The sequence below is a fragment of the Ammospiza nelsoni genome, chromosome 4, assembly GCF_027579445.1.
Source record: "Ammospiza nelsoni isolate bAmmNel1 chromosome 4, bAmmNel1.pri, whole genome shotgun sequence".
NCBI classification, from domain to species: Eukaryota; Metazoa; Chordata; class Aves; order Passeriformes; family Passerellidae; genus Ammospiza; species Ammospiza nelsoni.
In genome coordinates, this window is record NC_080636.1 from 58037448 (window position 1) to 58325805 (window position 288358).

Genomic DNA, 288358 nt, shown 5'->3' on the forward strand with positions numbered 1-288358 from the left:
GAATTACTAGTTTATAAATATTGTCTGATTATTAAACACTTAATAATTACTTAATAAGCACAGAAAATATTGTGTAAATATAACATATCAAGTGGCAAAAGCTGTTTGGCTGCTTCCTGCAAAAGTGCCTTCTCTTCCAGGGGTGCAGGAACTAGTTCAGTCTTGGGTTCATCTGTGGTGAGTGAGGACAATTGGGCCAGTAACACTGCCCCCACAAACCTCCAAGCAGGCACCACACATCTGCTGGCACACATCATTCCTACCCTTGAAAAGAGGTGGGAGAGACTGGCCCAGGGTTTCCTGAATCTCTGAGGAAGAAGGCAGGCTGCTTGTGCAGAGGACAATGCTGCTGCTTGCTCTGCTCCTGGCTGGGGACAGCCCTGCCCATCCTTAAGGTAATTAAAGCTTCTGCTCGTTATAGGAGTGTGGCTTTTGACAAGCTCATAAATCAGTCACTGTCCTAGGAATATGAACTGCCATCATGTGCACTGTCTAAATATGAACTAATGACTAAATGACAATTCCAGCTGTTGTACACACAATGAATTAAGAGCTGGACATATAAAACCAGTGTGAAAACTGTCTTTTCCCACAGAGACTCTTCCAGGCTTTGAGTTCTTGCCTGATGCGTGCTGGCCTCTCAAACTTTGGGGACCAACATGACTGAGCCCCACCTGAGGCAGGAGCCTCTGTCCCTGCCCACCTCCTGCCTGCCTGGAACCCAACACCTCCCACTCCTGCCCCCCTGCTCAGAAGCAGATGAGTCAATCTCAGTTGCTGAGCCCAAACACACAGGACTTGGTCTCTGCTCCAAACCCCATCCCAACACCAGGAACCCTTTTCCCAGCCCCAAACACACAAGCCCTTTTTTTTTCTGTTTTAGAGCCCACAAAACAGCCTCATCAGCCTGCTCTCAAGTCTGGAAAACCCAAAAGTTAGTCTCCATTTCCAAATACAGGAAATAGAACTAATTCTCTGGGTTTGATGACTCTTTGTCTTGAGGTCCAAGAACACATCTTCTTTTCAGAAGGAAGAAGCCCAAAGCCCATGATTTTCCCTCCTTTCCTGGAGTGAGATGAGCTGGGGTTTTGCAGCCCTGAAACAGCTCCCCCTGTCTGAGCCCATGTCTGGAAATTGGATTTAGAACAGGTGGCAGTGCCCTGGGCTGGACCAGCTAGTCTGGTTCCAGCCAGGATGTCACCTCCCCCATTCCAAGAGCTGCTCACCTCAGTGGGTGCCACTCAATGCCTTCATATCTGGGAACTGATATTTCTGAGAGTAAAAATCAGAGTAAACCCAACCATAATAATCTGTTCCCACATCTAGGGCAGGCCAGAAGGTTCCCTCAGGGGCAAATGTACTGTCAGAAGCCTTGAATCAGGCACTGAAAGTGTCAGAGCTGCAGTGAGAGCACACAGACACGTTGGGAACTGCAATTTCACTGGAAAGAACACACCTATGTGCATAAGGCACTCAAAAGTGAAAAATATTGAGCAAGGAGGAAGAGCAAAACAAAGAGAAGCCCAGGGAACTGTCTAACATCATGTTAGCGTCTCTTTTTCTACAGTCAGGTTTTTGTACAGGGGGTGGACATATGGAGGACACACACATTGTTATCTGCTTCTGTCAGTGTGCTGAAGGACAGGCACAAAGCCTCCTGCACTGCTTAGCTGGAACAAGTGCCAGGAGAAAAGGGGAGTCCTATGCATAGAAACCAAGCCTCTAGCCCCTGCCAATGGTAAAGGAAAAATACAGAGGTGAGCAAAGACCAGAATATCACCCAGCCTGGCACTACAGCTGATAAAACCTAGGCTGGACAAAGCCTTCCTTTCCCTGGAGCTGTCTGGGTTCAGTTTTCATCTGTCCTTCCTGATTTGGGGCAGTGACTAATTCTCTTTGCTTTGGAATACCTCTTCACTGACTGTGGTGTTTTGGGAAGCAAAGATATCTTGGGAGATGGCTGTCTCCCCCAGAACTATTCAAGGAGTATATGGGAAGATAGATACTCCAAAAAGTCAGGAACTTTTGTCCAAATATGCTCTAATTTCACTTTATTTTTCTCCCAGGGGACCACCTGCTCTCAGGCAGCAAAGGGCAGCAGCCCTGCAGGCCTCTTGCAAGCCCTTAGAGCCCCTAATTGTCCTCAGCTGGGCCTGCCTACTGCTATTTAAGCTCCAGCTGAGGAGCATTACCTGTTATTGCTTCTTCTGCTTGGCTGCTGGGGGAGCTGGGCTTCATCTTTGAGGCTGGCTTCATGGCCCCTGTCCTGTATCACTCTGTGTGCTGGACCAACAAGGGTATGAGGATGGAATGATCGTCTTCCTGGTAGAATGCAGAAGTGAAATACTGCAGGAGGTAAGAGGCACTTTTTTGGGTTTTTTGCTCTGGATTTTTTCTTTCTTGGTGATGAAAAGCTTTTACTGATGTGTGATAACCTGGCTGCTGCTGTCACAGGGCTTTGCCTTGTCAACTTGCGGGCAATTTGCTTTAATGAAACTGTTCCTCTGGCCTTGAGTGTGTTAAACTGACAAGATAATGTAAATTAGCCTTAGTTTGTCCTTTCTGGTGGCCCAGGAAGCAAATTTTCCTTTTGGCAATTCCTGCAGTTTCTAGTATGGAATGTCTTCTTATGAGAGCAGCTGGGATTTTTGGTAGCCTTGACCAAGTTGGGAAAGAGTTGCATGGTACAACCAGCAACTGGAATTTTAGTGTGTGGAACTCCAGTTCATCAGCTGGGGAAAAGGGCTTTTATGATCATGCAGTGCTCACTTCTGTGTCGTATTTTTCTCTCTCCTATGGAACTTTATGTGAGGAGTAGGTAAAAGTACATTTCTCAAAAAAGTCCTGTGTGATCTATGTTTCCCTGGGCCTTTACGGAGGCTGAGGAATATCAGAGCTATTGAAGCTTTGGGGTAGTCAAAATTTGAAAGGTGCAACCTGTCTGCAGACTAAAAACTGTGAAATTTATTTCAGAATTAAAACAGAACTTGTGTTTTAGGTGATAGAAACAGAGGGCTTTTGAGAGCAGCAAAGCTTAGGTTTGGTTCTGAAGAGAAAATCCCTTCATTTTACAAATGGCAGTTATAACTTTCACTGGAGGATTTAATATCAAGGCTCTTGCAAAGCCTTTAAGGTGGTGTGTAATGAGCACCAAGATTGCAGTTCTGTTTTTGTAAATAATAATAACCTCATTGGTTAAGAGATCTATTTCTAGCTTGACTTCCCACCTGCTACTTTGTTCTTAAAACCTGAATAAAAGTCTCCCCTCCAAGAAGGAAGACCAAAAGATGCATTTAATTATGTGTTTATGAAGGTGGTGCTTAGTGTAAGCTGTGTTTTCAGAGTTTTGAAACAGGGGTGAGAAGTACATTGTCTTATTTGCTGAGCATTAGTCTTGCAGTCTTGAAATCCAAAACAAGTTAGGATTTTGAAGCTGTTTCATAACTGAAAGGGAACATGGTTGGAAGAATCAACTGCTGTACATGAAAGTCTGGCAGAAGGGCTCTTGCTTTAAGTCAGATGAATTTCCTGCATTGCTTAGAGATGCTGTGTGAAATTTCATGGGTTCCTTGTGCTTGATCCCAGGATGTGCTGTTGCAAAAGTCTGTAGAGACACTGGCTGCACTGTCCATCCTGTGAGTGAGAAACAGTGTTGTGTCAAAGATCTGGACAGACATGGACAGTGAGATGGTAAAGGAACAGCTGTAGAGACTAAGGAAGAAATGTTGTTTCTGATGCTGTTTAGCATTAATTGCATCCCAATCCAGTTATGTCTCCTATATACAGCGAGGTGCCAGATGCCCGCATTATCCTGGAGTGAGAGAGGCATCCAAAGCTGCAGGTTTGGAAGAGGTGAACAGGCATGGGTTTTACATTATGCTGCTCACTGCTTCCTGGCTGTCTGGCCTGCCTGCAGAATACTTTCTGCAAAAAAAGTGCAATATTAAACTTTGAGTGGACAACTGGGTGTAATTTATAGTGTTTTCACATCCCTTCATTTTTGGTTCACATAAAATGTCTTGTTTATTTTCCTGATTATTCATTTCAACTGTACATATGATTAAAAATAATGAATGTTATTAATTTTTATCATTAGTACCATCATTACGCCTACTCATATCCTTTGATATTATTGCAAAAATTATCTTTAATAGTTTTAAGAGGAGCTATTCCCCAGGCTAATGAGGATATAAATCAAAGTATTAAACAGGGTAGAAAGTAAAGTTTTGGACTCTCTTCTGAAATTGAACCCCCTCTGTGCAGTGGCTGCCTTCAGGTTTTGCTCAGAAGAATATTTATATATGTCTCTTCAGTGTACTTGCATGAGATGGGGTTTAAATTTGACTGACATCAATTAGACTGTCCGTGGCAGGAGGGAGACAAATTCAAAGGTAGGAGAAGGAGCAGCAAGGATGTTGCTGCACTCTGTTCTTGCAGAGGTCAGGAGGTCTCTTGCCCCTGGCTGTAACAAGGTGAGGTAGACTGAGTACTCCAGGGAATCCCACCTGAAGGACTTGAGCAAGAAGCAAGTAGATACCACTCATTAAATTCCACAGGAGCATGCAGAAGAATTCTGTCTAATTACTAGGATTCCATCTGTTAAAGCTGAGACATGGCAAAAACGAATAAATAATCTCTCTGGTATTCTTCCAAAGGATGTCTTCCAAACATCGGGAGCCACCTCTGACCTCTTATTGTCCTCTGTTTCTTTGCTCTTTGTAGCAGTGTGCAGTCTAGAAAGGATGGGGTGTTGGCAAGGGATCAGAAAGTCAGGCTGGTTTCCTGTGCTTTTGTGTTTTATTGGGTGTTTCACCCATTAATTTTTGCAAGGCCTTTTTTTTTCCTTTGCTGTAAATATTGAACTAAAGATCATTTCGTACAGTACAACACTCTTGCCAATATGAGCAAAAGCAATATAGCAGATAATGCTTTGGCATGTTCTCTGTGTTTCTAAAATTTCCTGTTCAGACTCGAATTCCCTGCTTTAACAGGATTGCAGTCTATTTGCTACAGAGCCTGCCAATAAAAGCTTTTCAGATACCTATTTTAAATTAATTGTTGCTAGTCTTGTCACACTTTTTGGGGCCAAGGACATTGCTGCACTTCGTGGGGAAATCTGTTATTGCATTGAATGAAGCTGCTAGAAAGCAAAAGCCAAGTGCAAAGAAAACAGTTGTGCCACCCAGCCTATTGCTGGCTGAACACTGAGCAGTTTGGGGCTTTAGGGGCTTCAATAGCATCCTTCTGGCTGCATCTCTGAGGTGCTGGTGTTCTCCTCCATTCTGTGGTGAATCCCTTCCCCAGGAGGACTGGAGTGATGACAGTAGTGAAAGCCTGTCAAAGGGTAAAAATGTGTATAACCCTTGCTCAAAATAAGTGCTAGAAAGCAGCAGCCAACTGGACTTCAATCTGATCCAGAACACATCCTCATTGTTTCTTGCTCCTAGACTTTGAGAACAATTTGTTCATCAGCAATTTAGGTACCAGCCTTTAGATAGGCCACTGAGAAAATCGCCTGAGCCTGGAGAACTGGAGCTGGATCCCATCTAGAACTGCTACCAGCAGTGCTAGGAGGCAAGAGGCTATTTCAGGGGGCGAATTCAATTTAAACCTGGGTCTGTGGTGTCCTGGGGCAGCACAGGAAGTGCTCCCTGGTCCTTTCAGTCTGCCACTCCCTGTATTGCTCCATGAGAAGTGCTCCCCTTGCACTGGGATAAACCATGTGGGTGATAAATGCTTTCTGCTTGGTTTCGGTAATGGACTGTAATTGAGGCAGGCTTGAAAATCTTATTTTTAATGTTGCACATTTCTGCATTGTTGCAACAACATTTCTGTGTTGTTGGTGGTGCTTTTTTGCAAGAGGAGATGAAAACTATAGAAGGAAATGGGGGGGAATTACAGATGCATTTTTGCTTTGCCCTTAGTAAATGAGGTCTTCAGTGTCAGTCATCTTTCAAACTGCTTGATTGTGTATAATCATGAGTGTCTGCCTGGGAGCATCTCCCATTTGAATAGCAACAGCTCCCTCTGTCTGCCTCGGTCTGTGGGCTGTTGTACTTTAGCAGATGATGCCATTTTCTTGCTCCCTGCCCACAGAAAATCCTGCTCTCCAGGTGTGTTTGCAGCTTAAATGGATTGACTTGGAGAAGGTTTTAGACTTCCTCTGTATATTTTTAGGAGTGGCTGTAAACTTTTTGCTGTTACTTCCACTACCAGTTTATGAATGGGACAACTATTAAAAAACTGAAAAGTGGGGTAGGGGATGCAGAGGCTGCATTAGTGGGAGTGACTCTTTTCTGTTGAAAGTGAGCTTTGAACAACCTGTGAGTTACTGTCACATTGAACACATCTCTGGAGATTTGAAGCACCTCTTCCAAAGTGCTGCTATTGTCTGTGTAACAAACGTGAACTGAGCTGATCTGTTAAAAGAAACTCGCGCACACTTAAGGACATGGTGGAAGCTCAGCGCTAACAATGCTGCTACATTCATTTCAGCAAACTGGTACTGTAGTAAAGCTGTAGCTCCAGCAAACCATTTGCCTTGTGATGAGGAGCCAGCATGCCATTAAAGGCATGCTATTAACATTTCCTAGCTCTCTTCTCGCTCTGACATTTGTCCTGTGTGAGGTTTTTTGATCACAATCTCAGCGGCAGACTTTGCTGTATGTAGCATTTCAAGGTTTCATAAAGCTGCCTATAAGGGATACATCAGATCTCATCTGGTGTTTGCTGCAATAGATAGAGGAGAAACAACCTGCCTAAACTTTGTTTTGGATTAAAATATTGTGTCCAAGAGCTTTCTTTCATTTTTAGGGTTTTTTCAATATGTGAAAATAGGGCTCCAACTTTAAAGTACAGCACAGATGATAACTGGATGCAGTTCTGCTACTAGGAGGACATTTGCAGTGCTTTAGGGGGCAGAGATTATTCAGATGACAAGCCAAAAAAATCTTCTTTTCCACCACAGGAAATGTCCTCCACAGAGATTGTGGGAGATGTAGTCCAGCCAGAATGCTCTGGATTTAGGTGACACATAGAGGCCCTTTAGGCTGGCTATGGTTCTTGTGATGTTTTGCTGTTCTGCTGGAATATTTCTGAATAAATGAAGTTCTAGTTTGAGTCTTTGACAGATTGTCCTCTTGACATTGAATTCTCAACTGGATGGAGGAACACATTTTTCTTTTAGGTGCTGTTGCCTCCTTAGTGAATTGGAATGAGGTACTTTTTGACAAGTGTTCCCCAAGAGCCCAGATTAAAAAAAAAATCAAAAAATCAACCAAACCAATACAGCCATTAAAAAAAAAAAAAAGACAAAAAAAAAACAAGCCATCACCAGTTTGCTGCTGCTCCTAAATTCTGCTTTTCCAGTGGATTACCAAACTTGCCTTGGCATGTGTGTGCATGGTCAGAGGTGTAAGAAAAGTGGCAATGAATATGGAGTTGTGTTTCATGGCATGGCTCAAATGAGTGCCTATATTTCAGAAAAATCTCCTAAAATTTGCCCAAAGAAAGCAGCACATGGTGACTGCAAGATGAAATGTTTATATGTAAGAGGTCATGGTGCTGCCAGTGGTGTTGATAACAGACCTGCTGGTTAAAGCAAGGGGAGGTGGATGAGCAGCCCCTTGTTAATGGCGTAATGAGGGCTGTGGGGCTCGGTGGGCTGTCCTGTGCTTAGTTGTGTGCTTTCAAAGCCAACAGCTCAGTGACAGCTGCTATTTTGCATGCAGAGTGACTCAGTCTGTGGGGAATCCTGTTTCTTTCCTGGTCACAGATGACCTCTAGTCACAGCGTTGGTTGTGTGAAGCTTGGTATGTTTTTGAGAGCAAAGAGTATATGTTATAGGGGCAAAGATGCTTTGCTGATGTGTACCAGTTGGGTGAATCTACCCAGATAGATTGGAAAGATGAATTTAGGATACAGCTATGTTCTCTGTGCTGTACTGCAAAGGCAGCTGTCTGGCATCCTCTTCCTCTTGTGTTGGCATTGCTTGCACGAGTGCCCACTTGTTGCCAAGGCCAGCTGGCTGGCCTTTGGGATCAGTGCTCCCAGAGCACAGCCTTGCTGCCTGGAAAACCTGGAAAGGCAGCCAAAGGCACTGAAGTCTGTGTGCTTGGGCCTTGGGTGCCCAAGTCTTCAAAGCCCGGGGGAACATTTCCAAATTTAATTGGTATTTTGGATCTCTCATGAAGTATTTGAGTAATTGGAGGTCTACTGTTTGGGTGGAAAAAGATTGGGTTTGTTTTTTCAGGTCAGTGAAAGCCATGTGAACAATTCCAAGGGCAAATGAATGTAATTCCTAGCTGGTTTGGCTCTCAGAGTTTTGAGGGCCATTTCTGTTGGGCACAGTGAGAAAGGGTTTTAAGATCCCTCTCGTGTGCCTTGAACTTTGTTGTGGCACTGAAATTCTCCATGCATGCAGCCAAAGCAGGAATAGAGCTGGTTGTGACCATTCATCTCCTGTCTGAGGGATGGAGGGGAGAAATGTTTCCCTTATGCCCATTTCATGGTGAGTGTAAGGGAGCTAGGATGAACCCATCTGTCCCTTAGAAAATATTTTTGCGGTGAAGGAGGACCAAGGGCACTTGAAGGGAAAAGAGCCGTGCCCAAGGACAATGTCTGAGCTGGCCTTTGAGGGCGTCTCCTGGCTGGTGGCACCAGCACCCAGCCCTGTGGCACAAAGGCGCCAGGCAGCAATCCAAGCTTGTCAGCTGCTGCAGCTAGCAGGGAGGAATTGGGTCAGCATGCAGTCTGTCTTCCATCTCTGGGGAACACCTAGTGTTTGAATTCCAGCCCCATATACCAGGAGCATAAACATCAAATGAGGTTTAAACTGAAGGATTAGCCAGAGGCCTTAACCAGGCTCTGGTTATTCCATGAGTGCTGCTGCTGCTCCTGGCTTGCTGTTTACTCATCTGCACCTGCAGTGTTGAAAGCTGTACAGAAATCCTGTTCAGCCTGAGCCAAAAAGTATAGCTAGGCTTTGTGTGTACTGAGGGCTTTATAAAGGTCATGAATTGAGCTCTTGTGCCAACCTTTTTGTGATTTACTTCTCATTGTTTCTCTTTCTCCAGGAATTCCTCCTCTGAATTGCCATCTGCCAGCTCTTTTAACAGGGAGTTCTGTGTTGTAGATTTTCTATTAGCACGAGTCTTACTGCCTTTGTGCAGGAAAGCTGGATCACTGTGGAGGCATCCATGTGTTGCTGAATCTACTGAAGTCATGATGAAGGGTGATTTGGATTTTGGAGGGGAACGAACAGCTAGCTTCAAATATTCTGCAGCACTGGGTGTAACAAAATTGATGGGATAGGAAGGAAACCTAGGGTGTGAGTGAGATTGTTGGTCCAAGCAAAAAATAATTTGGTTTTACTATCAGTTTTGTGGTTTAGGTCTGTGAGGGGTTCATTCACACTCATTCACAAGCTCTCTATTACCAGTTCTGAGTATATTTTTAACTGCTTTCACTCTAATGCTGTGGAAAAGGATTAGGCACAAAAGACCAGTTGCAAAGGTGCTTCCTGTGGTCCCTGTAACTGGGGTTTGTTGCTGTGCTCAGACCTGCAGGATGCTGGTGCAACAGGCTAACGTGCTTCTGTCTCTCACTTTGGTGACAAACACTATAAATTCTCTCTTTAGGATGCTTTGATTAGTAGTCATGGAGTTATGGCATGTGCAGCCTTCGTGTGTGTGTCTTTCAAAATAGTCACAGTGACTATTTTGAAACTACAATGCTGATACTATCAGCATTCAAAATTCTTCATAATTCTGCTTTTGAAAGCAACCAGCATCTCCTTTTGTAAAGCAGAGTGAGGAAGCTTCCCCTCTTGAAATTCAGTCAGGTTTTGGTTTAGGAGCTGTGATGCACTGATTGCAACTAGAAGACAGCAATTTCTACTGCTTGTGGTTCCTAGCATGGCAGAAAAAGAAAGACCAGGCTGTGCAAAGCAGGAATCTGGAGAAGGATTAGTTTGCCCATCTGTGGGACAAGCGTCTAAGTAATGGTTTAAGCTCCCTCTGGTATGAGTGAGTTACCTATGAGAAGGGCTTGATTTCTTTAAAATAACCAACTTAACCTAGATGCCTGACTTTTAGCCATTTAGCACTGGGTAATTTGATTATCATCTGTATTAAGATACAAGCTGTTGCTTTTTCCTCCCCAGTTTTCCATTCTTAAAACATGACAAGATTTCAAAGTATATTCTAGCCAAAGCAGAATGAGGAGTGTGAGGTGTCCACTGGCTTATCCCTTCCTAATGCCAGAGCCCACTTTGCACATGGAAGCCTGAGAATATTGGTGAATTCTGGGTTGTGCTGCACCTCAAGAAAATCCTGACTGTTCATATATTTGAATACTGAAATGCAAGTCACATATTATTAAATAATGACAGGTGTCTGCACAAGGTAATCCTCAGGGAAAATGTGTTTCATTCCTTGAATGTCAATAAACCTCACTTTATGCATGGAGGTTTGATGAATAAATGAAACCTTGATTTTGTTCTGACAGGTGGCATCTCATTTAGTGCTTCTCCACAAAGAGCCAGATTCCTTTGCCCTTTTTATCTCCTGAGGTCTCTGAATTCCAGTTTGTCCCGTGTTTCCTTTCACGCAGCTGTTTTGAGGCGTGAGTTAATATGATGCTATCTAAAGGTGAGTCCCTCAGATTCACTGCACAAAAAGCAGTCTCAGGAGGCTATGTTTAGCTCAAAGGAAGCATTTTGGGGGTGGTATTTATTAGGCAATCTAGTATCATAGAAAATTGGAGGGGCAACCAAAAAAAACCCAAAAAACTGTAAATAACAGGGGACCTATGAAGGCTTCTGCTGACATTGCTAAGCTTGACCTTGTGTCCTTAAAATGAGCATGAGGAGCCAGGCACAGCTTTGAGATCTCCAGTTTTAAAATTAGTTTTACTAGGACATAACAGGCAGATTAGAAGAATAGAATGCTATACATTTTAAAAGATTAATTGTAAAGGTTGAGACAAATTAACTGAAGCTTCTTAGACGAGTAAGGCCATAGTAAAGATGTGTTTTGTTTCTTGGGTTTGGTGTGGAGTGTTTGGCTGTTTTTATTTCTCCCAGTTAACACTGCTTTATTCTTCTGGGGTAAAACTGAAGCTGAATCACAACCTTGATGGGTTCTCAATATCAGCCTAGAACTGCAAGTTATAGCTGGCAGGTTTTTCCATACCAATTTTGACATTATTTCCCCTTTACCATCATAGCTAAAACTCTTCACTTTCCAAGGAAGAAGAACCTTTGTGGGGCTCAGGTTTTAATGCATAATTCAACCTTCAAAGTCCAAAACAAGCATGCAGAAATCAAAGGCTTGACATGAAGTAAGATATTTGATTCTGCAAATAGCAGTGCAGTGGTTTTTCCATTGAAGAGGCTGTATTGCCTTTAGGATTTACTGTAATCGAGACAGTCATTTGCTGGATATTGATAATTCAGCTACTGCCTCTCTGAAAAAAGTAATTCACTAACTGCTGTATAACAATTTTGTCAGGAGTTTCCCCCCAGCAGCCTACATGCTTTTCTCAGAGTGTTTTTCTTTCAGTTTTACATATGTTAATATATATTTATTTTTCTTTTGCATAAGATTCCCAGCAGTAAGTGGCATTCTCCTGCTGGGAAGCAGTATTTCTACTTCAGATAGTCACAAACCCACAAATCCTGCAAAGGCAGGAGCAAGGCACTATACACCCAGCTAGAGCACTGAGCAGGCTTCTTCCTGTGCTTGCTAAGACTGGATGGGAATGGAGAGACAACATGAGGCTGACAGCTGGGCAGAGCCACCTGCCTCAAAAATAAAGTCCTGGGTTTAGCAATTATGATACCATCTACCTAAGTCCCTATAACTAAGGCCTGGGTTATACACATTTAGTCTGTGGATTTGCAGCCTCCTCAGAATTCTTATCTAAATGTCTTTCTAGCATTTCTATTCCAGGTGTATCACTGTACATGCCAGATTGTGTCTTGATTCCAGTTTTGCCAGCTATAATGCTGTCCCACAGGTTCAGGTGAAAGGGCTGACCTTGCAGCATGCAAATTTGCAGCTCCAACATGAACTCCCTGTCCTAACTTTGCCTCTTAGTCTGCAAGCCCAGCTAATCCTGGCCCTAAGGTGCCATGCTTATCTTAAACCATTTCTTGAACATATTCTAGAGTCCACAATCATAAGTGTTGTTGTAGGGGCCCTGTGGGGCTCAAGTGAAGCCATGGCATAGGTGATAGACAGTATCAGCTTTTTCCAAGCCCCATCTTTAGATTTTGTGTGATCTCTGGGAAGAATAGAACTTGGAAGAAAGGATAGAATAGAAAAAGAATGGAATTTGGACCCAGTAGTCAACAGACAAGATCCAGGCACTGCAGCAGTGGAGAGCCCTGGAGTAGGTCATGCAGAGAGCACACAAGCAAAGCAGGGCATGGCTCCACAACTGCCCAGCAGACTCGCTGTGGCACTGTGTTTAAAGGGGGGTCATGCATGAAAGGGCTCCATGTTCCTGCCTGAGACTGACATGCACCTTTGGTTTCCTGCCTGGTCTGTGGAGAGACAGCAGGGACGTGTTCCTGCCACCTCTCCTGCCTGAGGCAGGCGGATCCATAGCGGGATTCGCAGACGTGCCGAGGCGGAGTCCTCAGTCAGTTATAAATCATTGATGCTTTCTCAGTCCTCTGCTTCTCAGACTTCAATAATTTCATTGTTCCAGCTGAACAGGAGTTTTACCTTGTTAAATTCAGGGAGTGCCGCTAATGGCAGCAGTCTTTTATCCTGTCCTTCTCATTTTCTGACAGACCCATAATGAATGATTAATCTCTGTGTGCTGCAAAGGGTTCAACTACCCGTCTCTTTTATCTGTAATAAAATATATGCTGTTTGACTGATTGTACAGTATTTGTATTTGGATTTTTGTTCCATTTAATCTCTTTTATACCGTGAACCTACTTAAAAAGCTGTACTGTAACTCTGGAAAAAGTAATTTTTTTCCCCTATTGTCCTTTTTATTTTTAAAGAACTGATTTCACTATTTTTAAAGCACATCATTGTGGAGGCCTTTACCACCCATCCGTGCTAACATTCAAGTTTGTTGATTATAAATACATATATTTCACCAGCCTTTGTGATTATTATCAAAAATGAAAGCAGACAGAAACACCTCTAATTTACAAGCCCAGGATGCCATGGAGGTATCACATTAAAAATCAAATTTCCCCTCTCTATTCATGGTCTACAGCAGATCCTCCAGGTGTGTAAATTACTACAGCTCTGTGTGGCTGTGGTCTTCCAGAGCAGTGCACTTTATGATGTGGATGAATATTGGAATCATGTCAGTAATTAAATAATTCAGGAGCATGGAAACACTGGGTCCATTGATTTCTTCTTTTTCTTGGAATTATTTTTAAAAAAATTTCACTGTTCTTTTTGGGTTGAAATACTGAAAGCAGAGGAAGATGCAAAATGAGTTCTACAGAAACATCTTCATAGGAGGCCTGAGTGCTGTTAGGCCAAGAGCAGGTATCTTAATTTACTAACATAGCATTCATGTCAAAATAACCTTGTGATTGTATGTTGGAAATTCAATACTTGCTATTTAATATTGCATAAACTGTATTGCTAGTTCTCAGTACCAGACTTACTGTAATAGCTGTATTCCACCATACACTTGCCTGGATATTTTGAAAGTCCAGTGGATTTCTTGCAGCAATTTAACAAAGTCGTTGCTGGCAGACTTGCTACTGTGTGGTTTGCCACAGGTTAACTCTTTGGGGAGCTAGAGCCTTACAGGTGGCCCTGAAATTCCAGTGACTTTTGTAAACATAATTCTGCAACTTGCTTGAAACTTCATGTCCTCAGGAAAGGAGACAAAGTGGTCACAGGTCTTTAACTCGTTGGGTTACCTCCCTGTCACAAGGCCTAGCTGTGTGTTATTTTGCTTTTCTGCCTTGTTGAACTGCTGTCTTGTAAGCTGGTGGGATTTAAGGCCAGGAAATGTGTGGTGATCATTTTAGTAATGGTGGTGTGAACTTTGGTTTGTAGCAACTCCCCTGCTGTCCATGTAACTACCCTTGGCATTAGTGATGATTTTCAGAAACCTGCAGCTGATGAAATGCTGAGCTAATGTACATTTTTCCATCACTTATGTTCAGATAGTACAGATGACCTCAGAGGTATCTACTCATTTTATGGGCACCCTACCTCTGAAGTCATTAGTGCTTAATTTTCACTGCTGCTTGCACTCAACAACATTAGTAGCGGCTTCATGAATTACTAATGTGGTGCTTAAAGGTGAAAAGTAAAGACCTCATCAAATTCTGGATATTTGCATATACATTGCAGATAATTAAGTATCTGAGAGGCAATGCTTTTTTCTTCTCTCCCCTTCTGCTGTTAGTGTTCAATAAGAGAAGCCATTTAGTATCTCTTTCTGCGGAGGATTAACCTTTGTTTAATGCTGTCCAGTCCTATCTGATGTATCACATGCTGCATTAACCCTCATTTGCAAAGCAGCTTCCTGGGTTCTGTGGTGTTTACACTGGCAAGATCCAAGAGGTAATTACAGGGCTCCTTTGAAAGAAATTAAGTGCTGCAGATGAAGTCTTTCCCAGTAAATCAGAAATCACATATCCAGTTTGGTTTAAGAACTCAGGGAGACCCTCTATTTCTTTTCCCTCTGAAACTCTTCTCCATCAAATCAAAAGCAGTTCTTCAAAGCACTGAAGTGTATTCTTAGCATTACACTCTTGAATTCAATAAGACACTTCTGCCTTTACTAAGCAGATATGTTTTTAAACAAAGCACTTAAACACATGCTTAATTAGTTATTGAGACAAGAGGCATGGTGTATGTATTCTGCTCCCATTTTACAAAGGAAATTTTTTTCTGCAGTATGACCTCTTTAAGAAAGAAGTGTAATTCTAACTTGAGTGATGTTTTATTTTCTTTTTCAATTGCATTTCAATTCAGTTTAGACAAAAATAATCTTTTAAGAGTAAGTCAAAAGTTTAAATGCCTGTTTTGCCCAATCCCTTTTGAAAACTTGTTCAGACGTGCAGCCTCTTCAAAGTAAATAATTGTGCCAGAAGCTATGTTCATCAGGAAACAGCTTTTAGTATCACCTGCAGAAAGCAAATCACAGATGTTTCAATCAAGGATGTCTTTTTTTATTTGAGAAAGGCTTTTAATTGCTTGCTCTGCAGCATCACATGCTTGCTTGTAATTCAGTGCCTTATCCAGTGGAAAGTCACAGGGATTAGTTTTCTTCTGGAATAGAGAAATGATTAGAGAATTTAAAATCTGTATAAAATTCCATGCTATTTTCAGAATACCAAAACCAATTTAAATTCTATTTAAACTATTTTCATTCTTATAATCATGTTCTTAACATTTTTTTTAAGTCTGCCTTACAGTAGGGGGTGGGGAGTGTGAAAATTACACTTTGGGTTCTGTGTTATTTGGGTTTTTTGAAGTTTTTCTCTTTGTTAAGGACTGACACTCTGGTGTACATGGGCACTGCACAAATCATTACTTGAAAGAGGAACTGTGAGAGGTTTTATCTCTTATGCATCTGAGTTGACGGCTTTAGGGACAGAACTGTGAGGTTCTCCATCTATCCAGTGACAGGTAACAGAATGCACACTGTGTAGGCTCTGTGGACATGGTGGTCACCCCTCATGGGTTCCAGTGTCATGGTGAAAATCACTTTTTAGTAACAAGAGCAGTGCATTCTGAGTAAAACTGATTGTTCAGACCTTCAGTGGAAGCTGGTGCTGACCTGTGCTTATTTGTAAGAGATGCTAGAGAGAAAATTCTCAGATGCAGGTACACGTTCACCTAGCTGAACTTGTTGATACAGAGACTGAATCATATGTTCTGACTCTGTAACAATGAAGTACAAACTTGATCACAGAGTAATTTAGGGCCATTGATTCCCAGTGTTGAATGGACATGGTGCAACATGTGGAACAGCTTCCATCTCTGATTCATCTAGCTGCGTCTGAACTGCCAGCAAGAGCCATAGGGGGTTTGAATGTCTTTTAGCTAGTTAAAACGTGAGCCTGGCAATAAAGCCTGCTACAGACCTGGAGTGTGAACTCCATCAAATCAAATCCAGAGGTGTTTGTGTTCCTTCCCATCTGCACTTAAAGACAACAGAAACAGAGGCCCATTGCTCCTCCAAAGATATATGGGTATCTTCATTGTTTTTTGTGGGATCTCAGCACCTCAGGATGGAGGTGCAGAGAGGCCGAGACCACCCTTGGGGGGCTCGGGAGTCCTGGAATGTTGCCAGAAGTGTCTGGTGGCTGGACTTTGATCCGACACAGGAGACGACGTTTGTATGAGGACTGGGAGGAATTCACTGGGTGAATGGTGAAGGGATAAGTTAGTTAAAGTGTAAAACACAGGGTTTAGGATTTTGGTACAGGGGGGTCTAAAGAAGTAAGATGGAGGAATTGGGGCGTGTCCTGTCCTTCTTCTTCTTCTTCTTGGCCTCCATCTTCTGTGGTGGTGGTGGCACTTTGGGATTGGTTATTACTAAAAGTGCACCGGTTAATAAGGGTAGAAGGTATTGGGGAGAAATGATAAATATTGTACACGTAACTTAGGGTATAAAGATAAGTGACCGCCCCGGGGGCTCGCAGTGTGCCCATGGCTGACTTGCTGTGCAGACCTCTGTCGGGCTGAAAGAAAATCTTTTAGATAAACAATTAATAAACACCAAGACCGAGACAAGATCAGAAGTCTCTCCTCGTCCTTTGAAGCGCTGGGCTCTTCAAGGCCATCTCTGGGCCTTTCCAGGCCACCTAAACAGCACAGAAAACCTTACAGTTTTTGTTGTAAGTCATGCAAATACCAGTTTGCATTATAGACAAATGATATTCCTGAAAGGCATGATTGGCTGGAAGTACTTCACACTTGTGTAGAAGTTGTCAAAACAACTTCATAGTTAAGAGAATGCTTAACTTGATTTTTCTCCTTCCAATCTGTGTAGACATTTCTAAACTACCCTCCTGTTTGAAGCAGAAATAATTAATTTTACTCTCATTAATATGAGGATGTAGGTTTGCATTTGGCAAGACTTCCTTTTGTGATGGAAAATATCAAGGTGATTCAATCCTATGAAAAAATTAGGATTGGAAAATAGCAGTTTGCTATGCCTTGCTTTCACATTCTCATATTCCCCAGGATAGCTCTCCAGTGCAGGTGCAGAGGTGACCTAACACCTCTTTGTAGGCTGCTGCAAGACCTTTAGTCACCCCTTTATCTTGCCTCTTGCACCATCTTTGGGAAGCAAAGCAGGACCATTATCCCAAATTGTTTGTCCAAGATCCAGAGGAGGTGAATGGTGGACCAGGCCTTGAGCCCATGCCAGCACTGTCATCTCTCTGCCCTGTCACTGCCTATGCTTAAATGACTTTAGAGGCTAACAGCAAACCCTTTGGAATGCTGCTGTGCTGTAGAGGATTTGTCCATTGTCCAGTGCACAATCTACCGACTTGTGCAAAATGCCCCAAAGTCTAAATTGTTCTTGCTTGTGATCAATGTGGATGTGGGAAGTGCTGAAATCAATAGACTGTCAGCACCTGTTTAATGGTAAGCAGGTGCTTAAATGTAGTGTTGCACAGGAGGGAATGGTGATAAAACTGCTGGATTCTGGTGTTGTGTTTGGCAGCAAGAAATTTAAAAAGCAGGAGGAACATATATTTTATCAGTTAGTAGACGTGGCTGTGCTGCAGTATCAGGGAATATGTTAAGTCATGGCCAACAAGCTGTCCAGCTCCTACCCGTACTCTGTGCTTGGATAATGAACTGCAAATTCAGTCTTGTGAGTCTAAAGGCTGTACCTTTAACATAAAATTCACTTGAACTGTTGTGGAGAGTGTTGGATGCAGACAGAAGAGAAAGGAACATCTCAGCTCCAATCCTCTTTTTCAGAGCCACATCAGCACATCGCAAGTTTTTCCATCATATTCAAGTAGATGATCATTATCCAACTTGCAGTAAACATCTGAATTGATCTAGACAATTGTGCAGCGACCTGATACTTAATCAGTGTGAACCTGACCTTTACAAAAGCAATTTTAAAAGTCAGATGCCATCCTCTTTCTAGTTTCTATTCCTCTGCAACAAGGCCACCCTTCACTTGTTTGTTTACCTTGAAACAGTTTGCCAGAAATCAGAACTGCTTTGCTTAGCCCCACATAAGGCTCTGGCTTTAAACTCTGAAGCATGTTAGAAAACTCTTACTAACTTACCTTTATCACAAAAAAACCATCCAAGAGACATTAGAATATCTGTGTTCCAGCTCCCATATTAGGGATACCATTTGCCAACATGACAAAACGTGAAAGTGAGTATTCCTGGACTCAGGTTTGGTTTGGAGGCAAAGGGGCCTTCTGTCTGAAGCCTTTTGAGAGATACGTACTTATCAGCAAAGCTCTGCAGGGGAAGGGAAGGATGGAGTAACCGTCCCATCAAACACCTTACCTTTTTTTTTTTCAGCCTTATCTAAAACAACTTCAGGCTACTCAAAATTTTATAACCTTTCAAAACCTTACAGCCAGCTGTAAAGCAGGAGCTCCTCTTGTTAAACAGCCAGCAAATCAAGGTGGGAAGCTAAGGACATGCAGTAGCAAAGGACGTAAGAAATGTGCCTCTTCTGCTGCATTTATCTTTAATATGAGGATGCCTAAAAGCTGTAGCTTTCTTTTATCTTTCACAAAGATTTACTAGAACATGGGGTACTAAGTCTTTAATGTTGTTGCTTTATGTAACCAAATGTTAAATTTTATTTCCATTTTCATTCATCTAGATTTGAAAAACCTAACTCTGTATTAAATAAGAGTCTATTATTTTGGAAGTTTTTTTGGAGTTTGGGTTGGGTTTTTTTTTTTTTAGTTTTTTTTTAAATGCTAAGCAGTATTGATTATATCGCTGGATAGAATTTCACCATCATATTTGCCTTATATAGCCATGTAGCTTGGTGTTTTTTTCTCCTTTCATCTTTTTCTGGAGATAATCAGTACTGCTTTGTAACCAGCATCAGAACTTCATTGCAACAAATCTCCTGTGCTTGTTCAATGAAATGCAAATGGAACTTAAAGCCTTGGTCTGGCCCCAGGGTCTGCTTGTGCCCAAGTGAATTTGACACTTTGGCCTGTGTTTGCATGGTGGATGATGTTCTGCAGGGTCTGGATCTTGAAGGTGAGGCACAGCTGCTGTGAGCAATTTGCCTGACCCCTTGGTGCTGGCACAGGGCTATGGGAGAGCAAGGACAGCTCACCAGAGGATGGGACTGGCCCACCCTGGGTTTGTGATGCTTCTTTGGCATATACTGGGACCAGTCACTGCAGACTCAGAGGGAAATACTTCTATATCCCCACTCCTTCTCATCTCAACTTTTATAATCATCTGCCATGGTCTTAGTTGATGTCTATGACCAAGATCTATTGATTTTACTCAGGTGATGATAACTTACGTTACCCACGTCCTAGCATGATAAAATTTCACTCTTAAGGCCAGTCCTTCCTATTTGTCTGTTACACAACTTGTGAGATCTCCTAAAACCCAGCAGTTTCCATTCCTGTGCTATTTCTGGCACAAGCACGTTGAAATGTTGTTTATTCTATGACGGCAAGCCTGTGCTCTTGAGTGTGAAACACAGTTTGCTTATGAGGAATAACCCAACTGGTTGTAGTCAGGCCACAGAAATACTCCTAACTATGTACATTAGACACGTAGAAAGGTCCAGATTTTAATTTGTTTTTCTTCACTGGTGAGGGGAAAAAAAAAAGAAAGCACAACACAAAAAAACAAATTAATTGTCCCTGCACTGCACAGAAAGAATGATTAATCTCCTGCATTCAGGAGCATCTGTCTACTACTTCTGCTTGAATTCCTCAAAAGGCTAAGAGTGTTTCTAATGGTCATTTAAATAATAAATGCCACCACACTCATTAAAGGTATATCAGTCGTTCTTTTTCTGCTCTGGTGCTTGTTGTATTCTATTAATATTTATTGAATTCCAGGAAATTCATCCTGAGCTAGTGGTCTACATTTCTTTTCAAGGTCACCAAATATAAATATTTTATTTATCTAATTTAGAAAAACGACATTAGATGTGATGCAGCAAGCATGACAAGAGTATGAATTAGTGGAAAGCTTCCCTCAGGAAATGTATCCAGGTACCAGTAGTAATGGATAATTATAAGTCCAATAGCTTCTCTCCTAGCAGGTAATAAAGATATTGGCAATATAATGACATAATGGCAATACAAGCCCTCACCTGAAGGTGTGCATATGGCAGTAACAGTTAGTAGCACAATAGACTATTTCCTGCGAGGCCATTGGAAACATCCAAATATGTTTCTGGTATTTGGGCCCTAAATATGCTTATTAGAATGTCACCTTCAAATTTTGACATGGATATGCATGTGGGCTATGTGACAGATTTTGCAGCCCTTTGGGAATGAATATTCCTAAATCTGTCAGATGGTTGATGTAGTGTTGTGTGCTGGCTAAAAAGCCATGCCATCGTATGAAAGGCTAGAGTAGCTCACTTTGAGTATTGAGTGGGTTTTCCTGCCCCTGACAGTCTACTGTTCTCCCATCAGATAGGGCTATATTGCCTGCTTGCTGTACATGTGTAGTCCAGGAAAGTCCTGTTTCTTTATCACCAGTTATGAGATGAAGAGAAGATTCTGATGATATTTTGGGTACTGAATGTTCCATACCCTTTTCTGCTGCACGTTTGACTTCAGCATTCTTGGACTCTGTCATCTTTGCATTCCCTGGAGATTGAAATCATCACAGGAGGAATTTTTCTTTTTAAGTAAGCATCATGCAGCCTTCTCCAAAAAGAAGGCAATGTGATGTAGGGGGTATATTTTAGAAATTGATAATTGCATTCTTGCAAATGCTGGCTATAAGAAAATAATGTTTCAAAAAGGAAAAAGCCAGTAGATTGTTTACCTGCTTAAAATGTTTATGAAAGACCAGTTCTCCCAAACTGAGTGTTGAGCTGTCAAGACTCAAAGAAAACAAATGAAGTGGCATTTAATTAAATTGAATATTGTGCTTGTGGGTTTTTGTTTCTGTATTCAATTTTTAGCGCATTGTAGCCTTTTGCTACAACTAAGGTTAAAATTAAAGGTTTGCTTCTATTGTCTAGAAATATCATAGACAAAGCACAGGCTTCTGAAGAAATGGGTGGTGAAAAACTTGTGGGGTTTAGCAGTGCTGGTTTTTAAATAATGCACACACAGCATCTAAGGGAGGATGCTACAGGAGAACTTGTTACAGAGAGGAAAGGCAATAACTCTGGAGCTTTAAGTGTTGTGTGACCTGTGCTGCTTCCTGACCTTCCAGGTCAGCATTCCTGGGGCCTGTTGTACTGGGTTTGCCTGGCAGGGTTTTGTTAGTGAGTGGACAGATCCAATGCCAGCCAACTCCAGGATGGACCTGCCAGCTGGCCAAGGCCAAGCCCACCAGCACAGTGGTCACACCTCTGGGTAATGCATTTAGCAAGGGAGAATAAAAACAACCCCTGCACAGCAGCACCTGCAGCCAGGGGAAACTGAGAAGATCTGATACCAACAGAGAAGATCTGATACCAACAGCTCTGCACACACCAGGTCAGGTGGAGGGGGAAGGGAGCAGGAGGTGCTCCAGGTGCCAGAGCAGAAGTGCACCTGTGGAAAGGAACCCACAGGGGAGCAGTTGATGAGGTGCAGCCTGTGAGGAGGACTTGTGTCAGAGGTCCTGTGGGATAACCCCTGTGCTGGAGCAGGGAGAACAGTGTGAGGAGTCCTACCCCAAAGGAGGAAGGAGCAGCAGAGGTGACATGTGACAAACTGGCCACAATCAGCGTTTCCTCAAGCCCCTGCACTGCTGAGCAGGGAAGAGGTAGAGAAAATTTAGAGTATAGTTGAGAGTTTGAAGAAAGGAGGTGTAGAGGGAAGCTGTTTTTAGAATTGTTCTTATTTCTCATTATCCTATTCTGATTTGAATTGGTAATCAATTTTTTTTTTCCCCCAAGCTGAGTTTGTTGTATCCATGCTGTTAATTGGTGAAGGATCTCTCCCTGTCCTTATCTTAACCCAGGAGCTTTCATTATATTTTTCTCTTCCCTTTCTAGCTGAGAAGGGGGAGTGGTAAGAGCAGCTGGAGGGCACTTGAAATGCAGCCAAGGTCAACCCTACACACCTTTTCTGATCTAGCTAACTGGAGATTTACAGCTCTGTCTGCTTGTTGACATTACTGATAGTGAGCTATGAAAATGCAGTACTAATTGGCAGCTCATTCATAGTCTCAGTGGCAAGGCCTTGACAAGAACAGATATGGGGAATAAATCACTCCATCTCCCTTCTTGCAAAGTTTGCTTCACACTGTAGGGAGTAGGCCTAATCTCCTGCATCCTGGCTGAAACCATTTCAGATGGGTCTGTGGTACAAAAAAGAGGAGAACCAAGGTAATTTCATAGTCATAGGAAAAATCAGAGCTTTGATAAATATTGAGCTGATTTGCTAAAATAAGTGTCAAAAGCATTGAAAGTCCTTATGACTCTAACCCTGAGCAGCAGTAGTTATGGCCAAGAGCAAGCAGGGACACAAAATGCTGCAAGAAGAAAGACTGAAAAAACTGAGGTAGCAGGAGAAATTGAATGAAACAGAGCAGGCATCTCTGGAGCTGCATGTATAATGAAAACTTTAGATCAGTGTCTGGAGAGCCTTTGTCATGAATAAAATAGATCCCTTTGTAGAGGGACACAGGGTGGAATGTATAGAGTCACCTGAAAAATTAGCATGGGGTGACCAAACACCTCAGTAAGCCCCTTAAACAGGTAGGGAAGTGTGAAAAGGAGCTGAACAAACTGTGTGACAGTGCAGGAGCAGGGTACATATGGCAGGGACACAGGGAGGGAAAGTGCTCTGGGGTCTTCCAGCAAAGCAAGCCAGGAGGGCAGAGCAGCAGCAGGGCTGTTGAGTGGGTCTGAGCTGAAACCAGTTCTAGAGACAGGCCTGTTAATGCAGGCACTTCAGAGCATTAGACTGGACAGGGAGGAGAGGTTTAATGGGTTTGGCAAACTATGATAAGGCTTGGAGTTTGTCATGTGCTTGAGCAGAGCAAAAATATTTGTGGCGCCCCTATTCTTGCTCTTCTCTAAAATCCCATCAGAAATTATGCATGCTGCATTCATGTATATATCTCTGTGTAATGCACCACATCCTCCCCTTATTTCAAACCAACATATCTTTGGCAGCAAGCTAAACAAGCTCTATCATGATAAACTCCTGAGTAAATGCTGTGCTAACAGTTGCTAATTAAAGTGAAGTGTATAGTCCTTGATTTTTCAATTACAACACCCAACATATAGTAGTGCCTTAATTATTTTTGAGCCTAAATATACTTGAAAGAAATCTGTAAGTGTGGCAGTGAACTTTAAAAGGCAGGTGATTCTCTGTTTTTTCAGTGATAGGGTAATGGTGGATTTAACTGAAATTGAAGGGAGGTTCTGATGGAAATGTATCATGGTCTGAAAATCTTTGGCCTTAAATAATCCTGGATCTTCTGGTTTTCCATTTATTTATTAATAAATTTGCCATTTATTTTCACGTTTGTCTCAGATGAGCCATTGCCAATCAATCGCTTGCCCCTTAATCAGCCATATGAGCAACTTGGCCGCAAGATAGCGTGTTGCCCTTCTGTAGGTAGTTCTGTCCACAGAGGAATCGGCATTCTCTGCTGTGAGCTCTGGCATTTTGTTCAGACCAGGCAGCTGCCCTTCCTCTGGAAATGTTGTGGAAGAAGCTGAATAGCCCCATCATGAGATCAGCATTTGCCAGGTGAGGTGAATTGGAGCCTGGGCGTGCTGCTCTCTCTCGGGACAAACAAGAAATGCCTTAAGCAGGTCACCTAACAAGAGGTACAGGGCAGGAGGGCAGGGAGATGCCCATGGCTTTGCTGCTCTCTGGACTCCCGAGTGCCTAATGACAGCCTGCTGCTTGCCTGTTCCCATGGCAGCACTCCTAATGGCCATTCCCTGGAAACCTGCTTGGAAAAAGATACATCCATCCAAATGAGGGGTAACGGTTTAAATCGCTCAGTGGTGGAATTTTTCAGGAGTGCTTAGCATTAGGGCTTGTCTGGATTTCTGAAATATTTTTAATCAGAAAATGCTGGCTTATGGAAACAAAGTTTGGACATGTTTGCAGGAAGTCAGCTGCAAAATGTAAAAAAACCCAAAAGGGACAGATTCAAGGCATTTTCAGGCCAGCGTGCTGACTGGAAAGTTTGTCTTCTACACTGAAATTAATTTTAAAAGCATGCATTACTTTGGTGATTTTTATTTTGATTACTGATCATATTTAGAACAAATTCAAGTATGATTGACTTGAGCTAACACCATGCATTTAGTTTTGGAGTGTGTTTTAGTGTTTTTTCAGTTTTAGTATTAATACCAATTTGACATGGTGAACATTTTTTTGTATTTTATCTTTTCTCATAGGCATTTCTCTTAAAATAATCTCCTATCTCTATTGATTTTTCATCTAAATATGCTCCATTTTAGAAAAGTGTATTAGTTTGGGGAGGGGGTGTTGTTGGTTGGTTGTTTGTTGTTTTTTTTTGTTTTTTTCCTTATTCTCAGTGGGAGAAAATGATAGGTTTTTCAAAGACATTCTGAGTTTTCCTTTCTTACATTTTGCAATGGGAACCCTATTACATTTTGGGTTTTCATGTCCAAAAGTATATTTCCCTTTAGCATGAGGGCTAGGAAATTGTCTTCACTTTGGATTCACTTTGGAGAGGTTGGGGAAATGGGGACACAGGTCCACTGAAGTTGGTTTCTACTGGTAAGAAATGTATTTTGTGGCTAAGCCACAAAATTCAAGCCACAGACCAAAGTAATTGGGGTGAGAATTGCTCTAGCATTTGGCTGCTAATTCTGAAAAATAATCTACCACCTGTTGTTTAGTCTGTAGGATTAAAGAAGTTTCAATGTTTGAGGCAAGAGAAATTTATTGCTGCAGATGGAGCTCAATTTAAAAAAACCTATGGGTGAAGATCAATTCAGTTCCAGTAGTCTACCTCATTTAAAAAGGTAACTTGGTACAAGCCACAGCATTCTTAATAGCAACCTGTGGACAGAGATGTTTTCCACCTTCAGAAATTGTTTTCTCTATTTGGAAATCATCACAGATGAGTTTATCACTATTCTTTAATAGCTATGCTGTGTAACTGTCACCTTTTTTCTGCTGTGTGTGTCATCAGATTTTAATAAGAGGCAATAATATTATTGTCCCACTAAGGATGTAATCAAAGATGTGTTTGATGCACAGGATAAACAGGTGCTGGAGAGGAAAATATGAAAATTCAAGGGGTTGATTTTTTTGGTTCTATTTACTGACCATCTGGAAGAAGGAAATACTGGCAATAAGAAACTTTCAGAAATCAGTGGTATGAAATCGATGAGAAGACAGGATAAGGTAAATCTATTAGTTGGGGAGACTGGAGCATATTGCTTGGAATATTTCTGCTCAGCAAAAAGCAGAAAATACTTTTCTGATAGACAAATAATTTTTGTGACAGAAGTGCTTGCAGGGAATATTTCCCAGTTTGGAGAGAAGGTAATGGGGGCATGGGAGAATACTTTCTGTTAGGGCTAAAAAAGAGGACTTTACTGTCAAACAGTCATTTGTCCAGGGCCTGGGGATCTTTCAGGGATATAGAAATGTGGGTCCCATTCCTGGCCTGGGATATAAATTTGAGGTATTTGTTGGGAATTGGGGGAATTTGTCTAACATCACACAGAGGTGGATGTTGTCACAGCAAGGACATTGGTGTACAGTCAAGTTGCACACATGATGCTCTGGAGTTGATAACCAGGATATTTGGCAGGAACCCCACATATATACAATACCCCATCCTTGGGGCATATTTGGGATATATTAAGTAGAAATCGTATCCATGCTGGATAGGATTTATTGAGAATCTTGTCTTTCTTCTAGTTAAGCTTTGTACTGGGCCTTTTCTCCAGTCCTGTTTCCCTCACAGACTTCAATCTGGTCACAGTTTCCCATCTGGTCACTCTCAATCCCTGTTTTCTCCAGTAAGATTCATCCAGCTGGGTGTGTTAAGGCTGGAAATCCATAGTGACACAGATCACTGTAATCACAGCAATCCTGTTCTTTCTGATGCTGTTCCCTGGCACCTCCAATGTGCCCAGCCTGTTCAGCTTGCAGAGTCAGCAGAAAACTGAGGACTTACTTGGCTTGACTTTATGGGGATTTTGCTCCTTGTTTTTCAAAAAACTGAGCAGGCTGGACACAGGGGACCTGTGGGACTTCCCAGCATGGGATGGCATTAGGACCCCTAAAAATTCAGTCTGTTGTAAACTCAGGGCCTCAGGTCTTTTTGTCAAAGAAGTGATCCCAGCCTGTTGGATGGGTCCTATGGTAGCCAGAACAAGGCAAAAAACTTTTTGCCTTTTGTTCAGCTACAGCTTCTGTAAGACAGCATAAAGCAATGCAGACTAAGAGCAAATCAAACGGTGCTGCCATCTGTAATAGGTGTGTGGAGTGGCAACTGATGGCTTTTGGAAAGCTTTGTAGAAAGCAGCTTGACCAGTACTACCTCAGAGTACAAATTTCCTACTGGTTTAAAGCGCTGAATTTAGAGCTCATTTTTCACCACCAGCATTTTGCATTTCAGTGGCAGTAAATATTCAAAGGCCTGAAGACATGAAGAATCCCCAGGGATGCTCTAGTTCTCCCTTGTTTTTCTTCAGCAGAGACATGAACATGTTTATAGCTGGTTGAGAAGAAATAGTTTTGTCTAAGGGAAATCATTAAACCAAAGTTTACTGTTTACTAAAGTGTATTGGTTTTTTTGCAATTTTCCAACAGAGAGGATTTTTTATGTTGAGTGTTTGTCATCTTCTAATGCTGTGAGGAGTGTTGATGTTTTGAAGTGAGTTATGTCACCCAACAGAAGGTTTAGCAGATCAGCAAGGATACTTGAGAAATTCAGTGGAAGGAAGTGTCTTTTAAGCCATCTTTCTGCCTGGAGCACCTTCTGGCAGGCTGTAGATGTTTACCATCCTCTATGTCTGACCCAGCTCATGGTTTTGGAGTGCTGGAGTGTGGTGGGCTGTCAGTGGGGGCAGTACAGCTACTGTGCTTTTGTTCTGCATGACCTCTGCAGTTTCAGAGCTGGGTCCCACCCTGGTCTGCAGCCTCTCTGACAGCTGCTTTTGACAGCTGCACACTCTCCATTAGCCGGGGGTGGACACATTTCTGTAGCAGCCCCCCAGGCTGGTGCAGGGTATTGTCCCCCTTGGTAATTCCCAAGCCACCTTTAGGGAACTCTGCATCAAGGAGCACTTGCAAGATTTTGAGGAATTTAGAACTTTGAAAGGCAGGTCTTAGGCAGTGACTAATGTACCAAGAGAATGTATAATGTTGTGTTATGCAGAATATTCACAAATGCTTCCTTGCAGTCTCACTGATACCACTATAAGAAAAGCCCCATGAATTAAAGCTGCAGTCCAGGGCCATAATATTTCTTCTGCCCCAAAGGGAAAACATAGCCCATATTAGAAGTATTTGGTGGACTTCTCCTTATCAAAACTTTGCCAAAGACCTAGCATTTGAAGGTCTTCAACCACATACCTTAACATGTTCCACTATGAGTCCTAAGCTCTAGCTCTCAATGTCTGAGAATCAAATGTCTTAGCACAAAATCTGCTGAGAGAAGGAATCTATAGCTACAGTGCTGTGTGTGGAAACTAATGCATGTACTCACATGTGAATTAAACTCAGAAGTTGTAAGTAGATTAAAAAATCCCCAAATTATCCAGGATCTCTCCCCAGATAGAATATTTCCTTAATTCTTCATTTATTGTAGAGACAGTGCAATTCTTTGTGGATATGAATGTTATTTTTTTAATCACTGAACTGAGAAACATTTAGCAGCATTTCAGGTGGAAGAAAACAAATCCATTGGCTTTGTCTTAGTTGGTAAATGTTGACCTAGGCAAAGTGACAAATGTCAAGAATTTTCCTCGTGAAGGAGCTGGATGGAAGGTAGAAAGCATGAAACAAAAACCTGAGCCAGTAGTACACATGAATGCTGTGCTGCTGCATTTTTTCCCTCAAAGGCTATTCCATTGCATGTAGTACAATATTAGTGTGTTCCATGTTTTCATCTTTACATTTAATTCACAGTGAATTTCCCAGGGGAGAACAAAAACTCTGCTGAGTTCTTGAAATGAATAGTGTGTGATATAAACAGTGCTCAGGGAAAATGCCAGCCACCTCCTGGAAGTTTTGCTTCCATGGTGGAGGATATATATAATGTAGGTTGTGTGCGGACATTGGTGCAATTCAATCTCGGAGAAATCTCTGCAATTCCAGAAATCTCTAGTATCTTGGAGAAAGCACTGGTTTGGGTTTCATAAGATGTAGTATTTGAAGTGTCTGGTAAATAATGCCTTTGGGAACTTGAAAATTCCTTTTTTTCAAAATTAGTAGCAGTTCAGGGCCTGCATAGCCTAAATCTGACCCCAAAATATTTGTGTCTGCATTCCTGACACAGCACTGATGCAAGGGGTCAAACTTTTCCTTCTGAATCTTATTAAGACTTCTTTGGGGGTGAAGTCTTTGGGAGGTCTTCCACCCCTACAGTCAGAAGGTCTGCACCAATGTGAATTAGGCTTGTCAGTGCCTATGATCTTTATATTTGGCATCTGTTAGCACCTGTGACTCCTTAGATATGTTTAAAATCTGGCTTCTCATCCATAGAACTCCTCATTCTGATATCCCAAAGTAGTAAATTTCCACCACTTCCCTGGGATTACTTAGAATTATTTTGCAGGCTGATTGAAGTCAGAAGGGATTGATACCAATCCTGCAACTTGTCTTGACATGTGTGAGTACCTTGCCAAACCTACTATGGTTCAGTTAATGGCCTCATCCAAGTGAGGGAAGGTAGATCCAGAGGTTCTTTGTCCTTCTCAGTTAAAATGGACATGGCTGTAATCTCATTTGTTCCACCCTTAAGGCGAGATGTATGTATGTAGATGGAGCTGGCTAAACTTCAGCTTCCACAGTAACAGATCATTTTTGGCATCAGAAAAAGATGCAAGTTGTTTTTATGTGGCAGGTGTTTCAGCCAAATATCCTGGGATCAAACCAACATTTATCAAGTAACTTGAATCCCAGCTTTATGCACTCAGTGGGCATTGCCCACAAGGAGGTAATGCATCAGTAGGCTGAGAAGCTTATAACACAAAGAAGGGGAATAAAAAATCACAAATCAACAATCTCAACTCTATTAAATATGCTGTCCAGGGATGCTTTCCTCTGGCAAAAAAAAAACTATTCAGATGCAAAGCTACCATAATGATTTTATAAAATAAACCAACTGTAGGTAGATCATAGTTCTGTAACAAGCAGTCAGGACCTTGAGCTCCATTTCAGATATCTCCTTGTCATATCATTGGTCCTGGAAGGGATCATCATTGCTGTTCAATTAAACTGAATTTGGTATGACAGAATCTTACCAAATACTGGCCTCTGAGGGGGTTGTTCTTGCTAAAATTTGAATAACATGCTGTTATGAATGATGGTGTTTCAAATTAGTGAGGATACTAAAAGAAGTAAAAATAGACAGGACATTGTGAGATTTCCCAGCAGCTGACATGTTTGGCCTATTATTATATAGTTGAGTTAATTTGAAAAGGCACATGAGTTTCCAGGAGTTTTAAATGCAAATATGCCAAGTAAATTAAATACGTGGGTGTGAGCTTTGCAGTGTGTTTTGGTTTGTCAAAATCAGAAAACTTTTGCGTGTTCTTTTTTTAACTTGTTAGTGTCCAGGAGGGTGCTGAATTTAGACTCCCCATGACTACATTCTTCACTTGGCTTTCCAATTCCTTATTATGGCTTTGTTCTAGGATCAAAATTAACACAGCCAATTAAATACAAGGTTGTATGGGGGGTTTGGTTTTTTTGCCAGTCCTAGATGGGGTAACCAACCTGCCAAAGGAGCCCTGGTGGTTGCTGTGACTAGAAGGTCCACAGTGGTTTGCAGAGAACTGCTGCAGGAGTTACAATATCCTGGGGGCTCCTGCAGTCTGGGAACTCAAAAGTTCCCTGCTCTGGACCCCTAAATGCCTGATTCCTGGCATCTCACTCTAAATTTCTGGCATAGGATATAATGAGTGACTAAAATAACTCTGGCATTCATGTGATGCAGTATCAGGAGCTGGTAACAGACATGGAGACCACACTGAAACCAACCTGTGTGTTTCATGTGTTCTGTTTCTGCAGGAAAAACAGTGTTCGGTTCTTAGTGGCACTGATCAGATAGGATGGATTTGAAGCTGTTCAGACATATGACGTTAGAGATGGTCTATGTTTTTCCAGCCTGTTTTCTGATATCTTCATCTCAGCTTCACCCTTATTTCTGAGGGTGAAGCTCTGGGACAGTTCTCACCCTGGAGGATTGGAGGCAAGGTGCTGTTGCAAATGCTTTGTACCCCAATTAAAGCTCTGCATGGTGAATTAAAGTTAATAGCAAAGCTGTTTGCCTCTGTCCTGGCTCTGCTATTCCCCATTTTTTCACAATTCCTTCCCTACCAATTAGATACCATAGTCTTGGTCAGTGACAGCTCATAACAATGCCTATATTGGAACGTCTCTTAATTGAGCATCCTTTAGTTCTTTACTTTCTTTTTCATTTCTTAGCTACTTTAATGCTGTCTTAATAATAGTTTTCTCTAAAGACTTCTTTTCAGAGCTTCTTTTCAAATAAATTGCTGTTGAAATGATCATAACATAGCTTTTTTTTTTTTTTTTAAACACACAGAATTATCTCAATTGGCATTAAGTTCAGGGAGTCAAAAGGCCACATGTACCTTCATAAATCTGAGATGACTTCACTGAAGTCATTGAATTTACAGTCTCTTAAGAGAGAGCTCAGGTTGACCCCAGAGCCCACAAAATTAGCTCTAATTGGAAATCTAGATTTTTCTGGTGCGCTGAATACAATGACACATTATTAGGATTATCTGAGAATGGAAAACAAATATTTGCTGTACCATAGCATTCCATTCTTCTCTGTATTCATGTCTGCTCTGTTCAAATGGTGAATGACAGTGACTGAAATTGAGGGTGATTGCGTTAATAACAACTAATTGAATTCAAAACAGCACTTTTGCTAGGAGGACTTTTCTTTCCTCTTTCAAGTTGGAAAGATGTGGGCCAGGTTTTGGGTTAATTTTGTTATATGTTCTTTCAGTATTAGTCTTCTTAAGGGCTTCTCTGTGGCTGCAGCATTGGCCAGTGGCTTCTCACCATCACAGCCACTTCCCTCAATGCTACCCCAGGGGTTACTTAGGAGCAGCAGTAATTAACAGAAAGGACCCAGGTTATTAACACAGCATGCAACAAGAGAGGAGTAGTGTTGTGTGGAGTCCTTGAACAGTGCACAATGATACTCAGCATGGCAGTGCCTCATCTCAAGCTCAGCTTTTTTCATCAGGTTTTTGTATTCAGTCTGCAATTTATTTGTTGCAAATGACTGACTTCATGTGTCTTGGTCATGCAGCTTTCCAGGTAAAAGCACTTTCTTTTTGCTTGATAGCTTCCTCAGAAATGGAATTCAGTACTTGCAGTGCCACATCTCCTATTTGTTTGTTTACAATATCAATTACCTCCTTGTTCTACCTTGTCTCAGTGCTGTGTGTTTGTTTGCCCTCTTCTATCAATGATAATCAAGGGTCTGATCAAATCTACATCTCTTTGTCTTGACTCTGAAGCGCTTGCTGATTAAAGTGGGAGAGATAATATAATGCAGTAGAAAGGATATACATTTAGTGAGTTCTGTACACAACATGATGTGTTAAACTTCACCCCAACAATGCTTTTCTTCCATTTCCTGCTATCCCCTGTTTATCCATTCATGCCTGTTTTCTGAGCCCCCTTCAGAGAAATGTTGACCTTCTCAGCCACAGAGACAGGAGACCTGCCTCTGCCAAGGTCCTGCTGAATCCCTTCTCCCTTCCATGTTGGCTGAAGTGCTGGGATGCTCATCCCTCCTGCCAGATTTATGTCATATTGTTGTACATGACAAGAGCACCCAGCCAGTGCAGCTAATCTGGGTGCCTGTGTCAGCAACCTGCTCCTCTTTGGGGCAGGCTGAGGACTGCCCCACCATGCAGGACTGCCACTGGGTCTGTGCTGATCTGGCATTCCAGATGTCAGAGGGTCCAGGCAAGCTGGGAATTTCATGAGCAGGCCTGCCAGGAATAGCTGGTGAGTAGGACATGTTGGCACCTGGCATGTACTGGAGAAGTATCCAAGCTACTCTAAATCATTGCAGAGCAAATATGGGGAGTGAAGGCAGGCTAAGGTCAAGCCTTGGGTTTTTTCAGTGTCCTGAAGAGAATTTGGCCACAGCCAAATGAGATCTTAAACTCTGCTACTACAAAGCAACCTCGCACACACCTTGACCTGCTTGGTAGGGCAAATGCTTCCTGTGTTATCTAAATGTCAAACCACACCCATAGCAGCAGCATCCATGTCACCAGTTCAGTGATAACCATGTTGGAGTAATCTGCAAATATTAAAATTATGCACGATTGGCTCGTCAGTTTTGTCACATATGTTTATATGCAAACAGATCTTATGACTAGCGCTTCCAAAAGTAACTAGGAATGTGTCAGTGCCGAACGCTCAGCAGGTTCTGTTGGTTGGGCCTGACCTGAATGTTAATCATGTTTTTCCTCAGATGAGCATTAAATCTCTTCTGCTTCTGGAGACCAACATCAAAATTCAAATATTTAATTTGCTCATTGACATTTATTAAAATAGCTTTGTGCTTGAATATCAAGTTAAGGCAGTGGTAGCTAATTTCGTTAGTCTAGATGACGTTGGAAGTAAATTTAAATCTGATTGAGAAGCATTTAATACTCACTAAGAAAAGGAGGGAATGAAAGGTCAATGGTATAAAATGTTGATATCTACAAGCAGCAGAACTTTTAAGTTTGGCTTTTGAAGTAACTGAATGAAGCCTCAAAACCAATTGGAATAGGAATATTTCATAATGCTAGGAGAGGTTCTTCTACTGCTTCCCAAGGTAGGCCTTAGTCTCCTAATGAGACAGAGATGACCTCAGACCATTTATGTGTGAATCTTAGGCTGAAAATTCTTTCATTGGGAGGTTAAATGTGGATTCAGCAGAGATGAGTGTCCTGTGAGTATTTTGCTTTATAGAACCATAGAATCGTTACATTTAGAAAAGACCTCTGAGATGGTTGAGTCCAACCTTTGACCAAGCCATGAAAACTGCTGTCCTGGTTGCTCACGCTCCCTGGAGCCACTTAAATCATTCCCAGTTGTTTTGGCACTGCCATGACCATATCAGCTGCTCTGTTCTGCTGGATCTCTCTGCTCCCACTTGAGTTCCCCTGAGTCCAGGACCTCCCTCCAGCTCTTTCAGGAGTTTTGTTCCAGAACTTAACATAGTCACCCTTGCAAACACTGCTGTCACCACCATGTACCTGACTGAGGAGAAAGTTTCTAATTTAAATGTTGCCATTTAAATGGGGAAAAATTTACTTATATATACACACATGTTGTGAAAAGGCCTTGCTTAGAATGATATTAAGTACATGTGGCCCTTTAACTTCTATATAATGTGAGGAAAGGCTATTTATAGGTGTAGATGTAAGGAGAGACTACATTTTTCATCGGAGTTGAAAATACAGGAAGGAGGGACAAGAATATTTGACCTCTTGAATAACCTTGTCAAGTAGCTGGCTGGTATTGTATTAATACTTTATACCCAACTGGCTTGTTGAGTATAACTCCAGTTTTACACCCCTTGCTTACATGATTGCTTGTATGTTGGCCTGGAATACTGAATTGTGAATTTATTGTTAAATTCTTTTTCATTGTGAAACCATGCAACTGTAACTGAGAGAAATATGCTTAATCCTCTGGGGTGGGGATCAGCTAGAGGCATGTAAGTACAAAGGATTATTTTTCCTTTTTTTAAGAAAAGTTTCTGTATATTTATGGATCAGTAGATTGGAACATATTTATTCAGTAAACAAAGAAGAGCTAGTCCTTTTAACAAACAGATTGAGATTTGCTTTGGGGGTTTCCATTTTGGTCCTGTTTCATTGTATTTCTCTAGAAACACTTTTTAGGGCATCTCTGAGTGGGTTTTGTTGTTTCTTTAATCTTGACTGTCATGCTGAGCTAGCAATGACCTCCTGAAGAGAAGGTTAATGTTAAGAGAAACTTCCCTAACTTAAAATACAGCTGTCAGCCCCTGTGCACAGTGGTCCAGTGACTAACACCTGTTTGAAAAAGCTGGTTGTTTACCTAGGATAAACTGTTCTGGATTCTCAGTGGAGTGTCCTACAGAGAGTCTGAAAATTCATAACACATCTCAGACTGAGAGCCAGTTTGAATTAACACCAAGTGGGATTTCACACGTGAAAGTTTTTCCTGGGTGTTCTATTTTGGGAATGTGTGAGAGGTACCATATGGTCATATCAAAGAATGTAGATGAAGACATTGCTGGTGGCAATTATTTTGTAAAATGCCTACCACAGGAAAAGGTGGCCATCCTATTTTGCAGGCACTAAAAGCAGACATCAGTCCCAGAGCATTGTATGAATGGCATCTGTTGCTTGGGTTTTGGCAGACAGGGTTTTTCTCTGGCATTTGGAATTCCGTGTGCAAAGCTTGGGGTCAGAAGGAACTTCTGTTGATAATGTTGTTTTGATAAAAATGCCTTGAAGCCCTTTAAGTAACTTCATAGATAAATAGGGCTTTCCAGAGTATTTTTTTCATTTGTTTGTTTTGCAGTATATGGCAAGGTATGTTTTGTTGTCTGTCTCTTACTCTCAGTTTAGCTGAAGGAATACAGAAAAATTGCTTAGGCATTTTTAAAAAACATAATATTGAAAGGAAATGACAGGGTAGTAGTGATTGTGTACCAACAGTCTCATTCAAGAAGAGGAATTTGGATGAAAACCCAGTTGCTCTCCAAGTACAGTTTTCCTCTGCTCTAGTGTTCAGCTTCTCTGAGAAGTGGTGCTTGCAGCTCATTTAGGGAATGCCTTCAGCAGCAGCTTTTGACCCACTGTTTGAGGAACGTGCCTTTCTACAATCTGGAAAGACCATTTGTAGGAGAAAGCTGAGTCTTGGAACTCTCGTGGTCTTTGAACTGAGTCCAAGAAATGTCAGTTTTCCTGGGCCCTTTGTGCTGAGAAGGCCTCTCTTCACAGCCACTAGAAAACAACTGGAAGAAACTGCTTCATCATAGCAATGCACTCTCTGAGAGGAGATCTAGAGCTGTTGAGAATCCCCACCCAAAACCTCAGAGCATTCAGTTTTATAACTGTAGAAGTCAGTTAATGAAGTTTCTGCAGCATTTGAATTCCTTATGCCAGGCAGAACCGAGGAATGGCTCTGGTTTACTCCTAGTAGCCTGCTGCATACTCAAACTTCTTGAATCTGTGGTCCTGTGGTAAGGATGTAAGATTGATCAGCTTGTGCTGAAGGAGGTAAAAATCGTCCCTGAAATCAGGATTTCCAGTTTCCCATGATCAGTGCTAGTTGGTAAAGTATGTGCACGTACATGTGTTTGCAGTTGGATAGACTGTGGCTTTTCTTTGCACAAATGTCAGTTTAGAACTAGGAAAAAAACTGATATTTAAGTTTTGTTTACAGGTCCACCAGGGTGTCAGAAAATTCAGCAATCCTAGCTTGAAGCTAGATGAAATCTGTCTGTACTGTCCTCATGATACCATCACACTCTGTGACCTTTCAAAAGAATCTCTATGTGAATACTCTTTTCTACTTTCTTCTCTCTTAGCTAAATTTTAAGGTCTTGAATTTGGGACTAGCCTATGGTTTTAGCTCTTAATTTTGAAGGAACTCTGAAATTAACTATTCATTTTACTTGAGCATTGACGCTCATGAACTTTCTAGCCAACATCAGGAGGTATTTTCACAGGTATTAACAAATTGTCAAGAAAGCTCTTTGTTTACAGCAGGTTGCTGTCCTGACAGTGGGCACATGAAGAATCAGTGTTAATTCTTTAAGTAGCACAACTGCTCTGATTGAGCAGGGCAAAGTGATCCCCCAAAGGAAGACCTGTCCCTAGGACTGGTACCTTCCCTTGGTTTCTCTATTGAGTCAGAAGTCACTACAAGCAAATCAAAAGAAGCAAAATTCAGCCTGTATTGTTAAATATTGAAGGTGTTTTGGCCCAAATGGATTCTTAAAAGTTACATATCCTGTTTTCAAATGCAAAGGCAAAAATAGATATTTGGTTATTATGAAATGTCTAACATTGAACTGGTTTGGGAGACAATTACTATAGGAAGGTGTTGATTCCAGGGGCTGTGATGGAAGAAGCATCACAGTAGTATTTGTTTTTCAACTAATGTTAAATAAGTGGGAAGATTTTCTTGCCCATCTCTATTTGAGGGTGGATGTGCTACCTTGGTGCTCTGTAGTTAGGAGGAGGACTCATCAATAAAGAGCTCAGAAAGTAGCCTCTAGTGATCTTAAGATCAGACACATGTGAAACAAGATTTATCTCTTGGTAGCTTGTGGTACATGGTGAAAGTAAGCCTTTTAAAGTTATTTCTCCCCCTTTTCTCCTGCTTCCTTGTAATTTCTCCAGCCATGTCCAGGCTTAGATTTACCCAATCTTTCTTCAACCAAACACTTGCATTTTTTCTGAGGACTGGCACAGCTAGGAGCTAATGCTGTTTGTATTTGATGTAATAGAGATACAGAGCTGAAAGACCTGACATTTCTGCCAGCTGGGTCTAAACCATGTTGCTATCTTTGCAGCTGTATGTAAATGCCAGACTAGCTGGGGAAGGAGAGTCACTCATTTTTATGGTCCATTGTTATGGGTTTATCAGCTCTAGCAAGAGAAGGAAAATGCACTAGAACTGAGTGCTTTTATGAATGCTATACAAAATCTTGGCATCACATCTCTACTGTTAATTAAACTCTCATGATTGTGACCAACTCCTTTGCCTTTGGGACAAATTTGAGGAATTTAGGCTTAAACATGAGCTAAACCCTTCTTATAAACTACAAGAGAGTCCTAGGGCCATGGATACGGAGTCCTATGTCTATTGAAAAATATTTTTAGTAGTGTAGTTGCTGCTCTTGTGTAGCTTGTCTGCCATTCAGAATATCTCCCATGTTATCTTAATGCTCTGATGGGAACTGCTGCCTGTGAACTCAAGTGGATCGTCCCAGCTGGCTGATTCTATTGTACTGCACACACCTCTGTGGCTGCAGAGAGGCCTTTGGGTTTGGGGAAGAAGGTGATTTCCATATGCTTCATTTGTGTTCTCTCAATAGCTGTGCTCTGCCAATTATGCTATAAATAAACTGGTTTGTAGGAAGGTGCTCTACAGTGTGTTCCTGGCTGTCTTCTGCAGTGAGAGCCATGTAGGTACGGTGTTGGAGCATTTCAGGGATTAGTTCTTGTTTCACAAGCTGATCAGGTAAAATAATTGACATACCTGCATGTCCATAGAGCTCTGAGTATGCAGCAGTAGAGGGAATTTCATGGCTTTAAATCGACATGATGTGTTTTGGAAACTCACTGCTGTCTCTTTGATCTTTGCCAATGGTCACAATCAAGGATCTGATGGATTTTTTTTTTCCCAGGAACCAGCTGTCATATATTGGCATGTCAAGCTCTGCTCCCTTCATCTTCTTTAAACCTTTGCATTTAACCAGCACAAAAAAAAAAAAAAAAAAAAGGTTGCAGTACAGATAAATTGTATTTGACCCCAATTTTAAGATCCACCTCAGCCAGTAAGGAGTATGGAGGAAAATATCTGTAAATAAAGGATGCCAAAAATGTCTGAAGGGATAAATGAAAGCACAGAAGTGGGTAGGATGCTTTGGAAAACCCTATTATATCCCCAATCATCTTTCCATGTAAGCCCATGGCCCATGTTTTGATCACTACCTGAAATTAAAAAGCAATTTTTAAAGACATCCTTCAGTGTAATAGGAATCTTCAGTAGAATTTAGATTTGTCAGAATATTGATTCTTCGGTAGAATTTAGATTCGCCAGGATCTACTTGCTTGCAGATCCTTAAGCAAGTAAATGCTTTGGAAAATTGTGTCATGTGGATCATATTGGTACAGTCAGGCAACAAAATTCTGGTTCCTTCTTCATGACTTCAACCTATGCACTGTTGAGAACTTGAAAGATCAATCCCCTTTCCTGAGAAGTGGCAACACATTTCGATTTTGGGCAAGTGAATGTGACCTGGAATGTGAAGGGCCAAATAAAGGAATTGGTTTTCTTTCTAAAAGTACACGAGACTAGGCTTTGAGATGGTGAAGATAACCTACAATACAGATCATCCATTCACTCCTAACAAGGGGAGAGACCCCTCTGGAGGCTCTTTGCACCCTGTGGTGAGGTGGGAGGCAGTGTGGTGACACATCACTTATCAGTTATTTCCTACAGAAAATCAGGAGCTTAGAACCATCTCCTCTAGTGTCCTTCAGCTGTTCCCTAATCAGCTTCAGAGCTGTTCTCCAAGTCTGGACCCTTAATAGAGGCTGGCTGTCCCTTCTAATTTTTCTCCCACTTAATCATTCCATGTCTTACGTGCTCTGGTAATGCACCTATCTTTCTTTTCTCCTCTTTCTGTTTTTATGTCTTCGGTTGTTATTTGCTCCCTCAGCCTCTCAGGATTCTTTCTCCCAACCCCAAGCCCAATCACAAAAATGAAAAAAGTAATTCTGAAATCAATGAACCATTTTGTTTAACTGGCTTTGTTCAGATACTTTCTCCTCTTCTAGAAGAGAAAACTGACACTGTTATAATTTTCTAAGTGCATGAATTATTTTTTGTGTTCCTCACCTCAATAATATTTTTCTGTTATGGAAAGGCGAGTAGTTCTTCACTTTACAAGCAACTTCTAAGTCAAAAACAAATGGAAGGTTTCATTTTATATCAGCAATGAAAAGGTATCAAAAATTCCACTAGATGCAAATATGTATGTGCATGTGCACATACGTGTATATTAATTGATGAAGGGAATGCCGTGTTCAGGGTATATATGGGAGAATATAGGTCCAATTGTGTCAGGAACCCACGTCTTAAAAAAGGAACCCACTTGCCACGGCAGAATGTCCAAATATGGATAACACTGGACAAACCAGACCAGTGAAAAGCTTTTTTTTATTTTTTGCACATCAGTCTCAAGACATTGTTAGACAATGGAGACAGGATGTTAACAGCTCGCTGATCCACAGGGAATTCCAGAGAAAGTGGGGTAATACAGAATGACATAAAACCATCTCAATCTAGATTTCAGCCAATCATACATAGAACAACACATATTGACAAGCATTCTATCCAATCTTATAAAACATACGTAATGGCAGTTAAAACAAAGACTGGTTCATACGAGACAAAGAACAGAGCTCTATTTATGCTAACCTTCTAAAGATATACATTAAATAACCTTGTTGCCATCCTTAAGCCAATTCTACAGAGGCCTATTGTTATTTGTCACGTATGCTCTACTGCTTGGGAAACTTTTCTGCTGTATTTGCAATGCTAACAAAACTTCAGTCTGAGGCCTATACATTTTTAACCATTTCCTAAAAACCCTCTAACTTTATGGATTCCAACAGGGAAGATGAGTTAATTTGTAGAAGATGATGATTGCCAGGCTCTCAAGTAGCTGGCATCTAGTTCTTTAGTCCTGATTATTTTTTAATCTGTTTCCTAGGTTAGAAACTCAGGCAATCATATGGTTAGACAATTCTTTCAATAATTTTAAAATCTCCTGGAAAAATGGATATTTGGGGCTATTGTGTCCTTTTGGTATTCCTGAAAACTAGTGGATGAAAGAGGTGAGCTATACAGATTAATGCCCTTGCTGAGGGCATTAAATTAACTAAATTTAACCCTTAAATCTTGTTAGACAGTAGCCATCTCTGTTGCTGTCTTCCTTGTACTGAGTAGCGTTATCTGCATGAATTTTGCTCTAGATTAGCCACAGTATACAACAGCTTCTGCCAGACTTCTTTGTCCAAGAGAAAAAGAAGACATAAGGATGTGCAAGAGGTCAAGTCCTGGAACACCCATCTTATGGGGCAGGAGACCCACATTCACTGGTTTCATTGCTCACTGAACAACTCATTTGGCTGGTGTTTTGTTTTCCATGCACCTTCAGCAAACACCAAATTATTACAACAGTATTTAACAGTGGTGAAAGGTATTAATGGGACCTACCCACAGGAGACTTGGCTTGTGGTTTTAAACTTTCTTACCTGTTCAAATGTGGATTCTAGTATTATAGCATAAAATGTAGTGTGTACTGAGTGCACTAAACCCAACAAAACTAAAGCCTTTTAGTTTTCCAAGTAATTGAATATCCTAGGTTAAATTTGAAAATACTTAATATGGAGGTAGAACATGGCACTTTTAGGTGACGTAGAGATCCTTGCATGGAAGAGCGAAAGAACATTTGGTGACATGGTTAGGTGGATGTAAAATACAGGGTGAATGACTGGGTTGGTTGTTGTTAGAAAGATCATCAGGTAAAAGATGTGCTTTCCCTGGACTCTAAGAGGAATCAGTCCAGTTACTCTAAGAATTCAATAAGGAGTTATCAAGATGCACCACTTCTTTTCATTGTCAGAACACCAAGCCTGATGCCCACCACCAAGAAATTTTTCCTTGCACTGGGGAGAAATTGCTCTGTGCAGAAGTGAAATTTTGTGGGTGTGGGAGTTAGCCAGTGTAACCCAACTGAACACCTTGGGGAGGAGATAGGATGTCCTAGTGAGAATCTCTCATTCATGCCTCTGGGTGTACTGTATATTTTGTTTATCTGTAACTCTGGCACCTTCTACAAAATGTCTGGCTTCCTTCTTGGGCTGTGCTTTGGATATTTCCATATTCTAAGTAGCTTATCTTGCTGCTTCTCTTATTCAGTGGAGTATTTGGATTCCTTGATGTGTTTTTTCACTGCTGTTAAAAGCAAGTTGTGCCACCACCTTGAAATCTTACTCCCTTTCTTTCATGAAGCACTAGCTCTATTCCTAGAAGCATTAATAATGTATGCACTTTGCAATTTCACTATTCAATTACTGAAGATTCCTGGTACGTGAGAACCTATTTAAGTTGATAAGGCAAAGCTACATGAATAGGATTATCCATTTCCTCACTGTACAGAATACAATGGTATATAAACCTTGTACCTGCAATGCTCTTTACGAAAATACCTCAGAACACGCATTAGTTCCCACTTGAATCTACTAGAATCAGCATTAAAGAGAATAGAATTCTTAAGTTTAGAAGGGTATGAAAGGTTAGATAAGTCAGATATCCTGTTGGATATCTGGGTTACCAACACTCTTTTGTCAGACCTGAACATAGGGTATGAAAAACATCATAAAAAATGCAAAAGATTGGAAAGTTTCTCATTCTGTGTTGGATTTTTATCTGGAAAACCAGAATCCAAATCCTCCTTCCAGTTTGGGAAGTGTTGTAAGACTGTTATACTGACCACTGGCGCTGCAGAGAACCCCAGCTTGAAGAACTCCATTTCTCACACACTTCACCTGACGTAAGAGAAATGTGCTAATGAATCATTAGCAAAACTTCTTTAGCCCCAGGGCATTCATCAGAGACTCCACAGCCATGTCCTCATCTGCTTTTGCTGAGGCACAGCAGGAGAATGCTGACAGGATCAGAGCTTGGGGAGTAGTGCTGCAGAGTCTGAGCTTGTGTTTATGTTGCTCCAGGCTTCCTTTTTTTTTTTTTTTTTCCTTTTTTCTCTTTTAATAACAGCAGATTTTTCTGAATTTTCTGTTTTGAAGTGAGCACGCTACAGAACTGAAGTTTGGGTTGTTGTGGGGACTTGCCAGAGGTTCTGTACAGCCTAACTGGAAAGGTACCTTGTCAATGACGGAAACAAAGTAAGAGGACTGAATCAGAGTTGGGTTGGCTGATGCATAAAAACTTGCCCAGGCTTTTTATATTGCATGGCACAGAAGAATCACCCAAGCCAACTTTTCTCTGGAAGGCACTTTACAGTGTTCCAAAAAAAGGGCCATGCCCTCCCAGGGCATGTGACCCTACATGCTGGCACACATGTGCTTTCCAGCTTGGCTTCCTCTGAGAGTGGCATGCCTCCCTCATGTGATGATACCATACAGGCTGAACTTCTTCATCTGAGTCTGGCTGTACCTTCCACTCCACCTGATCAAATGGGACTTTCCCTGCATCCTTCTCTATCACATGGTTCATTTAAGTTTCAGCAAGATGCATAAGAACATGCCTTACCAGCTTAAAGTAATCCTTTTAGTCTCAGTAGGCTTACTCATACACTCCAAGCTGGAAGGCACTTTGCTAAATGAAGACCTTTGTCATGAACTCAGCATGAGGAAAATGCAACTTCTGTTCCTTTGGATTCCTTAGAAGACTCAGTCTCACTCTGAGAAAAGGTTTAATCAGGCAAAATTTCCAGGCACATTAGGAAAAATTTTAATTAACAAACATGCCTGTCAGTAGGGGTCATTGCTTGGAAAAAGTAGCTGATGTTAGCAGTCCTTGAAAAGACAGTTTTAGGTATTGAGGTCCAAATTAAAATGGTATTGGTGCTTGCAGTAGCTAGACAAGAAAGAATAAAGAAACTGTAAGATACTTAAAGGCTGGATACCTATTGGTGTCAGTAGGAAAACTCTTGTCTGCTTCACAGCAGTCTGGTTTTGCCTTCTTTTCCATTCCTAGCAAAGGAAGCAAGGGTGATGTTCTGAAGGCTGCTCTTTGGGGAGTGCAATGTGCAAAGTCTTTTAAAGTCAGTACCTGTGTTTTGTTGTGAAAAACACAGCAAGGACTGATGATCCTTGAATTGCGCACAACACAGGTTTAACTTCCTAAGCTCTTACCTATCTCAAACCAGAGTGTGTTGTTCGGGGCAATGTCACCAAACTGGAATTACAACAATGTAATTCTGCTCAGGTCTTCTGGGTTTTACCTATGATTGTTAGAACCAGGTTGTTAGGGAACGAAAAGAAGACAAGGGATAAAGGAGACATGCTCAGAATTCAGTGGGGATTATGGCAAAAGCTGTGGAATGAAGTAACAAACAGATCCTGCCCCTTCTGTATACCACTCATTACAAAAGCAGCCACCACCTCCCACAGCCAGAAAATGGGTGAACTGCCTGCTTTCCTGAGGGCAGCTGGTCCCTTCAGGAGCTGAAATAAGCTCAAGCTTTACTTCAGAAAGTAATAAGAGGAAATGCCTATTTGGATGAAGGAAAAAAAACACCTGATATATTTCCTGGGGGATAGGAAAACTTTAAAAATCATATGGCAGCAGGAATGAAATATGCCCTGAGTCACAGGAGAATTATAACTGTGGCCCTACCACAGCTCTGTTGCTTCCACAAATTGTCCCTGCCTTCTGGCTGTGCTGGGAGGGCTGCTGGGACCATGAGATAGCTCATTGAGACAAGGATTAAGGGTTATTGTGCCTGTCAACCCACCACAAACACATCTGCCATTCTGAGACTTGCATGTGAGGGTTCTGACAAGGGGAGCTTGCCATGTCCTTGTTGCTGGCTGACTGCATGCCCAACAGGGTGCCAAAGGCTCCTGTTTCAGCCATATTCACCATTGGTTTTGCAATGGAGAGGGACAGAGAGGCTGCTGCATCTTGGGTGGTTTGGAGCTTGTCTGTAGGTGCCCAGCTTGGACTGCAGCTCCTGCAGAAACCCCATCCTCTGTGTGTGTGGTTAGCATGTCAAATCTGGCTCTCAGCTCCATGGTGTGATGATCCAAGGCAGATGCTTTACAGGATTGCCAGTAAACTGATGCTCACAAAAGTACTACATGGAGCACTTTTCCCACTACCTGTGACTGAAAAGGTGCTGATTTATTACATCCCAAAGTAGAGTTAGTCATCATATCTTAAAATCTTAGTCTGATCCAATAAACAACTCTTTATCTAGGGCAAAAGCATTCAGTGTTAATTAGAAGAATAATTTAGTAAATAAAGGTCAGAGCTTTTTGAATGCTTTATATAGGGCAAAAGAAAACTTAATCTCAGGGTTATAAACAGTGTTTTTGTTAAGCAGACAGGAAGCACTTCCAGCCAGAGTCTCTGAAATGTAAATGAGCCTATTTTATCCCTTGATTTTCACAAATCTCTCACCATGTTGCCACTACAGAAGAGGAGATAAAGAATTCTAGTATTGCTTCCAAAGAGGTCATGTGTTTACTGAAACCAGGCTGGAGCTAGATATGGGCATACTGTTTTGTGGAATTTGTAGCATTATTTTTAGTATTTATTCAACACAAATCATGAACTGATAGACTGGTTTGGGTTGGAAGAGACTCCGAGACCATTTAGTTCCAACTCCCCAGCCATGGGCAGGGATGTCTTCCACTAGACCAGGTTGATCAAAAACCTCACCCACGCTGGTCTTGAACTCTTGCAGGGATGGGGCAACCACAGCTTCTGTGGACACCCTGTTCACAGGGTGACTCACCACACTCAGAGTAAATAATGCCTTGAAATGGTAGCTTGCAGCAAAATCTGGTTTTGCACTGACAGATGGAATCCTGAGTCTGAGCTCTCCTTGTGTATGGAGAGCTCACGATGGTGTGCACACAACTGATAAATGTGCACCTAATAAAGGCCTCCAGTGCCATTTTCATACATGGAGATGGCAACAAAGCAGAACAGAGCTCACAACTTACAACCTTGTGAATGAGGGGAGCAAAGCAGGGAAAGAGGAGAGCGGTCTGACTGATGTTATGAATTTTTGCAGTTCCTCTGTAGGGATATACTTGGATCTCATACTGGTTCTCATGTCATCCTTTGATTTAGAGCTTGCTCCTGTGCAGATCCCTTGGTTATGATGCAGGGTCAGAGTATGATCCTTTGTGGATGGATCTGTGAAAAGGGATAATCTGTGAGATGGAGTGTGCTATGTGGAGCTCAGGAGAGCAAAACTAGAGGGTTGAACAATCCTGCTGGTTTTACAAGTCAAGTGAAGAGTCTACCCAAGGTCTGGAGTTACTTGTATTTCAAAGGTGAAAGAAGGTGCAAGGACACACTGAGGGGCTTGGAGAGGTGATGTGTCAAAGAATGGTAGAAAGTTAGGAGATTTTTAAGAGAAGAACACACTGGTGGTTTTGCTCTTTTCCCCACTAGCGGTTGGAATCTTCTGTGGTTTGCAGTAGTCTGGGACTGTTATCTCACAGACCTTCTAGATATCTCCACTTTTGGAAGATAAATAAGCTTCCACCAGTTTCACCTGTGGAATTTGAGGCTGGGAGTTTGAATGGCAACTGAGTTGCAACTGCGCTAAGGAGGACTGTAGCTGCTCTGTGATAATCAAATTTGGTTTGCTTGACACATAATGAGATTATTGATTAGACACACACAGCTTGCCATTTCAAATCACATCTCCTCTTCATTTCCAAGGGATGATTGACATAGCCTAGCATGCTCAGCATCATTAAATGGAAAGAGTTATTTACGGTGTTGCATCAGAATTTATCACTAATTCCCAGATCTGACAGAAAAGAATCACTTTGTGTGCTAGGCATTTTTATCTTGCCATTAAAAAGTGTATCGAAAGCTTTAGATAAGAACTGAAGCTGAAATTCCTTCCTAGTCTATATCCAGATAATCTGACCTGCAAAATTGAAGGAGGGAGTGGTGGGATGTGTCAAATGCAGTTCCTGATCCTTCAGTGACTTCTGACATGCTCTGGCTGCTCCAGATGTGGATCTCAACTCAAAGGGTTCTTGTACTGAACGTCTTCTTTGTAAGGCTCTCTCAAGTCTCACTTTCTCCAAATACCATCAGTTATCAGCAGCACCAGCTGTGGGCAGACTTCAGTGGCCAGATAATGTGTGCTGTGAGAGCCTTCATTTAGAAATTCATAAGACATCACTTCCATTCAAAGGAGGTGATATTTACCAAGAGCAGGTTTAATGTGCTTTTATTACCTTCTCCTTTTCTTCAGGAGAAAGGAGCATGGCACCCAAAACTCTGCAGGAGAGGCTGTGAAGGGGCACTGTGCTCTTGATACTGATCCAAAACTGTTAGGTTCTTTTTTTTCATCCTGAATGTCAAGCATTTCTCCTTCAAAATCTCCCTCTGATAATTTGAAAGAGCTGAACTGGAATCCTTCCTGACAGGACAATTTTGCTTTAAAATAACTGCACATAAAATCATACTGTTCACCCAGTTATCTTGCAGATAGTCATGCTATATTCTGCCAGTGGAGCTAAAGAGGTCTTCTGGCTAAAAGTATATCTGATTTTTATTTTGTGAACAATCTCCTAGACTTTGTGACAGTACCTCTATGTATGTGAGACACCACTGGTTCCACACTTGGGCCCATCTGGAGCACCTCTGTAGAGTCCCATTCCAGCCTTCAGGCTTCTAAAAGTGTTGTGAGGGTGGAGGGTGTTTGAAGAAAACACACACGGTTAAATGAGCTGTAAAAATATGCATTATACAGAGAGACTCAAGGAGCTCTCTCTCATTTGTCTCATCAAAGCAAAGATAAATGAGCAACTTCCTCGTAGGCTATAATTACCTCTAAGGGGAACAAAAACATTGATAATTGACAGCTTTGAGCTTGACCCTAGGAAATAACAAAATCCAGTAGTTGGAAATTGAAATTTAGAGTGTAGAGAGTGAAATTTAGAAACTCAGAGACATGAGTTTAACCCTGTAGTTAACTAACTACTGGAGTAGCCAAGTTGAAATTGTGTGATCATTGATTTTCAATCTAAATTGTGGGGTTTGGGTTCTCTTTAAAACATGCACTCTTCTTCTAATATAAATTTTAAGTCCTTGGCCTGTATTGCCTCATAGAAAGGGCCAAGGGGTTTTAAGAGCTTAGCTCTTGTTTTGGCAAAAAGATGGTATACAGATAGTAATCCTGTCTAAAAGGCATTGTTCATCTTTCATCTTTTAAAAGGGGGGAGGGCTATAGATGTGAAATTCTGGTCCCAGCTATGGGATTTGGGAATCTGAAGTATTGAGGCCATGAAGCTGAAGAACAAATCCATCTATCAGCATGGTAGAGGGTCTAGAGCAAACCAGACTCTACAGTTTGAATTCCTCTGTCATTTCCTCCCCTGTGTTTTGTCATGCCTGAGATTTCCATGGTTTTATTTGCATAATACCTGAGATTAAGGCTGTCTAAAAATCCCAGCTACCCAAGCAAAATGCAGTGTGAAGGCTGAACCTGGTCACAGTGCACCTCTGCAAACCCCCTGAGCAATGGATGTTTCTTTGTGTATTCCATGGGTTCAGTTGCAATTGCTTCCTACAGGATATTTTACTTCTGTATCTCTCCCAGTGTACAGCAGATGAAAAAGACTGACAGGCATTCTTGGCCTTGTTTCAGTTTCCTCTGTCCTCTGTGTCCCTCCCATGCATTTGGGGTTTTTAAATAACTCTTTGGACTTAAGGGCTTCCCTCTGCCTTTCTTCTGGGTTTATCAACATCTTTATGCCTGTGCAAGGCTTGGCTCATTTGATACTTTGCATTTGTTCCCAAACTGTACCTGATGCTGTGCTCACCTTTCAGAAAACAATTTTTCTTTCTTTAAAGGCTTTCTACTTTCTATGTAGCATAAACCCAAAATGAGAGCATGAATATGCAATTGAATCAAAGCCTTCTCTTGTCTAACCAGCACAAATTATTTCTTTAGATTGTCCTTTTCTTCAGATTTTGTCACAGGATCCAACTCAAAAGAGAAATCAGAACTGATGCAGCTGTATCAGAACTGATTTACAAATCCAAAACCAAGATGTGATAGTTACAATATTTATGTTAACTATCAAATTTCTAGGTATTATTAACCTGACTGTGCCTTATCCTGCCATGTAGTTGGAGCCTTTTTTTCATGCTTCACAGCTGCAGCAAAATGGAGTCTGCTGGAAAATCAATGTTGGGGTGTTAATTTAGGGTTGTCCTTTTCCCACCATGTCACTGGCAGTCTGCAATCCTATTTTTTCTGCCATTGGCCAGTCACAGAGTCTTAGATGCTCTTTCTCTGCAGTTCCCAAGGAGGTCCTCACCTCTTATACTGTTCTGAATAAGGTGGTGTTCTCATCATTGAGGGTGAGAGGATCTGTTTCTATGTGAGAGAGAACTTGGCCCAATGTCATTATAATGAGACCAACATTATACCCTAAAAAGCAGAGTCTATTCAGGTTGAACTGGCCATTAGGGCCCAGGCTGGGATCAGGGAATTTGATAACAAGCCATCCTCTAGGAAAGCTGGGCCTCAGGCTGAACCTTACATGACTTCCCAGCCAAACAGGACACTGCTGCTCTCCAGTGATCTGTGGGAGGTATTCAGAAAATGTCTTGTGATGGAACACCATCCCTTGGCTTCCCAGCCCAGCCTCAGCTCATCCCTTCCTGCTTACCCTCAGGAGCAAGGTTGCCTCATGTTTTACAAAGTGAAAGATGGATTTTGAATGACTTCTGAATGATTTATCTTAACCCTAAATGCCACTGCAGCCAGGCTGCTCTTGCAGTATGACTTTGTTCGTTGCTCCCAGCAGGCAATCAGAAAATGTGAGGACAGGGCATGCTTCTCATTTCCAACATATTTGCAGAGAGCTCTTCCTTCCAGTTTTCCTTATAAGCTTTTTTTTTTTTACTGTAAATAACATACAAGCCAAGGGTGAGTCATGTCTTAGACTCTCAAACCTATTTTTTGAGGCTACCAAATAGGTTTATGATGCTGCCAGTTGCAAATAAAGCTTTGTTTTTGTCTGTGGAGAGGTTTGGTGAGGGGTTTTGTGCCTTTCATTTAGCTTTCTGAAAATGTAGGCTTCTGACCTTGACCTACTTGGGCTCCCTTCATTTCAAAGAGCTACAGAACAGTTGTGACATGCAAAAAAAATACCTGCAAGAAACCTGACTGCCTTCCCAGCCAACCTTGGCAATGGGAGCCTTTGAGTGAGACTAACCTTGCCTTCACTGGAAAAGGTTTTGTTCAGTAGTGCCTGTATGCAGCCTGTCAGGGCCACAGACACTTTGTCATTTGGCTCCATCTTCTGGGATAAGGCAGAAGAAACAGAAGCCACTTGAGCTGACACTTTGCAAGTCCTGTCACACAACATTTATTGGTCTTTTCTTACTCTTCATTAATGCTTCCATGCAAGTTCACACTGGATGCAAACACAGTAGGAAACCTTTTGCTATTCTGGAGACATTTTAATGGGAGCAAGAATTCAGTACACAAAAAAAGTGCTGAAAATCAATAGCTTTTTTTGTTTCCTGAGACTAAGAAAGGACAGTTAGTGAATGTTTGACTTGCGATTCAACAGTGATAGAAAAAAAGAGGAGCTCAGGTAAATGGCTTTTTGATTCCTGCACAGTTTTGCAGAATTAGCTCTGACTCTGGCAGCACACTATTTGTTCTGTGCTGCTGAAGCTTTGAAGGAGAAAAGGGGATAAGGCATTATTGCTATAGCAACCTTTAAGTGGGTGCTGTAGGTGATCAAAACACATTATTTGTTGATGGAATTTTTGACCATCGCAGTCTTTCCCTGCAGCACCCAGGACTGTGGGCCAGCTGGCTGAGCTGTAGCCACATTTGCTTCCATTTTCCATTCAGTCTGTGAGTTTTTCCACTGTTCAACAACTAACAAGCCTGAAAAGACTTTTAGACTTTCATCTCAGAGGAGTCTGTGGTCCTGCTGTTGCTGAGACAGCCTGGCATTAGTTCCTTCCTGGAGGCAGCAGCAAGGTCCTGCACCACTTCTTGGCACTCTGCTCCGGCTTAGGCAAAAAGCAGCAGCCCTACCATGGCCATCGCTGCATCCATTGGGCACCTCTGCTTGCTCCTGGTGCTCAAGATGTCGCTGAAGCTGCAGTAATATTTGGCTTTTGAGGTTGTGTGGATGATGGCTTGTTGCTGGCAATGAGCTCCCAGAGGAGGTGTCTGCTGGTTCCTGACCAGCTCTGACCTGCAGGTACAATACCTGCTTTCATCTTGGAGGAGTGATGGCAGTGAGGGACCTGGGAATGAGGTCTCTGTATCCCCAGGACAAAGCTGTGCTGGTTACTGGCATGTTAAGTGGAGTTCACTGCAAAGCAGACTTCCAGAAAATAAATTAAGTGTTAAATCAAACCTCTATGTTGATCATAATACAGCAATAGTTTGTACTTTGTTTCTCTTATATGTAATTCATGAGAGGTGACTAAATGGTTAACACAATTTTAGATAAACTGGTTTGAAATAGGTTGCCTGAAATCATGCTGTATGTTCATGTATATATGCTTCCACAGGAGCAGTAACCCTGACTGTAAGAGGGAGACATGCCTGAAATCAGTTTTTGCTGTTCCTTTTTCTGTTTTCTTTTCATTCTTATGCAAATCCTAAACTGGTTTGAAATAGATTGCCTGAAATCATGCTGTATGTTCATGTATATATCTACTACTCAAGCAACATGCTTATAATGTTTCCTGAGCACTTAGTGAGCCCTTCTGAATGCATGGTAACAGAAGTCCTAACATGAAAAAGAATGCACCTCTTCTTTTTTTCACTTCCATGAAAGCCAAATTTATTTAAAATTTGTGGGTTTGACTTGAAAATTACTTGATAATGTCTAAGATGAAGCTTGGTAATGAAATAGTGTGCACACTAGTCAAAAATCTGTAATTTTGTAACTCAGGGATGTACTGTGTAACCTTCAATTTAGAATAAGTTGTAATTTGGATGAAAAGGAACTACCCATACAAATACCTCAGACATCACAGGCATTCCTTAGGTCAGTCTTGTATATTGGACTTCTGGGAGCTGTCCTGCTGGTTTGATTCTTTCTCTCACTGCCTGGAAGAAAGACCCATTTCCTGCAGCCTTTGGGATGGTGGGAATCTGCTGCTCTCTGAAAGAGGGTTTTGGCCTCTGGTCATGTAGTAAGCCTGGTCTGGCTGGGAGAAGGCTTTGCAGGTCAGGTCTCTTGAGAATTAGAACTGGACAATGGGTTGCTTGAAACAGGAATTTAGCTGTTAGGGAAGCTGGAATTAAAGCTTTAGGTACAACTGCAATTTTGGAAGGACAAAGTATTTACAGACTCAATGTGAGTTCTGCTTTATCCAGCAGTTGAGACAGGACTGTGCACTCTGGGCTTGGTTTGTGCAGTTTGGGGCTTCCAGAGGACATGTAACCAGGCAGGTCCCTTAGCAAGGCTTGCTGTCACGCTTTGCCCTGAATGGTTTGGCATTTTGCACACTGTAAACTCTGGTCATTTCCATCAGGTGCTTAGAAAAAAACCAAAAAGCCAGAAGACCAAAATCACAAAACTGACTTTTTTTTTTTCTCCTGAGTTTATAACTTGAGCATGGAATTACAAAATCTCTGAGGATAAAGAGTCAAAGACCTCTGATCCCCACACCTTTTTCCTTCATTATTGTTTATGCCATAAGAAAGCCCAAGAGATTTGTGCTTATAAATAACAGTATTATTCAGAAAGACATGGGCAACTGGAAATACAGCTGCTATGTTCCACTTGGGGTTTCCCCACTTTTCTCAAAATTATCCTAACCTAGGTGGTTCTTCAGTCAGATCTTGGAAGATTTCTCTCTGCAATTTCTCCTGTCCTGCTGGATTTAACACTAATACGTGGTGCATGTTGTTGAATAATTTGGCTTTTCCGGTGATCCATGAGTGTGGAGCCATTGTCCTGCAGGTGGGCAGAGTTACAGGTGGTGACAGAGGCTTTGGGGGGGTGAGGAGGGCATGTTTGCGTCCTGTCTGGGGGTACCTGAGGGAGCTGGCACCAGGGACAGAGTCCCTTTTCCTGGGCAGGCAGCTGTATTGGAGGGGTGTGGCAAGAGAGATGAGGAGCCTGGCTCTGTCCCACAGGAACAACAACCCAAATGGTAAGAGGGAGACATGCCTGAAATCGGTTTTTGCTGTTCCTTTTTCTGTTTTCTTTTCGTTCCCGTGCAAAACCTAAATAACACTTGGCATTTGAGTGTGTAGGAGCAGCAAATCACTGTTAGCTGTGAGCTCCCAGAGGACAGCTCTGCTTATACCCAGCTGGCTCCAAACCGTGGGTGGAGCAGGTTTCACAAAGCTCTGGCTGCAGGTGCAGCAACTGTTCTCTTCCCCAGTGCATCCTTTGACTAAGCTTAAACAAATTTCAGCCAATATTCTGAAGACAAAGATGAAGTGGGAAAGATCTCCTGTGAGGGTTTTCCATCCAAAAGAAGCCCAGGCATTCAGGAACATGGGACACTGATGGTGTACCCTGCAGACAAGGGTACCCAAGGCCACATCTGTCCTGGATGCAGGCACAGCCATCTGATGTGTGACATATACTTCTCTCTCCTATCTGCTGTAAAATTTTGGAGCTGTTGTTGTATTCTCTCTTAATGCTGAAAGACAGATCAGGAGAGAGTTGGAATAAATGGGTTTTGCCTTTTATTCTTGTGTAGCCCAAGCCCCTTGACAACAGGAAAGAAAAGAGGGAGTAAATTGGCAGTGGCAGTCGAATACCTGGCCCTGGTGTGAGCTGAAGTGGATGAGACAGTAGCTGAGGTCTCTGCAATTGTTTCCATTGCACTGTGTGGACATGTCAAATCAGACAAAGCTCACCAGCAGTGAATGCTTGGCGTACTTGGTTTGCTTCAGGCAACCTTACAGTAATAGATATTATGTGCCCTTATGTGCAGCATTTCTAGCTCCCAGTTCAAGACCCTTGTCCACATTGAAGTCTCTGGGGAGATAATAAAATATTTTGCTTTTCTGAAGATGGTTAAAAGTGAAGGTAAAGTGTTGGAAAAATTATAAATTTTTTCATGTCAGATGTAGTGAGAATTTACTTGCTCTTCCAGATGGCATTTGCAAAGGCACAGAATGTCACAGGTTATTATCTTAAATTGAATAATAAAATATGCACAAGTTATTTTATAGCTGCTTTAATACCTGATTTGTAAAATGATTGCCAGTTAATAACAAATAATAGCTGTTATAATTAGGACTAAGTCATTTATAATTATGGAACTCTAGAAGACAGACTATGGAAAGAAATGAGGTGAAATAACTTGTCAACTCAATAGCAATGTTTACTGAATGATGAATATTAATGGATTATCAATTAACTACTTGTTACCTGATATAAGTTATTTGTAACTGGAGCTGAAATAGGAGTTTGTCACTAAGAATGTCTTTGTAGCTCATCCAGAAATCTCTGAAAAACAGCTGCTCTTCATCCTGTTGGCTTCAGGGACACAAAAAACTGAGGCTTTTCTCAAGTGACAGTCCTCTGCACTCTGTGCTTTATGTTAATGCAAGCTGCAGGACTTTGCTGGCTTCATTGACTAATGCAGATTGCCTGAGAGCATAAAAATGACCCAGCCAAACTCAACAACAGGTCTGGCAGGAACACATGCCAGGGGTAGCAGTTAGTGGAGGGTAAGTGGTGGTGCTTCCCTGGGATGTGCTTTCTGTCAGCCTGGAACTAAGAGACTGCTTGGAGCCAAGGTGAAATTCTCATCTAATGACTTTTAATTCATTGGCCTTCTATAAAAATGTTCTACTGCTCTTTGAACCTAAGTAAAATGTTGATATTCCCATAATCCTGTAGTGATAACCTTTACCTCTTGACTGTGCCTTGCATAGGGAACTGTAGGTTTTTCTTTGTTTTGAACCTATAAGTATGATGTGCCTTGATGCTTTTTAGGCTCTCTCTTATAACAAAAAAATCCATCTGTATTTCAAATTCATTTTTAATAGTGTTTTTTATTTTAAACATGTATGCTATCATCCCTCTTGTATTTTAGACTGAAAAGCTGTAGGCAATCCTGTTGTTCCTTGTTTTGAAGGTATATCATAGCTTTGGTTTTCCTTTTCCTTTCTAGTTCTACAGTGTATTTGTTAAGTTTTGGGAAGAGGCCAAACCTTCAAGCAGTTTTCAAAGTCAGGATCACTTTGGATTTATACAGATATTTTCTGTTTTGTTATCTCTGTTTTGTCTGACATTTTAACTGCCGCTCATTGAGTGTTTTAATAGAACTCTCTTTTAATTCTGAATTCACTTTTCTGAGAGGTTTGTTCAGACCCTGTTGCTGTGAATATGAAGTTAGGATTGCTTTTTGTGGTGTGCATCACTTTACATTTCTTCAAGCTTAACCTTATCCACTGTTTACCATTTACTCAGTATAATAAAATCTTTCTGCAACTCTTTGCAGTTAGCTTTTGTTTGATTTTGGTTTTTGTTTTTTGGGGTTTTTTCTATCCTGAACAGCTCAGACTCTTTGCTTTTTGTGCATACATCTGTTTCTTGGACTCTTTAGGAAATGTCCAACACTTATTGGCATGTTCTACCCCTTCTCCCATTCTAGGACAGTACAGCACTCACTGAGGTGAAACAGCACACACATTTTGGGCTGTGGCCACACTCTGAGGCCCTAGTGCCATCCAGGAGGGTTGTCTCCTGGCACATGTTCTGGTTGGTTCTGCTGCAGGTCAGGGCTAGTTAGGTTTTTGGAAAGTATGGGAAAGTATGAACAGATCCATCCTCACAGCTGGGCTGGGCAAGGCAGCAGACATGGAGCAGTACCAGATCAACCATGTCAGCAAGGGCTCTGGTGTGGGTGGTCACATCAAACTGCGCACCTTGGAATTTTTCCAGATATTTATCTAGAAGCAGGTGGTAGAATCTATAATGATCTATATATATATATAATCTATAGATCATTAGAAGAATGAATGTATGGAATTCTAGTGGTAGAATCTATAATTCTATGTGATCTCCTCAGCTGGCTGTCACGAGCCAGCCTGTAGCTCTGGCTCTGTCTCAGGATCTCTTTTGCCTCAGCTCCAGCACTAAAATGGAACAGAAGCTGTGAGAACCCACCCTTACAGGCTTTCCCATCTGTCTGTTAAATAAATGCTACCTAGAGAGTTCACCTCTCTGGGAACTCGTTGTTGTGGTCAATAAATGGTGTGAGTGAGTACAGTGTAAGTTAGGGGTGGGAGGGGAGTTGGAAAGGCACAAAGGTTTATGGAGTTGGCACTGAGATGGGGATTTCTCCAGGGAATAGTTGGGATTACAGCCATTTAACTGAGAATGGATATTGATTGTTTGCTTCCACCTTGCTCTGCCCCCCTGAATGGTGTCAGGATTGCTTCCTAAGCAAGTGCCATGTGTCTGCTGCCCAGAGAAGAATGTTTTATACATTTCTCAAGTGAGCCCTTGAGCACTGCTGCTGTGCAAACTGTCCTTTCAGAATGAGGGCTCCAAACACGTCTGCCAGAGGCCAAACCCAAGCACAGACCTATAAACTCACCTGGAATGCATCAGCCAGCCTTCCGGTAGCTTTGTACCTGTGTAGCTCCTGCACTGCTCATGTGTTTTAAATCCAAGCCATTGCATTAAGGAAGGGTGGGCAGGAAATGGGAGAGGGCATAGAAAGTCCTCAAGGTAGGTTGTTTACTACATTGCAATTAAATTAGTATTTTAGTTCCAGTTTGAAAACATAGAGAATAATTTGGCAAGACTTCTTTTCTCCATACAGTTGTCCTCTCCACCCAAATATTTCAGCCATGTTTTCTGTAAATAACAAAAAAAGTGTGTAAAAAGTGTAGCCAGGAAAAATTGTATTTGTACTGTGTTTCTCTGGGGATCTAGATCTCAAGAATATAGGTAATTCTAACACTTAAGGGACTAAGCAGTGAAAGTGATTGTTCCTTTAAAGGCAGGATTAGTCTTTAAAAGAAAGTAATGTTGTTTTCCTTTCCAAAACCACTACAGCATTTTTCAAATAGCTTTATTCAAAATAAGGCTTTCTGTTCTTACAAATTACTGTAAATTGTTAGTAGCATAATGTTGATAAATGGGTATTTGGGTGTTGAGAGAGGGGAATAACTTGAACTTACACATATAATGATAGATTCTGGACTGGCTGCTACTCCACAGGAAGTATGTTTGGGATTGTAATATTAATTTCTATTAGTACCAGAAAAGGGTCTCAGATGTTAGTAATTAATTATCTGATGAGAGAATGGGGAATAAAGTGGATCTGTTGGAGCTGGTCCAGAGGAGGGTCACAAAGAGAGGGAGCTGGAGCACATTTCCTCTGCAGACAGGCTCAAAGAGCTGGAATTTTTCATCCTGGAAAAGAGGAGACACTTGGGAGAACTTAGAGTCCCTTCCAGTACCTAAAGGAGCCTACAAGAAAGCCAGAGAGGTACTTTTTCGCAAGGGCATGTAGTGATGGGACAAGTGGCAATGGTTTTAAGCTGCATGAGGGTAGGTTTAGATGAGACATTAGGAAGAAATGCTGTAAGGGTGGTGAGACTGCAACAGGCTGCCAAAGGCAGCTGTGAATGCCCTATCCCTGTCAGTGTTAAAGGCCAGGTTGGAGCTAAGTGATCTCTAAGGCTGTTTCCAGCCCAAACTATTCTGTCATCCTGTGTTTATCATGTGCTCTTTAAATCCATGGTGCACATAGATTTTGACTGTGCAGTCTGGCCCCCTAATCTCAAAAGGGAAATGGAAGGAAAGCATGAACAGACTTCCATGTTGGTGCATAATGGTCAGGAGAGCAGGCAGTAAGGGGAGGGTGTGGCAAGGGGGTCTGTGAAACCTTGAGTGGGATACAGGAGATGAATAAGCATCCTTTGCTTATTTTGATGTTGGAAGAGAAAGTACAGCTTGGAGGCAACGACTGAAGCTTCAAAGTGTCAGATTGAAAACAGGGCAGCTGCTTTGCACATTTTTGTAGATAATAAACCTTTACATGACTTCCAGGGGCAATTTAATGAAAGAGATACCTCTTAAAGGACTATAAAATAAATAATAATAATAAGGTTAAAAGTAGCAAGAGCATCTCTGAATGAGGATGCAATTCAGCAGCTTGGTTGTCTGTGAAACCCAGGAAAAAAATTGTCTAGTCTAGAAAGAGAAGGGATCTTTCCCCTTATTTGATGTAGCCACTCTTACCAAAACATGTGGGAAGGCTCCCAGTGCTGTCTGATCCATTCTATGTGGGTATCTTAACTCATAAGGATGCTGAAACAAGAGCCTTACACTTTTGTGCATCCATATGTGAAGACCAACTATAGATGAACTAAAAGGTGAGTGGTAGTCCTAAGATTTCAATGAGAGTGAAAAGCAGGAAGGACCAGAACCCTTAGCAGAGAGCTATCCTCTCAATATATTGTCTCACCTGAAAAGCAGGCTTTTCACCCCTGTCACCCTTGTATTTTTAAGGAAGCTTAAGTTTTAGCAAGCATCACTCTGCATCTCTAATCTGAAAAAAAAGGCAAATAGGCTGTTTTTAAAAAGAACACAACTACACACCAAGGCAAGGGACCTGCTGTGATAGTGCAGTCTGCCTTTTTTTCTTTCCCTGAGGGTTTGTTGGTTTAAAATCTTTTGCATATGCACGTTTACATTTAATAGTTTCCACTCTAAAAACAACCCAGAAGATTTGATGTCAAACTGTTGAAGTTATATAAAGGGAAAAGAAAAAGCATTAAAATATCACCTATAATTGACCCAAGTGAAACCATGCCTTAGGTGAAGTGCTGCCCTGCTACCCTCTGCATGTGCAGAGCTCCTGGCCTGTGTGGGTCTCCTGTTTACAGGGCTGAGAGCTCAGATGGGAGGGAGCAAAGATTGGGAGTGGCATGAGAACCTAAACAGCTCTGAGGACTTTGTTTGGTTACTTTATACTGGCATGAAACCTCAGTGGACCTCACTCCACTTCTGAATTACTCCTTTCCACACTATTTCTTACACCCTGGTGCAATGGAAGGGCAGTCTCAGAGTTTTTAAAGTTCATTTGAAACTTTATGAGAAGGAAATCAAGGCAAGGAGGAAGGAAATGGGATGGTGACATTTTGAACTGATGATTAACTCAGCAGAATTACAGTGGACCAGCTGACATTTTCTTACCGTGCTATCTGGGAGACCTGCCAGTGTGGAATTATATTAGTCAATGTGTGAGCTGACAAGATGTGTGGTCTTGTGTTTGCAAGAGAGAACAAGATTTAGATTGCAGATAGAAGCCTTTGTCACCTTATTCCAATGTGAATCAAAAGATAAATGGGAGTCCTTTTATAAAGACCAATTAGTTTTCCACCAATTAACACAGGAATTGTTGTCATAAGCTTTGCAGAAGAGTTGATACCATTATGAACATCTTCAGTTTTCTAGGAATCAAGCAATTAACAACAGTGGGTTTTTATAACCTGATTCTGGAAGGGCCACAAATGCTGAAGCAAAAGAAATATTAGCTGTGAGTGGAGAGCAAAGAAACTGGTCCTCACTTTCACAGAAATATTATTTCTGTCTCAATACCATCTAAGGCTATAAAAATCCCAGAAGCATAAAGTAAAAATGATAGGATCTGAAAATAATAGAACCAGGAGGGCCATCTAACTTCTCAGTAATTTTGCATTGCATATAGTAAGAGTAAGGCAGTCAAAATACTGACCCAGTGCAATTGCTGAATGAGAGAAATTGCTAGGGAAAAGCTGCTTCTCTGTGGGATCACACCCTTTCTAAGAAAATAAGAATCATTCTGCAGCTTCAAAAGGAACTGAAATTGCAGTGAGAGTTAAGGGAGGTGCAGATTAGCAGGGAGTGACCAAATATAACTAAAATCTCTATTCTTCTCTTCTTAGTATTCCAAAGCTTGGGAAAAGAAGTATGATGTTTCAAGTATTTTTTTAATTTACTTGAAAGAGACTCATAATTTTCTTTTCACAAGCATGGCATATTGCTTTTTTAATATATATATTTTGAATCTCTCAGCAGGAAGATAGGCACAATTGGGAAAAGCTGCTGTTATTGAGGCTTACACTGCAAACTGCTCTGAAGGTACTGTGGAGAACAAGAAAGGTGTGGGTGAGGTCTAACAGCCTGCTGGCATTCAATATTCCATAGGCAACAGGGCCCCTTGGGTCTGAGTGCTATGGCTTTCAGTAAAGAGGATTTTCTGGAGGGATTCTTGCATTTGAAATGAGAAGTAAAATGTAAGTTGGGGAAATGGTGGGTAAGAATGAATTGAATGGCAAATAGCTATAGCTCTGCAGACATACAAATAGTCTGCAAAGTCAGTTTTGTTGCCAGGGATGGTAGAAAATCTTTTTTGTTTTCTCTCTTTTGCAGCTTTTCATGGAATAGTCAATCTTTTCCCTTTTTGTGTTCTAAGAATAGACACATTTCAGGTTTTGACTGTGAGAAATTAGTTTTGAATACTTCTTTCTGTGGATAAAATGTTGTTTCTCTTGCTGTGGGAGTGTCTTTGATTTCATAAAGAATAGTTATCTGTATCCTGTTGTTGATTTATTTCCTGGGGAAAAAATAATGAAAAAATATTGAAGCAGGTAGTTTGTGATTGCTCATGAGTCTCAACTGCAAAATACCTAAGGCTGGAAAGGGACTTCTGAGTTTTGCCTAGTTGGGTTTTGGATATCCTCTGGGCTGGAGACTCCAAAACGTCTTTGGGCAGGCTGTTCCAGTATTTTATCACCCTGACAATAAAATAGTATTTTCCTATGCTTGAAAGGGATTTTCTCTATTTCTATTTGTGTCCATTGCATCTTGTGCTGTCACTGGGTTCCATTGGGAAGAGTCTGCCTCTGTCTCATTTGCCACCCTTCACCCTGCTTCAGTCAGGTACATGCACACATAATATCTCCTCTAAACTTTCTCATCTCCATCCTCAGCAATCCCAAAGTTCTCAGCATATTTCAATCATCCCCATTAGCCCTTTACTGGACACACTCCAGTGTGTCTATATCGCTCTTGAAAGGCAACCTAAAAGAGGGTCTTTAACCTCTGAAAGGAATGAGAAAAGGCCAGACTTCTAGAAACAGTCTTTGCAGGTACTAAACCCAGGGCGGTCAAATAGCTGGCCATCAAAACTGGAATTTGAAATTTGGAATACATCAATAAATCATTATTAATCAGTAAATCACTTGACCTTATCTAAATCTCACCACACAGATGGAAATTTGTTATGCCTTTTCAGTAATAATATTCCTACGTGATACCTGATAATTCCTCAAGGAAGGGAAAAGGGGTGGAAAAAGAAGAAAACTCCAAATCTGACCCCAAACAATATGTCTATCAGTGTACTGCCTTTTAATTATGTTTTTCCAATACTGAGTGAGTGATACAGAATGCTTGTTTTGATATTTTCAGGCTCTTAAAAGATAGAGAGATAAGACTGCAAGAGCTAAATAGCTGATGGTATGTTCACTGCAGAAAAGTGATGTTACTCCATGGGCACATGAGCTATAGTAATATTGAAACATTCCGTGGAACTGAAGATTGGATTCTGAAAAGTGTGCAGCTTCCAATGATTGCTATAAACAGCACCATTTTAAAAAGGCAGCTTTTCAGAGGCATGGAAATTAGAGCTAAGCTTTATAGAAAATCTATTCTAGATGACTTCATTATTTGAACAGAAAAGAAGAGCTAGTAGTGATTTCACATTAACTAAACTATATAAGCAAAAATATAAATATTTGGATTGCACTTGAACACAAAATTCTTTTGCGTTTTTCCTAGAGCTGAAGTCAGGAAGTGCTGTTAGAACAGGGGAGTGAATGGATGCCAGCAACCACAGCAGTGGCAAGGCTGGCTCTCCAGCAGAAGGGCAGAGTGGGAAGTGCAGCTGAATGGAGGACATCACTGATACTGCCCTGAGAGGAGTCACCTGGCATTGACTTGCTGAGAGGCAAAGCCAGGAAAAAAAGTGAGGTTGTTATTTATGGCCCAAGAGAGTTTAATCCTTCAGGTGTGTGGTATGACAAGTTACCTGCACATTTGAAAAGTACAAAAATGGCTGCAGCTCCCAGGGTTAGAGAAATCCCAGTCCCATACCTCAGGGTGGGACTACTGCTGTCCTTGGTGCTAAGTTCTGCCACTGTAACCGCATGGGGAGGTGTTTTGCCCTTCAAGTTCCCCACTGTCCATGAAACCAGTCTTGAAAATCCCTTTGTAAAATGAACTTGAGATGTGATGTCAAGTTCCTCAAGATGTGAAGCTTCCTCTTTCCCAAAGCACCTTTCCTTTCCCTCCCTCCCCAAAGGGTTTGGTGGTTTGAACCTTTCTTCCTTTGAACATCTGCCCACACAATACATGGAACCAGTTGTTCAAACCTCTGATCCACCAAGTGACCTGGGACAGTGCATGGGGCCTTTCCTCCCACCCTGAAAAGTGTATCTAAAAAAGTGTTTGTGGGAGAAGAAGCCAGTGGGGGAGATAGAGCTTGTGTTGAGCTAGTGAGATGGAGAGGAGCCAGCTGAAGTCCAGGAGGAGCAGGCCATGCTGTAATGGTTGCAGAGAGATTGAAGCCAGCATAAAAAAAGAGGTTTCTAAATGTGAGGGAAAGTACCAATATTTCAAGGACGGACATGGGATTAATCTATACTGATACAATAGCTCTTCTACAATAGAATTGGTTCTAATCTATTTAAAAATACTACTAATAAAAAAGAGCTACCCCCCAGCTAGAGCTCTCCATGCTTAAGGTAAATTTTAGAGATGTTTCAGGTTATTTTCAGTTATTTTCTTGACTAAATTTCAATGGCTTGCAGGCTGTTATAGAAAGGAGGGAAGAGAACTAAAGGTGAAAGCCATTACAGATTGATTCAGTCCTGTTTCTTGCCAGAAAATGAAAAGCCTGTGCCTGAATGCCTGAATATAGGCAGAATCAAAAGCAGGACAAAGAATCAACTGGTGGGAATGTCAAAGGTCCAAGCTTCTCTATTCTTTTCCACACAGTCAATCTAAAATAAAAAAAAATAAAAACAAATCACACTAGCACTTACTTGAGGCTTTCTTGTTTGGTTGATTTTATTTTGAGTGTTTCTGTGTTTCTTTAGATTTATTCCTGCTCTCCTTTATCATGTGGGTATGCCCACACGAATTGATCGCTTTCTGGAAGATTTTGATCCAGCTCATAAAAGCATTTCCCCTCAGAGTTTTGGGCTTTCTGTAATAGAGATTGAGCAGTAATCTCACACTCAAGCTTCATGTTCTTCTGTTTTAGCTAGTCACAGGAAATCGTTGCCACTATCGGGAAAGTACAGGAAATTGGGTAGCACATAATATATTGAAAACATTTTGGACCTGTACTTTTCCCCCATGAGTTCTTGTCACTTTCTTGAAAGAAGCGTGTTTGCATGTTTCAGGAAGGTTTTTTTTGGCAAGGTTTTATGGTGCATTGGTCATTCATTGGGGTTTTTCTGCTGCTGGGATTTCTCTGATCCTACTGCCTGATTAGCCAAAGGCAGCAATGCACATGGAAGGGACTGGCAGCCAGTTTTAGGGACAGCTAATGAGATCTTGGGCCAGGCCCACCAAAGGCAGTGGGTCAGTTAGCACAGCTTGGGATCAGGTCGTGATCATCAGAATTTGTTTTGTTGCAATTGTTAAATGCCCCCACAAGTCCTGCAGGAAGATCATCACTTTCTTATTGTCAGTGGACTTTCCTTTTATTCCCAATCACTGGTATATGCAGATGGTTTTGAAGGAATAAGAGGATGTAAAATTCAGGGGGGTGTTTTTACTTCCCTCTGGTGAATGAATTATATTGGAAATTTGGCTTTAATGATGTGTTTCTTTGACATTCTTCCAACCATAGTAACTTTGTGCCTTGTGAAGTCATGTGTGAACTAAATAAATGCTTTCCTGGGAGCCTCATTTGCCATCTATGCTGGTAGCAAGGTATTAGGTAGTCATTTTGCAGCTAATGAAAGATAAATCAAAGTCACTGCAGGTGATTCATAGAGGGAATATTTCCTTTCTGTTTAGACACAGGGAAATGATGTCTGATTAGCTGTCAGGTCTACATTTTTGTATTTTAGGCAATTCAGGTCCAAAGTAGGGTAGTTGATTATTGTTATAGCTGAAATTAAAATGAAAGCACATTGAACTTAATATTCTCGCTTGGAGCACAGAACACAATAATCAGGGGTCATAAGCAAGCTTCCCTAAAGGACAGTGTCAGAGCAAAACAAAACTCAGCTTTTTCATGTCTCCTGGATGACTTGCTGCATACCATTTTGTTATCCAGCCACCCAGAAGAGAGTTATGCAGAGGAGTATAGGTATGGAAAGCATGTGCTCCCCAGAACAGTGGAGAATTTCCTGAAAATGTGTGAATTAATTAATTGTAAATTTACCTAGTGTTTTTCTTCTGCGAAATTGTTGACAGATGGATTACCAACAGCCAAATACTAAAGTTTACAAAGGAAAGTGAGGGCAGTGGTGACGGTCACACCTTCCCTTTGTTGCTTAGAGATGCTGTGTACATTCTGTGCTTAATGGATTTTAAGCACATAGGGTGGATTTTAAGGTGGCACATGATGGGGCTTTGAGAAGTGTTCTGCCTCTTCCTCACCTCTGGCAGTGTTTATGCAGTGCTTGTATTGTGGCCCTGCTTTGAAGGAGACACCTCTTGCTGCTTTTGCACCCCATGGCCCAGCAGCTCTGCCTGGGAGAAAGGAAAGCACCCAATGGAGCAGCACAGCTGGCATGGAGGGGTGGGGTGTTCTACTGCAGAGCAGAGGTAGTGTCCAAATATCACTTGCTGGGAACTAAACAGAGGTCAGTGGAATGATTTGGTGCAGCTGAAATGGGAATGAAGCTCCTGACTTATCTTCCCCAAGCAGAGTGGCTTCAGCTCTAAGGAGCGACACCTCTTGCTGACTTCTACCCCATCCAGCCGTGGCAAGTGAAAGTAAAACCCTCTGTTATTTTCTGTAGTGCTGCTCCACGGAGTGTTAAACAATCCTCCTCCTTAAAATCTGAAAAGACTTTTGCTCTCAGTATGTTAAGTAATAATTTGGCTCTTGTTGATGGTGTTTACAGGAGTCTTAGGATGAGGGAAGAGATGAGAATGTGACTTCATGTTTCAGAAGGCTTGATTTATTATTTTATCATATATATTATATTAAAACTATACTAAAAGAATAGAAGGAAGGATTTCATCAGAAGGCTAGCTAAGAATAGAAAAAGAAGGAATAAGAAAAGCTTGTGTCTTGGACAGAGTCTGAGCCAGCTGGACTGTGATTGGCCATTAATTAAAACAACCACATGAGACCAATCACAGATCCACCTGTTGCATTCCACAGCAGCAGATAACCATTGTTTACATTTTGTTCCTGAGGCATCTCAGCTTCTCATGAGAAAAAATCCTAAGAAAAGGATTTTTCAGAAAATGTGTCTGTGATAGGCTCTCAGTGAGAAGACACCTTTAAGTAAAATTTAAATAAACTAGCTTTCAGCTGGGACATGGTGGCCAAATCTAAGTGCTGGACTTAAGTGTATTTCACTCAATATTTGAGACTTCTTGTTGCCTCAGACAGGCAAACCATGAATAATGTGTTGCCACAGCAACAGGAGTCTGACAATGTTTTGGATACTATTTTCAGCTAAGTGCATGTAAAATAACTGCAATTTTTTTAAAAAGCTGTAATAACCACTTTAAGTGCGTTTCTGCCTGAAGAGAATTTTTGTACTTACATATTCCTGTCCAAGGAGTTAAGAAAATTGTTGTAAAATGCACATTACCAGAATATCTATACTATTTAAATGGTTAAAATGTATCAAAATAATCTTTCAGCAGTCCTCAGTTTTATTTATTCTTTGTCTAATACCAAGTAGTTAAAGTAATCTTCATTCATTTTTAGCTACTGATAAAAAGTACAAAAAAATGAGAACTGTTAAACATCTTCCATAAAAATTGATTTCTAAACCTCACTTCAGTCACATGTAAGAGAATAAATTGTGTGCCATTTACACAGTGTAATTTGGCATCCATAGCCACTAAGGAAGCAAAATTAGGTGAAGAATATAACATCCTCATTTCTAATCAAACTATTTATTTGAATGTATTAGTTCACTGCAGAGCTGATGATCTCCCTCATGGTTTTGACACCTACAGCTTCTTTCAAATGGTGTGGCTGCCTTTTTTAAGCTGCAATAAAATTGTCTCTTGCCAGGGAGAGTAAAAAACCTGACTTTTAATATTCTAATATTAAATAAGCCTGCGTTTCTTTGGTGTACTCAAAGTCTTGCTTTATTTTCCATTTCCATTTGGCTGAAGAAGTAGTGAAGTTCAACAATGTACAGTGTTGGCTTTAGGTCTGAGCACCTGCATCTCAGCAAGAGCACGTGCAGGTACCCAGCAGAAGGTGGTGATGGTGAGAGATCATTTTCCTGCTGGATTTGGAGAGTGTTGTTGGACTGTTGAACAGCCTTCTGGACTGGTTCATCCAGGTGCTTTACAGTCCAGGTGGGATTGGGGCAGAGAGGGGCTGGCTCTCCATATGGTGCTTGATCATCAGTGTTATGAGCATGTGTTTAGAGGGTCTAGCATTTTACTTCAATGCATCTTTACAAACCCATCTTTAATGAGGAGATTACTAGAAGGTAAGACCCCAAATTCCCACATATAGGTGGGTGAGAACAGAAATGTGTTGGAATCAGGGTAAATATCTCTCTGTGAGTATCTGGCCATTTCCATACTCCCATAATCAGAGTTATGGTGTTCTGGAGATGTGTGTGTTCAAGTTTGATTTCTTTTGCTACTTCCATGAATCCACCTGTGAGCAAAACAATGAGTATTAAGATGTTTCAGGCAGAAAAATACCTAATTTGTCTACCAGTGGTGCTGATACTGAAGCCTTAAAGAGTCCAACAGAGATTAGTCTTGTTATTTGGCTAATTTTGTAGCTTTGTGGAGTTGAATATTAAGTGCAGCTTACTGCAGGCTATTATAATGTTGAGCTGGACATACTTGAATCATGTCATTGTTGCACAAAGACTACAACTACAGAAATTGCACAAGTCACTTCTTTAGGATATGGTTTGAAAAAAGCAATTAGTGAAGAGAATAAAAGACCATGTCTTCTTGTGAGGAAATTCTATCTTCTGAAGGAAGCATTCCTTAAGAAAAACTGGCAGACAATGATGTCTGTAGAAAGAGAATTAGAGCAAATTGATTTTATTTCTGGGCTTAGGATGACTGCATAGGAGTGCTTTGGGTAAAGTATTCTCTGGGTTGCACAGTGCCTTATGATGGATGTCACTGCAAGGCACTAATGCACTTCTTCAAGGAGACGGGTCTTTAAGCTGTGGGAGCTGCTCAGGCTCTGAACAATCACATCTCATTCCTGGAACCTGACAAAACTAAGGAGCAGCATAACACATTATGAGCACTAGTACATACAAAGGGCAGTATTTCTATGCAAGCAGGGACATGGCAAAATTTAATGTTTTTTTTCCTTTAGTGTGTCTTTCTGAAATTACTCACTGCTCCTTGGTCGCTTAACTTGCACCAAGTTAAGAGGTAGAGCCTTCCTTGGAATGATTGTTGCTCTACATTTCTGTGAATAATCTAACTTGAGGTCTGCCTTGTGTTATTCCAGGTTGATATTGAAGCAATTGCATTGGTTTTTGGGAAATGGGATGAGTCACAAGGTCCGTGTAGGTTCATAAATCCATGTTTACTCCAAAGGTAACCCTTTTTAATGGTTACTATTTCCTTTTCTGGTCCTTGTGCTGTCCTCTGAATTATCAAGAATAAAACCAAAATAAATAGTATATCTTTAAGATAGCCATCCTTCAAAAGGACAGAAGCTTTTTCTTTTTGAGGAAGAAAATGCCCAGTTGAAACTTCAAAAGGATAACTGCACAGAACTGATTGAGCTCCTAATGCTTGAAAATGCATCAAAGAAACCTGGACTTATAATCTTCATATTTTATTCATGAGCTCCTTAGAAGGAAATGTTTTGGCATCAGTGAATTTGCAAACAAGACACAAAGAGGGAGCATTTAGACAAGAACCCTCTTTTAATGAGGAGTGGGGAAACCTACCATAAGAAAACATCACAATCAATACTGATGTAGGAACAGGAGCAGAGTGCCTGACCAGATTAGGAAGTAGTTTAGCCTTTAACCACTGAATCCTCATTTGCAATCCATGCCTGATGACCAGCAAGTCCTTGTCCATGTGATGAGTCAGCTGGAAAGGCTTCAATGCCCTTTTTTCTACTGCAGAGACAGCCATATCATAAAATGCCCGGTTTTTATGTGTCTTGGCTCCAGTGCTGATTGAGGTTGGAGGCTGAATTTTTGTTTCAACCTGCAGATATTTGTCGACATATCCTCGACCCAGTTCATGATTTCTGACCCCAAATGTATTTGGGGGTTGCAAATGCAGGTTGACAGCATTATCAAAAGGTCACCTAGACCAGTCTGCTTTCCAAGGCAGGATGAGCTATTCCTTCTTCCCACCAAGCATGTCAAACCTGTTTAAGATGCTCTGTGAAAAAAAAGGCTGGTCTTCCTAATGCTTCTTAGCTCACATAGATGCGAGGAAAAAATCTTTCTACCTTAAAATGGACTAGATCTGCTACAAGGAAACACTTCATATCCCGCCCATTGTTCACTCAGAGATCATATTTGGCAATTCTAAAATCTGTTAGTGCAGGTAAATGTAATAAAGGGAAGTAATTGAATTTGTTTTAATCCTTTTTGCCCTGAGTCTAGAAGCGCCTGGGCAATTTTCTAGAGCCATGATCCTCAGTTCTATCCCTTCTCTTCCAGGGTATGCACAGACTTTGTCAGCTGAGGTGGTCAGCCAAGTTTGGCTGGCGTGAGTAATTCCCTGGAAGAAGCTGTCAGAGATCCCTGCTGTCCCTTGCTCAGGGACTTTTATCAATGAGGGTGCTGCTGTTCTCTGAAATGTCTTTTATTGCACTGTCCTTCTAGCCAAGAACCTTTAGATCTTTTTTTCCCCTATTTCTTTGTTTAACTTCAATATTCTCCTTTCTTCCTACGCCCAGGTCTTTTCTCCCGCAGCAATGTTCTAAAAATATTGAACCAAGAAATTAATGTCTGCTTATTTCCATGTCCCCAAAGAAGAGTGAAAATCAAGATGTAGAAGCAAGCCTTCATGCTTTGTTCTTCCCCATTTCTTCTGCAGCACTGAGAAATTGAGATGTTAATAGGCAGTGCAGCAGGCCAGATATCAGCGCAGTGCAGAAGGTGCTTGCTGGAAGTATATATGATTTTATGCCTGCATTTTTCTTTTGTAGCTTAATGTGTAAGGAAAGACATTACATTTTTCTGGCAGAGTGGCTGATTGATTGAGAAACTTGACTGGAAATAAAGAGGTCTGGCTTAGAGTGTTCCAGAGATGCTAACCTCCTTTTTTTTATTCTTGCTCTGCTTTCATCCTGCGAGCTTAGCCGTGGTCTTTATGCTTTATCTTTAACACTTGGAGAATGCAGCCTTTCAAAGATTAGAGTCTTTCAAAATTGACTGGAATTTCTAAGGCTGGCTATTGTAGTTGTTTGGGAACTCTAGTACTAATCTTTAATTGTTCCTTTGTAAAATGAAATAAAGGTCTTGTGGATTTAAGAAAGACGAAGAAAAGGTTAAAATAGGTCACCTGATAGCTGCTGAGAGGGCAGCACCTGCCTTCTATGCAAAGAGCTCTGGTTAGGAAAATGTTCAGTGAAATCTCTGCCATCTGCCTGGTTAGGGAGAGCTGTTGCTTTTAGCATCACCAAGTGAAATATTGGCCTATACACTCTTATCAAAACAAATATGGTTATTTTACATTCATACAATACTTTGATATAGATAAATTATTTACTATCAAAACAATACTCATTGATAGGGAATGTTTTTGTATTACCTTAGTTTCACAGGTGCTTGCTAAGCTTTGTTGTACCTGTTGATTTGAAGTCACAATTCACTGGTGATTGAATTTGCAGAGGCATAACTTTTACAGATGTCTTAACATCTAAAGGTTTTAGTAGAAACCTCAGACCTTGCTGGAGTGTTCTAGAGTATCCTCTGTCTGATATTGCCAGTGAAAGCTCTACCTGTAGCTTTCTCACTCTTTTGTAGCACTTCAGCCTAATTCCATTGAGCATGTGTTCACTCTGTTGGGAAATCAAACTTGAAGGGTTTAGCCATTTGAGTTTTGCTGAGAAGTGCTTAGCCATTCATCTTCTTTATTGTCACTTCTTAGCCCCACCAGCTGAGTTTGGTAACTGAGCATATGGGATAGAAACTGTGATAGACTGTCCTGTCTCTCCCAGCCTGCCTCATGTCTATCTCATCTACTCCTACTTTTTTGTCTTCTCATCTGCTTTCAGGAGTCAATTGCTTGATGTTACTAAGTACAACAAACTGCAAAATAGTAATGTTGACATACAAAGAGCTATATCTTCATGATGACCTCCTCTCTGAGGAGGCATGACAGCTTTGTTGTCTGAAGTGTTCAAGGATTGTTCTGAAATAGTTTAAAACCAAATTTTAAGTTGTCCTTGTACCACCTTTCTTGCAAGCAAAGCAATCCTCTGAGATGAACTCTGTGGTGTTCATCCCTCCTGTGAGGGTCTTCCTCAAAACACTGCACATTGGGAATTGTGCCTAGGAAGATGCATGATACACTTTTTTTTTAATATGTAGACTCTATGTGTGATGTGAACAGGGCAAAAGCAAGAAGAAAAATTAATTATACCTGTGTTGCATCCCATGTGTCTATTATGAAGCTACAAGGATGTGATTTCCATTGACTCCTGCAGATAGGGTTGGAATTATGATAGCACTCACTGTGTTACTCAAAGTGATCTGTCTGGAAAGCAGGTCTTTCCACACCTTGGAAATGACTTCAGGGCTATTCACATGGCATTTTCCATTCCCTTGAAATATACCTTTTTATCCACAATAGAAGCTTTTTCACAATAGAAATGTGTATTTTCTAGCCTCATGTTTTTAATGATTGCCTGTCTGGATGCATAGGGAAACACACTTGACAAGGCTCCTAAACTTATTTTGCTTCAGGAGCTTCTTCCACCCCTTCTGACAATTTGTAGGGTTTGATGAATGATTTCAGTGATAGCTGTGGAGGAAAACTTCATTTCTGTAGCACAGTGGATTTCAATAAGAGATCTGATCCAGAATAGATGCAGCTCCTACCCTGGGGGTTAAGTGTAAAAATGAAACCATGCAACCAACCATTTCCTTGACAACTGCAAACTTTTGATGTGATCTTTTCAGAGGTATTACACAGGGCCAGGATAAGACTATTAAATGGGTCCTAGCATAACACTGTCTCTAATCAGAGAAATTGCTATTGCATGGAGGAACTTCTAGAATATCTTAGAAAATATTTCACCAAATCACTTGGCAGTCTCACTTTGCATGAAATCAATGGCACATTTCACTTTTGACTTCCTAGTAATGGGATTTTCTTTCTGTCACAAGACATTACTTCAATTTTGCCTTGGCTCAGAACAGATCCAGCTGGTGCTGGGTAGTAGAGCAAGTGCAATGTTATTCACTGAAATTTTGTGCTAGGTCAGTTTCTACATAGCCATTTCATGGGAATGGAGTCTCCAAAATACGTGTTGGCTTGGTTCTTCACTTTTTCCCTACCCTTGCTTTCAATTAGAAATACCAATTATCCATCAGCTGTGAACTCCCTTATGAAATTTAAAGTTGCAATTGTCTGCAAATAGTGAACCTATCCTAGTCCAGCTTTTAAAAGTACTATTTAAGTAGCTAACTAAGTGGATTTAGTATCTATGTCACACTGAAAGGCTCTAGCTGCTGTATTTTAGTCCTTAAAAATTACTATTTTCCTGTAAAGTCTGTCCATAATACTAGGAGCCTCAAAAACTTCAGACTACAAATGGTTTAGTTTATTAGATACTAATGTTACTCCTATAGATGCACTGTTACTTTTTTTTGAATGAATCCAGTATTTGTACCTGTCCAGATATCTAGAGTTGAAAAATTGACCATAAAATTCAATCCACATTGATATCTAGCCTTCAAAATATTATTTATACAAATTACTTTGACAGCCATAATACATTTGGCTACAGTCATTCTCTTTATTCCACACTGGATGCCTGCTTCTAAAAGGAAAACACTGCAGAAGTTCTGCAGGGGAATAGAAAAATAGGAATTAATCCATTGGATAAGGCAAGTTGGAAGGAAGGAACATGAGGATTTCTTGGTACTCTGTAATTAAGTATTTGCAGTCATTATGGAGAATAACTATTGTAGGCATATTTTGGTTTGAAACTGAATTTCCTCTGTGGGCTTTAGGAAGTACTGGCAGCTTAACACATTTGGGACTTGGTACCAAGAAAGTAACAGAGATTGAGGAAGTAATGAAGTGTTGTAACAATTGGAAGCACAATTATGTTTTTAATTACTTTGCACAATGATTTTAAACTACTGGAGCAATCCATGCTTTAACAGCTCTCCCATTTCTATGGGATTAGGTGTTAGGCATGTCTAAAGTAATTTTGCAGTCAAATGTTGCAGGTGTTAATTAATGTGAGAATGATCAAGTTTTGCTTGTGTACTCAGCAGAGGCCTAAGCTCATACCAAGACAAATTAGAGAAAGCTAAGTCAAGCTTAGCACAGCCAACTTTACAGCTGCTCATCTGCAGCTCAGGCCCAAGGCATCCAAATTGTACTATACAACCCAAAGAGCAGTAAAAGGGAGCCACCAGCACAAACATTGGATTGGATGCATTCATTTTGCTGTCACATGTACTTACATTGCAATGCTTGTGCACTTGGCTTGTGCAGCTTTCTGTCATCGTTTTGTTTCTCATTACAGGGCTGCTGAAGAAGCAGGCACTGGTATATTTCAGTTTTTCCCTGATGGTCCCAGCCAGTAACTTAAATACTTGCTTTCAGATTCACATTTTTCTGGTTAGACTCCCATATAGAAACATTCCTCTTTACTCCATAAACTATGTCAGTGAGAGATAAAGCTCCTCTCAAGGGAAGACTCTTGAGAACTCCTAACACAGATCTTATCTAAGCAGCTTCTGAAGTATTTGCCCATAAGAGAGCTTTTGCATGTTGTTACCTCCTCTTTTAAGCAAAAATCAACAAGAAGAGGAAATTGATAGTTGGGTCAGTTGCTCTTCCTATGTGAACTAAGTGCTTGTGTGGAAGAGAGAAAGAAGGATGTGTTCAATGTATGAAGGGAGAGTAGAATATCTTCAGTAAAAATGCCAGCAGTTTATGAAATCTGGCCTTCTTTCTGATGTGTTTCAGAGGGGTTAAAAGATGAAGGAGAATACTTCCCTGTAGTATTAAAGAGGGGAACTTTTAATTCTGAGGAATTTGGAGAGGATTATGGATGCTGTGAGTGATTGGCTGATGGCCTTTCATGGAATTAAATGTTCATCAAATCTAGGTTGCTGGGTTGCTTCAAGAGGGATTTCAAGAAAGAAGTTTCTAGCCCAGCAATTTGTCCAGTGATTCATCCATGTAAAATCTGACTAACCAGATTTCAAAAAGGGAGTTTTGTTATCCTCTTATTCTGAGAAATCAGGAGAAAATACAATTTTATCTCAAGTTAAAGGAGAATCATAGTGTTAGAAGAGCCCTGAGAGTTAGCCTGGGAAGCTTTTCCCAGGGTCTGAGGGATGGCTGTGGAGCCACCTATGCTGATCAAAGGACAGGCTGTCTGGTGGGAAGAGCAGAGCTGAGCACACAATGCCTTCTCCCTAGCTGATGTGGTGACTCACTATCTGCAGCTTAGCAAACTGAAATGGCTCACTGCAGGCTTGGAGGAGGACCAGTGCTGGCACAGGGAAAGTGCAGGGCCACAGTTTGTGATGGACAAAACCAAAAAATCAGGAATGTGACAGCAAGTGATTAGATCAGCCCAGGCTAACTTGGAATCAGAGGTTTGATTTTCCTAATTTTTTTCAGTGTTTTGACTGATTCCATGCCTTGTACATTCCCCAGAGATTTCCCTCCCTGTCCTGGTGGGCCCCCTGTTTTTCAGGCAGCACCACATGGCTCTGGCTGAGCTGCATTGCTGGTGCTTTCCACCTCCTCAAAGTATGTATGCCCTGCCAAACTGCACTGGAGTTACAAGCTGTTTGGCTAAGCCTACTTCCAAAACTGAAACAAAGCATCCTCAAAGCCATGGTTTTTTCTAAGTAGACAGCTTTGGGTCTCAGATGTGGCACATATAGAGAAGCAGTATGGAATTAACAGGAGTCTGTTGCTGGGTCTTCAGTCAGGTTCACAGGAGCTGCCTTGAAGTGGTGCAGCACCAATGGAGATTTTCCTGCATAAGGTTTTGGACACATAGTTGGAGTTGCCATCCTTGTTATTTCTGCATGTTCTCTGCCAAGCTTCAGTAATCCAAATCCCTGTTCAACTGGGGGTCTTGAGGGCTTACACTGTCCTTACTTACATGACCAAGAATGACATCTATGGTGGTTTACAGTTCCCAGCAATTCAGATAGCAGTCCAATGGAATAAATATCCCATGGAATAAATAAATGATGGGCTTGGGGAAAAAATAGGTGCATGGATGCATTTCAGATGTTACTTGTGTTGCAGTTAGAGAACCAGTTGTTCACTGTCAGTAGAATCATGGAATTGTAGAATCATAGAATTGTGGAATTGTAGCATCACAGACTCTTAGAGTGGTTTGTGTGGAAGGAACATTAGAGATCACCTAGTTTCAACCTCCTGCCACGGACTGGGATGCCTCCTGCCAGCCCAGATTTGCTGTTTGCCGTGTGGGACTGCAGGCCTTTGCTGAGCCTTGGGTAATGACAGTCTGACCTGAGAGATGGTGGGCAGCCCTTGAAACTCCCTTTGTCCAAAGGTGGGATTTGAAATGGATGATCATTCCAAACTACCTGCTGTGGTTGTGGAGGTGACCCCAAGGTTGTGGGTAGAATGGTTGCCTGATCAGGGTGCTCAACTCCTCTGATAGTGCAAAGGGAAGTGTGTGAGTCAATGACTATCACCAAAATGATGCAGATTCTTTCAGGGTTTGGCAAGATTTGGCTTAGTTTGTGGATTTCACAGCAGCTTTGCCCAGGTCCCTGCATGCAGCATGTGGTAGTGGCCTGTGCCAGTGAACGTGTCAGTCTGTGGTTTGGTTCTGCAACCTTTTCCAATGAACATTTGACTGTTAGCTTTCAATTTACATGATTTAAATGTGATATATACACAAATGCTTTGCACTGTGCTCTTTCCTAAAGGATGCTCAAGATGGTCTGTAAGGATTCTTGACTGTAACACACATGTGAAATATGTACATATGGGACAAAATTAAACAATAGACCCTCTCTTCTTGGCAAAAAAAAAGTACATGTATCTAACGTGTACCTAATTAACTCTGAAAAATCTGTATTACTGTAATGCAAACTCCATAATAAAATTCTTGGTCTTCAGCCTCACTGAAGAAACATATACAGAAAATTAGCTCTACCTTTTATTTTATGATACTATTTCTTTGTTAAATTCCATTGTTATGAGGCTTATTTTTCTACCAGTAAAGTAATAATGATATAAAGGTTCTTGTGAAACACTGTCTCAGGTAAATATCATTTATTCCCTCAAAAGAGATGCTGTGGTTTATTTTAATGGAGCAACATCTGCTCATTCAGAATTGAGTTCCCTGAACAACAATTAATAAAAATATTGCCACTAAATATGCCTGGCATATTTTTTATAATAATAACATAAACTTGTACAACTGGGGAAAACAGGAACAAAATAAGTGCTCTTGTCTGCTTCCCCCTTTCCCCCACCCTGAGAGTCTCTTAACAAAGAACTTCACTAGATAGGTTTGTTTTTTTTTTGTCTGAATGCCTAAACACTGATAATTCATTTTGCTGGGCAGACTTGATATGTTCTAAATAGCAATGACTGTGGGAAGATCTCTCATTGTGTGATGATATGGAGTCAATAATCCAAAAGCATTGTACTAAGATGCTGCAGAGCCTGAGTACACAGAAGAAAGTCCTAATGCATGCTTTCTTATCTTGTTCCTCACCAGCAAAATTCCCTAGCCAAGAGAGCAGGTCACTGACCCTACACCGGTCAGCACACAGCAGATCCTCATTCTTTAGAGGGGATTTGGAGATTTGGGAATACAAATTAAATCCCTCAAAGTGTCATAGGAAGAAGAACGGTGAGTGTTGTCCCTTGTGGCATTTTTTTTTTTTTTGTTATTTTGGGGGGTTTTTTTAGTATTATAAAAATATTAAGTTGCATTGCACTCATTTTGGACATCAGTTGGTAGGGTATTCTTAGGTTTGGTTACCATTTATCCTGTAACTTTACTCCTGGACATTGATGGCAAAGAGGTTTGCTATCTCATATAACAGCTAAACAAGACATGCTAACAAGCTGATGGTAGAATATTGTAGGAAGTATGTTTTTGGAAACAATTGAATATATTCATCTTATCCAATGATCTTAGAACATATTTTGTCTGTTGACAATTAAGGAGAATTACAAATTGTACTGTTCTCTTTTTTTTTCTTATTTCTCTATGGGCTTCTGCGGTTAAAGAGAAAGGGAAGACTGGGTGGATGCTTTAATGTCCCTCTATTTTTAATTTATCTGGCTGTGATTACTACTTTTAGTGACACCTTTTCCCATTATATTTACATGTCACTTGATCTAGGACTGACAGCATCTCTACAAAGGTCACTCTCTAAAAGACCATGCTGAAATTTAACTTCCCTAGAAGCATGCATCTTTACTGAAAGGGAGCGAAGTGGTGATATTTTGGGGGGGTAGCAGGTGGGAAGCTTTTTTTATTCCATTATGAAGGAAAAAGGATTTCAAACAGTTGAAGCTGCACAACTGTTAACAATGCAGACTATAAAAGAGATAGAAATCAGCCTACACACCAGACACACAGATTGAATTCTTGCTGCTTGTCATGTAACCAGAGATAAGAGTATTTTCCAGTGACTCTGATAAAATAAATGCTGCCATAATGATTCTGAGCGAGACTCATCCAGATGTTGCAGACTTCTCGCTGTGGTATTTATTCATAAATCTTGTTAAAATATAATCAGAGAAAGCATGTCTCAATTAAAGCCATCAAAACTCTGCGACAATGTTGGTGCAAATGCAATAATAATTCTAATATGTTGACACAAAATTTGTGCAGTAGGTTACTGGCATATTTGAGCCTACTAATTAGAGCTTACTAATTAATACAAAACTAGTTTCTTACAAGTGAAAGAGGACATGTAAGTTCCTCTGTACATGAAGGATTATGATTATGCCCTATTTGCCTGTGTGCATATGACTGCTGGGACTTGCACAATGCTTAAAATTCTTAAAGATTTTCATATTTATTAACTTGTACACATGCTCATAACTTGGATCCCCCACTCAGTCTATACAATTGTTACCTGGTTCTGGTGCATGATATAATTTCATTCAAGAGTTTTGTTGTGTAAAATAATTAGAGAAGCATATGTAGATGAAACGGAGTTTTTGTGAACAATTCAGAGGACAAAACAACTTGCATAAACTAGGGTATCTTAGTTTCACTCTTCTTTCAAACACTTGACTGCAGCCATAGCAGCCTGCTTTTCATTTCCCTCTGGTGAGCTGTATTTAAAGAAGCAAAAAATACTTTAATTCCACATTTCCTTCTAAATAATCTGCTGCCCTGCTGTAGGAATACCACTCAGTTACCACTGGGAGAGGATGGTTCTGAGCTGATGATTCTGTTAGGATGTGATCACGCCATGACAGATTTAACTGTGAAGCTTTAAGACTACTTGTGAATGCCAAAAGGAAACAACTTAGCTTGAAAATGGTAACATCATATGTCAAATATAATTTGGAAGCAGAAAGAGCGCAGGGATAATTCTTGACGTTTAGGCTCAACGTTAAAGCTGGATGAGCTTTTTGGGGACTGAAGTACTGCAACAAAAGTCTTGAGGATACTTACAAGTTAAGGCATGACTGGCCAAATGTATCTTAGCAAGCTCAGGAGCATTCAGAGTAGCTGGATGGAGGGAGGCTAAGCACACTTGGTAATTTGACATGCAGTGGCTTGCTGCTCCCCAGTAACTTATTTGTGACTGACACTGTGGTGAGACAAGTTAGGACTCCTGCTAAAAATTTGTAGCAAGCCTGATAGAAACAAATTCTCACACTGCAGGACAGAAACCACAATGCTAAGGCTTGTAAGCTGCAAATTGATTCTATAAGGCCCAACTGTGCAAGCCCAATGGCTTTATCTTTCAATAACATTGCTCACGGTTGCAAATGGTTCCCTGGGATTCAGATATGTTCTGATTGCCTCACCCTATACCGGAGGGCTTTCCCATCAATCTCTGACCACTGGCAGGCAGCTCCTCCTCTCCTGTCACTACACAGCTAATATTTTCACACTTGGGGGAAATGTGCAGGAGAGGTGTGCTGCTGTTGAACTAATACCTGTTTACATCCTGTCTTGATTCTGTCCAGGCATCAGAAAATTCTCTTTGAGTCAGACTGGAGAACGTGAAACTGAAAATAAAAAGACATAAAACATGCCTAAACCGTCCAAATTACAAACTAAATCCAAGTTGCAAATTATAGGGGAAGGAATGAAATAAAACTGCACTCGATATAAATTCACTGATCTACAGTGTCTCTCTTCATGTACTCAGGGGAGTTAATTTAGAGTTTCCTCATGAGAGATTTTCCTCCCACATGCCCTACATCTCAGACTGTTTATGCAGAGAGGTCCTAGAAGAGAGTCTCAGGTATTTCACCTGATGACTCGCAGCCCTCCATGGGTTCCCTTCAGTTACCCCATTTTCCCTTCCAAAATACATTTACCTTTGAGTTATTCAGGGAATGTATTTTTAGCTTCTGCTGGTAAAAAGGACTCTTTCACTTTTTGAAGGTGTAGGTGCTACTTTTGCAGACTGGATGACGTTTCCTGTACTGGACTGGCCTGGGGTCATTCCTTAACTCTGAGATTTATTTTCATCTCCCTCACTCCCACGGTGAGCCAATTTGTATGCTTCAGTGTGGAGTGCCTCCATCCACTAACCCTGTCTTTCTTCATGCAGAAGCTGATGTAAAATATATGTAGCTCTTTTTTTTCTTTTGAGAGCAGATGCTTTAGGTGAAAAATAGGCTTGCAGTGATAGACTCTTCAAATCAATCTTTGGTATTCTAACACATAGCATTGAGCTACCTAGGTTTCTTTGTCTTTGCAAACCACACTGCTGGGCAGGAAAGTGCTATTCTCTGTGCTATTCCTAGCAAACCAGAGCACAAAGAGGCTAAGAAGAAATTCCTCCAAGTATTTCAACAATCAGTATTGTTTAAGTCACCTTCTGTGGCTGAATCAGTGTGCAGGCCACAAGTCTCTCACTGAATACCACAAGTACCCCAAACAGTCTTTGCATCTTAAGTCCTGTGTTTCCCAGGGCAGTCCTCATTCCACATGGGCACAGAATGAGCAGCTGTCTGTGCCTTCTAGACATTTCTCTGCCTGTGTTTTAAAAGTCCAAGAAGAGATTGAATGGGTTGGAGAAGCTTGTGTTCAAAAGTTATTGATTAACAGGCAGCCCAGTACCTAGTCCGTGTGTTGGGGATGTGGGGAGATGAAGGTTTGATGTCCAGCTCTCCTTAAAACATTCAAAACCTTTCAGCATTTCAAGGAGAATAAGAAAGACTGGCAGCTCAGGTACTTTATGGTGGGAATAACTCTCTCACAACTTTAATCTCTCTCAAAACATTTGAGCTTATGTTGGAGCGTGGATGGATGCTTTGGGAGGAGGTGGAAGATGCCCCATATGAACTGCTGTGTTTGCCATCTTATGGTCCTAAGACTTTGATGTCTGGATAACATTAGTGTGATATTTGTTGATGTCTAAGAGTTACCTCATCCATTTGGTTGGATTATAGATCTAGCTCGTTCTTAATATCTTGGTGTGGTGCTGTTTCCCATTTTCATGCTGAAGAGAAGAATTGTTTGCAAGCCTATCAAGATTCTGCTGGTTAAAAGCTATGAACTGTAATTTCATAACCCTTTATTGTCTCAAAGTGTGTATCTGAGGAAGCATTTCAGTAGGCTGAAGTGGTATTGGCGCATTGTCTAATGGATCTACAGCAAACATTGCTCCTCTGTGGAGGGCAATCTAAGGACTGTGGCCCAAAAAAAACAAGTAATAGCTGCAATGTAATCATGACCCGCAAGAGAATGAGTTTATGACAGGAATTACTACAGGGAGAAAAGAATGTTTTGGACAGAACAAATACTTCCTGAAGGATGGATGCATGGCTTTGTGCTTATGGTTGAGAAAGTTCAGGTTAAGTTTGCTGAGGGGGATATTTCTGCAAAATCTCTCTTGATGAAAGTCAGGTCCTTAATTTAAAAAGGCTGCCATACTGTCTGCAATCTATTTATCAAAGTAGGATGGAAGACAGTTCTCTTCAAATTTATAGCATCGTCAGCTTGTAAATGTATAAGTAAACTGAAGTAGAAAGTGTTGTGTTGTTTTAAAAACTGATTACTTTCTGGAAAAGACCTATGTCTCTGTTTGCTTGTCTCATTATTGTGACAGCATTTCTCTGATAGCTTGCTGCTGCCAGTCCTTGTTAGACAGGCAAACACATAGGTGCTCTGTGGGAGCTGCTGTGTTGTCCTCTGGATGGACTTTGTCCTCTGTCTTCCCAATTTCCCTGTGGTGGACTACTGCAAACTGAGAATTGGGAAACTCTAAAGGTGAGACTTGTAATTATGGCCTCAATTTTCATCTGTCAGAGAAGCACTGTAGTCTTCATCTGCCCTGGTGGGGGTCTATGTGCACTAACATTTGGATGTTTAAATAATCCAAACTACTGGCTGAAATCCTCTTTAAAATCACTGAACTGCCTTTGGAGAATGATCTGTCTGGTTCTATCACAGTGGTTGTCAAGTGACAGGCTCAGGTGTTTAAACTTAAGTGAAAGCAATGTCACTTATTTTACTAAGATCTTACTGGAAAGAGTTCTGACCAGGCATTGAGAACCAGATGTTCAGAGGAGCTCAGCTCTCAGGTTAGGCACTCAAGTGAGGTCAGTTTTTCCCTTTTGTTTATCTCCATGTAAACTAGAAGGAGCTCAGCAGAGCTGCAAAGTGAAGTTTTGTGATTTCAGTTCAATGCCAAAATAAAGCAATGTCAAAAATACAGCAATGACAAAAGGATCTGAATGTCTCAGGAAATTGCAGCATTTTAGCACCATTGATCTCAAGTCAGGGAAAGAGCTGAAATGCATCAACAGAAAGTACACAGAGCACAGGGGTCTTTTACTTCATTATTTTGCAGTGATAACAGAACACTTCAGCATTTATAAATTGTACTCTTGATTGTGTTAATCTCTTAGGGGCTGCAGGACTCATATGGAGGGGCAGTTCCAGAATATTTTGTGCCTCTTTATCCTCCATTTCTCACAGCCAAAATTAGCAGACAGGGCTCAAAACTCCTGTTTGTCTGTGGTCCTTTCCTCTGTTCTATTCAAAAAACAAAAACAGAACTGGACCTTTCAGAGTATGAGAACACCCACTGTGACAAAGAGGATAAGAAAAAGTGCTCAATTTAGTACCTCTGCCAGACCAACAGGTGAATTACTTGCTGGAAAACAAGCAAGGTGGGATGAGCTGTAGTTACAAATAAATATTGCTGGTGCTTTTGTGAAAAGTCTGGAAGCTTCTCATAGCACCTGCTTTTTATTATGCTGCTCTCTGAATATTTGACACATGGCCTGACTTACACAAGCACAATGTGTATTCTTTTTTTAAAGCAAACAAGCCTGTTTTATACAAGATACAAAATTATATACAAAATCTGCATCAATACAGTAAAAAAGCAAGGAGTGCAAAGTGAATTCAACCTTTGCCCCTGGCAACCGCCTTTCAAAAGAGATTTGATTCTTACACACACACACAGGAGTTTGGAGGATTCTTCAGCTCTAAGTTGGTTTGTGAGGGCTGTGAATCCCACCAAACCTCACCAGAGATGGGCCATGTTCATAGCAGCCCTTCCTTCACACATGCAGATGTCCTCAGCAGAAAGCTGCTGCATTAAATAATAGGGTACAGGATTTTTGGCACCTAGTAGAGGTGTGTCCCTCTGTCCTGCTGCTGGGGGGAAGCAGCCACTGAGGAGAGTGAGGACAGAGGACATGAAATTTGGAGTGAGCATCTCCTCTAGTCAGTATGGGAAGGGCTGGCAAAACCTGCCACTCAGAACCAGTTTTTCCACAGGATCTCTGGCTCCTTGGAAACATTGCATTTAAGAGAAGCTGAAGCCAGAAAGGGCTTTGGCCAGAAGAGTGAGATGCTGTTGCTTTTCCCCACACACACCATCAGCAGCTGGATATGCTGAATTTGCTGTGTGCAAGGCCACGGTGCAACAATAATTGTTTTCCTAATTACATGACAAGTTAGAACCTTTAAAAGGGGAAATGGATGCTTAGATATTGGGTGTAGCACAAGGTCTTGGTTCTAGCTTTTTCAAGTAGAAGAAGATAAACATTTGCTCCCATATAAAGCAATGTTTTAAATTCATGTACACTACATATAATTCCTTTGCATCAGTGGATATGTAAATTGTATCAGCCTATGAATTTCCAGTTTGGGGGGGCTGTCTATTAAGGTGATTTAGCTAATAACTTCAATTTATTTTTCACATCAGTGGTTTGGGGTTTTCCACAAGGTATTTCTATTCGATTTTGTGTTGTTTCCTTGAGTATTAATAAAAAATTATTTAGGCAATAAACTTGGTGGTGGCAACCTAATAAATAAGAGAGACCTTGTGAAGTGGTATTGAAATAGGAGACTTATTGTAAATTGCCTGAGCAACAACTTTCCCCTTCAGGTGCCAAAGCATCAACAAGTAGCACTAATTTATGTGGAGTAGCCATACTGCTGTAAGGTAAAGACAGGCTGTTTTGTCTTGCAAAAAATCCAATAAGATCTTGTCCCTTCTAAGAAACTGCTTTGGCACAAGTCTGTCATTCAACTGCTTGTCAGCTGTTTCTGAATTTGTGTTAGACGAGTTCTGGGAAACTGAGGTGCTGCACTTTTCCTCCCCTTCTTTCTTAGAGAAAGGCATGATGAAAGGGGGAAAGTGCACTGTGACAGGGTATGGCCAAAAGAGCTGCAGTACCCCAAAAATTGTGTTTAAATTCTAAGGTAGTGTGCACTTCCCTTGATCTAGAGGTCCTGAATTCCTCAGAATCACACCTAAAAGAAAAAAAAAAATTGGAATACAAATAAACAATTAGACAGTGATGTTTTCACCTGAAATGCTGTCTTCCCAGAGAGTCTTTTTCATGAAATGCTGCAATTAAGTGTTGGCTTAGTCCAAATGAGAGGCCTTTGCTATGAAGGTCAAAGCAAAAGGATTGGCCATGTTGCAAAGGGTCTGGAATGAGGACAGGACTGGCTTTCAGAAGAGTGGGTAGCAGGCCCATCCTGCTTTCTCATTCTCAGATGGTGTGCTGTTATCTAGTCAAGGAAAATTCTGGTGAGGACTTCCAGTGAGATTATCAGTGACATTTAGCAAATATTTACAGGTGGTTTTGAAGACAAGAAAGGACAAAGAGGCTTTTTTTTTTTTTAAGTGAGGGATTTAAGCCACTGTTTTTTTTATTCCAAATGGCAAATCTTCGGAAATTGTTCATGCCTAATGTGTGGAGTTTGTCTTTCTTCAGCATTTTTTTGCTTCATAATTATTTTCTACCATGGAAAATGATGGATTATTTATAAGATTGAGTCAAAAGGGTGTTTTACCTGTTTGTCCTGGATTCTGCTGGGACAGAGGTAATTTTCTCCCTGGTAGCTGGTACAGTGCTGTGTTTGGGATTTAGTATGAGAATAACATTGATGACACACTGAAGTTTTGGTGGTTGCTTGGCAGTGCTTACCCCAAGCCAAGGGCTTTGCAGTTTGCCATGCTCTGCCAGTGAGCAGGTGTACAAGAATCTGGGGAGGAGCATATCCAGGACAGCTGACCTGAACTATCCATAGGGATATTCCACCATGCTCACTGTATAAATTGGGAGCAGTTGGCCAGTGTTTCTACCTCACTGTTGGGGTCAAGCTGCCCTGGATGTCCTGGATTGGTCAGCAGGTGGTGAGCATCTGTGCTGTGCATAACTTTTGTTTCTTTAGCTTTATTTCTCTCTCTCCTTCACCTATCTCCACTATTATTATTATTATTATTACTATTACTATTATTATTACTATTATTGTTATTATCTTCATTTCAATTACCAAACACTTCTTGTCTGAACCCACCTGCTTTAGCCTCTTTTTTTTTACCTCCACAAGAGTGGAGGAAGACAAGCAAGTGGATGTGTGGTATTTAGTTGTTGGCTGTGATCAAACCATGACACTGCTGAAACTCTGATAGTAGGAATAATGCCTAGTTTTCTACTGATCCTAGATGTGACAAAGTTGAAAGTTAGTGCTGCTCTTTGAGGGAGCTGGTCTATTGAATCAAAAGTCCTGCAGGTTCTTTGAAAATACCTGCCAAAATTGCTTCAACAAGTATTTACATGGTGTGTGCATCAGTGGTTTGCACCCATGAATGAGATCACTAGTTAAACCATTAAAAATAGCTCTGTTACCAGGAGAGATATGTTTTTATATTCAAAAACAGTTTAAACTTTTTAACATTTGCTTTAAATTTCTTAAGACCACTCTCGTAATTCTCTGTGACATATCCACGAAGTGCTGCCCACCCTTTGGGGGGGCTAGTCCTGTTCAGGATGACTTACCAGGTGTCATGTTTTTATGATACATAATAGAAAATATTGCTTTTGAGGTAGGACTATAGGTCTGGCAGAAAGTTTGCTGTTTGCATCACAACTGTGTAAAACCATGGCTCCTGTGAGCCATGGATGAAGTTTTTGGATGAAGGAGTGCAGAGCAGAACCTGTGCCTAGCTCTGGACATCTTAGAGCAGCCCCAGTGATGGAAAGAGTACAAGAGGAGAGGCTGCTCTGGAGGGAGGGGGAAGTTGGAGCTGTTTGCAGCCCTGCACTACCAGAGCAGAGGAGGAAGAGCTTACCCCAGTGGCAGACATAATTTCCAGCCATGTCAACCAAGCTCTGACTACAAAGAGACTGGGAATCTGTGATCTGAGGCTTACACTGCCTTAATGTAACAAGCCTAGTGGAAAGTCTACAGCCATGGATGTGGCCTGTGGTGCTGGATGTCAAGAGAATATTTAGAGCCATAAATATTTCATTTGAGTCAGAATCCACAATGGAGTAGCCTGGAAAAGGGAGCATTTCTAAAGTGAAAAGAGAAGACATAAGGTAAAGATGAAAAGGGAAAAAAAATGTATTTTTAAAAATTAGGTAAAGGGAACAAGAGGATCTGTCTAATGATGAAAGCACAAACGACTTGAGAGTTCTGTGGGCTTGGCTTGAGAGGCAGAAAGAACAGCAGGATTTAAGAATGCCTTAGCCTAGCAAAGGCATGGAAAAGAGGTGACGGTGAGTTATTACACAAGTTTAGCAACACTGACTTGGTGGGACTTGTAATGGCTTGTGGGGAAGGGCAGCAGGGAAAGAGTGAGAAAGCTCTGCAATTAGCAGTGCCCTGTATGTGAAGATTCTTGTCTAGTCATGACTCTGCCCCATTTTCAGCTGCAGCTCTCATATCAAATAAAACAGAGTTGAAAAATGAAACATCCAGTAATAAAGATCTTTTTGTCCTCCTTATCTTGATCCTGGAAGTGACAGTCAGCTTTTGGGAAACTGGTAAGGAAGAACCACTTTGGTTTTGGACTGTTTCTCAATGTATTGCTGAGTGTCTAGAGTTGTATGTAGCTTAGAGTAAAATAATTCTTTTGAAAAAAATTAGACTGGGTGTAGTTTTACATCTCTTAGAGGCTGTTTTTGTTGTGGTGGCTGGTCATAAAACAAATTCTTACCATCTGAGAAGGGATATTTTCCCAACGTGGTTTTTACCTGTAGAAGATACTGGTTTCTGATGGTGGGGGGAAAACAGATTCATGTGCTTAGGGTATGCAGTGGCCAAATGTGGCAGTCTGAATGTAGCAGTGTGTCACACTGAGAAGGGTTGGTGGGGGACAGCCTGTGCTCTTGGTGCTGGATTTCCAGAGGTTTTGCCTTTAGTAAGGAGAGGATGAATTGTGAAGCTGAATTTCACATCTTTTATCTGAGTGGAGCACATATAATTATTCTTTGCATCTCAATCCGTCCTGATCATCTGCAATGTTATGTGTGCAGGGCAACACCTTTCTTTATAGTAAGAAAATGTTACCTAATTGTACTTAGGAGAAAAGAGTGAGAAACATGCAGATCCTGTAAAGAATTGTACCAAATTGCCATTTGGTAAATTGGAGATGCAAAATTCTGCCTGTCTCCTTCTGGACAGTCCCAGGTACTGGTTACCATTTCCCCTTGCTTTCCCCTTCTCTCCCCCATTATAGGACTGACAGGGGGAAGATTTCAGCCTCCTCTTAAACTGGTCATGCCTTTTGCACTTCTTTATAGTAATTGCATCAGTGAACATCCTGCCAGCCCTAGTTTATAAGTTCAGGGTATGAGGAAAAGTGTCTTCCTAATCAGCAATATCACTAGATGAAAGAGATTTTGAGGATGTCAGTTTGCACAAACTATTTTCTAGAAGAAAATTAGGAAAGATTCTGTTTAGTTGAAGTTCACCAAACTCCTCCTGGCCATTTCAAAAGAAACTTTTTGAGTCCCCCCCAAGTCCTTATATAACTGTTTCCCTTCCCTCCTTAAAGAGTATTTCTAAACTGGTTTTGTACTCTTAAATGAAAGCCAGAATTATTGTTTTGTTAAAACAGAATGGTTTTGGCACTGTGCTATTCCCTAGAATTCCATTTGAAAGAAGGTTTGATGGGATTTTTGTATTTGGTGGGAGAGTCAAGTGTCAGCATTCCATGCTGAACTCACACTGCTCCCTAAGGAGTGTCTGCAAGAGGGCTGTGTCTCACTATGGTTATCCTTCCTTACCAAAACCAGATGCTTCTTCTACAGGGAGAAAAAACAGTCAACACTGTTTCCAAATGTTCACTGTTTGCTTTCTTGAAAACAAGTCCCACTTGCTAAGTGACCTTTGTGGTAAATATTGACACAGTTAAGATCCCTGCAGTTTTCATTCTACACTGTGCATGTCTAAAAGAATATTGCAATTTAATGAATAATTTTCTATGGTATAATCTAGACATTGGGCCAGTTCTTAGTTTTTACTTGTTTACTGTGATAACCCTGCCATAGACTTATATTTCAAAGTAGTGAATGAGCCCAGGGTATATTTTAGGTTTGTTATAATAATATAACTGAGTTTAGTTATAATAATGTAACTTTCATTTACGACTATCTCACTCTTTTCTTGCAAATTCCTGCATAGATTTCAGGTCATCCAGTTGCCTTGTGTTTAAAAAAAAAAAAACAACCATTAGACTGACCTCATCCTTTCTGAGCCCTGTTTCTTTAGGGTTACAGGCTCTGATTTCATTGGACAAAGTAAATGCTTGCTGTTAAATAATTAAAGGCTTTTTTTTTTCTTAAACTAGTAGAGTACACTAAAATTTAGGCTCATTTCTGGCAAGTTTACCTCCTCTGTATCCTGGCCTTCCCTCAGGCACTTTAACAGTTCTGCATATTTTCAGTTTTTGGGATTTTTTTACTTTTATATTAATATATCTCTTTACTAATTCTCTAAATGCAAATATTCTCAGCATCAAGGAATGCTGCAAATAGCAGACCCTGAGCTGTGCAGTCACGCTGCCTTGTGTTTTCAGGAGTTGGTGTGTATGACTGCAAATACATCCTTTTCATCACTTTTGGGTCTCATAGTAAGCACTTCAATTGTCCATCTTCAGGAGAGGATGGGAAAATATTTGGGCTGCTTAGCAGCAGGAATCTTATCTTTGCTGTGAAGCTCAGTGATTTAGGAGATCTGAGTGCTATGTTTAGGAAGATAAATGGAAGCTTAGCAGTTTCTCTCTTCTACCTCCTCAACAATATTTGTCTCCACTTAAAGGTGTGAGCCAAACTGAATCTGTGAGGGTGTGCAGAAGTATTTCATCAGCAGTATTTGGATCAAAATACTGTGCGGGAGAGTTTTGCAGAGTAGCAGATGTATGAAATTATTCCTCTGCTATAATGTTTGCTTGATTACAATTTCTATCATATAACAAGAACAAAAATCAAAAAAGAAAAAGGCATATATTTTAAAAATGCCAGAAACTTTAAAAAACACCCAAATGCATTTTGAAAGGCATGCAATTAAAAGGCATGAAGCTCCTCTCCTAAAAATCTGTGTTAAACTTAGCTGAAGTTTGGCAGTCTTCAAGGAAGCAAGACACATTAAAATATAAAATATTTTCTGTCATTCCACTCTTGGGTTATAATGCACTTGTTAATCATGAATGACTTGTAGTTTCACTGTGGATGGTCTTTTTCTTTATTTGCATTCCTTAATCCCAAAATAGATACTTAAATGAGAAGCTCACACAAGAAAAAATTTGCTGTTTAGCAGCCAAGGCCAGCAATATCCTCTTTCAAGCACTCGTAGTTCCTGGAGACTTTGATTTCAGTTTGACTCTTGGGCATTTGGGATGCTGAACAGTGAGGCTTCAGGTCACTTCTGCAAACATAACCTGTGTTCTAAGTTCTTGTTGGTTAGATTGTAAAAGCAGTCTGAAAGCTTTTGTAGTTGACATTAATTAAATCTTAGGCTGGGAATTAGGAGTTGGGAGCTTTGCTCCTAAAATTGCCACTGACTGGCTTTAACAGCCCTTACCCCTTTTTGGTCTTGTTTCATTTTCCAGGCTTAGCTAATGAGACTATGGGGAATTCTGAGTTCCCTGTACTTACACGGAGCGCTTGGTCCTTAACACAGAGTGCTCTATTTTCAGCAGCTCCTCTGCATTACACAGGAATATAATGGTCCTGGTGAAAGCAATGGGGTGGAATTGTAGCATGGTTGGCTTGTGGAGCTCCTGGACATGCTTTCCCTTCTGCAAGATAACTCCTCCAACATGCATGTTTCATGCTTTCTTTCAGTCACCTCTTTCAATATGATTTTAAAAGAGGTTACATGACCAGCAGTCATGAGTGCGTGTGGGTAGTGAAAGACATGCTGCTGTGAGATAATACTTATTTTTGAGATAATAATATTGAAGTTCATCAACAAGGCTATTTTAGCTTTGTAATAAGTTGGTGTATTCATTCTAACTATTATAGGCAAGTATAAATGCTGGGTTGAAAGTCTCTTTGTCAAAGATACCTTTTGGAATTGCCTATTGCAGAAAGTAAAGAAGCCAAACTGAGAACTATACATTGCAATTATTCTTCATGAAATATTTCATTTTTAATACTGAAATATCTTGTGTTTTGCTTGCATTTAGCACTAAAAGATTACTTTAAAGTGACGTGTAACAACAGCCATAGGTTAATCTCATTTCTTTTCACTTGACTATAAAACAAAATATGACTGAGGGTTTACTCAAAGTATGTGTGGGATGTGCTCAGGTTATTTAGTTGTGTTTCCCAGGAAAATCAAAATCAATTGTTTGCTCATCTTTTATTATATGTTTTTCCTTATCTGATTAGCCAGATAACCTTGCTGTCTGAGTTTAAAAGACTATCACTGAAAATAGAATGAAAAAGGAAGGAAGGAGTAGAAGATAAGGAAGAAAGTGGTGTTTGCTGCTAGTTGCATTTTGCAAATATGTATATATAAGGGGCCTTTTTGGGTAGTTATCTAATAATGAAGATCTTCAGGGAGTTTTTCCCCTGTGTGTTAAGAAAGCATACTGACTGTTCTTGTCATACAGCTGAGCATCCATGTTGTGACATGTATTTAAGATGTGTTCAAATATACAGAGCATCCAAAAATCTGACCTTAATACATTGTTGTTTCTTTAAGAAAGTTACCACATCCATCTGCCATTGAAAACCAGACTGTTGTCCAAAGACTGGGGGAGCAAGAGGGAAGGAGAGAATATATTGAAGAGGAAAGTCATATTAATACCTGAAATGAGGAACATGGGCAGTGCAAAGAGAGCCAGTAGTGATGTTGACATTGAATAAACATTGAAAAAAATATTTCCCCCAAGCTAAAAGAAATTAGAAGTTTCAGAATTGTTTGGTGAAGAATGCAGTAAGAATCCAGTAGTAATTAATGAAAATATATGGATATATTAATTGTTTTGTTATGAAATCTTGGAAACCGGAAGATATTGCATAAGTGTCTGAAAAAGATGCTTCTAATCTCATCTAAAATGTTTGGATAGCTTCTGCCTTTAAAATACAAAGTAGGTGAGAGAGCCTTTTTTTGGTCTCACAGGTGTAATGAAGCAAGGCTTTTGGCTGTTCTACCTTGTAAATCAGAGCACTTCCCCATTTACAAGTGTATAAATATCCCTTATGCTATAGCTAACTGATGCTTTCCTCCCCTTTATGTTTAAATAATGCGTGTCATGGGTATCTCGTTCTGCCTTTGGGAAGCTTCTTAATAATTTCTTTGCTCTGAAACAGAATTCACACTTTAGTTCCCTTGCTTCCATCCCAGCCTGGCTCCCATGGCATGCCCTTACCTATATTTTTTCCATCATACTGGTCCAGGTTATGCTGCTCAAACTTGACGGTATTTTATCAAACACACTGTCCTGCTGACTCAAAAATATTTGATTTGCTGTGGTGGCCCTTGGGCTTTGAAGAACAATATTGTTATTTCTTTTCCATCTACCTTGGCCGTTTTTAAAAAGGAGGCAAGAAAACTGACCCAGTAGCACGGCAGGTTCTCCACATATCTGGGGAGTAAAACAAAGGCACCACTTCCTCAGGAGCTTTCGTTTTCCTCATTTTTTTCTGTCTTCACTGTTTTCCCAGTAGCATGCTCATTTTTTTTCAATGGGAGTTTAGTGTTCAGCTTCCCCTTCCCTGCCATGAGTTTTATGCTTGTCATTTAAGAACTGACTTCCAAATCCCAGTACTTCATAACAGCTTAGTTGTCAGTAATAAAAATTATATTCCTTTAAAAAAAATATTGATGGCAACCAGAAACAGAAGTTTCATTTTGTGGCTATTTTCAGGTAATTCCTTCATAATTTCTTTCTTTCTGAGATTGACTTAGTGACTTTTGAACTGGCAGAAAGTGGTGATGTCTTTAAAAATACATAAAGCATCTAGACAAAGCAGCAATATGGGGCAATCCATAGTGGGTTAAGAGGTGTGGAGATTCCTTTAAACCCAGTGTTAAGTGCTGTGCAGTTCAGAGTATAAACAGAAAGAGCAGCTGGATTGAAGGGAAACTTGGAGTGGGGATACACACCACTCTAAAGCCAGAAACTCAGTGCTTTATTTCTGTTTCTTCACTGTGTTATAAATGCTTCAGGCCAAGGAAATGACTGGAAAAATTCCTGCCCCCATAAGCAGCAGTGCTGTAGACCCAGAGAGGTCCTCTGGGTATCTGTTCTCTGCCTTTCCACAGGCACAGAGCACTTTCCAGATGCTTTTACAGCAGCACTCACGTGAGGCAGCTGATGCTGGCTAGCCTTAGGTGGAGTGGGAGTCTGTACCTAGCCAGATAATGCATGTGGTGTAGAGGCAGCAGCAGCAGAGATGGAATTGGGCTTTCCTGTGTTTCTCAAGAGCAATAACCCACTCCTGTTTCCCCACCAAATGGCTCTCAGTCTGTGGTCTCCAGGCCTGGAATTAGAAAGGTGCGATCCCTGGCATGCATGGAGCTCTGGTGCAGGGTGGACAATTATTCTGCTGTGTATCCTACACGGAATGTCTGCCAAGTTCTCTGCACTCATTGACTTTCTGGCTGAGCTGGCCACATTTCAGATGCCAGTAGGAAATGAAGTTGTGTTCCTTGGTCAGTAAAAGAGCTCAAGGACCTGGTTTGAGTCTCATGTTATAGAAGGCAGCTGAATTCCTCAAAGCAGCCATCCTAGACAAGACAGGAGGCAAAATGGGGAGGCAGATGGAAGAAGGCTTCAAGTAAGAAGCAAAAACTTGGTGGTACATATTAGATACATGCCTCCTCCTCCCTCCCCTTATGCTCAATCACAGAAGGAACTGCTCAGAGCCAAAAAGAACAGTAATCCCTAATGCACTTTATAAATCTGGCCCTTCTGTATTCAGAAATAACACCCAAGCAAGGCTTTATAAGGAATGTGTTCCACCAGTTTTTAATAAAATCTGAGACCATAAATGTGCAACCCGTAGCAAAATTTTTTGTCAGCTCTCACTACTATAGACAACTCAGCAGGTAGAAATGTAGCTCAACTGTTCCATCCATGGTCCTCTCTCTAGCTGGAAGAATTTTGCTCATTTATAAATGTGTGGACAAACTCCAAATTTCCTTAGGAAGAATGAAATGTAATAGTAGGGGAGTATTCTTACTCATAGCCTAAGGCACCTCCGACAGTGACTTTTCCTAAGTACTTGGGCAATGTGCAACTAAACTCCTCCAGGTTGTCTGTAAGTCCTTTCTTATTTTCCCATACACTAATAATGTTCAGCAAAGCCTTTCATCCCTCTTTCTGAAATTCCTCACTTAATTCACTTGTGCCTTTTCTGTCCTTCCTCTTGGCTGTCCTGAAGCTGAACTGTGGTTGTTACCCTTGCCAATTGCAGTGAGGCTTCCTGGAAGCTGAACAATATTTATGTGGTTTCTACTTAACTGTGTACTTTTTAGATATGCTCAACTGAATTAGAAGCCAGTCATATTAAAAAATAAAAGTCATTTATGAAACTGGGAATTAGAGCCTTTTAAAATATTAAATCAAATCCCTATTCAGAAAGGGATGGAGTAAATATAATTTCATAACCAATAACCAAAAGGTGGAATTTTTTTCCACCATTTTTTAAGGCTGTTCTCCTGCTTCTTTACAAGAGAGGTGATATTTCTTTTCCACAAGAGAGTGTTTGTCTGTGGCAGTGTTCAAGGATTTTAATGATTTAAACATTAGACAACATGATATGTGATGGGACCTATTATTTCTCTTGGGTTGTCTTACAGGATTTTTGCTTCATTCTTTGCACATTTAATCTTCTATTCATTTTGGCTGAGAATATCTCTTGCAGATGTGTTTAAGTCAGTATTTGTGTCTGCTCTAGAAAGCACAGGAAAATGCCAGAATTTACTTCATGAACTTGAGTTATTATTGCTAGGGTGAAGTTCTGATGTCTCCTTTTGGTCCCTGAAACAGATGAAACTTTTGGATGCTGGTGGTTGGTTTCTCCAGAGATGTCAGTGCAGTGTTTCAAGGGGGACAGGGTGGAGGCTCATCTGGAAGATGGTATCTCCCTGTGAGAAGCTTTGAGATGGTACAGTATTGTGTGGTGCCATGGAAAAGTTGTGTCTGGATGGCAGAGGAATGTGCTTCCAAGTTATCCACAGGTGAATTGACTGAATTTTTCAGTACTTTAAGAGTCCAGAAACTGGAATTTTGTCAGACTGGCAGGTTTTATTTGAAAATATGGCATGGCATATTTTTAACTCTTGCCCTTTTCCTATCTACTGGTGGAATAAACATGTAAAGGGGGAAGCATGAAAAAGAACATGGAGGCAACTAAAAGAAGCAAGCATCCCATTACTGTTTTATATTTAAAATCCTTTCTTTTTAAGCCTGCCGTGTATATTCTTGGAACTGGGCCTGAGGCCTGTGAGCTGGGTGTTGGCAGCACTGCAGCTGACATCCTGCTCTATGCATCATCCTGCATTCTGTCTGTGCTAATCGGACACCCAAGTGTTTAAAGCCAAAGGGACCATTATCACCTGCAGATCACAAATGAAAGAACTTTGCTCAGTAGTTCCTGCACTCACCATTAACTGTGTAATGGAAGAGTTGTTAAGACAGAGGTGAAATACAGACCGTGACTTAGGAATTGCAGTAGGAAAAGAGAGCAAATCCTTTGGATAGACACAGGACTGTCGCTTGTATATATTCCTGTAAGCCAAATGTATGCATTGGAATGTGTTTCGACTGGAAAGTGTTTTTCCTAGAGCTGTAAAATGACATATAAAATAGGATTGTATTGCATAAATGGAAACATTAGGAGGCTTAGAAAGTCGTTTGGCAAGCACATGTGTGGAGTTTTATTTTATAGATCTTGCCAATGTTATTAGGAAGCTGACATCTAATAAAACCTAATTCCATAACATTAAAATACTCACTTATTTGCTATAGAAAAAGCTTCACTTTGTGAGAGAAAAGGATGGAGGGGAATGCTCCTGGTCACTAGGCAACATGTTGCCACATTTTTATATTAGTGCAAATGAGACATTTACCAGGTGAACATGGATGAAATATTGTGATTACTGGGGGAACTTTCAGCTTGAAGAAATTATCATATGCAGATAAAATACAAGGAGAATGGCAATGAGAGCATTATTCATGCAATGGGGAAGGTAAGCAGAGGCACATTAAACTCTTAAAGGCTGCAAAGCTTTCTGAAGAGTTACAGCCAGGCAGCCACTCCTGCCTCTACTGCAGAGTTCTGGTTCTGTTAGTTCTGGTCTTGTGGGGGGCAGACTACATAACAAAAGCTGGCCTGAAGATTTTGCAGATGAAAAGAAATAGAGAATTGACTTGCTTTAGCAATGGGCAAGTCCCTAGAGCAGGAGGTCTGGTTTGAAATCAAAGCAAATTGAGCTGAAGGGTAGTAAGTACTGTGTGAGGAGGTTGACCCAGCATTTCACAGAAACACAGAATGGGTAAGGCTGGAAGGGATTCCCCACCTCTCTTAGCAGCCTGATCCAGTGCACAGTTACATGCACAGCAAAGAAAGATCATCTTCTCCATGTTCAGGGGGACCTTCCTGTGCCGAGTTTCTGCCCATTGCCTCTTGTCCTTTTCCTTGGCACCACTGAGAGGAGGCTGGAAACCTCCCCTTGACACCTCCCTTTGGATACTCACAGACATTGATGAGGTCCCCTCCCAGTTATCTCTTCTCGAGGCTGAACAGGCCCAGCTCTCTAAGCATGTCCTTATAAGAGAGATGCCCTTAATTAATGTAAGAGGTCCCAAATTGCCTTTGTCACTGTCCACTGGACTCACTCCAGGATCTCCATTCCTCTTTTGTCCCGAGGAGCCCAGAACTGCACACAATGCTCCAGGTGAGACCAAGGTTGAGTGGAGGGGCAGGATCACCTCCCTCAACCTGCTGTCAATGCTCTTTCTCAGGCAGCCCAGGATACCATGGGCCTGCTCGGCCACCAGTGCACTGCTGGTTCATGGACAGCTTGTTGTCCAGATTCTTCCAAGAAGATCCCTGAAGAGGCTAATGCTAGCTCTCCTGAAGTCCATGGTTGTAGTCTTACTTGCTGCCCTGCTTCCTTCTGACTTTATACTGAACTCCACACTCCCATGGTCACTGCAGCCAAGGCTGCCCCCAACCTTCACATCTCCAACAAGTCCTTTCTTCCCTGTTTGTCAGTATGAGGCCAAGCAGTACCTTGTTATTTCCTTGCATAATTTTTATGTTAAAGCCACCACTGTGAAATGCTTGAATAGAAATACTTTTGTGTTCATTTTCTCTTAGAAGCACTGTTTTAATTTAACCAATGCTTTCCCATCCTCAAAGGCTGAGAGCACACTGCTTTGTAGGAAAGGTCCAAATCTCTGAGCCTGATTGAAAAAACCATTAAAATAACCACAATTCACAGTTTGTCAAGATTAAGCAACTCTCCAGTAAAGTAAAAAGGATTTATTGTAGTCATGTAGATTATTTCTGAAACTTCTGGGTTTTGTGGCCCATTCTCAGCTTGCTGAAGGTAACACTCCACACTATCATGAACTTGTTTCATGCTCCTTTCTATATTATTTTGATGATTACATGGTGATAGCAGATCTCCATAGCAGTAAAATATCAATAGTATTTACACTTATAATCATAACCTGGCCCATGCAGAAAAATGTCCGCGAATTTTCTTCTCTGTCTAGTTGCAAATGGTACTGTAGTTAGTAACTTAAACGGTATCTTCTAAATTAAATTCCTCTTGAGCAAAAACATTATTTACTAGCATTTAAATTTCATCATGCTGTTTTCATATAGTCTTTACTCAGTTTACATTTATTTGCATTGGTGCCAAAAACACTTCTTCAGAGATCCACAGTGCTTAACAGCTTTGGATGGCTGGCATAACTTTAGCTTGCAAAATTAGTATTTTTCTTCTCTCCTCAAACTATGAGTATAATTTCAATTTCTCTGCTGTGGATCCAGTGTTAACCAAACAGCATTTATGTGTTTAACATGCAAGAATGGGAGCCACAGCTCTGAGCATTTAAAACATTTTTGCTGGAAATATCCATGTAATATCTTGTCATGGCTTTCATCTCTTCAGAAACATGTTCCCTATCTTTTTTTTTTTTTGTTTTAAGGAGGATTAAACTATCCCTTTCCTGTTTCTGGGGAAAGTGTGTGCATGCCTGCAACCATTTTCATACTCTGCCACACATGGAGTTACAGGATAGGAGAAAAGGGTTTTATTCCTTCCCTCTGTGCTCCACATCACTGCCTTTGTTCTCTGTAGGGATGAAAAAGGGATGTAGGGGTGCTCTGCATTGTGCAGTGATGTGGAGTCTCCCTATTTCTTCTGAAGGCAGAGGACACTACCAGATGTGGTGTGTGGCCCACCCTGTGAACCTTCTATGCTCAATTTTCTTGCCACAATATCTGGATTGATATGCCAGGGAAGGAGGGTGGCACTGACTGTGATACCTGCTGGTCCATCATCTCTGTGGCTGTGCCTGTCCTCTCCTCCTGTAACCTAACTGCTTTATCTGCCAGCTGTCATCACCCCAAACTGGCAAGGAGACCCTCAGCAGAGGAGAAGTCTTCCTGCTGCCAGGTACTTGTGTTTGCCTCCAGCAGAAATGTGTGTCTGAAGGAAGTTCAGTGGACTGTTCCAGAGAATGGCTGCATAAACGGTGACAGAAACAAGAACTGATATGAAGTAATTAGCATTAAAGCACTTTAAGAGCATGGATAGAAACCTTCTACCTTAATTTAGTATGAGAAAGTACATTTATAAGGATTTCCAGGTAGCATCAAGGTCTTAAGATGGGTTTAAGTGTTGACAGAGCTTAAGAATAAGAGGAGAGCTTCATAGTTAATGTACTTAGCTGAAGAGGTGCTAGCTGATTGGTTTGATCTGTCACTGCCCAATTAACTTTATATTTAAAGTAGAAAATAAAATTCAAGTCTGCCTGTGAGCCAAAAATCCCAGTTCTCTGAAGAAAACAGGTCAGAAATTGGGCAGCTGAGATGGGAACAGGGATGGTGCCTTAGCAGAGGGACTAGAAGCATGCTAGGCACTAGAGACAATGAAGCCAAGGAAGTTTCATGGATAATGAGAAAATTACTGTCATGTGACAGTTCCTTACTGAGAAGCTCTGGGAGCTGGGCTGGCTGAAAGCACTGCAGAGATGCATCCCCCATAAATGGATTATTCTATGTTGTCGATCATGTCAGGTTTGTGCTCTACCTGTGAAGCAGAAATGCATTGCTCTGACCAGATTCAGGACACTTGATGTGAAGAACAAGCTTAAAATATTCTGGCAGTTCCTGTGTTGAAAAGCATGTGAGCCATATAGAAAATTAAGCTGTGTCAAGTGATTATGAGTATTATTATTATGGTTTCAACAAAACAGAGATGGCTTACTCAAGATGCATTTTAAAACCAATATTAAATCTTTCTTTCAAAACTGGGTTGCAAATACTTAATAATCCAATATCTAATCCAGTCAATTGTAATTTACCACTACTTTCAAGTCTGAGCATTCAGGAAATCGTCATGCCTGAGATTGCTGGTGGAATCCTGACACTCCTATTTTTCATCTCTAGGCCCTGCCGATGATGATAAATCTTTTGTTCTGCAGCCTTTACTCAATAAGCTCTGGCCCTTGCATGAACCCTGCATTGGTGAAGAGGTGTGTTCTCTCCTTAAGTTTATTGGAGGAGCAAGATTTAATTTCAGGAAATGTGTGTTTTTTACTTACTTTATATTATGGAAAGGGGCTAGGTATGTTCTGTCTGCCTTTGAAAATCCCATTCAAATGATCTCCTGCTTGGGCAGCTCTAAAAGCTCAGCATGTACAAACATGAATTCAGAACTTTTGAGGGGTTGAAAGCTGCTGCCCTGCTCTGTTAATCCTTTAATCGCTGAGCACAGAACATCTGAGCACTGTTTCCCAACCATTGATTTGAAGTACAGAGAAAAACTCTTAGATCCCCCTGAGACTTGTATCCATGGAACTGAAAGCATCACCATCCTGGTGCAAATATATTCTGAATTATTAGTTTCACTTCTTTTTCTACATGACCTGAGAAGAAGTGTTACAGTTCTACGTCTTCAGTGAATATTTTCAAGGGTTCTCATCACTCAGGGTGCTAATATTAATCAATCCCTCTTAGCAGCGCCTCTCCCATCCATCCATCCCTTTACAACTGTTTTGGATGTAATTCTTCTCCTGATTTCATTGCATTGAAGTGCTTATCTTCAGTTCATCATGCACAAGTTGCTCTCTGTTCAGTGCACTGCATTGTCTCTAGGTAACATCATCAGCTCAGAGTTTGATGTTACTGTTTATATCAAATTGGGTGAGGGCAGGAATTGAAACAGAAAGGTTTCCTTTCTTACCAAATTCATTTTGCTCAACTTACTGTGGCTTAAATGAAGATAGCAAGGATTGTCCATCCTACAGATTATATGACTGTGGTCAGGAAAAGAAAACCATTCTCAGCTAAGTGTTTGGTTTTCGTCTCATTTATAAAATCACTGAAAAATAAGAAGCCACCAGTAGCATACAGGTCATTTAGTATCTCTGCAGGAGGTTTCTGCTTCCTGCATCTGAGCACAGGCTGTAGGACTGTTGGGAACCAGTTGTTATGGGGCTCCTGTTCCTCATCTTCTTGTTAAATCCTTAATTTTTGCTGGAAGAAGAAAATCAAATGAAAGGTTTCATGTCTTCTGCTCAGACATTAAACTCGTCTTTCCAAAGGCAAAATGCTGCTTTTTGGTGGACTAGATTGAAGGAAGAGGAGGAAGAGTCGCTCTCCCCTTCCTAAGTGTTCATGGTGCAAGAAAACTGTCATTCCAGTCCATGTTAGATGGAATTCCACATTTTCCCAAGACTTATATGATCCTTCCAGCTTTCTCACTTGCGTGTTCCCAATTCAGAGTCAGCTTCACATGGCACTGCCTATCTCCAGGTGGCCCAAGAAAGGGACAGCAGCTTTCTTCTAGGGCATAGATAATGGAGGGGTTGCCTCTACTCTACATCCCCAAGGATGTGCTGACACTCATTCCTCTAGAAAACTGCTCAAGAATAAATTAAGGAATTTAATTTTGTGTTTAGAAAGTCCATTACCCCTTAAAGTAACCGTTAAATGCTGAGTTTTGCAAGTGGTACAATTTTGCTGCAGTTTTCACTTTTGAGTTACTGCCTTTGTCATGGGTGATTTCAGTTCCAGTGACAGGTGTATAAATCCTGTATTTTGGGTAAGGGTTACCATGGTATAGAGTTAGAGAAGTTCTCATACTACTTTGAAAAAATAAAAATGTCTGCACCTGCTTGCAGTTTGCTGTCTGTGAGCATCTTAGACAATAATATGTTCTGCTCTTTATTTTCTCAGGCAGTGCTTGATAACTTGTTAAGGATAAAATATTCTAAGGAAAAGTACTTTCGGGGGTTTTTTTTGATCACTCTTATGACTGCTTACTTAGGAAGGGTTTATGGCACCTATAACTTGACAAGTCTGGTGATATTTGAGGAGTGCTATTCAGTAGTAGTAAGGATCAGTTACTCTATTCAGCTTTTAGCACAGAGCCTTTGAGTCAAAAGTCTTCATCCTAAGGACAAGTATTGTGAGCTCCACATGGTTTTCACAGTGAGATGGCTTTTTTCCTTCAACATCTCCAGGTTTTAAAATGTGAATAGAAAGACAGTTGTAAAGTGTTTAGACTGCTCACCTCGATGTCCTGAAGTATCATTTAAGCTGTGTCATGTGTGTGCTATTCATTTAGATTTTATGCATTTTGTCCATCCACTGGAAATTCATTGTGGATGTGCAATAATATACTTCAATCTTGGCACATAAGTTGTGTTCAGTGCCTCTTATATAGCAGTGTGATCTTTACAACACGGTAAGTTTATCTGCATTAAAATTTTGTTCCTCTATGACAATGTATCTCTGAAACAAGGAGGCTAAATATTTATCCTTCATTTTGAGTCACTTTGGTGAAAGTTTCTTAAGGGAAACTGAGTAAAACAAAGTAATTCAATTCAGATCATGTAATGTTCTATACAGCTGCAAATTATATTCTCTCTCCTGGCTAGGTGGTAGGCAATACATGCATATTCCTGTGGGTAACATGTTTTTCCTACTGTTGGAAGCAGCAGCGTTGCCCAGCATGTTATACTGGTGCTGTGAACCCACCAAACTTTTGTTCAGTTTGGCAGCTGATAAGTGTCTTATCAGATTGGGCACTGATTAAAGTTATTCACCACTTACAGCCATAAAATTCTGCAAGTTATGCTAGCTCTTCCCTTTGCAGGATAGTTGGCCTTCGTTTCTCTAAGTGCCAGAGGCTGGGCACAAGGAAAAGAGCCATTTAGTAATGTGCGTTATTCCTATGGGGTCTCAGAAGGGAAAGCACAAGGTGCTAATGAGAATTTATCCTGTCAGGCACAGACTGAATTTAATAGAGATCATGCACTGTGAGGCCAGAAGGGTGCAGACCTGTGTGGAACTGCTGTATGAGAAACAGGTGTGGTTGTGGTTTTATACCCTGCATGCAATTTGGACCGCCTGCATGAGATTTGTGCACAGCTTGACCCAAAATTGAAGGGAAGGAATTGTATGGACAGGCTCTCCCACACAGGGGAGATGTGGTTATGTGGTCAAACACAACTTCCCTGCAGCAGCAGCAGTGTTAAAACTCAGCTCAACACACAGCCAGCATGTGCCCTCCCTCCTGCTGCCCAAAAACATTAACTCACCTTTGGCAGGAGACTGCTGGAGCAGATCTGCCCAGCCCTTGTCCACCTCTTTAGGAAAAGTCAGCAGCTGGCCCTGGAGATGCAGTCCTGCAGGGATCAACCCAAGTCCCAGCTGTTTGTCCTCTCATGGCCCAAAACTGAAATGGAACTGCACAGGATTGAGAAGGGATCGGTGCAGCATTAATTAAGGCCACCAGTCCATGGCAGCAGACAGTCTGTCACTGGGTTTCATGTGGGACTTCTTTGGCCATGAAAAGTATCTGCTCTTCCTGTTTTCTTTCCCAGCTGTAAGCCTTATGGCACTGTTATTTCTGATCATGGTGTTTGTTTGCAAGGATGTACAAACAAGCAGGAGTCTTGTTACATCTTCTCACTAATTCCTTTAAAAAAAAAAAAGGAAAAACCCTCGATATTCCTACCTCAACAATTTTTTTTTTTTAAATACAGATAATTCCTTCTTTTCTTTCTTTTTGCTAGGACTTGTGGTAAGCACAGATATTCCTCTTTCCTCCAGCCTCTCCAGAAAAAAAGCTATTTCTTAAGTAAAAGGAGTGTCTTGGGAATAGGGTGTAGAGGCAGATTTAAAATTAGTGTTAAAAGGAGTTGCTACTATGTTAATATAGAATTTTCTTTATGTTGGGCTTAGTAAATAAAATTCATTCTAAATTGTAATCAGAATTATATTGAAGAGTTATAGTCACAGAACTGTCATTCACTTCTCTGAAGACAGTATGACCCTAAAAGCCCTTACTGTGGTGTGCACAAAATCATGTTTGGAGTGAAAAGCCAATGTATGGACCTGGGTAATTGTTGACTGTTTTACTCAGCACTATCATTGCTACACTGGCTAGCTTGTAGATTTGGGGGGAGGAGTGGGGTTTTGTTGTTTAATACACTATAAATAACATTCATCAAATGAGATGAAATGGTGAGCTCTCTTTTACTCTGCATACCACCTGGAAAATGAGATCTATTAATACTATCACAAGATACCATCTCTCTCCTGAGCAGCAGTCAGAAGGAACAGCTGTGTGTTATTTCTGCCTTGGGTTGGAGCTCATTTCAATAAGCTGAGATTGGCTGCCTTTTCCAAGACTCTGCTATCTGGCTCATTTGTAACAGCCATTCTTCAGAGCTCTTGCATCTGTCAAACCTCATACAAATCCTCCCCTAGAGGAAGCAGATGTTAGAAAGTTATAATTTAGATGTTTGTTTTGCCTCTTAGAAGAATTCTGGACAGCAATCACTGTGGTCTGTTAAACATCATTAGCAAATGCAAATTGTTGATGAACCTGTATTAGTTAGCAAGTGATTTTTCTAACAACTTTTCACCTCAAGAATTAGAGCAAGGGGAATAAAAAGGTGATCTACTATTACAAACGTTTGGAACTGACTAAGTTATGGATTCATGCACAGAGTTGAAGGATGGTGCCTAACTTATAATGCTATAAATGTGTTGCTGGAGTCATTAGTCGTGTAGACTAAATGGAGAAATCCAGAAGGTTCTGTCACCAGTGTTGGATGTGTGAGCACTTTGCACAGAAGACCTTCCCTTCATTTCTGTGGTTGGCTTTTTGGCCATCTGGTGCTTATTTTAGTGCTTGTCCTCTCCTGGGGGAGTTAGAGCAGATAAGAGCATCTCCCTGGCAGTCTGGGGGACTCGTTGTTATTCCAATGGTCTGCAAAGCTGCAGAAGGAATATGGGCATTTTATGTTGGGGAGCATGGACTCTGGTTGTGTGTGTGTGTTCAGAGTTTGTTCTGTATCTGAACCATGTCATGTTGGTTTGGTTTTAAAGGTCACAGGGGCAAAAAACCAGCAAGGAGCAGGGAGTGTCTGTCAATCTAGACCAGGCTGCTGCCCTTGGGGATTAGGCAGATGAACAAAGAGGTATTTGTCTCAGCTAGCTGGAGTTCAGTACTGCAGCAAGCAGGATGGATTCTCTGCTGAGGCAGGTGGAGAGGAATGAGGCCTTTTTTTTTTCATGCAATTGTCAAGTTTCCTCAAAAAATCAAATTCTTAACAAGAAACATGAAATTTTCCTTTCAGGAGATGTGACACCTAATTTCTCCTCTGGCAAATGTAGCACCTTGTTATGTACCTTTGTAAATATCAGGAAGATGTTAAACACCCAAACTGTGTTGAAGTAGCCCAATCTGCTCTGTCTGCAGTGAAGTACATGCATGGTGGATTCATTAAAAAGCAGATGCTGCACACACAACCCCATTACTGCACTACCTCTGCACCTCAGCCCTTGGAGTGCTGAGGAAGGGTCACGGGGCAGATTTTAATGAATTTTAAAAAAAGCTTCTTTAACTCACATCTCCTGAAATACCATACTTTTGTTGAATCTGATCTTCTCTAGTTTGTCTTTTTAAATCTGAGGGGAAAAAAAAAAAGGGTTTTTTTCCAAGAACACAAACTTTCTTATTTTTTCTTAAAATAATGATAAAATGTTCTGTCTGTTCACACGCTGAATTATCATTGACATTTTTTCAAAAATAATTATGATCTATGGCATGTTTCATTCTTAATTAACAAAAAAGGAGTTGCTGCTATTAACTGCCAACACATTTTAATGTGGAGAAAATTTATTATCCATGCTACAGGAGATGAACAGGTCAGATTTTCAGCTGAGATAAACTGTCAGAACTGCAGCTGTTTCTCTTGTCCCTATTTTAGACTTACCAAAATAATGTTAAAAGAATCTTTTGTCAATAAATGTTTCTCTTATGGATGAGAAGTGAAGCTAAAAGTGAATTGAGTACAATCTACCCTGTTTTGCTCTGTTGCACAAGTCTGAGCAAGCTACTTTAACCTCCCTCTGCCTGGGATTTTCCCCCAGCTCTGAATCCTCTCATCTAATTAGGCAGAGCTCTTTAGGAGAGAGTTTATGGTGCATCTTTCAGGGTGCTCCATCACACTGCAGTTATCCAGTCACCAGCAGTCCCTCAGGTTGGGATTGATCATCGTGATTCTACAGCTGGGGAGTTGTCTCTGCAGGGAGGTCAATGAAGCTGAAGGAGGGATAACTAGAACGAGCAGAAAGTGAATAATCTGTCATCTGAATGAGGTCAGCTACACTTTTGGGGGATACAGGACTCAGTGAGGCACTTAATCCCACCATAAATGGTTATCAAAAACTGCAACCAAAATTGTTTCACAGCACAGAGGCTGCTCGGGTCAGTCACAAACTTGATCTCCCACACAAACATCCATCATGGAGCTCCCATCATTGTCCTACCATAGCTCTGTGAAACTTTTCCTGTTGCTGCCTTGCAGAGCAACAGTGCTTAGGACTTTGCAAAACTCTAACCCCACCCAAATTGTTTGCCTATGGTTCTGAAGATTAATTGTCCCATCTGCTAAATCTGTGCACCTAAAATTGACTTATTTTACTTTGTTCTCACTTCAGTTCCAGTTACAGATGATGCTATGACTTTCCTGAGGGATCAAAAACTCTTCTACTTCAGGTTATTTGCTTCCTATATTGGCACTCGGGCATCATGATCAATTCACTTTACATACTATCTGGTATTTTACCAGTTTATTATTCCTGAAATGTGCTTGATGAAGAGAACTGCCAATAGAGGGTATCTATTTGCAGAATGGATTGACAAAACTTTTAATGGTTCCTGGAGCCTGTCTACATTTGCTTGATGGCAGAATTTATTTCGTTATCTTTCAAATATCCCTTGTAGGTGCATATTGCACTCTGCAGCATCCCAGAGCTTTGAATTGTGAGATTGAATTCTAGGAGATCACCTCATTTTTAAATTTATCTTTTAAGCAGAGAAAATTAAATCATAGCATTTTGTTTTAAACTCTTTATCTTGATGGTTTTTTTTTTCCTTCTTCCCACTGGAAGGAGAGTATTCCTCTGCATTATTAAAGATATCTGGGTCCCAAAAAACTCCTTGTATCACACAGCAGTTCTGGATAGACCTTTGTTGTATAGACTCTCAGCTGGAAGGTATAACATCTTTCATGGCTGGTGAGATGGGATGCAGGCAGGAGGTGGTGATCAAAAGTGTGAATGAATTAACAATTCCCAAAGGAAATAAGTCAAGAAAGGCTTAAAGCTGTAGAAGTGCAAAGATGCAGGAAGGATAAATGTGATTAAATAAAGCTCTGGCTCTCCTCTGAGATAAGTCAGCTCTTTTCTGAGGCAAAGGTTTTGCACAGCCACAAGGGGTCCACTCAGATAATGCAGAAGCCACAAGCAAGAAAGTTGAGGAAGGCATTTCCTCTTCAACAAGGGTTAAAAAGACAATTTTGAGTAAGGCTTGGTCTCTCTGTAGCTGCTGGGCAAGTGTTTGTAAGCAGTGAGCACTTAGCAGGATAAAGGCAGCATTCCTAACAACATGGCTACATTAAAGAAAATGATGTGTGGCTGCAATGCTGAGGTGAGTCTTTGCAAAATCTTACTTTGTCAGCTGCTTGCAACATTCTGTAATGAATTTGTGTGCTCTGTTGTTTGTGCTGACAAGCAGCACTGCAGCCCCACATCAGCTTGGTGTGAGTGATGGTGAGAAACCATCCCTGAACCTCCACAACTACTTGTGGTTTCTCTCTGAGGGACTTGGTGTATTTTTGTGGAGTATCTGCCATAGGCCAACTAAGTTCCTTGGCATCTCAGTGTGCCAGCTCTGCCTTGATCTCTGAGCTCATACAGACACATCCAAATATGCTTTGAGCCCACTTTTTGGAAGAGATGGCATCTCATCTTGGAAATTTCTGCTTGGTTTCCAGTGTGGATACAAAATCCTTACCAACCCTGTGCATAAGGGGGCTCTGACATCTGTATAAAAACCCTGTTGGCAATGTTTGTGTGTTCCTACATCTGCACAACAGCTTGTTTGGCTTCACAGACTCCCCTGATCTTTATCCAAGATGGGATTTAATCTGCTCTGGAAAACTCATTTCTGATGCTTGGGTAGCTGTCCAGTGCTGAGCTCTGGGATGGGTATAAAGCCCCAAGTGCTTTTATTAGCCATTTAAGGACAGAGACACATGTCCTAAGGACATGTGAGCCTGAAGTGTGGCTAACACATGCCAGAAACAGCAGATCATGGCTAACAATTTTATATCAAGGGCTCAGTGCAAATATGTGTTTGCTCCCTCAGTCATCGTTCTGTATGCATTGCCCAAAAGATTGCTTCAGAAGTCTTGAAAAAACTTGATTGTGCAAAAGGAGAGGTTTTTTAGCTAGAAACAAAAGGAAATAGTCTGTCCCTAACATTGAGATTGTTTTGATTATTTAAGCATGTTTTGTTTAGGAAGCAATTTTCAGCTTCATTTAACATGCCAGTCAAAGAAGTAATTGTGGGTGATAAGTGCTGATACTGTCAAGCTTAACTGTCTGACTGAATTGGGGTCCAGGTGTCTATTTCCTGACTTAGTTCTCCATTAGCAAAGTGCGTGTGCCTCTGTGTGGATTATTGGTTTGTTGTTTATATGGCTTAAGCAATAGGAACACCAGCTCTCCCTCCCTGGGAAATGGCTTGCGGAAAAAATGCTTTATTTAGTGATAAGCTGTATGCATCACAAGCTCTCTGAAAGCCTGGCTGCCTTAACATGTCTTTCAGCAAAGGAATACTTTCATACTTCCCCCCCCCCCCCCCCTTTTGCAAAATGCATCTATCAGCTGCTCCAGTGAGAAATCTTTAGGGTGCTGTAAGTAAGGTTCATCAAGAAGCTATCCAGCCACCTCCCAGGGGAGAGCACTCTGCAGCAGAAGTGCAGCAAGGAATGTGCAATTGAACCCAGTGTGTTATTAGGACATTTGTGTTGTGAAATAGTAGCAGTTTTCCACTGAGAGTCAGAACCATTGCATAATACCTTGTTTGTTTATTTGCTCTTCCCAGTAACCTGCTCTAAAATCCTCAATATCATTAGTTTTGTGATTACAGTAAAAAGCAGCAGCAAGTGGGATCTGGCTAATGAATGTGTTCCTTCTGTTGGTTACTGCACTGCTGCTGCTGACACACTGTGCAGCACAGAAAGCCTTCCCTGCACTGGAAACATCATGTAGCATTTCTTATTTGTTTGGATTGTTGCTGTTGAGGTGCACTTAATTGTGGCAGCTGGCAGCTCTAATCAATATCAAGGCCCTGTGCTCAGCCAGGGAGCAGAGCTGGAGCAGGCGCTTGAGCAGCTTGGTGCAACAGGCAAAGCCAGGACTGCTGTGCAGGTGCCTTGGAAAGCCAAGAGATTCTGGCTTCTCATTCTGTCTTCTGCTTTCCAAGTATGTGGTCTGCTGCAGATGACCCAGTAAAACAAGCAGGGCCAAGGTAGGGAAATGAGCAAACTTGTGAGTTTTCATCCAGGAATAAGTTCAGAGGAAGCTGGAGGAAAAAAAACCTGGTTTTGAAAACTGTTTTTGCAGGAAACCTCAGCCAAATCGTTGCAAATGCAAGCAAATGAGTGAAAACCATGACATGTTTTCTGGCGTGTTGGAAGTCTGTGAAAGTACTCAATATGCCAAGTTAATAAAGCTTGTTAGGACTTTGTTCAGCTCTCAATAAAAAAAATCATGAGTGCAATTTGTTACTTGACATTTTTCAAATAATCCAGCTGCTACCTCAAAGTAGACATCTAATAAGTATGAACCTGGTTTTTAAATGTGTTCTGATATTCAGGTCTTCATTTGCTAAATTAAATAAAAAAATCACCATGTCATTGAATTTAGGTGGAATTACTATTTTTCCTGAAGAGACTTCAGTGCTTTGGGGCAGTTGGTGAGGGAATCAGGGGCATAATTATATTTTCCTGTATTTTTCCATGTCCAGGTAGTGACATTGAAAGAAACAGATGGTTTCAGATCCCTGGACAGTTAGTATATTAATACATGACTCCATGCCAAGATGTTTATTTTCTTTGATAAAGGGATGGCCTACATGACACCAGGCTTGCTAAGTTCAGATAGGTTTCACCTCTGTCAAAGGGGAAAGACAGCCTTTAGGCAAAGGGTAGTGGGGTTTTAAACTAGATGCAGCAGGGGAGGGGGATATCAGGTTTAACAGTGATAAGGTGTGGGACAGCATGCCATGCCACTCAGCTCAAACCTGATGCTTGCTCTGAGTTACAGAACTGTTGTGTCTCTGTTGAGCTGCAAAACAATCCTTGCACTGATGTTTAAGCAATGCAGCAGCTTAAGTTTATCAGTGTAATATTCAAGTTTTTGTTGTTGTGAGGAAGAGACAGTGAGGAAAGGAACCTTATTCTTTAGATTTTTGGCGTCATTTGAAATGAGCACTTGAATTTCCTGATTTTATAGGATATATTCAGAGGTGCATTGCTAATGATCTTGTTCCTTTCATCTCGTGGGTGGCTAGAGGGGTCAGATCAAGGAAATTCCAAGTGTGCCATTACCTGAATGAGGAGTGCAATGAACACCCCTGTGCCTGGTGCCTGTCCAGGGGAATCCCCTACACCGGCACCTCTTCAATGCCTAGGTGCTGCCAGGCAGTGAATTAGAGCTTTCTGATGAGGCTCTCAGTAAATATAATTAGCTCAGGTCCCCCCAAAGGGAAAGCCTTTCTCATGAACAAGAAAGGCAGTGGGACTGAATAATAAATTATTAATTATTATTAATTGCATTATTATTATTACATACTTACCTGAGATCAATCCTCACTACTTTGCACTGATATCATCAGACATTTTTTAAGCAAATAGACCTACTTAGGTCTGTGTGACTTCTCCTGAGAGTAAGACTTTGCAAAATCTGATGTCAGCACTTTAATAAATTAAGTCCTGCAAACAAAAATATGTTTCCTGTTTGCAGGTACTGAACCTATGTGCCAGATCCATGTCAGTGGGGAAATATGCCTGTCATTGAGCAAATGTTCTAGTCAGCAAAGCACAAGGATTAATGATGGAAAATACTAGATGAATGAGTATTATAAAAGCTGACAAATCTCAGACTCCCATATCAGTTACATTTTACCTTACACATCCCCTTGGTGTAGCAGTAAATTATTAATGCTGAAAACTGTTATTTCATTCATGAATAATTGAATATGGCCCTGGATGGGTGATGGGGAGATAGTACACAGGAACAAAGGCAGTGGCTCCTGCTGATCCAAGATGCTCCACATGCAAAGCAAGAAAAGCCCTGGATCATGTTGTGCACCTCGTGGGCAAGAATAGAATGGATGGATCCTGGAGATCTTCAAAGGGCATCTGGCCTGTGCTGCTGAGTGATACCAGAAGCAGGATCTGCAGAGGAAGTTTCAAGGAGAGTGGTGCTTAAGGTGTGAAACTTCACAGGGAGGGTGTGTTGGTCTCAGCTCAGTATTGCATAGCATTTTCTCTGCAAAGGGTTGAAAGGGGAACCTGTATTTGCACCCTCAAACATGGGAGCCAGAAGGAAGAGCTGCCTGAGCTCTGTGACAGAGCTGACTTCATATTGCCAGGAGGGGAATTTGGAGTACTCTGGAGCTTTTCTTGAGTGCTGCAAACTGCTCTCTGGAGAACACTTAACTGTCCAGGGTTCTCAAACATGCTCCCAGACTGCTCCTCAAAATTCTGCCTCATTCTCACTTTTGTGGTTTCCTGTCCCTTTTTGGAGTGGCTCAGGGAGCAGAATCACCCTCCCTTCAGACATTGATGAGGTCCCCTCTCAGTCATCTCAAGGCTGAACAGGCCCAAATCTCTCAATCTTTCTTCTCAAGAGATGTTTCAGTTTCTTAATCACCCTCCACTGGACTCACTCCAGGAGCTCCATGCCTCTTGTCCTGAGGAGCCCAGAACTGGACACAGCACTCCAGGTAAGGCCTCACAATGGCTGAGTAGAAGGGCAGGGTCACTTCCCTTGACCGGCTGGCAATGCTGTTCCTAACGCACCTCAGATACCATGGGCCTGCGTGGCCACCAGGGCACTGCTGGCTCATGGATGGCTTGTTGTCCACCAGGACCTCCAGATCCTTCTCTACAGTGTTGCTTTCCAGCAGCTCGGCACCCAGCTTGTGCTGGTGCCTGGGGTTGGTCTTCCCCAGGCACATGACCCTGCATTTGCCTTTGTTGAATTTCAGATGTTTCTTTGCTCATCTCCAGTCAATGGAAGGCCCTCAGAAGGGCTGCATGTCCCTCCCAGAGTATCAGCCACTCCTCCCAGATTTGTGTCATCAGTGAACTTGCTGAGGAGACTTCTGCCCCTTCATCCAAGGCATTGATAAGCTATTTGAACAAAATTGGGGCCAGTATTCACCCCTGGGGGACATCACTAGTGACATGTCTACAACTGAACCCTGTGCCACTGATGGCAAGCCTGTGGGATCTGCTGTTCAGCCAGTTCTCAATCCACCTCACTGTCCACTCATCCATTCCACTCTTCCTGAGTTTCCCTGAGGATGTCAGAGAAAAGCCGGGGGGGCGTGTGTGTAAAAAGCCTTGCTAGCACTGAGACAGACAACATCCTGCTCTCCCTCATCCACCCAGGCAGCTGTTTTGTCATAGCAGGCAAACAGGTCAATCAAGCATTATTTTATAAGTTTATTTGCTGCTCCTAATCACCTTCTTGCCATCTATATGAACAGAGACAGCCTCCAGAATGAGGTGCTTCATCAGCTTTCCAGGGAGGAGCAGTTAACTGATGCCCATCACAAGTCCAACTCCAGCATGTATGTTATATTTCTGTGCCATATTTAATGGCATTTCCTGTAGAGCATTGGAAAGTATGTGATCTCTGAGGATGCAAAACTGTGCTTAAAGTGCACTTGTTAGTAGCACATGCACATCTTGGCACAAGAGCACCACTAAGTGAGCTGCAGGGTTGTCTCTAGGTTGACCTTCCAGCCCAGTCACCACTGGGGTGTTGTTTTCAGGCTTCACTATCTTTTCAGATGTATCATGAAACCCGGGGTGGGTTACCAAGTTTCTGGGGTGATTTCTCTTTGTAGAAGTTTAACAGCTTAGTTATTTGTTGCTAGCAGGTATGGAAATGTCAAAGTGCTGGTGATGAAGGAAGATTTCTCACTGTGGTATGCCAGTTAATTGGTTCAGGGACGGTCTAAGACCAAGGGCTTTTCAAGTAGGGAAAAAAGATGAGGAAAAGGTTGGATTTACTACAATTTTTTTTTTTCTTCTCAAGTGTCTGATGGCTGTGTAGAATCTGCACTCAAAGAACCAGGATCCTGTTTTTCCTGTTCTGTTTATTTTAGTGTGATTACAGAGGAAATAAGGGGTCCACCTCACTCTATCCTTGCATAAAATCATGCAAGGATCTCTATCATGCATGTGTGCAAATAGAGAAGGGGGATGCTAGGAAAAACTGCTTCCTGGAGTGAGGGAAAAGGAGTCAAAATGGAGTTATTCAGTGTCTGCCTTTATCCTGCTATTCTCTGAATATTTCTACTCCCTTGTGTTGTCATTTCTTTACTTGTGTGTTGCAATATTGAGCTGGTATTTTGAATAACGTCTAAATCCATGTTCTATTGTCTTCACCATGAACAGAACTTCTCCCCTAATTTTGCTATCAAGGCAGCATTGACTCCAGCATTGAAGAATATTATCTTGATGTTCTTAGCTTTGTTTGGCAGTGTTTATACCTGGCTTAAGTTTTTTCCTGACTTTGGGGTTATCACTTATCTTAATGGGGATGCATTTTGCTTAACTGGCACTGTTCATGGTACATGATTCCATTGCCTGTGAGTGACTCCAAGCCACAGAGAAAGGCTCATAAACAAGATATGGATGAAAAGACTAGCTGATGCCTTGTTTTAATTTGCAGAGATATGGTAGAGCTAAGTAAATTAAATGATTCATTTATTCTAATTTCACATGCACACCAAATAAAGCATGCCACTTTTGTACTCGATTGTAATATCTCTATTTTATGGAGATTATAATGTAAAATCAGCAATATTGTGAATTGAGTAATTGGTGGAAACTCCATGGCTCTCAAAGAGAAAGGAATCTGCCTCATAGTAAGGCTATCTTTAGAAATGAAAGAGGGGAGGGAAAGGAAGGGTGGACACATTCATGGCATAGTAAAAAATCTATTTGAGTCAGACAAACAATCTATAAACAATTGACTTGGAGGAGAGCAGGGTAAAATAAACCATCTGATTTTATAGGGAAGAAACAATCTAAAAAAAGTTTTGGTGTAGCTGGACATAATTTAGGCCACACAAAGATGTGTCCTGCTGCATCAATAATTTTTTTTTTGAGGTTCTTGCCTTATATCTGTATGTTAGGATGTAAGAGTCGGCTCTTGCTTGGTGAGAATATCTTTTTTTCCATGCAGCTACTGCAATGTTATAAAAATGTATCTAATCAAAATAGCCTGCTTACTTGAACCTGGTCTCATCCTGCATGACAATTAAAAGCCTCATTGAGCCAAAGAGCTGCAACTGAGGGAGTCTGTGAGTGTGGGAGGCGTCAGGAATGACGTCTCTTGCTAACACAGCTTGTGGACAGCATAAACATCCAGGTTTTATCTCTGGAATTGCTTAGCATATTGATAAAGGTTAGTTAAGTTCACTATCAGCATTTTTATGAAAGATTTGATTGGAATGGTAATTTGTGCTTGTTAATTAGAAATCACATGGAAGCATCTTGTGACCTAGCTATCAGTATAATTTGCATGCAGAGGCCTCTGTACCCAGTAGTGCTGTAAACTGAATGATTTTAGATGCAGCAACAATAAAAACGTAGTTATTTCTGTTTGATGTTTTCCCCCTTCTCATATTTTCTCCTCTTCAGAAATATAACTATTACTGATACAGAAAAAATTGAAAATTACCAGCACAACTCTGTGACAATTGTGTTGCTAGACTGTTGCCAGCTTAGTTAGACCTCCTGTAAAAACTGCCTAGACTTTTGTTTATTAATAATAATAGCACCACATTTTGAGGGCAGGAGTCTCCTATTCCCAACTTTTCCCTTCTTTTTTTTTAATTTATATGCTAGGTCCAACAATATTCAGGGTACCTATTTGAATCATTGACAAACATTTAGTTCAGAGAGACAGAAAATTCTGTCTCTGAAAAATGAAGGCTCTTGTAATGAGAGCATTACAAATTTGTTTTTCTGTCTGTAAAATGTTCAGATGTTTCAGCTTCCTCATAAAAATATGGGCTTGTGAAGAGGAACTGATGTTAGTTAGCATTCAAATGCTGTTCTGGGCTGCTCTCACACATCTCAATGAGTTGCTTGACTAAATCTGAGCAGAGCACTTGGAAAGAGCTCCCAACTGCATCATGCTCTGCCCTGAACAGCAGCAAGTGGTTGATGCAGTGTTGTGTAGCCCAGGCCTCCGTCCAGGATGGATCCTGGACACAGTCTAATCACAGGCAGGTCCTGTGGGAAAGCAAAAACTGAGGTGATGGTGTCTGGTTTGGCTACAGACCAATGCTGGACATCAATGTGGCCAAGCCATCATTGCAGAGGAAATTGTCATAGATGCTGTGTTTTTCCCTTTGCAAAAACTGCATTCCTTCTGGGAAGGCCTGCGGAAGGAATTGGGTCATTCTGCTGATGCTGCGTTTTGAAAGGTGGATGAGGAATTCTGGGGACTCAGAAGGCAGAGCCTATCTTCTCAAGAAGCAGACTTTTTGTCACAACTGCAGGTTTGCTTTGTTTCCCTCCTGACATGGGAAGAAGTTGTTGAGCTGATTTCTGTTTGAGCTAAGTGGTGAAGAGCAGAGTAGGTGTTATACTGAATCACTTGTTTGTCCAGGTTGGTGCAGAATCCAGATATTTGATTCTTTGGTGTTAAAATAAGCCAATCTCCTTCTGGCAGTCAGGGTTTACACTGTGAAGCCCTGGGAAGATTGGGAAAGATGATTTTATGTGGTATGGGACTCCACATGCAGCTGCTTTAAATGGAGAGACTCTCTCTCTCTCTCTGGATGTGTGGACTTGCAGCTATAAAATTCTTCTGGGCTTTGCAAGGAAACTTTTCAATGGAGAAAAAAGTTTTTATATGCTTTATTTGAATCCTTAGTTCCAGTGCCTGTACTATCATATCTTCCACCCTTCCACTTCTTCCCTATTAAAAAGTTGTGCTTTCATATCCTGAAATAGACCCAAGAGTGTTTGCAAAAGGAGAACCACCATCTGGTAGGTGGGATTCAGAGAAAGCCTCTCTTATTAATTTTTCTGGAGTGGAAATAAAAGAGCCCAAGGGTTTGATCCAGCTGTTCTGTTACCTTTTGATGAAGCCCTGAAGTCTTATCTGAGCCCTTCTTGCTGTCTGCAGCACCTGGTTATAAGTATTAAGCAGACAAATCTGCCACCAATTCTTTTATTTCATTTCAGTAATCCATAAAGTAGTGCTGGAATACATTTGGGATGTTTGGAAAACAAGGCCTGCTTAGGATGACTCTCATCCTGGGAATGTTTGTAAATCCTGACTCCTGATTTCCAGCAGGGTGTCTGTGACTTGTATCTGCCTGATCCAGGACCAGCAAGATCTTATCTCATGTGAAGCACTTTGCTGATTAATGCCTTGTGGGTGGCTTAGTTCTCAAGGCAGGGTTTGACAGCTTTGTGGCAGTCACTGCCGTCTCCTAAAGCCTGAATGATGCAAGATTACCTCTGCCACAATTTAATTTACATTTTACTGATAAGGCCCAAAGTAGACCTTGTTCTCTGACTGCACAAGCCTCCAACTTTGTCCTTTATTGAGAATTAAATAAAGCTGAATGGGACTGCTGCTTCATTAAAAGAACAGTTGCTTTTGGAAAATGTTAATATCTTGTGATAAAGCAGTCATTGCCATTTTATGATACCTGACAGAAATTACCCAGTTTCTTTGCACACAATTAAATGGAATTATCAGCCCATTAGGTTAGATACATTTCACAGTAGGAAAATAAAACCTAATGTTTACTTATCGATGTTTAAATAAATTGTAATTATCATTCCATGACAGTCTTGTACTACTGTAATTAAGCTTTAAAATAAAGGGTAATTGGAATTAAGAGGGCTTATCTACATTTCATTTAAAAGTTATTGTTGAAGTCAGCTGTGGTAATTTGCAATAACTTTCAGAAAACAGCACTTACCTGTTTCTGCCATGGATTCCATGCAATGATGCTGGCACTTTAGAGAAGGAATTTTTGGACACCTCACTGAGAGCCAAAAGGAGCCAGCTGCGTGTTTAGGGAAACTTTCTTACACTGAGCAATGACATTTTGTTTTTCTCCTTTTCTTGGGATTGAGTGCCTTTTGAGACTGAATGTCTTTTGAGACTGAGCTGAGCTTCTTTGATTTCTGTTTCTTGCAAGAATAAGTTTTCCAGTTTTCAGGTTTTTTCCACCCAGCGTGGCAAATTGAATGATATGGATTGCTGGCTGTTTGATTCAGCAGGCTGTGCACACAAACCTTTGATTTGCCGAGGAAACTCAGGGCTGGGTGAACAAAAAGGGCCCAAATCTACTGCTTGGGGACTTCTGAATTCCCAAATTTGATGCAGGCAACAGGACTTGGACCTTCAGGGGATTGAGTGTATACATCCAATAGATATGGGGTGGGTGTGGGGAGTGCCCCAGGGAGAGAAATGTGCTCTCCCCTCAGTAGCAGCAATGTAGAAACAGTAATGCATTAGCTGAGACAGCTCTTGGCACTACTCCCTGAAAAAAAATGGCATGTCTAACTCTCAAACACTCCTTAAAGACTTCAGCAGAAGGATTTTAAAGGGGACACGGGCTCTTCTGGAAATGGATGATTCAGAAAACACTTGGAACAAACAGCCTTCTGTCAGATGTGTCAGTAAGTGGGGCATTCAGGTTCCCACCAGCAAAGGGATGTTCAAGCATCAGAAAAGTGGTAGCCTCTGACTGCTTAGGTAAAAATGCTTCTTTTGGGACTGTGCCAGACACCAGGAAAGACTGTGATCAAATCTTTTGTGCAGGTTGTTGGTTTTTTTAAAATGTGTTAATTTCTTGAAGGCCTAGAGAGGCATACCGTTTAGTTTTCTTTAAATTTCACTTGGATATTGTGAATGTTTTGCATAAGCGAGAGAAAGCAGCCATTCATGCACATCAGTCATTTGTTTGAAGCTGTTTGTTCTGGTGGATTTGGGGTTGGTCTTGTCTCCTTGCCTAAATTGCCTAAATAAAGGTGATATTTGTTTGAGTTCCTGCCTTCAGTTCACTAAGGGAGTGGACAGAGCAGAGCCTGAGAGACAAAATGCATTTCCCATCAGATGAGCTCCTCTGGTTTAGGCTTTCAGTGCACATGAGCACTGATGACATTGGAGCAGTGTTGCATGTAGTCTTTACTCCTTGTTCTCTTCCTACTGTGAGCAGGGTGAATTTTCCTTTTCCTCATGCCTTTCTGCTCCTCCTGGAGTCTGACACAGTAGCAAAGTTCCAAGTAGCAGGAGGCACATCCTGAATATCTCCCAGATGGAGCTGTTTGTGTCTCAGAAGCCTGACAGAGGCCACCTTAGCTGATGGATGCATTCTCTCACACCTTGAGATCTCATGGGCTCATCCCATTTTGTGGGAATAGCTAGGGAGATGCTCCCTTCTAGGTAGTTACCCACAGTAATTTCTTAATTTGAGAGGGACAGCCTATGCCAGAACATGAAGTCAGGACTGACAAAGCACTGCATGCTGTATAGAGGTTAAAGTTAGCTTCAATTGCCCAGATTGGTATCAGGTTTGGTCTGGCTTCTCCTTGTTACATGCTAGTATTTCTCTTTAAACAGTAGATTTAGGACCTATATTTTAATTTGCTAGTGGCCTTGGAACTCCTCTCATGAAGTAGAGTCTATAAACATTCAAAATGCTCTGAACTGAAATTCTGCCACCAACAAGGAGCTTCTCCAAAAAGGAGCTTGTTTTTTAAAACTATTTTGAGGATTGTAGCTTTTTGATATTGAGGGGGAGCTTTTTCAAAACATCAAAGCTGAATCAGTTTTTTTTCCTTGGAGTGTTTAAGTGGATTTGGATTAAAGCTCATCCTCTTCTTAAATATAATTTAAGAATGTAGAGTGAAGACATAAGGACATTCAGGACTAGCAACTACGTCACTTTGAAAACTAATTAGAGAACAAATCAAGCTGGAATATCATATTAGTTATGCAGCATTGCCATGTAATTTTTTTTCTTAAGGAAAGTAAACACGAGACTATTAGTCAGCTGGGATAAATCAGATTTGTTCCTGTTACTATGGATTTATACTAGCTGTGGATTTACTTTGACTTCTGGGTGGTGCAATTCAACATTATTTATTTCTGATTACCTTGAGTTTTTTTTTAATTTTGCATATTTTGGAGGAAGTCAAACTTGCAGCCTTGCCATTGCAGTTAAAGCACATGAGATAGCTTGGAAGAGAATTTTCGCATATTTTGAATCTGTATTTTGAGGTTGGAATGATAGGAATTAGCTACCTTCTTGAATTTAACATGGTATGATTTTTAGCGGTTAGTCTTTGATACTGATAATAAGATTTTTTTTTGGTTGGTTGGTTGGTTGGTTTGGGTTTTGTTGTTGTTTTGTAGTATCTATTAAATCTAGAGTTTGGTTCATCATGGGTAAATGAGAAGCCCTGACTTGATTTTAATCCTGGTTAAAACCAGACAGGAACCTGCCCATTAAGGGATGACAAATATTCAAAATATTTGGAAGTGATTTTTAAGGATTTTTCTTAATTATTTGTCAGAGCAGTCATAGAATTCTGATCTTGTTTATCTATTTTTTAATAAAGTGAAAGTACCTAATTTAAAAAATACAAAAGAAGATGACATCTTGCAACAAAGCTATATTAAATTTTAGTGTTTCAGCCAAAAAAATGCCTCTGCAGCCAGCCAGCTCTGAAAGCTTTAGTTTGATGTGCTAAGCTAGCATAATTGAGTGTGGTTACAGATCCACTGAAGTTAAAAGTAAAGTTTCCATTGTTAGTGGGCTTTGATCAGTAGTTGAAGAGGGGGGATGTCAGACACGTTGATCTCCATGTTGGCTCTATTCACAGTTAAATTAGTGGGTTACACACAGTTTCCTGGGTCAGATCTGCAGTTTTCCGAGTTCTAAGTTAGTGCCTTGTGCTGTGTACTTTCAAAGGCAAACATCAGAGAGAAACATGGATCATCCCCCGGACAGCTTGCTGAAAAAGTAAAATTCTTTGTGGAATTGGTTGGCAAGAGGGGCAGCTGGGGGTGGCAGGTTTGTTAGTTAGCAGCAGCTGTGTCTCTTTGGTGAGGAAGTTCTTGTGAGAGTTGTGCAGCTGTTGTTATGCCTTCCCTTGCAACCAGTGCCTACCTTTGATTATTGGAAGCGGAGAAGCTTGTGGAGTGAGGTTCTTCCTTACTCTTCCTATGAGTGAGGGCACAACAAGGCAGCTCTTGGTTGCCAACCCTCAGGATGTGCTTTGATTTCCTGAAGGGTACCAGACACACAGTCTGATAGACAGCCACAATCTCAGCTGCACTTTAACAGGCTGGGGTTTCTGAAGGAGCATGCTGTAACACACATGATAGATAAAAGTGTGTTCAAACAGTAGAAGTCGTTTTAAAATTCCAATGCTTGTTTATTCTCAGTTTGTGATCTTTACCTTGGAGAGCAGATGACGTAACAGCTCTGTTTGAGCCTGGAGTGGTGGAGTGCAATCATGCTTTCTTATTCCACTATAAAATTTTACATTGGATACAGTTGACATTTTGGTGCAATGGACCATAAATTAACGCTGATATGAGCTATAAAAGGAAGGACATTAGAATAATCAAGTGGCTGCAGAACTAGTTGAGTGTGGGACTGACTATGGCACAGAATTTTTCGATTAGCTTACTTTTATGAGCCTGCTCTCTTCACTTTTTCTATATCCAACATACCTTAATTTCATTTTCTCTCCAAAGTAACTCAAGGGATTGCTGAACCTCTTGAGTTATGAGATTTTTGTGTCAACAGAAATTTAATTACGTTAGTGAAATGAATCACTGTAACCCATCTACAATAAATCTCCACAATATAATCCAGAGAATATGGTTTTTGTTGAACCGTAAGGTGTAATCTTTATCAGCATTTGTCTCTTTATTAGTATAACAGTGTTAGAGACATACTTGTTCACTTTTTTGTTTTGTTTTCCTCTGTGTGTGCTTTCACTGCTGTTAGGCTGTTATGAAGGCAAGGAGCTGTGCGTGGCACATCTCCCACACTGGGGTTTGCATTTCACAGAGACACTGTTAGCACTCCTGAAGTGACTTGCTCCTGCTGTGTTTTGCCAATATGAAGTGACTACTTTAAGCTGCAGTTGACAGTTTTTCACCCTGCCAATTATTTAATCAATGTTAATGGCACCTTGATTTACCTTAAATTGCTCCTGCTTTAGAAATTAGGGCCTGGGCTTCTTTTTTGTGGACTGTTTTCCAGGGCACAAGCATTGGCAGGAGCTGGGAAGTAAGGAATTAAAATGAGAGGAAGGAAGGGTTTTGCTCTGTGTTACAGCTGGAATGGAATAATGTACTCTAATCCATGTATATTTGACCTTACCAACGTGACCTGTAAATTTGTTAATTCAAACTGAGTTCTGTGTAGTAATAAGGTGAGATTTCTGTTTCTAGCTACTGAGGGAAATTATTTCTTTCTCAGGCATTAAATTTCTCAGTTGCTGAAACAACCTTAGCGAGGAAAGTGTGGTGGTGGTTGGTTGGTTGGGTTTTCCTTAATGAGAGTTCAAATTGGAAAATAATCCTAGTGCAGGAGTCAGGAGTTCTTTCTCATTAGTAAGTTGGTGAGCAAATTTCTTTCCAATTCAGAAAGAGGAAAAATTACTTTTAGGTGCACAGTAGATTTGAAAGCTTTAGTAAATTTGGGGGGGGGGGGGGATTGCTAATCTTTTTTTCCCATGAGGAAGATCATGTGTATTTTCCTTATAAGTTTCTTACTGAATGATGGTCTCAAAGGAGTGAAACTGGTAGTCTTCTCGGCATTCTGCTCAAATATCTGCCATGGCAATACAATACTGATGTATTTCAAACATGTCTCATGTCCGTGTAATAGCCTGTAATTTGCTCTGAATCAAATTTGTTATTACTGTGTTATTTCTGTGTCAGTGCAGTCTTTGGATTTGTGATGATCTACAAGATGATGCCTTGCCTTGTGTAACCAATCTAAATAATTTTCAGTTTTGATCCCTGTGATGTTGTATTTCATTCTAAAAGAAAATAATCTCTCTGTTGCAGTAAAGGTGTATAAACTGGTGCTATATAATTTGCTTTCACACAGGAATTCACTTTCTTCACACTTGGTGACCAACAGGCCTGTGAACATTATTGGAACTGCTGTCCCAATATCTTTCCATGCTGTCAGAGAGGTTTCCTTGTTTTGGTAGCTGCTTGCAGTGAGGTCAGTGGGATGAACTATGATTCAGAGATTCTCTGAACCTGAATTCTCTGCCGAATTTTATACAGAGAAATCATTTGGCACTGAAGAGATCTGGGATGTGCTGTTTGTGACAGAGGATATTTTTCTGTCCTTCTGTTCACAGCCTTCAGCAGTCAGGATTATTCACCTTTTCCAGTCAACTTTTTCATAGAATCGTGTAGAAATGCTTTCCTATATTTGTCTTGAAGCTGTTTTACTGCAGCTTACTCCCATGGCTTGTCTGCATCTTTAAAGACATGGAAGACAGAGCCCTTGGCATGTTTCATGTGTGGATGTTTTACATTTAAAGCTATCTTACTTGCCCTCAAGATCTTTCCTTTTAGGTCATACTCTGAACTCATTGTGTCTCATTGGTAGGTGCTGTTTTCCAGACCTGAATTATTCATAGTGTTCCCATCTGGATTTTGTCCAGCTGCTCCTTTGGGTTTTTCCCACCTAGTATGTTCGATTAGTCTGGATCATTTTGGACTATAATTGCAGTTCTACAATTTGGATTATGTCCCTGCTAGTTCTGTATGTTCCTCAGTGGTGTTTGTCACTACTGAATCATTCAGGTAGCTCATGAAACTACTGTCCTTAGTCAAACCCTGTGGTGAATAAGCACAAAAGCATCTGACTCTGAGGATGGCATTTCCCGCTTCTTTTTCTCTCTAGGTGAATATTACACCTGTTTGAAATTGTACAATTTAGGTACAAATGGGTCGGAGGGGTAATTTTTTAATTATTATTTTTATTTCCCTCTTTTTTCCCATGCCTGTCAGTCCTTATGCTTCCATAGAAATGCTTCTTAATAACTGCAAAATAAAAATGCTACTGAAGCAGCTCAGACTTGCTCTTAGGTCTTAAATAGACTGACAGAGCAATTAATTTTTGCTACTCCTAATGACACCAACGTCACAGAACATTTAGTGTACTTACCTGCTCAGAGAGAAAGAATTAAAATGTTCCTTTTGACCAAGGAAAGGATGAAAGAAATATGAAGGTGGGCAAGTGAATACAAAGGACCACAGTGTACCTTAACGATAGGACACTCTGAAATGAGAGCCTGCAAGGTGGTTTCATAAACCTCTGCCATATTGTCACAGTGGAATGAGTCATCTGAGGACATCAGCAAGCTAGTGGGAGGTTTGTTTTAATTAAGGATTGTTTTGGTACAGACATATTATATTTTACATACATATATTTATTTACTGGAGCTTATATGCATGCTAAATAGGCATAAAGAGAAACCCTTGGTTTCTGTCCCCACTGCCTAGTGGTTCATAATGCTGTCAGCCCTCCCTTACAGAAGTACAGCTTTTTCTCCCAAGCAGCTGTAGCTTGTCTTGCTGTGACCCTGCTTGATCCCTCTGGCTGGCTTTAGGCAGTGTTTTGAAATCTGGTTTTCAAAGCACAGCAGACATTTGTGGGCATATATTGAAATGGTTCTTTGCTCATCTTCTGCTCTGCTTGCCAAGAATCACATTGAAACTAAGCTTATTAATACAAAGTAATTTACTGCGAGTCCACTATTCTCAATCTTTTCAAAATGCATGCTCTGTCATTGTACAATACCTTTGCTGTTTAAAAGTGCCTGCAAGATACCAACAAAGATTGCTGCTGCTACAACCCAGGTCCTCGCTTGCTGTAAATCACTGCAGTTAATACAGCAATACCAATTTCTCCAAGAAATGATGAAAATACAATTTTCCAACAGAAACTGCTTATTCAACAAGATCAAAACATTTTGTGGAACATACCGACTTCAATCAAACTCCATTTATAAAAGAAATCAAAGTGAAGTAGCCTTTTACCTCATTAAAAGATAGCTTTTTGATTTTTTTACTTTGAAATTTAGATGAGGAATTAGAACATGATATTTTTAAACATGTTCAGTTTTCATTTATTAAATGAAATATTTGCACAAATATGTACTTTAGGGATATTTTGACAATTGACAGTTTATTCAGACTCTGAATTAAGTTCATGAATGGTGAGAATTCCTGCACATCTGAGGACTTTTGCTAGGCATTCAGGGATGCAGATCAGAAGCCATTATCACTGATGACTTCTTGGCATTTTCAAATATAGCCAATGAGAGATAAAGAATGGAGAAGCAATTCATCCCTAAGGTAGGAATGGTCCCTATTGATATCTTATAGAGGGAAAAGTATAGGGAATTTTGCATTTTGTACAATATAAGGCATGCTTGCCTTATATGGCTATGCATTTATGGATGAAAATGATGCAGGATTACTTTCAGATTTATTTCTGCATTATATAAACACACAACATGATAATAATGTCTTTAAGTACAGGTGATGAAACTTTATTAGCCTGTGATAGCTATGTCAATAAAAATGTGAAGGGTGTGCAGCTGTTCTGAAATAAGCTTTGAATTGTGTGTGGCAATGGAGTTATTGCCATCTTTGCTGGATAACAGCACCCATGGAAGAATCACCAGAGCTTTGAGGAAATGAGCCGGAAGTTGAAACTTTGGGTCAAGATTTCCTGCTTTTCTGTGAAAGTGTGCACATTATTTTGGAAGAGAAGGGGAAATGCTGGCTCTGAGACTGTGGTTTAACCAAGTGGATGATGGGGAAGGTGAGAGGCAAGCCAGTGGAAAACTCTTGGGAGAGTATTTGCTGAGGACTGTTCATATTAACGCCATGGAGGTGTTGGGTTTCAGTGCTTCCCTGAACTGAAAACCTGATGATGAGATGGATGAGTGGGACAGGCACCATGCCCATGTTCCTTTGTAGGAGCAGGCAATGAGTAGTGATCTGAGCAAACTGGAATTTGCTGGCTTTGGCACCCCTTGTATGTTTGTACTGTAGCCAGGAATGGTCATGCTGTAAAAAGCCTTGGAGACACCAATGAGGTTTGTGGTACCTGCTCCTGCAATCCTTGGAGAAATTCAGTCTTAATCTCTGATTAATTAAGAACAAGAAGCAGCTATGACTCCTCAGCTCTAGCTGATATATGATTGCAGTTGACTGCATGTCCATATAAATCTGACAGCCAAATAGTAAACAATAAATTTGGGCTATAAAATGAGGCAGTGAATGCTCTGGTGTTGAGCAATGCTTGGATCCCACTTAGTATGGATGATTTGTGCTTTACAAATAACTAATATTTACACATACAACTTTTTTGTAAATATCACCTAACATGATGGAATATATGTGTAACAATTTGATAATGTTTATAACTTTGGACAGTACTACTTACCCGTGGTTCAGGTGCATTCCTGTGTGTAGAGATGTGACTGCCTGTCTCTCCCGGCTCTGCTTTTCTTTTGGTTTGTCTTTAGTGTAATATGGGCATTTCAGAGAGGACCACTGCTGTTTCTGCCACTCATGTGATTCCATCTCCTGCTGTTCTCCTGTTTCTGGATCCCTCAGTGCTGTGCAGCAGCACAGTTTTCTTTTGCTTTCATAGCACCACACTAGCTGACAACAGGGAAGGATCCAACCCAAAATATAAAAGTCACCCCAGGACAATAAGAAACACCATAGTGTAATGAGGTATAGTAAGTTTCTTCAGAGTTACCTTGGGTGAATTTCAGATCAAATTGAATTGAAATTCTAATGCTGAGTCATACCCACATATAAGTCTGGCTGAAACTGGGTACCCTGAGAAATGAAAGATGCAAGTCAGTACTGCTCATTTCAGTGCTGAGTTTCCATGAATTAATCTTAAAGATACACAATTTCTGCATTCTTTTGGAGGAAGGAAAGAAGTAAAACACTGTCTGAGTATATTTACACATATATTTGTAGTCGCATTTTTTTACTTTTAAAGATACTGTGGAATTCAAGGTTTGCAATACCAGCCTGTTTTGCTAGCAAAACAAATTACTCAAGGGCCTTTTCACTGTAGGGAATTTTTCTTCCTGAAGAGAACAAATCTGTTTTCTTTCCAAGTACAAATTAAAGAACAGGAGTTGCATTACTGTTGGCAGGTGAAAAGATGGCTTTTTCTGTGCTGTATGCTGATCAGGGTTTAGAGTATGAAACTGAAGTTACATCAATTGTTTTAACCAATTCGTAGGCAGAGCAGATTTTTCTACTATATTACAGCTTTTTCATGATGGAGTGCATAGTATCTGCTTTACAATTTAAGTTTGTTGCATGCTAAGATACCAGAAACTTTGCTAAACTTGGTCAGCAAAGTTAGCAAAACCCACTACCTCATCCTTTGTTTATATCCAGGTATAGCCTCTGGATATTATCCAGGGCTGTTAAGTGATTCAGAATATTTTAGCACATCTTTGCAATTTTTCCATCCCTTCAGGTCATACTATTCATTAAAACTCTGTTCATTAATTTACTACTGTCTGTGCATTCCTTCTAAGTAGCAGCACTAATATTCAAAGTTATCGGTTATTGTTTTCTTCCAAAGTATTTTGTTGTTTCAGCTTTGTACAAGCCAAACACTTTAATTGCCTCTTTTAATCTTTCAAAGTGCTTTGCAAAGATTAATTAATTAATCATCATAGCCCCCTTGTTGAGCAGGTACAGTTGTAGTGGGCATAAATTGCAGGACTCTGTGCTTGCACCTGACTGGCCAGTTATGTCCTACATGAGTGTTGTATCAGGAATATATCAGAGGATTTCAGGCATTTAGGTTTTCCAATTTCCAGTAATTTACTTGGAGGAATATAGAGGCTCTGGCTGCAGAGCTGAGCTAGCCCAAGTGAGATGAAGACCCAGAAGAACAGGGTCACTGTGGACAGTGGATGGAGGCAGTGATCTCTGTCTTAGAGCCCTTAAGGTTTAGGATAATGTAGTGGTACCCTTTTCTGTGGCATCAGATATTTCAAATTTAGTGCAACTCATGCCCCTGCAGGTCTCGTTTGCTCATAGTGAGAAGCACATTCCTTCCCCCTGAGCTTCCCTGCCCATAATTTAGTTGGAGGCCTGGACACCCTGGTCCTTCACTGGCTAGCCCCAGGTACTGAGAGGTTCACCTAGGCAATAAAAATCCATTTACGTCAGCAAAAGCCATTTCCCTTCAGTAATGCTTGCACCCAAATTCTGCTGGGGGAGCCTTCTACATGAAATGCTCCTTCTTGTTGAAAAGCAAATTGGAAGCAGTCGTGTCCTATAAATCTTTGACTAAAAAGATAGGTTGTCAATTTTATCAAAGCTGCACTGCAGAATAGCCTTAAGCAGGAGTTTCTAAAACCCTACTTCATATTCTACAGATAAGGATAAATTATAAGCCTCCTTGCTATATATCTCTGAAATATAATGTACTCATGTCTGTAACACAGGCTATAAAATGGAAATGAGATAGCCAGCACTGCGGTGTTTTTCTGATGTACAGAGGTTATCCTGGCAATATATCTCAAAAACCTCCAGCAATATTTTAAAAGATCAGCAATGTCAATTTGCATAATTTGGTATATAATCTTTTCATTTTTCCTAATGGCTGAGGAATGGTGAATAAAATTTCACACTGTTCACAATAAGAACAAATAATTTAATGTGTGAAAATGCCACTGTTATCTGTTACACAAGGACCAAGGTCAATATGTGTGACTTCCAGAAACATGTCAAAATTATCTCAGATTTATACCTTGCACCAATAGTGCAGTTACAACTGGAAATTATTTAATTACTTCTTTGTCAAACTGAATGGATATGGAAATTTTGTGGTTGACCTTTGACATTTGGCTAAATTTAATTAATTAGATTCAGCATTTAACAGTATACTTAGCTTGGATTACTGCTGTGGCAATGTATGCAAGTTCCTTATAATAAATGCTGGTTACTCGGTGTTAGGGTTCATAATTCAGTGGGACTGCACCATTAGACCTTTACTATTTTTAACTAGGTTTTCTGAGAATGTAATCTGTTGGGCTTAATTTTTCATAAAGGCTTGAGGTTTCCATTTTTTCAACTGACATATTTGGTTAAAAAAATTCAATTATTATCCTGTGAGGGAAATTTTCTTACCAGTTTTGTGGGGGGAGAATTGAATATTTGCAAAGCAATATAAATTTCAAAACTAATTAGCACCAACTTCAAATTCCATATTCTGCTTTCTCATCAAGTCAGAAATAATTTCTTTTATTTTGAATGAAATTGTAACCGTCTGATTTGGGGACGAAAAATAGAAAATGCCATTTTGAAGGGAAAAGTCAATAGCTCTGTTTTAAAACATGGCCACAAACTTCTGATTTGGGCTAGATTTTAGTCCTAAACTCAGAGAGATCAGCCCTATGTTCTCTGTTAATATGCTAGGTGTCAGAAAACTCTAATCAGCCTCTCAACCAGGTAAATCTCTTTGGTTCTTTCAGCTGCGTTTGACCTATTGTTATGACAGGCTGTCTGATCCACGGATATTTCTTCTGCATCTTCCTCTCTGGAAATATTTGTTCAGCAAGTTAAACTCATTAACTGATTTTTTCCAGCTCTTGAAAGCTGATCAATTCCTTGGACTCAAAGTATATCAATTCTCTCTCATACGTCATCTTTTCATCTCATTGATCCCCATATCATAACTTTCCTCTACGTGTATCTCACTGGGGGCTGTGTTGAAAGAGACCAGACCAATTTGAACTGGAGGTCCATATTTTGTCTTTATTTGTGTTTTACGAGAGCTTTCATAGCTGCTGTTGCCTTCGAGTTACTGCTGTGCTGCAGGGCACACAGGGTGGGTGTATTCCAGTTCTGCCCAAAAATGGCACTAACAACTGACTGTGCAAATGTATTTGCTACAGACCTGTGTTCATTCTTGCATACAGTCACAAATTTTGAAACAATACCAGTCTCACTTTTTTATAGAGAGTCCTATAATTCATGATATATAAGGATATTGCAATTTTCTTCTTTTCCCAAAAGATCATTTTCACAAACTGAGTCATGCTTGGAAAGATATATTTTGGATATCTCCAGAGCAAACAAATATAGAATATAATATTTTTTTCCTCCAAACAAATACAGAATATAATTTCTTTTTTCCAGCTATGTATATTGACAAAGCCTTATCTACTCCATAATGAAAAGTTTTGGTGACTCAGTTTATCCTTTAAAAAAAATTAACCTGCCTGTTTTAACATATTTATTAGTTTGTCTCACCCAGAGTTGGTATGAATACTAAAGTGGGTATGATGTGTTGATGTGCAGTCCTTGTTGAAAAGTGTCTTCACACAGTTAAAACTTATTTTCCTTCTGCTTCATCTTAAAACCAGAGATTTGGTAAGTCTGTGTTCTAAGGTCCAATGAAGGAGTGAACTGAGACTTACGGATCTTACTGCATGAGCAAAATATCACCTGCATATTTAATGTTCCTCCAGTTGGGCGTTTCTGTCATCTCAAACTGCTTTCTCAGGGAGTTTCTCCTGAAGGCTCAAGGGCCAAGCACTGATTGAAATGAGAGAGGGGAATGCCCTAGCTTTCCTTCCTCATCCCAGAAGAGCAGAGTCATTACCACTTTCCCAGAAGACATCATTTTCTCATGTATTTGATTCTCCTGGTTGGTGTTAAGTCAATCCTCTCAGCTGTACAAGAAGGGGCACCCTCACATTTCATAAGATTACATCTTATGTGAATAGTGGAAGTGCTCAGCATGTGCCTTGGTCTCCAGGAGGCCAGATCTGCATGTGCTGCTGTCTCCTCATGCACAAAGTCCCCAGCTGTCATCCTTTGCACCTAGCTGATGCCTGCTGTATCCAGTAACATCTTGCATCTGCTCTGTGGGTGTTCGCTGCACAGTCACTAATTATTTCTTCAGCACCATATGCAGCCATTTCTGTGTCAGTGGTGTTTGCTGCTTGCTTCTGGCCTCAGGTGGTGGATGTGGAAAGCAGTTTGTACTTCACTGAGACCTGTAGCTTGTGAGATTGACTCTGATCCTGGTGGCAGTACTGCCACTGGTTACCAGAAGTGATCCTGGGGTTTTACTGGCATGCTTCTTGCCAAAGCTTCTTAGTCCTGTGACCACACCCTTTTTGACACTACCTATGTACAGAAATGAGTCCCTAAGAGAAGTGAAACATTTCCATTGTTGCTTTTAATAGAATATGTGGTTTGACTTAAACATCATTTTTGTTAATGCTGTGTTTCATTGCATCAGGCAGAGCATGAATGTGTGAGGGGAAATCAGTGGACTTGTTTCATGTGAATGATCACTTACTTGCCTTTTTCATTTTGTGAGTGATTTCCTTATTTGCAGAGGCAGAATTTAGTTGGGCAATGAGCAGGCACCACGCTATCCTACAGGTGCAAGAGATGGAAGGGACAGGATGCTGTCCCTGCACAAAGTGGGAAATTGGGCTGTATCTACATCTGTTCTGTTTCAGATCTCATTCCTTGAAATTGATCAAGAGTGGAATGTTTCCATTAGCTGAAGCCAAAAGTCTGTTGTTTGACTCACAGATGAGGAAGTCTGGGGGCCACAATTTTCCAGAACTCCTAAGGCACATACCAGAATATTTGTGTGCCTGAGACTCATTCAGCTTATCTCTGGTGTGAGTTGGAAAAGGGAGCTGTACATGTAGCTGCTGGGTGGGCTATCCACGACACCAGCTTCCTGGTATTGATCCAGGGTGACCCCAACATAGGGAATGGTGTGACTCCATGAGTTCAGAAAGCTGAACAATTGCTTTATTAAGCTATACTATGTCACACTAATACTATACTGTATTAAAGAGATACTATACTAAAGAGATACTAAAGAAAAACCTGTGACTGTATGGAGACAGTCACGACACAGCTTTGATCCAATTGGTCAATTAGTCCAAGCAACCATCAGCAGAATCCAACTGACAAATCACTCTTGGTAAACAATCTCCATAACACATTCCACATGTACCAAAAAAAAAGGAGCAGCAAGTAGAGATAAGAATTGTTTTCCCTTCTTCTCTGAGCTTCTCACTGCCTTCCCCAGGAAAAATCCTAGGAGAGACAATTATGTCTCTCTCTGTTCAGAGAATGTGAATAGCACATCCTGGAAGTCCCACCACCCTGCTGTGGAAAGGCACCAGCCCATTAGTAAGTTGTGGAGGACAGTGGATGCTGGATTCACGAGCCTCTTCTGACTCAGGGCTTCACTTGAGAGCAGCTTTCCAAGGACCATCACAACTTCTGGCCATGTCAAACTCTCAGCCTGCTGAGAACCTAATCTTGTACGGACTTAGGGAGGATAAGGCAGCTGGGAGGCATTCATGAAATGAGCAAAGAGCTGTAAGGGCCAGTTGGTGGGGAGTAACACAAGGATGTGAAGGGATTGAGCATCGAGATTTTGGGCAAAGCTGGTAGATAACTACTTCTGTGGGTTTGCGGAGTTAGTCTGTGTTACAAGGTTTCTTGAATTGTATTTTTGTCTTTGGAATGCACTTATGTGATGCAGTGCAAGGCATTAATGAACCACACATTGAAGAAATTCTTTCTTTGAGACTTTGTCTCAGTGATTTCTGCACAGCAAATCAGAGTGGCAGTGGAAGGAATGAATGGAAACACAATGTGCATAGAAAACTTTACCACTACTAAAATTTATTGAAAATCCATAGTGTAAGAGAACATGTCATCTACACTTTAACTCCTAACTGCAAAGAGCAAATGTAAGTTAAGAGCAAGACAAGCTCTGAAGTATTTGAAGGTTTGATAAGATTTCAGTTAGTTTGGCCAGGGTTTGCCTCTGCAGGTGCAACATGGATCTGAACTGTTAACACTGGCTTTAGATATTTCATCGGGCAGGGGAATTGCAGAAAATGGATCCTGGCAAATTCCTTAAGCCACATCTACAAAACCTAGAAAAATCTAGTATTGGAAGAATGTGAGACAGCTCAAGCCCTGCACAGATGGCCCTGCTCTGTGCTAGCATTAGTGCGATGCAGAGATCCAGGGAGAAGACATCCCAATATTTGAAGTATTGTCCAGCAAACAGGATGGAGTGCCAGGACAAGACAAATGGCCTGTCAGCTTGAAAGTAAAGGGACACTTATTAGCTTGAAGTTGGACACAGGTTCAGAAGGCAACATGGTGCCAGAAACCATGTTAGCATTGCAGAAGAAACCACAGATGGTTGAGAGAAAATAGTTAAAAGTCCAGAATTACAGCTGGGATCTGGCCTTTGCTTTAGAAATACTTGAACCAAATGTGTAGTTAACAAGGTGACATAGATACAGTTTGTAAAAGCATCTGAGAATGGATCACCCAGTGGGTTAGAAACAAAGCAAGTCCTTGGCTGCATATGGAAAATGCTGCTTTTGCAAGAGTAGAGTAGAGATTTACGTATCTGTCCCCCTGAAGATGTGCACTGACACTTTTCATCAACCTTTCTGCCCTCTGACAGAGTCTGAGCAAATCTACCTGGGGATCAAGATGCATTTAAATTGTCAGCCTTTGGCTCTGGGTGATTATAGGAGCTCTTGCCACAACATGCAGAAGGTATCTGATTTTTTTGCTCATTAATCAATGCCTCCATCAATACTGCCAAGACACAGTATTTCCAAACTAGTAAATATTTTCAGAGGCAGCTGACCACTCAGGAATGTGTGATTGAGTATTTTCACATTTTACTATGGTATTGAGAGAGGAATGTTGTGCAAACATGGAACAGTCAACAAACCCCTGTCTGTTCACCTGTGAGCTGCATGTCTATCAGTATGTTCCTAATTCAGCTTTACCTTACATTAACATGCTTCTTTGGTTGTTTAATATTTCCAAGTATATGTTTGTGGCAGCAAAGTAGGCATTGAAAAGAAAGCTGTAGAGGTGGACTGATGTAAAAATAAGTTTCCTTTCATTTCATCAAGTTTCAGTTTGGGTGCTGCACTCATGCTCCTGCTAAATCAACAGGAATCACACTGTTTCTTGGCATTTGGGGAAAACAGCATTTAATTGAAGACCCAACCAGTAGTTACAGATGAATACTATTCCTCATTTTACTTCTGGACACTTTAATCAACCTGCCTGCATGTTAGGATCAATCAGTTTCAGCAGTTCTGTTCATTCATCTTCGTCCTGCCATTCATCTCATGGCAGCAAGGAGAACACTGTGTAATTGAATTTAGTTGAAATCTAATAAGAAAAACCGCGACAAGCCACCTATAATCAGCTCGATTCTGAATTTTCAGAACAAGCATTACTTTTGTACTTCCAGGAGGAACATATTGGGGGTCCTGCAGAGCTTCAGTGAGAAAGCTGGCAAAGAGAGTGAAACACTGGAGACATGGGGTTCGTTTTGTGGTTTGGTTGCCAATTTTTTGCCATTTATACTCATTTAAAATAGAAATTATGATATCTTGCTTGATTTTCATTCAGCTTCTACACTGTTTGCTTAATTTAGAAGGGAAATCCACTACCCTTTCCCCTGTTTAAGAGGTATCAAATGACATTTTGTGGTGTGTGTGTGGATCTGTTAGGCTTTTTAAAGGCTAATGTAAAAAATCATAGAGATGAAATCTCAGAATGTTTTCACTGAAACTGATGTAGGACTGGACTTCAAATTTTTCTAGAGCACTCAGCATTTGATCCACATTTCCACATGGGCCACCTTAGAAATTATTTCATAGCATCATGTTCATGGAGTCACAGATTTTCGGAAAGCACGATATTAACCACTTGGGTTTAACATGCTGTAAGATATGTGTGTTGTCTTTAGAGATTCAGCTGCTCTGATTTGACTGAGTATTCCCTTGGATCAGTGCCTTTTTTAAAGTCTTTTACCATTGCAGATCCTTCTGACAGAATTGGAGGACATGTCTATAAACAGAAACCAACTTAAGAATACTCCAAGGATTCCGCACTGCCTACAAATTCTTTATTTTTGGTAGTAGTTTTACACATGAATTGCAAAATGTATTCATAATCTGAAATAAGGGAGGTAAAATGGGAGAAGGAAAGGTCTCTATATACATATGTATGTGAAGGGATTGCAAAATAGTCCATCAAGGACCTATTACAAGGACTTATAATGTATTACTCAAATAGGATATTTAATAAATATCTCCTTTCTTAGAGTCTTGTTGCAATATATTGCCAAGCTCTTACAGAGTTAAACTCCCGGGAAGTGCATGTGCGACCATTTTTTCAGACCAAATGTGGTCAGGGGAATACAATTCTAATTTTTCCATAATAGTTAGATCCTACCATCTTCCAAGACAGTAATATTCATGGTCCTAAGGTTGGTTGGTCCTAATGTTGTTATCATGTGTCCTGATTAAATGAACATATATATAGTTTAAGCAAAGTGCTTCAAAAACATTATTAGTTGGGGAGAGGAGTAATAAGCCTGTTCCTCACAAGCCTTTTTAAGAAACCTAGGAAAATATCTACTTTTGCTGGGTCTTGACTCCTGTAGCTATGTCACTGAATATGAAATGAGTATGCTCAGAATGCAGCTTTTGGCTTTTTTGGTGGTTTCAGATTATGACATCACTGAGAGCTTTAATGTTCTACAGTTGAGAATGTCTGCACAGCCACCCACTGTGCAGCTTTTAACCATGAGGTGCTGCACAATTTTGAATTAAGCTTCCCATATTTTATGCACCATGCTGGAATGGCATGTAGAGAAAATGGGTATAAAAAAAATATGGAAAATGAATCATGTCAGAGTACCATTTCTGCATGTTAAGGGACTACTTTAGCAGCCTGTGGCCATGCCTGGCTACAGGAAAGGAGTGACTCTGTGTTCAGACATTTGTCATGGGCAAATGAGGAGAGCACAGTGACAGGGACATGAGCTGGCAGAATTGAGTTCACCCTGCCTTTTTCTAACCTGGCTGGAGATAAAAGTTTTGGACTAAGGCTGTACCCAAGCTAACAAGCCTCATTCAGCCTCTTTAATTCAATTACCTGAATTTCCCAGGTCACACAGCTCTCACAAGCTGGACATCTTTCACAGCAGTCTGTCACTTCAGGTAGTAGGGAAGAGCACAGTAAGTCATAGGCAACTCTTTTTTGTACCCAGAAATAAGATTCTGAGATTCCAGATTTTTTGAATCATTTGTGTTTTTAAAAAAGAATCAAAAACCTTCCCAAATAGCACCATGGCACAGTAGTTAATTTTCTCTCAGTTTAACCAAAAGTAAAATTAACTGTAATTGATTGTTGATTATCCTTGTTATTATGGGAGTAAGGTCTTGTGAACCAGTCCAAGTAAAATTATTCAAGACCCAAACCCTGTAACTGTGATGTGAGATAAGTAAGAGTGGGAGAGTACTACAGGGTGGGCAGTAAGCAGTGCACAGTCTGCTAACGAGGTCAGTGCAATTAGCACAATGAATTCTGGCCATATCATAGCAGGTGCTTGTGCCAAGAGGTTTAATGCTTTTTTTCCTTTCCTGTGAAAAAAACTGTCACAAATGCCTGAGTAGAAACAGGGCTCTATTTTGATTTTTGTCTGAAAGTGTTTCTTTTTTCTTCACTCTAAGTAAATAATCTCTAATTACAATGTACTTGTGTGTGCTGCCCTTGCTGCTTTCTATTAGTGTATTTTTTAAATCACTGGGATGCCTGGAAATAATTCCACTAGAACATCCAGGATGTCCTCATAGGCATAAATATTATGTGGGAATGAGGTTGCTAAATCTTTTTTATCCACTAAATTTGAAACACATATACATTATATTCTGAGACAGAACATAATTTAAGGGGGATGTAACAACTCTCATTACACTCCCATTAGTCAGTAACATAAACCACTTCCTAACTGTGGAAGACTTCACAAGAACAGGCTGTGGTATGGTATGCATGAGATATTATTCATGGTAGTGAGTAATTCCTGTAGTTTCTGAGATATTTGGAATATGTACCTGACCTGCACTGCCTTCAGTGTTACAAGTACCCACTTTTCTTACTTTTCTTTCCTCATAACACTGTAACAAATTCAAATTTTCAGTCTTTCTGTGGGTGACAGAGCTGTCTTCCAGCAGCTACCAGTATAAATTGTCTACTGGTGACAACAGGCTGCTCCAAAACAGAGCATGATCATTATAACGAAAGAGATTTCTTTTTTATTTTTTGTAAGTTTTCGTGTGCTGCAAGAGGGAAGGGAAGAAGAATGTTTTTGAATGAGATTAGCTGAGTTGTTCAGGCTGCTTCATCCCAGGTAAAATGACTTTTTAAAAAATAAATTCTTCCAGCTTCGTTCTACTACACTGAGTGTTTCATGGGTTGTAACCTTTGTCAAATTTTTACCAGGGCTTTCACAGTGTTTCTAGATACTTCTACTGATATCAGTAGAGTTTACCTTCCATTTATTCTCTTCTTTTTGCCAAATTTTACTAATTTTGAGGAATGTTTTAAACCCTGAAAGGATAATTTCATTATCTAATTGCATATCCTAATAAATGTTCAGACATCCCCCCTATAGCACAGAGGTTTTGTAGGCCTGGAGAGGGATTGGAAGAAGTGGATTCATGATCCAATTATTTATCCATTTTACATTGAAAAGTTATCATTTTCTTAAATCTACACAGCAGAAGAGACTGGGGACAAGAGCATGGGACTTCTCCCCTTCTGAAAGGATTTATTTCATACTAATAGCACTCAGACATAATGCACTCTGCGGAGAAGAAATTTGGGTCCAGAAAGTTGGTAGGAGTTTATCTCATTGCTCCCAAAAGGCCAAGATTTTGTTCTGTTTCTTATGCTTTAATTTACTGTAAACAGCAACAGCATTCCCACTTACATATGTTGGGAGTTCTAAATCATTGTAAGTCAGTGCAAACAGAGGAAAACTTTATATGCAGCCTGTCAACAGCAAATGTCAATGGAAGAGCATTAGTAATAAATGTCATGGTGTGCTCTAATTACCTCCTACAGCTCTGCTCCTTTAGGGTAGATGTTCTATCCATTGAGGTCATGCTGTGGTACATATTAATTAAATCTGTTCAGTGTTATCTGCTGTTTCTGGAAGGCAGCAAATGTAATGTGCAAAACAGTGGCTTATCTGGAAGGAAAAGAACACATCCCAGAGCAAAGAAATATCTTTATCTTTTTGAAATAGAGATCATCTATTATTAAAGAAAACAAAACAGGTACCTGCTAAATTTTCTGCTCTTGTTAATAGCATAGCTTAGAAATATTGACTAGAAAGAGGAAAGGGAAATATGCTCAGACATGAAAGCACAAGGGCCATAGTTGAGTAAATATGTGTTTCTATTAAAATTATGACCCTGTAGAATCAGTGGCCAGTGAAGAGAGACATTCATAAGCATTGGAAAGAAGTGCAGCTACAAGCAGCTCTTTGCCCTTTGCTTGCAGAAATTTTGTTTTAGCTGAAAGAGAAGCAAATTGTTCCAATCTGAAACCCTAAAACCCACTAAAGTCAGCCAGTGAAAAAATGTGAGGCTCTCCCTTGATGCATGTGTCTGGCTCAGTTTCTGGTACTCTTCTCATATATATTAACACTCCCATAGCCATGTTTGGCAGAGCTATTTTTTAGTACTATTTTTGCTTTTTTTATTTCAGCTGCAAGAATATATATCTGCACAGGCAAAACCACCTTTTTGCCAGTCAAGAAACAGGATCACTGCTTGATGACACAGTGGAAAGTGGAAATTTTTGCAAACTGTCTGGGGAGAATACACTTTGGGTTTGAGGCAGCTTGCATTCATGTCTTTTAGATCTTAGCAGAAATGCTTCTTAAATCTTTGAGAGTCTTCAGAAGAGCAGTCTTCACTGCTCTTAGAATTACCGAAGAGCAGCTTGTTCTAGGAGCAGAGAGTTGGTTCAAAGTGGGTGAGAAAACCACTATGGTTAATTTAAAAATTTTGTGTAGTCCAAGAATAATGAGGTAGAAGCACTGCAGTCCAGTTTGTTTGACTCTCTACTGTCTCGGCTCTTGTGCCTTGTTGATGAATTGGGATCAATATCCTGTGGCAGGTGGAAAAAAAGGAATTTCCATTACAGTCATAATGTGTGGGTTTTTTAGGTTATGTCTGTAACACAAATACCAGTGGGCAAATATTTAGAAGAACTCAGAGTATTTAAGAACATAAGTCTCAGGAAAGTTAAGGAGCACGTAGATGTGCACATCAGTTCTGAAACCTGGCTAATGTTTTAAGTTTTTGAGGGACTAATCATTTGGTCTGTTAATTATCTGATTCAAAACATTTTGGATGCGGCATCTGACGAGAAACAACAGTCTAGCTCTGTCAATAGCATGAATGTACCTCATATGTGTTACAAAAGTTCTGGGTCCAGCCTGAGCTCCATTAAGCCCCAAAAACCTAACTTAGCTCTATCCTGGATGGATCCCACCATCACATGGTGATTTGATTTGTGGAAGTGCTGGACTGCTGGTCATCTTGAATGCTGATGATCTCAGCCTTGACACACCCAGGTCCTCACCCGTGAGTTCACCCTGTGTTGGCTGAACACAGTGTGAGTGCGCGTCCTTCCAACGTGGTCCTGGCAAGCCTAGGATTGCTGTGCATGGGCTTACACTGGGAGAGTAGTGCTGTGACTGTTCCCTTCATCTTGGGGACCCTAGATTTATGCTTTAGAGGGGTTCTGCAGGGCTGCTGAGGCTGTGATAAGCTACATGAACCCATACCTGAAGTGGTATTTGGATATCGAATAGCAACAGCTATTAGCATAAATTATTACTTTAAGGGAGATACTTTGGTCTACTGCCAAGCAATTGCAATAAGTAGTGTTTAACTAGGTGTTAACACGATGGAGCATTTCTTTCTTCTCTCTTGTACAATTCAAAAGTTACCACATAAAGTTCAAAAGATGAAACGGAGAAAAAGAGCCTGGTGGAAGAGGATCACATTGCTCTGTTACCACCCAGCTCAAATCTCTTCCTCAATTTTCAAAAGTACAAGGAAGAAGTCCCCAGATGTGTTCCTGAATTTAGATCCAAGTTTCTGTCCTGAACTTTCGTCTGCTTTAGTTCAAATCCAAATTTTGGAATTTTAGAGGAGAGTGAACCTGGATACAGAGATTATCTAGCAGCTTTTGAACTAAGGTGCTTAGTCTAGATGTGGTGTTTTGATGTTAACTTTTACTCCAGGCCCTTTTCTAGTTTAAAATGTTTCCAGATTAGACTTGTTTCTTTCCAAGACAGGGAAGAAACAGAGCAGCCCTGGAAAAAGAGGGTGTTATGTTCTCTGTCTCACTTCTTTACACTCTCTCCCCTCTTAACTTATAAATATTTAGCTTGATGGCTTGTCTTCATCCCATGGCTAGAGAGGAGGCTCCTGCAGATCACCACCACCACTTGTGTGGCCCAATCTGTCTGCCCTGAATATCCCTTAGTGCAGAGGTGTGCTTTAAGGGGTCTAGGAATTGCTCTGGTCTCTGTACACATTGAAGGCTTTCAAGCTCTGGGTCACTAGTAGGTCTCACAGGCCATGGGCACCTCAGCCTCCCACTACTTGCTGCATTTCTTGATCAGGCAACAAGGAATTCTTGTGCTATTTACATGGAAAAGGAGACCTCATTACAGGAAGAGCAGAATATCTGCATATCTGTACTCAGCTCTTGGCTGTAGTTCAACTCTCATCTGTTTTCACCAGGGGATGGGGACTGGCATTGACCTTTCTCAGCAGACATAAGGTGAAAAAGTCACATTAGACAAGCTAAACAAAACAAACTAAAAATTTCCTATATATTTTGAAGTGTGGGCACATAAATTCTCTCTCCACAGCACCAGGGCATAGGTATGTTACAAGTAATTGGAGGTTTGCATCTGTTACTTGATGTAGGACCTTCCCAAATAGTGGTTTTCTGCTGATTTCAAATAGTCATAAAGAAATTGTTTTCATTATCTAAAATAAAAAATCTTCCCATATACCAGTACCCAAATGTAGCTGTATGAGTGTTAGATTCTTTTTCTGTTAACTTGAGGTAGTAGAAATATGCAAGAGCATCACACAAACAAAATTTATGCCCTTAATGATGTTGCAGCTGTCCAACAACATCTGCTCTTTTTATTGCTGTACATCTTCTGGTGATGTGACAAATGATATGGCTAAGGCCACGGCACAGAAAGATACCTAGATGTCAGCTTGCACAAAGTTGAGAGCTGCTTTCTGCCAACAATTCATTAGAAAGCCAATGAGCATATGCAGTTGCACACAAATTTGCTAACATTGATCTTTATTACTTTGTGTCTTTGATATCACTGAGGCTACTCTTCTTCTTCACCCAGCTGAAACATCCCAGTGCCCAGTGGGATCTCCACCTGCACTGAAAGCATCCTTTGGGGACAAAATGGCAATGAATGAAATTCAAACTCAGTGCATTGCTCCAACAGTGTGGATGGACATGAATTAGGGCCCAAGACCTGTTTTAGGTTGCTGCAGAGTTTTCAATAGTGTGCATCCCCCTGTTTGCCTGGGATCACTGGATGGAAACCACCTGGCACTCAGGGACACAGTTATACTGGGAAGACACAGAGGGAAGTGCAGCCAAAGGGAGCTGAGTTTTACCTTCAACTCTGACGTGACCTTGCAGAGAATCTTGAGGAAGTAATCTTGCATCACTTATAGGTAACTCTGGACCTGTGCCTTTCTTAACATGCTCCACTCTCTGACATTAGTTTGGGAACTTCTTTCAGCCGTGCACACAGCTAAGTTGTTAAATCGCTTTTAAAAAAAAACCAAGCAGAATTGCAGTGCTGATGTGAAATAAAATTGCATCTGTGCATGTTAATGCTTAAGAGAAGAGGCAGGAACTCCAGCTGATTATTACCTTCCTAAATCTGTCACGTACCCAAAATCCTGCAGCTCTTGCCTCGGGACAGACTTGGTTCAGTAGCATGGCTGTAAAGGGTTGGAGCCTTGAGAAAGAAGCACTGGAATCACTTTGCCATGACCACCACAGCTCTCTGCTCAGTTCCTGCTGTCTGGCTCTAAAACAAATACCTGCATGTCACATTTCTTCTTCTCACACTTTGCCTTTTTGCTCATTGTTCCTTATTATGTGTTTGTAGACTGCCTGAGAGTGGTGGAGAGCTCTGTGCTTGGTGCTTGAATAGCACACATCAGCTTACAAAGTTCTAAAATCTTTGGGCTTGCAAGGCTTCGTCTAGATTTTATGGTGCACATAGCAATTTTTAAATGCTGTTTATGGAGGTTCCCATTTGTCGTGGGTTGACAGCCTTTATCCCAATATCGTGTGTTGTGTCTGGCATCTGTGCCTTTTCTCTCTTCCCCCCCCCCGGCCGTCTTGCTGCGGCGGGGCGGGGAAGAGAGGGGGGAGTGTTTGACCAGGCCTTTTTGCTTTTGGCTTTTGCTGCTTGGCTTGGCTAGCCGCTTTGCTTGCTTGCTTTCTGCTTTTTGTGCTGGTTTTTTTCCTTTTCTCTTGCTCCCTCTTTCTTACCCTCCCCTGAAGATACTGGACCGGCTCCGGACCTGACCTGTAGACGTCCAGGACACCCGAAGCTTGCAGAGAAGCGCCGCGCCCTCTCAACACACAGTCTGTTTTTTCTGTTTTCTTTTCTTTTCTTGTGTTGGGGAGTGTTCTTTTGTTACTTGTAAATAAATAGGTTTTGTTTTCCACTTTGCTCCTCCGAGAAATTCCTTCCCGAACCCGGTGTTGGGGGAGGGGTGGTTGGAGGTTTGTTTTGTTTTGGGGGGCTCCCTTTTGGAGATTTCCCCTAATTTGTCCTAAACCAGGACACCATTTAAAGAACAATGTTTATAAACAACTGGTTAATTATACACCTTGAGATAACTGATTTACAGTCCATACAGCTTAACTTTGTGTGCTTGGGAAATACTGGAGTTCTTTAAGGCACTCTGGGTGGTTCTTGAGTTACTCACATTTCCAGCACTGAATCAGTCTTGCAGGAGGAGCATCCGCACTTCAGTCATTACATAAATCTTAAGGCAGCTAAATGATTTTCCTCAACATTCATAAATCCTGAGGTCTGAAGTCATCCTGAAATCTCCTAGATTTCCAGAAATGCCATACAGAATTGAATATAAAAGTCTTTCTAAACCTTTCTAAGGTTAACCTTCTTAGGTATCATATTTTGAAAAAAATTGCTTCAGCTTTGCTCTCCCAGATCATTCAGTGGGTTTCCTCATTGTATGTACTGATTATGTTCGCAACATTAAGTTTTTGACAATCTCCCTGCCCTTCTATTTTCCTAAGTATTGATTTTTTTATTTTTTCACAAGGAGAAAGGGAAGGAGGAGGAAAGTCTTTTAGAAAAATAGAGTTATGTTCAGCACTACTTTGAAAAACTGTCACTTGCAAAAAAGCGTAAACATTCTCGGTATCTGTTATGATTTTGCAGAATACTAACAATAGCAAAAGGGAGCAGATTCATAAAAGGGAGTATTTTTCTTCTTTGAAAGAGAACAAACTGCAGTTCATTTTAAAAGGAGGATCATTTGTATTGGGCACTGTGGTTCTGACAGATTAGTAATAAAGCTGCAGAATTTTTCCTTTGAAATCTGTGCTTCAGGAAGATTTATGGCGAGACAGAAAACTCCATTTGATTCTGCTCAAAATTTTGAGCATGAAAAGCTTAAGTCTAAAATTCTTTTGAAGAGAGTCCAAAGTAATAGAAAAGATAATTTTGAAGGAGCTGTGGCTTAAAAAACTATTTGTTTCAGAGTTGGGAGCTCTGCAATGAATTTTGTGAGTTTCACAAGAGCTGTAATGTAGTTCTTCTGCAATGGCTTAAGGCCAAATACTCGCCACTACTTTCAGGAAAGTGATTTACAACCTGCTTGTGCCTTTAAATAAGACAGCTTGACTTCTCTCCAGAATCTTTTCTGTCAAAGCCAGTCATTGCCAGTCTTCAAGTGACCCACAATATATTTCTTTAATCGGCTACCTTTTGGATTAGATTTTTTCTTTTTGAGGTTTTTTTATCTCCTTGACAACCTTCACAGTATAGCAGTGTTAAAAAACAACATTTTAAAATAGAGGCCTTTAAATCTGGCTGGTTGGTTGTGTTATGTCTTTTTGCTTGTTTATGACTGTTGAGAAATTGCAATGCAGATAAATATATTTTTCAGCTATCCTTTAAAGGAAGTAGCTCCTGCCAAACCACCTTTTTTAATATCATTTATTAACAGTGACTGAGTGTGCCATCTGTTTGGAGACACTGTGCTATATTCAGATGATAAAAGAATTCATCTCACCTGTGTGATGAGGATTGCAGCCCACGTGCAGCAGAGTTTTTATGTAGCACTGGAGCTGATTTCCTCAGAGCAGGGAATATCACTGGGATCTTTTAAATGTTGCTGTGGGACTAGTCCTTATGCTGTTTAGGATAGTTCTGCTGACCTGCAGATTTGAATCTCACACCAGTTTTGATAGCCTTAAATACTTTTTCTACCTTGGAACTAATTTTAAGTGATCTTTTCTCCAAATTGATTACTGACATGAATTCATGCTCTAGAAGGGAATGGACAATATCTAGCCTTAAGGATTCATTTTCAGGATCTACATTTAGGGTCAGGAAGGTGGAATGTTTCCTGGATAGTCACCTCTCTCTGAGTTTGTTCAGCCTACCTCCTTTACTCCTGTTTCTACAGTGACTAATTCATGCGTTCTCCAGGGCTTCCTTCATGCATTGATGTTTACTATTTTATCTCTCTTTCCATTTACTGCTGTAATTTGGCATAACGAAGTAGATTTCCACTTGTGTCCTGATTTTATGCAGATTTATTTCCAGGTGGCTGCTAGAAAACCAAGTACTACATATAGTTATTCTTATTATTTTGATGGACATCAGTATTCAAGTGTCAAGTAGTTGCTTATCTCTTTTGTAAGGAAGAATACAGCACTTCTGTGAAGCCTTTGACATCACCTTTCCCATGCTTTTTCCTGTTGGGATTTGTCTTTTCCTGTACCCCAGGCTGTGATATGTAGGCACTCTTCTGTGCTAAGTTGCCTGGTGCAGTATGGGGTTGATAGAGGTCTAATTGTGTCAGGAGCTTACGTCTTAAGAAAGGAACTTATTTGTTGCGGCAAAAAGTCTAGATATGGACAACACTGGATAAACTAGACTAGTAAAGAGTTTTGTTGGTTTTTTTTTTTATTATTTGCACATCAGTCTCAGAACATTGTTACAATGGAGACAGTATGTTAACAGCTCGCTGATCTACAGGGAATGTCAGAGAAGGTGGGGTGATACAGAATGACATAAAACTATCTCAGCTTAGATTCTATCTAATCATACATAGAACAACACATATTGACAAGCATTCTATTTAATCTTATAAAACATACGTAATGGTAGTTAAAACAAAGACTGGTTTACAAGAGACAAAGAACAAAGCTCTATTCATACTAACTTTCTAAAGATATACATTAAATAACTTTGTTGCCATCCTTAAGCTAATTCTACAGAGGCTTATTGTTATTTGTCACGTGTGCTCTACTGCTTGGGAAACTTTTCTGCTGTATCTGCAATGCTAACAAAACTTCAGTCTGAGGCCTATACTTTTTTAACCATTTTAACCATTTCTCAAAAGCTTTCTAATTTTATGGACTCCAACAGTGCAGCTCATCCTTCAGTGCTGTTTCTGGGAATGGCTCATTTTATCTCTGTGCTGAGCACCAGGATGCATAAAGAAGGGGCTTTATTTTTAGGAGGGAAGATCCAGATACACTTACAGTCATTCCCAGTACTGTAGAGACATCATTTCAAAAGACCATAAAAATTTAGAAATAAATACTTCTGCTTTGAAGCAAACCTGTGTCTGTGGAGCCAAACTAGGTCCTCAGTGCTTAAGTGCTGTTTCCACTGGAGAATGGGCCTGTCCTGCCTGGGAACACAAAGCAGAAGTTGGCATAACTCTGTGGCTCAAGGATTGTGAATTGACAGTTCTTACTGCTCTAGTTTAAGGTGAGACTGCATGAAAACTAAAAAACCACTGTGAGGCTTGACAGTCACTTTGCTTTTCAAGAAGCAGAGACTGTCTTTTGGGGAGATTTTAAACCCTGAGTTTATATTTTGAAATAAGTGGCCTGGATTTCACATATGTTACAGCATACATTGCTTCCCTTTCCTGCTGCTGTCTCTGCTGCTCTTCACCTTTCACATGGTTTTAGCTTCCCACCAAAGAGCAGGATAGGATCCCACACCACTCACTGTTAGACTGGAGGCTACACCAGCATGGAGCCACAGCAATAGCCATAGCACAAAGCATCCTTAGATTTAAGAACTCATGTGACACTCTTCACAGGGGTCTTAGGTTGGGGGAAGAGACAAGGATCTGACTCCATGTTTCAGAAGGCTTGATTTATTATTTTATCATATATATTATATTAAAACTATACTAAAAGAATAGAAGAAAGGATTTCATCAGAAGGCTAGCTAGAAAAAGAAGGAATGATAACGAAAGCTTGTGTCTCGGTCAGACAGTCTGGACAGCTGGACTGTGATTGGTCATTAATTAGAAACAACCACATGAGACCAATCACAGATCCACCTGCTGCATTCCACAGCAGCAGATAACCATTGTTTACATTTTGTTCCTGAGGCCTCTCAGCTTCTCAGGAGAAAAAATCCTAAGGAAAGGATTTTTCATAAAATGTGTCTGTGACAAACTCAGCCTGTGTTTTGCTGCTCCTACTATTCTCACAGAAACCTTTAATTAGAGAAAGCTTGTCTTGTTGATCATGCTGCTAGACTTGAAGTTCCAGAACCTGCCCCAAAAACGAGCTGGGTTCCTCTGACATCCCATTTCACCCCTCCTTGTTTTATTTCCCCCATCTGAAAGGGGCTCCCAGTGTGATCTTTGGACACTCTGCAAACAAGCTGGGCATCAGGACCCCCTGCAACCTGCAGGAATGGTCAAATGGGCCCAACTGGATGAGCTCACATTAAATTAACAGATTGCACCTTGCTGATGGAGACATGCCTTTTCCTTCCTCTGTAAATTATGAGTGGTGATGGTTTGGGTAGCATTTCTCCTGAGCGAAAGCACAACCAGCTCAGTATTATGTCTCACGGAGCAACACATTCCTATAATGGTAGGCTTTTAAAATATTTTATGGGGTATTTGTATGGGATGGAGTAAGACTAAATAGAATTGCATAGAAGATTTTCCACAAAATTTGCTATAAACCTCTAACAGGGCAAATCTCATTGCAGACTAATTAAAGAGATCCTGCTGAAATGAAATTTGTCTTTATTGCTCTCACTTGAACAGTCTGGAATATAGCAGTATAAGCAGACCAAAGGATTTTTTAATCTTAAGATAAAGTAGAAGCATTTCATGATATTTCTCACTGTTTAACTAAAAAACCAACATTATACTGGGTCAAATCATCAAGAATCATCTTTTAAAGCTGATCCAACATTTCAAAACAAGCTTTGCAGGAAGTCCCCACACTTTGTCACTGCCACATGGTGGGCACTTTCTCTGCAGGTCTCAGCACCCTCCCTGCAGCTCTGGTGAGCAGCCAGTGCTGGGCAGGCTCAGGGTTTGTTGTAAGTTCAGGGGCAGCTGTTGCTATGAGGGGGTTTGAACACCTATGTGAAGTCTGAAGCTGTGGCAATTTCTTGTGCTAAAAGAGAAGTAAGAAATGGTACCCGGCTTTAAATAGATTAGGTGCAGAGCTCTTCCAACTTCTTCCTGTCTCCAGACTTTCCCAAGTGCTCAGGAACAGATGCCATAATCTTCACCTGCAGGCCAGAAAACACATCTTTATATCTTCTATGGTTTTGGGTGATTTTTTTTGGGTTTTGGGGTTTTTTGTTTAGTTTGGTTGTTCATTGGGGTTTTTTGTTGGTGGTGGGTTTTTTTTGGTTTTTTTTTTAATTTTTCATTTTCCATCTTGCCTGCTGAAACTTGGAAGAACTAAGAAATATGTGTAGCAGAGGAGAGAGAATATTTTTAACATGCATGATAATTGCAGTGTCTGCCCTGGTGTGTACTTCATTATATGCTGATAGCTTATTCATTAAGAGCTTTATTACAAACACAGACGCCTGACACTTTAATTGAAAGAAATGGAAAAGTTTGAAAATTGTTTTCTGCTCAACTCTTATGTAAAAATTACAAACAATTTCTCTTCCTGATATATAATGCTGATTTTTCATGCTGGAATGCTCTACCTATGAAATTTCATCCAAGAGTGCATTTTAATAGCTGAGTTCTTACCCCTTCTGAATAAAAGAGTATAATGGAAATAATGACAGACTGAAATTCCACCCTTAATTTGAGCTGTGTTGGAAAGCTTGGGTATAACATTATTCTATTACATTTTTTTACATTTTCCTTTTTCAAAAATGGGTATGTACTTCTGTCACTTGGCTTTATGCATATTCATACACCATTTAGCACCCTTTGCTGAGCTGGATGAGGTATTCCATAGGTAATCTGGCTCATTTATCTTCAGCAGTGCAGCTTGTGCTCAGCATTATTCACCAGTGGGGCCTGTTAGACTGGAATGGGTGGTATTTATTTTTTTGTTTTGTTTTAGCTGCAATGTGTATGTTTTTTCAGTTGTAATGTATTCTGAAAGCTGTATGCTTAGATGTGAGTGTATTTCCATATGATAAAGCCTGGCTGAGTTCATGAAATACCATCTGCAGAGTGTTGCAGACCCTGTCCTCTGCTGCATTGTCCCCATGTGTGCTGGTATGACCACTGGTGTGGGAGTGATGGAGAGGAGGTATGACAGAATGGAACGTCAAATTCTGAATCCCCAAGCCCTTTCCAAGTTGTTGTGGTGAATTCTCATTTCTGGAAGACAGCAGTGCATGTGAGCTCCAGCTCAGGTCACTCAGCTGCATGGGAACTTGGACCCACTTTGGGCATCTCTGCCAGATTCTGCACTGGCTGTGGAACAACTTGTGCATTCTTTTGTCTGCTAGTAAGTGGCCACAGAAGGGAGAAAACAAGTTTCAAGTCCTCTTTGACACCTCCTTAATAGGAAATTGTCACTTTTGGGCTTTTTTAATGACTCTCTACAGTTTTAGATTATCAGGTGTCACGGGTTACTGAGAAGTGCTGTTCTTTAGCTCTAAACTTAGGGACAATCAGTGATTTATTGTTCATTATTATTAATGAACCTTTACAACTTTGGAGCACTTGGTTTTGATTTAGGCTGTTGCCTGCTGCTTGCCAGTAGAAGGAGAATGTTAGAAACGAGCTGTGTCCCTGCATAAGGAAAATATCCTCTGGATGTAAATGTCTCATCAGTGTAGGTCTGTCAACCTGCATTTCAAGAAAAATTGATGCTTTCTTTTCTCCTTCCCTTCAGGCAATGGTGAATCATTAAAAGAGCCTTTTGTTTGTTTACTGTGGGGCCAACCCCATGGGAGCACGGATGCCATGCGTGATAGATTTATTGATGGATAATAATTTGTTTGGGGCTCTACCGTGAAAAATGGTTTGACTTCATAAGCATCACCTTCAGAAATTATTTAGAGCCTTCTCTGTTTAAATTATGAATCTTTGCAACAAGGAGAATCCTGGACAGAAGCTGTCTGTAGCAACAGGAAACCTTCTCATGTATGAGTAGCATTAACCAAGTAACCTCCCCCAGGGTACATCTACATGGGCCACACACCCGTGTGGGCTCTGAACAAGCTGCAGTAATGTAAAACTGTGAGCTGGTTTCTCTTCCCTTTTAGGGATGTTCAAACCCTCTGTAGCTCATATAAAGACATTATGGAATTGATTGTAAACCAGATGTCCCCAGTACCTGCAGGGCTCAGGGCTACTTGCCCAGTGCAGCTCAAAAGTGAGTTAAATCAGGTAGGGGAAAAAAAAAAAAAAGATAAGGGGACTTAGAAAATGTGAACTTAAAGAAGATGGAAGTGAATGCAAGTGGTCTGGTACAGTTTCTGCAGAATTAGTAGTACATGTCCAATTCAGAGTAGCTTAGCTTGTCCTGATTACAAGACTCTGAAGAAGAGTTTACCTTGATGCTTCATGAGTAGCTAAAACCTGCTGCTAGTTGCCTCAGTCTGGAGGCCTCATAGGGAAGCAAGAACAAAGGTCCTGCAGGTGTTTTAATTGGTGTTCTCAGAGTAGCCTGTTGTGCCTGATGGATTTGATTCACGCTGTTCCCAGTGCTGAGGTGGGAGGTGGCAGCACTGTTGGCAGCTCCACTCCGTGGGCGCTGCAGCCTCCCAAGGAGCAGGTGCCAGGGTTAGAGAGCAGCTGGAGCCATGCAGGGAAAAAGCATTCCCCTCCTCCTGGTCTAGGAGCCCACAGTGTGTGGCAGGTGAGCAAGCAGGTGTTGCAGCATGGGGGAAAATGCAGAACAGCAGGGAATGTAGCCCAGGCAGTTGCAAAAACAGTGGAGAAGTTAAATCCACATCAGTTAACACCATAACTGGTACCTGGTGGCAGTGCTTTTTCCAGTGAAGTGAATGTAGGTTACTTAAGAATGATGAAGAAGTTACCTCTCCCAAAAGACTATTTGCTTTGGGGGTTGTTTTATGTCCTATAACATTTACTTGATCCATTATGAACAGCTCAAATAAGTTTAAGACACACTATACAGAAACTGCAGTGCTTAGAAACACCGTATGGATATTGGATATATGCTGATGATAATCCTGGCAGATAAAGGTAAGCCTTGAGTACCTGCCATTAGATATTACAGTGTATTTGTTACAGTACATTTTCTCAATAAATGTATGTGAGAGAGCATTTTGTTCATCTGTCAGGCATGAATTGTTTTACAAGTAAGATGTAAAGCAATCTGCTAAAATTAGCTAGAAATTAGGAAAATTATTGTGAAAACTGATGTTTAGCTGCTCCCTTTTGTTTCTTGCAGTATAGAGTGCTCTTGTGTCCAAATTATTATAGATTGATTCAGTTGTGCATGAATAGGGCTCAGCAATGTTAAAACAAGACAATGTTTTTTGGCATTTACAAACCATTGTGCATATTCAAAGCATTTAAAAATATGAAAGTTTAGATTATGATCCACTGCAGTTAATATCAGCCATGAGTCACTGGTCAGTAAAGAAGGCAATGCAGGACAAACATTTCCCTGCCTGTGTTAAAATTGTTTGCCTCATAAATTGAAAAATTCTCATCAAATTACATTTATAGGTCTCTAAGGTTATTTGTGCTCAGGATATCAAGTCTGACTCCTATATCAAGAGTCAAGCCTGATCACCCAAAATGTGAAGTGCCGTTTTTATTTAAAGCAGAATCAAAGCAGAACTGGGTCAAATTCTTCCCATTGAAAGTTGATTGAAAATGCATGCCTGAATGTCTTCCACCCTTTGAAAATCCAACCTAGATACTTCCTTTTAGGAATCATAATCAGTTAAACTTGTAGGGTTGGAGGCACATCACTTGAACATGTTATTTTCTATTGGACAGTTTTAAAGGCTGATATGATCCTTCTCCATTGTGGAGCAACTTGACTTCTTGGTGATAAGCTGCTTCATTCAGGTGTTCTATCAGTTAATATTTTAGCATTTCCTGTAGGATAAGTGTAAGTCTGATGCTTGCTAATTTTTGTTCCGATGGCAATTTTATACCTCCAAATAATGTATTTTAAGGCCAGTGGGCAGAGCACTGAAATGTGTGGTCTGCCTTAGCTGTTAGACTGCTGCAAGTGACTCTTCTTTCTTTACTTGGACTTTTGGACCTGGCTGTGGTTCAAAATGAAAGCAATGATTTTGGCTTTCTCCACAAAGTGCTCTGAGATGTGCTCTATTAGTTAATAATTTTCCTTTTTGCTTGCTGTCTCAAAATCTAATTTCTGCAACACAATCCATGCAAACTTAGTGCTTTGGGGGCTAGAAAATAAACTATTGCAGTTGCCACTTTTTTGCCTTAAAAACTGAGGTTTCATAAGAAAGCAATGAGTTAATAAGTTACCCCAAATCTCTGAATTCATCTCCTGAGATTGCTGGGTAGCTTTATATGCTAATGCCAGGCAATTTTCCCTCAAAAAACACCCATATTCTCTGCAGCTGCTTTAGGTTTGCTCTTGTGCTGACACATTTAAGGCAGGACACCTTTTCAAGTGTGGACAGGCTCATACTAGTGAAATATATACAAAGAAAATGGTGAAGACTACCAATGCCAAATTAATGAATTATATTATCAATGCCTTATAGAAAGAGCCATGAATCACATTACAGGATAAAAAATGAATTCTTCCCCTTTGCTTTTGATAGAAAAAGCAATATATGGTCTGAAGTCTAGCTTTGATATTTCTCTCTACTCTTCTCCCTCTCAAAGCTTCCTTATAACCAATAAAATTCACAGGTTTGCCATATCTTATTCAGTGAGAAGGCAACTTAAAAACTAATATGCTGCATTGGCACCAAGTGAAAGAAATTAATTTAGAAGATGACAGCAAAGGGCTATGCTGAAATGTGTATAGCCAGGCAGTGTCACACTTCCTTGGAAAGCATTCAAATCAATTTATCATGGATATGTATTCCTGAGGAGCTGTATCAGGCAAAAAAAGGCTTCCTTCAGGAAGCACTGATCTGTCCAGTGGGCTCCCATCAGTTCACTTCCACAGTGCCACCCTGGAAAGATTTACTGGATTAAAGGTACTTTTACATTTCTCTGGTGTGTTAGAGCAGTCTGCCTGAGGTGCAGACCAGGCTAGAGCCCAGGACACCCTGTGCTGGTCTCAGCTGAACTCCTCATTTGTCCATTGGTCAGGGCAAGGCACATCCTCTTCAGTTCACTTCAGTTTCTCCACCTGCAGAACAGGACAATTGAGTCTTTTTACTCAGGGCTCTGAAAAAGTGTCTGAGGAGGAAAAAATGAAACAGGGAGCTCATTGCTGCTGCTACAGCTGGTAAACTTCAGTTCAAAACATCTGATTTAGATATCAGTGTTTAAGAGCCTGATAGATTACAGACATTTTCATGTTCTCATGTATCACTGGCCATGTAAAGCTTCAGGCTGAGACAAGGGCCAAATTTCTGAGGGAAGTTGTGGGATTTGTGGATAACAGTCTGAAGCAAACAACCAGCATTTATTTTACAACTTTAGTGTCATCAGCCACAGGAAGTCCCTCTTAATGTATTAGGGATATTTCAGGTTGGATTTGCACAGTGGCCAGTTGTCCAGAGAGCCAAGAGATTATCACAGGAAGCAGAAAGTTTTGGTAAACTCACAACTTCATGACAAAACCTGTTGGGATTTAAGAGTACAGCTGAGCTTTTGGGAAGATAGACAATACCTAGAGAAATGGAGATTATATCCATAAAGCAAGGCAGCGAGATTGGACTGTTTAGAAACTTGTCTCTTAAGAAATAGTGAGTGCAGGTTTCATATTCCCAGGGAATGAGATTGCATGTGCACTGCAATACAAAAAAGGAATAATAATGTGAAATGGAAATAGAGCAGATGAGCGTCAAGGTTTTCTGCTTGCTGATCTTCCCTTCCGCCCCTGAATCACAGACTCTGTCTGCAGAAAAAAAAAATCTTAGAAGTGGTTTCTGTTATTCTCCCTGGCAGACAGTGCTTAGCAAGTTGCTAACTTAGAGGTTGTCTTTTGAATTTTTTAAAGAAGATCATCATCATTCCTCATATTCATGAAATCCTGTATATCACCTCACTGCTGCTGAACTCACTGCTGCTTCAGAGTTTGTTATTTGAACGAGGGATTAATTTTCTGTTCTACCTAATGGTTTTGTCTGTGTGGTTTATGGGTTTTGTTTTGAACTACTGCAAAACACACTTGCAAGCAATTCCTGTATCAAAATCATAGAAACTTTTAGGTTGGAAAAAACCTGTAAGCTTGAATCCAGCTATTAACCTAACAATGCCAAGCCTCAGGTGCCTGCAAAGCACCCTTTGGGTTGCATGTTTCCCTTCCTGCTTCCCCTTTGCTCTTAAGGAGACAACCCTTTGCTGTTTGACTAGCCAAATTATATCCCTTCCTCTTTCCCATATAAGTTTCCCAAGAAATGCCTAAGTCTGTGCAGTCCAGCTCTGCCTCTGAGTTACTGTGCTCTCTAAAAGTCCCCTTTGGAGTGGATCCCAGTCCTGAGCAATTCCTGCTGGTGTGGAGGCCAGGTGGCACTGAAACCTGAGAGAACCACTCCAGGACCAGCACCAAGCATTCATTTCTAGGTCCTCTGTAAGCACATTTTGTAGAAGTGCTTACACATGAGGGTGTTGGAAGGAGCTGAAGGCACTGCATTAGTTTATTCAGTTACAAAAAGGTAAATGCAGCTCTTACTAGGGTCTCCTGAAAAAGTGGGTTGAGCTGTCATGGAAAAAGAAATATGAGGACTATGAAAAAAAGAGTTTCAGTTTTTGTCGTGCTTTATTCCTGTTTCTTTGATGAAATGAATGGAAAACTGTTAGGTTAAAATTAAACAGAAATACAACATTTTCCTTTAGAATAGGATGAAACATTTTGGGGTTTTTTTCCCCCTGAGATTTGTGCCTTGTTTCTAGTTTTTATCTCTTATCTCAATCCACTTTTGTAATGATGAAAAGGAGAGAGCAGGGCAAGAGAAAAACTGCAAAAACTGAAACCTGAATTTTCCTCTCTGATTTTTATCAGCATATAATTTACTTTGGTTGTCACAAGGTTTTGCCTCTCTAGCCATCTCTACTGTTGATGAAGGGTATAAGGCAAAAGAGTGCCATCTGGGTATGTTTGAAATGAGGTAACATTGCTTAAAATTTAATATTTTATAACCGAACAAGCTGATGCTTTGTAAGCAAATAAAATAGCATGTGAAGAGTATAGACAAGTCTTGCCAGATTTCAGTCTGGTAATCATTGGAGTATTATATCAGTGTGTCAGTTTTTCCTGGAGGAGTAAGCTGGGATTATTTGGTTTGGTAGCATTTTGTTTCCCAAGTGGAAAATTCTCAATATTTTCCCATAGCTAGCAGTCAAATATAGAGGATTTTATATCTCTATTGTTGTGCTATCAGCAGGTCAGGACTGAGTTTTCCTGTATATACTTATTTTTGAAAACGATAATAAACCCTCCAAGCCAGACTTATTTTGTTGATTTCTTCTCAGCAATTCTTCTTGCACCTTGCAGTATCATTACCTAAACAAGAACTGTATTTTGGAAATATACTTCACTCTTTGCCAATCTGGTTTGATGCACTCACTAGACAGTGAGACTGTGCTTGAGCATAAACAGACTGAACTGAAAGTTACCTAAATATTTGAGTGTTCAGTGCAGTCATTCACTGACACATCCTGTCATGGCAAGTGGCTGAGGTAGAAGAATAATCCTGGAAAAGTTGGGGTGGGATCCAGAGCTGGCTACCACCACTTTGCTCAGAATCATCTTGGGCATACCCCACTTTGAACACACCCCAGTGTGAAGATCTGGCTGGCTGAGCCTCTTCTCCTGTTTTCTTTGACTGTGAGCACAACATGGCTATTGCAGGCTCTGCACTGCTCATGAAGCTCGGGTTTTTTGAGTATCAGGCTGAAAGGTGAGCAGTGATGCCTGCCTTCCAGCTCAGAATTCCAAAGTGTGCCCAGCATCCCCTCATAATTGTGCTGCAGCAGAGCTGAGCTGTGGGCTATGGATACATTCTCGGTGCTCCTTTGCTCTGGTTCTGTATGATGTATGACACTAGAGATTAATTAATTGAATATTTTATGTAACAAAGATGAAAATAAATTAGTAAGCAATGTACTGCCTGGCCTGAACACCCAGTAGGAACTAGTAGTTTTCATTATCCCTCAAGAAATCATTGACTATTTTATGTGATGCAGAAATGCATTATTCATAGACAATTTCATTGGTAACGTTATTGTGGGATTCTCAATATAGCAAGAATGTACATAAAGGCGTGAAATCCTAAGCAAGAGAAAGACAGGTGATCTTCCATAAAAATGAGAATGTGTAATGCATATTGATGCACACAGAGTACTACAGATCTTCATGGAATCAGGCAAATGCCTGATCCTGGTGGTGAGCCTTATGCTTAAAGCATACCTGCTATTATACATTATAATGCACTAATATCTCTCCATTTCTTAATGATAGACTTTAAATATCTACCTGAAATGTTGTTCTCTGCCTGAAGCTGGGTATTTTCAGTCCCATTATTAGCAATGCACCTGTATTTATTACATGGATGAATGCTTGCATTCCCATCCATTTTATTCACCAGGCTTGGGAGGTAATAGTGTGCACCTGGAGAAATTAATCTGTGTACCTTCAAGTCTCATCTTCTGCAGTGGCAGGACACAGCACACAGAATTGTGTGTCCCATGCTGTCACCTGAGGGGAAGGACTCAATTTCATGGTATCTCTGGCAATGTAAAGTGGTTCAGAGACATTTGTTCAGTCTCCACCTGGTGTGAAAATGCATAACTTTTCTGGCATCAGGGAATTCACCTATTATCATTTCAGACATGTCATCAACTCTGCCTTTCCTCTTCCTTGAGTTTCAGGTTTCCCAGCCTGAATGTTGAATACAAGGCAACTTCTTGTCTTGCCACAGCAGCTTTTTGTCAGCAGTATGCTTCCTTCTAATCCATGGTTCTGCAGGCATTGTGAAATTGAGACATGAGCCTTTGTTCCAGTGGTAGCAGATAGTTCTGCTACCTAATGCTACCACCCAGTTGGCTTGGGCCCTGCTACAAGGGATGAACTGAGCTCTGCCTCACCCAGTGCTGCTGCACAGGCTTAGCACAAGTTCTTTTGTGCCTTTGGGGACCTTGGCTCTGTCACTGCATTATAGGGATTATAGCTCTGAAGCTGCTGCCATGGCCATTATCAGACTGGAATCTGTCTAAAGGCAGTGGATCTTGGATTTCATATCAACAGTAAAGGTCTAAAACTGTCGCTGTATCCTGCACAGCGTGTCCAGACTGTGATCTTGTGGGGTGGACTCAGAAACAGAGACCTTATGATGCTTGCACTGAGTGCAGTGTAAAAGCATATTGTGTTAATCCTTTTATTTCTGCCCTATGTCTTATGGTGTGTCCTTGAAACCTTGCAGGAGATGTTGTTATCTAACTGGAATATGAGAGCTTGCTGCACTGCTCTGGGCTCTTTAGAAAGCTTTTACCATTTCATAATTTAAATGTATGTTTGTTCCTCTTTAATTGAAAAGTTGTTAGGAGTGAAAGGTTTGTGTGTCTGAATTGTTTGAAGGCTGCTTTGACTTTTGGTTGCCGAGGAAACTGCTTTAATGTAGAATTGTATTCCAGTGACTTCAGTCTCTGTTCTGTTATGGTTCATGCGTTCCTGGGGATGGGAACTGTTTCAGTGGGAAACTGTTTCAAAGTAGTTTAGTCCCATCTGGGTTTGGCATATCTAAAAAGTGCTGATGGGTCTTCAAAGTTCAGCTGGCACTGAAATTTCTAGGTCAGTTCTATGTTCCGTATGGATCCAGGACTGGACTGGGCACCAAAACTGCTGACTTATGACTTTGGAATGCATGCACCACCAAGTTACCCTGTATTCTGACTCATCTCCTCAATCCTGTATCACTCTTTTACCTGTTCATACAAGTGGAGTATGCACCACCAATGCCATGGTTTACTGAGTGGTGATTACATGATTATAATGGAGAATCTTCACATTAAAGCCCATATGAATTGGGAAAACTGCTTTGTACAGGAACTGATGAAATCTTACATGAATAAGGCAAAAGAGGTGATGGGTCTACAGGTCTGCAATCCTTGTCCCTCTCATGCTCGAGGTGTTGGAAAAGAGAATCCATCTCTTATAATCTTAGAAAGTGTTGAGACTAGGATGCCTCTTTGCTCTCCTTTCAGGCCACTGTGCTGCCCCCAAAGATGGGTGACATTGGTGCATAGGATCTTCCATCTGTAATTTAGAGCTGAGCCATCAAAGTGTAGAGTATGGATTTGCTGAAGTCCTTGGAAATATTAGCTTGACTCTGGTCAAATAATGGGATTTTTAGGAATGCAGCCTCTGTCTTGGCTGCTATTCTCATTGTTCCTGAGGCTGGGATAAAAAATCCACATAACTTGACTGGACTGCTCCAGCAGCAGGGCCTCTCTTCTCGCAAGCTGTCAGAACTGCAGAGCAAACAGATGCTGCTGCTGCTCAGGGGCAGGAGGACAAAATTAAACCCAGTTCTGTAGGGAAGGCATTTCCTTTTTGCAGGCAGGTATCAGAAGGTTGAGTGGTAGACACCTCTTGGCCCTGCTGCAGCATATAGCACACTATCTGAAATGGTGTGAGAAGCCCATTGTAGTTCAGGCACTGGGCTGAGGAAATAGAGAGGAGGGGGAAAGCTCTTCTATCTCAGCAGCTCAGACATCTGCCAGCCAGAAGCAGCTTCAGATCATGCAAGTTGCAAAAGTGCCTCTCACTAAGGGTTCTTTCCCATGTCAGGAAAAGACAAAGCTTATCTACAGCAGTGGTTATGGGGAAAATAGCTTATAAAAAAGTGTATTTTCTCCTGGAGGCACATCCTTATATGCCTTTTATGTGGAACATGAATGCCCTAGTACAGAGGAAGAACTCACTTCAATAGCATGTTCTGCTGCACAGCAAAAGGCCACAGCTGCATGGACCTGAGCCTCCAGCCTAGAAGGGGAATTGCACATCAGCTTTGGAGGCTAATAAAGGCATGACCTTCCTGCTTAATGAAAGAAGAATTTCCCAGGAGATGCTGTTCCCTGCTGGCTGTTTTACCTTGTCCCAGCCACAGTCCACAGTCCTGCCCCTCCTCTGCAATCGGCAGCTGTGGGAGGGAGGAGGGCTGGCTGGATGTGGAGCTCTGGGTGAATGATCAGGAAATATTAGTCAGGCAAAGGGGTCAATAAAAAAGTATTTTATTGCAAAGGAAGCATAGGACATGAGGAAGTTCAGCAAAGAGAATTTTTGGAGGTGACTGGGAGATATGGGTGATGAGCCCTGTGTAGCCAATTGCTTTCAATGTCCTGGAGTTTGCGCCACCAGGAGCAAGGCAAGGAGGCTTCAGGATATCGGGGCCATTTTTTCAGTCCTGGTAAAATATAATAATTACTGCATTGAATGAGTTTTGGAGGTTCAAGGGCTAAACTGGGCCATAGGATTGAATCATTTGGAGAAACCTATGTGAAACTGGTATACCATTTTTATTTCATTGCAGTCCAAATAGCTCCTGAAAGTGAATTGATTTCTGGGCTGCTATTTTGGAAGCAGTGGGGGAGAAAAATCTTGACTAATGTCAAAACATCCCATTTTGAATCTGCAAAGACTCCATTTGGGTGGAGGGTTTTTTGTTTGGTTGGTTTTTATTGGGGTTTTTTTTCCAATTTTTTTTAATGGCATCATCGTTATAGCGCAGTGTATAAATGCAATCTAATTTATATCATGGCACAATGTTAGATCAGTCCAAAGCAATTATTTTTCTCCTAAAATGTCATGTTTAATTTTGCCTGTTAATGAATTTAGAATTGGAAATCTCAAAGCTGTTGATGAAACCAAATGTTCATCATTTTTTTGGACAGCTCTGTTCAGGTGCTCTACATTTGGCTGTGGTAGAGTCACTACATAGCACAGACTGTAGTGTCTTCCTCCTACCCTGAATCTTCACTGGTTGGGGTGAAATCACTTCAGAAAAGAAAGGCTTTTTCCTGTGTAAACTGTGAAGTGGAAAGGAGTAGTAATTGTCATCAAGTTTTCCAGGGTCTGCTACAGCACCAATTCAGGCCACGTATCTTGTAACAGGCATTAACAACAACTGTATATATAATAAGTTTGACACATTTGAGTTCTAAAAACCTTAGACTCCAGGGATTCAAGCCAACTTCATTAAAACGGTGGAAGAAAACGTTAGCAAGTCATTTTAAATGGTGTTGGCATATATACACCTTCTGACTTGAATCACTTACTGTTGTCCCAGTAATTCAGTCTGGGTTTTCTGGCACACTGTGTGAATGTAAGGAGGAAGTGGTAGAGTTCCCTTAGACTCCCACTGATGCTTTGGCTGTTATCTTTGCAGTACTGCTCCCTCTGTGTGTGTGTTTATTTTTATTTATTTATTCATAATCATTTTTATGTTGGGAAAAGCTTGTATTTTTTTCATATGCAAAGCATTATGGAACACAAACTCAATTTTTAATGCTTAAGTCTTTTTAGGTATTTTACATCCTGGTCGCCATGGTAGGTAGTAGGGCTTAAATAATTCTGCTGTCTGGACGTGTACAATCGTCTGTCTAACAGTTTTTGAAGCTGGTGGCCAATTTCAATTATACTTTGAAGAGAAGCAGAGGGGAAAGCTTGTATTTTATGTTGGGAAAAGCTTGTATTTTTTCATATGCAAAGCATTATGGAGCACAAACTCAATTTTTAATGCTTAAGTCTTTTTAGGTATTTTACATCCTGGTCGCCATGGTAGGTAGTAGGGCTTAAATAATTCTGCTGTCTGGACGTGTACAATCGTCTGTCTAACAGTTTTTGAAGCTGGTGGCCAATTTCAATTATACTTTGAAGAGAAGCAGAGGTGTCAGAGGGACTGCACTCCTACAAGTTTTTAAGGATTAGTGGCTCATAAAGGAGCCACAGTCAAGGAAAGCTAACCCTTTGTTAGACAGCAGGAAGAGAATACAGAAGAAACTCTTGTGAACCTGATTTACTAGTTCCTATGGCTCATTCAAATTATTTGTTTAAACCTGAAATACACCTAATTTATACAGAGAGCAGTGTGTCTACACGTATTTGTCTGTTATACACATGGATAATGTTCACTGAAATCCTTCCAGAAGTTAATTGTGCTCCTCCTTGCTAAAAGCAGAACCTCAGCTCCATCTGGTGGCTCTGAGATTGGCAAAACAAAACTAATGAAATAGATCTTGTCTGTGATTTTGAATTTTGTCTAGGGAAAAAACATAAGCATAGAACCAAGCACACAGATAAGTGTTAGCTCCCTCGAGATAGATTTTATCTAGAACAGAGAAAGCTCTTATCTTTTGATTCCTTTCTTTAAGGAGGGTTGTTTTTCTGAACTTAATGCCTTTAGAGATGAGGGAGCTTTTTCCTCAATCATGAGCTAAAAACTATTTAGGAAAAAGGGGAAAATTTCCCTCTACCTCACCTCTGTCTCTTGAGAGCAGAAGGTAAAGCTTTATGAGAAAGGTCAAATATTATATCTGAGTTGCAATGTCTTCCTGATTCATAGCTCTTGTCATGTGACCCCTGGAACAAAGCTTCTAGCCAGCTCTAAAACCAGAAATACTCATGGGCTGGTATAGCAAATTCTTCACTAATAGCACATTTTGATAAAAGTCAATGCTAAGAAAAGGTATTTTCTTCCTTCATTGCTTTTTCTCTGCTTGTATTAGAAAGGCATTGGACATAGATTTTCTGTTTTGTAGCTGATTTGTAGTAAGAAATTCTTTTTATTCCAAGCAGGATAAGAAAAAAAGAATTCTGAAATTAATTTTCCATCAACAATTAGTGTTAAATCTGGCAGAGTTTTTGTTTTGATTTTGGTCATGTGTTTTTAAAAGAAAAAAAATTAGGGCAATGCCAAATATAAAAAGAAACTGTTCCTTTCAAACAATAGGCCAGGCTTCACATTTTCAGTAAAACAAGTGATGTAAGTGGATGAAACATCTTTTTGGTGAAAAATAAAATGGTTTGTGGCAGTGAGCTGTACTGTCTCTGATTTTGCATGAACATGAGGGCCTGGAAGTAGGGCAGTGAGAATTAATATAGGCATGCATAAGGTCAGCTGAAAATTAACTCCTGTGCTCTTTTTCCATTGTGAATTGATGCAACAGTACTACTGAAACTCTGGGCTAGGTTGCATAATTTAAATACATTCTAAATTGAAAAATTTTGTTTTTAAAATGTTATACTTAAGCAACTTGATTTCCCTCTGCCTTCCACTGTCTTCTGAACCTGACTGGAACTCAATGACTGTTTGGATGAGCTCAGAAACACGTCTTCAAATTTTAATAATGTGGCCGACGTATAATTCTTCACCCCCTTTTGGCAATTAGCAGAATTGGAGGATCATTGTTCAGCTTTCAGTTCTTGTTTTGTGTAGTGCATGTGGCTATGCAAGTGGGAAACCTTACACTTTTAAGGTGCTGATGAGAGGAGGAGGGATTGTGACCAATCTGATGAGAGGAAAGCCAAACCCAACTCCTTCAAGAGATGCTTGCTGAGAGAGGAAGTGAGACCCACACTGTGGTATGGAAACAGTAATCCAAGACTGGAATTCATTATTCCTTGTACTGCCTTTGGCACAACCTGTCTCTACTTTATAGCAATACCCCAATGCTTCTATTTCTGCAAGCAGCAAGCAAACCTGAACCTACACAGAGGAAGAATGGAGAGGGGTGGATCAAGGCATTGTGAAGTGCAGCAAATGCAGCCAGGTAGAGTGAACTTATGAGTCAAGGGCCTGAGTAAAACCAGCACATCTTGCAGGCAATTTTAATCCTTAAGATTCACATTTGCTACAGAGGTGCCTTCACTGAGGTTTATGGTCTCCATGTGCTCCTGGCTTATGTTGCCCTTACCCATCGCTAGGCATTTGGCAGTAGAGCAGTTCCACATTCTCTCCTTTTTATACATGGCACTTCCCCATGTATAGGGAAGAGTTTTATATAGCCACAAAAAGTTTTGTATGCCTTGGTGACATTTAATCTACATACTCTCCTCTGCTTTTCCCTTTTCCTAATGAACAAGCTGTAGGCTGCATATTTTGCATACATTAATGCTTTGTCACTTCAAACTCGAGGCAGAAGACTGTTCCAGGCAGAAATACCATCTTCTTCCTGTCACAAGTCTTAATACAGGAGAATATAAAAAACCACAGCATTTGGAACCTTTTAACAAGCTTTAAGTGGCACAGGGTGTTTTCCTGTCTCATCTGTTTTAAATAATGCTTAAGATCTTAAATGATCTTAAATGAGAACTGTTTCTCCAAGTGGGAAGCACAGAGTTCATTAATAATAAAATACAGCCTTTTCCTAAGCTGTGTACAGCCATGATAGACTGTGGCCAGGAAATGTTCATCCCTCCTACCAGGAATTGGTGCAAAAATCACCAGATATGACCAAGGTTACACAGTGGTTGTGTCAGAAGGGAGATTTAATCTCTGCTTCCAAAAATAAGAACATAAGCACATAGGCAAAGTGTAATAAATTGCTTAAGATTGAGGCTAACTGAAACAAATGTGTAGTTTTTTTGGTAGTTTATTTCCAGGCAGTTAATGTAAATGGTGTGCTCCAGAGAAGGGAGATGTCACAAAATGGTTAAGCAAAGCCCATGTGACGAAACTATTCCCCCATTTCAGCCACTTGCACCTTTAAGTGGACGCTGAATGTGTGTTTGAAGGATGGCATCTGCAAGATAATATTTTCCCAAGAACAAACAAACAGTCCTGTTGGGGAGCAAAGCTGTTCAGTGTTTTCTATTCCACTCATGAAATGGAAGTGAACTTTTCTGGCATTTATAGAAAGAAACAAGCCCAGAGGACACAAGAGAGCAATCATACTTGCACATGTTTGTGTTCACATTCAGGCGCAAGGGGGAATTGTGGTATAAGGAGGCCAGATATTGATCTGGGGAGCACAGACTTCTCAGGACAGGCTGGAAGGATCCACAAAAAAAAGGCATCACAGCCCATGGGGATCCCTTGGCTTTCCCCCACTTCTGAGCAGCCCCAGTTCTGCTTCAGAGCATCAGATACAGCCTCTCCATGTGTTTGCATGCACATTTTCAATGAGGCATTAAGGAACAAGGCTCTCTATGTACAGAGGCAGGATTTGTTGAGGGAGCATCCCATGCTGCCTCAAAAAGGACACTGACTTACAAGTTCACCATCACACATCCCCACAGAGAGCCTGAAATATCAGATCTTTAAGGATACGGGAGACCTAAAATGTTTGTTTTAGAAGGAAAGTGGTCTTGCCCTACTGATCTGTAAGGAGCATGACAGGTAGATAAACACACAGCATACACCTCTCACATCCCCTTAGGGATCATCAAACCTTTTTTTAGTGGTAGGGAAGCCTTTTGCAGATTTTGCTTGGGTTTTGGGTTTGGATTTGGTTTGGGGTTTGTTGCAGGTTTTTTTGCAGGGAGAGGGGTTCATTTGTTTTGCGCAAGCAGAGAAATGGGCAAGAAAAAGCCAGAACTGTGTGATCATAGCATGTCTGTAGCATCACCAACTTTTCTGTGGAGATTGCAGTGTTTGGAAGCATTCCCTTACAGCAACTCACTAGTAATTATTATCTAGAGATCACAGCGTCCTTCTGGCAGAGGAGGAAATATTCACTTTCTCATGTAGTAGTTAGCTAAAACCTGACCTTTTGATCTTAGTTTGACCAAAAAGGATAAAATCAATCATAAAATGAATATAGATTCCCAAATCAAGGCATGTTTCCTAATTGGCAACTTTTTCTGCACTGCAGTAATAGCTTTCAACAAGCTTGATGTGATTTTTGCATGTTGCAATTTGGTCTGTGGACTTCTAACGATGGTACATGAGGTGACATTGATTTTAGGCTTATTTTTCTCCTTTGCTGTTTTTCTCAGTCACCTGCTATGGTGTCTAAATCTACCCACACAAAATGAAGTGTCACAGCCATGGCACTGTCACTGAGCTCCCCTCCTTTGATGTTAAGAGAGCCTGCAGAGCCCAGGCTCCTGGCTGAGCATCAGAAGGAAGCTGCTTAATGCAGGCTATCTGAATAGCCTTTTGCTGCCCCTTGTCACTGCTTGTAAGGCTTTCTTGAAGTCACATGTTTGCTTGACAATGGCATTTTTAGAGGAATCTTTAGCAAGGACCCAGTGGAATTCAGATTGGGAGCATCTCTGAATACTTTGACTTAAACAAATTGTAGTTTTATGTAGATATAGAGGACAGTTGTAGTGGTAGTTTGGGGATGTCTGTCTCACTGGTCGCCTGCTCTGTGAAGCTGTTTGCACTGCACTGGGTCAGAACAAGAAATATGACAGTGGGTGTAATGGAAACATTGGGAGCTCTCATTAGGGCTGGCTGACCTTTCCGTCTGAGCTGTGGGTCTGCAGCAGGTTCCATTAGAAACAAATGTCCAAAGAACTCTTTAAAATAAAGTGGTCACTTAGTTTAAGTGACACAGTATCAGCAGCAGTATCCCTCTGCTTCATAGGCAGCCTCACACAGACACTTCCCAGTCCAGAAAAAAGTAATTTTTCAGGATCACAAAAATACCAACACTGGCACAAGGAAGATAATTTTCCACTAAGGTGAAAAATTCACATGCTTCACCTAGCATTAATTTAATCAGAATATTAGACATGCCAAGTTGATAATTTGACTTTGGCTTCTGAAAATTTTTGGATGACCCTAAAGAAAGCTTGGGATAGAAAAGATAAACCAGACAATCAAATTTATCTAAACTGAGCTTTTGAATTACATTTATTTGTACTGTGCTTGATGAAAAGCTGCATTTTTACCCTTCCCTGGAACAGGTTGTTATTTCTGGCATCAAAATCATTGTTATCATCAAAGTCTGATCACTTTGTCTGTGTGTGGCACCCCCATTCCTCCTCTCATGCTCTACCACAAACACTGCTCTGCTCAGAGACCCTGGGGAGGGCAGGACTTGGTGCACAGCTGTAACAGCAGAGACTCCCCCTCAAGGAGCTTCTGATTAAGATCTCGAGGCAAAGTGCTGTTTAATTTAAGGAAAGATAATACCCAGAGGTGATATATTCAGTCACAGCTTAATTGAAATCAAAGAGCAGGCAAAAAGGTGAGGGAGACAGCAGACAAAAGGCTAAGCAGAGCACCTTGTATCACATGTTCAGCTGTTGATTGTGGAGCACAAGCCAAAAATCAAGTTTTATTGTGTGCCCTACAATGGTTTCTGTGTTCAAAATGAAATCAGTAAAACAGGCACTTGTTTATCTCCATAAGTTATTGCAGCATGTGTGACAAGAAAATAAAGAAGTCATGAAGTATTATTAGTGCTTTCTTTTTATTGATTATTGCATTTCTTTAGCTGCAGGAAATACTGGAGAAAATTTATGGCTCCAACCTTTGGTTTAAAAATTAGTGTAATTGTTAAGCTGTGGAATTATGAACATCTGCTTGTCGAACAGTTACAAAAAGACAACCTTTACAAAAAGCACCTAATATTCTGCCTGCATCAGGACACTTTCACACAATAACAAGAGCTGATCAGCAAGAGTAATAATCTGCTTTAAAAGGGGAATGTAGATGATAGTAAATAAGAACTGTTGAAACAGGCAGTGCAAGGCACATAATGAGGGTGTTTCAAAGAGATTTGCAGTAAATACGGGGAGTTTTTTAATAACATGATGTTTACAAGTTCCTCTCACTTTTTACTCCTGAGTCTATCACAGTAATTCCACTGGCTTAGATGGCACAGTAATCAAGTCAAGCCTGATGAGAGTTAGATTTCTATTTTAAATCACACTCACTTCATCCTCCTAGTCCACTTTTGCTGGAAAATATTTCCTCCACAAAATGCTGTGCTCTTCTTTCAGATGAGTTAAATAGTGGGGACAATGGCTTTTCAAATAAGCCATTTATTTACATCAGCCTTTGTGGCTGACACTTTATTTGTCCATAAATTTTTAAGCTGCCATTACAGTGCTGTTGTATCTTTAGGGGAGTGATGCCTCACTTTGCCCCATCGAAGTATCTTCCCTTTGCATGAGTTCTGTCTGCCCAGATTCAGAAGAAACTATTTAAAAGAAAATACTTTTAAAGGTTGTCTCTTGTTTATTGTAAGATATTTCTGTTCCAAAGGCATCTTTCATCTGATGATTAGCATCAAAGCATTTTGTAAGCCTTGATCCTTTAGCTTTCTCAGTAGTCTCAAGGTATTTTGAGAGAAAGGTTTTGTGTTGCTCAGAGTTGAAACGTACTTCCTAGCAGCACTGAGCAAGGTGACACAGCAGCTTGGGCCACAACTAAAAATACAAGTGATGGTTGGCTAAAACTGTGAGAGGAAGGTGATGTGGAAAATGGAATACATGAGTGTTTCACACACAATTCACCTTTCTCTCATTTTGTCCATGGAGCTCTGGAGGAAATAAAGAACTGGGCACTGAGCAGAGATTGCAGAAAACATTGTAAAGCTTGAAAATGGAGAAGCAGTGCTGAGTCTAAGGTCAGAGCCAGCTTATGGGAGGCCAAGGGCTTGGAATGCTCCGTCATGGCCAGCAGATGCATTGGATGAGCAGCACCACAGCTGGGATGTGTGGTCCTTGAAAGTCCTCCTTGTAGCTGAGAACTGGGAAATGCAACAGCACACAGGAGAACAGCTGAGGATCTGGTAAGGCAAGCCAGCCAGGAAGGGAAAAAGCAAGTGACCATCCTTTGTCAAAAGGGATGTGGCCAACAAAGCCATCCAGTTCTGGCCAATACCTGTTTCTACTGGTACAGGAGTGCTGAAAAACAGTTATTCAGTGTTAGCTATAACCCTCTGAGATGTTTACACATGTTCTTTATTTCACACTAAGAAATGGTCAAAAGATTATTGGAGCCTTTCACTGTAGAAAAATTGAATGAGTGCCCAGTCTTTGCAAGAAAGAATGGGCAAAGATGACCTTAGGTGTAACAAATACCATCCAGTGAACCACCTGTTCCTGCTTTACAGAAGTGTTTAGCACCTGCACCAGGGATAATGGTTTAAAGAACTCTGTAGAGTGGCTTGGTACTCTTTGGGAACAATCTATTCCCCTAGCATCATGAAGAGATGTGCACAGTGTGAGCTGGCAGAACATGCTCTGACCCACTACAACACAGACATGTGTCTCAGTCTTCAGTAACTAGCTGTCAGTCATTAAATATGATGCTGAAATGGAAAAGGATGTGGAGCCAGGGAAAATAATGGCCAAATTTGTTTAACATACTTTACAACAACGGTTATGTCACATAATTTTAAGTAAATCTTGTTCATTAGAGGCTGAGTCTCTCCATCCAGTGCTGTAGAAGCCTGAAGGAATCACAAAGAATTTGTCTAATTGGCATCATGGATGAAGGCTGCTGAAGCATGGGGAATGACCAGATCTTCTGCATCAGTAATGATCTTATTGCCATAGTTACAGTTGTCTGACTCTCCCACTGCCTGCAAGGTGACAAATCACATTAACGATATTTGCAAAACCTTGAAAGTCTCACCTGGGGTACAAGTAGTTGAACAGCTGCCTTAAAAGCCAGTTCTGCCTGTAGTCATGCCCAACCCTGCTTCAGCTGTGGGGGAAGCCCTCATTGTCTGTAAAATTAGAACATCTGTACACTCCTTAATCCAGGCACTTGCACCTCAGGGACTCCTTCAGTTTTGTGGATGCTGAGCAGGCTGAGCCCTGTGGAGGGCTGTGAGGTAAAGCAGAAGTTTCTCATGAGCTATCCTGCCTAGAGAAGGGAATAAGTATAATTCTTGCAAATCTGTTCAGATCAGGAGCCTGGTTTAGGATAGAGGTACTGAGATGAGAGTGAGTTGGTGTTGGTTGTCTTGGCAAGGCTGAAATGTCTTTTCTTTACATGAGATGAGAGTGTTGATTCCAACACCCATGGAATTTAAGCCATCTTTCATTTTCCATCAGGAAGCTGTTCTTCTTCCAGAACTGCTCCTCCTGAACAGTGCAGGGGTACAACAGCACAGGGTGTAAGAACCAGAGCAAGGGCTCATCACTCTTGTCTAAAGAGCCTCAACTCTTGTTCTGTGAATTAAAGAATAGAAATCTCAAAGGAATATGCTTACTAACTCACTATAGCACTTTTAAGGCCAGGTCATATTCCAACCCTTAATATTTGTATCCTTATTTTCACCCTCTTCATCTTTCTGTTAGCAAGCAACAGTAGCTTCTTTTTCCACTTTTTCCATTTTCAGCCCCTCATGTCTCAAACTGGGTGGTGAACAGGGTGGCCTGAGTCAGGTGCCTCACAGGTATTAAGATGAATTTTCCTTTCCACAGCACTTTGTCTCAATTTCCTGGCTTGTTAGGATCTGTGTGGTGGTTTGAGTAGTTTCAGCATACTCTGTAATCCACTGTCTGTCTTTTTCCATGGAAAATGTGAGGATGTCATTGTCAGGCATGCACAGCAGCTAGACTGCCAGGCATTCTTGCATGTATCTTCTCCTTATTTTGTAAGCTGACTTGATAAATTAAGAATGGGTTTCACACAAACAGAGTTCTGAGACATCACTTAATACAATTAATGGGCTGGGCAAAGGGTCTTTTTATCAAGCACACTGTCTTTGTGCTCATCTGCCATCTCCTTTTACAGACTCATTTAAGGTGAGTCTGAAAAGTGCTCGAGGTTTCTGGAGGAGCATCTATTTGAATCTTTTCATTGGGGCCAGGAGAGCAGAAGCAGCAAGCAAACTTGAAACTCTGGAAAGGGGGAAAAAATTGTCAATGGGTCTGAGAAAAGCCTTGTTGCAAAGGTGCACAGGTTTGGAGAGAGGCAGGGCATGTCTTTTTCTGACAGTTTGCTGTGACTTTTTTGATGGAGTCAGTGAGCTTCTCCCTCCCCCTCAAGCACTGAGTTTCCCCTCTGGACCATTGTTGTGCAGGGCTCTGAGGGCACAGCAGCTTGCAGAGGGGGAGTCTTTCAGTATCTCATGGGAAATGTAGTCCACTTAGAAGCCCTTGACTTGGAGAGAAACCCTGACACAGAAATACCCATGGGGAGCCACAATGGTACTCCCAGTTACGTATCGCTGACAGCTGACAATGTTCAACTTTCCATTAAAAAAAAAAAAAAAAAAACACAAAAAACCCCAAAAACTTATTTTTCATGAAAAATGCTTTTCTACATCTTTTTTCCAAGCCTTTGCCTACATCTTTTGCACAGTTGAGCCTGATTATTCAGCAGTGTGGAAGGGATGAACTCTGCATCTGCCCAACATGCTCCACGCTAACTGCATTAAGCTTGCCTCCTTGGCTATATGAATGAATGCTTTGAACTGTCACCTGTAGCCAATTCCATAATGGCCATTATTAACATCTAAAAGTATATGTGTATGGAAAAAGGAGGGAAGCAAGCACTCTCTTTTAGGTGATTGAGCAGCTGCATTATATCTGCATTGTCTTGGCAGAGTTACCACTTACCTGTGAAACCGTGGGTTGGGATTTTTTTTGCCTGTTGGGTGAATTGACAAAGATTGTATCAGGCATGACTTAGAAGGCATTGGATCAACAAAATACAAGGACTCATACTGTATTATGCCTTTCACAAGTTGTCTGAATAATGGGTCAATTCTCAGTTATCAATAGTTTGCAGTGAGAGATCAGGCTGTGGTCTTTGATATGGTTTTCAAGTTGACCCCTACTGACTCAACTGTGCATGCCAAGGATGTCTGCAAATGCATCTTTGATTTTAAGTTATAACCAAGCTGTAGGTAATAAAGCCTCCATGCCAAATAAATTGTAGAATACTTATTTTACTTAATCTTTCCCAGCAAGCTAAAAGAAACATGCATCCTTAGATGTACCAGTAATTAATGTAACATGATAATTACTCAGTGTGCAATCATTACATTTCCAATAGTACTCATTACCCCAACAGCTCTCAGGCATTTCTGCAGCAACACTTGGCTTGTAGCTATAATGATATCATTTTGCAAGTTTCTGAAGGCATTTTTTTTGCTCTGTCTAGCATTGATTGCATTTCATTTACCTTTTTTACCTCTGCTATTTTTTATTGGCAAGAGTTTATCAATTAGCTCAGTCAAGATCCCAACAAAAAGTACAGTTTCACCCACTAAAAATCAATAAGGAAACTCAATAACTCTTCCCAAACCCAATAAGGAAGCAGCAAATAAAGTGTCCACAGCAGATATTTGCACAGGGCTTTGTTTGAATAGTTTGTCTGATGAAAAAATTATGGTTTTTGTTGGCTTTAACTACCTACCAAATGCAGCCTGAACCTGCAAACAATTTATTCCTGACTTGCCCTTTTGCTTTTGTTTCAAAATACTGAAATGAAGGTGGTGCTTTCAAAGAGGAAGTATTTTGATATTTAGAAAACATATCTTGAAATGAAGGTTATGGAAATGTGAAAATACTACTATTTTTGAAGGTTAAAACTGTGCTAAAACCAAGCCACAATATTGTGTGCAGGGACAGGAAGGAAGAGCAGGCAATGTTATGCTGCTCAGCTCAGACTAAAGCAACCACTCTTTGCTTCCACTTCCAAGTGACTTTGTAATTGTCCTTTTACCTCAATGGACATCCATTCCTCATGTTTCAAATGGGAGTCCATCTGGAGTATATTTTGGGGACATGGGCTAAAGCCCATTTGTACTTTTCATGATGAAGCTAATGTACTGACCTTCATAGCAGAAAGCAATAAGAAATTATTTTGTATTTTAGCTTGGTGTGAAAAATTCAAGAGGAATATATCTGATGATGAGCTAACTAATTCAAATGCAGAAGCAGTAGGTGTTTGCAGCAGAGCTACAGCAGGATCAGCTTTCAAATGCCTTTTAGATATGGGCAATAATTCTTGCTCTTTCATACTACTGTGGCAGCTGGAGGCTTCCAGCCAAGCCAGGATCTGCTATCCTGTGTGATGCTGTAGTGTTTGTGCACACACTGCAAGACATTCCTGTCCCAGAAGATGTGCCAAAATAAGCAGATAAGACAAAAATACTGGAAGAAAGTAAATATTTTTTTATTTTTGCTTGTTCAACTGGTGAAGATAGGGGAGAAGTTAAGAGATACTTCCTGATTGCACATGAAGTTGCAAGCACAGCCCTGAGGCAAACACTAGTACTTTCATTTCCAGTAGGATACTTTAATCTTGTATTATCCTTCATGTGCACAGGAACTAGAACACAGCAGTTGGGAAACATAGTGCTTCTCATATTTTGAAATGGTCCAGAGCAAGCAGCCGTTTTTGGCATAACAAAACTGCTTAAGGCTCGTCAACAATTAACATCGTGTTTAGAATGCAAAACATATATTTTTAAAATCTGCTTCACTGTGATCAGATTAGAAAATAGTGTCAAGGCAATTAAGGGAAAATAAAGAAGGATGAAACTGCTCTCAGAGTAATGGAAAAATAATTATCAGTGTGCCAGCCGATGGCGTGTTGTCCCTGCAGGAGGCCAGAGGAGAAACACCTATTTTTAAAGTGCTTTTTGGGCCCCATCCTACATCGTGCTCAGCTTGCTCAGTTCCCATGCAATGTTGATAGAAACTAGAGGCGCTCAGCACCTCAACAGCTGCCCTGAGCACCTTCCAGGATCAGCCCACCATGGACAAGAGCAGTTTGTGCACTGGCAAAGAGAGCAGCACAAAGGAGTTGAAAACACAACAAAGGAAAATAAAATGTGTTGGAGAATTTCCTTGTTAAAGATGATGGGTTTTAATTGTGATTTATTAACACGGTTGCTGGCATGTTTCCAGTGATTGCTGTTTTGGAAAAGTGTCTCCTTGGATGTGCTGACACAGTTGTGTCTGTTTATGGTGTGAGGTCTCCACAAAACAGTTCAGTGAGACTGCTGGTATACTGGAAAGTGTGTTCAGAGGGATTTTCTCCAGATCTTGGAGAAAGGCCCTCTGAACTTTGGTGAGGAGATTATCATTAGGAGACTTTGAAACCTTGTTTTCCTGCTCTCAATAAGTTACTCCTAGGAAGGAGAATTCAAAAGAAAACCCTGATTTTAATGAAAACTTTAGGAATGTTTGCATTTGTTGTCATGGCCTTTGGTTTACAAACTCTTGCAGCAGCAAAGATTCTGTACTGGGAGCTAGCACTGATGCAGTTTCTCATGGCAGAGGGAAAAAAATAGCAAATTCCATTAAGCTCTGTTGGATTTTCTTCTGCCTTGCTGCTATTTAGCAAAGGTAAATGTATTGTGAAGATGAGGAGACAGCAGTCATATGCTCTGGCCTGTGACATGAGCACTTAGCAAATGGTTCTGAAGTTTTCCCCTTCTTGGCTAAACAGGCAATGGCAGCAGGAGGGCTCATGCCTCACCCTCCTGCTCTAAATGTTCTTAGACCTTTCTAAGTACAGCCAAGGGGAGGAACTTTCTTAATCAACCTCATTGGTGATCTGACTGAAGGTCTTTAGCAAGGTTTATTATTTTCTTCATCTTTGACCTGAGTTGGTGAGATGGGTAATTAATTATAGTTTACCCATTTGTCAGGATGATTAAAGCAGCCCTGCTGTGTAGCTTGACCTTCAGGTAACCAGAGAATTCTTTTCACTTAACACTATCCTACCGCTGCATGAAATTTGAGCAGCCTCTTCTGTGTAATATTTTCCTCTACATTTTCCTGAATGTTTTGTATTCTTCTAATATGTTTTTTTTGTTTGTTTTTTTTTTTAAATCTAGAAAATACATAGAATAATTCTTACTAAGATTGGAAGAATTTCTGAGGCCCACAAGAACATTCATATTGAATATTGTGAGCAGTCTTGTAGGTTTATTAGCTTTTCTACAGATCTACATCCCTTTTATTGAAACCAATATATAAAACTTCCCTGCCTCTTAATGATTTAGTCTCTCTTTTTTTACTAAAGCTAAAGATAAATCTTTTGTGATGCTACTCTCAGAGGTTTTATTGAAAACCACACTTTTGCTTATAGAGGCTCCTGAGAGAACAGGTTTAAATGCCTCTCAGAGTGGTGGAGGGTACTGAGATTTTTGTACTGAGATTTCAGACTGATGCTGGAGAGGGTGTTCCTCCAATCTTGCTTGTGCTGAAGCAGTAAATTAAACTGAGGATATCTTTCAGATTTTGTCTTTACCATTATTTGGCTTGAAAAGTCTCTCCATTCCTTCCTCTTTCTGAATTATCTCTTTCAACTGGTCTAACTAGGCAATTCCAGCAGATATTCCTGTTTCTGTCCTGGGAAGGACTTTTGATCTTGGATCCTAAATTGTAGAACTGGGAGCATGATGGAGGACAGGAAGCCTGAAACTTGGCCATTTTCCTTCTGGTGTCCTCTTGAGAAGTGCCTGCTATTTACTCCCTGGTGACTTTTCTCACTGCACCATTGTCTGTTAGTTCACCACATGTCAAAGGAATATGTCCTAATTTAAAATACGATGGTGCCTGGTGCCAATACTGTAATTGTGTATTCATGTTCATAGATCACTTCAGAAAACTCCAATACTTGCCAGAGTAGAGAAGTTGTGAGCAAAGATTCCATAAATCATGAGATTACCTCAAAATCCCAAGACTCCAGGGTGTGTGGATGTGTATTTCTCTTGGGCATTTCTTTAGGGTTTATATTTTTCAAGCTTTCCCCTGTCAGCTGAAAAGCAAGTCACTTATGAATAAAAGAAAAGCTGAGAATTTCCTTCATGTTAGAGGGTTTCAGGAGCCACAGCTTGAGCATGAAATGTCACTGGGTTTGTAATGAAATCATAGAAGCTGGCAGGACTGCCAGCTTTCTCCCCTTTGCCTACTTCTTAAAAACAAAAGCCTTTAAAGTTGGGCTACTGTTCCTATAATAATTGTAATTAAATATTACTGTCCTTTAATACATACCTCCTATTCTGTGACCTTGTGTAATTATTTTGCATTAAACATATGATTAACAGGAGATAGAAGTGCTTGATAATGATAAATAGCTGAGCATTTGGTGTATGTCAGGTATGAGTCCACCTCTTTTTTTTGTGCTGATGTTTTTTAGCTGCAGTTACACATCTGCAATCAAGCTGTAGTAAATACTTTGAGGAAACTTTTGCATTATTCCTTCCAAAATAGGTTTTTCTCAGCAGCCCAAACTTTGGTAATTTAGAACCAAACATATGCATTGTCCGCACATTTCAAGAAGCAGCTGGATTAAAACCTTTTGGATGAGATTTTAATGAATTACTGTGTTCTCTCACTGAATCAGTGCAGGGAGTAAATTTTTAATGACTCATTAACAAAGTTAATAGTTTTGAAAATCATTACAGTGCGATTCCATTATTTTGTTTCTTTTTGTAGTGGGACTAATGCTCCATGCATCATAGTAATGTTTTTCTTTTGGTGCTTCCAACAAAAGTTGTTCTGACTCAGAGCTTCCTCTAGGAAATGTGTTACGAAAATGGCAATTTAGAAATACTCTGAGATGCTCAGGAGTTTGGATTTGGGATCACAATAGACCTACTTGAGGGCCAGACACTACAGCCTATATGAGCTTCTTTAGAAGGAGATACATACCTAATGTGTTTTTCCAAAAGTATTTGAGTAGCCTAACGTCTTGATTTAAGTATGAATCAGAGGCCAAATTTCTATAAGCACTCTATATAACCCTATAAGCTGCCTAGATTTTTTTTTCCTTCCTTCACTGATTGAAATATTTCCAATGGTCCTAGGTCTGCATATGCCCACTGACCAGCAGCCTTAGCCTGGCGTAATAAGAGATTTATGCACAATACTGAGTATTCCCTTCTAACTACAGGCAGCACTTCCTCTTGGCTATATTTTATGTACAGGCATAACTTTTATAGGAGCTTTTTTGCTACAACTGTCGCCATGAAAATCATTCTGTTTCATTCAGTTCAGATTGACTACTTTGAGTGGATAAAAAAATACCTAAAATTATTTTCTGTCATTTATCTCCTAGTCAAATGCCTGTATAGTCCATTGCCCGCTGAGTGAAGAGAATTTATAATAAATGTTGGCTAACAATCTTCTTCCTTGCTAACTAGAGCATTAAATTCATTGACAAATGTTGTCATGAGTTGGTTTGTGAGGAAATAAATGGAGTTCAGAAGTAAGGAGAAGAAATATGAGGCCACAGAAAGGGACCTGGAGAAATTTGAAAGCTTAACACTTGTCAGAATTAGAAAATACCTTTGTCGTGACAAAACTATACAGAAAAATATTTATTAAAGTGAATAATGGAGGTAGTATCGTCCCCCGAATCACACTGAAAAGTATATAGGGGTTCAGAGATAACAAAAGGGTTAATTTAAAACTAAAACTGTGATTCCCACTGATTTGAGAGCAATTCACGGCACTAAATGAGATAAATAAAGGTGAATTTACTGATTGTGAACATTCCCTCCCATAGAGTTCATGGCCAGGCTGCCCAAGGTGTCTGAAAGCATCAGGAGATGGCATTTACTGTTTTGTAGACAATGCCAATATTGAAACCTGCACTCAGGGAACCTTGCAGCTTGAGCCTCAATGTAAAATAAGCATAAGCAGAAGTGACTTCCCCTCCTGCCTATCCAGCCCCAAACAAGGATTTTGTAATTTTGACCCTGACAAGATCATTGAAATTAAGGAACCTCTTAGCCTACAGCACAGACTTCTAGTGAGGCCTTGTGGTGCTGTTCTGGGAGCATTACATCTCTGAAAGAATTTAAATTTTAAGACATGCCATCTCTATTTTGCATGTTCCCTGCTTGTCTTCATATGCATCTGTGTCATGATGGGGACTGTGATCCAGGAAATCTTCACTGATTATATTTCCTTAGTCTGCAGGCAATAGACCCTGCAATAGCCTTAGTCTTGAGGCTATTATTAGTGCTTATTATTTATGAGGCTGTTATAATTGTTTTGCAGGGACTAAAGCCTGCTGTCATAAGAGTGAACTGGGTTACTAGCTGAAATTAAGTGCCTTTATGAAGGCTACCTAAGACTACAGGGAGTCAGGCTTTTATGAACCACCATGGTTCCTACCTACCCAAAAACCACCTGCAGATCCCACCATTTCAGTCAAAAATGGTACGTTACCCATGTACCACTTACCCTCTCTCATTCCTGCTCCTGGTGCTCCCCAGGTTTGTTCTCCTTTGACAGGAACACAGATTTCCTTATCAGTCTCGTGGTGGTGGTGACTAAAACTCAGGGCTGGCACCGCCTGTGCCAGGAGCTGGCATGACTGAGCAGGTCTTCAGGCAGTCTGGTTTCAAAGGAATAAATTAATTTTTTACACTGGAAGTATTCCCTGATTTCAAGGACAAGAAAGTGATCCATTGAAAAAGAGTGACCACCTTCAGGGACTAGACCTTGCTAAGCAGCACACACAGAGAAAGGGAGCCAAGATTTTTGAGCACCAGCCTGCAATCATCAGGCCTGGCTGTTTCTGCAGGTGCTCTGTATTATTGTGGATGCTGATACAGGTTGTAGTCCATCTATGCAAGCTGTCATTAAAGTTGGATTTATGTGCATGCAAGTTTAGGTCAATGCAGAGAGAGAGCAAGCAGCATTTGGAAGGGAGGCTGCTTCATGCATGCTGCCTGTCACTGGATATTTAATTTAAGGGGAGATTCAGTGCTTTGACCTCACCAGTAATCGGTAAACTAAACTGTGCACTAGAAGTTCAGTGTAGAACTGTTCTTAGAAATGGCAGTGCTGAAAAATAAAATGAGCTGGTATTATCAGTGCCTCATTCAGCACTGCAGTATTTTTAATGGTACTTATTGATAATTTATAGATTCTAATTGGTAATTCCCACTTTTAATTATCTTACATTTAGTTACAGCAAATGCTCCCCTCGTTCTTTAATGTAAATAAATTTGTGTGAGCATGTGTTTAATGGCCTCTTTCATATTTTCCTTTTAACCAACACTGGAATTTGTTCTGCTCCAGATAAGCACCTCCATATTTTTGTGGCAATTTACTTATCTATCATTCTTCTGAAAATATCACGGACAAGATAAATGGATTGGCACCAATTTGGTACTTGGGTGATTAATGTCAAAGCTATTTCTAAACCATTAGTTTGTTATTCATGGCATTTTATCTTTGTTTAGAAAAAAGATGCACTAAGTGCAGATGCTAACTATAGATTAAGAAAATTTATTTAAAATGTAATAAACTTTGGAGAGGGATTGCCTCCAAAAGTAATGTCCTGACCCGTAAGTGCTCAGTGTTAAAAATTTTTATTTTTAATCCACTTTTACTCATTAGTTTGAGGTGATTGTGTGCTAAATAATAATACACTGATATGTGTTTTGTTTAAAAAAAACCACCACCACTACTCAAAATGCATTGTTATTCCTGCACTTCCCCAGCAACTGAGGGGACTGACCAATTTGAGACTCCAATTCTAGTATCAGATTTTGTATATGTCACTTCTGAGTGAAGATATTTCATCCCCAGCAAAAACTGAAGGCTGTCCTTCAGTGCTTGTTTCGCTGATTTAAGTTACATGTGTGATTTTATGCCTGTATACAGCCTGGGTAAAGTTTGGGTCTGGGTCCCACAGGGCCTTCCATTTTACCAGCTGCAATTTCTACTGAAAGAAGCAAAATTTCCAGCCAGTTCATGCAGAACAAATTTCAGTCTGACTGTGTAGCTGATCAGTGGATGTCACGATGGCCAGCCAAGGGTGTCACACATTGCAAAAGGTGTGACAAAAAAGAGGGAATGATTCTGGGTGATACAAACTGTGAAACAGACACACACAGTCACTATGTGCAGTGTGTCACCCGAACCTGCAGAGCAATAAAGCAGGGAAATGGAACTATGAATTACTGTGGGGAGGGAAAGATGGTCAATAGTGTGATATTAATGAGATTCGTGGTATGGATTTCCATTTGCAGCTGCAGTGCTGCTGAGAGAGAGGCAGTAACAACTGTGATGTATCTCATGGAGGTTAGATCTTGTGCGTTGTCTGTTTAAAAACAAGTCTTGCACCCCAAATCAGTTCTTGGTAGCTACAAAGTTATCCAGCAGCCCAAAGAGACCCTAGTCCTTGATTAGCTGGGAAATTGAACTTGGAGTGATGTCCATGGGAAACCAATGCTATGGTTTGGAATAGCACACTGTATTTTCTCTTCTATCCTTAAATATTAGCTTTTCCTTCTGTATTGTGTCTAAAAATACTTTCATATTTAACTCTAGGGGATAAAAATGGCTTGATTCTTAAAAGTGTTCTCTTAGCAGCAGCCAGGGAGATTGGAGAAGAGTGCCAAGTAACTTGAAGACATATAATTAGCACTGTCAAGCACATTTCCCCAAAGATAGGACTCTTTAAAAGCCTTGATTTCCAGGAATCCCTATGGAAATCAACTTGTGTGTCCCAAGCACTTTTGCAAATTAGACTGCTTGTGTTGTCAGTGAGGTATCCTTGTGCAAATCTGAAATGTTGATAGATGTATATCAGGTTTCTGCAGGCATCATGCATGGTGACTCCTGTGCACTTTGGCCATTCAGAGAATGCACTGACAGCAAGAAATGTTTCAGTGTGTCTACGGTCTGTCTGCATGTGGCATCTCATGTCACTGTAACTGAGAAAATTTTTCAATGGAATACAAATAATTTTGCAAAATGAGAGCTAGTGAGAAAGAAAACTGAACACAGGAAGATAGGAAATGCCATGACAGAATTAATACAGTAATCTGTTCATCAATTACTGTTTGAAGAATATGTCAAATTCTTTTATTTTGATTTGTATCAGATGGATCAGCACTGCTTCCAGGAATAAAATCATCATCTTTTTCTTCCTTTTTCTTTCTTTCCTTTCCTGCCCAGGACACATAATCAATAAATTTCTTCATTTCTTACATTCCAATATGAAGCTTTTTAAAAACACTTTTAGCTAAGTCTTAATTGGCAAAACGCTTTTTTCCAGTGATCACCTTAAGGCATGTTGATCTTCATTCTTGCTCAGCACTTGGAGTGAAACCTTCACCTGATAAGAAAGCTAAGAGGAATCAGTGACAAAGGTAGACCTTAATCTCTATGCAGGAACCTCTTTATTTCTGGGTAGGAAATGCTGCAACTTCAGCATTTTCATTACTTTTCTTGATATAAAATTTTAGGGTTTTCATTTAAAAACTGGCAACCAAAACATATTTACCTCACTTATATGTGTTCCTGCTTTTGGTAGGAATCACACAATTGCAGTAGAATAGTTTGGGACTTCCCTGCCATGGGCACAGACTTCTGTTACTCACTACATCACTTTCCTTAAGGCTGTGTCCAATTTGGCTTTAAACAATTCCAATGATGAGACACCTACAATTTCTCTGGGCAACCCGTTTCACTTTCTCCCCCTACATTGTAAAAAAATATTTTCTTTACATCCAGTATAACTTTTTGCCCTTTAGACATGGAGATTTTGAGTCTTTATATTTGCATTGCAAACTTGAGCACATTTAATTAAAATAAGAACAAAAGCACATAAGCATTTCCAATTACTTGGGTGTCATTAATCTTTGGATTAATTTTCTTGGAGCAGCTATAATTTCCATGTGATGCTACTAAATAGCTGTCTGGGGTGTTGCTCCTAAGTAGGGATCTGCTGCAGGAGTGTGGTAGATGTGAGCTGGAGCACAGATCATTGTTTGGCTTGATGGACAAAACCTGAGTCGTGCTTGGCATGCTGGGGTGAGGAAAACAGGGTGAGGAGCATGCATCTGCTGCATTGTGGAATTTAAAACAGAGAAAATAAGAAATGAGAGAGCATGGATATGTGCATGTCTGCAGGTGTATTTGTGTTCACAGACCTTTAACTCTAGAACTATTCATTCTTTGTCATCTGGATGTGGGTATTCAGGAGCTGTAGGAAACAATATTCAGCTGTGAGATAGCCTCAGTTCACTGCACCTCAGCAGAGCACTTGACCTGTCTACTTTTAAACTGAGTTGCTTTTTCCTGTCCTCCTTCTGATTGCACTGTTCCACTTTGAGTGTGTCATCAAAAATTCCTTGGAACAGAGAGAGCCTGTTTCTCTCTGGCATGTCAGGTCATTCTTAGTTCGTGCCATAAGAACTTTTGGGGAAGCCTTTTTGCCTGAGAAGGAGCTGCAAACACATGTGAATCCTCTAGTTACTCAATAGGTTAACTAGTTTTCTTTGCTGTCCTATGTTCCATCAATATTTGAAGTTTCCATTGGGTTCAGTTTCTGCTCGGCGATTTTCCTCAGTGTAAGAGAAGGAGAATGTACTGCAGAGTTGCAGCATTTCTGGTTGACATTTTCTTCTAGGAGGGGCAGTGGTGTGATGTGAATTACTTGTAAGAGGCAAGGTTGTGACAGTGTGCCTTAGGGCTGGCTGTCAGACTGGGATGAATGAGAGCATATATGCATTAGCTGTGTGAAACACTGCAGTCCTGAAGTCCATGCTTGTGCATTTTTACAAGATATACAGCAGGCTTTCTTGGATAAGGAATTACTGAGATTTTGGACAGGGAGCTCTTATGTGTATTGATAGCTGGCTCTGGAGCTGTCCTTGGACCCCTCCTGGTTTGCACTCTGCAAGAAATTCCATGTACTGCTTTATCCTGCACGGGAGCTGTGATACCACTGAGGTTATAAATGCAAACGCAAATGAGGGTGGAGCAGTTCTGTGCTGTAATTTTTTTGCTGCAAGGGCTGGTGACAGGTCAGCTTAAGGGTAATCCTTTCCTCTTTCCACTATGTGTGTCCAAAGGCAATCCTCAGCAGTGATTGCCCTTCTCCTGTGAAAAGTTGATTTACTCTTGCCAGTCCCACTGCATGGGCTCTGCAGGTGGCATTTCCTGGCAGCATCTTTTGGGATCTTTGGGGAGATAGGGTGCCACAAAGGAATGCATTCAAATAGTAACATTAAAGATCAAATTATCAATGAGCATTTGCTTTATTATTTTTTTTTCATAACCCTTAAGTACAAATATAGACTGTGCTACTGAGGTTTGGGTCTGGAGTATGGGCAGGCTCATCTATACATCTGTGTGTATGTGCCCCATAAAGGGGTCAGGCCAGCTCATCTCTGGTGGGAACAGTTTTGTTCCAGCTCACATTGCAACAACCTTCAAAACAGACTATGAAGTTCTAGGCCAAGAAATAAAAAGGGGGACCTGAACACATTTCATTTCTAATTTGATCTGACTTTTTGGTGCATGTGGATGTATGACATTGTATTATTCTATGTGTGAGCTGATCAAAGTGATAGATCCCTCACTGTCATTCATGGAGCGCAGGATTTTAGGATGCAACACCAGACTTGACAGCTTCTGGGAGGAAGGTGGGTCTCTGCAGCAGATGGGAATCGAGCTGTAATTTTGATTTTCCCATCCTGGGCCATCAGCCCAAAATGAGAAGGGAACTGCTGCAGGCAAAGGCTGCAGGGCCACATCTTTGCTGAACTAAAAAGGACAGGAGTAGAGATCCGCTGGGGCAGAATGACCCTACTTTAAACCTCCACACACTTCTTGAGGGGATTGAGCAATGCTTTGTGTGTGACTGAGGCCCCTGTACAGTCTTGTTCAGAGTTTTCAGCTTTGATGTTGTGTATTTGCACTGGATTCTGATAAACTTGTTTAGAGCCATATTGTAAAAAATGTGGTTTGGCTAAAATTCTAGTATTGTGCCAGATCATAGCTGATCACAACACACTTCTGCAAAGCAAAAAAGATATGGAACCTTTTTAGAAATACGTGGTTTTGATCAAGAAGAGGTTAAAATACACATTTAACAGCATTTCATTTCTCAATTTACAACGATTTTTTTGAATGGCTTTCAAACAGGCAACAAAATTGAAACAAAAGTCAGGTTTACAGGAGATATATGATTCCAGAAGTAATTATAGAGAGTGTTACTAAGACAGAGGACCTAAAACAATGCAACTTAATTATCCCAAGATAGATGTATAACAAATCCTCTCAAGATTAATTAAGGTCAACAAAAACATTGAAAAGTCTCACAGAGGGTAAAAAAATGGGAAGGTTCTTTAGTCATTAATCCAATTTTAAACCTGAAGGATAGTATAGAAGCAAACTCAATAGGAGAGGAAGACAGAAAGTAGAAGAATTATTTACCCATGGAGCACAAAAGTTGCAACTTGGAGTTTGAAGGTTTTGGGTTGGAGTTGCTTTGATGACAGTCAGAATGAACCATTTCTACTCTTAACTCTACAAGAAATTAAAATTTGGGTATTATTAGCATCTTTAAAAAGACACAAGTTTGGGGGCTAAAAATGCAATGTAAAAACTCTGAAAATAGGGATCAATGCTAGTAATCATGTTTGTCTGCTGTCATGACTGTCCTTTGCTCTCCTGCAGTCTGTCCATGGTAGTGCCACAATCTCTAGTATCCCCTCTCTCCAATCCCTTCTCCATCAAGCATGCCTGGAGATGTGGAAGCTCCTTTTTGTCACTTAGGTCAGAGCTGCATGCTGGCTAAGAGCTTGTGTCTCAGCAGGGGCAGCCACCAGAATTGTTGAGTCAAGTTCCCAGCACCGTGGGGTTTGGAGTCCTCTTGGACAGCCAGTGTGTGGCAGACAGTCCTCCCTACATTCTGGGGTTTTTTTACCCTGTAAATTAGCAGTCATGCTATTTGCCATTTCCTGCATACAGGGTGTGTGCCCAATAATGCACTGTGTGGATGACAAATCTCTTCACTCAGTTTCTTGGCTATAAATATTAATAGGGTAGAACACTTGACTTGGTGACCTAAGATGGACATTAACTCAACAGGTTCTCTGCTGATAGCATTAGAATATTAACTCCTTTAGAAGCTTGACCTTTTAATCACATACAGTTTTGCAGGTTAAATAATAACCTTTTCATGTGTAGAAAAGACTTGGGATGATCTAAGTTTTAAAATTCCCAGGGGTGTCTTCAGTGGCAGCTTTTCATTCAGCTTAGAGTGAGATCCTCACCTGCCCTGGCTGACAATGAAATTCTTTTGGCAAATGAGAGGACATTTGCTTGTGTGTTAAAGTGGACAGAAGTTCTGTAGGATAAAGCAATCTGAAAACATCAGTGAGATACTGGATTTATCAATGTAATGTCACTGGATATTTGCAAAAGTCTCACCTGAGTTGATGAGTTTGTAAAGGAAGTACAAGACTGTAGAAAAGCATTTTGATAGGCTGCATTGTGCATAATGATGTTAGGTTTTGAATTTGGGAAGGTCACAATCTGACACAGACTTTTAGTGACACTTACAAGGATTTGTGCTTCTAAATCTCCATCAACACACCTCAGGGGCATCTGGTCCCATTAAAAAACGCTGTAGCTCTCAAAATTCAACTAAGCAGGGAAATTTCCCAGGAATGATCTGAGGATCTCATGACAACTGTTTATACTTTGAGCTTAAAGGAACCATTTTTGAAAGGTGTTTTTCACCATTTACCGGCTTCCATTGTTCAGATCAGAGTTGCAAAACCTGAGGCTCTTGCAGTCATCACCAGTTTCCTTACCCAGGAACACAGAAGTGCAGCCCTTCTTTTGCAGCAACAGACTCCATATTTTATATATGCAAAATAAGGAACATGTCAAAACAAGGGTTTTCCAGTGGAATAGTGCAGTTTCAGAAAGCAGAAACCTTCATCGGCACATATGCAATTTGATGCCTTTTTCAATTGGAGGGATTGGAAGTAAATAGTTTGTTCATGTAATTTAAGTAACACTGAGTTGTTTCTCTCAATTAGTTAAAACATTTAATTTTCATGCTGTTTTATTTAATTCCATTGATACTTTTGTACTGTAACATTCTTTTTAAGCTAAAATGTTCTTTATTTTTCTCTTACATTGCTTCAATGTTCATTTTAAGCATCCTCATCTCTTTTTAAACCAAAAAGATTCATCTATACAAAAACACAGCCTTTTGGTATTTCACAAGTTTTGCAAGCATTTTAAAGTATTTTTAAGGTTCACAAGAAACATCAACTCTTGTGCTATTTTGCAATACAAATGCATTTCAAAATGACATAAGATCCCACTGAACAGAAATATTTTCTTCATGGTTCTAGTCGATAAATTGCTTTTGGACTGTTACAAGTACTGACAGGATGTATTATTACTTCTACTGGGTGGTATTTTTTCATTATGTCTTCAGTCTGAGTTCTGTCTAGAATGTGTTTAAGTACTCATTATATTGATCTTGTATCACAGGCTCATTTTTTTAAAAAAGAAAAAGTTATGCATTATTCACTTTTCAGTGCTCATGACCACACACTGTATGTAAAGGAAGGGGTCAGTGTCTTTCCAAAGAGGGACTTTATGCAATTCCTACAGGTTATCCTAGCATAGCACTCTGCTAGTTGGTTTTTGTGGTTTGCTCTTTGTTGTTTTGGTTTGGCTTTCTTTTTTTTTTTCCCCCTCTGGGTGGCCTGTTATTATTTCTAATCACAAACCAAACAGCTATTCCTATTAGTCAGCCACTTGGGCTTTCTGGCTTTGTTTGTGGAGGGTTTGGTAAGGTTACTCACATTCCTGAGAAAGGGCTGGGTTTTGTCATTCGTCTACCTGCCCCCTTAGGAGAGCTGGGGTAGTAGATATGGTGTGGGGGGTATTTCAAAGCAAGTTCAGGCAGCACAGCCAACATCCTGAGCTGACATCCAGGATTTCTGGCAGTTTCTGGCTGTTTGGATGTGTGCATACCTTGGAGTGTTCTGCAGCCTACAGTCAGCTCAAAGCCACAGACACCATCCCAACACCTTCATCTGCAGATGGTGTTTGCCCCAGCCCTGAGGAGATGACTCTTAATTTCAGTTTTCTTTGACTGCAAACCCCTTGCCTTTGTGAATCACACCTTTGTCTTAGATAAACCAAATCAAATGTCTTTAGTTTCTCAGTGAGGCATGTGATTTACATGCTGACCAGTGCTAGTAACACTTTTGTACTCTCTCAGATCAAAGATAATCAGGAAAGCACTGAGGCAGAGTGGAGATGCAGTGCTTTACATGAAGCAGCTGAGCAGAACCAGCTCTAGCGGGTGGATGTCCACTAAATCTTGGTTGGAAAGTTGTTGGCAGGTTGGCCAAGGCGAAAGCCATAAAAATAACTTTCTTCTGGACTGCTCACACATGACACTTTGATGGTGAGGACTGAGTATTAGCAGTTTCAGAACAGCTTGATTTCAGAATTGTGTTTTGAAATTTAGTGTTCATGCAGTAATTGTGACTGAAGGCTTCTGGAGTGATTTAGACTTGTGGTGAGCAAGAGCACAGCCTTCCCTCTCCCCCATGCTGCCCCAGTGGTTGATAAGAAGAAAACCTACATAAGGTGTGCTCCAAGTGCACTTTCTACACTTACTTTTGCAATCCTTGTAATATGTGAATATATTTTGGTTTTTTTTTATTAACTGCAAATAAGAAAGGATAAAGCTGCTCTCCTCTGTGATTCTCAGAATGGGAAGAAATGTTGCAGGTTTGTTTTCTCTCAAACTAGCTCAGATCAGTGCAACCAGCCAGGCTTTTAGTGAAATGTGTAGCTAAATGTCCAAGCTTCTTTAGATAACCCTTCCCCTGTATTCCTGCTAGGAACTCATCCCTAAGGCTCCTGTGGGGAATGGTAGGACACAGAAGAGGGAAAAGAGTGGCTGTGAATGTAACTGTTATCCCTGCTGCACAGAGTATTTGCAATAGACCTCTCTGCTGTCAAAAACCAAGTACCAGAGATTATATGCTCCCCAGTTACTGGGAAATGGTTTTCCTATTTATTTTAAGACCTGAGTTCTCTTAGGACTCAGTATCAGTACTCTGCATTAAAGAGGAATGCTAAAGAAAGATATGATATTTTTCTGTATTTGTCTCCTGTGCTAACAAAAGAGGAAAACCAGTGAGCATTGCTCATATAAAGTCCACAGAACACCATGTCTCTTATTCCTGAGGTTCTGCATAGGAGCAAACTGAGTGTAAAAAAAAGAAAACCTAAAACTGAAATGTTAAAATAAGCCTTTCTAATGGTGTTGTTATGGGATCATTTGCTGTTGCAATGGCACTCCATCAGCAGGGCTGAAAAAGGTGAAAGATTCCTTGGCCATGCTGGTCCAGATCTTTCATGGCACATTTTCCACTGCAGATGGTCATGTCAGAGCTGGAGGCAGTCAGGACAAAGGAAAAAAAGAAGTTGCTACCCCCTCCCAACCCCGCCCCTCCCCAAATTATAGTTTCCAAGGCTACAAAACTGAGAAATAAAATCAAAGGCATGACTGTCATTTGGTGTCACTGAAAATGTTTTGCTAAGTGTTCCAGTAAAGATGATACAGTAATGGTGTCACATTGTGCATTTATGTGTCACAATGCTTTTTACAGTAGCTGTAGACTTTCAGATGCACTCCTTGATAATCCAGCAATTTTATCATCAGGGAGTGATAACCTCTCAGATATGAAAGCTGATGTCAGCGTCTTCTGCCACTTTGATCTGCACAAGCTGATGCCTTGAAAATTAATGAGAATGCTACATGTGAAATCAAAATCAATCTACTGTGCATTCTTTCCTCTCTCTGCCTTTCCAGGAGAGCTGGCAGGGGGAGGGGGTTGGTGAGAGACATGCGTTATCAAATCTGAAGCATGGCAGAGTATAAAGGCTGTAATCTCATCTCAGGATTCTTATGGCTTTAATAAACTCTTCATGCTTCATTCTTGCAGTTTACTGCATCATAGGGGCCCCTCTGCAAAATTGCAGCCATAAATTTTCCCTTCTGCTGGACAGATTTTACTCCCTTGCTTTGGTATATATGTCATCCTGCTTTCAACAGAGTCGAGACATGACAAAACTGATTAAATATTTGTATTACCTTTTCAAAATATACAGAGAAAAGTAATTTCTTGTATTAGAAGGGAAAAAAGGCAAAAAACATTGTTGAGTATAGTTCATGGGGACTTCTTGGTGTTTACAGACAGCAAAAAGGTAGAATTCAACTTCTTTCACCTCTTGGGATGAAAATTTCTTGTTGCTTGATCTGAGATTGGCAAAATATCTCTATTACCATTGGCATTTGGCAAAAGGCATTAGTCAATCATCCAAAAAAGCATTATTGTCCTGCCATCTGCTCCCACATCTGCTTAAGCCCTGATGGCCCCCAAGAAGCTGCCTGCCATTAGCAGTGATCCCTAAAAATAAAGTCTTTTTTACTACAAGTAAGTGAGCTAAGTAGACCATGTTGTCCCTTAAGATGCTGGTCTGGCTGTGATTGCACATTAATTATGTTTAGGGCTGACAGCTGCAAATGGCAGTAAGTGTTTTCTGGCCTCTGCTGGAGGAGTATGTGGGGTGGAGCCCATTCCATCTCTTCCTCTCCCAGGCCTAGGCATTGCCTTAGCTCACCCTGCTGCTGGCAAAGCTTCCTCCTGTGCTGCATGTACAGCTGATGTGGCACACGGCTGGCAGCAGCAATTGCTGTTGAATTGAGCACGGCAAGGTGTGACACCTCTGTGCTCCTGCTGCTGTCACCCATTCCCCAGAGGCAAGCACCAAGGGCTGCGCTTTCCCCAGCAGCAGGGCTAGAGCAGAGATGGTTTCAGTGTTCTGCAGTGATGGGATGTCTGTGCCTCCCGTTTTCCAGCAGGGAAAGCATCCCCAGAGCTGCCAAGGGAGGGAAATTGCAGAGTGAGTTGGAGTCAGTGCTGCTGGCAGGCACCCGTGACAGCAGCTTGGTGCACACAAGTGAGTGAGCATCAAATCACCAGCCTGAACTGGAAGAAGGCATCTCTGGGCACTCTGTGCATGCATTTAGATTGTGATCTGCACTACATGGAAACTGTATTTACATCTAGGAGTCGTTTTGTGTGTTTGGTCTTCATTGCATGCTGTTTTCAGTGTTGAAGTAAGGTGATAGTGTGGCACAAGTAAAATACTTTCTTTATGCTTTGACAACTAGGAAACAAACTAACCAGAACCCATTTTCTGGGGGGGTAAGATGATCAGAGACATGTCCTTTTGCATGGACAATGACCTTAAGAGCTTCATCTCCATTTTCCTAAAATTCTCCAGTAAGCTACAGAAAAGGTATCATGCATCACAAAAGTTTTCCATCAAGAAAAACTGCTTAGTACTAAAACTTAAAAGCACTGCCCTTACATTTCTTTTGTTTCAGGGACTTGTGTTCAAATTAATCATGCCAAATATATAGAAGGCTCTTTTACTGATAATGAAAAATAAATTTAAATAACCCTGGTCCCTTCGCATAAATGTCACAGAGTTTGAAAATGCAAATCTAGAGCACCAAATCTCAAAGGTCTTCAAATTAAGAGCCAATTTCAAATTTGCAGTTATCATGCTGGTTTCAGCAGGGAGCAAGTGTAAAGGAATGCAGTGTGTGAATTGAAATAGCAGTGAAGATTTATGTGTCTGCATTACCATTGCCAAAAGAATATTTTCCTTCTTCATTTTTAATGGCTCATGTAATGTCTGAAGATTCCAAAGGAAAGGAAGAAAAGATACTAAGCCTTAAATATGAAGACAAGCATGGAAAATAAACATTTCATAGTTGAGGAGGCATGTAAGATGGATGGGAAGGAAGATGGATAGACAGTAAGCTGAGTTTCTTCTGGCCTTATTTCCCCTTGTCCTACAAATCTGATCATTCATTCTGATCATCCACATCCATGCTGGGACCCATGGGTCTGTAGGACACTGCTGCTATTTGCAGCCCAGAGTGCTGAGGATGGAACATAAAGCCCTCCTACAGTGTTTGTGCCAGCAGTATGTATATGATGGAAAGACCCTGAGGACCCTTATAGGGTTTCACTGATGTTTTGCCTAACAGGCTGTAACAAAAAAAAAAAAAAAAAAGTGATTGAAATACGGAACACTAGATTCTCATTCTCAGTGGATAGAAAAAAAATAGATTTCCAAAGTACTTGTGATATTTAGGAAGACTGATTTCTTAGGAATTCATAGAGCTTGACAGCAAATTGTTAACCAAAAGATATTTTAGTGGAAAATATGGTTCCTGCTGAATTGATAAAGGCGTTTTATTTCCAGTGGCAAAGCTGAAAAGTCCATTACAGGTCACTTTCAGTACTTGAACTTCAGGGATCTATGGATCTATGAATGAGAGGCTAGGGTGTACATTCTTCTGGTAACTTGTATTTCCAGCCCTTTCCATCTCCTCTAGACAGAGTCTTCGAAGTAGTGGCATTTCCAATGTGCACTGTGCCAAAACGCATGCATGCAACTGAGCTGTACCTCACAGCCTGCCACCAAAATAGATCTAGTGCTTTAGGGAAGGTGTAGTAGAATCTTGGGCCATAAGCAGGGAAAAGCACTACAACTTCCAGAAGCCACCTTGGGGATCTCAAATGAAGAAGCAGCCACTGCCGCATTGTTCTGTCAGTTTAACCAGACAAGGATATACTGATGAACCTTCACATCTCATTGCAAGGTCCATTTGCTCAAGGCTTCCCTTGAAGGAGTGAGGTTATATGCTGAACTGATTTGACAATAAAAGCATCAATGTCAGTTCTGCAATCCTTGATGAACTCATAATGATTTAAATTGAAATACATTTGTTCAGAGCCTGCCATGTGTATGTATATCCATCAGAGAGGAAAATGAAGCACCGTGCTATTTCTGATCCACCAGCAGCTGTACAGGGGCTGCTGCTCTGCGCCAAATGTGCTGCTTAACCAGGTGGAACAGGGGCAACAAAAGTTTTCATAGCCATTCCATCCTTCCATTATCCTGCTATATTGTTTGCTGTAGATATTGATTTCATAGTTAAAACTTGCCTGAGTATTGGAAATTTTCAAAGATATCCAGGACAGCTCATCACCCAGCTTCCACACCAAACCCTACACATTTCAGGATCAAGATGTGTGTCTACTCAGTCAAATAAGATGCTGTTTCTTGCAGGTTTATTCAGTCCCTGTAGTTGCACATGCAGGAGTAGAGCATGATTCCAGAACAAATCACTGCAGGATTCAAGGGAGAAATTAATGCATATCTGCTAAGCAGGAGGGTGTCCAGGAGAACATATTAGCCCATTTTCTCCCCAGTACTCTGATTATACCTGTTTTAGTGAGATTTGTGATCTGTGCTATGTCCCAGAATAGCAGAGGATTCAGTCAGTGCAAGGCAATTCTTGCTCACAGGAAACATGGCGCTGTCTGTGGCTTTGAGCTGGATATCTCAAGAACCAAAGGCAGGCTACAGATGTGGTACCAGTGTTTGGATTGTCTCCTGTCATTATCATGCATTTTCCCTGTCATTTAGCATTTGCTAGTTTTCTGTCGATTGTGCTTGCTCAGCTACTTCATAAGTTCTCATAACAAAGCTACAAGAAACAGGTTAAGCTACATATTAATGTCTCAGTGCAACTGCAATTTGATAACAATAAACAGAAGCTTTTATGAGGCTGTAAATGTCTCTTCCATTTATAAATATTGTACTATAACTGCAGGCTCTAGGGTTATCAGGCAGTCAAACCTTTCATCAAAGCCAAATAGTTCCTAAAGTACCACTCTTAAAAACCTTTTGCAGGCATTAATGTTTCATTAGTTCTCACAAATGAGTCTCCTTGGGAATCTGTATAGCAAGTAAAATCTAGCTCTAACCCATGGAAAAATTAACTGCATTTTTAATTCCCTTCTTTAGAATTTACTCCACATGGCTTGTGGTGGTACATAGCTGGTGTTCCAAATGTACTCAGCTTAAAGGGCAGCTGTAAAATTAATAACATATGTACAAGTGTACATTATACCAATGCACTCCCACCCTGCAGCCAGGATTCTTTCTGCCCATCCAGCTCTCCATCCATGCCTTGCTTTTCCATGGAGCAGCACTTCTGCCTGTGCTTAGCCAAGCCAAATTTATGGGAAGTGCTCTGAAGTTGCACCCACAGTGCAACAACCAAGAAAGCACTGTCCAAGTATTTGATTGATTCACAGATTCTCAGGGCATCAGGGACCACTGTGACTTCCATAAATACACATTGTTTCTACCCAATGTATTTGAAGCAATTGTGCCAGCAGCACATGCAGCCTGTGCATTCACTGTTCCTTTCTACCTCCAGCCTTGTGGAGTGCATATCCTCAATTCCTGCTCAGTGTTTAAATGTGCCTAATTGGCAACCTGTTGTTACTGCATGTTGGCATGGAGCTTTATAATTGGTGTGAAAGAAAATTATTAGGGCATCTGTAATGGCTTTATCTCAGCTCCTATCTAGCCTTCCAAGCAGTGCTGAATTTTGTGCAGCTTAAACAGGAAACTTTTAATATAAAGCACAGATTGGACGTGCATCTTTGAATTCACAAGTGACTGACAGTGTTTCCTCTGTGCTGTGAGAAGGTTTTTGGGGCACAGTCAAGGCCTGAACTCATCAGTAATTATTCTTTGTAAGCATTTGTGGTCTTACAAGAAATCCTAGGGATAGAAACAAAGGGAACTGCCTCCATGCTGCCCTTATTGGGATGTTGGAATTCAGCAGAGCAGGTGCTGGAGGGAGGAGAGAGGTGAGGGAAAGGCAGGAGCACATCAGGAAGGTGCTTCTCTGGGTGCCTGGCTGCAGGTGTGGGAGTGGGCAGGAGCCCATGAAGTCCCAAGGTTCATACCCCTGTCCACACTCTTGGTTTGGATAGGGTTGTAGCTCAAAGCACAGTGAACTGAGCTGTTCCTTACTTGGTCACACCCTGCTCAGTGTGACCTTGGCTCTCCTGGTTCAGAGAACTTTGGGTTTGGGATGAAATGAGCTGCTAGCATTGGGGAGAAGTGTGAGTCTGTCTTTGAGACTGAGCTTGAACATGGTTATACCTGATGATAGCATGTCTGGAGATTGCTGCAAAATGTCTACAGGCATCTCATTCCTCTCTCATCTCTGTTATTGAACCAATTGCAAGTGTGTTTACTGATACCCAAAAGCATTGGGAAACAGGGAGTCAGCAACAAAATGGTCACACATCTGACAGCTCCCCCAGGAACCTCATTGGACTGATTTGCTTACAGTATCTGCTTCTGTAGTCTGGAGGAAACTGTTCAATCTCTGACTAAAAAAAAAAATAAAAAATAAAAATTATAGAATTATTAGAATGAAAAATAATAATGGGCACAATCCCATATATGGATGCTGTGAGACTGTGTGGTGCCATAGCTTGAACTGCCCCTGTAGCACCATCAGCACAAGGCTCTACATCCAGGAATGCACACTGGGGTTCCTCCTGAGTGCATGGTGTGGAGTGTCTCATGGAATAGTGTCTCAGGGAAGGAGCTGAGCACTGCAAGAGTAGCAGCCAGCAGAATGTGAGGCCATGACTTCTGCAAACATCTGCCTGTGGCAAACCCTTATAATAGGGTACAGGGGTGTGTTCCTGAGCCACATGCTGGAAGCATTTCTCCAGCAATGCCACATGATCATTTGCAGTGAGTACAGAGTCCCAGTTTGTGAATTCTCTCCCCAAGCTTTCCCTCTTTCTTTTCTCACACTTGATAAAGTTGCTGTCTGTGGCAGTGACAAGACAACAAGTAAATACCTTGCAGAAGAGTTATTTGTCATTAATGCAGGCAGTTTGAGGTCCTAATCAAACAACATTTGCAGGAAAAAGTTTTTCATGAGAATGGCATTAAAGAATTTAATTTAAAACACGTGAAGGGATTCTTCTTTGCACATACCTCTTACTTCTCAACCTTCCAACTCTTTTTCTGTCCACTAAAGGGTTAAAAAGAAAAAAAGAAGGCAATTTGGGGTTCATTGATTTCACATTAAGTCTTTGCCACTTAGCTCCTCACAAACAAGAGCTGCAAAAACTTTTGACTCAGAGAGAAGTGCAGCATGGATTTTTGATACCAGAAATCTCTAGGGGGAAAAACGGCATCATGAAAATAATTGGCTGGAAAATTAAGCTGGCCAAAACGAGTATATAAATAAAGTGGAAATGTTTAACAGGGAAGGAACTGCTAACCTCAAGCTGGGGTGAATGATCTTTCTGTGACATCTCTCTAGAGCAAACTCCTAGTGCTCAGTCAGGAATTACGGGGTCGAAGCAGAGATTATTTGGTATTGATCTTTGGCCTGGCCTTATGCAGAGCACAAGCCTGTAAAATTACAATGATCCTTGCAAATTTATTAAAATGGCTTAAAATTTATTAATCACTTTGGAAATGCAGGTCATGGACTCTGAACTAGAATAATAAAGCTTTAAGCCACTACCAATTTTCTGAGAAGTTTGTACTACACGATAGTTTAATTACCCTGTGTGCAGGTTTCTCAGCTAAACTGCAGCCAGGCCACATTTGCCATCTGTCCTTTCCTAAGTAAATGGAGTTTCCAGCTCTCCCCAAATTCACACCATACTCCACCATCACCAATTATTCTCATCAGTGAGGTACATCTGGAAATTTTTACAAGGTTATTTAAATATATTATTGTCACCAGAATCAAAATGTGCCAGGCATGAGAAATGGGAGACATTAGAAAAAGCCATGGGCGCACATTACTGTGCAGGGGGGTGCTTTCTTATCTACACAGTAATAATGGCTGTGCTGTCGTATCCCATTGCTCCTGATAAAGGAAGAGGTCATTGTTGTACATATTTTTTGACAGAATGAGGTCGCTGATATTATCTCTGATTAGTTGAATAATGGTCATGACAGATTCTTAGTTGTCTTACCTTAGAAATGGCAGTCTGCTCTCCTATCCTGGCTGACCTTTTTTTCTTAAAGGGAGCTGTACTTGCAAAGCAGCCACAGAAGCTGAGAACTGTGGGGGCTGGGTTTTCTCCTCTCTCCTTCTGCAAGGGGAGTGTGAAGAAAAGGGGAAGGGACTTCGGTAGCAGCAAGCACTCCTGTTTATCTTGCAGCAGGCATGAAGGATATGATCTCTGTGGAGGAAATTAAGGATATGATCTCTGTGGAGGAAATTCCTCCAGCTAGGCTGTGGCAGATTGTTGCCCCTCAGATGAGGAAGGAGAGCTCCCTGCAAGGTTATTCTATTAGATCATCTGCTGTGCCCTCAATAGCATCTCAGCCCTGTGCCCTGCTAGCAAGCACAATAATGTGACTAAAACACCTCTTAACATTTAACAGCCCCATTAATTTTCCATTGATGCACCACCACACAGACTAAGGGATTTGCACCCTTGACCTTGGGCATCTAACACATAAAATATTAGATTATGTTTTCGCAACTCTTTTGTACACTCTCCGTCTTTCAGTGCTGGGAGCACAGACAAGTATAACCAGCTTAGTCAGGCAACATAAAAATTTAAACTTTTCTGGCATAGACAAGGCTAGAGACACAGGAGAATTTCAATGTCCTTGTCTTGTTTAATAAGTCTGCAAGCTTGAAAGTCTTATTAAGCATTCAGAAAACAGAACGTGACACACTTAAAGAAAGTTTGTGGAAAATACCTTTTCTTTTTTTTTTTTAATTCCTGTTGAAGTCTCCTTGAAAAACAAGAACTGAGAACAGAATTCTCATTTTTGGTGCATTACATTAATTTGGGTTGAATGTGAATGTTTTCTTTTCCTCTTCATTCAGTTAGCAAGCAAATGGAAAACATATTTTGTTTGAAAAACCTTTAGGGAGTGAATAGAAATGAAGTTATTCTAAACAACCACTGCATTAAAGAAGTAATATAAATGAGGTTCTGTTTTCCTGTGGAACTTCTCTTGAATTTGACTTGAAATGCAATGAACTAGGTCAGAGACACACCCTATAAGGAACAGTTAAATTATAGGGAGTAGAAAAGAATGTTGAAGTTAGAGCTAGAGCTGACCTGTATCTGTTCTCTGGATCACCCTTCCTCCCTGCCCACCACACCTGGATAAATTCAGAGGGTTTAGTGCATGCTCTTAGCTACTCTCTAAAGCAGCTCATGGGAACTAATAAACCCCTAAGCCTTCAAGAGGACAAACTTCAGTGAGTTAGGTGGCTGCTTTCCTGGAAAACTCCTTCAAACCCTTATTACTTTATTTCCAGCAGGAACTAGGATGAGATATAGATGCAGGGTGACTGGAAAGCAGGAATAAACTCTCAGGTGACGCTTGGTGCTCTATTTCTGAGGCTGGTGTGCCACATGCAGCGCCTCTTGGTATCTGGCAGGAAGGCAGGGGGGCTCTGACCCTCTGCAGTGTCTGTGCTGGTGGTGTCAATCCTAAACACCTACGGAGCCCTCAGGGCTTGCTGGCACTGTGAAGGTTGGATGCTGCAGGTTTTTTGAGGCATGTTCTAAGCAACAACACCTCTTTTTTTATCTTTAAATTAAGTGACTCCTCATTTTGCATCTTGTTAGGAGGCTAACTCACCGAGTTGTAGTGCTCCAGTTCATCATCCTCTATCATCCCCTACAATGCAAACAATGAATTGCACCTTCATAGAAAAAGAGAGGTGTCGGTCTGGGATGGAGAAAAACAGGCTGACAATTTAAAGTTATAACCACAAGGAGAAAGAAAAAATAATATTTTCTAAGGTTGTTATCAGGGAAAGTTAATAAAGCTCTAATGAATATTAATTTATATCCATATAGGTTGCTAAATTCTGTGGTTTTGCTGACATGGCAAGCAATCAGTATTTAAATGTCTAGTATTTCTTTTGATTTGCCACAATTAATGTTTCGTGGCGTGTACATGAGTCTATAAATTAAAACACTTAATTACAAGTTGTTCTTCTTGGGGGTTTTTTGTAAGGACTGAATGGTAAACAGAGCTGCAAGGCCGTGACATACTCAGAATCAGGATGCTGATATAAATATGGGTAGATGATGCTAACTAAGTTATTTCCTTTTAAACCTCTTCATATCCTGAATGGAAACATGGCTTTAGATGAAAATGCTCATTATACAAATTAGATGGATGTTATTATTGAGCACATTAATCATTTTTTCTCCAAATGCTCACTTTACAAATGTAATTATTTTTAATCATACTGGTTCCACTAAATTAGAGATTTGGTTTCCTTTTACACTGAAATTCAAGGTCTCTGTATTTAAAATAACATTATTTTTATAGATTGTTTCCTGTCATTTTACTTCAAAAGCACCTGATAAAATTTAAGTAAATGTGATTAAATAGCACAGGAAAGTTGCCATGGTATTTTTCTTCCTTTCAGCATCATAAAATCACTGGTTTCTCTATGGCAGGTTTAAGGCTTCACAAGAGTGTGGGTGTGTAATTAACCTGATTTCTTAATGAGTGTATTGAAAACATATTTTCTTGCAGTTCAGTGACTGGTAGAAAGCTATTGAGTATTTAGCCCTGACAGAAGATCAGGACAGAGCTTGTATGGCAATCAAATACCACCTACAGTTTAATTTGAAGTCTGATAAGGTATGGTGGACCTTGTTGACACCTCAAAAACAAGCACAAATTCCATTCCATGCTTTAAAAATCCCAAATCCCCAAACCCACCGGAGATTTTACGACCTGTTTTTCCCCTGGTCATTTGCAGCAGAAAAAGCAACCCAGCATCTTGTGTTATCAACAACCATCTGCCAAAATTTCATTGTCTCAGCTTTTCAGCTGCTTTATGAGTGACAATTTAACTCCACAATGAAGACTGTGCAGGCTCACAACCAGATCCAGTCATTTTCAGTACTGCCTCTCTGTTAGTGTGTATAATTAATATGGACTTTGAGACATTAAGCAACAAATTCTGTAACTGGAAGATATTTCATGTGCAGATTAGGAAGTAACCATCTGCCACATTCTTTATGCAATGCTGTGGTTTGTTTTAGAAAGGGAAGAAAAATCCCAACATATTCACTGTTTTGCAGAGACCATGTATGTTCCCAAGAGAACCTGGCTTTGCCTTTGCTGGAAATGTACCTCAGTTACAAGTGTAAATATACACTCTCTACACATGTTTTCTACAGCAATTTTGCTGATATTTTAAGGAATCCTACTTCTGCCTCTCCACAATTTGTCTCCTAAAGGGATCATGCAAAAATGCAGATGAAGAAAAGAGATAAATTGATGGGCAGTTGTAGTTTGTGATGAGGTAGAGATGAATATTTGTATTAGTTAAAGAGAGCATAGGCATTCATAAACAGGTAAAAGAGAGCATACACTCAAAACCTGTTCCATGAATAATCATTGTTTACCTCATTGTGTTAACAATTTAGCACATCTTGAAAAATTGTGTGGAAGATTGTTCTTTTTTCATTCTTTATACAACAGGTTGATGAGCACAGTATTATTGCACCGATGGTTTATGGTTTCAAAGGCATTTGAAAGGCATTAAAAATCGGCAAAACATCTATGCCAGTTTTGTAAAAACGAGCAAACATCTGTCATAAAGCAGGATCAGGGAAAAAAGGCATTGAAGACATTGGTAGAAAATGTAGCAGTGGTAGCACTTTTAGCCTGTTGGATGCAAGGGTCCAGAGTGCAGGAAGGTGGGAGAAGTCCCAGAGGAGCTGGGTTCTGTGCCTATGTCCTCATCAGTGTTCTTCTGCACTGCAAGGGCCTCTTCCTGTCAGCTCAGCATTAGAAACTCACTCCGTGGATGTTTGAATTGATCCACAAGGGTTGTGCCTGTAATTCCTGTTTCAGTTTTAAAGCTCTTACTAAGATGATTCTCTGAGATTTACACATGAAGTTTAAGGAGGCAGGGAGCTGTGTTTCACTGAGCTGTCCTTGTCTCACAGCGTTCTGTAAGACTCCAGGAGAAATGTTTCTCTTTTGAAATTCCCTTTGCAGTGTAAAGCTCATTTTTATTCTTTCTGCTCCATAGTGGACTCACCCCCTCCTTGTAGTTCTAAATATAAAACCACTTGGTGAATGACCACAGAAATCCAGTGCCATGGACGTCAGGGCTGGAATTACCTCACCAGCATTCTTGCACCTCACTGGCACATTAAAGAGTTGGCAACTCCAGGGGTGGTGGGATGGATTTAATTTGGTTTTCTCAAAGTTTTTGTGTTGGCTTGTCAGAGGCTGATGGAGGTGACTCAGCCACATCTGTTCCTTCAGTTGGAGGCTGCTCATCTATCTCTATTAGCTTTCCCAGTTTTGTGAACATTTTCAGGAATTTACTGTCTTTAAGATCTCTGCCTTTTTGTCAAACTTGATGGAAATATTCGCATTTACTGGGGAAGATGTAGATGTGCATACACAAAGAGGGTGATTACATTGCCATTGTTTCCTTAGGGAAACTAGCTAAAAAGTGTCCACTGCATTCCCAGTCCCCATCAGTACACACCAGTGAAGCTGTCTTTCTTGAAATGCTTTAAATTGTGCCACAGTTTTAAAAGAGAATGAGTGATGAGAGTTTGTAGTAAATGGGCTGGGGCTTTTTTTTTCAGTCTTCAGAATCCTTGACATATAACCTTTTTCTTATATAAAACACTTGAGCTGTTCATTCATAGGTTTAACTATGCTGAAGACTATTCAGTGGAAAGAAATCTTATTATCTCCAGCTTAATATTTCATTATCTGGTACAATATGAGGATATTAGACTTTGATTGCTGGTTCTCTTCAGAGATTACAGCATTTAAATTCTTATTCCCATCTGCATTTTAAACTTCATAATTTTTTTTTAACTGGTCACATTTATGTTGCATTTAAATCTTGTCTTTCAAGTTTTCAGGTTCAAAAGTTTAGGTGCAAAATATTCAAATTAGGTTTGTCCTGAATTTCCCAAACTATTCTGATGGTCACCTACTCATTTCCCATCCTAACAATATGCAGACATGATAATGGATATCAAGGAATTGCAATGGTCATTCACTACACACCAACATCACACATCTGACCAGAAAACATCTCTTCAAGATTATGACCTTATTCACCTAAACCTTTTACAAAACTCTTAATCTGTGACAATGTCACCCAAAGTTACAGTAAATAAGCTACTGAAGTAGTTTTATGGGTCACAGTAATGTATCTGTTTGGAATCCGTTGTACTCAGACAGGCATATACATTTGCTGTAAATGGATCTTCAATCTCTGTGAATCATTTTATTCTTTTTATACACACTATAAAATTGCCATTTTTATGGCCTGGCTTGATGTATGATATGGCTGAAGAGCTGTATGAGTTAATTAAAGAATAAAGGGCTGTCCCTTCTGCTCTATATTTCTGTTCATGACATTAGTATCTGAGAACCGCTCTTTTGTACTGCACAGAGATTTTGACTTTAAGGGAATCATATAGATTGAGGTATGCATACTCTTTTATACTGTGCAGGATATGTGATTGGGTCCAAAATCCAGAGGCTTTGTTTCACCAAGGCAAGCACTTGCCCTGCTACGGCACAGAATGACTAGGTTAGAAGAGATTTTCAAGATCAGTGATTCCAGCCCATGCCCAAACACCTCAACTAAACCATGGCACTGAGTGCCACATCCAATCTTTTTTTTAAATGCATCCAGGGATGGTGACTCTACCACCTCCCAGGGCAGACAATTCCAGTACTCTATCACTCTTTCCATAAAAAACTTTTCCCTAATATTCAACCTACATTTCCCTTGGTTCTGTCAGTTGCTGCCTGGTGAAAGAGACCAACCCCCACCTGACCACAAGGGACAGTCTGTTCCTGTGCCCTCAAGATCTCTGTTTTGAAGCACGCCCACCTTTCCTGGACTCCTTTGTTTTTAAGGCCTGCTTCCCATGGAACCCTCTGAATAAGTCTCCTAAACAGGCCAAAGTCTGGCCTCCATAAGTCCAGTGTACAAATCTTAGTGATGTTCCTCCTAATTTCACCAAATATTGAGAACTCTATAATTTCATGGTCACTGTGACCCAAGTGCCCTCCGACCACCTCATCTCCCACCAGCCCATCTCTATTTGCAAACAGCAGGTGTAACACAGTCCCTCCCCTGATGGCTTGCTCACCAGCTATGACAAAAAATTGTCCCACACACACTTTAAGAACTTCCTGGACTGCCTCTTTTCAGCTGTGTTAAGTTCCCAGCAGATGTCTGGTAGGTTAAGAAGAGCAAGGGCTGGTGATCCCAAAACACGCTCCAGCTTCTTACAGAATGAGTTGTCCACCTCTTCTTCCGGGCTGGGTGGACGATAACAGACTCCCAGCAGGATGTCAGCCTTGCTGGCCTTCCCCTTAATTCTAACTCATAGACATCCCTACATTTCTTTGAAAGCTTCAATAGCATCAGAGAATACAAAGCAGAGTAGTTTCTATAAATAGTAATCCCCTCAAGAAAATGAATGTGGAAAAATAGGGCAGCGAAGGATCAATTGAATTCTGTCTGCTGCCATCACAGATGGCTGTGCTGTCTCATCCCAGTTAGGCACACACCAGAGCTCAGTCACATCTCTCTCAGCCTCTGCTTTGCTCAGCTCAGTAAGACAAACCCACAGTTCACTCTCCAGAGATAAACTCACCATTTCTTCCATCATCCTTCACCTGTGTGTGAACTCACCACTTGAGTTTTTATTTTTGCACAGACCTGGCAAACACTGCCCCCTAAACTTCAGTCACTGTTTCCCCAGATTGCCTGCTGTGGAAGATCATACTCTTATCTCCTGGGAGGAGAAAATCAGGACCACCAAAATGGCTTGTATTGCATCAGCCTTTGGAGGTGAATGTGTGTGCCCAAACACCTGGCTTGAGACTTTGCACTAAATGGGTATTTCCCAGTCAGTAGCTCTTGTCTCATACCAGACCAAAGATGAGCAAAAATCCCACAGTAAGGGACCATCTTCAATTTCAATTCTTTCTCTTTGAATTCTGGCTGTTGTGCATTAAATAAGATATTTTCTTCCTTTGTAACCATGTGATAGAAGTTCCCATAAGCACTTTCCTTTCATCAAGAGGATATTATTTAGACAGCCAAAAGGAAGGTAATTGTAGCATAGGATGATCACTAGGAAGAGAAAAGAACGCCTCCTTATATTTACATTTTAGAAAGCATGAAATTCTGTTTCATTTACCCATCATTATCCAGTATGAGCTAAGACATTTGCAGAATATGCGCTCTCCAAAACAGTTTTAAAAGATAAAGTATTCTGATTGCTCTGAAGTGTAGAACAATATTTTTCTCCTTATTAGTGTTAGAGAAAAATAGCACAAAAATGTCAGGAACTATAACTCATTGCTCTTTTTTCACATAACTTAATCATGTGCCTTCATTTTGAAGCCCACATCCAACAAAGCAAATTCACTTTGAACGACATCTTTAAGAAATCATCCTTCTGTACCGTCTCTATTACTGCTTGGCCCCTTTTGTCTAAGTTTTTTTCTTCTTGTAAATGCTATTGTAGATGCAGATCTTTAATATCACATTGATACCGAGGTTTTCTCCTTGAGACCACTTTGTTGTAAGAGAAGAGGAACAGTCTTTACTTGTCACAATGACAGACAGATACAACCTGTCACTCCCATGAGGCACTGGTTTGCTGCAGAGAGGCTAGAAAAGCACAGAAATGAACACTTGAGATGGCAGAACACTGCAAGAAAGGTTTCAAATGCCATGCAGGTTATAGGTCTTCAAAAGGTACATGGATCTGTCATATTCCTTCTCAGAACCCAATTTTGTCTGCACAAATATGACATACAACTATCATTCCTCTCACATATTAGGCTTATCATCTCCTTGCCCTTTACAGCCTTCCTCATGTCCTCTGTTAGCTCTAATAAAAGCTAATCCATAAGAAAAGGCTCCAAAGACCAAGCAGACCAAGCTCAATTAGTTCTTTGATTAACTTCATAATTGAGCAATAAAGCCACAGAGTCAGACCATCTTCAGCTGAAAGGGACGACACTCAGTAAGGTAGAGCTGCCCAACATGAATTTCTGCACAATTTTATTTATTATTTTATTTATTTCATAGTTTTTGTAACTTAATGAATATATGCAGGGGTTAGGGGTGTATGCCTTGGTTAACACCAGGTAGGCTGCCCACAGCTGTGCTCCAAACCTCTCTTGGGCTCGTGACCCTTTCCCTGACACCACACTTCCATTTCTAGGGTTTGGTAAAGGGGTAGTTTGGGTGCAACATGGGCTTTTATTAGAACACCAGGAGATGAGCAACCAGACCTAGCCATTAGCTTTTAAATCTGCTTTTAAACCTGTGATGAGAATGTCCCTCTGCAGTGTACTGCAGAAATGCCATCCTTTTTGAAGCAGCTCTGTAAAAAAGCATGGTATTAAAGAGGGTGAGAAAATCAAGGATTTGGGCTGGTCCAGGAAAGGTGCTGAGACACCAGTGATTGGGAGTAAAATCCAGATGTCTGTTCCTGCAGGGGGGAATCTATCCTTCTTGGCACAGTGTGCAGTGTGTGAGGTTATCCATGTGTGTTCCTGCACTGAGATATCCACTGAGATAGACAAGACACTATAGGTGCTTGGAGATGAGACAGAGCAATATATTTATGAGGACTCTGCAATGAACTCAGACTGGTTTTCACAAGTTTTCTCCTGAAATTGAATATTCAAAAAATTCTCTCACAATAAATGTATGCCCATCTGTGATATTCACAGCTTGTTTTAACTTTATGATGGTGGAGGCAGACCTCTAATCTCAGCTGGTGCATTCTCACTGAAGAAATGGCCCTATAAAAGATAATGGGTAATTAATATAATAAAAAAATTCCTCAGTAATGACTGGGGATATCAGAACTTGGCTCATATTTCCTTTTGGGACCCTGGAAATAAAATTTTATATTTCCCAGCCAAAAAAAGGCTGATCTCTGTATTTTGAGTACATGCAACAGCAAATAGTACACTTCCACAGTTTTGTAATGTGCTGGCTGGAATTTAATTTCTTCCTTTATTAGTAGAGGAAGGAAGATCTGAAACATCCTCAAAGTCTAACAAGATGCTAATATTCTAAAAAAGAGCCTTTGAATGAACTTGTTTTAGTCAAAATATTGCAAGTGTGTTAATTCTAAGACCTCTAATGACACTAAAAACACTCATTGACAAATGCTTCATTTTCTCTTAATAACACTTGCTTTAATGTTGCTGCAAATGATATCAACTTTGCCATAATGATACGGCACTAGCATTTAAAATCTACTTTCAATGGTTATTTGTATTTTAAATTTTGCATTTTCATTTGATCCCATATGCTTTTGACAATGCTGGATTGATTTAGAGCCGGCTGATTGCAGAACACTGAATTAAAGAGGAATCTCAGGTACATTACAGAGGTGAAAGAGCAGTTAGATCCTATGCAACACCTGAGCTAATGTCTCTTTTCTAATAGAGTGATAGTCAGGCAGTTTGCAGTGCCAGCAAGTATGGTTAAATCAAATTGACTTTTAGTGTTAGACCAATGGTACTAATAGACTGGGTTCACTGTCTATAATGGATATGGAAAGACAAATACATTAAAAGCAAAGGTCATTCTTATCTTTTGCTCTTGGCAGCAAAGACTTAACTGTACAAAGTTAGTTTCCTCTCCAAGAAATTATCGTTCCTACAGTTTATCTCAAATGAGTTGGTAATGAAAATCTAGAAGGATTTTTTTCTTTCCATGTCATCCTCCATAACTCAAGACTTATCACCCCTATACCTGGATGCATTATTTGCCTTTTCTCCTCATGCTCAGAAGGGAGTAAAGGATGGTTTTCCTTTATATTTTTGCTTACAGAATCTATTATAATGATCTCCTGATCTCTGAGTCAAGTGCTAATGTATCAACTAATAAGCAACAGTGGGTCTACCTGTGGGAAACAGGAAGAGGCTGTGGGTTGCCTGGAGGAACAGAGCATGTGGTGGGAAATATGGACCATTGCTTCTTTCAGCAGTCAGAAAGAGAAATAGGCATCTTGGTGTACTTGAAACACTATTCCCCTGCTGAGCTCATGAACTTTTTACCAGTGCTAAAAGACTGTCCTTTCTGTAGAGCTGAGTACTGTGGGCAGGGGAAGAGTTTGGATACTGCTTTCAGCGTTAAATTTCAGGCACTGAGGGCTGCAGGAGTCTTAGCCCATTGATTTGTGTGGGGCAGGCAGTCTGCTTGGGGTTAAATATGTGTGTGACTGTCTTGGCTCAGGATGGCAACCAGAGAGCTCTGAAAGCTCATGAATTGCAGATTAATAACTAGGCAGGTAGCAGTTAGGGTGCAGAATAACTTTCTTCAGAACAGTGAAAATGATACATGTTTGCAGCTGAAGTTTTGAAGCTCTGATGATGAGGCAAGATGAAGGGAGTTGCATTTCAGTAAGGGCTTCAACAAAAGACAGCAACAATATCTTATGCTAAGAAGTAAGAAAAGGATTTTGTCAGTAAATAGCAGGATCCACTATTGTCTGATGTTGGCAATGTCTGATTTGTAATGTTATGTTGTATGCAGGACTTTCTGACCCACAATAGACTATGGAGAGCCATCTGGGCAGTTCCATGCCCCACGCCAAGTGACAAATTCAGAAGGAGAATTTCTCCTTCTGAAATTCTCTGATCTAATGAGGGGGTCCATATGGGATACACTTCAAATCCAAACAGCACCCACAGGGTGCCACAGGAAAGAGCTTTCTTACCTCTGTTTTAGAGCCGTCTGATATGCCATACCTGATGGCCAAAATTCAGTGGCAATTCATCGTTCTCTCCCTCAGTGCTGCCTTACCAAAGGGCTTCTCTCTACTCTCAGACTCCATGGTTTGCTTAGCTGGAGGGTGCACATGGAGGGATTAATTTATGCATGCTTGGGTTTAATGACTTGAGAACAAGCAGTGCTCTGTGTCGTGCTGCTGCATCCAGGAAAGGCTACATCATCCTGCTTGACACAGTTTTTCTCTAATAGTTTTATTTTATCCACCAGTAGTGCTGCCTATTTGTATTAGTTTGAATGATTGGTAATTTTTAAATGCAACTTTCATACTCTGCCTCATGAATTTCAGTGATTCTACCATGCTGTAAAGAAACATTTTGACAGTGTAAGAATTGAACTTTTGCGAAAACATTTTTGACATTCATAAAGGTAAAATTTTAGTATGGTTTCACTATAGATCAGGTACAAAATTCTGTTCCACATACATTTTGAGTGTGCAACTAACATTCCTTACTTGATTTAGGGAGGACAGAATAACAAGCAAGCTGAACAGCAAAAGATTGGAGTTTCTAGTGAGTTGAAAATGCCATGGTTTGTTTTCCACTAATACCAAGAGAGATAAAGTTAATCTGAAAGTACACAGAAATTCACATTTACAAAATCTGGTCTCCACAAGGCCATGAAATCCTTAATTTGTTTATTTCTCCCAGAAGAATATAAATCACTGTTGCATCGCCCAAATGTTTGTGAGTTTATCGAAAGGAGCATTTATTCAGCATTCATTCCATTCTGTCATTAAATCCTCTGGATTATATGGCTGTTGTTGTCTTTTAAATTCCTGATAAATATGTTGCTGACAGCCAGCTGTTCTTTCCAATGCATCATAACCAACCATCCTAGGGTAGATCATTAGTCTGCTTGCATCCATCTATTTTATTTATGCCATTCAGGGAGATTACAATGGCCATCTGCAACTGTGGGCACCTTTTGTTTTGGAGGAAAGCGCCATCAGTGGCGCAGGAATGTGAGGGATGGGGCAGAGTTTCAAGGATATCAGCTCTCCTGGAGTGAAAAGGCTTGCCTGCTCAGTAGAGGGACACTTTGGTGTCTCTGGTGCCTTCAACCCTTTTTGCCCTGAGGCACTTGTGGAGCCATGCACACTGGTGGCCCTACAAGGAGCCTCTCGGGGCTGAACCCCCAGGTGAGGAATGGGGAAATGCCTGACCCATCTCACCACCTGGTTATCCCTGGGAGCAAACATTTGGGTGCACAAAAATTCTCAGTTATGGCAAAGACTCTTCCCCCTCATACTTCTGTGCCACTTTACATATTCTATTGTTCTGTAGAATGTAGAATGTTCTTCTACTGTTAAATAGAAGATCAGAGCTTTCCAGATTTTCCCCCTTGGCAGCAAGCTGAATTTTCCTGCTGCTCTTTTGACTTTTCAGTGGTCTGAAGCATCAGGTTTGGTTCACTCACAGTTCAAGCTGTCAAACTCCCATGTAGAGAGCAGTTAGGATTTGTTTCTGCTGGGGAAATCGAACAGTATGTTTTCCAGTTTGCAGCATTCAGCCCACATATTTTTTTTTTCCTCAGAAAACAAGGGAATGCTGCCCCTTGCACTTGTAATTTACAGTAATTAGCAAGGAAATGGTTCTTGCTTTTAGAGAAAGAAGCACACTGAGCAACTCATTCCTAAAATGAAGATTTGGAAAGGAGGCTCACATTGGGAAGTAGTACATTTTTATTCCTGGTGTAAACATAAATATTCAACACTTCTTGCAAATCAAAAATCATAAGGGAGAAAAGCAGTGATCTTTGGATTGACTGAACTTTTTTTTCCCTAGCTTATGCTGAAATGCTTAATATTTCAGCTGTGTGTGACATGCAAGTAACCTGATAGATTGGTTGTATTAATTGGAAAAAAAAACTAACCCAAAAAAATCCTAGCTGAGACATTTTATTTTCAAAGAACAGATGGCTTTCTTTACTTACAGCTGTAGAATATTTTGCTGCAACATAAAGGCATATAGTATATCCTCTGGGGATGAAGGAAAATGAGATGGAGAGAAAGCGTTGCAGGGAAAATCATTAGAAGCTCTAGAAATAATAGAAATACCAGGTCTGACTGTTGGTACCACTAACCTTTGTTGGCTTCAGATGACAAGTCCTACTTGAGATCAAGGCATCAGCAGGACCCCTATTTGCCCTGAGTTTCCCACCCTGCTTCCCATGAGGACAGCAGCAGGAGAAGCCCCATCTGCAGACATTTCTTGTGGCAGAGGACGTTTTTTATGTTTTCTCTACCAGCCTGCCTGGCTTAACCTTTTGACCATCCTTCAGCTGCCTCTTAATGTGACCATTTTATCAATGACTGCAGTTAAAATGGCAGTCAGTTTAGCCAGCTCTGTCTGCTGCTGCTTGAAATTTTATGTATTGTGACCTTCTTTGTGCCCTTAATTTCTGCTGGAGATGCTCATCTCCTTGCAGTGTAACCAATGAATCAATTTTATTTTCTCTGAAAGAGAGAGAAATTTTTTTTTCTGCTGAAACTGGGGGGAGGTGCAAAGCAAAATTCCTCCCCCTGCTCCTTATCTCAAATAAGAAAACTCCTGCAGTTTTTCTCTCTTTGTAACTGCCTATTGATTGTGTATGTCAACTCTACATCTGTGGGCGCTGAAGGATTTGATTTTATTTCTGTTTGCTCAATGATATCTAAAAAGTGACTGCTTGAAGAGCTGCTGAGAATTGGAGGTTTTGTCCACATGTTTTATAATGCATTATTTGCATCTAATTATATCAGAATGGTGTCATTACACAAGATATTTACTTTTACTTGTTTAGGTATTCTTGGTGGATGATACATGCATCTGCAGTCCCAAGGCCCCAGAACTGCCATAGGCAAGATTGCCCCATACTGCCTTACACATGGCCAGATTTAGTGCTCTAGCAGGAGCTGTTTGCCAGTAAATAACAGTAGGCATTTTTCTGAGTGTTTGATGGTTGTTGGATGCTGCCCTCACTTCTGTTGGTCTGGGCAGTCCTCTGCCACTGAGAGCGAGTCAGATGTGTGCCTGAATGAAACAGGCTGGGAAGGACTGAAAGAATTGCCCAAGGAATGAGCAGCAAACATCAACTGCTTGCTCAAGGATTGTGGGGACCCAGGACATTCCTCTGGCTGCCCTGGGTGATTCGAGACCCTGGCAAAGGGCTCAGAGACCTAGGCACAGAGTCAAAAACACCTGTGCCTTCAATTTTAGCCCATGGAAACAATGGCCAAGTTTGTGTGAAGATTTACAAGCCACAAGAGTTTGAGTAGAATGATAGTTAGTTTGTCACAGGGTGAAAAAGTAGAATTTTGGTGTTTTAAAATGGGGGTTCAAGAAGCAAGATGGAGGAATCTGGGTGTGTCCTGTCCTTCTTCTCCTTCTTCTGGTCCTCCATCTTCTGCGGGGATGGTGGCACTTCTGGATTGGTTTAGAGTAGAGACAAACTGCCTAACATAGGTGATAGGTATTGGAAAATTATTGTAAATAAAATGCACGTAGTTCTTAGTATAAAAAGTTAACACCACCCCAAGGGCAGTCGCTGTGCCACAACCTGATCAGCTGGACAGATCTCACCAGGTCAAACAAAGAATGTAACAGGTAGGAGAAAATAAACAACCTTGGAGAGCAAAACTGACAAATCTTGACTACTTCTTCAGTCGCGGGGCTGGGAAAAAAGACTTTTTAATACCTCCGGGGTTATTTCAACCACAGAAACCCAAGAAAGGATGAAAAAGTGTTTGGTAGGCTACTTATTTAGATGGCCAAGCACATCTTGCATTTGGCTTCAGCATCCTGGTCTTGCACTTGTTGCACATCTCCTGTCATATCTGTGACACTCGAGCAGCTCAAAGAGGGAACTTGTGAAACTTCTCAAACTGCCTGTCAGGGCCAGGGCCTTCAGCAAAGGAACTCTGAGAGGGAGTGGCTGAGATGGGCTTTGGTCCATGATCGATTCAGAACCATCAGCACTGGGGTGGAGCAGTCTGTGGGAATTTTAACTCCTGTGAATGACTGCTGAATGCCCTCTGCAAAGCTCTCACACTCTCACACCCTCAGTCAAAGTCTTGTGTATGCCCTTAAGGATCTGGCTATCAGGCCAGATATCAGGGTGCGATTCCTGGGGTGTCCTGGGCAGGGCTCAGAGTCGGACTTGATGATTCTGATGGGTCCCCTCCAACTCAGTATGTTCCATGATTCTGTGATCCAGTAGCAGGTCACGCTGTGTAACTTGCATTACTGTCATGTGTGTGAGTGGCAATTATTCTAAAATTGAGATTTCCAAGCCCAGTGCAAAAGTGTTTGAGGTACAATTTCCAGCAAATATTCACATGTGATCAAATATACTCTATTTAATTGTAGATTCATAATCAAGATCACCTTTATTAGATTTCAGGAAACCTTTATTGCACTGCCTATTCCGGGGAGAGGTGCCCAAGGTGCTGAGCCCCTGAGCAGAAGCCTGAGTGAAGTAGAAGTAGTTCTCAAATTACCATAGCCCTTTTCAGTTTGTCCCTGTATCTGTAAAAGCACAATGTCTATCTTCCTTTTACCTGCTGGAGCCTGCTAAATAGGAAAATGTGTCAGACGTGGGGGAGAGTGTTGCTGTTTCTATTGTTACAGGTCTACAATTTATAACAAGGTAATAATGCAAACCTGGAAGAATTAAACCTCTACTTTTGCAGAGAGAAGTGCCTGAGTAGCTCCAGCCCTTCAGAGTTCAGAGCAAAGGAAGCAAGGAGAAGCATTGGAAGCTAGGTTCAGATAGTGCCAGGTATTGCAGCTCACTGCTTCAAGATTTAGCTCTGTGCTTGCAACAGGATTAAGGTGGGGTGTTTGGCAAGTCTTTGAATATAGATGAACATTGTGCTTCACATTGGAATGATATCTGAAAATGGCAGCAAAGTATTAGTGCATATATGGGGCAACAGGGCTGGAATTGGTTAACAGTATATAAAAGACTCTACATCCTCAGTGTTTTGAAATGAAGGGGTTTTCCTGTGACATAATTGTGTATATCAAAGCTCTAAAAGCTAAGTAATTAAGAGTTTGAATGACAGGCTTACAAGTCCAATGCAAAGCACCCTCTGCAAAGAGATGACATAAACCAGAGGGTGGAAGAATACAGTGTGTGTGTACATGTGACAAAAATTCCCTGTTGGTTCAAGAATAGGTGCTTTGTTTTTCATTAGATACAATATTGGAAATGTGTCATCTTTAATCCATTTCTGTCAAGCTCGGTTGTCAGAAAGAGTGAAATTTCTTTCAAAAAAGACATAGCTGCTAATCCCTAAAAACACAGTGAAACCACATTCTTGTCCTTCCAGATCTCTAATCAATGTCTCTTCTGCAAAGATGCCCTAGAACTTTGGAAATTGCCTCATAATATTAATAGAAAAAATTAAAAGTACCCTTTTTTCCCTATTCTTACCTTGAGGAGAGTGACACCTTATTAAATATTTGTTGCTTTTTTAATGTAGTGTCACAGTTTCATCAGTCAGCTGAAAGCTCATCAGCTTTTCAGTATGAATTAGAATTCCAAAAATGATTGATGTGGTGGTCTGTTTTCTTTGGATCCTGTCTTTTAGTGCTTTAAAAGAGTCCCCATATGGTGAAACCTGCAATTTTGAAACAAAAGCCTTTTCCCATTGAGTATGACCAGGTACTCAGAATACTGAAAGGAATCAGTCATAGAGCAGTATTACTTTTTCACAGGAATAATAATATGTGTTAGGAAAAAACTGGCTAACAATCAGATTTCTGTGACAAAAGATGTGAAGTTTGCTTTTTTTTTAAATATGGAATTCATTAGTATTATTGAATAGCCTTATCATATTTCTTTTAACTATAAATGATTTCCTCATACTTGGTTCCTGAGTTTTCAAAGGCTTCAGAAGTTACATAAAAACAGGTTACATGATAGAAGATTGGGCATTGGAGGTGTTAATGTGTGGCAGATTTTTTTTTAAACTAAGCATACGTATTTCAGGACCCATTATCTTTTCTTTTGATAAAGTGGTTTTAGATTGACTATTACATTCCAAGGAAATACAACACAGATTGTTTCAGTCACACAGTGACCAACACTGGACAACTATTCGTCCAGCTGAACAAGATGGAAAAATAAATGTGTTCTCAAATGTCCTCTCAGGGAAGAACTGGGTGAAAGGCAATTTCTGGAGTGCTACACAAATGAATAACCAAACATCAGGACCAGGGTAAAGGCATGGAACAGCTCAGCTCTTGGAGCTGATACCTGCAGAAAGAATTGTAAGTCTGAGTCACAGGTGGCTGAAGGATGTGCAGAGACCATTAACACAAACATTTTTCTGTGATGCTGAACATGTGTGATGTGAAAATCACCTTTAATTGTAGCTGTACAGCAGCCTCTGTGCACTCACCTATGATGAAACAGACCTTTCATAAAAAAATATTGTTCATATAGGTACTAATCTGTGTTCAGTGACAGCACAACTCTTCATGTACATTTATTTATTGAACACTGGGGTAGGCATAGAGCATGTTTCTCTAAAAGCTTCCATGAATGTTAATGACAAGGAATATCACTTGTAGGCAGCACTTGTGCCTAGGAAGATATAGAAAAGGAAAGCCAATAAAGCATCATGTAAAAAATATTAGCTTGCTGAAAAGCTTTTTATGGTTTGAATTAATTTTTAGTTCAGCAACACTTGTTAAACCTATACATAGATAAATAGTCTCTTGCCTTCCTATGGCTTTTTTCCTCTTACAGTGTGCTTTAGAAGTCTTCACATTCAGTGATTTTTATTTTATTATATTTAGTTAACACTGCAGGCTCTCTTTCAGAGAACTGCTTTGATAACAGGCTGTTTTATCTCAGTTCCTAGAGTGATAAAAGCCAATTTGGAGTCACTTACTTTATACAAAACAATGCAAAGTACAAGATATTTTGATGATAATAGCAACTTTAAAAAGGGATGACCATCTGCCTTTATTCACTTCTGCTTTCAGTGTCCTTTTGAGCTCCACTTTCCCTATGGAAAGATGAAATCACAGAGATCATTTTCCTGTCAGCTGCGAAGATGTGGTATCCATCTTATAAGACAAACATATGGCTGGGTCTTAAGGGCTTTTTCAAACTGGGAATCCAAATATAGGCTGCCAAGTTGTGTACAGAAGCATCTGCCACGTCAGTTCCCCATCACAACGCCTCCCTGCACCACCAGAAAGCCTGAGCTGGTGCCTGCTCTTTTCCAGGTTGGCATTTAATGGCAAGAACAACCCACAAAAATGTAGAGCTGTGTATCCGGAGGCTTAACTTTAGACTCCTTAATCTGAATGTTTTAGGAATAATTTGGGACAGATGGGACTCATCCATGTGGAGATTTCCAGAAAAATCCCAGTTGTAAGCTGCAGGGTGAGCATGTTAGGACCTGGAATTTGAGCAATCTCTGCGTGTGGAACAGGGATTATTTTGAGATATACTTTAGTCCCACTGGCAATGCCATTCACACAGTCCTTATTGGGCAGGCCAGGAAGGATCTATTCATACTCCATCTGGTTTGTTTTTACATTTCCTGACCCAACTGCTGTCTAGTCTCTGTACCTTGCTTTATTTGTGGTCCCTTGGTTCCGATGGTTTCCCTCCTGAAGAGGGTTAAGCAAGAATTGCCACATACACGGGTCTGTAGCAGCTCCTCATGCTAACCAGATCATGTTTCCAACTTCAACCACTTGATTTTCCTGCTGCCCAGTGCTCCTGCCCTCCTCCCTTTTGTGAGGAATGTGGTAATTTTTGCCTCTGTGAGCTGTTATGGCTCTTATTGGAGATTGACTTCCTTTGACCTTGAAGGTGGATTTCTGGTATGGGGTGGCCTTGCCCATGCCTTCCTTCCACTGGTGGCTCTGGCGAGTGAGGTCTGCACTTAAGAGAAAACACAGATGAAGGAATTTGCAGTTGACCACTTACTCCCTCATCAGCCCCTCATAGGAGAAAGACCTGGATATACAGAGCTTAATGAGGCATTTTTCTCCAGGTAACCAGCGCAATTATGAGAAACTTCCTCATTAAAATGTTTGTGTGAAGACAACTGTTTTGGTTGAAAATGTGCATGGTGCTTGTGGGCTGAAATCACTGTTGATATTTTTATATAGGAATACTTTTATTTTATCTGTATGGGGCTTTGGGGTTGTTTTTTTGGTTTTTTGTTTGGGGTTTTTTGTGCTCTATAAACAAGGCCTCTGATACATTTATCAAAACCAAGACTGGTGATTTTTATAAACTTTTTTTTTTTTTGAAGCAGAATATGCACCCTGTCCCCGTTCCAGGAAGTTAACTTACATTTTCTAATTGCATGGAACTTGCCTTGAAAATCAGAGGAGGATGTGTAGGAAGGTAAAGGTGCAGGAAGTTAGATTTATTGCTATTTGTGAGGCCATTTAGCACTGTTCAGAGCAGTTTTAGCTCATCAACACCCCACTGGTGGAACTCAAAATATCTATCATGTTTATCTGAGACAGCCTTCTGCAATGTATCTTCATTTGTTCTTACCTAGTGTTTGCTCTCGCCCTGTACTTTACTTTTTACTTTACTTCAGGAGCCAAAACTTTTCCCCTCACCCCATGCACTGAATAACCAGCTAATAAGCAGGTAGTTAACAATTCCAGAAGTATTTCTTCCACCTAAGCTAACTATTGAATAGGAACTGTGTTCCTAGCAATTGGAATCCCACTGGAAACATGCCTTGAGCAGACTTAAAGCTGCAGCCATGGCAATCAAAAGATTAAAAGATATCTAATTGATTTTAATAAGTTACTCTCCTATATGTACTACGTTAACTTTAAGATTGCTAAAATAAGAACTATTTTATTAATTTAATAAACACAAAGGGAAAAGAATTTCAGTAGCTGGATTAAAAAAAAAAAAAAACAGACAACCACCTTTATTCACACATCTAACATTTTCTGGGAAAAAAAGACTTTTAAAAATATTGTGGTTAAGTATTTGAATAAACAGTACAGAAAATAATTTTTCAAAAATAGATCTTTATTAGTAGTCTGGGTCGGAGAACTGGATATTCACTTTGATTAGGATTTTCCATTGAGAGGAATAAAAATTTTATTTCACAGGTTGCAAGTTAAAAAATATGGAAAGTTATGTATTTACATTACAAAGATGAAACTGAGTTACAGTGGCTAATAGGATAAGTGTAGCAAGTTAGACATTAGAAGAGGGATGTGAACCAAATTTACCAGGTAAATTAACTTTGTTAGAGCACTTGAGCTGGAGCAAAGATAACAGCACTTTTAGGAGACAAACTGCCTGCCTTGCTGGTGTACTCCAGTGTTTCTCTAATGATTATAAAATTCTTTAGGCAAGATTTTTTTCACCAGCCTAAGGGCACCAAAAGGTATTGATAAATGTGCAACAGAAATAGAATGAAAGCTGGACTCAATGCCCTATCTCTTCATATCCTGACACCTGCTGAAACAGTTCTGGTTCTTTTACTGCGCCTTACTGAAATTGAGCTCCTGCATGACATGGGTGCCACTGATTTGCAAAGAAAGCTATTCAGTATTTCCAGGGCTTGAACAACAAGCCCAGAGAATCCCTTAAAAAATAATGTCCTGGAAAGCAAAGTAGCAGATAGAGTCTGGCCAAGGCAAAGGGGAGCTGAAGCCTGTCAGCAGTGTCCACCTGAGGCAGTTCAGACATGGACTGAAATGCATTTGGCATCTCTTTCCTGTTTGACAATGAGCCACACTCTGTTTCACCTTGTGCCCAAGGATTCCACACTGCTTCATGCAAGTAAAGGTGAATGGTGTCTGGATGCAGTCAGGCACTGAACAAGGGGATCTGAACACACTTGTTAGTGCAGAAGGTTCTCTGCTATTTCCAGACTCTTCGGTGTGAGAAAGGGAAGTGATCCTCAGTGATGTACCCAAGGTTATGCCCCAAATTAGTTACAAGATGGGAAGGTGTCATAAGCGGTCCCCTTGTGGGATTGTGGGGCTGATCTGCCTGCCTAAAAAGAAAAGAAAGACAGTCCTCTTTGCAGTGAGCAATTTAAGCCAATTTGTATTAAACAATTTGTTATGAGATTTGATTAAAAAAAAAAAAACTTAGTGAAGCTAGACTAAACAGTGTTCAAAGCATAGTGGTCATCCTTTGATGTGATGCCTTAGAGGAGCTGAGGCAGAATGTGCTTTTTCTGTGCAGTTTAATAAAAACAAGGCAGTGAAACATCTTATGATGAAAAAATCCAAAGACTCTCCACAACATCTAACACTGAACCTTAAAATTACCATACCTGAATGTGGCAGATGAGTCTTGTTCATTAATTTTAGCAGCATCTGTGCCCATTTACACCAGCTAAATATCTAGCATTCAATATAAGCAATTTTCTTGTCCCTTTTCAATTAGCTCCATTACAGAAAATCTAATTAAATCATATCTTTTAGCAGGAACCAAGAATTCAAGAGCTAAATTTTTGCATTTAATTAAAACCTCTTCATCTTGAACTGTTAATTTCCTGAAAAAGATATCCAATAGTTTTTCCTCTGATCCACTTAGTTCCTGAATGAAATGGCTCATTTACTCTGAGTTGACTCTTGAAGTGTTCACTTAGGCTCTAACTCTGGTGGCAATCTCAGAAGATGATGGGGATCATAGCTGCTTTTCTTCTCACTTCTGGATAAAATCTCTTCAGATACAGCTTGTGTTTCTTCTGGGCCCACAGAGACATCTGGATGACCATCAGGAAAGCAAAGACACCAACTAGCAGGGAAAAAGATTCAAAGAAAAGGATCACATTTGCTATTTCAGTGCCTCTTTCTGGAGATGCAGTAGGGTTTATAGAAATATTTGCAGTCTCTTTTGTGGGCAGACAACACAGCAGTTCCTCTCAGCCTAGCAGTTGCTGATATATCAGCCCAAGGCTCAGCCTCCCCCTCAGATTTAGCACAGATGCCTTTCACATTTGTTAGACACACCCTGTACCACCTCTGTCTTCACCATAAATCCATATATCACAAGGCATCCTTGGCCATGGTGCTGTCTATACCCATGACCTCCCTCGACCATATTTCTAGTTTACTTTTGAACTCCAACACCTCTTTGTTTCTACCTCTGGCTCCCACCCGTGACAGGGAGCTGTGCTCTAACTCCCTGCTGTGTAGAGGGAGAGCTTGGCCCTAAAGCAACTAGGCAGTAGCTGCCAGATCCAACAAATAGGCACCAAATAGGGGATCATTTTACTGCATTTGCATTTTTCAAATTCATTATCCTTTGATTAATGTGGAGGTGGTTAATCAGAAACATCCATTTGGTGTCCAGTTAAGCTATGCCTGGGACAATTACAGCAAGGATGAGTGTGCTGCATATGTTTCTGATCCTGCCACTGTAGGGACAGCCCTACATTGTCCCCAGACTTTCAGATAATTTTCATACTAAAGCCTAAAACACAAGAACATTTCATCTTTTCAAACAAAATTTCAATTTATTCTTTGCATGATGCAGTTTAGCCCACTTTTGAAATTCGTTCTTTTCCATTTGTAAGCTGTGTGGGGCTACTTCTTACAAGTAGTTTTTATAGGTTTCTGTTTTGAAATGGAAAAATAATTTAAAAACTGAATGTTTTGGATAGCTCAGTTCCAGGGACCATATTTTTGTGTGAGTGTTTAGGTCTTCTAAGAATGCAGCAAAGTACTGAGGAAAAGTCTCAGATTCCACTAAGCAGACTGCTCTTACAAGCATCTTGGAGATTTATCTCATATGGCAAATTTGATGGCAATATTTCATATACTATAAACTTTTTTTGGCAAATCTTAGATTTCTAGAATTCTCTTCCACAGACACTTTAAATGCTGTCTTCATTCTGTTTCAAACTTACCTGGCAGAGTTTGTGTCATCACCGTGAAACTAATCCAAGACCCAGCCTGTTGCAAAGAAAAAGGCACGGTTAGTTCTATATTTTATGCAAAGCAAAATGGCAAGTTTTCAAAAGCTCCCCATGGAAAAAGAGTGTGGTACTTGTATGGAAATGAGAGAGGAAAAATAGTAAGAAATTAACCCCCCAGTGTGCTGGATGGGGTGAAGGGATGGGTGGTAAATTTTAGATCCCTGGGGAGAGTGGAGTGGAGGGAAATATAGAGAAAAGTCCATGTGGTAGGGATGTGAGGGAAGCAGAGGGTCTGGTGGAGAAATGTTTGTGGGAGCAAGGAGACTCTGACATAGGAAGAACAAGGATGGATGTGCAGAGGAAACTGTGTGGAGGTGTTGCAGATTTTCTGCAGACAAAAGCTGAAACAGTACCCACCTACCCTTTGCACATAAGCAGAAGAAAGTCATGTACCTCATATGTGTAGTTGGGACAGGATACCAGCAGGAAGAGCCACGTGAAGGGGTTGTAGGTTGGACTTGGAAAACAGGTTCTATTTCCTTGTGAAAGGCGAAAAAAAAAGGGTGGGGAAAATCAGAACCAGTTTCAGTCCAGGGAGAGGGGAGCTGAGCCTTATCACAGCCTGCCTATGTAGCAGCAATCCCTGGGGCCAATGCTCTCAGGGTACAACCTGTTAGAAAAGTTTCAGTGAAATCTTTTGAGGTAGCAAAAGCTGTATTTATCCCAGTGAGAAAGAACTTAAATCAATTTTTTGGCTCTTTCTGCTTTTAAGCTGAATTAAGCCCCTTGCAAGAAATAACATAAGCAGTTTCCTAATCACAGTGCATGAAAACATTCCAGAAAGGAAATTGACTTCTGTGTGTGAAGTTGATCATACTGTGATATTTTCTTTATAGGGTGTTCTAGTGGGGAAATTATACTATTAGTGTCTGAAAACAAATTTTACTTTCCAATATATATTGCATAACCTTTATTCTCATGACACAAAAATGCAGAAACCCCAACCTGTTAAGAGCATATATATACACTGTGTAAGTATTCATGAGTCTGTCTCTGTGTTTGAATATATGCATGTACATCTTTGCCTGAGAATTTTTCTAAAAACTCTGCAATATAGTTTAGAAGTTTTTGAGACTTATTTAAAATTGAATGCATTGATGTCAGTCACCAGCATGCTTTAAAGAACTTCAGCACTTAAATCCATATTTAAATTGCACTTGTGTCTAATTAAGATAAATTTGCTATATGTTTTGAAACAACAGCAGTGCTACTAATGTTTTCTTGTCACAAATTTTTGAAGGTGTTAGACCAATGGCATGGTTACTACTTCATGTTTCTTTATTCAACAGATATAGGGCACATAAATTACTGTACAGCAGCAGAAGATGGATAGGTTAAGGAACAGGAAACAAAGACAGACCTGAATTGGTTTGGTGAGCTAAAGCTACGTTGATAAAGTGATTTCCAGCTTCACACATCTGCAAGACATTTAAAACATATTTTCAGTCATATGCCTAAAAGGCTGTGGCAACTGTGTGCAGTGCATAACCAGAACCCTCCCCGTTACAACTCAGTCTCTGTATCCAGGAAACATGTATTCCAGAAAACAGCCTGTGATTTCTGTCACACACATGAGTGTCCAGTGAACATTGTGGAAAACACTGAGTGAAAGCCCCTGGAACATCTCCACAGAGCTCTGTGCAGCCAGGCCTTCAGTGGGGTTCCCATGCCCAGCACGTGCAACAGGTTTGGCCCTGGGGAGATTCCCTGGTTCTAAGGAATCCATCAAGATGCTCTTCTTGATTTTTTCTTTTTTTTCTGGATTTAATCCAAGTTGCAGAGAAGCAGGTGAAAAGCTGACCTCTGGTTTTGTAAAGATGTCACTGGGTAATGTCCCTACCCCTCTTCCTACACACGCTTTCAAAGGTGTTCAGCAAAACAGGAAGGGAAAAAAGGGTGATTTAAAAAAGCAGTAATCTCTAAAAAGCAGACTGGTTGAATGGACAGTAGTCAGGGATTGACAAAGGATGGGAGCCAGTCCTATTCCTGGTTCTGGAACTCTCTGGTTACGCCGTTTCCAGCCATAACCAACTTCTCAAAGCTGGTCTCTAACATTCAGGTATTTCAAACCTTTGGTGGAGGTACCATTTCTCTCCATTTGGTTATACAGCCTGCAGCACAGGCTGATTTCAGATTTGCTTCAGCCCTTCAGTACTTCATCGCTTATGACTGCTGAAAAATGAAAATCAATATTTGCCCATATTTAAAATGGGAACTGGTAGGAAAATCAGTTTAAATTCCTGAAGAAGATAACCTGTCATCACAACTATATAATTTTATGGTTTCTTTTTTTTCCCCTACTCTGTGAAGAAAACTAAAATGGTGTGTGCAGTTCAAGCTCAGGCCGAATTGAACTTTTTTTATTAATTTCTGGGTTTGAAGGATGATTTGGCCTCTCAAATTGAAAAAATGCAGTGTTAAAATTTGCATTTTCTTATATAATTTATAATTCTATATCTTGCAAGGGTCAAAAATGTTGAAGAAATTAAAATGAAAAGGAAAATGTTAAAACCTAGAGTTGTTAAAAGTGTGAAGTTACAAAATTAATACAAAAAAGGAATAACTTCAACTGTCATTTTTAAGTCAATTCTGAAAGTCATCCATAACAAATTTCTTTTGAAGCTAATTGAAAGAAATATGTAATTTCATTTTATATTGAAATGTGCTATTGCCTGAAAGAACATTGTAGATAGAAGAATTGTTGAAGAATTTTCTCCATTTTGGCAGAGATTTTTGTGGAGTTTGTTTGGAAGATTTAAATCGGGTTTATTCATAAATAGATTGTTATTAGCTGTTATTCTGCATGGATAGGTAGTTACAGTTCAAGTCCTGCTGTCCTTTTAAATTCTTTTAATTCCAACTAACTGACAATCCTCTACTATAAATACCAGATGTAAAACACTAAATAGCCAGAAAATGAAATTCCATTATAAAATACCATATCAGAAACTATAACTCTAAGCATAGCAGTGGACATAATTTTAATTTACATACTTCCAATTATGAGCTGGGAACGTGATTTGTTTTTTCTGATTGGTATTATTTTAAAGAAATAGGTTTTGTGGTTAGAAGTGGTTTTGTAAAACTCTATAGCTAATGAGATGCCTATAGTATTGTAGAGCAAGAGATGTTCACACACTATAATTAACCCCTACTAATTCTAAGTGAAACAAGCTAAAGGCATTTCTGCAGGGATTTTTATTGGCTTACCTTTGACTCTGCAGCTGCATTCTGCTGTGATTAACTCTTGTGTCCCTCTTTAGACATGTGACTGTAAATGTTCTACATGCTAAATTTAAGCTAGTCCTCAGTTTATCATATATAAAATATGGGGCAGCGGGAAACAGCAGAGAAAAAGCTGAAGCTATTGACAATTATAAAATATTGAAGCCTACACACTGTTTCCCCTCTTTATATTCCAAGTGTACCCTATGAGAAAAACAATCCCTGCAAAGCTTAATTTCTCTAAACATGAGACTCTACCAGGAGGACCTGCAGAAATTCTTCATATTACTCAGTACTGTTGTTTACAGCAGCTGCAGATGTATACACTTAAATCAGGATGTGTAATAAAGACAAGACTTAAAAGAGAGTCAAAAAGAAAAGAAATCTTCCAATTATTTTATTCATATGTTTTGGAAACCTGTGAAAACAGCTCAAATTATTTTATTTTGTGTGTTGATGTTTTAAATTCTTTGTCTGGGAATCTGCCAACATGAGATCTCAAAGGGACAGGTCTTGAGTTTCCATGGGTAGGGAGCTCTCAAAAGAGCTGTAAGAATGCAGAGCCTAGACGAGGTGCTGATGCAGATCTTAAGGGGATTGACATATTTTATAGCAAACACCCCCAACAGGACTCATCCCTTTGCTTGATGGCAGCATTTTCCTTGCAGGGCACGTTCCACTGGTGCAGGGAAGGATGTTGCAAAGGAACAGGAGGCTTTCTCTAAGCAGAGACTTTGATAAGGACTAGTTTTGCTGGCAGCACTGAATATCCAGGCAAGCTGTTTGCTTGGGTTCAAACACCCCCTGAGCCTGGGAAGGGTGCCCACAGCAGGGTCTGGGTGTACTGCTGGCTGCCAGTGCCACAGCCTCCTGTCTCTGCAGTGCTGGGCTATTGCTTTTGGTCTAGAGCATCATGGAGTGTGTGAACTTCTTCACAGAGGTATTTTTCTTGTCTTTGCTGTACCTTGTAAGAGCAAGAAAAGCTGAGAACCGCATGGACAGACCCAGAGACAAGCACTGCCAAAACTGTGACCTTTAAGGGTCCCAATTTACAAAAGCATTTAAATATTGCTAAAGAGTTTACGGATGTTTTTCTGAATATGTTTGCCTGAAGGAGCCTAGATTGTCCCATCACCCTGTCATATTTCTGGAAACTGATTTGTATCTGATTTTCAAAAAGGATGCTTTGACTCTGGCTCAGTAGTTCCAGAGGACAGAGAGGATATACATTTCCATGAGAACTTCTTACCAAGCTCTGGCTCACTGTAAAGTTATGTTCAAACAGCAGGTTGGGTAGTCTCAGCCATCCTTCATCAGCTACATTTTCCCTTGGTTTATCCCAATCTGGCAAGGTTTATTTCTGTCATTTTTAATAGCTGTTGATGTAATAGCCTGATGTATTCAGGGTACACTGAACTATTGCAAAAGTCTGCTTGATACATAATTCTTCAGTGTTTTAAAAATGACAAGGTTCAGTGTAAAGGTTCAGTTCTAAATATTAGTGTTCTAACACAAGTACCAGTAGTAATCGTGCTGATGATGTTCTCACAGCTCTCAAATACAGTACTTCAGTTTAAACTCTGTGTACATAAATATTAGTAGGACACCTCCTGACTGAGAAACACTAATAGATTAGTACTAAATCCCGTCAAGTACACAAGCTGTGGACATGGACTTATGCATTACTGCATTTTGTTAAATTGTGAGTTAATCCTATTCCATCATCATAAATAAAACTTCATTTTTGTACATACCAGAAAAGCAAGAGCAGCGTAAGAAACTTGTTTGTGGCCAAATGCTAGAAAACAGAATGAAATTATAAATTGCATTTTACGGTATGCACATGGTTTGCTATGGATGAAATTAATCTAGTGCTGAGGAGCAGAAATGCTTCTTTCCTGACAGGCTCTGCAGAAAGATTGGATATTATCACACACAATATGAAGACAATACAACCAGTAACAGCGCTCTAGAAATGCCAGTTTTTCACCACTGATCTCAAGGCAGTTTTCACCCAACTTTTTTTAGTATTTGCCAGCTTCATCTATCCCAGTGTTTTGTCAAAGCAGCTGGTGGTGGTGAATCCCTTGAAAAGGCAAGGAGGGGAGTGGAATGAAGGTCAGTGTCAAAATCAGGCTGAGAATTGCAGCCTTATCCATAGACCCTTCTACTTCCAGGAGCAGAAAACTCAATGCATAACCTAGCCATTACCTTCTTTTTACTTTAATAGTGAGGCAATGGTGAGGCTTTACTACACAGCCACTACCTGCTTCACAGTCATGCAGGAAATACATTTAATATTTGTAAATTTTACCTGCCATCTGGCTGCCCCCTCCTTTTCCTGGTTGTCCCCAAACCAGTGTAGGGCTCTACCATGTTCATGTCCAAAGGTTTACAATTCCCAAGCAAACCTTGGTCATGGCTGGGGGTCACAAACCATGTGTACCTACCTCACTTGCCTTGGCTATGTCTCATCAAGCCTTTACTTTTGAGAACTCCTTTTTCCTGGCTGGCACAGGACCCCTCTGTGGTGCCAACGGCATTTTAAAGCAGTGGCAGGCAATTAGAAATATTTCTTCTGGATGCTTCCTCTTTTGTGTCTTGAACAAAGAGCTTCCCCTATAAAGAAGCTGCACTTATTGATTTGATAGCCCAGGCTGCTAAAAACTGTGTCTAGGGATGTTTCTGCATTGTTTGCAGCATTGTTATCAAAGCCACACCAAATCCAACTGTCATTCAATGAATCACATAATTTTGAAATACAACTTTTGTATTTTGTTGGTGCTAGTTTGAAAGAAAAGCAAGTGTCATCTAGGGGAAATTTTTTATTGAAAAAAATTTAGCAATTTAACTGAGTGTAAATAAAAATGGCAAAGCAAAGGCTTTTTCCCCAAAGTTCATGTATAAATCTGAGATACAGAGGAAAAGAAAGACTAAGGTATAACAAGGAAAGTAAGGTAGCAGAATATAAAACCTGTGCAAATTATTCTCAAAAGAAGCAAAAGTGCACAGAGAAAGCAGAAAAAAATCAGGAAGAAACAGCAGTACAAAAATAAAATATGATGAGAGGGAACAAAATGATGGATGAAATCCAAAAATTTTTTTTAAAAATCTTTGTGTTATCAGCAGTATGTAATGGATTTTTACTGGTTTCTCAGAGGAAAAAAAAAAAGCTTAATTTTCATGAAAAGGGTGTATCTTTAGCAAATAAATATCTCCTCCAAGAAAATGCAACCAGCTTACCAGCTCTATTTCTCTCCTGACTTCTTTAGTACAATTGTTGTGAAGATGAGCAAAATATATTGATCTTTGTGTTTTCTCTGCTTGTCCAAAATGTTGTGTTCATAAACTGGACAGCGACTGACCATTGCTGAACAGGCATGAACATTCAGTGGCACAAAGCAGAGCTGCTTCCAACACAACAATCTTCCTCCTGACAGGGAGCAAAGACTAATTTCTGGCTGGATCGGCCATATGATTTAATGTGGGACCCATTTCTTGATTTTGGAGAACTGCAGGTTACACAGCAAAGACTTTTCCAGAGCGAGTTTGTCAGTTTTGTGTCCTGCCCATACCTACATGGCGGCGTGTACCGTGGGTGGTTGATGTAGTATGCAATCCAGGATGTGAATCCCCAGTAAAAGGCACAGCCCTGAAACAGACAGATAATTTTTTTGAAAGGGCAATAAGGAAGTGCAAACTGTAACTTTCAAAGTATAAATTCTGCCAAGTGCAAAACCTGAGACCATTGAAAGGCTTTGCAGTTGCTTGTGAGCCTTAGAATATATATTTTTCTAAGTTGCTGTGAAGCCAGTAAAAAATAAACTTGGGATATAGTGTAGATATTTTTATTATTTTGTTGTTTTATTCCTGTGGTAGGAATTGGCACTTGTCTTCTCCTTTTTTGATTTTACTGCTGAGGATCACATTTCTGTGAGCAGTGCTATTAAAAATCTAGGGCTGGTTAACACAGCTGAGCTGTTACTGTATCTGAAATTTGGCATTTCCAAGCAAGATAGAGCAAGACAAACAGAACACTAAACCAGACAAAACAAGAAAAAGTGAAGCCCTGTATCATAGCCATGTGTAAATCTCCTTCACCAGAATCCTAAATGTTTAAAGGGAGGGTCTTTACATCACACTGAATGGGATGGAGGGGTAATACAAAATGGCCAAGACAGAGTGTGTAAAATAAAAGAAAAGAAGGCCTGTGAGTAATGACACACGGTTGAAATTCAGGAGGCTTTGGATGAGAGAAGACCTGGCCAGCTCAGTATCTTCCTGCCTGAGGCCTCCATCTTTAGAAGAAGAATGGTTTTTTCCTATTTGTAATTTGATTTTCACTCCCTAGCACCAGGCTGTTTCTTGCTCTGTATTTATACGGCACCAAGAAAGCAGTGTATGATTTCTGTCAACACTGCTAGATATTGCAGCAGCAGCTATCACCAAAAAATAGTACTGAGTCTGAAAAATAACCTGGACTTGACAATCAGCCCCTTGGGTGAATGAGTCAAAGTGGACATTTACATGCAGGAGCGAAAATGGACATTGATTTCAATTTATGTCCTTGGGGACATGGTCCTGAAATCCATCCTGTTGTCTGTATTTTAACTAAACATAATTCCTGGAACTACAAAATAAATTAATTTTTATTTCCCTATCTTCTTCCAAGGACTGCTTTGATATGAGGATATTCTTTCTCTCTTACACAAGATGATAAAAATATTGTCACCTTTATCATATTTTTCAGAGGAGTGTGCCCTTCCGAAAACTTGTGAACAAATAATGTCTCCAGAAGATGCCTGATGTAGTGTAAACAGTGACAGAAGCAGGCCAAGCTGCAAGAGAGAGAAAAAAAGAAGGAAATTAAGGTAAGTGAAAGATTGTTTTTATTACTTCACAGTTAATGTCATGAAAGGAATAAGAACTCCAAAACTGCAGTCACATTAAAATTGTGGGATTTAAGATATTGTCTTAATTGAAGCATCTGGAACCAAAGATTAATGGAATAATTTTCAGTGTTAGACAAAGTTGCTTGCATTTTGCAGGGATGCAACTTATTTTTACTAGCCTTGAAATAAAAAGAGCTCCTGGAGCTCTGAATGTGATACATAGTCCTGTCAAGACATTTAGACAGGACAGCTGAGTGTACAGCCAGGCGTCTGACGCGCCTTTCCAAAAGATGTCTCCCACGTTTTAAGGCCACCTTAATGCTCCTGTAGGATGTGTCTGACATTTAAAAATATCCTGAATGTCTTCTGAATGGTTTCCTTGTCCTTTGCCAACTCAAGTAGCTGCATGGAGGTAGTTTGTGTTTCATTTCCTTGTGGACGTAAAATGAGATTTTGTTGCGAGTTAATCCGTTCTGATGGCTTTTTTGTTGCCTGTTATAAAGAAATGAGGCAATTGTGGTAGAAATTATTATATTGATTCTCTTTTGAGGAAGATTATGAAACAATAACAGGCATTGCTGATTTGCTTCTGAGAATGAGCTGCAGCTCCTAGTGATTGAGTTTCAGAAACAAATGTCAGGAGTGATTCCTGATGGCATTTTATCTTGGTTACATTTACTGTACTACCATAGCCCTTCTTGCTGCAAACCAATTACAAGACATAAATGAAAAGTGTTTTTCAGCATGTGAATTCTCAAATAATTTTATTATGCGTTGTGTATGGTAGCTAAAGTCAAAGATTAAACAATTTCAAAGTAATTAAACCAGAGAGAGTTGAGCTAAGAGAATTTTGAACAATTAATGACTTATCCAAAGCCTGGAGCAAATTTCCAGCTTTGCTGGAAATTTTTAAATTAATTTGGCTTAGGATGGGGACCTCAGATGAACCCATTAAGGAGTGGTCACTGGCAGGATTCTGCACAACCCTTGCCCACCTAAAAGAAGGCAAAGCCATTGCAGGCTCTTCTGTGCTGCCAGAAACTCTCTCCTTTTAAGCATATGCACAAGAGAAGGAAGACAAGTATCTTGCAGCTCTGGATTTGAATTCAGTTATTCTGTGTTCTCATTCCCAGCTCCACTAACTCCCTTAATGTCTCTCCAAGTGCCTGTTCCTCCATCTGTAAATGACATTATTACTCACTGTATTTCTCTGCTGTGTACCAGTTCCCCTGATTCTGCAGTCACAGTGTGGAAAAAGTGTGTGGGAAAGCTGTACAGTCCTTGAGCCTCCCAGTGCCTGTGTACCCTCCTATGAGTGGTCCAGCTTATGCAGGTGACAGGCTTTCCTTGATCACTTGTCACCCTTCTGCCAGGCACTAATCACCCAGAATGGGGACAATTCCACTGAAGGAAAGTTTCTTTAAGTGTGAAAGTTCCCAGGCTGCCTGGTGCATTCTACCTCCATCCTGTGGAGATGCTTCTTCTGAGTTGCTTGACCTGACTCATGATGTGCACACTTGTGGAATTTTCTCCTTCCTGTGCCTAGGTGGGAGCTGGTGTGGGGGTAGTTATCTTCTGTGCTGGATGCTGATGCTGCTCACTCAAGAGCAGGAATGGGAGTGGGGCACCTGAAGTCTTGTCTTCTCTGTCAAGCATGACTTTGGGTTACTACCCACTGTGATTATTATTTCACTTTCTGATGTGATGTCAAAGTATTTGAGGAAAATATTGCATCTCCATGGTGATCCATTGCTGGGATCCCCTTTTTGGTCAAGCTTATAAGTGCTGCTAAAATGACCTACAGGTATTGGTTAAAACTGAATCTGACATGATGCAGGCAGCCTCATACTCCCTGTAACATCCTCAGCTCTGGAATTGCCATCTCCATCCCTTTGGTTTCTCATGATCCAGGAAGATAAAATAACTCCCACAAATGTCACTTACTGAACCACTGGGTGGCGGAAGTTCTTCCTGCTTTCCACTTGATCATAAATAGTTGAGAGGCGAATGTAGAAGAGCAGATATATGAGAAGAGGCCCGGTGTATTCTGTTAGAAAAAACTGGAAATGAAAAATAAAATAGCTGTGGCAGAGTAGAAAATTATATGAGGAAAGTTGTGAGAGAAAGAATACCCCTATCCACAACCCTTATTCATCCTTCAAATTACTTTTGGCTTCATTTTCAGGATTTAAATGACACATAAGAGATTCTTCTGCAGTCTCTTTAGCAAAGGAGTAAAATCCATCTAGGAAATGAGAGATAGGTTTCTGTGCAGAACATTAACCCAGTCAGGAATGCTTCATGAAAGGTGGTCAAAATCACAGTTATCTCCTCTTTATATTTTTGGCTGTGCCATCAAGTGCCTATTTGGAATCTAAATAACACTGAGAAACAAAGCCAAGAAACTGAAGGCAGCTTGCTTTCTGACAGTGCTTTTTGCAATTAAGTGGTACATCAGTTAAAAGCCAACCAGGCATGACAGAAACAAACACAGCTTTGAATCCTGGTGGCTTGCAGAGTCATCTGGAAGGGAGGCTATCATTGCTTGAAATTTGGTGGAGGATGGAAGAACAGGACCAGCCTGCATGGTGCTTTGAGCTCTTTTTTGGTTACTGTGTGGTTCTCCTCCCTGTGTAGGCACCAGCAAAAATAGCCTGTGGTGGGCAGACTGGACAAATTGCCCTACTGTGACAGACACAAAGAAGAAACCATTTCATCTCACCATTGTCACCCCTGCTAGGCACAGAGAGCTGAAAGGAGGGGCAGGGAGAGAAGGCAGAATCATGGAGATGACATGAGCCACCCTCAGTTTTAAGGTCTCACTTTGGCTGGGTACAGTCTGTATTGGTTTTTGTTGGGGAACATTCTTAAGCCACACACAAATGGAAGAAGTAAAATTACATTAGAGTGATGAGAGATCTAGATTTGATCACCTGTCACTGACCACTGCACTGAATCCCAGAATAAAATGGTAGTGCTGTAGCCCTACACATTTACGAGGACTGGCAAATCGTATCTCAAGTGCCTATCATTGCTTCAAGGAGAAAGATTTATAACTGTTGGGTTATTTGGCTTTATGGTGTCTATTGGCACTGCTGTAGAATTGTAATGAATAAACATCTGTGGCTTAAGGAAGCAACACTAACTTCAGACCACCTTTTACAGAACTAGTATTTGGCTCCCCATCAGGCTGTTCTTCTAATCACTCTTTGGAAGAACATTGAAAGAGAAAGGTTTTCTACAGGAATATCTGGCAATTAGGTTCCCTTTTCCTCTGTTACAGGGGGAAACATTTTGAAATTTTATCTATTCATAGCGGGACAGTCTCCAAAAGTAACAACAGACTTAAGTGTACTCTACCAGGGGAACATCAAATTCCCTTTCGTTCCAAGTGTCACTGTGACTCCTGTGCTCCGTTTAGACTCTGCATGATCCCAAGAGCAGGTGTGTGTTTGTGTGTGTGCAAAAATATTTAATCCAGGAGTGCAAGAGCACTCATAGTGGGATACCTCACAGCCGAGGGCTTATTAGAATTTTGTCCTGATAGCAGTTGTATGGATTTGTTCCAAAATGTGAGCCCACTGTGTTTGGCACTCTGCAGACACTGTAAGGGATGGCCTTTTCTATTTAAACCTAACAGACTAAATCTAGACTATGGTGGTGTAGGGGACAGAGGTGCAGGTAATGTGGTCTGAGCAGGTCAGGGGAAGAGCCTGGAATGAGCTGCTTTGTTCAGTGGAGCTTTTTCTCTCTGCCATGAGCTGCACCACAAAGTACATCCGTGACTGCCAGCTTTCAACATCTGTTTGGCACAAGCACATTGCAAAGCTGCCAGGAGGAGTCTGGCAGGACTTAGCAGCAAGTTGTGTTTACTTGTCACTGCACCAAGTGCTCCCCCCTTACCCCCTGACTGATTTCAGATGCTGAAAGGAGAAGGAGAGTTTCAAGATTTAGTAAAAAAATCTCTTTTTAAAAGTCAAAGCTCCAGACACAAGATAACAGAATCTTTGTGATGGGGTTTGATGTAGGAAGGGGAGATGCACGAGAGCAATTCAGAGAAGCAGCTGAGAGAGCTCTTGAGCTGGGGTTTGTGATGGGGAGCAGCATCAGGGTGGAGACAGGGTTCAGCCTTGTCTGTGTGTCTGTCACATCACCCATGTGGAGGCAGTGGTGCAGGGTCAGCCAGGAGATTTGCAATCACTCTGGGCAGGCAGGACTGTGTTTGCCTTTCATAACTGAGTCACACTGGCACATAGTTAAGATCAGTAACATTTTGTTTTAGAGGATGAGGCTCAATTTGCTGCAGTAGTTTTTGCTGTCCTTTAGTTTAGGTAAGCTTCAGACTCTTTACTTCTGTTGCATCTCCCATGCTGTGATCACTGCTGTCATTCTCTGGCCTACTGATTTTAAATTTGTCATAAATGAAAAACAAGTTTCAGAAAGGCAGGCAGAGAAACTGCTAGAAATTCCCATTAATTCAAGCAGGTGAACAAGAAAGTAGTCTTAAATTAACACAGCATTACAATTATTGGTTCTACCCACTGGCAATCAAGGGCAAGCACCATTCTTTTACTATTGATTCTCAATGATTATAGGCAATTAAGCCTAACTAGAATCTTCATACTCATCCTATAGCTGACTATTTGCTGGGCTTGGGGAGTTACTTGTTGTGTCAAGGATCAGTTCAACCCATCATTTTTATAGGTGCTCAAAATCAGTAATCCCTGTTGACACATTCTGGAAAAAAAAAAAAAAACACATTTTAAACAAAGGCCTGAAAGTAATAACATTGTAGCTTGCTGTTTCTTAAAAGGAATATCATTTTATTTTTTTGAAAAGTGGTCATTTAAAACACAGAGCACATTTAGAATTGTAGACTTGTAGAATTGTAAAAAGAAAAAAGGAAAAACAAACAAACAAAAACAAACAAACAAACACACCAAACCCCAATATTTAGAAGAATTTTTTTTTTTTTTACCATCTTATGGTCCTGCCTAGATTATTTTGATGTATTGGGTGCAACCAAATGTGGTGATCCATAAAACACAAATATATATTCCTGGAGTAGCAGTATGTCTCTATAGCAATGAGCATATCTCAATAGGATTTAACTGTTGAGCTCATCATTAATTCTCTGAAGAGAGAAAATAAGAGATTGTCTTTTCTTTCCACTTCTGTACACTCTTCTTCAAATCTTGCACAGTGTCCCGTTCTCTTACCTTCCTTCTCTCCTCTCCAGTGTCTGACATTAAATATATACCCTGTAGACCTCTTATTCTCAGTAACATAGAGAAAGTGCTCTTAAATGAAAGTATTCTGGAATCAAAACTCTCCCCAGCATGGTCAGCATACAGGGTGCTAAAATTAGGCTTCTTTAATAATCTCAGTTATCAGTCCTCAGAGATATGATTCAGTAACACCTAAACTGGAAATATCTACTATGTAAACATCAAAACTGAGATCCAAAACCAGCCAAAAGAGAGCTAAGTAGGAGTTTCCATCATCCAAGAGATGATGGAACAAAAGGTGAAACAATACAGGAGAGCTAATCTGCAAATCAGCAAACCATCTTGCATAAACGAGATTGTACCTGCTTCTTTTATCTCTTATCCAGCTCATCGTGCCAGGAACACCTTGCTGAACAGAGAAACAGCCAGGAATTCAAATCCCAGGCCAGGTATATTTAGGAAGGTATGGATGCTGCAGAGTTGAAAGGAGTTCTTTAAGGATATTGGAAGGATTTTCTGGCTGTTAGGGCTGACATAGTGCCTGACACTGTCCCAACAGGTCCGCCAAAGAGAGTGGAAGGGACTTTGATGTGAGTTAAAGTCCCATGTATGTGTACTGGCTGGGAAACAGCAGAAAAGGACAAAAGGAAGTTGTAAACACAGGCAGTGGAGTGAAGGGAATCTGAAAAAAGTCCAACCAAATCTTTATAAATGAACTGCCCACATATTACTATCTTCATATGAGGGTATAGCTAATTCCTCTCTGTAATGTTTATGGCCTGCCCTATCTTGTTGCCTTTTGGCATAGGCTCACATTGTCTCATTTATGACAAGCAGCAGAGCTGAGGAAAGGCCATAGAGCCTCTTCCCCACTGATCCCTTTCCTGCAGCTCTTTCCATGCCATGTAGGGCCAGTTTCCCAGGCACCAGTGCTGCTTGTGATGCTTTCTCCTCCACTGCCCACGGGATGTCAGGGTGGAAGCATGGGGCATGGGATGAGGGTAATGCCTGCAGTCAGGACAATGACTTTGGGTCACTGTCTGTAGTCCTCAGCCCAGCAAGAGATACAAAGCAGCTCAGTCATGTCCTGGGTGACTCTGATGGAAAAGCAGCTGCAGTATATAAATTATCTAATGGACAGGGTTAGTTTCTCTGATAAATGTGAGACAAAGGCATAGCTGCAGGTCTGGGCCAAGGTCAGGCTGGCACAGTACATACTGCACAAAGAGGGGGATCTGCTGCTATCAGACAGACAGACAGACCATTGCTGTGTGTGAGTGTACAGAGCACAGCTGGGATTTCAGAGAAACCCAAGAGAAACAGGCAGTTAAATCCTCCCAAATCCCCAGATCACTTTAAACTCAGCATATAACTGCCTTAGACTCCTTTTACAATCCCAGCCACAAGTACTCTTAAGCTAATGATCATTAAGAAACATCATTAATTTCTAGTTTAATTTCTACTTTATACACTTTGTAACCTCATTAAAGGCCATATAGTTACCTGGGGATGATAATGGCATAATTTTAGCACCTTCCCTAAATCTTCACCTTTGTAAAAGTTTTGTATTTTCATGTTTGCAAAAATCCACAGCAGCAGCAATTTTGCATCAGGTAATACAGTTCTTAAGGGCTGCTTGAATATTCAATTACTTTTTCTTCCAGTTCTCATGGAACTGACTAATCCACTCTACAAAACCTAAATTGTGCATGGAGGGGCACCTGAAACTTCCCTTGTCTGGGCAGATTTTGTAGGGACTCCATGTCTATGAGTATTTCAGGCTGCTGCTCAATATTTACTGCAAATACCAGAGACAGGGATGGATTTGCTGTAGGATTTTGTAGGCAAATTGCAGCTGACTCTGGCCAGTTTCAGGAGCTGGGGAGTGAACAGCAATGGATGCTGTTTGTCCCTGAGTCAAGCCGGTGAAATAAGGGAGGTGAAATCCCAACTTCCTCCTCTCTTCTAAGACTGACCTGTCTGAAACCATGGCATCAGACCACTTCTTACTATGGTCAACATTCTTCCATGAGACTACAAGCCCTTTCATGTTTCTTACTCAAAATGGAAAATTACTGCAAATTAACAGATGTTATTCTTATGCATACACATACATGTATGTTGTATGTGTTTGTACTGATACATATTCAGTGAAGAATTCAAATTCTGTTTGTAACCAAACACCAGTGTGAGTTCACATTTGCTGCCAAATCTTTCCAGGTCTTTGACAGCATTTTGAAATCTGCCTTAAAATGTGCAACATTTTAAAATGTGTCTGTCATCTGCTATGTAGACATGTAAACAAAGTAATGCTTTTTAAACACCTGATTATTGTAAATAACCTTATCTTTGCTTTTCGTCCAGAAGCCTCAAAGCACTTTGCAAAGTGGAAAATGCTGTTACTTCCTTGCCAATGTTTTGGAAGCCGAAATACAGAGAAATTCAGGGACTTGTCCAGGGCAGTGGCTTGGGTGAAGGGACACCTGGTCCTCTCAAACACTGGTTCAGTCTCTGCTTCTCTGTGCTGAACACTGGTTCACCCTGTGGTTCACTCTTCTCTGTGCTCTCCTCACACCCTGGATGGGGTCAGGCAAAATTCCCCATACAAAATAATTGTGCCAGGCTTATGCATTCTAGAGGGACTAGAACTGCTCAATTTGCATAGATTGACAAAATGTCAACCTCCCTAGTTCCGCTGAATACAAATAGGAAAATGTCTACATTTACCAGCTCTGTACATCAGGCAGCTCTTTGTTCCTTAAGTAGCAGGAAGGGTTTAAGCATAAAATTATGTATAACTGAAAGAAACATTTTGTTCTGCTTATGTTTACTGAATTCCCCCTACCTTCTTTTTGCACTCAAAGGGGTAAAAACTCAAGGGCATCCCTATAAATACTTAGGCATAGGTCTTTCAGTCTTTACTTTGCTTAACAGTAACTAGAACCCTCAGAATTAATTTTTCCAGCAGCTCCCTAATTCCCTTTGGCAACTGAAAAATTGACACTCTGGCATGGTTCATCGTGGCACTTGTTGCTGAGAACAGAGAGAAATTATTGCAACACTGTTTGCATCATTAGAAGCAGCATCTGAGGAATCCAAATCAGCCAGCTGGGCAGTTTCAGAGATCTCCTCTTCCCTTATCAGTTCACTTCATGCTGCCACTGGGCAGTAACAAAGAGCCAGAAGTGTGTGTGGCCCAAGGAAAGGCACAAACAATATAAAACCATGGCAAGAAATCAGGCAAAGGCAAGCTGTTCTCTCCTGATAACCCTGGAGGCTGAAAAATATTAGACTTAATTAAATGAAAAATAAGAGCAATCTTGTGTGTGTAGTTTGCCTTTGTGAGAGGTCACAATGTTTGAAAATGTCCTCAGCTTTTGACTGGGATCAGCTCAAGACTTGGCCAAGTGTACCAAGGTAGAGCAACACTTAATGTGTGTTCTAGCAGAGACCTCTGCCAAGTACAAATTGTTAGCTGTAAAACAGAGGTGCTTTGCATTGCAAATAATTGTAGTTGGAAAATGCGCTGTCAAGGAAATAGTGACTTTTTTTCCTGGAGATCATCTTCTATACCAAATTGTCTATTGATCCAAGAGGCTTAGCAATGAAAAACCTTTTGACAATTTTTCTGTCTTTGGCACTTTTTTGTAGCTGTTCTTAGGCCACCCACAGATTCACACAGAATCAAACTTCAAGCTTATTTGGCACTTCTGCAAAGTTTGTCAGGTTTTCACAATTCCCTGAGTGTGATATTCAATCTTTAGGGTCCCAGTCCCACAACTAATTCTGTCTGAATTGGCCACAAAATATGGAAACCCTGATATGTACCTGCTGAGAACCATATTCAGTGACATTCTCCTCTACATCAAACAGATCCTCAGCTCTCTCTCTTACCTGGACCTCAAATTCCTTCCTAAGCTATGATAATATGAGTTTTCTTACTCTTATTACCTTCACACTGTCTCACTAGTTTGCTGGGATTCCCAGTCCTCACCCTTCTTCAAATCCTCAGATCCTCTCTTTTTCCTTCGGTTGTAATTGTCTGTACTTTTACATCCCATTGAGAGGTTATAAACCTTTACTGAAATCTCTTCTTCTGTTCCCAAATTAGGGAAAATATCTTAAGTTGTTCCCCATGGCGAGTCCAAGTCTGACCTCTGTATAGAAAAGGTGGAGAAAATGAGTCTGCAGCAGTTTGGCTGGTTTTTATTCCAAACCCATCAATATGCAAATTGCTTCCTATCAGAATCATCCCGTTGACTCCTTGGGACCGTTCCACATTTACAGGACCAGTGGATTGAGCTGTGCCAGACAGAGCAAACTGCTGCTCCCCTGCTCACCAACAGCACCAAAAACTTTGGTGCTAGAGGGGCGAACCACACTGACCAAAATACTGCTTTCCCCTTGAGAGAACAGCAGCACCTCCCCCTGCCCACACCTGCTGTGCATAACCACAGAGCTTCACACACAGATCCCTTCCTGGCCTCTTGCTCATTTCCCACAGTGTCTGAATTGGTGATAAATTTGCTTGCCAGCCAGGAGAGAACAGATGAATTAATGAAAAATGTGGGTTTTCAGACTTCAAAGATGCTCCTGGGTTTAAAGTAGTATTAGCCTCTACATTTCTAAATTGAGCAGAATTTTTTTTCGTTGGAAAATTTGAAGTGGAGCAGTTCTGCTGCCAGCTTTACTATTTTAAGACACTCAGGAGTCAAAGTACTTAAGCAACCCCTAATTTTAAATCACAGTAACAAAAAATATTTACTGAAGTACTGTGTTTCAGGATTATTCTTCTAAAATTCACAGGCTTGGTTGTAAATTTTTTTTTTCAGTTCTATGCTGTTTTCTCAGTTCTATTTGGATCCTTTTGGTAGCTGGCCCAGGTAGTAACAGGACAACAGATGCTGATAAATCAGAAATTGCAATCTTTGCTCAAATAAGGAAAGTTTTAGCAGCAGTGTGAATTTGAGCCAGAAGAATGGATTTTTTCTGTTTTTTCCTCTTTTCACTACAGCAGCAGTGTGTATTCTTAGCAGTTAAACACCAGCAATGTTTCAAAAAGTCACCATGCCACATTGCAATTATGTTAAAAGAGGTGTCTGTCAAACATGCTTAGACCCAAAATTGAATAGAGATTAAAAATAAAAGCCATCACTCCAGTGGTGGGAATTTCAAACATCCCTGGGGGTAAAATCTTTACAGGGCCATACAGAACAAAGCTATAAACTCAGCTCCCATTAGTATCTCTGCAGCATCAGTCAGCAAACCTCAGCTATGCCCTCCAGGCAGGGTGAAGAAATTGGTAAGCCTTGTGCAGAAGTAAATTATGTGTTTCAGGTAATATTTGTTTTATATAAAAGAAGGGAGAGTAGAGCAAGAGTTCTAGCAAATTTCATGGTACTAAGAAGCAGGTTTTGTTTTGTCCCTGAATTATATTCTGAAAATCAGCCTTGAGGGCCTCCTTTCTTCTAAAAGAGCCAGCTGAGGTTGAATATCTACTTTTATCCCAGAAAAGAACCTCATTTCTCAAAAGAGACTGGCAAATAATTGTTCCAGTGGAGGAGAATCACAAATCCCTCACCCCAGTTTGTCCTACTCCCCCCATCAGAGCAATCCAGCCTCTAGAAGTTGTTGAAAACTGGTCAGCCAATCTCAGAGCTGAGGGGAAGTGTGAGCCTGGGGGAAGTCTGGCCTTTCACAGCACAAAACACCAGAAATATTGTGGTCATTGTGTTACAGTGTTTTAGGAAAGCTGAGGAGGAGGAGGAGGAGACATCCTTCCTGCAAGGTGCCAGCCTCTGGCAGAGGGAATAAGTAGGCAACAGGAGACAACAAAGCCTTGAGCTGCCAAGGTGGAGTGTGACAAGTATTGTAAATCTGAGACTGTCCATGCTCCAAAAGGGAAGTCTTGGTTTTCCCAGACTTATTGATACACAAATTCTTTGTTTGGGAACAGACAGCAGCATCACCTTTTATTTTACAGCATGTTTGCAAAGGGTGCTGCTCCCAGGAGGTGGAGGTCAATTCTGTTCTCCCCTTTTAAAAACCAGAAGTCATTGTCTTGGTGCAAATTCCCAGCACTGGTGTTCTTGGCCCTCAGGTGTGATCTCCAGTGAGATGACAGAGCCCCAGAAAACCCAACTCTGTGCTGAGGGCTCCCCTAGACTGACCTATGCCCAATGCATGGACCTCTGGAGAACCAACATGTCTCCATGTCCTTCTGGATCTGTTTCTGAAGTCCAGACCTGAATGTGACCCTTTGTAACTTAGCTATCATTTTGCTGATAAGAATATTTTTATTCTGTGTTTTGTTTATTTAAATGTCAAACCTTTAAATCAGAAGCCTCCCTCACTGTGTGCATAAATCTGGTAGAGCAACAAGGGGGATGGGAGCACAGGAGATCTAAAGACAGTAAAAATGGCAGTAAAACTACACATCCTGTGTACAAATGCATTTCTAATTGCTGTTGTTAGAATACAGTCTTCTGTGAACCTTTTCTCTATTGCTATAGACTAACTATAAAATAAAAGTCTCTTGACTGTTTAAATGACGTGGCTAGGAAGAAGATTTCTCCCACTGAGAATGGAGACAATTTAGACTATGGAGCAGAACGAGATAAGATGAATATTCAAAAACTCACAGAGTCAACTTTTTGCATGCAGATTAACTCATAAAAAAATGCCACTGCCTGCAGTACCTACTCCTGGTCATAACTGCAGTATTTATAATGGGATATTAAGCTTTAGTTATGTTACTGTCTTAGGCTACATAAACCACCAGGAAAAGAGAGAATAAATAAGGTTCTTGCAGATTACTTAATTGTAGCAAACAGGAAGCTGCAGTAATCACAATTTTGCTTAGCAAGGAAATTCCATGGTTGAGAGGTGGTGGAATGGATTCGTGAAGGAAACGGGACTAGCATTAATTAGTGTGGTCCCAGCAGGCCATTAATCAGGATGGGGTAAAGCCTCAGTAAACTCACAGACCTCTACTCAAACAGGTAGGTCACACAGTGGGAGAAGCTCTAGCTCTGCTGAAGTAAACTGCTGGTCACCCCCTGGGGATCTGGATCCTTTCAGAACTGGGAAGGATGGACACAGGTCATGTTCCTCTTCACAGGGACTAAAAGCTGCCAGAATTTGTGCTGCTCAGGAGAGGGAGAAGTGCAACAGGGATGGATATGTGACCTTATAGAGCCGATCCAGAGGCTGGCTTTTCCCAGGTCAAGGGTTACTGTTGTGGCACCAACCTTCACCTTGAGTGTATGTTTCAACAGACAAGGAACTGTAAAGCAGCATGTCCATTCCAAGTGTCTTGTAGGAATGCTTCCTAGCCTGTAGAGACCTGTGGGAGAGAGGAACTGGGACTATCACCTGCAAGCTGCTCAAACACCTGACACTCAAAAGCTCCATCCTTGTAGGCACAGCCAAGGGAAGGACAGTGGCTTGTAGTCCCCTCATGTGAGCAGGGTGGGATCTGTGGGCTGCCTGAGGTAAGAATCTAATAATTTGACCACAGCAATTATGCCAGTTAGCAAAGAACTCACTTACTTCATTAAAGGAATTGCAAGCAGTCAGTGGTTTGCTTTCCATTGCAATAAGTAGTCTTTTCATAGCTTTTCTGGCTTTCAGAAACTGTAGTTCTATCTTACCTGTGTTTCTCACTGGAGAAATTGGGAATCTCATTGCCTGGTGTACAGATGTGGGCTGTGTGTTACTTCAGCTCTACATGCAAACTGCAGCAAAAGCTTGGTCAGAGTGATTGTGAGACTCCTCTCAGCTCCTCCACATGTGCCTGCTGCAGGACATTGGAAAGGTCTCTTCTGCTCCCATTCCTTCACTGTCCTTTCAAACCCTTCTACTGTCTTCTGTCTTTGGGCTGTGAAAGAATTTTAATCTTCCACTTCTCACTTTCCCAAAGGAGCTGTAGGGTTAGAGTTCCCTATATCCCATTGGAGTGGAATGTACTGCCTTTCTCTCAACACTCTGACCTTCCCACAGCTGCTTATAGGAAAATAACTACAGTCAAACCAGGTCTACATACAGCATAATACAGGTACTATTGTAATGGAAAATGCTTTTGTTTTACAAGGAGATTCAACAGTTTTTACTCTTGAGCCTGGCTGGACATTTTCTGCCTGGAATCCTTGGCCTCTGTCAGAACTGTTCTTTGCTTGAACAAAGAGTAAGGTATTTCCATCCAATTATTTTCCTGCATTAGTAACAGGATTACTAGAGATCCATATTTTCTTTATAATATCCTTCCACTTTCAAAGCTGAGGAGTCTTTCAGAAAATTAATGTATTTGGCTACAGTTCTGCACAGGCATATGAGCCCAAGATAAGCTAAAACTGTTTTTTAAAATTGGGTTTTTTTCCTCAGGCAATATTTTTATGTTCCCCTTCTAATCTTTAATTGGAAGTCAGAGTTAGCATATTGATAACTTGGCTCACTCTCCATTTAATTCTGTTTTGAGTGCTGATAATCTAATTACACCATTTTACATAAGGAAGCGCAGGCTGAGGAAGTTGAAGCAATCTGATGCCAAAACATATGGCCCATTAAGATGTATCATGCTGACTGTTACAAGGACATACTTACTGTGGTCCAACCAACCTGCTGACCCAGATCTGTGAAATACAGTGTAATGATGGAGGAGACAGCAAGGCTTTGGATGCTGATGGAATCCTTCAAAAAGGGCCCGTCTGCAGTGACAGAAATGGAAGAGGAGATGGTGTGAGCAGCAGGACTCTCTTGAGGGCACAGCACAGTGCTGAGGCTGCCCTGCTAGTGCTCCAGATGTAGGCCCAGCTTGGATTCTGATTTCCTTTGGTGGCTTGCTACTTCTTCTCCATGTTAGCAGCTCAGAGCTCTTCCATGAGGGTTGTTCCCTTCCCATGTTAACAGAAGCGTTTGGCTGCGGTGACACAGGACAGCAGTGTGTGACAGCTGTGCACTGCTGTCCCTGTCAAAGTGGCCCATCAGAGACAGGCCATGCAATCACAGACAGCTCCACAGGGCACTCTTGTTCTGGCTTGCAGGACTAATGGCAAAGTCTGTGTTGCACAGCCTCTCCCTCACTGCCATATTGTGCTGAAGCATTTGCATTCTCAGGCTGTTTTACAGCAGGCAGTGCCTGATGATCAATGCAACCTCTTGGGCAAAGGCTCACAAGCCAAGATTTCTTTTCTGGCTGTCTAACCCAGGCAGACCAGGTGTATCTGAGCATTACATTACTGTTTGCAGTATTCTGAGGCATCTGCTTTCAGTCCTAATGGTTCTAGAGTATACAGAAGGACACATGAAATAACAATATTTGGTTTGCCTTTTTTTTTTTAATATAGGCAGTGAGCTGGCTATTGGAAAATTCCAACAGCCACTGGCACAGGAAGTTGCCATGGCTGCAACACCTCTTAGCTTTTTGTGAATGGTCTCCTTTTCAATATACATTTGTTGATTGTTTACATCAGTGAGGGTGCTAGATTCCATCAGGTGCTGATGGAATTGAGCACCCACCAGCCTCATTTTTTACGGCTTTGCAATTCTACACATCCACAGACCAAACACCAAACAGCCTCTGGCAGCTTTATCCTCCACTGCCATGTCCACCAAGAACTTGTGGACTGACACAGAGGCAGCCAGCTGCAACTTCTGGTGAGGAAGTGAGCAAATACTAAAACAGGTAATGCAGTGAGGGAAGGAAGGGGTTGAATGGGCTTAAAACTGCTTGTCTTCATTGTGTGATCATAGACTGGAACATCTCAGTGGTTATGAAAACCACTAGGTTCCTTTACTAATGAGAAAAACTAGTAAGGTAATAATTGATGTCAGTTGATGAGAATGTACCAACTGCTCACCCAATAACACATATAGAGAGAGCAATGCTGTGAGGAGGAGAATCTGCCAGAGGATTAGTAATACATTAGGTGGATTAGTAATTAGTAATACATTAGGTGGATTGGTAATTAGTAATACATTAGGTGGCTGCACTCAGCCATATGAATACTCACTGTGTTCCAGTTGCAGGCCAACACGGGATGGGTACCACTGGGGACCTGTTCCAATCACAAAGCATGGCTGTTAATTTTGTGATAGAAAAGCTAATATTTTTTTAGGTTTGGGGTGGGGTTTTTTTCAACTGATATCTACAGAAGTGAGATGGAATAAAAAGCATCTTTCTTTTGGTCTAATCTATACAAGAGAGCTGGGAGGAGCACACAACACACACTTTAGAGCATTAATCCCTTCTCCCATTTCAGTGTTGGAAGGGCCAATCTCAATGCTGAATGCTCCATCAGCACAGCTTGTGTGTGCAACACTGGGAAATATAGAGAGGATACTGTTTATTACTGTATTTGCCAAAACTCAGTACTAAATGTATCAGCCTTGCCCCTCCTTCTAGAAAATATGCCTGTGCTAAAGTCTGCTCCAGGACTTTGTGTTTCCCATTTAGGAATGTAAAGCCTAACTAGGGATTTGCAGCTTGTATTAGCTCTCAACTAGAAATTAATCAGGGAAATAGAGGCACAGAAAGTAGAAGCACGTGGATAGCCAATACTGGGTGACTTATGAGTCCCCTGATACCCCCAACTTGAGGATGTTTCCTAGAAGTAGATTTTTAAATGCTCTAGTTTAAAGGTCATTCCAAAATGCACATTAGCAGTTGGCTGTTGTTATTGGATTCCCTTTGGTGATTTAGAGCAGAGACCTGTCAGGTTGGTCAAACAGGTATGGATCTCCAGATGCATTTGTTTCCCTTGGTGTTGGAGTGAGCAGGGAATTGCCACCAACACACTGCAGAGGGGATCATGGATGTTCAAGTTGTTAACTTGGCCAGCTCTTTAGTTGCACAGAAGGCTGTGCTTCTGCAGCTGTGCTGCTGAATACAAACACTCCTCCTTTGCATCACAAGGGCAAGTAACTGCCTAACCCATACACAGTCTTTGGTTTGCTGTTGAAGTTTTCTAGGGCTGACCTAGCAAATTTCTGGGCTCAGCTGAAGCCATGTGGTGAGAACTTCCCTAGTCCATGATGTTGACTGACTTTTGGGGGAAGCAAAGATTGTCAGAGAAAAGTGAGGAACCTGCTGCAGTATCACCACCTCAGTCATTTCTACCACACGTTTGTCTTTATTTCCTTTGACACACCTGAGGACAGTTGATTGCCTGAAGGAGATTTACTTTGTCTTTTCAATTCAAAGCCTATGTGAAATTGCTCAGGTTTTTTTAGATGTATCTTACAACTCTTAGTGATCCTGTGTCTAAGGTGCAAATATTCCCCTACCTCTGAATGGAAAAAAATGTTCGCAGTGACTGTGATCAAACGTGGAAACATTTGCCCCAAGAAGCTGTGGGATCTCCTGGACATATTCAGGCCTTGTCTAGGGATGACCTTGAACAGTCTTATAGGACTTTAAAGTTGGCCCTGTTCTGAGCAGGAACCTGGATCTGGAGATGAGCTCTGGAGGTTGTTTCTCCCTAACTTATTTCAGGGTGATGAGGAGAGCTTGTTCACTGCGCCAGCTGCCAGCTGGAGGGGAAGGAGCTGTACAGGGTGTGCACTGTGCAGTGACACTCAGCACACTCATTTCAAAAGCACTTGGTCTGACTTTTGTAGGCAAGAACAGGCATTAGATGAACCCATGAACCAGGGCTAATAGCAGGAGGTGAGACATCCATCAAGTAAGCTGCAAACATTTTTTTCAAGGTACCACAACAATCCATGGCTATTAAAGATAACAAAGGGAAGATAGAGAAGGAGCAGCTGTCTGACTTGTCAGGGAAGATATGATTTGCTCCAGGACAGCAGATATCAATAGTTATTTGGGAGCCTGAAATGCAATGTATTTGTGTTAAATTGGAATCTTCCCCCCAGCTTCCTCCCTTCATATTACAGTATGTTTCAATAAAAGTCAATTTACCTGATCCTGTGGCAATGCTCTTTTAGGTATGGCTCATAATCTTCACAAGGGCAAACAGAGGTTGTGCATTTAAGCACGTCATCCCACATTTCCAGATCTTTAGCCTCAGTACACCATTATGCTCAAACATACTCAAAGATTTAGACAGATGGAAGTGTGCCTTTGCTGCTGCTCCTCTGCAGTGACCTTGTTGTTACATCAGCCTGTCTCTGGTTTCCTGGCCATGCCTGGAAAGCTGTGTGTATTCTTCTGGAACGATCTGGAATTAGCTGTTCCTTCACTGCTCTTACTCTTGGTAGGGGGCCACTAGCTAATGTCAAGTGAAAATGCTGAATGGAGTGGGGGACAAAGCCCAAACACGTTTCTGTGTTGGTTTGAGTGAGATCACCAAAGCTTCCCACTTTCAGCAGATTCTAGCAAGGCTGTTCCCAAGTGTTAGCTGTCCAGGGTCCTGCAGAAACCAGCATTGCTTTCTGGGGAGAAGTGTGACCCCTCAAGGAGTGTGCTCTCCTGCCTTGATAAGGCTCCTTTCAGATAGGAAATCTCACACATTCCTGGGTGTCCTGCTCACCACTTGGTAACAGTCAGATAAAGGGACTCTCGCCCCACCTGTCACCCCTTATTTGCCTTCCTCCTATGACTATTTTCCACATGGATCCTCCAAAAATCCCACTAGAACAGCTCTGGATTTCTGCTTGGCAATGTGGGAAGCTATTCCAATCCAGCCTGCCTACGGCAGACACACATTCCTCTCATTCCTGTAGCAGGGAAACTCTCTTTTCTTTACATAGTGAAAAGAAGCCAAACTGAGGGACTAATTACCACTTGTGTTAATTCTTGCTACTGCCTGTCAGAATGAGGGGTTGATGGCTCTCTTGGCTATCCAGAGCCAGGGCTGTGTGGCAGAGCAGCTTCACCTGGCACCAGCAGGAGTTCAGGAGTGCTTGTGGAGAGTCCTGCTCCCACACAGGGTGAGCACACACATCTCTTAAGGGCAGCAGAGGTACAGCTGCAGCTGTGGGCAGCATTTGAAGGCCCCTCTGCACTCCCACACCTGGCAGAGCTCCCCTTGCTCCCAGTCTAACGCTGAAGGGTTTCTCTTTTGCAGGGTTGTTTTGGCGGGGGGGTTTAGCACTGTATAGTTCCCATTTTTTTGTTATTAACGTTTTCCATTGCTGCCTCCTGCAGAGATTAATGGCAATCCAAGGCCATGGGTGACAGAAGTTTCTCTTGTAACTCCTGTTGCATCTAAGATCAGGCATACATTAATATTTACTTTCTGACAGTGTGATGGTGCATCAGAGCTCAGCCACAGCAGGTCACAGTCTCTGTATAATCCTTGTGGTTAGCAGAGCTGTTCAGCTCCCTCATGCAGGGTTTATGGGTTTGGATGTGTATTTCACACTTGGAAGAAAGTTGTAAAAATAACATTTCAGCTCACTTATATCCCAGAGTGGCTTTGACTTAGAAAAGCAGCTACAGACTGTCCAGAGAGTAAGAGTGGCCATGGTGGCTCAAACTACAGGTCTGTTTAGCCAATATTACATCCTCTAATGTTTAGTCAATATTGTGGTTCCTCCACATCTATTGCATTTCTAGCATTTATGTAAAACAGCTCTGGTTCCTCTCTTTGCAGAATCATTGGACAGCTGTTGAAATGTCTTCCTAGTTTTCCATCTCTCTTTGATTACTTATACGCTGCTGGCTTATCCTTCTCTGGAAGGCTGTTTGCCTCAGACCCCAATATGGTCACCCCCCAAATGCAGGCATGTTGGCACCCGAAACCTTTGCCCATTCCTCAGCTGAAAAGTCATTCACAAATTCCTTGCATTTAAGTGACATCAATTTCATTCTTCCTCACTGAGCCACTTGATTTAGCTGAGGATGTTCCTGACCATGCCAAGGGGGCTGGACTAGATGATCTCTGATTGTCCATTTTAACCCACACTGTTCTACAGCTCTGTGAGTTATTAAAGACATAAACATAACGCACATCCTGTGTGTTACAATTCTGTTATAATTCAGGCAAGGTCATATCTATGTGTACAGGCTTCCATTAGTCTGCAAGTGCAAGCAATTATGACAGATCTTAAGTCTTTGACCGCATTCCATCTTCTCTATCAGGGATTTGTTCCAACTTTGCATTTTAAAAACTCCATACATTTATTTAAAAAAAAAAAACTTAAAATATTTTAACTCTATGATGTTTAAGGCATCATAATTTTTCCAAACAGGATGGTATTTGCCTGGAAAGCAACTCAATGTTTACTGTGTTTTAATTTAATAACCTCTTTTAAAAATTGGATCTGAATAAAAATATTTAATTTTGTGGGGGTTATTTGTTGTACCTGTCCAAATTTAAAAGAGAAATTAAAATACAAGCAAACTGACAGGACACATAAAACCAGACAGCCACCTTTAATTTTCCCATAGCCAGCTATGGAATTACCTATTAATACTGGCTATAAAAAGGAGATGTAGTGCTGTCAAACAACCATACAAATACCAGCGAAAATGACAGCCTCAGTGCCATGCCCAGCTGCAAATACCACTGCACAAAAATGCACAGAAAACCAAATTCCACTGGTCCTGCTGCCCACATGGTGGGTTTTATTCACTGCCTGTATACTAGAATCCCAGTAAATGAGACAGCTAATCAGACAATCCTAGGAAGCAAGAACAGTAAGAAAAGCCCCTATGCAGCTTTAACACCGTCCAAAGGTACTCTGAACATGACTCAAGCTGACCTTCATGTGTGCTCCACCACTTAAAAATGTCACAAAATGTGTTGAAAATTTAGCAGCTCAGAAATCAAAGTACTTGGTACTTTTCAATAGTTGTGAAACTGAAGGAATTGACCTAATTTTTAATAAGTTTTGTAAAGAATCTTCTACAAAAAAAATTAGTGCACTGTCTGCTCTGCAGTAAATTGCACAATCAAATGCCCATTTGTCACAAAGTATTTATGAAATTTTGTGAGCCTGTATGAGAACAAAGGTAACATGATGAAAAACTCCCTTGCTGGGGAATTCAGTGTGTTCCTTAGAATGCAGACCTACAAAAGCTATTCTATTCTGCTGGGGAGAGAGGAGTCTGAGAAATGCAAAACACAACTGACAGACACAATTTGGAGATAATTAGCAGATTGACTTTCCATCATCAGCTAATTTTATTACCAGTTAAATTGTTTGCTTCTCATTGTATTTCACCACCCATGCATCTCTAATAACAAATAGCCTTAATAATTACAAACAATACCTGCTGTGATATGAATAGGGTGATGTGAACAACAAAATTACTATAATCAATCATCAGCAGCATGTTGCTTAAATTTGCAGAAACAGTGGAAATTCCAAGGAACCACGGCGGCACCAACCTCCCTTATCTGATGACAAAAATGTTGCAGATGAGCTGAGAAGTGTAACAGCACCTGCTCCTGTGAACTGTGCACGGCTGCAGTGCATTACACCACCTAGACCAGATGGCAGTTTTGGTACCCATGTAGCAACAAGAAGAGTTTGCTAGGAAAAATTCACATTTGTGTGTGTGTGGGTGTGCTAGCTTTGTGCATGATTTATAGAGACAGGCAGATTATCTTAAAACTTTCTGAGGTCTTTCCTTGACAATAAACAGTGAACAAATACAGCTGTCCCTTGTCTGTGATCAGACAGTGGCCATGCTGTTGTCTCCCTTGGTTGCAGCTGCCCTGTCCGAGTGTTCCCGGGATCACTTTGAGAAAACAAGGATAGAGACATCACCATGCCAGCAACCACAGCCTTTGCAGGGCTGAAGTTTGCCTACTTCTGCTTCACTGAGCTGCCAGCAGGAAAAGCAGGATGCTGAAATGACTGGAAGCTATTGCTTTCTGCTTTTATTTGGAAAAAAGGGCTGTGTGATTTATTGTGCTAACATTGCACTCGAGTGATTCCTGGGCATGATGGCAGAAAGAAAAGCACACCAAGGAAACCCCAGCAAAACTAAGCTGGGCCACAAGATCAAGAGAGAAAGTATCTGAAGTGATTACTTACTGTGCTTGCCTGCCCTGTAATAAATGGCAGCTGCTGAGAGCTGCAATCTGCACCACCAGCCCTCTTGAAGGATTGCAGCTCTCAGCAGCACCCTGGGGCAAGCAGGGCCACAGCATCTCTTCTCATGGTCCCTCTCAGAAGGCCCTCCTTGGCTGCAGGCCAAGAGATGCTGTGACACACTAAGTGCCAGCCCAGTCACCTGGGTCTATTTTCCAGGGCTAGTGCAGAGCCCAGCTCTGGCCAGGCCCCTCCAGGTACCCCTCAGCTGACACCAGACTGAGCACAGCAGGGCTCACAAGGGCCAGGCTGCCAATTGTGTGCTGCTCCCACCTCTTGCTAAGTCTTTAGGGCACAGGCTGACCTTGGGAGGGCACTTTCTGCATCGAGGATCATTCAGCTAGGCTGTGTTTTCCTGGTAGAAGGACCTTTGAGAGGGTGTATCAGCATATTTGAAGAGCAGGAGCAGATTTTGAGCTAGATCCATGTTTTTGTGGGAAGTTAGTGGAAAGAGTAGATCCAGTGTTCAGTAAAATCTCAGCAGAGTACTGAAATGGATGTTGGTTTTAATGGCTCCAGAGCTGGGGATAAATCCCTTTTCTTTGTCAGCGTTTTTCTCTGAATATTCTCTCTGATTTGTTTCACTTGTAAGCTTTCCAGGGAAGATCTTTGGCCATGTGTTTTACAAAGGCACCTTGAACTCTAGTTGCTATGGGGACACAAAAAAGCACTTTCTTAATGGCATGTGGAATTTGAAAAATTAGCTATTTGATCATAAGCATCCATTTCTTTCCTCTGGTTTTTGCAGTGCTTGAATTCATCAAGCTACAAGCACAGTGCTGGCTGGGGGAGAGCAGGCAGTGATCTGGCTGAGCTGGTGTCTCCAGACACACTGGCCAAGTGCTAAGGACAGGCTCTGGCCCAGAGCAGGACAGCATGCCCTTCCCACAGACTACTGAGCAAGTGAAGCCCAGCCCAGTGAATATCTGCCTAAATGCTTCTGCTTTACCTGTTCATTTCATTGTTCCCATTGGCCTTCAGTGTTTAAAATCTGTGACCACCTATTTTTCCTTCATAAAGCCATGTACCAGTCACCCTGGCAGCTCCACTGAAGCCTCACAGAGACTGGTCCAGAAGGTTTCTCAGAACATACCCAATGTCTCTATAGCACAATGCACATAACTCCTGCACCCATTCCCCTTAAAAAAAAGGTCAGAATTTTGCCTTTCTTTCCCAAAATGGTAGCCTTGTCCATATGTTGGTTCCTGGGAGCAGTTCAGCTGCTGTGACTGTGCCCAGATGTGAAGCTCCAGCCTGTGGGACTCTGCACTGCACCTTGAGTCACAAATTTACTTAAATGCATTTTCATTTTAAAAATTTCTATAAATGCCTGAGCTTGTTGAGGAACCTAAAACCCCCCCATGCCTTTTTTTTTTTCCTCCACTGAAAAAAATTAAAGTCTCGTACTTCAGCTATATTCTGATCAGGCAATAATGGACACATTTCTTAAGAGTCAGCATAGTTTTCCTTAATGGAGATTGATTCTTATTAGTGGTAAACAAAATATTATTTGTCATTTGGATGCCAGTTTATGTCACTGAGATTAACCTTTCAATATTCCTTCTGAAACAGTTTGTAAATGAAAGCAACTGTGGAATTTCAGATGAGCAAAAAACATCAGGGAAAAAAAACAACCAAGCATGCAACATTTAGATGCATATGTTAATATTTTTCTGCATTGTTTTTTCTTTGCACTTCCAAAAAATCAAGGAGAAAAGGGAAAAGCCAGCACTGTGCATTTCCATTTTCCATGTAGCCTGCTGCAGAAAGCATAATTAATTTTGATCTTTCTGAGTGAATTTGCATTTAAATTAATGTGCGTGGGCAAAGGAAGGGAAAGGGAATGAGGCTCACCTTCTATTCCATTAATAACAGCCACAGACCAGAATACAAAGAAACAAGAAAATAGGTGCTCTGACAAGCCTGGAGCTGGAAGGAACTTTCCTGTGGGGGCCTGCCCTTCATCAGAGCAGGGAGGTGAGGAGGAGCTGAGCAGGGACAGCACGAGGCAGTGGCACTGCAGGGCTGCCCTCACTGTGACACACTCACACACTGCAGGGTGGCAGGGGGTGGCCAGAGCAGCTGGGCTCTGCCCAGTGGGTTTGGGCAGTCCTTGGGCCAGGGAGGGCTGTGTCTGTCACCTGCGCACTGTGACAGAGCTGGGTTTGCTTCATTGTCACAGTCAGTCATGTTCTGGCTCTGAAATGCCAGCCCCAATTAAAAGAGAGATGAGTAATGTATGCCAAGTGAGGATCTGTATTCTGGTAGTTGTGTTTGCCTTTGAGTCTCCCATCTCTAAAGTCTGGAAAGGGTAACAAAGATAATTGTTCAGGTATCAGGGACTGTGAGTATCTGAGCAGGATTCTTTTCCTAAATATAAGCTCTATCAATGAAGCCTTCACACCAACCTGAGAAACTGCACATTAAGAAACACACATTTGCCCAACTAAGTATGTGTTTCAGGGCTGAAAAAGATTCTTCTCTATCTTCTTGCCCAGAATTTGGCATGGGATTTCTAAAAAACACAGCTTAATATTTGGTGGTTTATGGAATCACTCGCCATCTATCTCAACCCATAAATGCTGAACTATCTCTGCTGGTGTGGAGCTGCCAGCCCAGACAAGGTTTTCACTGGCAGCAAAGCAGAGCATTTAAACACAGGTATCTGTCCACCCTTGTGGCCTCAGGAAACACAGGCAGTCAGCTATTAAGGCGTGTCTTAAAATGTTCCTTTTAAAACCTTTGTTCCTGCTCATCCCATGCCAGGTTCTGGGGGAACAAACAGTGCTGTGCCTTGCAGTGTTGTAGATATGCTGTGCTTCAGGGCACTGATAACACTGTTATCACTGCTCCCTGCACGAAGCTCTGGTGTGGCTGCTGCTGCAATCAGCACTGCTGCTGAGTGCATGTAGGTAGCAGCTCTCCACAGAGCTGCAAGAGGGACAGAGAGCAGGGAACTGGTGAGGTCAGTGTTTCAACCCAGTGCTGTTTGCATGCTGCCTGAATGCATTTCAGTGCCAACAAAGGCTACAGCAGGACTGTGCCCCTGCTGGTTTTATGTTCCAGCATCAGAAAGTACACAGTGGTCCAGCAATCACAGCTGATACAGGAAAGATGGCTCAAAATCTCATTTGTGCCTTCCCTGCTGATGTACTGGGAAGAATCCTACCCCAGGCTCTAGCTGTTTCTTTAAAAGCATTCTACAGTCAATTAGCTAATAAAGTATGGTAATTAAGTATAATTTTCTGTCAATATTGACTGTCCAGGGGATATTGCTCTCTCCAGCCACTAAGCTAATCAGGATGCTTTCCCTCACTGACCCCCAAAGCAATGTGGGTTTTGTATCTAATGGCCACACCAATGCCATCAACAATTAACTGAGCACATTTGAATTGACACGATTTCGTCCTGAGAACAAATTAACTTCTCATAAATTCATTGGTAAATTCACCACACTGAAAATTAATCCCCTCTAAGAACAGGGCTAAACTGTAATTTCTCCAGGAGCAATGAGAAAAAGGCAGCAGAGATCTGCCCTGCTCTGGCAGCAGATCAGACACTAGCATGGGAGCCAGAGGCTGTCATGTTCTACTGTCCTTCCTGGGAGAAGCTCATTAGGGCTGGTTTAATTTCCCCATCCCACCATTTTATTTAGGCTGTGGAAAGGCTTTTGTGCCTCAGAAGCACTGCTGTGAAGCTTGAGGGGATCTTATCACTCTCTATAACTCCCTGAAAGAGGTGGTAGGAAGGTGGGGGTCAGGCTCTTCCCCAAGGCAGCCAGTGCCAGGATGAGAGGACATATCCTCAAGCTGAGCCTGGGGAGGTTCAGGCTGGACATCAGGAGGAATTCCTTCATGGAAAGTGTTCTAAACATTGCAATGGACTGCCCAGGAAGGTGGAGGAGTCACCATCCCTGGAGGTGCTCAAGAAACAACAGAACATGGCACTCAGTGCTGTGGTCTAGCTGACGAGGTGGTGATCAGTCAAAGGTTGGATGCAATGACCTCAGAGGCCTTTCCCAGCCTAAAAGTTGATCAGCAAAGTACTTTTCCACAGCTTTACAGACACAGCCCATAAGGGATTTGATTGTGGTGACACTGCTTGGTGAGTTTTCATTCTCATATCTGAGGGATGATGTCTCATCCCAATATGTATGGCAAACACTTCATGGCCTCTGAGCACCTCTGCTGCCTCCCCTCTGTAAATGGGACAGACAGAGCTCATCCAGGCTGTTTGTGCACTCTGAACTTGAAGTCTAATGGCAGAACATAAAAAAAAAAATTGCTTTCCATTAGTATGTATTTAAACCAGAGCAACATACATTGTTCCAGTACAACTCACACATCATTTGTTTCAGCAGTGAGCAATTTTCAACAGCAAATATATTCAATATCATTGCGATTGGGGACAATTTAGAAAGAGGCAAAACTCTGCTACATTATTTTTCCTGTGAATCATTTGTTCACCTTCTTGTCTTTGATGCATTGCTTTCATTAACTTGAAACAGTTGCAAATACCAAATTTTGTTTGAAAGCTTTCTTATTTTGGTTGTTCTTAGGGTTGCTTTCCCACCATGCACAAATAAGAAAATAAAGACAGAAATGGGCTACCAATATGAGAGAGTGCTAAACAAACACAAAACAAGCCACTATCACAGGGTGAGATCTTCCACATGAGGTTCTGAACAGCCCCCCTTGCTCTTGTGCTCACCTGACCCTACCCCTGGAATTGCAGCTGCTTGCTACAGCACAGCTCTTGGCCCCACAGAAGGGAAGGGCTGCAAAAGCACATCCAGGGAATCCATGAGGAAGAGAAGACCTGGGGGAAAGTCTGAACTTAGAAGCTGAAGCTGCTGCCTCTTCTCTAGCCTGCCTAGCAGAGATGACGCCACAGGACTTGTCATTTATTTCTCTTGTTCTCACAGGTTTTTCAGGGAGGTAGGTTCCTCTCACTCTGGTGAGGAGATTCACTTCCACCCCTGTTATCCAGTGCCTGCCTTTCACAGGAATTCCTGGGACATTTCATGAACATCCATTCCAAGCAGCTCTTTGTAAAGCTACGTGCCAGCTTAGGTGTTCAAAAGTGCAGGGACTCCTGTGAAAAACCTGATGTAGATGCAGAGCACATCCACACCCTGACCCTGCCTTAACCAACAGACATCTCTCTTATTAATGGACATGAGATTCTTTTCACACTGATGAAGGCCCACTGGAACTTTTAGCATCCTGAGTTCCTTGAACGAACATAAAGCCCACGAGTCTGCTGGTGAACACCAGGTTAACACTGGAAACGAGTTTGTTCTTCAGACAAAAAACATTAATATCTGAGTTTAAATTGGTGTAGGAGCAGTTTTAAACCCAAAACTACTTTGGCATCTTCTGTTAACAGTTGGGTAGGCTTTAATTCCTCAAGACTGGATATTCCTGGGGTCTGGATTACTTCCATAGGGCCTCCTACTGTAATTTTTCAGTTGCACCATAGGCACTAATATAAGACACATTGTAAATAATAACAGGCAATTCTGGTAAACAAATTTGGATGTTTTTCATCTAGATCTGTCAATTAAATCTACTGTAAAATCAAGAAAAGCAAAGAATGTAGCTATGAAATTTCCTTCCCTTAATGAGGCATTTAAATAGCATCTCACATTTGTTCTCCAATTGTTTACATAGGATGTCATTTGTGATGCATTGTTGGAGCCCTGTAAATCTCAGCTGGGAACAATATCCCAGAGAGCAGGGGGGACAGTTCTGCTTCAAGCTACATCTCAATAGATTTTCTGCCTTTTCTTTTATTATGTTACTCATCTGAAATTATATCTGTAATCCTGCTAATGAAATGCAATAACATCAGATGCAGCAGCTGTCAAAAAAAAAAAAAAAAAAAAGAGAAATAATGTGAATTTTCATTAAACTTCTTGATTTGATCTCCACTTTTTCCATTGCTGATTATTGCTGGTTTTCTGAAGGTCATCTAATTTCTATAAAGCTTTAATGAATCCTGGCTTTTGTGTTTTAGACACCTTACTCCCTCTGGTTCAATAGGTCATTAAACATATATTTAAGTCTTTCTTTGTCCCAAGTGTTTCTTATGGGATCACAGCCAAAAGAGACAAAAGATCCCAAGGTGGAAGAAAGGCAGGTTAATTATTCTTATTTTATAGATGAGAAAATGAAGCTTAAAAGGAAGAAAGTGTCTAGCACACAACTCACCCCTGTCAATAGCATGACTCCTATTGGTCAAGTCTTAAAGACCTAAGTCTTAAACATCACATTTATTTCAATGCTAATCAGGAGACTTCAAAAGACCCAGGGGACTTTCTGGCTTTTATGATTCTCTTTTGAGGACCAGAATGCTTTAAACATCTGTCTCTGAAAGTGTTGCTTAAAGTTCCCTGTGCCCTGCTTCTAAATCAGCTTGGTGAGCCAAACCTCCAGCATAGTTTCCAAATTAAATAATAAAATATTTTTGCAACTGTGTATGTATTTCAGAAAGCAAAACCTCATGGGTACCTGGTCAGATGCTTTTCAGACTGCTGCACTGTCTCTTCCTCCACAACTTATAGTGAGGTTCAAGTGCTCAGCAGAGAAATGAGCTTGCAGATGCCTGGTCTGGTGCTCACTCTCACTGTTGTTATCTCAGCACCCAGCTAGAAATGTCCAAATGCAAAATCTGGGCCTTGGCAGTGACCAGAGACATGAGTTGGGCTTGAATGGGAGGCTTATGACCACAGCTCAGGATGCACAATAGTGTCTGTGAAATGCACAGAACCTTCTGGAGGGCATATGCCATGGGCTCCATGCATTGTCTGTCCCTTTTGGAACAATTCCAGAATCATTTTCTCTGAAATTCCAACACAGAATGGGGTGTTGGGTGTGTGGTGCCTGAGTATAAGGTAAACCTTCATTCACTCTGAAGATTAAAATCATGAGGTTAACTCAGTTTGGCTTCTCCTTTCTTTTAACAGTGTTAGGTCAATGATGCCATTCTCATTTCCTGACTGGCTGTTGCAAAGGAGTGAAAAAAATTCCCATTCAATTCAATTATTTTGACAGCCAAGCCTTCAATTCAGGTCACATGAATCTGTATCAGCAGACAGACTCCTGTATTTTGTATGGAGAGATTTGCACAGATATGTCACAAATAAGCTGAGAGGAGGTCGTCCTCCTGATGCTTCTCCCTGCACAGGATAGAAATTAAACTGCTGGACAGGCTGGTTTTGTGACTAAAACCCCATCCTGAGGCAAGAACTCTGATAATGCTGCACAGGCAGGAAGCAATTTACTCATGGCTGAGATCTCTGATTGTGAGCTGGGAAGGAAGAGGGTAGCAACCAGTTTGAGTTTTGTGGCAGGAGCTGTTGCTTACTTTGTGCTTAGAGCTGGGAAGCAAAAAGTAAAGAATTCCAGAAGATATAAGCCTAACAGTAGCAGAAACAAGAAATTCAAGGAGTTTCTAATAAACTGGGTTGTATTGACAGGTATAGAGAAGTAAAAAGATCTCAGAATTGTGTCATTTGAGGGATACTGAAATTCATAAGGAGCTGCCATCCTATTGATCTTTGCTGTGTGACTAAGACAAAAGAAAAATAAATTATAAATATAGGATGAAATAAATACCGTGTTTCCTCCTAATCTAGTAATTTCCATTTACAAAGTCAACCCAGATGAATGAGCAATTTACACTGATGAAATCACTGTCCTTCTTAGGGCCCATTTGTAATAACTGCCCATCCCCAGCCATTTGCCTTCATTGTGTGGTTTCCAGTTGAGCTGTTATGAATGCAGAGAGGGGAGAATTTATGGAGAACAATACCTGGATGTGACTGCCAACCCAATGTGCTCTGAGAATGCGTACTGGGGATGTAATGCTGGGCCTCTGAACTCTGCAATCAGACACTGCACAGCAGGACATTGTCTGTCCTCTGGAAAACTTCATATATGGATTCTGGGCTAGTGTGAGCTACTTAGGACACAATCAGGGAGGAAGGAGTTTGAGATCTGATAAAAGCTATAGACTTTGTAGCTGCCTTTCTGTCCAGGGAGTGCGTCCAGCTCAAGGCGACTCATGGTGGGATCAGATCATTGCCCTCTTTCAAACATTTTGACTTTCTCAAAGCCTGATCTCCTAATATAGGACAGAAGAAAGATCCCCGTGGAAGGCTCTGTGCCCTAGATAACTTATTTGGGTCTCTTTGGTTTGTGAAACACATGGCTGATTGACAGGCCAAGACTATGAAGTCAACTTTGCTGAGCCATAAATAGCATCATTCAGCTTCTCTGAGTCCCCAGCAGATGTATTCATCGGGCACATGAGTCTCTCCAGGCATCAAAATTGACAGATTTCATTAACTTTCTGCAACCTGAGAATCCAGCTGTAATAGACAGCGTGGAGGAATCAGAGGAAGTGCAGGTTCTCAGCAAGACTGTGTTATCAGACAGTCCTGATTACACAGAGCCGCTAGGCAAGGACTGGCTTAGCAGTCACTGCTCTCCCTGGTACTGCTCTTAATGACTAATCCCCACAGCATCCTCCCTCACCTCTCTGAGCCTGGCAGTTTAACATCACAGCCAGCCTCCAGAAGGGAATTACGGGATGCAGTACAGCCATCCTTTCCAGCAACAGCTCTGCATCTCTCTCTTGTGTGTCAGCTCAGGCCTGGCAAAATCCAGTTATTTCTGGTGCCCTTGCTATTGAAATCCTGCTGCTAGGTGCACCTGACTGCTCAGGTGTCATGAAAACCAGGAAAGTTGCACATTCAGGGCATGAAAACCCTTAGCAGCCTTTTTAGAAAGGAGGAAAGAAAGAGGACTTCCTCCACTAAAGAATTGTTTTTACTACTTCTTGTGCCTTGACCTCTGCTCACAAAGCCTGCCTTGTGATTTTTAAGTAATGAGGGATTCTCCTCCTTGCTCTTCACCCTGTCAGCTCGACTTCCCCTGTTCTGTGTTGTGAAGATGTGTTTCAGGGTTCTAGGTGAACAGGGACCTGTTGATTTTAAAATGCTGCTCCCCCTGCTGAGCACTGCCTGAACACTACTGATGGGTGATGGGATCTGCAGGGCTGCCAGTTCTCCTGTGGCTTCTGGGAAACATGCAGGATGAGAGCAGTAGGCAAAACCTGGCAGATGACTCCTAACACACTGCCCTACTGTAAGGAGGAGGCTGGAAGAGAGATTGGTCCCCTCATGAAGAATGATTTACACTTTTTCCTTGTCCTCTCTCTAGAGAAAAGCAACAGAGAATATACCAGCAGCATTCCAGGGAACATGGCTCCCAGGATCACTACAGAAATACCTGTAAGGAGCAGTTATAAGATGGTATAGCAGGGTTCTAAAGTTTCATATTGTTCAGAAATTATGCTGTTTATTCTTGAGTGCCATCTACTGACAATTCCTGTCTTTATGATTTGCTTTCATTGATATTGCTTATTTTAAATGCCCTATATAACTTCTGTTAGCATAGATGTTCCTTATTCCCTGAGCACTATATTTCCCTCTGAGGACCAGGATGCCCTTGACATGATGTTTTCTCTTGGACTTCCCTTTTTTCTTCCACCCATCACCAGGCTTCCTCCTTTCCCTGCCTGCTCCTCCTGCCTAGAGGGCCATTTCTGGCCTTCCCATGCTCACCCTTCTGGCTTCAAAATGTATCTGCAGCTGTGCTGTCCCCCTTGAGCAGGAGCTTGCCTCTATCAGTGTGTTACAGCACTGCTGAGATCTTATTTCCCCATTTCCTTTCAGTCCTTCCTCTTCTTTCAAGACCTTTTTCAGCAACTTTCATGCAGTAACCTTGAAAATATTTAATGATCACTGACACCACTATATTATAGTGTTCTAGGAGTATTTTATTTTAGTTATGTGATACTTGAATTAGCATTATTATTACAGTTTTTCATTTTCTATCTGTAAGATTTCCTCCCCCAGCAGTCCAATACATTTTGAAAAGATAAAAATAAATTAAAGGTGAAAAGTTATTGCCAAGGACAAGAGCTCAGGAAGTTTAGCCTACAAAATATTTCTTCCTCCATCAAAAACATAATCTGTATAGATAAAGAAAATGCCAGGTAGCTAACTCATTATAAGCAACTGAGAAAATGGGTCAAGAGACTTTTTTCTTATACACTCAGTTTTTGGCTTGGTTCCATCTCTGCCAGCTAGCCAAAGGAATGAGGAAAATTCTAGTAAAGTCTCCTAGTGCATGGCACCATGCCTCAGACAGCTCAGCACCGTGGCCAGTGATACCCTGACACAGCTGCCACTCAATTTCAGCCAGAAAACATCAAGCTGTAAAAGTGTAGACATTTCTCCACAACAGGCTTATACTGTGGAACTCCTCCCCAGAGGATTTTGATGAGGTCAAAAACTGTAAGTAGGTTTAAAAAGGATTAGACAGATCCATGGTGGGCAGGTGTGATGTTTGCTATTAAGCATGACAGCCTGGCTCTAACATCTGTTGCAGAAAGCTCCATCCTGTGGAGCTGATGGCTGCAGGGGGCTGCAGCAGGGAATCTGCTGTGCCGGGCTGACCCCAGTGGCTGCTGCCCATCCCTCCCATGGGCAGTGGCTACAGCAGCTGGGGGATGATTAAAAACAGCTTCAATCTGGACAGAGCCTTTGAATTCCCATGAAAATAGAACTTTTTCTTAAATGGTTATTCTCCACTGAGATCCCTGAATCTCCAGCAATAAAACTCGGATTGTGCCCCTGAACTCAACACCACAAAAAGCACAAGGTTAGGCCTTTATGGGGCTCTTTCAGAAGAGACAGTTTTGCTGAAATGAGGGCTGAGGAGTATTTCAGTATTTATTCCTGGACTTCTAAATCCATATTCTGCCTTTTGTGTAAACACACATCCAAACTAATATTTGACTAACTTAGAAACTGCTTATCAGTAAGATGGCAAGTGTCACTTGCATCCCATTTCTTTTATTTTAATGACTAACAGCTTGTGCTGCAATTCATAATTCAGTCTCTTTCCTCCTTTCTTGAATCAGGCAGCAAAACCTGATCAGTGACAGAGATGATTCTTGTGAAATTGCTGCACAGGGGTTCCTCTCACTGAAGGGCTGACAAGATACCAGCTGAGGAGAAAGCTTAATTGCATGGGTGATCAAAGGAGAATGTATAAGGCCAGGGAGACTGCAAGGGGGTGTGCATAGGAGAGTGTTTTAATGAGAGATTATAGGGGAACATGTGAGTCTGGCACACACAAAGTGACAGAAATGAATGCATGAGCCAGTACAAAATAACATGCTAACCAAAGGCAGCCACAGATCAGCTTCAGCCCCTTCTCAGCCCTTGCCTAAGAGAACTGCATTCTATTAGCTGTCATCCCACTAACCACACAAAGAGAAAAAAGTGAAGGTTTGATCTTTGCAACTGGGAAAGGAGGCGGGGGCGGGGGGGGGGGGGGGGGTGGAACCTCATGAGACAACAACATCCAGGCTGAACTGGTAAAGAAAGATCAAAGCAATGAGCTGAACTGAGAAGGGACACAGGACACTGATACAGTGTACTCCTGGGAATGGGATGAACTGACGTAAAAAATGAGAATTTAAAAAGCATTGAAGGCACTTGCCAGCCCTTCCATGTGCTGTAACACACTGCACAGACAGAGGTTTGGTTCATGATGTATGCTGTGCTTTCTTCTATGCTTATTGTCTTACTTTATACTCAGCTGCACTTACATCAATGGGGGCACTAGAGGAGTAAGATGCCTCTTAATATCAAAACAGGTGCCATTAAAATGGCTTATGCACAATCTCACATCATTTTAGCACAAATCCATTAAAAACCTCATTACAGTTATATTGGCATAAACCTCTGTGCCAGTGTTCTCCCACTGATTTAAACTGCATCAATATAAACCCAGTTTCAATTGATTTAAGAGATTCTAGGCAGAAGTGCACTGCATTTGACAAACTAATGGGAGGACATACTCTTATTGAAATATTAAAACTTCTGCACTCGATCTTTTCATATTCAGCGGTGTGGCTTTTGAACTTTTGCCATTTTGTATTTTACAGGCCCTTACAGGGAGGGAAAATAAGTAACTTTGGAGCAGTCAGGTTAACAGCCTTTCACTTCATCAGCTGAACCCATGTGCAACCACAGATGCCTTAAGCTTTAGTGTTTTTATAAAGTTATAAGGACACAGGAGAAGCATAATGCTTTTTCTACTTACCCTACTCTGAACTCAAGCATATTAGTGGCTGACAACCCTTTTTTATTTTTTTCCTGTAAAAGGCATCTAGCCTTTAGTTGAGCACACCCCTTTTTTTGTAGAAATAAGGAAAGCTCAGTATCTAAGATGCCACCCACTGGACCAGGTTGCTCAGTGCCCCATTCAACCTGGATATCAACCCTTCCAGGGACAAGACCTCCACAGCTTCTCTGGGCAGCCTGTGCCAGAGCTTTGCCTCCCTCACCAGAAAGAATTTCTTCTGTATATCTAACCTAAATCCAGATGTTATTTAATCACTCTGAGCTCATGTTCCCCACTACAGCAGCTTTCTGGTCCACATGGTCAGTTTATGACCACCATGAAGCAGTCTATTGTTACTCAAGTTTATCTAATATAACACTGGGAGAAGAAATGCAGTACTGGCCTTGAAATGACACTATGTAATGTTAAAAACAAGATAAAAACTACTGCCCCTCATGCGTTGGCAGTGATAAATTATGCAGTTCTCTCCTTCCAGTCTCTCCCATCTGCAACAGCTACAATAGAACCTTAGTTCAAAAACAGTCCTTATTGAGCTCTGGAGCTGTCAGGCCACTCTCAGCTTTTGTGTGAGATTCCTGAAAAATAAATTTGACAATTTCTCTAAGCAAAATGCCTCTAACCATGTCTCCAGCCTGGTAACCATAGTACTTACATGCTTTGTGGAATTTGTGTTTCACATCAAGAACGGTAGATGCTGGAGGTACCTGGAAAAGAAAGCAAAATGCATGCAGATTAATTCTTCTTTATTCTTTACTTTGGGGTCCTTCTCCACCCCTCCAATGAAGAGATGCTTAAATTTGTCTGCAAGTCCTTCAGGCTAAAATGAAAAAAAAACAGCAAATTTGTTTTCACATGTTGGTATGTCATTAAGGATTGTCCAAATTTGAATTATACATCAACTGGACCACCTCTGCTTGGTCGATGGAGGGGTAAAATCACAAGGGTCAAGAGGGAAAGCTGCTGACCCTGCTTGATGCAGTAATTGCCCCCTAGATCAAACCAGTGGGAAAACTTGAAGGGGGTTTAGCTTTAATGTTAGGTTCAAGCATGCTGAGGTCCATGTCCTAGGGACATGAAGGGGTTCTCTGGAGGGGGCAGTAGCAAAAGTGGTAGGTTCTGTCCTTTCTGCCTGAAATGAGTTTGCTTTTGCATGCTTTTGTTCATTCAAAGCTCTATTTCAGTATATATATTGATTTCTTAATATACTTTGGTACAAATTACCTGAGAAACAGGTTTAGAATTTACTAGAGCAAAATACTTGGATTTGCCTTTGTTCACAAGGAAAGGCAGTGGGACTCCTGAGGAAGTAGCATGGTGAGCTACTTATTAGTGGATTGTGACAATAACCATGCAAACAAGTGGAGAAGAATATAAGAAATTCTCCTAGTAGAGATCATTTAGCACCTTAATATAGGCTGTTTTGTTGAAAAGACAGAGTTTGGAGAATTACTGATGCAACAAAATAAAATTGCTGACTCTAAAGCAACAAATCAGTGCAGAAAGAAAAGTTTACTTTTATGTATTTTTACACCCCACACAAATATACAGTGTGTGTGCTTTTAGTACTTATGAGTAACCCAACTTGCTTCCAGTAATATGAACAGGCAGAAACCTCAATACAGATGTCAGTGATCTAAAGATGTAAAATGACACCTGTGCTAAAAGGTGCTTTACTTTTAGTAAAGTACAGATCTTTTCTAAGTTTTATCTTGGGTTTAGATGAGAACACTTTATTTTCCACATTTACAGAAGGTTTCACTGGGCATTTACAGAAACTGCTGTAAATGAAACTCTGCTTAAACCCTATCTTTTCTCTTTGATGTGGCTGCTAAGCAATGCCAGCTCCACCCAAATCAAGGCCTAGACTCCTTGAAACCAAGGATTATCCTTTTTCCCTGTCCCCAACACTCATATTGATCCAAACCATGCTGAACTGTATTAGGCCAGGCGAGAGTCACTGCCCTTGGAGACCCTTTTCTTCCTAGCTACAGGAAATAATAGAAGAAGCCATTTTATCTTTCTTTGTTTAAAAAGTAAAGAAAATATTTTATCTGTGTTTTTTGCACTTGGCACTTGAGCCATGCAACACCCAGTAGAACAGCACATCTCCCATAGTCTCTGTGTATTTTTCCTATCAGGTGTGCAACATCTGTGGACTTGGGGGAGTTATGTTCTCTAAAAATGTCTGAAATTGCTTTCTCACTCTTTGTAATCTCACACCTGTGAGGCCTGGAGCCCAGAATCCACCAGGTATGGGTGCAAGCTGTTAGCTGGCAGCCCCTATTCAGCATGCAAGCCTGCAGACCCAAATCTGTCATGTGTCCTAGCATGGGCAGATGTGCAGGTACACAGGGCTGGCACTGCCAGCTGAAGGACAGGGGGGATGGTTTTTTCCGCTTTGATGGAGGATGAGCTGGCTCCCTAAATGCAGCATAAGCCACATTGCTGCAGGGCCTGCATCCCTACAGATCAGCACCTCACTGTGACAGGTTCTGGGATAGAGTAGCTAGGGCCAAGCCATGCTCTGGAGAGCTGATCAACCCTTTTAGGCAAGGAAAGCTGAAAAACTGTAAAGCTTAGCACGCTTAAAGAGCAGTGCTTGCTCAAAACAGAGCCAGGTCTCCATCTCCAGCTCTCCTGAGTATGTTTTGACTTCAGGGCAGAGCTGCCCTCAATCTGTTCAAAATGTTTAGCCAGGCCCTTGTTAGCAGCTCTACCTTTACATCCCTCTCCCTTTTTTCATCCTGAGACAATCAGTCCTTTCTCCACTCTAAATCCTGCTATGGCAGCAATGGGGCTCACATCACCTAACTTCAGCTATTTAAAAAAATAATCCAAGCTCATGTTTTAGGTCCATTTGTGGCACCACCTACATGCCTCAGGGGTTTAGAAGGTACCAAGAGCCTGCAGTGTCCTGCTGCAGCCCAGGATTGGGTGAGTGTGCCCCTGGAGGGTGATGAGCAGCACCACACAGCATTCCCAGCTGCAAGGGCTGTGCCCTGCACATCCCTGAGCGAGGCAGAGCTCATTAGCAGGACCCTGCTGTGCCTGGCCATATCCAAGCTGCTTTGGGCCAGAGCTGCTTTAAGCCCTGCCAGCCCATGGGCAGAGATGTGCTGGGCTGGAGAGTCACGGTCTGGCAGTTCTGCTCGGCTCCACACAGGCTGCAGGGACACTGGGAAGGCATGGAGCTCACATCCAGCCAGGAGGGCAGCAGGACACTTGTTTTATACCAGCCAGCTGCCTTCCAAAGGACCCTTCCACTCAAGACAAACTACACAGATTGCCAGCTGAAGAATAACACAAATACTTTCCCCCTTCAGAATGGGCTGTGACACAGAAGAATCGCAGTGTCCTTTCCCAGGCAGTATAATGAGGTTATAGCCACAAAAGAATGAAATACATTTTTTTATGATCTTGATAATTCTGTGTCCTTTTCTAAAGACCTCATAAAACAACCAGTGAAGTTATAGTTTCCAATATTGATCAAGGAGAAGACGGATGCTGAGACACCAGCTTACTACTAAGAGTGTCCTCTTCGTAGACCATTAATTATCTTTTGTTCTTTTCATTGTACATCAATACAAGGTAAGGGGTTGTAAGGACTGGGAAAGCATCTGTTCTTATTACCCTTTGTGCTAACTGAATAAAACATCCTGGAATATTTCACTGTAATTATTAGTCTTACTCTCCTTTCATTCTTTTGAATCATGTCTGAAAGTGTTATAACCCTTTCTTTCCTCTATTTCAGCACTTTACAAATATGCAAAGGCAAAGCAGAGTGGGAGACCACCCTTAGTTTGTTCAAAGCAGGATGGATTTCTGCTCTTATTTGGTATGTATCTTCTACAATCTGATGGTCAAGCCAGCTTTTCCCTACAACTTCTTCACTTGTAGTCTAACACCTGAAGTGACTATCCTGTGTAAGGTTCAAGACTACTTTCTTTTAAAAAAAATGTTATGAATAAATGCATTTTTTACAGCTGTGGATTGCAGTCATTGCACTTTTCATTCAGAAAAATATTATTTCAAAATGTCAGATCCTGGTTTTCCTGTACTTTCACAGCCAGAAAACTTTTACTTTTCCGTTTCAAGCAAATGGAAGTAAACTTTTCATTTACAGGAATTCCAGAATTAAAGGACCTTCTGGGTCATCCATACCAGTTCTATTCTTCCTTCAGACACCAATGCACAAAGCACCACATTTCTTTTTAAGATTTAAAATACCATGTTAGTATTTTATACTAGGACTGAAGAGCACTAAGTGGAAGATATTAAGGGAACTTAATACTGCCTTTTGTGAGTGCAAGGTAATCAGATAGTTATCCACTTTCATACCTCTTTCACATTTGTAAGTCAAGGAGTTATGCCAAGTCAGGTGGTCTGTATGTAATTGCTTCACACAGTTCTTGCACTAAAGGATTATTGTAGGGGTCAGAGGTCAGCAGAATATCAATAAGAATTTGAGTAATACAATTTCAGCAAATAAATAATCTTTCATTCAATGTTTCTCCCTGAATACCTTTTTCTCTTTGGGACATGTCAGTACCACTGCACTGCTGAGTCACCTACTTTGTAACAGGCATTTTCCATAATTGCAGAAATTCAGAAATTCTCCCACTCCAGTTGCTCATTAACCACTGCCCCATCTTCAGCCAGAGTAAATTTGTTCAAAAGGGTGACATCAGTCTATTGCAGCTGAGGATCTGGCTGCAAGACAGATAACCAGCTAATGGGAAAGCCAGGTAATTTCCAAATTCAGCACTCAACAAATACTTCATCATTACTGCTTTTGCACTCTGTCCTTGCTTTGGGACCATGCTATATTATAAAAAACCAGCAGCATTCCACAGAAAGTTAATTAGAAAAACACCTGTTCTAGCTGATCTGTGTGCTTTGTGAATTTGACTTCTAGATCAGATTTGCTCCTTCTTATTGTCAGTTTTCAAAGCCAGAATTAAAAATTGGGCACTGTTTTGCTTTAACCTTTCCCAGTGTCCCACACAGCTCTCTTGGTGAACCAGTGTGCTGGTCATGCCCAAGGAGATATAAATAAATGAGCTCACCATGGGCATGACGTAGAGGTACCTACATAGAGACAAGTGCTGTCAGCAGCTACACAAAGGCTTTATCTAGAGCCCAGTATTTTACTCAGCAGGCTGCAGTGAAGTGGCTACCAAACAGCCCAGACCTTCCAGAAGCAGGAGATATTCCGAATTACGGCTCAGGCTGAGGTGCTTTCCAGCACACGGACGTCAGCACAGGGGTGTCTCGCTGAGCAATCTTCCAGATTATTTATTATCTGGTCACATGAACCTTGGCATATGAGATAATCTGACTGACTAATATTTCCAGTGATTATGGGCCAAATTAGCTAAGAATACACAGAGCCACATGCTTGCTGCGTGCAGTCATGTCAATTTACACCAGCCAAGTCTGTCTCTAAAGATGATTTATTGTTTTTGTGCTGCTAGCTGGGTATTTCTATTAAAAAAAAAAAAAAAAAAAAAAACAAACAAAAAAAACCCCAAAAAAAAACCTTCTCTGTTTGCAAGAAACTGCCTGAAAAGTGTCAGACACCAAAAAGAGCTTTTTCTCTCTCTGCCAAAGATGAGAGTGGAAGTAAAGAGAATGTGATTCATTAGCAGAGAGAAGGCATGCAGACTTCAACATGCACACCTATTTCTGAGCAAATCTGACAAGATTGGTACATCCCCATGCTCTGTGACCTTTCATTAAGGGGAGCTGAGTAAGGTTATTGTTCACCTCAGCAGCTGAACAGCAGAACCTGTCAGGAAGCCTCTGTCACAACACTTTTCTACCAAGGAAATAGAACTTTTCTGGATGTGTAAATTTGTGTTGACTTCAAATGTTAAAAATTGAATAAAAATTTATAAAAAAATCTGCTTCTGGCCCATGCTGGAAAATCATTTTTTTGTGTTATATTCATTACTTTTTATTTCTCATCTGTATCGAACTTTCATTATTTTTGCATTATTTTATGACACATCGATCATGATAGTGCAAAATAATACAACACATGGCTCTCATGTCATTGAAAATAATCCAATAGGAAATGATATGCAAATAAATGCACTATTAAGTTGTAAAATAAATTGAACTTGAAATATTTATTGTGTCATAACAGATTGAAATATTTCAAAATTAATTTGTAATGTAATCTTTCCCAAATTCTACCTCATCAAAAATTCAGGACTCATTTTTTTCCACCGTCATTTTCAAAGAAAACAACATTTGGGATATGCACTTAAAACCAAAATTGTTGACAAAAATAAAGTAATATAAACCACAAATAATAAAATAAACTTTTAAAAAAATTATAATATTTTATTAGAAATAAATATAGTGCTGCTTTGTTGAACAAAGTATAAATAATCAAGAATAATAAGCACTAGTTTTGGCCCATACTTCTCAGGAATAAAGTGAGGCATAGGATGGTGTTTATGTTTTTTGTTGGGATTTTGATTGCCAGTTCTAGCAGAGATAAAACATATGGCTGAGATGTGGAACTTCTGAATTTGTCTTCCCTTTTCTATCAAATAGCAGTATAGATTTTTGTTTGCTTTTTTATATCTACACAAAGTGCTAAAACCAAAAATCAAGAAGTCACCCAAGAAACTCAACCAATATTTGGCACAAGACGGTCACAATCAATTTGGGGAACTGCATGAAGTAAAAAAAAAAAAAAGTCAAAAGATCAACCAATTGAAAAGAAAAATCACAGAAGAATATAATTTGGGAAAAAAAGTGAGGAGGGGTAATAAAGCAGGTCCATGGAGGGGAGTTGGAAGCTGAGAAGCAGCAGAAAGGAATGGGAAGTGAGGGTGATATATGAGAACAGCCAGGCAGCATCAGGTGTGTTAGAAATCCAAGTACTTTTCATTGTTCAATACCAAGTGCTTGCTGTGCTTCTGGTAGAGGTCCTCTGATTGCCACAATTTTTTCTTTGGAAGCACAAGAAATATAGCTGCTAAGGAAGAAAAGCTCACATTTTAAGGACTTTTTAAAATCCAAAATTGCTTAAACACAGGCAGATACAAAAATAGCATTAACATGAACTGCTGGGTATTTACAGATCCATGACTGCATGGCTCAGGTGCTTTGTGAAGAATCACACACTGGATTTCAGAAAGGACCTGAAGCATGTTCTGATGGAGCAATAAATCATTTGCAGGAGTATTTTAATGCTAAAAATGCCTGTAAGAGATGCCATTATGCACCTAACTTTCCATCATGGGCTGTGCTGTTAACTGTTAGACCAATAAAACACCTACTGCTCCCTAAGGTCTTGTCTTGCTCCAGTACCTTTATAATTTGCAATAATCTCTGAATTATCTCTGATGCAATAAGGCAAATGTGTGGCTGGGGTAAAATGTCATAACTTTGGTGGGAAAGAGAACATTTCCACACTGGCTTGGAATCTGTCTCCACAGATGCAGTTTTGGCAATATTCACTGTTCTCGTGGCATAGCTGGATTTTCTGCTGGCCAGAATGCTCAGGAGGACTTGGAGCATCACCAGTGCCTCACAAATTCACTCTTGTTTTTGCTCAACTTTGAATGCAACTTTAATTTTTTTTAATATTTATTATATTTGCTTCTTTATTTCTTCCCCCAGGCTTAGACTTTTTTATCTAAAATAAGAGATGTATAAAATCTGTCATTTAAAGGCACTTCTAAGCTTTGATTGGAATCAGCTGAAGCATTAGTCATCTGTTGCAGCTTCTGTAATTCTTTAAATTATCCCTTTGCAAATGCTAAATGCCCTAGTTACCAGCTTCTCCCCTCCCCAGTCTCTCTCTTGTAGAAAAATCAAAGGCCATTTCTCCAGGTATTCTATTTAAAAAGCCATCTCACAGCAAGCAAAAAGTAATATGTATAGTTGCCTCTTTTCATCTGAAGCCATCCATAGCTATATTGACATTAAAATTATGTGAATTTCTAGCAGAGCAGGAAGAAATAAGTGTCATGCATTGCTACAACAGAATTTGAATATGTTTACCTACTTTACCAAGTATAAGTAATAACTGAGGAGGAAAATACTACTGCCATCACTTCCATCACTGTGGGCTGGGCATAAGAGTCACAGCTTACAGGCAAGAAAAGACACATATTTTATAAATGTTCTTTTTCTCAGTGTCCCCCAGCAGGGGCCAGATCCCCGTTGTGCTGGATGCTGTGAAAATGTTCAGTGAAAGACACAAGCCACCATGAAATCCTCCTTCCAAAAGGAAGCTAAAAAAAGATGTTTTCCACAGCAATAAGCCCACATCCTGCTGGTTTTGTGTCTGTGTCCCTTCAGCCATTTTGCTGTGGGAATTGCTGCTATGTGGGACTCAGCATCCATGTCTCACTATGGAAGCCCCTACCTGGACACAGCTGGTTATTCAGGCCCTTTTGACATCTCTGGCATCAGAGGTGGCACACCATTAATGAGAGATTGCTTTAATGAGAAAAATTATTATAAAAATCCTCACCATGAAATGAGACCGCTGTGGATGGTCACAGGTTCTGCTCGCTCTCCACAGAGAAGAATATACAGTCCTCTGAAGTGAAATATTAGAAGTGAAAGATTTAAGGGGAAAATACTTAAAATGGCCATGAAGGTATTAATCTCTTTCCTGGGAAAGGACTTCTTTCCTTTACTTGCCTAGAATGAGGCTAATGGGAAGAAGCTGACATTGGAGGCAATGTTCTGGTGCTGCAGAGAGCTCCTTTGCAGGGTTTCATTGCCTGCTTTAATGACTGCACTCGCTCACCTAAAATGAATGTGGTATGTCTAACCTCCAAGCCATGATGTGAGGAGTTATTTTTATTTGCTAGAGCTGACTGTGCAAAAGAGATGACTGTTCTCCTCGGCTGCTCCCTTTCTGTGACAGAGCAGCAACCCACAGGCAAGAGTTAGAGATTTCTGATACCAGAGACAGCATTTCTGCATGCAAATGGCTTTGCTGATATGCCAGTGGAAATTCATTGCACTGTTAAGCCATAGCATGCAGGTACAAGCACACTGCTGCTTCAGGTGCTTTCCAAACAAAGAAACAAATCAAAACAAAACAGAAACAAACCAAAAGCTTATAACTCCTTCAGAGAAAAACAGGCCTTTCAGAGCAATCAGAATAAGCCCTAATTCACCTTTGGCAAAAGATGCAGTGATATACACACCGTAATATTTAACTGCAAGAAGTGGTGAGTTTGTGCAAGTGCCTGGGTTGATGCATAGACTTGTGTGCAAGGGCATTTTAATTCCCTAAAAATAACAATATTCCCGTGACATTCATCACAGGCATTGCAGCGCAAACAATGCCTACAGCTCACAAACATACAGCTAGAAGTTCCTCCAGTGTGCACTGTGAGCCATAAATGTTCAATTATCACTAACTGGTTTTTACAAAGACATTCCAGTGGGAGAAGGCACTGGGTGGAGGATGGAGAGCTGGCTTCAGGAGCAGTAGGAAAGTAGCCTTCATTATTTTTGCAACACATCAAGGAAAGAGGCTCCTCCTGCACATCTGAAGAATCAAGATCTCTTCTGCAGGCCTTGGGAAGTGTTCTGAAGAGGGTGGGGGTCACTGCACAGCAGCCAAAACCTGAGTTTGCACCTCTGTTTACAGCTTAACTTGCAAAATCGTGCAGCACAAAACTACTGAGCTCTGAGGCTTTTGATGGGAAAAAGCTTTCTCTGCTGGTTTCTCCAGAGGTGATTTATTCTGTAAAAACTGTACTGTGTAACATTTCCTGCCCTAAAAGCAACTCATGCAAAGTTAATTACATTGCACTATGTTTGTGGGAAAATACATTTTACTACAAGTTAATTTGAAGAAAAAAATATTATACAATGAATGCTATAAAAGAAACAGTTATGAGTTGCTTTAACAGCGTTTGTAAATCAAATCACTGCACATCAATAATTTTAAAACCAACCTACATCAGATTTTTGGAACAATGTATGAGGGAAACAGTTTTTGAGTAGCCATGTATTTTTCATAAGTTGTGGGTGGCAAAAAAAATGTGGGTTATTTGTTAAAAAGTACAAAAAGGAATTGCTTTCTTTCATTTATAAGACTTGATGATTTTTGCATGTTCTGCTGTTTTCTGTGGCTTTTTGGGAGCAACACAGAAGCCAAAATCCTTAGACATTTTGTGATGTTTTTTAATGAAAAATATTTCTTTCAAGAAATCATTAATTACATGCTTTCCTCTTTACACAGAGATAGGAATTTCATCCATACAAATTAATAAATTGTGAGGAAAAAAGGGACTTTTGATTATCCAGGCTCACCTGCTTTTTTACACTGACCAAAGAAGAGATTTATTCCTTGCTAAATACTTCTTTCATTCATTGAGCAAGAAACATGTATGTTTCATGTTTCAGCTACAGAATATCTTCACACAAATGCAGTATTGTTGTGCATGGTAAAGAGCTGAATGTTGGCCCACAAGACACTCAACTCTTGCTCACCATCCCTTGACTGTCAAAATATGGGCCAAATTTCTTGGCTAAATTTTTCTAATTGTGGCTTTCAGGCACCAGCTCTTGTGAGGCGTTTGCCTTTGGCTGCTTCGGTAAGAGCCCTTCTGCTCAGAAACATCCTCTCCTGGATCTGCCTCTCTGGGGAGTGGGGAAAAAAGAAGGAAAACCCAGGATGGTGTCCTGCAAAGTGGCCCTGACACCTGAACTCTTGTCCTGCCATGGGCAGCGTGTGGAGCAGCAAGCTGACTGTACACCTCCTCAAAACTTCAGTGCCTTGTCCCAAGACACCTCCTCTGAGCATTTATACACTGCTTTTAAATACACTTGTAGCCTAAGTTTAAATAACTTTCCCTACTTGGAGACTTCCCCTAGTTTGGAGACATTTTGTAGGATAACTGGGGAAATAAAAAAACCTGAAGCTGGTTTGTGATTCCTCCCCATCCTCCAAAATCAGAAGCCTCTCCTCCATGGCACATCACCTCAGAATTAATTTCAAGAGCAAATCTGGGGGAAAAGATCTCACACTGCTATTATTTCTCTTCTAAATTCTTTAAGTAGCTCACTGGAAAAGCTCGTGTGCACCAAACTACTTGCATAATGTCATAGCCATAGCAGAGAAAGTCCCCAGAGCAGGTTGACAATATTAAATAAAAGAAATTGTACTCCTATAAAGAATTTCATGTTCACAGCTTGCATGTGCAAAATAAGCTGCCACTGTTGCTGACTCATGTGAATTTAAGTTTTGCAAGATTAGGTCATTTTCCTCCAAACCCAGCTCCTGCAGGAGATGACTATGAGACCAAAATCTCTGGGATTTTTCTCTTATTCTGCTTCTTTCATTATTTTTTCTGTCTTTCCTGTTGTGGAAAAGCCTGCAATATGATGTGAGTGTGTTTTAAAGGCTTAAAAAACAAATATGTATTTATTCTGTTCCTTGAAGTTAAGGACAACCAAGAACTTATAATAACCATTTAATATATGTGAGTGATTCTTCAAAAAAATAAAAGATAGGAAAGAGAACAAAAGGAAATAATGCCATTTTTCCTTTTTAAATGTATAATTAATTCAGAGAATTAATTGTGCCAGGTTCAAAACTTTTGGATTGATGCCAAATGATTTCTCAAAATGAAACAGCCAAACTCACCTTTTATAAATTCCTGATACTGCATTGAGGACAGGAAAATATTTCTTGCTAAATGCCAGAAGTAGTTAAATGTACCATAATTTTGCAGACTTTACAGAGCTCCCATTAATCTGAATGGGATTCACAGGCACATGCAAGGATCTCAGAGAAACTCAACCTCTTGGAAGCAGCTCCTGGTGTTTAATCACAGAGCCTTAAGCATTGAGTCACTCTGCCTGAGTTTCTGTTGGGTGGAGAAAGAAGGGATTCTTCTCTCTGCCATTATAATAAAATTTTCCCCTTCAGATTTATTAATCTGAGAATATTACAAATGCATTTGCTAAATTATAATATTTTGAATGACTAGCAATATGCAATAAGAGTCTAAATACATGCATTTTAAAATCTATGGTTCCTATTCTCTCCTCTTCTGGCAAGCAGTAATTACATGCAAACCCAAGAAATTAAGTTAATCATAACCATCTCACAAACAGGAAACAGGCATTAGAAGTGTCCTGTTGGGCCTGTACCAGTTATATTTAATTAAACAGAAAATGATGCATAATCCAGTACACCAGTGTCTTGTTTGCTCTAACAACCAACTGAAATTAAGTTCACCAATACCAACAAGTGTTCATGGAAGCAAGGAACTCAACTTCTGAAACTTCAGGGTTGGCTTAGAGATTATCACAGCAAATAAAGTGACTTAAACAGCCAAGTGAATGAGCATTCAGAAACCAAATTCCTTAGGCAGTCTTGGAAATCTCAGCCTTGTACTGTACCTGTACCAATTCCTTGATACTGTGCCAAAAATATTTTTTTAAAAACCCATACTTCTGGCCATGTAAATTGAACATATATTTCTGTTTCTGAGCAGAGACTTGCAGCTGTTATTGCTACCCTGTGTGTATTTTACCTCTGAATAAAGAGTACTTAGCAATTACCACTCATGTCTCTCTTTTCACCACTACAGGGGCAGAGTCCATGGTTTGGAGCAGGTGTAGAAAATCTTCAGGGTCAGAAAAACTCAGAATAAAGATTAAAACACAGGTCTGGCATCATCCCAGCAGCATGCAAGGATTCCTGAACCGTGGCTCTCTGCCTAATGCTGTTTCTGTACTACACGTATTTTAATGGCATTATAGGAAAGCCCAAGATAAGAAACACATTTGTCTTTCTTTTGATCAAAACCCAATTCTAAATGTATGTAGATAAACTAACAACTGTGTAAATATCATTCAATAAAGTAATGTGAACGCTACCATCAGAATTGTTATTAATAGTCATCTTACTTTTTTGACCATTTTGTGCATGTTTCCTCTTTGGCTAGGTTAGAAAAAATAGCAAAAATTATTTTGCCCCATTAAGAATTAAGAAATGAGACATTTACCTTTAACTAGGAACACAAATTGCAAAATCACCCTTTAAATTATCAAGAACACTGGAAATCTGGTAGTATTCTACCCTGCATATTTCAAAGGCATGAAATTGAACATTTGAAGCAAACTTATCTACCTGTTCCAGCTGTTGCCAATAAGGCAATTTTTTTTCTAGAGAAACAGTAAGTCAGAAAACACCACTAATTTACTGAAAACTCCATAGGCTAAATAGATTGGGATTCCCATTTTCAAGGCATGAAAGAGACCAACTCTTTCACTGAGGGACAATGACTCATGGAAACTGTGATGAAAATATTTATGAAGCATTTTTAGCTGTTTTTTATGAGTTCATGAGCTTCCATTCTACCCAGTCTTCTCATCCTAATTATGTAATTTGGCTGTAGTTTATATTTTACTCACATATTAAAACAAACAAACAAACCGAACAGGAATTCAAAACACCTCTTTTAGCAGTCTTTTAGCTAAGACTGTTTTGTTTTAAATGAAAATTTGTTTAAATTTCCAGGTCCAGCCAGTCTAATAAGCAGGGCAGAGCTGAGTACATTTAGGTACCAGCAAGCACTCATAGCATTGCAGAGATGGTAGGCTTTACAAATGCATTAAAAATGAGTATCCATTCTGAAACAAATGTTTAAGTACCGTGCTCTGAAATAGACACTGTGATCTAAGTGTCAAGAGTCAGCCCAGGGACGGAACTTCGAGCCCACAGAGCTGCCAAGAGGTCTAAAACAAACCAGTGCAGGATTATTTGTAAAAATCCTGGGGAAGAGCAGCCCAGGGTTATGACTCACAAGGAATTCTTAGTGACTCCCAGAGAAAGGAATGAAAGTACTTCCACTACAGAGCAAGACCACAGCACGCCGAAAGCAGAGCGGCACCATGTGAGCCAGGCGCAGCCCCGGCGCGCTGGGATAACGCACTCACCTTGTCCACAATGCAGATCTGCTTCTTGCTCTGCACATCAACAATCTCTACTTCAAAGTAGGTGATTTTCGAATGCTTGAGCGCCGGCGATGGTTTGATTTGGCCAGCAGAGAGCACCAGCTGGGACAGGTTGAGGAAGGAGCGAGAGTCATTGCGAGCCATGGGCAGAGCTGCTCCATGGGCTGCGGGGTCCCGGCTCTGCCTCTGGAGCATGCTGAGCCCCGGCAGCAGCGATCCTCATATCAGCAGGGGACAGTTCCAGGGGAAAATGTGTCCTCCCTGCTGCAGTTAAATACAGCCACGGAGCGGCCAGACACAAAAGGTCAAGTGGCATTCCATCTGAAGTGTGCTGGCTTATTTAGCAGGAGTGAAAACAATGGCTCTGTAAGCCATGCCTATATTTAATCTGCTAGCGTGATGTCCTGTGTTGATGCTGCTGCTCCTTTCTTATTTTCTTTTATTTTTTTCATTTTATTTAAACCAGCGTTTGAAACAAGACATCCTGAAATTCCCTATTAGCAGATATCAGTTCCAGAGCCCCAGAGGAGCAACCAGAAATGAGTGTAGTAAATCCCACTGTTACCTACAGAGACAGATGTTTAAAATGTCCATGCACACACACATGTATAGGTATAAATGTCACTTGTTCTAGAATAATCATCATCAGATGCCATCTATTCTAGAAATATCTACTAACAAAATAGCATGAGCAAAATCATGCTCATCAGCACAATTTAGGGGATACTTGCAAACATCTGCTTGGCTTTAGCACTATGGATTTTCTGGTACTTAATACCTTTCCCTGGCTTTCCTTACAGTTCTGCCAGGGAAAATCAACTGAAGAAATGGAAATTATAACCTTAAAGGCATTCATTCAGGGCTTGGATCATTTCACTACTTTCTTATTCTTTCCTGAAAAGTTTTACAATACAAGTCTGCAACAAAACAAAAGCAGCTTTAATGGTAAGAATAAAGACTACATAAAACAGCAATTTTTCTCTGAAGCAGCTTCCCCAAGCCTTGTTTAAACTTCATTTCTCCATGTATGGCTTTTTAATAGGATTTAACAGAACTAGCAGCACTTTTCCATCCTGAAATTCTCCCTAAATTTCCCTGGGCTGCCTAGGATTACAGTGTTAGAAGGGCACCATGAGTTTCTGCAGACAGCTCTTTCCACAGCGTAAATTCTGAATACATTTCTCCATGGTAAAATCCAGGGAAAACTACAATCACTCTTACAAAAATCATATGGGTTTGCTACACTGAGGAAATTAATTAAGTGAGAAAAAGCTTCCACAAAGTAAAAGTCACCACACAATTAATCCCCACTCTGGGGATGCAGGGTGGAAACAGAACAGGTCTCTTTTCTCTAATTCTGCTATAACTTAGAGAAAATGTAGTGGTTCTTTAGCCATAGTTCTGACTAAAGGAGCTAACTCCAACTCATAGCTAAGATGCTTTATGCCCACATGACATAACAAATTTTGAAGCAGCCTAGACTGAGAGAAAAGCCCCCACTGCTTGGTGATGCCTTGCAGCCTTGGAATGCCCTCCCTGGATTTGTTAATGGAAAGCACAGACTGGGGGAATGCAGGTGTGCAACAATATTGATCCCCTACTACAAAAAAAAAAGCAAAACAGGATTAAATTTTGACTATACTGAAATCAGCTAGTGTCTTGGCATTGGTGCAGAACAAGCCAGCACCTACAGGAAAAAAGCAGTTAGACTTGATTATATCATATGAAAGAAATTCACCTGTCTCTGAGGTTAAAGGAAAGGAGTTCAAGCAGCCATCACCTTGGGGGAGTCAATACAGCAAGCAGAAATTTTGGTATAAGCTAGTCACAACAGGGAGAATGGCAAATTATATTGTCTTACTGTAAGGGTCTTGCTAAAAACAGCTACCTAAACACCACAGAACACACAGGTCCTAAAATCCAAGTGTTAGATACACTTATTTGTATGTGCTACTCTAAAGAAACTGTACAAACTGCTGTACAAGGGATGAGACAAACTGATACAATATCCCCTTTTAGCTGTAAGATTTATATGAATAAGTGAGCTGTAATAGCATATATTAATATATTTCTAAATTTATTTCAATTCAAAACCCATAAAGAATAATATTGATCATCAAGGCTAATTTCTGTGTATATAAAGGAACTGGTGTTACAGTCATTACTGCAAGTATATTTATAACACTTAAAATTATAACATCTGAGCTGCTGCTGCTGAGAAAAAAAGCTTTTGATTTACTGCAGACATTTAAATGATCAGAATTTTATTACTGACCAATGAATGCCTGAATATCTGAATCAGTTCCAGGAAAATGCTTACAAAAATATACTCCTATTTTTTGCAATCCAAGCTAATCATTTGCAATTTTAATATTTTGATGAACAACCATCTTTACAGACCCAAACACTTTGGTGACATTAATTGGGAGAGCTTCCCTAAAGGTGGCTGGCTCTTTTCCTCCCTCTATTGTATTATGGATTTAGGATCAGACTGCAGCAAATGCAATGCTTGCATATAAGGTGGATGAGAACTACTCTACCAAAAATAATCAGGGATAGAGTTACCAGTGATAACCCAAGCTCAAAAAGGGAGATGAATAAAAGCTGTGATGGTTTTGCCATTATTGTAACAAGTGCTACACTTTCTTGAAATGGCATCAATGGGTTTGGATGTTCCAGCTCAGTGTGAAGCCATCCAGCCCATTCTGTGTGGAAGGGAAACATTAATTACTGGACAGAATACACATCTTTCCTTTCAATGCCTTTATTGTGGCTCATCTCAGCCCTCAGCACTGGAGATGGGCAGTCCCAGCACATAAGTGATCAGCCCTGTGGTGAGATTTATTGATCCTCATTACACACTACAAGGTGCTGTCCCCAGGGCTGTGGCAGGGCTGGCAGCCAGCAGCCACCCAGCCCCTGACCTCAGCTTCATTCTGGGACTCTGAGAGGAGTCAAAGAGCACTCAGCAAGAATTAAATCATCTCTGACAGCTTCAACTCACACTGAGGTTCAGGCCATATAAGGGGCTGATATTTTGGAGGGGCCACAAGAATGGGCATCACTCTTCTCCAAGTGTGGCTCTGCCTTCTCTCCTCCCTTGCCACTCAGCTCACATGAGCTGTTCTAGAGACAGGCAGGCACTTGGTTTAGCCTTCCTTCCAAAATGCACTTTTTTGAGGAGGAAGAGAATGCCTGCCCCCAAATCACACAGCCTGGTTAATACAACTGATGATATTTTCAGAAAAAAAGTTACACCTCTAAAGGATTTTTTGCACCCTTCTAATCAATATATGGAAACAAGCATCAGCCTGTGCTGGTCATGACAAAATAGGCAACAAACCACTGGTCAGGGGCTAAGACTTAACATTCAGTTTCTGCTTTTGACATTGATTTCCTGTGAGGTGTTGGGGGAGCTGCTGTTCTCCTACTTTTCCCTCCCTATTCCACATGGCATCCCTGTGTGAGGCTCTCTTGCACTCTGCATTTTGGAGACAGCCTGGCACAAAGGGATTTCAAAAGATCCCAGCTGGGGCCTTAAGGCGCTTCTGAAGTTCCTCTTCATCTCTGGTGATGTTTTGAGCTCCTCCTTCCCCAGTGAATTGGCCATCTCCTTTCAGCCTGCAGAATGTCAGCTGCTAAGTCAGCAGCAGAGGGTCACCTCTGTCAGCCCAGATGCTTGTCAGCAGCCCCTCACATGGCACCTTTTTATCCCACACAATTGAATGCTTGGCAGGACCAGGGTTATTCCTTTCCCACAGACAGACACACAGCTCCAGAGCCCAGAGTATGTGGGGTTCAGAACCACAGGTCATGGAATCTAAAACAAAGCAGATTGCCAAGGACACACTTACCTCAGTGTGCCATTTTTGGAGATTGTGCCATTTGTCTGGCTGGGGAGGGAGATCTGCACCTGTGTGTTCACATGGCCCTTGGGCTCACACCTTTCCCAGCAGCTGTGCAGCCCTTACACCTGGAATTGTGCTCGATCTAACCCCACTGTTAACATCTCCCTGTCAGATTTCATGTTCTAAGGGCCAGGCAGGGGTGTGGAGCTGCTCTTCCAGTGCATTTTTATTGAGCTGTCCAAGAAAGGATTTAAGAACCTGATCTAATTTGCTTATTTGGAAGAACGCTGACAATAATTTGTGTGTCTGGCTTCTGGCTTCATCTGGCAGAGAGCTTAGGAATAGATTTACCAGATTACTTGGGGGGCTACTGCATTTAAATTTTTGGTTTGATTCTGCTACTCATAGCAATTAAACAACAACTAGAATGTATTTCTGAAGCATTGCAGAAATACAATTTAGGCATGAGCCTGCCTGATAGGGGAAAAAAAAAATACCAGCAAAAACCACTGTACATGAACCTCTGGCATTTATTTGCCTGCACACTCCTACCTCAGAAGTCATAGAATCAATTTAAAACATTCTATCTACATGCTTGCACACAAAAATGCCACTTAGATGCAGCTCCACAGGATTCCTACTAAAACAACTCAGGTAATTTCATTTTCTTTCTTGAAGCTAAGTCTCTTAATTAAATAGTGGACAAGAGAAAGGCACAGAAGGAGAGTGTCCTGACTAACACTAAACAATCCTAAAGCTATTTTAAATAATGCTGAAGTCAGGACTAAACCCCACCAGGGTAAAAGTGATATACACCCATGTTCCTCCTCTCCAGCTGCACTGGCAGGGCTCCTCAGCACAGATGACAACCTTGCTGACCCTGTGAGCTGTGCAATGGAAACATTACATGGCCACAAGCCTCAGGCCACATCCTTCAGAGGCTGTGAGAAGGGAGAGTCAAAGGAGCAGCCCTGGGATCTCCAGTGCCCACCTTGTCCCTGCAGGAGCTTTTACCACTGACCAGACCAATGACGTTTTGTCAGTTGTTTAAAATCTCACTGTAGTAGCCTGGTTTTATCCCCTGGCTTTGAAAACTGAAAATATTGACTTTAAACTTTGGTGTGGGTGGTGCCAATTAGAAGCAAATTCACAGCACAAATCAAATCCAAAGGCAGTGTTTGTTTTAATCCCCACAGACATCCACGAGAGACACAAGGGAAATAAGCAAAGTTGAAATACAGGATAGTAATTCTATCTGCAAGCAGAACACAGTGAAACCTCCACCCCCAGCCCCTGTAGCACACAAACACACACCTACTTCTCTACCAAAATAAGTACAGCCTGACACAGAACTCAAGTCTGATGATGGGCAGGATATATCAACAGGCAGCTGCAGGACTGTAGTAAGGAAGAAGCCCCAGAAGAAGCTCCTGGTGATGAAGAGACCCAAATGAATATTCAAAAGTGACCAGCCTTTTAAGGTCACTGACAATAAATAGCATATTCACAGCTGTGAAGTTCCAACTCTTGTTTACATGAAAAGAGTGGAAATTGGGCTATTCCATTATTTGAGGCATGAGGTCTTCTCCTCTATGCATCTGGAAGTACATGGCTATGTGAAAAGTCTTTTTTTAAAACTTAGATATTTTGTCATACTCTTTCACTCAGGTAAACGTGTAGCCAGCCCTTTTAAACACACAGGAACATCTGAAAACTTGACTTCAAAAAGCCTAAGGAAAAAGATTTTTTTCCTTAATTTCAAAAGAGAGTCTATGATTTCTAGGCTAGTCTTGGCATTTTGCAGGAAGACAGGGAGGCCAGCACACTACATATTTAAGTCCTTGCACAGTCAATATGCTTTGTACCCCATTGCTTCTTTGAGGCAAAGATTAGAAAGCATCATTAGAAATCAGACAAAAAAAGTCATCCAAACTTGTCCAAGAACTATTTTTAAGAAAAACTGCACTGACCTTTACCTGCAGAATTTCCCCTACAGCATTACACTCATCCTTTAGCATGTCCTCAAGCTGCTTTTGCCTCGCAGTGGCAATAAGTGCTTTCATACATTTGCCTTAATGTAGTGTGACTCCCCTCACTGCATCATCAATTCTGCCTAATAAAATGGCACCTCAATTAACAGAGGTTAGAAACTGGCTTGCAAATGTCTGCCTTTATTTCAGCTCTCCACGACAGGCTTTGTGCACCTGAGGAAAGCCACTGGGTTGAGCTCCCTGCCACTCTTTGCCCAGCAGCAAAGCTGTCAAACATCTGGGTGGGTGAGACTCCTCAAAGCATGGGCAGACAGCAAGTTTCCACAGATTTCATTGTGGCTTTGTGACACTGTGTCACTTCACAGAGTAAAGAGAAAGGGCTGAGCAGATTAATGGAGGACAGGCGCTGATACCCTGCACTTTGCAGCAGTGAAGCTTACTCCATGCCCTCACTTAATTTCAGCTGAGAACAGGTATTACTGACAGTATTTTTTAAAATCCCCTCTGAGAACATACCCTGATGAGATAATGGATTGTGATTTCACAGGATAAGATCAAGTAACCACATTATTGGAAGCTGATCAGCCACTAAGTAAGGATAATGAAAAGGAATACAGTAAGGCAAAGCCATTTTTCATAAATGGCAGCAGTACAGAACTGGCAAATCCATGTTCTTACAGCTGAGATTAGGTGCATCTTTCATTTGGGCAAAGTTATTAAATGCAAGATGAAGTTGGAGTCACTTGGAGTAGTTTCAGGGGGAAAAAATGTTGTTCAAATATGCATTTTTCAGTGACACTGAAGCAGTCAAAAACATTTACTCATTTGGATGAAAAGATTTTGAGGTTCAGAACAATCTGATCTCTTCAATAATTTCTGACCAGTAGGAGGGAAGAACAGCCTTGATTAGAACACCTACAGATCCCTAAAGAAGCAATTTTGACGTTAACATATTCAAAAGCTCTTGTTTGCTAATGTAGAATGTATAAAATCCTGAAAGCTCAGTAACTGCCACAAAATATAATCACACTCTTTCAGACAGTTCTATCCAGAGATATGTTTAAAAGTTTATAATGACAAAAAGAAACCTAACTCCAATTTACAATCTTTCTTTATTGTCTGAAGTTCTTGGGGTGATTGGTCTTTCATTGCTTTTGAAATGCTACGTGGTATTTCTTCTCATACAAGGAGCCAAACTGTTCTCAGTCTTTTTCATTTCAGGGCTTCATTAATTAGGTTTCTGAAACATCTGTCAGCATAACCTCCTTCTTTCACAAACTTTCAAGTTTCCAGAAAAGTTCCCATTTATTATGACATTTTTAATACTCAGTCTCAGTCCCTGAGCTAAATTATCAGGTTTTTTTACAATCATTTTGTGACTAAAACATATTTTTGTGACACTTTTCTTTCAAAGCTGAATAATTTTGAGAAACAGTAAAATTACTGGAAACTAGAATTAGACAAGTAAACAAAAAAAGGACCTTATTTATTTCATTACAGCTGTTGTTCAGTGCTAGGTTATTTCAGACTTGAAACGTTTGTAAAATGTTTCTATGAAGCAAAATCTAGGGGGGAAGCAAGCATGCTCATCAGAATGAAATGCAATATTTTTCTTTAATTCTTTCTCTTGTTAAGGCTCTTCTGCCCCCAGACTACTACCATTCCCAGTAACAACCCTGATAAAAAAGTGACCCTGCCCCAATTTGAGTATTGTGCTAGTGCCTTCTGTTTTGACCATTATTTCTGACAAGCCTACATCAGAATCACATTCTCCTCACCAGTGCAGGAAATCTATCCTATTTAAGGCACTGCAAGAAACCCATTCCTCATTCACACTTCAGAAGCAGGAAGAAGCCTCACCTGTGGACAGATCACTTTTCTGCTGGGGCTGGGGGCTGGTCCAGCATGGGAAGCAGTGCTGAGCCAGGCAGTTCTGCTGGCAGCAGGCTGAGGTGGAAATGCCACTGACCTACTGCCTCAAACTGAGCAGGTTCGTGTGCTCAGGATTACCACCTCATCAAACCTGCCATCCTCACAGCACCTGGAGACACCACGTGCCCTGAAATAAAATCTGCCTTTCGCAGGGGGTGTTGACAGAACCACAGAAAGTGCTGGTGTGGGGTGCAGAGGTTCAGGAACATCACACCATAAGCAATGTGATCCAGTGAAGTCAAATTTATTATCCCTAAAAAGACTATATTTATAATAAATCTCTACTGTCTGTGCATCTCTAGTTAATACATGATTGGTTAATCCTAGCTGTTCACATGTTTAAAACAGAATGCTGATTGGATCATCCAATTTTTCACGCGTCTTGCTGTGGTTGTCTGGCCCACTCATGGCTCAATTTCCCAAGCTTGCTGACAAACTTGCTGAGTCCTGATGACTCTTCTTCTTGAATCCCTTTCAAGGATATACCGACCCCATTTCTGAATATGTCCATTATTCATTGTTTGTGAACCTGTCCATTGTCCATTATTACAAGCAGGCTGGATTGTGTATCGGCTGAATATGGCCATTGTCCTGCAAAAACTCCTCAACCTGCAAAAAACTCTCAACATGGGGGCTCCATGGGGAGCCCAGTAGCACACCCCTGTGTGTCATGCTGACCCATGAGAGTTGGCTCTCTCAAAAGCCAGTTTTGCTCGTACCTAAACATGATAGCTGCCCACAGACACAATGAACCTCAGCGCAACATCAGGGCGTCCTCCCATGCACGAGAGGATGGAGCCCATGTGAGCTCAAGGCCTCCCCTCTCTTCCATTGCTGGCTACCAGAAATAAACATAGGCACAAACAAGAGTGCATTTCATCTCTGTAATGGTATTATACCACGCAGCAACCTGGAACAAGATGAAAAGAACAGGAAGTTAAGCTTAAGCTCCAAGGAAAGTGGTACTGTTAGCTCCAGAAATGCCTCTGTGGCTTCTTGTGAATCACCTCCACTCCTAGTGAATCACCTCCACTCCTAGTGAATTTTTGCTGGCATAACCCAGTTTATCCACACTTTGCTTTATCACACCAACATTGCCACAGAAGTGTTTTAATGTAAAAATTGCTCTTCTGTCCAGCCCAGCTGGCAAGGAAGAATGCACTAATTTGTGTAAACTTTGAATACACAGGTTTCCCCTGTCCTGCAGCAAGTCAAAAGCGGAGAGGCTGGAGGCAGCTTATATTAGTTAGCAAGTGACATCTCACTGATAAGGAGTTTTGGCTCCAGAGGCAAGCAAAGCAAAAGATTGCCATGGTGGGCTCTAAAAAGATTGACAGAACTGATATGGGAGCTTGGGCTGCCAACAAGCAGCACTTGTTGCTTGGCACATGAGGACAACAGCTCAACACCTCTGGAGCCTGAGCTCCGCTGAACAGCTCTGTCAGGAGTGACTGCAGCCAGCCTGCAAGCCATGGCAGGACAGCCGCCACCTGCTTACATCCAGCTGTCAAAATTATCTTTGCTTTTTAAACAAAAAACAAAACAAAACCCCAAACAAACAAACAAACAAACAAGCTGATGCTGTTCCTGGGCTGACAACTGTCTGTGTAAGGCATTTCTGCAATTTCCATTGACATCTTGGGGGCAAGGTCATAGAGATAGGTGTGACAAGGAGAGCCCTGACATTTAACAGTCTGGGAAGCAACACTGAGGATTATAGGTAAGATATCAACATGCTTCACCATGAGATGAGTTCCTGTAGCAGAAAGCAACTCAGCTCCCCAGACAGCTTCAAAAATGCTGTAAAATAAAGCCCCTGGTTAGAAACAATGCCCTCTCTCTATGCCCAGCTGTAGGGAGTACTCTAAAAGGCTGAAGGTGCAGTTCATATACAAAGGGTAAAATGAAAGAAGATTCAGTGTCACATCTGCAGTTCTCCAGGGCTAGAAATAAAATGGTGGGATGGGAATATCCACAGCTGCTTAGTGGGACTTGATGCAGTTATTTTAAGTACAACAATCTAATGAGATACATAAATTCTTTTTTGTTTGTTGGTTTTTTGTTGGTTTTTTTAATATTAATAAGAACCCTGGCTTACCTGTGCTATCTTCCAGCAGGAGGCTGGAGCATGGCTGCATTTGAAAGGACAGGGGGTAGTGAGCTGACCAGGGTCACAGGTTGTGCGTGTGTGACAGCCCCACTGTGCCTTCACAGTGTCCCTCTTCTTCCTCTGCAGAGCTGCAGGCAGCTGTGGCCACCACAAAAAACACTGCTCCAGCTGCTTCCTGATGCAACTTTCCCTGAGACCAGACCACAGACACGCAGCAGAGATGCTGTATACCTGAGTCCATGCAGTTTCCAGGTTTTTGTGCCTGAGCTCCTGGTGGTGTGTCAGCCCCAGGAACAGCTGGCTGTGCCTGCAAGTTTCTTTTCAGATAGGGAACCTGCTTTGCTGTTGTTCATACAGAGGATCTGGGAGTGGCATTAAAACAAAGCTGATTTTGCATGCAAAATCATAACAGCCAAGAACAAACAAGGAAAGAAACGTTTTTAAAGAGTTGATCACTGTCTTTGTAGGTTTAGGTATTAAAGTTTCAGATTTCTAACTGCACATTTGAATTCACAGCTCTTAGAGGAAAGCTGTCTGACCACTGGTGTCAGCTTGTTGTAAGCAAGCTAAGCACAGGACACCACCTACCTAGAGAAAACCACAAACTCCACCTCAAAATATTTCTTTCAGAGCACTCCCTTAGCAGATTAATACCCATTTAAACTTAGTTACTTGGTTCTTCATCAAGAATAAAAATGCAGCTTTAATGAACAGGGACAAAAAAAATTAACTTCTCTTGATGTTACTCCCAGAAAACATTTCTGTTTTCAGCTAGCTGTAGCTCTCAAGGGTGAAAAAGACTCTGTCAGAAGAGGAACACAGCAGCCTTCTATCTTTCTTTTGCCCAGCTTACCACAAGGCGAGGATAAAATAATTCCTACTTGTTCTGCTTTTATAATTTTTATTATAACTCCATTTTGAAACACTCCTAAACAGAGAGGGGTTTTCAAGAACACCAGAGGCCCCAGGAATGCCACAGGTGCCCTCTTGCAGGTGATGCACAGGCTGGAGTTGTTGCCATTGGGACACTCTGGCTGGAGCCAGGCTGAGCTCCTCAGGCCCACACCTCCACCAGCACTGCTGAGATGCTGATAAAGAAATAGTCAGACATCCTCACTGGCAAAATCCTTAGAGTTTGCTTTTTAATAATGCTCTGTGTGCTGCTAAAGGGCAAGTTCTGAGCCAAAAGTTAATGGTTTCCTGCTTGATGCCCTTTGGACTTTGAGAGACAAGCATCTCAGAATCAGGAGTTTCTCTCATGAATTTACTTTCCCAGCTCTCTCCTGCAAAATGCAACTCAGAAAGGCAAAATATTCAACAGCAGCCTGTGCCTCATTTTCAATAGCTCTGTCAGCTTTGTCTCAGAGAAGCTGAAGCACAGTTTACATCTCTCCCTCCTGAAATCCACCAACTGATGGAAACAATGCAGGACAATATAAAAGTGCCAATGAAGCATCTGTAACTACTTAAAAACAACAGAACAAGCAGAAAGTCATTAGTAAGACTACTGAAACCCACAAATTAAATTATATATTTCTCCCCTGAGGAAAATGGGAGGTTGAGCATCACAAACTATTCCAGAGGAAAGGACCATCTGGGCAGAATTTTGAAAATCACAGCAAGTGCATTAGCATGGATTGGGCATTTGGCCAGAGGGAATTTACCAAAAACTGAAGGCCTCAGGGGGCTCAGTGGACAGGGACCTGGAGGCTGAGCTCTGGAACAACACAAACTGAGATTAAACTCTTTGCAGCAACCAGAAAAGACTTGGTTTTGCTTGAATAACACCAAAATGTTCGTGTCCTTGATTAAAATCAAATGAAGCACTTCAAAAATGAAATATAGTGAAACCTAAAAGAGATACTAACTTTTTATGGGATAAAAGCTGTGACGGTGTTCACAGGGCTTTTCGGATTGGGGAAGAGACGAGGATCTGACTCCATGTTTCAGAAGGCTTGATTTGTTATTTTATGATATGTATTATATTAAAACTATACTAAAAGAATAGAAGAAAAGGATTTAATCAGAAAGCTAGCTAAGAATAGAATAGCAAAGAATGATAACAAAGGCTTGTGGCTCAGGCTCTGTGTCCGAGCCAGCTGGGCTGTGATTGGCCATTAATTACAAACACCCAACATGGACCAATCACAGATGCACCTGTTGCATTCCACAGCAGCAGGTAACCATTGTTTAGATTTTGTTCCTGAGGCTTCTCAGGAGGAAAAATCCTAAGGAAAGGATTTTTCATAGAAGGTTTAAAGAGTTTTCAGTTCAGTTATCTCATCCAGATTATTTTGGCCTAGAAATTAATAAAATACAGCTATTCACACCATCCAGCACAGGAAACTGCATTTTATACCTTTCCTACATACACAGTGAACAGAAGGTAAATCAAGGCACCTGAATCAGGCCTGAGAAAAAACAACCTTTTCCTTTTCCATGGAATTGCCCACCTGAGGTCAGGCTCTTTGAACATCCTCCTAGATGCCCACCACTAGAAACTCACAAGGAGTGAAAGCTCTGTTTCCTGCTCTGCTTCAGTCACTGCATGGCTGAAATCCTGGGGCTAGCAGACATCTCAGAAGAGGCAGGCAAGGATCCCACCAAGCTGCACATAATCAGAAACTGCACCTTGGATTTCAGGCACAAAAAGCCTTCCTGTAGCTCAGGACTCCTGTTGAAGTTACTACCCCATTCTCACGTGAACACCTGCTACCAGAGAGGGAAGGACAAGGTCAGAATTCCAACATCAACACTTGAGACAAGGTCTTTATTATGGAAACATCTGCACAAATCTGTCAGCCCCAGAACATTTATTGAGACTCCTTAGGGGGTAACTAAGATCAGGATCTGGTCTTTCACTTTCCCCACACACAGTCCACTTAACAGCAGATACAACTATAAAATCACAGCCTACTTTGAGAACTGATTTTTAAATATGGATATTTATCATTTTTCTGCAGATTAAATGGCTAAGTCAAATTTAATTCATGTTTCTTAAGGTCCATGAAAGTTCCTGTATGAGAGACAGATACAATTATCTTTACTATGGGAATAAATGTATAATGAAATCCTAGCTTTCCCTTGTTAAAATAATATACTTCACAATAAGCATAGATTTTGGCAAAGCAAAGTTCCCCTGCCACACAGCACATGTTTAATGAAGTTACTCCTCAGCTGTTACTGAACTGAGCCAAAATGAGATAAGCTGAGCTTGTAAGCACTCCTAGTCTATTAAAATGGAAACCTCCACTGAAGAAAAATGCTTTACAGTTCCAATCTAAAAACCATGTCAGCTTATTGAAAAGACAATCATTCTATCTTCTCTCAAAGTAATTAGACCAGAAAGTAATCACAGAAGGGAATTAAGTATTTGTGGTCAGATTTCCCATCAGGATCACTCAGACCAGCTGTATTCATACAAGCTCATATCTTTCCCTTTGCCTTGTCACATCCTGGCCAGCAGCAGCTCTGGCACAGGTACACTGAAACAATGCCAATGGCACTTGAATGCCCTGCAATTAATATGCAAGGTTCTAATTTACATACTTAAAAAATTCTAGGAAGGTAATGAAAAGCCATTTTCTTAACAAAACAAACTATTTTCTCTGGTCTGAACAAATTATCCTATTATTACACAGCCTACATGAACACAGATGGGAAGATTTTAGCTTTCATAAAAAAAGCCCAGGACTTTTGTGCCTGGAAAACCATGTCACTGGAACAGCATGAGCTGCAAAGTGGCACTTTAATAGTCAATAAAGACAGAAAAAAAAGACACTGCTTGCTACCTCATAGCTAGCAGGCTTTCAAATTATGGAATTCATCTGTCACACTCCACTTAGCATATCTATATCACTCCACCAAGTAATGCCACCATCAGATCGTTATTTTAATAGTAAACAGGTAAATGAATAGCATAAAGAGTGATAAAATGGGGAGGAAAAAGAGAATTAATTTAAGACCTTTTTCTTTTTCTCTGAGACTGTAAAGATTCCTCTTTGGCTCACTTTAAAAGGGGAGGAATGTAAAAAAGGGACTGAAAGAGACATATTTAACAAGGCAATTTGATACAGAAGAAATCTTCAAGCTTATTTCAGAGGCGCATCTCTAGTGGCGCTTCCCAAGGGTAAACAGAACCTACTGTAGCCATTTACATAAAGCAAACTGTGGTCCAAACTTAAGAGTGGCTTGAGACTCACCCCTAAAAATTCAAAGCCTTCATCTTTTCAGTCTTGGCTGGTCTGCTAAGCAGTTCTCAAGGTTCTTGAGCAGGCTGGCTGTGCCACTGTGCCCACAGTGCCCCCTGAGTGGGCAGCACACACAGGGCTGCTCCACCACGGGGACTGGTGACCTGGGGAAATGTGGGCTGCCTTCACCCCAGCTCACACTTGCTAGCACTGCTGAAGCTGTCAGGAGATTTTAGTAGCCAGATTTTCAGTAGCCACTGAGTTTTGCTCCAACCAGTTGTTTCCCTCAGTTCCTCCAGCTCCAGTGTGAACTTGGGCTCGAGAGGCAGCACAGAACACAACTGCATCCCGGCAGCTCAGGGCTGTAACATTTCAGGTTTTGTTTTTAAGCTGCCTTCAGCTGCTCCTCCGCAGAGCGGGGGGACTGGGGGAATAAGGGGAACAAAGAAAGAAGAGCTTTTGCACACAGGGCATGTTTTCTAATGCAAAGCCCCAGCACCCCCTGATTACATGCAACCCACCCATAAAATCTGCCCCCTTATAAATTGCTGCTGCTCACATACTGCCACATTTATTAACCACCCCACCAGAAAAGAACCCTGCTCTTCCAGCCTTCCCATTCCTTTTCATAAAATATAGTGTACCAATTGCACAAGAGATTATCTGAATTTTGCAGAGATCTTTTGTTCATTATTTACTGGAAGACAATAGCGTACATTCGGGGAATATAAAAATGTTTTATTCACTATCTTCAGCTGACTCTTATTTTTCCTCTACCCCAGTAATAGCATTAATACATTTGTACACATTCTCAGTGTAGCATGTCACATTCCACCTGCAGATATGTCTTTTTGTCTTTGAAATATCTATGAACTGCATTAAATAATCACTGTAAGCCATCTTCTGTTGATAACTTTATCATTTTACTGCCCTGAATTATTCATACAAAGCCAACACCATATCTCTGTATTATTACAGGAAAGCAATTAAGGTGAAATGCACGGTTTCAGGGAAATGGAAATCCCTCTATTCTGTTGCACAGAGCAGATTGTTTCCACCTTTTACTTAGGTCAGTGCCAGACAACATCAGAAGCCGGCAGAGCTGTTTGGGTGTACCTGTGAGGGAGGGGATGTTGTTTAGTTGTGTTACCAGCTGCAGAGAAGAATAAAGACAGGTTTCTTAGCCCCAGTGCCCGGCTCCAACAGAGCACTTGCCATCAGCACACACATAAAGAAGTTGAGTGCAATTTTCCCCCTGGCCACAGCTGGTGAAGCAGCAGCGTGGCAGAGCCTGCCTCAGGTTATACTCACAGCTCCTGCCTGCTGCAAGGCACCTACAGCCCCCAAATGCTGGCACAGGACACAAACTGGTCTGCCACACAACCACACCAGCTAAAAAAAGCCCAACCTCATCCCAGCAGCTGGAAGTGGCTGATTTTAAAAATGCAGCAACTAGTTTCAGGTGCCTTAACACCTGTGTATTGCTTTCATGTACCTGTGAAAGCCACTGATCCTTTAATGCCAGCCTGGAAATTAAAGTCTACTCTGTGACTTACTTCGTGGAAGAACCTGAGTCCATCTGAGCACCAGTCCTCTCTGTTTGAAACCTGACTTAGTAAAGACATACTTATTTCCTTCACATGACACTCCTTATATGAGATAAGACTATCCAATAATTGTTGGCTTTTTTTTCCCTTTACCTCCTGGAACACTGGATAAAGCCCTCTCCAATGTAAAATACATATCAAATTCATGGATGTGGTTGATTAAATGAAACCAGCTGGGAAATTTATATAGACCATCAGTATAGTTTTGTATTTAGACCAGATTTAATGCAAACGTGCCAGAACAGAAAACAGGAACTGTCCCCACACAATCTCCCACAGCTGTCATTATGTCCTGGAACAGCTAGCCTGTGATAAAAATTTATCCTGGATGGTACTGACAGAAAAGGGAAACATACCACAGTGAGACATCTCCCCAAAGCTCTCTCTTCATCATGAAAAGCTTTTGCTATGAGAAAGAATAAATACCATTAGAAATACAAACATATAAATATAAATATAATTATGATATAGAAATAGAAATAATAGAAATAGAAATAATAGAAATAGAAAAAAAATAGAAATAGAAATAGAAATAGAAATAGAAATAGAAATAGAAATAGAAATAGAAATAGAAATTTGGGGGATTTTTACTAGTCCCTGTAATGAGTTATTCTTTTCTAGGAAGCACCAAAGAAGTCAATGTAATATTTTCTTGCTCTACAGAGACTATTTGGGATAATAACTGTGAAAAAAAAAAGGGGGGGAAAAAATTAAGCAAAAATAAGAGCAGGGCTCAAATACTGAGAGAAAAAAAAAGGAAAAAAATAAACAAAGGGGAAAAAAAGGAAAGAAAAATAAGGAAAGAAGTCCCTCTCCTTTGGACAGCTGAATTGGTTAAAAAAATGATAAAGAAATTTCTCCTGCTTTGCTATCCCCCACATAAGCAACTGTGCCTTCTCACAGGGACTGCATAGTCAAGTAAAAATGAAACCACAGCCCCACGGGAATAGCAAAATGGTGATGCTGAGCCTCTGTCCAGCATGTCCTTGAGGTCTACAAGACATCTCTAGCCTCTCTGGAAATCCTGCCCACTTGTCACTGTAAAGTATGGGGCAGAAAGGAGCATCCCTGTAAGCAACAATTAGGAAAGAAAAATAAACCCTCCTGCCTTTAGGTAGCTCTGTCCTCCTGCTAACATGTCCTTTCTTATCAACTGGAAGCAGCCCTCATGGATGTAGAGCACAGAAAAATCACCTCTAGGTTTGCAAGAAACCACTTTAGGGTTGATGGAAAGGAAAAAACCTCTCTGTCAAGTGGCTTTGTCTGTCATTTGCACAATGAGACAATGGTCGAATAGGCACTATTTGCTTATTCACACTCAGCAGCCCAGAGCATAAAACAAACCAGGGAGCTGGCAGGTTAGCTGAACATAACATGCTGTGTAATTTATTATACACAGCTTCCTAATGAGCTGTGAAATAAATTCAGATGTGGACATTTTAGCAAATTCAGAATAATCTCTGTCTCTCAAATACCTGAGCTACTGATTCACAGTTTGTTCAGAAATGGAAATGTCACTTCTCTTGCCTGGTTTGAATGTAAGGGGAGCAGCAGCAATTCTGTATTTCTTCTTTACATCACAGAGGTACCTGAATGCTCCAGGCAAACTCAAGTTTTTCTCCTACCTGAGACTGCACAGTCTCTTTGCACCGCCCTCACTGCAGGGTGGACATTTTCTAAGAATTTTGAGACAGCTCAGAAGACATCTTAATCTGAGAATTTGGGCAAGGACTATCCTGGCTACTCTTCCACATAGTTATCATCACTTTTGTCCATTTAGCCATAAAACCAGCTCTCTATTAAGCATACCTTGGTATGAGATTTTGGGTTAGAGTTGTTTACTGGTTTGGGTTATGGGTTTTTCTTTTCCAAAAGAGAGAGGAACAGATACACATAAAAGGTGGAAAAAAATATTGTGGTTTTGTACGACCCTGAAACATACATGATGGCATGCTAAAGGTAAGATGCACATGGTTGAGCCCAAGGCTGCAAGCAACTATAAATTTACCACACTATAAATTTACCACACTATAAATTTCTCAACCTTCAAGACACTTGTATTCTGTCACACCCAGTTTTAAGTCTCAGGCAAAGGTGATTTTCAGACCATTATATTTCATTAGCAAGAAGCTTTCTGGATTCTCATTTACAATTTTCCCTTTCTTAATTAAGTCCAAGTACTTCTAGTTGCACCTTTGTGTGCTTCATTAAATCATTTAATTTCCTCCTTGGTATTTAATAGCCTTCAGTTATTTGCAGACCGCTGGGCCCTGTTCTCACCCTTTAGGTTGGCTAGTGGCCAAAACTAAACTAGCCAGCTCAGATCATCAGCTGGCATAAATCACTTCAGAACTTTTAATCTTTCTCACACTGTACAAGTTGTCATTCCAAGTCAACGATCTGCTCATCAGTTTTTTCTCTTTCAGCTCTGACCTCTCCCTGCTGATGACACAATGCCTAGACTCAGCACAACCTTCAAGAAAAGAGTGCACCAGGGTTCTTGTGTAAAGGCAACCCAGATTGCCACTGGCTTTTTCCAAGCAGGTTGCAAGCCAATGTCTAATTCTGGACTGCTATCCAGACAGTAGACTCTGTCTCCTTCAGTATTTTCTTTCCATGCTGCATAGGTGTGGATGGTTCTAATAAAAATCATTGGGAAAAATACCATTTAATGAAACTCATCTCACTTCCATGTATAATTTTGTGGGTTTTCTCGACTTCAATGCTTTTGTCTGTCTTTTTGAATCACAGACTCTCAGGTCTGTTTATCTCATTCAGTAAAACGTAAGCCCCAAACAAATCTCCTTGGAGTGTGCACCATTTAAGCATTTGGGATTGGCCACCTCTGAAATGCAATGGCATAACCAGGGGAGATGTAGGGGACACCTGTGATGTTTACAGATGTCTACAGTGCAGAAGTGAAGGAACAAAGCTGAAGTCCTCCAATCTGAATTCTTATCTAGTAGTGCTAGAGCTGCTGTGCAAACAGAAAACGAGTCCTTGGCTATGGTGCTTGGAGCACATGTAATTCAAAGAATTGCAGGCCTGCCTGGAAGTAATTTTACTGCTTGCTACTGAAGGAACTATGACTGCTGCATAGTGCTGTCATGAGGTGCAGAACTGATCTCTCTAATTTGATGTATTGTCCTCAGTAATTTCCCAGTGACTTCAGTTGAATAGCTGACAGAAGGAAATAGCTCCAGGCTTCTGTGTCTCAGAGGACTCAGCTTCCCTCACAGCCCAAGGCAGATGTTGCTGTTTCTGCTGCTCCAGGGACTGTGCTTCTGAGTTCTGCTTCTGAGCACAAATGCAGTGCCAGAGTCCAGAGTGCTCAGAGGTCACTCTGTGCCAGGCAGCTCCTTGGAAAGCGCCGACAAACAGGCTGCGGATGTGCAGCGTGACAAATGGGCCTGCTACCAGCAGCAATGGCTCCTCACAGCAAAGCAGGCAGGCTCACAGTGCTGATAAAAGACATGAAAAGCATTTAACACTCAGCTTTTCAGTTGCCTAAGTAAAGTGATTATTTTCCTCCAGAAAGAAAATAATCACAGCCAGGGTTATTGCAAAATAGTGTGAGCTAAACACAAATGCCAGGAAATGGTTTTCGACAGAGCCGACACAGCTGAGCTAGTGTTTAGCAAACAGGTCAGTAGCTGGGGCTATCCCAGAGGGCCCCAAATGTCAACATGGCCAAGTAATTTCTGTGTGAGATGAAGGGAATTACATCCTGCCCATTCTCTCAGAATAGCAACAGAAGGGACAGTGGCGTGACTGCCGGCTTCTGGAAAGATGACTGTAGCTGCTTCTCACCCTTCCACCCTAAAATGGAACACTTTTTGCATCCCATCAGGCATAAACATCTATCCCACAGAGCACCAACAGGATGGTGAGCTGAGAATTACCTGAGTGCAGGTTAACAAAATAAAAACTGTTCTTTAAGACACACTGGAAGTAACACTAGCAAAAAACCAGCCCTTCATGCTCACCAAAGAGCAGTCAGGGAATCAGATATTTGGATTTGCTAATTAGACAATTCCTTGCTATGTCTTACTAAATAACCAAAATTAATCACGACTGCTTTAGAAAATCCTGTTCTTTGCCTTCAGATACATCAGGCTGAACACTCTCAACTTCTCAAAGCAGACCGATTAACA

The 288358-nt window shown here is 40.9% G+C and overlaps 1 protein-coding gene and 1 long non-coding RNA gene across 4 annotated transcripts; one reads left to right on the plus strand and one right to left on the minus strand.

Annotated features, from left to right (window-relative positions):
- Positions 1 to 2272: 2272 nt before the first annotated feature.
- On the plus strand, positions 2273 to 137574 carry LOC132072903 (uncharacterized). The gene is made up of 3 exons (XR_009418429.1): positions 2273 to 2355; positions 74933 to 75067; positions 137357 to 137574. It is a non-coding gene; the product is annotated as an uncharacterized LOC132072903 (long non-coding RNA).
- Positions 137575 to 210055: 72481 nt separating this feature from the next.
- TECRL (trans-2,3-enoyl-CoA reductase like) lies at positions 210056 to 268759 on the minus strand. 3 transcript variants are annotated; one of them, XM_059471364.1, is made up of 12 exons: positions 268509 to 268759; positions 255220 to 255271; positions 236346 to 236390; positions 234952 to 235040; positions 223052 to 223167; positions 220948 to 221053; positions 219795 to 219867; positions 217970 to 218013; positions 214351 to 214408; positions 213384 to 213469; positions 212922 to 212967; positions 210056 to 211807 (listed from the first exon to the last, which is right to left on the minus strand). In XM_059471364.1, exons 1-12 carry the CDS (start codon positions 268719 to 268721, stop codon positions 211680 to 211682), a joined length of 1056 nt encoding a protein of 351 aa, XP_059327347.1. In that variant the 5' UTR covers positions 268722 to 268759; the 3' UTR covers positions 210056 to 211679. The 3 variants fall into 3 exon arrangements, with proteins under 3 accessions (XP_059327347.1, XP_059327346.1, XP_059327348.1); XM_059471363.1 differs by having other exon boundaries at positions 234937 to 235040; XM_059471365.1 differs by having other exon boundaries at positions 213352 to 213469; positions 234937 to 235040.
- Between the last annotated feature and the right edge of the window lie 19599 nt (positions 268760 to 288358).

Bases quoted from the DNA above. Each gene is read 5' to 3' on its own strand.
- TECRL (XM_059471363.1), bottom strand. From the start codon at position 268,721: ATGCTCCAGAGGCAGAGCCGGGACCCCGCAGCCCATGGAGCAGCTCTG. The intron at 255,272-268,508 runs GTGAGTGCGTTA...TTTCTTTTCCAG, and splicing joins AGATCTGCATTGTGGACAAG to GTACCTCCAGCATCTACCGT. The intron at 235,041-236,345 runs GTGAGTATTCAT...CTGTCACTGCAG, and splicing joins TGGCCTGCAACTGGAACACA to ACGGGCCCTTTTTGAAGGAT.